Below are 280,594 nucleotides of genomic sequence, written 5' to 3'. Positions count from 1 at the left end.
TGTTTTGGGGTGTCTGTGAACTTAGTATGATTTTAGGCAGCCTCTCTTCTGATGGCTAGGGTTGTGTTCCTGTCTTGCTCATTTTTTGGCACGGGGTGTCCAGCACTGGAGCTTGCTGGTCATTGAGTGGAGCTGGGTCTTAGCGTTGAGATGGAGATCTCTGGGAGAGTTCCTGCCGGTTGCTATTACGTGGGGCCTGGAGGTCTCTGGTGGACCAACGTCCTGAATTCAGCTCTCGCATATCAGAGGCTCAGGCCTGAGAGCCGGCCAGAGCACCAAGACCCTGTCAGCCACATGGCTGGAGAATATGGGCTATGAGTTGGGTGTCTGCCATTGCCCTGTTGTAGCTCTGTCTCAGCTGTCTCCAAAGGTCACCCAGGTATATTGGGTTACTCCACCATTCCTTAGAACTTGCACATGCCAGTCTGGGATTCGTAGATGTCCTCCTGATACCCTTCATTGAAATACCTATATTCATGGTGGTGAGAGATATGCTAATAGTGTTTGCTGTCTTCAGTTCAGAGACTGGGACAGTCTGAGCCTTCATGTGGCCACGTCAGGAGCAGCTGGCCAATGATCCCAAAGTGATAACCTGTCAGATTCCAACAAGTCTTTCTGCAGCTCCCAAGCAGTAGTCCCAAGCAGCCACTCCACTCAGCTGCAGCACTCTGACTGGGGAACTCGCTGGGACCCTCAGATGAGGATTTCTGCCAGCCCTAGAGCCTGACTTGCCCACCCAGGCAAGGAGCTGAGGAGAGCATCTCCCAGCCCCATCTCACCAGAGGAGCAGACACCTGGAAGCTGCCCCAATAGAAGAAGTTTTGCACCTCACTTTGGACTTTGTGTGTATGTATGATAAGCATCTTGGACTGAGCTCTTTTAAGTAATATACTGTTCCTCAAGCCCTTCTAGATGTTGCAAGGTTACAAGATCCTTATTACAAACTATAAAGTCCAGAAGAAGAAACTGAAACCCAGAGAAGTAAAGTAACTTGCACAAGGACACACAGCTAGCAAGTAGCAGAGCCAGGATTCCAGCCCAGGGCTGCCTGACTCCAAAGGCTGTGTCTCAGTCACCACACAACACACTTCTCACTAATGGAAACCCTCCTGCTATGCTTCCTCTGCCCCACTGATGTACATGGACTGTATAGAAATTCAAATTTCATCATTCTTTTTAAAACAGTTATTTGTGTTGATGGTGTGTTTATTCACATATTTCTAGGTGCACCATAATATTTGAAATAACTTTTTCCACTCTTCATTTCACATTTATTCAACACGTAGCTCCTGAGTCCCTAAGCCAAGCTAGGTATTGCGGCGGGTGCTTTAGGAAGTCACAGTCCAGTGGAACAGATCACATTGAAATGAAAATATGTGCTTGGTTTCCCATTGTACAGTAAGGCGTAACCAAGAGATTAGAGCTTGCTTATTGAGCTGCAATCCAAAACCACATTATTGGGCTATAATTTCCTATTTGATTGACAAGAAAGGACTGAGCAACTGGCCCAAGGTCAAGCAGCTAGTCAGCGGTAGTTCAGTTCGCTTACTTTATTGTCTCTGACATACCAGGTTTTCATGATTCACCCTCCCTTAATAGCCTTATGTAATGTTCAAAACATATCTTATGTTTTACAGACATTTTTTAAATTTAAGGCCAAAGAAGCAAAAGCGTCAAAAGCTAACATCGAGCTGGATCACGTTTTTACTGCCAGCTTTAAGGACGGCAGAGAGCCTACAAGGTTTGGCTTTCCCCCAAGCATGTTTCCAGGCTATGGGAGCACTTAATTCTGTCCTAAATGCATGCTGTGTCCTCATCTCCTCAGTAGCCCTCTATCTGGGCTAAAACTTAATTGGTTTGGGTTGGGTAATTCATAGTGCCTCATTAGGGCATCAAAACACATACTAGGCTCTCTAGTAATTTTCTCCCCTGAAAGAACATCGATTGCCTCCTTCATTGGGAAAGGAATTAGCTAAAGGACTCTTGGGTTTGTGCAAAGAGATTAAGCCCACAATGGATAATTTCAAAGTATATTGTACCATCAGATTTCTTTGAGCCCATCTGCCGATCAGTTTTCTCTTCTCTTGCTAAAACTTCCTGCACACCTACCCAACAGCAAGTTGAGTGTTAGTTACCTTGCAGAAATTATATAAACTATAAGTATTTTAGTTTTCCCTTGCCAGTCTCCCAGTTTTCTTTTGTCTGAGATGAGCTTTGTTAATGCACTGATAGGAAAACCACCAAAAAGTGGCTTTTCTGCTGAACTTGATTATTAACTACTCTGCTTCCCACTCGCAATAACAGGCTGGGTCAGTGCCTACCCATATCCACTCACCTCTACACATCAAAGGATGCTAACTGCAAATATCTGCAATTCTCTGCTTAGGTTTTCTGGTTTCAAGAGATGGGTCTCCTATAGGACAAGCCTAAAGTGCTTGAGGGTTGATGCCCCTGGAATCAACAAATGACAGAGAGTATTTGGTGGATACACATCCCAGCTTCCTCAACTCTCAGTTGGGATAGTTCTGAGGTATATTCTACACTGTCTTCCAGGGTTCCTAGGCAGAACAAGCTCCAGTTACCCAAAGTGATGACTAGCCTGATAATGCACCCTTTATTGGCCTCGTTCCTTCCTGTCCCACTTACTCACTCCACTACCAGTGTTTCCTAGGCTCATCTCTCAAAAATATCATCTCTGCTCGACTCCTTGTCTCAGGGTCTGCTTCTGAGGATCATACGGGAAAATACTTGGGATTGTCCTGACAATATTTGACTTCCACCATCTGACATTTAAATCTTGAAGCCATTGAGATGCTATCCTGCTGTGGTGCAGTGGAGCTTTCTCAGTTGACTCAGTGTTCATCCTACAATCCAGACATACCTGGATCTGGGGTTGGATCTGGGGACTAATGGAGTAAATTCACCAGGAGCCTCTTTTCATTAAGGTTCAAGGAACTTCCTGGGAAATAACTTACCCTAAAAGAAGAAAGAGTTGAGCCTTACCAAGTTGGTCCAAAGACTTTAGATCGGTACTGGTGGGAGGAAGGGATGTGGGTTGAGACAGTATTGAGTAGTATGTTAATATACCTTTTACATTGTCATAGGCAGGATATCCTTACTCCATACCCATGATCTTCTGAAGGCCCTCTAGTGGAGAATGGTGAGGGCGAGGAGAGGGAAGGCAATGAAAAAGAGGGAGAAAAATAAACCAGAATATATGAAATGGCTGCTTTCCTTACAGCTGCTAAAGGAGGTCAAAACAGAAACTTGCTCTTCTTTTTGTTATTGTATCCTAGTTTTATCCTCAGATCAGTGTGTCATGGGGAAATATTAGTAAAACTTCGATCAGCTTCTCATAAATATAACTTTCTTGATAGAAGCCTGGCTTGGTACAGCAAAGACATCTAATTCCTAAAAACCTACCAACTCTTCTCTCAACATCATATTCTGGGACTTTCCTACTGGAAAACAAAATAAAGCCATTCCCTTCTCTCCAGTCATACAAAATATGCATTGGGCATATTGCCACTGATAGTCTCAAGAGGGCTGACCTGCTGGCTTGCTCTCTTATCCCTTGCTTTCCTATAAAACTGATATGACCCCTAGTATCAGCATGAACAAAATTGTGAATGGGACCTACTCATGGCTTATGGATTCTGAATCCTCCAGGAGCATCCCACAATGCCCCTGTCTGTTGGTTTTGCCCTTGAGTATCTAATTTAACTGACAAATCTGAAGAATCACATGGAAGCAGCCACCTCCCCAGCAACTTCACAGATGGGAACCCCACAGTGTGTAAGTTATTCCAGCAAGTTTGACATTAGCTTATGTTGAACATTTTCCTGACAGGTCTGCTCATTTCTTAACAGCATAAAACAACTCACTGTTATTAGGCATGAGTCTCCCTTGACTTGATAAATACCATGGCCCTATTTCTGGCTGTTTTTATGGACGTCCTAAAGGCATCTGAATATGGCATTTTACATTTGGCAGACGCTGATCAACAACAATTTTTTCTAATGAGTCTTGGAAGCCTCAGCCTTAAATGCACAGGGTCAAATATTCCAACAAGTGAAGGATATCCAGCTCTACGGACAAGTGCACTTTTGAGGGTGAATGGAGGTAGGGAGGACATTCATATGGCCTGAGCACATGTGGGCATGTTTTGCAAAATCAACTTAGCTGCAAATTTAACCTGAAATCAAATCATGTCTTGACATTATGCCCGGCAGGCATTATATAGTTGTTACTTTCAATCACAAGAACAATTACTTCAAGTTATGATACAGACCACTTTTTAAATTCCTCAGGCCAGCAAAGTCTTCCTAGGATACAGCTAGCTGCAAAAAAATCAGTAGATGAAAGAAGTGCAATACTTTAAACTTTCAGCTTTTATTAACATTTTGTCAGTCAACTGGCAACAGGCACAGGGACCTGGCACTACACCAACACCATGCGCATGGTGCCGAGAGAGTGCAAGTGAATGCGGAAGACACGACCCGTGGGCTCAGAAAACGTGGTCTACATAGAGAGTCAGACCTTACTGAATAAGCATACCCCATACTGAAGAGAGAACACAGAAGTCTATGTAAAGACGAGATAATGAATGCAAAGCTCTTAGTTCCGTGCCAGGGAGACCCACACTAAACACTAAAGGTGGAGTAGCTATTATGGTTATTTTATTAGAAAGCTTAAATTCATAATTACATAAATACTGAGAGGAAACAATCTCAGGTTGGAGGGGGGGAGTTCTGAGCCAGATTATAAAGGTTTGGAGATTCAGGCTGGAGCAGAGAAAACACAGGGCCCCTTCCCATCAGAAAGAGCTGATTAAGCCACAACACAGTTGCAGAAGTGAGCCGATTTTATGCAAGGGCAGCAGGTCTGGCTAATCTCAAACAAAGATTCCATCAAGGAGAAGTTAAAATAAGAGGGTATTGAGACGGGAAGGTGGGCAATCACCTTAATGGCTAGTTTGGATTTAATAGAGTGAGAAAATAAGGATCTTTAGGCAGGCCAGCCACATAATTTTCAGAGCCCAAAGCAAAACAAAAACGTGGGTCTCCTTGTTCAAAAGTTATTAAAAATTTCAAGACTGACAGGAGAGCCTTAAAGCAAGTGTGGAGCTCTTCTGAGCCTGAGCCCTGTGTAAATACACAGGCCAAATGCCCATGAAACCAGCCTTCTCTTTCAGAGTGCGATGGTGAGTATATTTCCCAAAGACTATGATTCTAGCATCTACTCATGCGATGCATTGAAAAGGAAAATATTTGGGGTAGAGAGATTCATAAGGTGACTCTTTACTGTTATGTGTCAGGAAACATTGCAGAAAAAAATCTGAGAGAAGTTGACAATAGAAAAGACGTAAGGCATAAAGGAGAATGAGGGTTTGAAATCACTTCAAGTTAAGCAGGAGTATTTAAAAAAGGGAAAATACAGCAATACTGAAAGAGTGCTTTTAAATGACCAACTTATTTCATTAACTGATGGCATTAATCCCTCTGTAAAATGTGCTGACTGATGTCCCAGGACACTGTATGCTAGCACTAGATGGAAACCCAAGAGGGGCAAAGGTTTTTGTCAGCTTTGTTCATTTCTGTATCCTCAGGTGCCCAGCATATAGTAGTGTCTGGCAAACAGTGCCTGGCATGTAGTAGTCACTAAATAAAGATTCAATGAATGAATGAATGAGCCTGTGTTGGTATACTCCTCTCTAAGAGACTCTGTGATTCTACTCTAAATTGAATTCCTTTATCCTTATCTAAAGTCAGTTACTTTCCCAAACCTGTTAATGCCACTTGTATTTGTTATTATAATCATGTAATCTATTCAACTATGGAAACCAGTGAAGTGTGTCTGTGAAGAGAGTTTTTATAAAAACTTGACTGAATCATTGGAAAGACTCAATAAAGGAAGGTTATTGGGGGAAATGTTATCAATCAGATGTGGAAAACATCACAAAAGAATAGGGGGAAATAAATAAGATTCTAGAATTCTTGACTCAGATTGCTTTGCTCTAAGTTCTCACTCCACTTTAAACAGCCTAAAATTGGAAACTGTAGCCTATTATGGATGTGTTCAATGCAGGAAAGACTTTGCAGCCTTCACACAGCAGACTCAGGCTCAAAGAAGAGACCTTAGCCCTACATCAAAAGACAGATGAAAGACTGTAAGGTTACTTATTGCTACCATTTATTGAGTACCTACTATGTGTCAGGCATAATAATATCTTCTCTACTCACATTATCGCTGATTTAGGTGGCAACACTGCCAGGTAGTATCCTTAGCCCCATTTCATAGACAAAGAATCTGATGCTCATTTGCTCAGTTAGGTTGTTACTTGCCTCAAGGCTACACAGAAAGTTCCAGAGCTGGATATAAACACAGAATCTTCTGGCTCCAAATCCCAGGATCTTTCTACCATGTAACACTTAAATAATTTGCTCAAAGTAACTGAGATCTTCCTACTGTAAACCTAATTTACTTTCCATTACATCAAGTTAACTGAATATTTTAATGAACTGACCAACCACTGAATTCTGATTGCATCAGATAAGAATAAATCAAAATAAAATTGAATAAATAGATGAATACATAAGCAAACTAACTTAAAGGAAATAAACTAAAATGTCAGCATATTAGGCCAATGGCCTAATTATAGATTAAATTTTTATGTAATATAGTTATAGATAATAGTTTATATTTTATATTTATACTTTATTTTATTTATTATTTTACACTTACATTTAACATATATTTTAATTTCTACTGACCCCATTATTTGTGTTTTCTATCCTGGGAAATCCCTTCCTGATACCAGGTTACCTGGGAGGCAAACGTAATCAGAATGCTGATTGGTGAGCACAGACTGAAAATTACTTTGGAATGATGTTCTATGCAAACTCTAGAAAAACCCAATGAAGTATCCCTACTCCATAGCCAAATACACTGCTTTGATGACCAGACAATGGTATTCCTAAATTCAGTACCCTACCACCATCAAAAGTTCCTTTGCGGTGAGGAAAGTGATGAGGAAGAAAATTGATAAGCTATATATAACAGGCAGAATGGCCCCCCCAAAGATGGCCAAGCCCTGATCCCTGGAACCTGTGAATCTGTTTCCCTATGACAAAAGGGACTTTGCAGATGTAATTAAGGTTATGGATATAGATTATCTAGGTGGGCCCAGTCTAATCATATGAACCCTTAGAGGCAGTGAATTGCATTTTCTGTCATATACCTATTTATATGCTCTACATCTCAACATTAAACATTTATTTCTTGTATAATTAGGAAAAAAGTGTTGTCAATTTAGATGAAAAGAAAAGAAGGGAAATAGAAAAATAACTCCCAAAACTATAGGATCTGAGAATGGAGCAGGCTGATCGGAGGTAGGCAGAGGAGGAGATGGCAGACAATTTATTTGTCAGGACTATTTAGGTGCAAGTATTAAAAACTAGCTTGGGTCATGTGCCCATCCTTGGGTCAATTATAGTTTCCAGAAGGGTAGTGCACCAACTCTGGGTGGAAGAGCCACCGAATCCATGTGGAGTGTGGGACAAGCAGATACCCAAAGAAGGGGAGAGCCATTAACAAAAGCAGGAGTAAAGAAATGCTTACTAGTAGAAACAGGCTCCCTTCCCATGTCTCTAACCCTAACAGAAAAAGAGGCATGGCCAAGGGGACATAAAGAATGGTCAGAGAGGAGTAAAGATCATGATGAGCTCGGTTTTAAACACATTCAAATCTTGGTGCCAATGTTGCCTCCAGTGTAGATACTCTAAAGGCAACTTGAAATGGGATAATAGGTAATAAGATTTGCAAACCATCTGCAGTGACATGGTAACTGAAACAGTTTTACCAGAACTCTTTATATGTCAAGGGACAAAAATCCACCTCAAATTACTTAAGACCCAAGCAACTGAAAAAGTCCAGAGTAAAATCCAGAGGCTCAGCTGAATCTACATGCTCAAAAAATCAGCTATCTGTCTTGCCCCATCTTCTCAGCTCTGCTTTGTCTGTGTTGACTTCATTCCCAGGTATGCTCTTCCCACAAGACGTCGAGAGAACCTCCAACAATCTGAGCATTCATCTTACCAGTTTAGTGACACCAGTGGAAAGAGAGCCTTTGCAACTCTTCCCAGAAAAGTCCTGGTGCCCTTTGGACTGCTTTTTGGCCACATCTTGAACCAATCCCTATGGCAAGAGAGAAAAAAAATATATGGATGGGTCAGCCCTGGATCATATGCCCAACACTGGAACCAGGAGGAAAGGCCGGCAAAAGTGTGTCAAACGGAAAATGAGAGATAAGCATAAAAAGTGGGCCCAGAGAAAAGTCTTTCTCCCTTTCCTCTTTCTTTTGACTTCACCATGGTCCCCACCCAGGATGTCGATTGAGGTGGTCTGTATCTTCTGCTGGGCACTCTATGACTGCTTACTTACGTACCCAGATTAGATTTGTACATCTACCTCCTTGTCATTATAACATAGGGAGTGGTTCAGTGTCCTGGACCCCGGTTTAACACCTGTACAATCCTCTCTTGATGAAAATCCTGATGCAGTTGGTTTTCCTCCAAATGTATGCAAAACACATTATGCTCCTTTGATCACAGTTATGCAAAGAACCAGATGTTTACTTTTCATTATCTTACAGGTAACAGTTGGTGTTTGAATGACCTACCTCGTACTTCACTGTCCTTTTCCTTTGAATTCTGTTTTGGGGTGTGTGTTCATATGCACAACTATGATTTTTCTCAGATGATTTTTCTTAGATTGAACTTAAACATACTAACATAGTGTTTTGGTTTTCTAACGCTAAAGCAACAAATTACCGCAAATTTAAAGGCTTAAAACAACCCTCAAAACAAAACATTTATTATCTCCCAACTTCATGGATCAGAAGTCTGGGCAGAGCATGACTCAACTGGCTCTTCTGCTCTAGGTTTCACAGATCAGACCAAGGTGTGGGCCGAGCTGCTTTCCTGTCTGGAGGCTCTAGGGAAGAATCTGCCCACAAGCTTATTCAAGTTGTTGTTAGAATTTTGTTCCCTGGGGTTGCAGGGTTGAGGCCCTGTTTGCTTAACGGCTCTCAGCCAAGGGCTGCCCTGCACTCCTAAAGGCCTCTCTTCAGGCGTCATAGGTGGTTCCTACACTCAGTACAAGCAGCAGCACTTCAAACCCTCCTCACGCTCGGAATCTCTCTGATTCCCTCTCCTGTCTCCGATTCTACCACGTGTCTTCGACTCCAACCAGAGAATCTTCTCTGCTTTGAAGGGCTTCTGGAATTACACTGGGCCCACTTGGATAATCCATGTCTATAATCTTAGCTGCAGATGCAAAATCCTTTTTGTTATACAAGAAAGTATATTCACAGGCTCCAGGGATCAGGGCTTGGACATCTTTGGGGAACCATTCTGCCTTTTACATATAGCTTATCAATTTTTTTCCTCACCACTTTCTCCACTCCAAAGGAACTCATACTTCTGATGGTAAAAGAGTACCAAATATTGAGATTCCATGATCTGGTCATCAAATCATATATTCAGTTGTGGAGTATGGATATTTCATCGGGCTTTTCTAGAGTTTACATAAAACTTCCTCCCAAAGCAATTTGCACTCTATGCTCACCAGTCAGCATTCTGATTAAATTCACCTCCAGGTAAGTTGATATCAGGAAGGGACATTTCAGGATAGAGAATGCAAATAATTCAGTAGAAATTAAAATATAACTATAAATTAATATATAAATGTAAAATTATATATATTGATAAAGTAAAATGATGACATTCGGCTGTCAACTGGAATTGATCACGTGAGTCAATAACCAAAAGAATGATCGTGTCTAGGAGTACTTCAAACACTCAGCGGCCTCACTCTAATGTGGTGGCTCAAATGAGTTGATCCCCTGAGAGATTGTGTCACTAGGGCCATACATCAGCCTTATCGTGGTCTCCCTCCCCACAAATCACCACTGAACAGAGATATTGGAAAATAATTTTTATACAGATGTTAACAGACATAACATAATCATAGGACCTTCTCCAAGAGTGTCTATCAAGACAGAAGAGTCAGTAGACCAGGATCTTGTGAGAAGACACTGGTTATTAGTAGGTAGGGATGAAGAAAGGGGTAATGGATATCCCAACCTGGGAGGAATGAGCCATTCTGTAAGAGGTACTTAGCCTGCCTCCCTTAGCGTCTTGGCTGTAATTGTTAATGAGATCCATTTGGCATCCCGAGCAATTCCTGGGGATGTTATTTATCAATGGATATTATAAATATAACTAATGAATCCCACCCTGTGGAATGGGAACAAAAACCCATGTGCATATCTGTACGCATATATATGCATACACGTATTATACTTGTGTGTATATATTTAAATGGGATTCTGTGTGGGCTTGGTGTTCATTTCCAATCCCTTAGGGCTCTGCTGCATCCCATGCTCATGCCATCTGTGTGGCCAGTGGATCTCCATCAGAGTCCTAAATCCTGCCCCTTTTGTATTCGTGCCATCTTGGTTGTCAAGCTGCCATACTTTTATATTATCATTTGACACCAAACACTACTTTTCCTAATTTGTCATGGCTAAACTTCTGGGGAATGGCTAAACTTTTTGTCATGGGGAATGCGTGCTCCCCATCCACTGCTTCATCATGTCACATCAGAATTCTTGGAAAAAAGTACTACTTTTATTACTATATTACTTTCTTCTGTAATTTTTTTTTACTATTTTTGTACTTTTTTGTTTACAGTTATTTATTGCTGTATTACTTTTTTCACTCTGCTAGAATTTCTGCACTAACTGTAGACTCTTAAATCACCTGTTTAGGAAGAGAACCTGGAGGTCAAAGAGGAAAGAAGAGCCACTGGCCAAACTCCACTTGCAGCTGGACACCATGAATATATCATAGAACAGGTTGACTGCCTACGACTTTCATAAAAGCTTGATTTTCATTAGATTTCCCCTCCAACTTTTTCATAATCTAGGCTTCCTACCCTGTGTTAATTATAGTTCTGACCCCAAACCAACAAACTAAGAGGCTGCATGTTGTGATGGAAAGTGTGCTCGACCAGACGCCAAAATCTGTGAGGTTTGGGGCCAACTCTGGAGCAAACCAGCTGTGTGACCTTGAACAAGTCACTGCATCTCTCAGAACCGTTGTTCCTCACTTCTTTAATGAACAGTTAATAAAATTATGCCTATGATTTCCTCCCAGTCTACGTTATGTTATTCTTTGACCCTGATTCCCTTTCTTCTTACAAGTAATATACTCTATATAACAAGATAATCTACGATTCTTATAAACCAGGCTAAGTTTTTATTACTACTTTCCTACTAAACATAAATTACTACTCGTGAACTATATAACACTAAAAATGAACACTACATGCAATTTCAAACACAATTCTGTTAAATTTATTTCAGGTATGATTCAGCAAATGAGGTATTTAACATACCACTGTGAGGGTAAACCTTGGTTTTAAACCCCAGCAAATAAAAACTGGATCTGAAAAACTGGAGCTAAGATTGGCTGGGGTCCATCATCTTTATGAGAGTAGAGGGACTTAGAATATACCATTTGCCTAAGGACCAGGCAGATAATCTGGAACAAGAGGGCAGGGGGTGGTAAATTGGTGGGAAAATTAAAGATACATTTTCCCCAGCTGTTTGATTTTTCACGCTGTTGAGTTTTGAGGTTATAGTATGTAACTCGAATATGAAACATCCCTGGGAGGAAAGGAACTCATTTAAAATTATGTTAGTTGTAGAATTATAACTAGGTGTAAAGCAAAGAAAGTAGCTATCTATTATTCATTCCTTCTGAATAGACATTTCCTGTCTGTGAATACAAAGCATGACTAGAATTCACTTGCTGAAACTTGGAGATGCTATGAGAGAACATTTCATTTTCATTTGATCTGCCCTTGTGTATGATAATGGAGCTTCTTTAAACTACTGAGACGCTGGTCTGTTCTCCATATATTGCACCCCGGAAAAATTACTCCTTCCCCTGGCCCCATGGGGGTGGGGAGGGGGTGAAATTAACCTCAGAGAGTTTTAGTGTCTTGCCCAAGGTCATCCCAAGGCTCTGTCTCCTTAGGCAATTCTAGCCACAAAAATCAGTTAAGCTAGTTAGCTATGTATCTATATGTGACTGCCTATATTACATGAAGGATTTCTCTTACTGATACCTGATGCCACCCAACCAGCACGCCAGATTGACCAAAAATTAACCTACCTCCTTGTTCATTCCAAGTGTCTCTAGGTATTGAGTGAGCCTGTGAAGGTGACTTCTCTTTAGCATGGTGATAGAAAAGAAACGTCTTGCTAGAGACAGTGTGTGGACACAGATGAGCCTCATGCTCAATTGCTAAATCAAGTGCACTGTCTCCTGACCAAGGCCTTGATCTGAACCAAAGCATAGAACCACAAGCTGCAAGAACCTCCATAAACAGAGATAAGACTTCCTTTGGTTATCTTCTTTTGTTTTTTTTTTTTTTCCTCCAATTAAATTATGCACAAAATCAACTTTAATATTCAGTCAGTTTTGACCTAGAATCTAATCTACTTATTTTCTAAAAACTTTTAAATCAGAACATAATCTCATTGAATTGATGTGTCATCCAGTTCAAGCCCTCCAAAGATTGATGGCTAGGTGGATGGATAGGTGGATGGACAGATTGGAAGCTAAAAGGATGGATGGATGGATGAATGGATGGATGATGGATGGATAATAGATGGATAGATGAAATGGATTAATTCCTTTTCCTGGACTATAGTTACTGGTTCCAACCTCTAAGAGTACAGAATGTACCTCTTCATGTAGATACCCCCTTGCTAAAATCCTGCACTGATTAAAAAGTGAATGTAAATTTTCTCTGATGAGCTTTTTATCATGTTCATGAGAAGGAGAAGTCTGATATACAGTAGTAAAACAAAAATAAACAAACCTATAATTTGGAGTAGAAGCTCTGGGGAAAATAACAAGGTTTTCCAATCTGCCAGATCATAATTAACAGTGTAAAGAACTAAAGGGAAGTTCAGGAAGGAGTGCTTAAACCGCTTTGTAAATTTAAAAACAAGTAATGATCTCCATTGCTGTTCTCCAGGTTTATTCAAATTTGGACAATTAGGACAATTAAACATAAAACAGAGACAGTTCTAAAGAGGGAGCTGCAACAAAGCAGAATAATTGCTGGTACAGGCTATCAAATTTACATTAAAAAAGATTAAAAAGCTGATTTCCATTTAAAAAACAAGATCAGGCAACATCTAAAATAGATAACACAACCCGCTGAGAAAAGCTCTTTTCATCAATAAAGGAGAAGCAAAGGTGATTATACATAAGAAAACTAATCTTCTATATTGCTTTAATCACCTGAAACCACTTTAACTGTTTGTTTGGGAACTGTTATGTGAAGAAAAAAAAAATATTTCACGTAAAAGTGTCTAATTTCCAGGTTTCAATAAAACATCGACACCATCAAGATCATGCCCACACATTCTCTGTTCATCACCTGCCCTCTTCTCTAGATCCTGTCTTCTCTTGGTTACCAAATTTTTCACCAATTGCAAATCCACCCATTCTAGAACTTGAAAACTTGCCACGTAATTGGCTTAACAGATGCTTCCAGAATAGCAGTTCTGTTTATTGTTACAGCATCTCATGAACAAAGTAGATTGTAAAGCCTTTTCCTTCCTGGACTCAGTGCCTACATAGCATTTTGAGCTCTTTTCAAAGCAGAGAAAGAGCATAATTACCTGAATTTTAATATGTGCCATCACCAGATCTGTTGTTAATCACTACAGTGTGTGCGTTTGCAAGAATAGTTATTTATTCATTAGTTCAGTACTTTCATGATTTGAGCTTGAGGAATCAGAAACACTTAAACGGAGCTCAAACTCAGGGGATCAATTGCCATATTATATTGTTACTCTTAAAGCTTCTCATTAAATCCCCCTAAAAGTTAAGAATTACAACTATCCCAGTCATGAATTTGGGTTGGTTAAGAAAAATGGAAAGAAGTTAGAAATTGGGAGACATTCCCATTTCAGTCCATTTATATAGAAGCAATGAAATGCTGAAGATATCAAGAGCTTTTAGTATACCAAATGATGGGGTTCAGGACGTGCTATCCCAAAATATGGCACCTTGGCATATGGGATAGTTTAAGCTGAAGGAATTTGAGAACAGCAGGTGCAGGAAGGACTTTCTGACCTTCCCCCAAAGCAGGTAATAAGATGGTCATGTGAGAGATGCCCTCCCAAATATGTCCTCCCTGAGGAAAGGAGCATCCTTACCTCCAAAGATGGAGGGATGCTGAGAGTAACCTGAACCTCACTAAATTCCCCCCATTTACCACCCTTAACTCATACCCCTCTGTCCTATCACATTTTACAACTCTCCACTCTTCATCAAACCTAGGGTAAAAACACTCAGGATTAATGGTTTCTTCAGGTCTTCATTCCCTTATGAATGTTCCCATGTCACAAAAAACATGAAATAAGAAAATAAGAAAGATATGCTTTTCTCTTGTTCATCTGTCTTTTGTTATAGGGGTCCCAGACAAAATCCAGAAAGGTAGAAGGGAAAGATATTTTTCCTCCCCTGCACAACAAAGCACAGACCAAACAACATGAATAAAAACAAAATCCAACCTTAGGGCGAGAAAGGAAGAGACGGATTTGACTTTAAACTGTTTCACAAGTCCTTTCAAAACTTGTACATACACTTCTCTAGCCCCTGTGTCTTCAAACTCTTCCTGTGAAAACTGACTGTTGTATGTTATTTATGTGGAAAAGTTCCAAATGCATGTATTGGTGAATGTTAATTTATGATATCCTATATCTGATTTATGTAGAAGCAACACTTATAAAAAGCAACACAAAAGGTAGAGGACAAAATACGTTTAAAGACAGGCCATCAACCCTTACATACATAGAATGAGACAACACCATAATATGAACTCAAATAATAACAGAATTCCAAAACTTTAAACCTCTCCTGATATTTGTGGTTATACTAATATATCTCTTTCCATGTGAATAATCCTAAAACACTTGCCAGGGATGAGAGCTGCCTGGGATTGAATCCAAGAGAGAGAGTAAGCTGAAACTAGATTATACCATCAGTTTTGCCACTAATGTTCTCTAGGACTTGAGGTCAGTGGCTTAACCTCAGAGCATCTTAGTTTACCCATCGGCAAAAGAACCTCAATGGCTTTCCTGCCAAACTCTAAAAGAAAATGAAAAGATAAACTAGAAACTGCAAATCACTCTGGATCCCTCAGATAAAGGTCCTATAAATATTTATTACTGCTATTATTCTTACAGTAAAACATGCTTCAGCCCCAGATACAACTATTTCAACTACACATGCCATGCAACCAGGGAGAGGAGACAAAAGCTTGCTTTCACTAAGTAGCCATATGAACCGGAATCTAGTCAGCATTCACCTGTGTAATATTTTTAAATGTCCACAATATGTTAATATATTAAATATATAAAAGACACAGCCTGTACTTTAAGAGGTATGCAAGGTAAAAGGGAATACAGGGCAAAACATAAAGAATAGTAAGACACAAAAACAAACAACAAGAAGTGCTGTTAAAAAAAAAAAGAACAAACAATGTAGATGAATCTCACATGTATTTAACAAGTGAAAGCGAACAGATCTATACTGGATGATTCCATTTATATGAAGTTCAAGACTGGGCACAACTAATCTATTATTAGAAGTCAAAGAGTGTTTGCCTCTTACTGCTGGTGGATGATAACAGATTGAGAAGGCACATAGGGTGCAGGAAATGTTCTAGATCTCGATCCAGGTGGTGGTTTCCTGGGAAAGAACATATGTAAAAATTCATCATACTACACACTTAAGATGTGTGCCCTTTATGTACACTATATCACAATTTTTTTTAATTTTTAAATAAAGCAAAGCTATAGGTGCCTTAAGTTTGGGCATAGTTCTGTGGAATTATAATGATGGATGTCAGGGGGATGCAGGAGTGGCTGGAGTAGCAGAGAAGGGTAGGGTCCCTCAGACAAGGTTTTAGGAGTGTGGTTTCCATGTGATGAGGGACTTGATTTGGCAAAGAGGAAGGGAGAGAGCACTTCCCACAAAGGAATAGCAAGAGGTGCCCAGATGGTCTAAGACCATGTTTCCAAGTCATCAAAAACACCATGGACCTATGACTACAATGGAAGGCTCAAGAATGAAAGATCTGGCAAAATGCTCTCAGCTGAACAAATAGCAAACAGTTCTATGACTCAAGAATTTTGGTGACATAAGCTATCCCAAGACAATAAATCCAAGATTTAGGGTGAGAATATTTAAAATCTTCTCAGAACTGGAGAAAGTCGGAACTCAAACAACTGTTCGTGGCTACAGACATGTCAGATGCGGTCATCAAGATGGCGTCTATTTATTCCGAGAGCGTTCTGAGAAGCAGCCATGGGCAAATCAACCGCATACACATAAGAGGACGAGCACCTTTCTCTATCCACCTCTCACATTTACCATGTCTTCAAATAATAAGATTGGGAGAAGGGCTGAGCTCCCTGAAGCAGAGCCTGAGACCGGAATTCAGGGATATGTGATTTACCAAGGATGGTAAAGAAAAGAGCTGTCAGGAGGTGAGGGAAGCAGGCTGGGGAAGAGGAGACATGAAGAGTGGAGGAGGGGAGGCCCCTGCAGAGGTGTACCCCTTTAAGCAAGGAGTTTTGTCTTTTGTACCCATCCTGTCGATCCTTTACTACAGGCTGGGTGGAGAAGACATTAACCTCCCACAAAGAGGCTCCTGATAGCCAAGGGCAATTCTTTGGAGAAAGGGATGCTGTGCCAACCTGGTAGAGGGATCTAGGCTGGACATTGTCCACTACAGTAGCTACTTCAGCACTATGTCCATCATCTTTTTTTTTTAATTTACTTATTTTATTTATTTATTTTTGGCTGCATTGGGTCTTTGTTGCTGCATGCAGGCTTTCTCTAGTTGCGGCGAGCAGGGGCTACTCTTCATTGGGGTGCGCGGGCTTCTCATTGTGGGGGCTTCTCTTGTTGCGGAGCACAGGCTGTAGAGTGCAGGCTCAGTAGTTGTGGCACACGGGCTTAGTTGCTCCGTGGCATGTGGGATCTTCCTGGACCAGGGCTCGAACCCGTGTCCCCTGCATTGGCAGGCGGATTCTCAACCACTGCTCCACCAGGGAGGCCCGGTCCATCATCTTTAAATCAGCAGTTCATGTCGGCAATCAGACCAGCCCATCACTTTCACACCGTCCTCATGATTTGCACAGCCATTGTCTAAAAAAAATCACTGGGTTTTCCTACAGAAGAAATCGCATCTCAATACCAAAGACGTAGATTAGTTTCAGTGATACTTCAGATCTCTTGTGTTAGGAGCAGTAGTAAAACAAAGTGATTATAATTAATGCTAGGCAGTGGCAACAGGCTCCAGTTTGCCTTCAGAAAAGAATTTCCTTCAGATCTCAGGAAATTTGGGAGTAAGAGAGAAACAATAAAATTCGGGAGGGGGACAGAAAGTGTCTTCTCTCAAGCCATAAATCATAGAAATTGAGTTAGATCATCTCAAATTGAGGGACAAAAAGCCAGTTATAGATCCATTTCACGACACTGGCTGACATGGATTCCATTTGTGACTCGCTGAGTAGCATTACTTATTCTGAGTGCTCCTCTGACAATGCTAGCACTTAACATGAAGACGTGTAATATTACAGGAGGACAGGGGAAAAAGCAAAGTCTGACGGTTTGCCTAGAGAGCAAACTCTGAGTGTCAAGCATTTCTAAAGCCCTCTCTCAGGGTCTCTGTTAAATTCTGCTTTTTGCATAGCTCAAAATTTATTAAAAACCTATTCTCTTTCCAGATACAATTAACACAATCAAACCATTTTAATCTCAACCTTAGGGCAATAGATCACTAGAAGGCTAACCACGTGGTAACCAGATGAGTCACGGATCCAGCCCTAGGTGGGAGTCAGGGGGAGCGGAACTGCAGAGAGGAGCTAGGACCTGAGAGCTATGGCCTCCAGGTGAGGACCGCACCCCCTTGGAAAGCAAGCAGGATGAATAAATACCCCCAACTACTCAGTTCTCCTACCTTCTGATCACCTGTCAGTGCCACCCTTGTCTGAATCCATCCAGAAGCCAGGGAATCAGGGTCTCCCCCATGCAGTCCACACCGGCACAGAGCAGGCTGGGGAAGGGTGGCAAGTGGATCTGGGCAGCAGACAGACAATATCCAGCACGGTATCCCACTATCCTAAACATGCAACCGATACCTTTTATAAACAGTTTAGCAGTCACAGTTCAAAAAAAGGAGTTAGCTCCTTCAACTTATTCCTTGTGGGAAGCGCTTCCTGTATCATTGATAATAACAACTGCTAGTTATTTTAGTTTATTTCATCCTCATAATAACTCCGTGTGGTGGGTAAAATTGCTTTGTTTTGTAAATGATCAACTTGAGGCTTAGAGGGACTAAGGAACTGGCTTCACATTACACAACAATGCAGGGAAGGAGCAGTGATGAGACCCAAGAACGCTCTGATGTCATAGCCCACAAACTCTCCTCTGTCCTTCTTCCCTATGACAAAGATGCTGCCATTGTTCAGAACACTTTAGAAGCCCTCCTCTGCATTGCTTTTAAAGTGCTCGTAGAAGCCTTCCCCCCTCCCCCAAATCAGTCACATTACTTTATAGTCACACACTTTTAAGAACAGCCAAAGAAGATGGCGATGATTCATCCTCATCACGTTCACCAGATGTAAGGCCAGATGATACCTGAGTATTTCTAAAAGTCAAATTAGATTCACCCTCTAAGGACTGAGGATATTAAAAGTAAGCTCTGGGGCCTCCCTGGTGGCGCAGTGGTTGAGAGTCCGCCTGCCAATGCAGGGGACACGGGTTCGTGCCCCGGTCCGGGAGGATCCCACATGCCGCGGAGCGGCTGGGCCCGTGAGCCATGGCCGCTGAGCCTGCGCGTCCGGAGCCTGCGCTCCGCAACGGGAGAGGCCACAACAGTGAGAGGCCCGCGTACCGAAAAAAAAAAAAAAATAAAGTAAGCTATGAATGACAACTCCCAAAGAGAAGTCTCAAAAGCAACATCCGTAATGCCGGACAGCTCAATTGAGAAAGTGGTGCCTTTCAAACTGACAGCAGTTGTCCCACGAAATAATCCCAGGCCTCCTAGAGAGGCCCACTGCTTATCTACAGGAGCTGGAAAATTGGAAACAACCTAAATCTTTAAAAGCAAACGTGTTTGTGTACTACCTGCCTCGAACCCACCCTACCCTTCATCAGATGGAAACCAACAGAGACAGGAGCCGGCTGCCTTGCCCACCTGCTCTACACAGCTCTGTGCACGGAGCCTGGCACATGATAGACCCTCAGATATCTGTTGAATGAATGAATGAATGGAATTCCTCTTCCTTCCTAGAGCATAACCTTTGTGCAAATATCCCATACCCTTTTGTGTCATTCTGCATGAGGAAGAACTGACAATAACGATGAATACAAAGTGTTTTGCTCCCTCACTTCTGAAGGCGGCCAAATCACCTGCAGAATTACCTATGGGAAGGTGAGAAAATAAATGCAGTAACCCCCTACTCCTGCATCCTCTACACCACACTCCCACACCAGCTTCCCTCTCTCCCTCACACACTCAAGTGTCAAAACAATTACCAGTTCTGTTTGGCAGACATCAAGCATCCTTTTCTTACAGGCCATCCAAAAAATAATGAGTATTATTACATCTCCTCCACGGCCATGTAATCGCCTAATACTAAAAGTGCTAAGAGAGATGGTGTTTTGGTGGTTCACATCTAAAATTTAGACAATCAACCATGAATGCCTCAGGCTGATCACATGCTGGGAGAAGCAATAATAATACGTCTGGCCAGATTTCCCTGCCAACTGGAAGGCCCAGGTTGGGGAGCAGATGTGCTGTGGAGGTGATACATTTGGTTTTCAGTGGGGAGGGTCTGTGGGTCTCATCTGTCTTCGGCACCCCTACTGGTCAGCTCAGAGCTCAGCACTAACGCCAGCTGCTTAAGGCCCTGCTCCTGTGTGAATCCTCCAGTCACATGGAAAGAAGCGTGCCCTGAGAAGGAGACAGCCCTGCAGCACTCTGTGCCCTAGTGGCATCGACAGGCTTTGTTCACAGGCTCCTCTGTTCGGTGTAGCGTCAACCCCACCTTTCCCCACAGCCAGAGTTTGGTGGCATTCTTTTAGGTGATTGCAGTGTTCCCTTGTTACGCTAGGGAAGTCTAGCTCCCGCTTATACAATCAGCCTGTGTCGGCTGGAAGCCACAAATGACCAGCTGCAGAATCAGTAGGCCTCTGTCGCTGCCACACGAGGGAGACCCCGAGCTTATCAGCAGCATCGTGATAAGTACCTATTTGCCTGACATCTCCTCAATCAATAACTTTGTTATTGTTTGCATTATCTGACTATAAGTTTGGTCAATACACCCAGCTAATGGGTAATATGAGCCAGGATTGCATTTCAATTTTTTTTTTTCAAGTTTAACTCTCTCTGCGCCAGCTGGAAGGAGTCACCAAGTGAACCTCGCCAGCTCTACGTCTGCCTTTGCTGAGTTTCATTCAACCCTCCAAGACATGGGCTGTCTTGAGACAAGGAAATTAACGTTGCCCAGGTCTAAACCAAATTGAATAAACCCTGCCTCTCTTTGCTATTATTTTTATTAGGTTTTCACAAGGATGGGCAGATGGTTTTGCGTGTGTGTGTCTGTGTCTGTGTCTGTGTGTGTGTGTGTGTGTGTGCGCGCGCGCGTTTCCTTCACTTACTGCACTGGAGAGAAGAAAATCAGCTAGCTAGTGTATGGATCAAGAGGTACAATGCAAATGGTATTAGCTGGTTGAAAAACGGGTATGGGTCTAAACAGGTTTTGAACCCATCTACATGATTAGCCGAAGATAGATGTGGTAACACCATAAAATAAATAAAGGAAATAGAATAAAAATAAATATTCTGGAATCGTGTCACAAATCAGCTCTCTGCACCACATCAGAAAGGCCCCAGCCATTGTGTGGTGAGAATGACTAACAGATGGCCCGGCACACGGAGGTGGCTCCAGCTGGCCCCTCACCCATCTCAGGATTTCACAGGGCTCTCAGAGGAGATCAGGCCCAAGAGGTTAAACTAATCATAAAAAAAGAAATAAAACTTGTAGTAACAACAGTGTGCAATGCACAGAATGCTTTGATTTTCTTGTCACATTAAAAATATTTACTGGTTTCTCCAGTCCAGATTTAGTGGCAACCCCAAGTACAGAGGGAATAAACAAATTACTCACTTACCAGAGAGAGCCTGGTAGTATTCATCGCCTACTTCATCATTCTGCCTTTGGGTGCTTTTCCTTTTTTTTTCTTTTTTTCGATTGGTTATAATAAGTTATTCATATATACCTGCATTGGTAATGGGGTATAAATATATAGATCACAGGAAGGTTTCTTTTTTAATAAATGAACTCTAAGAGTGTACTACAGGATTTTGAAATGGCAAACTGTCGCATCCTGGTTCATGCACTCATGGAAGCCCAGGGCCAGCCTTCAAGCGCGTGCAGCCGGGCCCCTGAGTTTATAGCTGAGGGACGGCCCGAGTCAAACAGCTCATCACCTCAGCCTCAGACCCAGCTCCCTGCCCTCAGCAGGTCTCCCACACACCTTTCCACTCAGCTGTCCTCATTGCCCTGCTTCCGATCCCTCAGCTGTGCATGTCTTCGCCATTCACTGGAGAGGGCACGGGGGCAAGGGGGAGCCGCTTGGAGTGAGGCAGACACTTGACCTCTATCACAAACCTTGAGGGTCGTTCAGGCTCTCTTTGTAATTTTCAAGGGAGAGGAAAACAGGAAGAAAACAAGAAGGTGCCAGAGAGGAAGGGGTCAGATAACAAAAGTACGGAAGGGGAGTGGTCTTCATCTATGTACTCAGACACAGGAGATGCGAATAAACGCCTCCCCCCAAAGCTCTCCTTCCCTCCTCCTCTGACTATGAACTTAACCTAAAGTCCTAACAAGAACTGATCAGCTAACAAATAGATCCAAAGGGGCTAACAGGGTTGATGTGGATGTATCACGGGCAATAATGAGTCATGGAAAATTATGTATGAAAAACAAGTGTAATCAATAGGTGACAATAGGTGTGAGGGAGGATGGTAACGATTCCAAGGCACTGACTCCTTTGTTTCACATCAGGACTGATGGAGTTTCAGACACCCTACCCCCAAACCGGCACCTTGGTGCACTGAGTATCTTAAGCTGACGGAGTCTGAGGAAACAGTAGGTGCAGGAAGGACTCTCTGGCCTCCTTCCCTTGCCTGTCTCTGCTGAGGCAGGTCACAGCCTCATGTGAGAGATGTCCTCCCTGTACCTGGAGGGAGGAAAGGAGCATTCTTTTTTTTTTTTTCTACATCTTTATTGGAGTATAATTGCTTTACAATGGAAAGGGCCTTTCCATTGCGTCTTGCGTCTCCCTCCCTCCCACCCTCCCTACCCCACCCCTCCAGGCGGTCACAAAGCACTGAGCTGATCTCCCTGTGCTATGCGGATGCTTCCCACTAGCTATCTACCTTACGTTTGGTAGTGTATATATGTCCATGCCACTCTCTCGCTTTGTCACAGCTCACCCTTCCCCCTCCCCATATCCTCAAGTCCATTCTCTAGTAGGTCTGTGTCTTTATTCCTGTCTTACCTCTAGGTTCTTCATGACATTTTTTTTCTTAAATACCATATATATGTGTTAGCATATGGAATTTGTCTTTCTCTTTCTGACTTACTTCACTCTGTATGACAGACTCTAGGTCTATCCACCTCACTACAAATAACTCAATTTCGTTTCTTTTTATGGCTGAGTAATATTCCATTGTGTATATGTGCCACATCTTCTTTATGCATTCATCCGATGATGGACACTTAGGTTGTTACCATGTCCTGGCTACTGTAAATAGAGCTGCAATGAACACTGGGGTGCATGTATCTTTTTGAATTATGGTTTTCTCAGGGTATATGCCCATTAGTGGGATTGCTGGGTCATATGGTAGTTCTATTTGTAGTTTTTTAAGGAACCTCCATACTGTTCGAAAGGAGCATTCTTATCTCCCAAGATGGAAAGAATCCCACCCAACAGGCCTGGCTAAGTGCCCCAATTACTACCTTCAGCTCACACCCTTTGCCCCACCATATCCCTCCACAGCTCTCCACTCCTCAACCAACCTGCCATAAAAACACTCCGTTTTAACCATTTCTTCAGGTCCTCATTTCCTTATGGAGGCTCCCATGCCACATAAAACTCATATTAAATAAATGTGTGTGGTTTTCTCCTGTCCATCTGTCTTTGCATCAGTTTAATTTTCGGACCCAGCCAGGGACGCTACAAGGGTCGACGAAAACTTTCTTCCTCCCCACGTGACATGTATCACCAGAGCCCATGCGCTCTAGACTGGGATGTACCACAGTGACCTACACGGATCTGCTGGACTGAATTAGTTATGTCTTCAGCCTTCTTGTCTTCTGGCTAAAACCAAATGCTGTGATTTCACGTTTATGTCCTGTTCTTTTTCTTTTAGTCATGTGATCCTGTCTTTAAATTTGGGGAGATGTGGAGAGAGGAGGCCATTGAGAGATGCTGCATGAACAGTGATCATGTAGTCCGTGAACCTCAGAGAGACTTCAGTGAGAAAACAGGGACCCACTGGGTGTGCGGGCCTTCCTGCGTGGGCCCTGCTGAGTTGGTGACATACTCGGTGCCCCAGCCCTACTAACGATATGCTCATTGCCCCTTCTGAGTGGACGGGCTTTCCTTTGTGGCAGACTCCATGGTCTAGGATCCCAAACTCTGACCAGGTTTCCTCATTCATGAACTGGTAGGTTTCAGTTAATGATTTACGCTTTCAAACACTGAGTCTCCATACAGGATTGACTCGAGGCTTCCCAAGTGCCTGCTGGTGAATAACAGGATTCTGTAGAAATAAGTTCTTTTTAAAAAGTCTGTCCTTGGCACTGTAATCTGAAACACAGCAATTCAGCCTCTCTGGCCACCTTCATGTGTCTCTTGCCCACAGAATTAAGTTGGAAGATCAGAGCCGTCATCTGCCTCCACATGTGATTTCTTGCTTGTCAGCTGGACAGGGAAGTGCCTCATTCGAGTATATTGACGTTAGTCCTACTAACACATTTCCAAGTTCTCTAGCTGCCACGTTACTTGAACCGGGTCAACTCTGGGAGGGAGAGGTTTGCTTTTCCTTCCTGTAACCTCAGGACTGATTTAATTAAGCATCTCCTCTAGCCCCGATTTATAGTCTGAAAAGTGTTCTCACAGCAGCCTTTCGATGTGCTATGTTTTTCAATGAGCTGAAATGCAATGTTAGGTGGAAACACCATTCTGAGTATCTGCTGCCACCCTGAGAGCAGTTCCAACAAGCACATTAGTCTCCGAATGTTTAAGGGCAAAGGGTTGAATAAATGAGTGGTGGTTTCCTTTAGTAACTTAGCACAGTTCTCGAAGTCAGAGGAGAGGATGACTAAATTCCCCATGGGCTCCTGGGGAGGGCAAAGCTTCACCCCAGCCTTCTGCTGCGAGGAAATAACCATTTATTTATAAATAAACGGTTTATAAATCACAAATTCTTTTTTTTTTCCAAGATTAAAACTAAAAATAAGAAAACCCTAACACATAGGGGTGGAGGGATAAAGGAGAAAGGATGTCACAGCGTAACTGTCCTCAGTCTGTCCCTAGGGACTTTTTGTTCTACCATCAGGCCCCAGATGTCCTCCCCGTTTGACAGTCCTGACCCCCCAACCTGCCACCTAGGAATGAACGAAGCCAAATTTCCCATAGGAAATGCCCTTTCCTAGTCTCTCAAAGGCTTCCACCTCAAAATGAAATCTGACAAAAGAAACAAATTAGATTAAATTGCAGCGCTAAGGGCTTCAGATTGCTCAGATAAAAGACTCAGCAGAGCTGTTAGGACTAAGCAAAATCGTCTTCTGCAACCTGGGGGGAAAATACATTTTCCTTTCCTTCAGCTGTTCTTGCTGGCCGTGGTACAGTTTTCAATGTCATCAGAAGATAATGAATCGGCAGTGGGAGAATGGAAGGACCAAGGGAAGGACATCAACCCGAGTTCCCACAGAAGCCAGGCCAGTAATATGTGTGAACAAAACTGGATCGGTGAGAAATTTCGCATGATCTCTCCAGATTTTTAAATGTTAGCAATCCATTCAATTAAAAACAAAAAATTCAGCGTGGTTCCTTCAGTGTTTATTGAGCACTCTCTATCTTATGCATCCATGCTGTTATTACCTTCTGTTCACCAATGGGGAAAAGCAAGTCTCTAAGTGGCAGAACCAATACCTGCCCACAGCTTGCGCAACATTTTACCCACTAAACTGCCTGGGAGTTTTATAGATAGAGAGACAGAGGCCCGCCCCCCCCCGGGGTTAACTAATGTGACCAGGATCATAAAAGAGTCGGGTGAATTTTTTAAAAATAAATCATCAAACTACAGAAACTGAGAGGAGAATGTGAATGAGACATGCTGGAAAAGAAAAGAGAAAAAATAAAACATAAGATAGGTGCCATCGCTGGATGACAACAGGCTCATCCTAATGGCTGAGATAAAGATGTTTTATTGAAAAAACTGCAAATTTTTAAACGTAAATAACGCTGCTTCTATTATTAGTCCTTGTGTTTGAAATCGAAAGGTGGAAGCTCATGATGTATCTGCGAGCTTCAGATTTAGTCTTCATTCTGGGATTTATGTAGGCAATGCTGCCCTCTCCTGGCCAACGTCTTAATAACATGACTCTGTGTTTAAATCGGAACATTTTTTGTTTCTATTATTTTCCCAAAGTACTTTGAAGAATTTTGCATCCATTTAGCATCACATATAGGCATATGATATATTATTTACACAGCACAATATCCTCTTAATTTTTTTTTGAATTTTATAATTTTATTTATTTTTTATACAGCAGGTTCTTATTAGTTATCCATTTTATACATATTAGTGTGTCTAGGTCAATCCCAATCTCCCAATTCATCCCACCACCACCCCACCACCACCACTTTCCCCCCTTGGTGTCCATACTTTTGTTCTCTACATCTGTGTCTCTATTTCTGCCCTGCAAACCGGGTTCATCTGTACCATTTTTCTAGGTTCCACATACTCTCAAAGTTTTATATATAACTTGGGATTGGGTTTGTATCATTTTTACATGTGTTTTATAGAGAACTGGAGGAAATAAATGGAAAATAAATCACGTTGCTACTGGGCTCCTGAACTTTCAGAACTCAGTTCCTCAGGGAAAAAATGTTTTTCTCATGACAGAAAACTTAGACGAGCTCCAGAGCAGAAAATATTTGAGTGTCTCTAATCTGAACACTCTCTGACAGAAATGACTATGCCATTCCTTTCTAAGGAAAAGGGGTTATTATATTTGAAGGAAACAACAGATCAGTTCATAAATATATTTTTAGGTAAAAACAACGGTTGGTGGTGGTGAATAGAAAATCACCCTCTGGTTTCCTGCAGGGACAGATCATTTATACTTGGAGAAATCACAGACCACGAAGAGATTGCCAGATAAGAGTTACCATACCAAGAGTAGACACTGCAAGGCAATTTTCTTAGACCTGAGTGACAGTTCTCAGAATCACTAACAGAAGCCTGCTGCCTCCCAGCCTGTGCCATGAGCACCTGCCCTATGAGAGCCACACCTACATGGAAGTCACGATGTGGATGGCAGGTAGACCATCTAGTGACCCTAAAGAGAGAAAATGCCTTTTACAGAAATAAGGTTGGGGAGCATTGTGCAAAGAGGAAGAAATAGAGCCACCATCAAGGTCCCTCTTGAAGAATATATGCAAGTGAGAGGAGAATGTTCACTCACCAAATCCAATTGTTATTCTTGGTGGAACTCTAAATCTGAAAACATATGGAAGTCAAAGCTCAAAAATGCCAAGAGTAGACTGAGACCTGCAAGGCACACTTCATTTGCAAACATACTAGCGTGGCTTGTTTGTTTGAAGAGAATATTTTACATAATAATCCAGTAACTTTCTGTTTGCTTTCTCAGTAACATCAGAAGACCTGGCACCACTGGTGCTCTCTTTCCACTAGAGCTGAGGAGTGGAAGCCCCCTTGGATGGAGCATGCCCACTGTTGTTTGCCAAAGTCCCCACCACTCCCTGACACACACCCAGCCCTTTCCCTTGATTTACAGTTCTTGTCTGTGCCTTGTAGGCCTTTAAGTTATTTACCTTTCTGCTCTAGCTCAGAGAATTATGATGCACACATTTATTCGTTAGCAGCCACAGAGCTCAGCAAATTTAAATAGCACTCCAACTTGAGGGAGGGGAGGGCAAAGTTTGCAAGCACTAATTCTGATTTATCTCTTTTCATTTCACCTACACTTTCCCTCCATTTTTGCCCTTCATGATTACAACTTCCCTAAGGGTTTTAGGCATTACTTGAGTTAAAAGTTATCTCTAAAGCACCTCAAGTTTCGGTAAAGAAAGTTTTAGTATAAATCTATATTTAAAATAACTAAATCAGACTAATGGAAAGCACATTGAATTAGGAAGCAGAAAACCTGGGATCTTAAACATTTTCCCCTGATAAACTCTGGAGCATGAAATAATCCACTTAAACCCTCTTTACCTTTTAATACTCCATAAATAAGAGATAATAATACTTGTTCCTTCTACCTCAACGGGATTTTGTAACAATAACCATAAATCAGAAGACAGCTGAGTCTACAGAAGAAAATCCTATAAAGACCAAGACAGCATTACAATGATGCAGCAATAGATGTAAACTAAATACTAGAGTGGTATTCAAAGACAAAAAAAGGGCTTCCCTGGTGGCGCAGTGGTTGAGAGTCCGCCTGCCGATGCAGGGGACACGGGTTCATGCCCCGGTCCGGGAAGATCCCACATGCCGCGGAGCGGCTGGGCCAGTGAGCCATGGCCGCTGAGCCTGCGCGTCCGGAGCCTGTGCTCCGCAACGGGAGAGGCCACAACAGTGAGGCCCGCGTACCGAAAAAAAACAAAACAAAGAAAAAAAAGAAGCTGTTTTGAAAAAAGAAGCTGTTGCTCTATAAACTTATCTTTGGAGAATATACATCAAAATGTTAATAGCAGTTATATCTAGGTAATGGGATTTGGGATATTTCCCCCTTTGGCTTAACTCTAATTTTTTACTTTCCCTATAAGGAACATATGTAAGCTGTGCAATAAAAAAATATAACAAACAATAATGAAAAAGGCAGAGATTGGGAGAAAGAACATAAAACCCTACATTTTTAATTTTAATGGACTTGAATAATCACTGATTTCAACGGCAACCATATATAAAATTTCCTTTTATAGTAAGTATATGTCTTACGTTAGAAATCTGAAAATTAGAAATCTCCTGAGAAATATTTTTTACTATATTGCTAGCTAGCAAGCAAAATGGACTAGTTAAGGTGAAGCTGTTGATTAGCTATTCTGTGCCTTCCCCTTCCTAATATTTATCTCATCAGAATCAATTAGGCAGACTGATCCAAGCACTACAGGAACTTTAACTTTCTGATTCCCTCTTTCATTACACACAAGGCATGTGTAAATTTCTGTGCCTGTGTTTCCATGTCAGAACATGGAGTTTCTAATTCTTAACATCCTCTAGTAATTTTGCACTTTGTAGAGAAACTGTCACTGTATTCCCAGTTCAAATACTGCTGTAAACCCATGGTTCTTAACTGAGGGAACTACTGCTCCCCAGGGGACATCTGTCCATGTCTGGACACATTTTTAGTTGCCACACTGGAGAAGTGATGTTACCAGTGTCTAGTGGATAGAGACCAGGGATGCTACTCCATGTCCCGTAATGCACAGAACAGTCTCCACAATGAAGAATTAGTAATAATGGGCTGAGAAGTCTTGCTTAAATGAAAAATGCCCTAAGTTCAGATATAGTAAGTATCATAAAGGTATTTCTGGAATCACAGGGATGAAGGTTAACAACTTTGTACCTAATAATCAAAATGGGGGGAGGAGGGGCACCATCTAGCAGATTTAAATTACCTGATAATTTGGTATTTTACAAAATATTTACTAGTCCTTTTCATAATAGCTATTGCTTACTGTCGAATGAGATTATTTCTTCTGAATATCCCATGTATTTGAACTCTGTAGAAGGTGACATCACAAAGAAAAATCGGGGAGAGTTGTGAAGAGTTCACTTTGTCGCTGTTCACATTTCTCTCTACCCAGGAAGATGAGAGAAAGTGTGAACTCAGTGCTTTGCTGGAGTAAAATGGAACCCACACCCTCAATATCAAATACGGTGACAAGACATCACTCCCTTCAAATTCAGAGAGAAAATTACTCTCAACAAGAAATGTGGAAGCTCAGGGTTGTATAAATTTAAAATTTTTTTTAACTTATTCTGAAAAACAGTATCCTTAACAAAGGAGAATCAACTCTACACAAGAATTTTAAAAACACTCAGGTTGAAGTATAACAAAAGCAAGAAGATATATTTAGACACAAATGCTAGAACTGTTTTCCTTTGAAAATCCCTCTCCAGAAATTTCTCCAATTAGGCAAATAAAAGAGTTTTATACACCTTCTCAGATTTGTTTATTAGTGTGGATTATTGTTCCTTTTGTGTTTGCAAACAGTTTAAATGGGGCTTCATCAGTCAAGGAATTATTCAGGATAAAAATTAGCAAGTTATTTTTTGGGGTGAAAATTTTTACTCACTTTTAAAAATCCTATTATCACTCTACCCAGAGATAAGTTCTAAAGTAAATGGGAAAAGGGAGAGAGAAAAGACTCATGGAGACTTTGCCTTTATTGTCTTTGAGCTGAATCCTTGATATTCATTATTAATATGTTATATTCATAATAGTTATTATAATTGAAATTCATTTGCCTGATTATTCCCTTTTTGACCCCAAGGTCACAGAGCATCCTATTTATAATTCTGGTTCATGAGGAAATTGAAGAAAGGGAAGAACACGAAATAGCCTCATTGCTTTGTTGATTAACCAGCTGAGTTGGGCCTCCGAACCCCTGACCTCACTCTCTAGACTTGGTACAGCAGAGAGAGGGCTGAACATGCAGGAGAAGTCTGGGCAGAACACTGGCCAAGTATGTGGTACTGGCTCTCATGTAGCTTAGATACCAGATACCAAGAGAAAAAAATAGATATGAGGACTAATGAAAGCCTAATAAAATCCATTTCAAACTACTGCAGAGTAGGGTCAAGAGTCCTGGGGAGAGTCCAAAAAGGGACATGTGTGACGGCTGAAATCAACATCTCTCCCGACAGGTCCCATTGCTTTACTTTGATGGGCACCCAGCTCGAGAGCCCATCACACTGGTTTATGGCAATCAGTCCACAGGGCTGCTTCTCCCAGCCTCTGAAGACATCTTAGCTGCTCCCTTTGTCCCCTCTGGCCCCAAAGATGTCAAAGCAGACACAGGCAAAATATATGAGGAGAGGGAGTTGAGGGGCGGGGGGAGAAGGGAAGAGGGAGGAAAGGGGAGGGAGTGATTATGGAAGGACTCATGAAAACATGCATGGGAGAAAAACAAGCTCATACTTCTAGACCGATCCTATTTTACTTCTAAATAAACAGTTAGAAACACTGTATAATTGTAGCTAATTTTTTTGAGTGTTCACTATGTGCCAAGTTCTTTCTAAACACTTTGCATATATTGACCCACTTAATCTCCACATCAGCCCTCTGCCGTTTGTACCTCCATCATCCCACTTTACAGATAGGGAAACTGGCTACACAGCTAGTAAATGACAGATTTGGAAAAGGAATCCAGGTGATCTGACTTCCGAGCCCATGCATGCTCTTCTCTGTCTTATGTAGCCACTCACCTTCCCAATACCTATACTGGACAGCCATTGCTACAGCCTGTATTTTATAGAGAGGAACTGAGAAACAGAAAGACTGTGCAATAATCCCACAAACCATGATGCAATGAGAATCCAAGTGTCTAATGCCCCCATTATGTTTTTCTGCCCTTCTGGTCACATTTAACAAAGTAATTTGATGAAAACATGTTTGGAACCAAGTCCAGTTCAACAAGTACATTAACATTATAAACAAGTAGAAAACAAAACACAAATGGAGATAATATACCCTTTATGTCAGTTAGGTTGTTCTCTATTTCATGTGTATGAATGTCTGAAATTGCAACTATAAGTCCCTAGTATACTGACATGAAGTATGCTTGAAAACTTCTGATGAGTAAATCAATCTATCAATCAACTAACGTTTGTTGAATGTCTACTATTAGGTGCAGCAGGAGATGAAAGATAATAAGAGAAAGAGATTAACCCTAACTTCCATTTAATGGCAAATGGGAGAAACTAAATACTTTAAAGATCAAGAATGAACGCATTCTCCCCTTCTTCCTTATCAAGAGAACTCGATTCTATTTGGGATGGCAAAGTAGCCAGTTAAAAATCCTCCCCTTGGGCTTCCCTGGTGGCGCAGTGGTTGAGAGTCCGCCTGCTGATGCAGGGAACATGGGTTCGTGGCCCGGTCCGGGAGGATCCCGCATGCAGCGGAGCGGCTGGGCCCGTGAGCCATGGCCGCTGAGCCTGCGCGTCCGGAGCCTGTGCTCCGCAACGGGAGTGGCCACAACCGTGAGAGGCCCGCGTACCGGAAAAAAAAAAAAAAAATCCTCCCCTCTTCCAGATTTCCTTATGGTTAGAGGTGGCCATGGAAATCAGTGCTGGTTGATTGCAAATGAGAGCAAAACTCGCAGGGTGGACCGTCCACGGTACAATCTCCGCAGGTCTCATCCTGCCCCTTTATCTTGCCTGGAGCATGAACACAATGCTCATGGTGGAGGCAAGGTGACCATGGAACATAGAAAGGAACCCAGGTCCTCAGTGACTTCCTCAGGCACCAGCACCTGCTCTGGGCTGCCCCACCCAGATTCCTCATCACATGCATCCTTGTCTAAGCCAAAGAAGCCAGGGCTTTCTTCCATGCAGCTGAACATAAGCCTGAATGATGGTAACCGCTTATTGGGTCTGTACATCCTCTCCCTTCACTGGTTTTGAGGAGCACGTGTCTTCTAATTTCTGCCTATGTGGCCACAGGCAGAGATATGAGAGGGAAAAAACTAAAAGAAATACAATAAAACATTACTAATTGCATGTGATGTAACTTTTACAGGTTTGATTATTTGGGGAAATTATTTGGAAGGAAAACGGTAGATTTGTTATAACATTTTTTGCCTGCAATGTCCCCCATCTGTTTAATTTTTACACCTCTTCTTGATGAAATCACTGTTTGTGCTGTTTTCCTCTTCAAGTTTCTTTACTTTGAGGCCTTTGAACGATCTCCCACTAGACTTTTCCAGTCAATTTTTTTTTTTTTTTTTTTTTTTTGCGGTACGCAGGCCTCTCACTGTTGTGGCCTCTCCCGTTGCGGAGCACAGGCTCTGGACGCGCAGGCTCAGTGGCCATGGCTCACGGGCCCAGCCGCTCCGCAGCATGTGGGATCTTCCCGGACCGGGGCACGAACCCGTGTCCCCTGCCTCGGCAGGTGGGCTCTCAACCAACCACTGCGCCACCAGGGAAGCCCTTCCAGTCAATTTTAATAACTATTTCTTGCTCCAGCACTAAACTACCATGATATCTAGGATATTCAAGATGATGATAGATTTGAAACATTATACAATTTATTCTTAGAGTTGAAAACTTTAACACTCCTAAATCATAGCTGTTCCACTAAAAGATTTTCACATAACTTCTAAATTCACTGAAATGACTGCTCAAAAATTATTGTTAAAGGAAAGGAATCAACACGTTCTTTCAGATGATTAAATAGTATCCTAGGCATCACTTTGTTAGCCTTAGACTCATAGAGCAGAAACAAAAATATTTAAACCAAGCCCAATATTTTTTAACATTTTATGTTTTTTTAACTTCACAGAGGCTTAAAAAGTTAGGTTAAAAAAGTTTTTTTTAAAAAACCTTACAAAAAGTTGATATGTCAATACGTATTCTGCTAAATCTACAGTCATTTATTCATACAGCTCCAGTAAAAACACCACCTCAATTTGTTTAATTGCCTCATTATTGAGAGAAAAGTTGGTTTGCGATTAGTAGCTATCAGGATGACTGCTTTATTTACCTCAAATATCAATACTCTTCACCTTTCAGTGTGTGAACCTAACTTTTAACTTGGTCATAGGAAAAAAATATTCCAAAATAAACTTACTAAATGAAGAATCCAACTCAGAAAAATTTGTCTGGCATTTATTCAAGTTCCACAAACTTATAAATAACTAAGAGATGAAGTTTGGGGCTGATGGAATCACTGCATAACATGGTTAAGTTTATTTTCTAGGACAGTCTCTGGGTTTCAGATGCCTCAATCAGGTACATCTATTAAATGCAAATGACTGCACCAGCCAGGTGGCTCTGATACTTCCTTTCCTCTCCACTGCCGTTATTTGGGACTTCTCTCTCCTTCTGTCTCTCCTCTCCCCTCCACCTTCTCAACTATAACCCTTGTAATATTGCAGGATAAACCTGTAGGGCAATAGAGGAGGAAGGAAAGGAAAATGTCAGGGAGGAAGAAAGGTCAAACTTCATCACCCATTTCTTCTGTCCCTTCTGTACCTTATAACTTCTTACCTTGTCTGCTGGGGGCAGGGGTATTTGGGGAACCCTCCTAACACAGCACAAAAGATCCTTCATGATCTGGCTCTTGCCTTCTCTAATGTAATGTAATGGCCTCAATAGACTAATTCCCAGGAGGAACCCTACTCAGCTCAGTTTGAGCATCAGTCTGGTGTGCACGAGGCTCCTCCCTAAGCACTCAGGATGTTCATTCTTCCTGTGTACTCTTTCCCCATTTAACATCTTCCTCTCTACACGGTGAGCAACTTGTGAGCAGAAAATGTCCTTCACCTGTATTTTCAGGGCCTAGCAGCCTTGCTCAGTGACTGGTTCAAAACACCAGCAGTGCTCAAAAAAATATTTGTTGTATCATGTATGAGTGGCCCCAGAACTTTTCCAGTTGCCTCATCCCAGAGCCCCTGCTTTGGCCTTCCCCCAACTTTCTCCCACCAGAAGTTACTCCTCCTTGGTAAGCAAGGATGTTAAAATTAACTGAACTTATCAACTATGCTCCAATATAAAATAAAAATTTTTAAATATTAACTGAGCTGCTCTCCTGAAATGGAAATGAAGCTACTTAGGTCTTTTTGCTAGCCTGAAATCCAGAGTTATCAACTATATGTACCTTTGTCTCCACAAGGAAAAAAAATAAGTGGCAGCACGTCACTGGAGAGCCCCAGACTTTCATTAAATGGGTGGGACTTTTTAAAAGAAAAAAGGTGAAGATATAATTATAGATAATGACAGCCAACATTTAGTCAGCCTTTATCCTGTTTAGATACTATTGTAAATACACTACATCTGCTGTAACCTTTCACCCTTGAATCAGCTCCATGAGGTCTTGATGTTCTCCCTGAGTTAGAATACAGAACACTTTCTCTAATCCATTAATATCCGTTCAACAGAGCATTACCAAGCCTTTAAAGAAGTAAGTATATGTATGTGGAATCTAAAAAAACCAAACTCATAGAAACAGAGAACAGGCAGGGATTGGGGAGTTGGCAAAATGGGTGAAGCGAGTCAAAGGGTACCAACTTCCAGTTATAAGATAAATAAGTCCTGGAGATGTAGTGTACAACTTGGTGACTATATGTGTGTGTGTGTGTGTGTGTGCGTATGTGTGTGTGTATATATGTATATATATATGCACATGCATACTGTATTGTGTATTTGAAAGTTGTCAAGAGAGTAGGTCTTAAAAGTTCTCATCACAAAAAAATTGTAACTTGTGGTGATAGATGTTAACTAGGCTTATTATGGTAATCATTTCTCAATATACACATATATCAAATCATTATGTTGTACACCTTAAACTTATACAAAGTTGTGTATCAATTATATCTCAATAAAACTGGAAAAATAGAGCTGCTTCCAAAAGAAAAAAAAAAAGTCTGAGGACTAGGTAGGATCATAAAGAAATGTGTATATAATAAGTGAGAACAGTAAGATAAAAAGCATATACAGTAAGTCCCCTACATACGAACCTTCAAGTTACGAACTTTCAAAGATGCAAATGTGCTTTGCACATCCAATCACGTAAGTTAGTTCACGTGTCTGGCGTACATTGTCATGTGTGTGCATCCTCTACAAGTGGTTGTGCTTCTGTGTCCTTTACTGTACAGTACTGTATAGAGTACAGAAGTACAGTATCTTTATTTCAAGTCAAGGGTGTCCGGAAGCAAGCGTAAAAGCAGTGGTGATGTAGCTGGTACTACTGTACTTTTCAAGGTACTGTACTGTAAGATTTAAAATGTTTTCTTGATTTTTTGTGTGTCTTTTTATGTATTATTTGTGTGAAAAGTATTATAAACCTATAACAGTACAGTACTATATAGCCTATTGTGTTAGTTGGGTACCTAGGCTAACTTTGTTGGACTTACAAACAAATTGGACTCACGAACTTGCTCTCGGAACGGAACTCGTTTGTATGTAGGGCACTTACTGTACCCCTATAATCTATAGCCATACAAACATATCAAGGTAATAAGGACTGAAAGGGATGTCCAAAAATGAGAGCACTTGAGTTGGAATGATGAGTAGTGTCTTTTTATATGTTATTATTGTTGTTTAAGACAAATTTAAATTGTAAATTTAAAACGTACTTTAATGAACTGGACCTATGTTTCAATGAATATCAGGACCAACTCATATTGGAGACTCAGAGAATTCTTAAAATTCTTAACTCTCCTTTTGCTCTTTACTTTTATCAGTGCCTTTTTCCCCAAGCCCCAAGTTGAATGCTAGTTCAGACACTGAGAAGAGTGGAGGAGGGGAAGAAGGAGAATTAACTCCTGTTGAGTTGGGTAAGAATGCTGGGGGAGGGGCGGGCGGCGCAGGAGTAGGGAGCGGTAGGTATCTGAGCCTCAGCTTCCACCACTCCACCAGTTCCCACCCTATTTAATAAGACACTGACATCGCCTCCACCTTTTTTTAAATGGTACGTAAACATATCTTCAAATCCTTCTTCTCCACCAAGTCAGCACCCTAAACCCTGCCTATAAGGAAATTCTGGAGTCACTAGTAGCAGAGTGTCCACTGTCAAGGACCCAGGAGACTCTGTGGGACTGTGGCCTTTTTCTACAGTGGAACAGAGAGGAGAGAAACAGGTCAGAAACAACCAGATTGTCAGTAAAAGAGAAAGTAAAAGAGGTCTTAGTAGAAAATCAGCGAGATAACTCTAAAGCTGACCAAAGATCAAGAGTTATTCCAACTCAGAGATTTGGGCTGACAGGTTTCCCCCGCCCCCACATCTCTTGGCCCCAAATTCCCAGACAATCTACCCACGAACCACATATCCCGTACTGTGCTGCCAGGTGTCTATCCCGCCCCTGCCAAGCCTGACCAGCTCAGAAATGTGAGGATCCCCTCTCTCAAAACCTGGCTGGAAAGGGAAGTAGAAGGTGAGTCAGGCCAAGGACGTCCAGGAGAGGATCTGTTCCTGGCTAAGTCAGAACAAACTTTCCCAGGAAACACTTTCTCAACCCTGCTGATCCCTTTCTATTGGCCAGGAAGGCTGTGAAGTTAATAGGTTTCTGTGGGCTGGGCAGATGACCTAGTCTAGGCAACTTAATTAACTGTATCCATGGGAAAACCCATGGAAAACACCAAAGAATCAATTACAAATGAGCCTTTGGAACCAAGCTGCTCCTACGTGGACCCTGACCTCACGGTCAGTGTGACAGAAGGAGTTGAGGGTGTCATTTGCCCATAGGCTTTTTGCAGTGAGTTTTCATTTTTTATTGTCATGGCCTTGTTTCCTTGCCATATTTGCTTTCCCACCTAAATAAACGCTTAAACAAAACATTTTAAATTCAGATTTTTAAAACAGATAAATAAAACATTACAGGTATATCTGAAGCCTCCCCAACCAAAATCCTCCCTGATTTCATTGCCTGTCCTCATTATTCAGGGGCGACCACTGTCCTGAATTTGCGTGATGGTATATTTTCACTATGTAAGTATGTGTCCATCAGCAATATGTACTTTTGTTTGGCACATTTTCAGGCTTTACATAAATGTTACTCTGGACTCGCATGTCTTTTACTCAGTGTTTGCGCAACATCATTTTTGAGATTTACTCATATTAACATGACTCTAGTGAATTCACTTCTAATTGCAGCATTCTATTATGTGAATATATCACATTACTACTATTTTACTCTTCTATTACCATCACTGTTCATTTTAGTATTTAATTGTAGTATTCTGTTATATAGAGATATCATCATTTGTTTCTTAATTCTCCTGAGGAGTGGAATAGCTGGGTGGTAGAGTATGAGCACCTTTAACTTTAAAGAGAAGTTTGGTAATGCCTAACACAACAGTCAAGCCGATTTATAGCTGTGCTACACAGGGTGAGAGCTTCTGATGTTTCACATCCTCAGAAACACTTGATATTGGCAGACTCTTTAATTTTTGCCCATTTGATGGAGGTGATATATAATCTCATTTTATGGCATTATCTTTATTCACAGATTGAAAGCAAAATCTTTTTCAGAATGATCTTTTAGGTTAGTGGTTCTCATAGTGTGGTCTGGGGACCCCTGGAAAATCCCTGAAACTCCAGGCAGACTTTGAGGTCACAACTATTTCATAACAGCACCAAATGTTATTTGCCTTTTTAACGCTCATTCTCTCACAGGAGTATAGTGGAGTTATCCAGAGGCTACCGGAATGTGGTGCTGCACCGGACTATAGAATCATCCAGCTGTCTTCTATTAAGCCCAACATTAAGGAGATTTACACAAATGTAAAGCAATGCCACTCTTCTAATTATTTTTGTCTTGGAAAAACTTATTATTTCCCATTTAAAAAAATATGTTAACAGACAATGGGTTTATTATTGGTCTTACATAATTAATAAATATTTTTAAACATTGCAGTTTTAATTTCTAATGTGGTAAGTATCACTAGATATAACAAACATATAAACAAAAGCTCTTTGAAGTCCTCAATAACATTTACGAGCCTAAGGGGCCCTCCAGATACCAAAAAGTTTGAAACTCCCTGTTTTAGGCCACACCCTTTTATTGTCACTTCCCACTTAAAGCAATGACAGCTGACTTTTGGAGGGTGCTTCCTGTGATGGGCCATCATGCTGAGTGCCTGCGGGTCACTTTCCCTTTAACCTTCAAGAGACTATTGTACAGCAGATGTTGTGATTGGCCCCACTTGAGGAGAGTAAGCTGAGACTTGGGACAGTTGAGGGTCATGCCTGAGGTCAGGAAATGGGACTGAAGTCCAGCCTTGAAGCCTCCAGAGGCCTCCCTGCACTTTACCATCACAGCTACTGTCCTCCCTCCTTACCCCTCCAGCTTTCTTCTGAGTCATCCTCTGAGTCAGCCATCTTGAAACTGTCTACTCATCTTTGAATCATCCTCTCCTTTTTCCTCGAAATGATCTGAATCCCCTTCCCAAGGCAGCAGAGGGGCGAGAGGCTCTGGGGCTGGCTTCCTGGAGCTGGAGCTCCAGTAAGCGTGGCCAAGCCCCAGGCTTCCAGGCAGCAGAGCCAGCGGTCAAGGCAGTTACGCAGGATGGAGACCAGGAAACAGACCCCCCAAAAGGGCTGCTATAAGAGGGAAAACATTTGCTAGATAGGTTCTGGAAGGAAAAGTTGCAGAGGCCCCAGAATAAAAAGGCAGATCTTTTTTCCTCTGGGTTTCTTTGCCTCAGGCCTGCGGGTGGGGAGAAAATGTTAAAATCAGACATCTGCCTATTAACCATATCCATCTCTTTTTTTTTTTTTAATATGGAAGGCTTCATGAATTTACATGTCATCCTTGAGCAGGGTCCATGCTAATCTACTCTGTACGGTTCCAATTTTTAGTATATGTGCTGCCGAAGCGAGCACACATATCCATCTCTTAATCTCTTATTCCCACTCACTGATTTTCTTCATTCAGCAAATACAGTGGTCTGATAAGTGGGTTGTGACGGGATAATAATACCAGCTGATGTTTATTGGTGTGAAATTATGCAGGTGCCTAGAAATGGGGCTGAAAAGAAATGAGAGCCAGCTCATGAAGAGTTTGGATTTTACCTGGAAGGTTTAATCAAGGGAGCAACATGCTCCAATTTGCTTTTACAAAGATCCTTCTGCTGCAGAGTGGAGAATGGATTGCTGGGGAGCAGGGCAGGAGGCAGAAAACAATGAGGCCTGGAATTAGCATAGGACTAGTAGGGATGGATGAAATCAGTGACGGAGAGGCAGGAAGCAAACATGTGAATGGTTTCTCACATGCCTAGAATTACTCCCGTAGCCTCCTAACTGGATTTCTCATCACCAAGATTTTTTTTCCCCCTTCCAATCAACTCTGAGATTAACCTTCCTTAGATACCATTTATCCAGTTGAGGAGTACTAGATAGCCTACTGCTTAAGTGCATTGGCAGTAGGGCCAAACAGCTTGGATTCAAATCCTGTCTCAGCCACTTTACAATGACCAGTTTCCTCATTTGAAAAATGAGGTCCTGAAAATGGTGTTTACACTCCAGGGGTGCTGTGAGTCAATGTATATAGAAGAACTTGTATCATTACTTGTGTATGGTAATCCTTCAATAAAAAAAGTAATTACTATTATGGCATTTCTCTACTCAGAAACCTTCCATAGTGGAGAGGGGCAAGGTAGGGATATGGGATTAAGAGATACAAACTACTATGGATAAAATAGACAGCAACAAAAATATATTGTACAGCACAGGGAATGACAGACATTATTTTATAACTTCTAATGAAGTATAATCTATAAAAATATTGAATCACTATGCTATGCACCTGAAACTAAAATAATATTGTAAATCAACTATAATTTTAAAAAAAGAAACCTTCCATAGAAAACCTTTTATTTCCATTTGCTAGAATGGCAAGGCCTGCCTCTCCAGATCCTTCATAATCCAGGCCCACTATACCGCTCAGCCTCATCTAATGCTATTCCTCCAAATATGTTCCCCAAATATACCAGATACAGCACATCTGTGCCTTGGTCATGCAGTTTCCCTCATTTCAAATGCCTTTCTTTTTCCCATCTATCCTCCCAATCTATCTGTCCCTTAAATGCTCATCACCACTTCCAGAAAAATGATTCCAAATGCAGTGACCAGTGACCATACCCTGTGAAATCATTTTCCCCCAAGCAGGACAGCATGTCATTCCAACCAGGAGGCTATCATTCCAAATAACTCACAAAGCCACTCACACTCCTACCTGTCACTGCTATCTAAATGCTAAGCACTCACAGAAGGCCCAGAGCATAAACTTGTCTTTCCCATGCTTCGTGGAGCACTATGGATGTCCCCAGAAGCCCATAAATAAAAGATAACTTTGGTACAAGTTGAGTTTTCATCAGGACTAACAGCTATGAAATATTTAAAGGCTCTTTTGGGCTATTAACCCAAACCAATGTTGTGTGTTCAAAAGAGATAGGACCAAAAATATACGAACTAACTGACCAAAATATATCCTAGGGGAAGCAAAGTCTTACCCAAAGCAGGACTTCATAAAGCGCATGCGTCCTTCCGTGCTTCATGTCTTTTGTTTTCATGCCTTATTGAGGTGTGATTAGAAAGAAGAGACTGCACAACATTGGTAAATCTCATGCCCTTTTAACCACAAAGCTTTATAAAGATCAGCATTTGTGTTAGGCTACTTAAAATTCTCTTATATTTTCAAACATGACAGTGTAATGATAAAATCAAGCTTGCCTACAGGGAGGTTTTCCACACCTATAAGTTACTAGAAATTCTCCTTAGTTGGGAAAAATGTGTTCTAGAAACTAGAAGAATTTATTTTTCAATGAAAAGTGATAACTGCATTTTTTAAACCAGGAAATTGTGGGCACTTATTTGCTTTTGGCTAAAAATAAAAGATTTTTTCTAAATTGGGCCCCTCATTAACTACAATCTCTCTATAGATAGCACTCAGTTCAGTAGAGTGTGTGGAGAGACAGAGGAGAACTTCTCTCCATGTTCTCAGAGACATTCAGAGAGATTAAGAGCGGGAGAGTGGGCTTCCCTGGTGGTGCAGTGGTTGAGAGTCCGCCTGCCGATTCAGAGGACACGGGTTCGTGCCCCAGTCCGGGAAGATCCCACATGCCGCGGAGCGGCTGCGCCCGTGAGCCATGGCCACTAAGCCTGCGCGTCTGGAGCCTGTGCTCCGCAACGGGAGAGGCCACAACAGTGAGAGGCCCGCGTACCGCAAAAAAAAAAAAAAGAGTGGGAGAGTGCATCAAAGTGGTACCAAGTACCAGACCTCAGGAAACATTTACTTTTTATTGATTCCCTTATTCAATCAACATTTACTGAGCCCCTGATTTTTACTGGGCTGCATAGCTTTGCCCCAGCAGCAGTTTACAAAATATTTTGAGACATAAGATGCAAATGTTCAGCCCCTGCACTGACCCAGTAGGCAGCTACATCTATGGAGTGTAGGAAGCCAGCTACTGGGGAGTGAGAAGGAGGTGGTAGTGGTTGGGGGACCCTGTGTACTACATCCATGCTTCCCCTGCTTCACCATGATGGCCCAGTCTATATGGTTTGGTTTCTGACTAAGTTTCCTAGATTCTTAACTTCTCAATATTTTCTCCTTGAGAATATTCCTTCTGGAGCTGAAATATTTCCATGAATTCTAGCCTGCTTAGATGAGCCCTAACTGTCAATGCCAAGAACTGGCTCTTATTTCCTGAGTTGCTGGCCAGTGCCCAGTTGTGAGTGGACTTGTCATCTAAACTTGCCTGACCACGAAGAATCACCTTTGGCCCTTGTCAAAATGACAGATTCCTAGTCCCTGACCCCAGCCTATTTGAATCAGAAACTCTGGGGGAAGGGAAGGCTTTCTAGACGAGGAAACTGAGGTTCAGAGAGGTGAAATTATAGACTCAAATCCACACATGTGAGTGCAGAGCCAGGAACAAACCCAGTTATGTTCAGTCCAACCTTTTTTGGTGTTATGATTAGACATATGAGAGGGTATAGGGTCATAGTTGCTTCAGCCCCACCCCCTTTCTTCAATCACAGCCTCCTTATTCCATTTCCTGGAGTCATACACTTTCTCAGTTTCTTCAAGAATGTAATCCTGTGTCACAAACGCCAATACCCACGAGAGACGGAAGGGTACGGTGAATGACTGAAGCAGGGCATGGCAGTGCAGATATAGCATCCGTGGAAAGCAGGGATCCTACAGGAAACTAAGGTCCTTTCATGGCCAAGCTACTACCTACCGGTACTACTCAGCTCCTACCAGCTGTTTGCCAGTGAGAATGTAGGCCCAGCTTCACTGAAAGATCTAGATTTTTTAGGTAAAATCTCAAAATGTCACCCTCATGATCATATTTACACTATATAACACTACATCTTAGAGACTTGAGAGAGAAAATCTGTGGCTGGCCTTGAAGAAGCAAGGTGCTATGATATGAACTGCCTGTGGAGAGGGCCACGTGGCAGGAAGCTGCAGGCAGCTTCTGGGAGCAGAGGGCTTCAGTCCTCCAACCATAAGGAACTGAATCCTGCCAACAACCATGGGAGCTTGGAAGAAGATCCCAAGTTCCAGAAAGGAATGCAGCCCAGCCAGCATTTTGATTGCAGCTTTGTAACCTTGACCAGAGGACAAAGCTAAGCCATCCTTGGGCTCCTGACCTACAGAAACTGTGAGATAATAAATGTGTGCTGTTTTAAGCTACTACAGTTGTGGTAATTTCTTATACAGCAATAGAAAACCAATACACCTTCCTAGGCCTCCCCTTCTCAGACAGCCCTTCAAACTCCAGAGGTTCCCTCTCTCCATCTATCATCTACATTTCCATCCCTAACTGCCCTGATCTCAGCTAGCTGTCAAGAGAGAAAGTAATCTGGCAAACTGATTTACCATGTATTATTTACCTACCCCTTTGCATTTTGTAAGAGAGGGCTTGGAGAGGTATGGCTAAATCAAATGTATGATTGATTCAAAATGATAGAATTTCAGAAGATGATGCAGAAAAGTAGAAGTAGTTTGGTGCCTGGAGATTGTCCCAGTGGGCCTCAAGCCATACCATAGTGCTTACCTAGAAGAAAACAATCAGCCCATCCAAAAACACTCTAAACAATGGGACCAGGAGCCAGAAACTGCATTGCCGCTTACTAGAAAGATTAATTGGAGAAAGCTTTAGTTTTCTTCTCTGTCACATAGGGCTGAGGCCTACCCTGCCTGCCTCAAAAGACTATTGTGAGGATCATGCCAGTTGGCATATGTGTGTGAGATAATAGAAAATACATTAGTCTCTGCCCCCAGCCCTCTGTTCAAGCACAGAGCTCCTGAACCCCTTGTAATTTCTTGGGTGATAGGAGTTTGTTCTAATGAGATGACATTAGATTTGTTCTAATGAGGTAACTCACTGGGTGGGCTCCTGGATGAGGGCTAGTCACTGGAAAGACCAAGCCATGATTAGAAGCTTGGAATTTTCATCCCACCCCCCATTCTCTTGAGAAGAAAGGAGGGCTGGAAATGGAGTTAATAATTGATCATGCCTACGTGATGAAGCCGCCACAAAAATCCCAGTAAGTATGGAGTTCAGAGAGCTTCCAGGTTGGTGACATACCCCAACTCCACGGGGTCAGAAGTTCCTGTGCTTGGGAAACTCTCAGACCTCGATCTATGTATCTTTTCATCTGGTTGTCCATCTGTATCCTTTGTCATACCTCTTAATTATAAGTGATTCTCTGAGTTCTGTGAGCAGCTCTAGCAAATCAATGGAAACCAAAGAAGGGGTTGTGGGAACCTCTGACTTACAGCCAAAGCTGACAGAAGCTGTGGGTGAGCTGGGGACCTACGACTTGTGATTGGCATCTGAAGTGGGGGCGTGGGGTACAGTCTCGTGGGACTGAGCTCTTAACCTGCGGGATCTGATACTGTCTCCAGTTAGCTAGTATCAGAATTGAGTTACATTGTAGAACACCCACCTGGTATCAGAGAAATCCTTGGTGGGGAGAAAAAACACACACATCTGGTGACCAGAGTGTCAGAAGTGTTGTGAATGTGATAGCCTTATGAGAGTAAAGGAAAAACATAGGGAAGGAAAGACTGGGTTTTTCTACTTAATGTGAAAGCACTCTGTAAGTAAAAAATATATTCACAAAAATAGGTTGAAGTGATGAAGCAATCACAGATAATTTAAGCCAAAAATATTCCGGCGCACACACTGTGATTTCAGGCCTGCAGCTTCAGTACTGATCTTGCCCATGTGTGTTGTCAGGCTTCCATTTCCTTGCCACCTCTTGGTTTCAGCCAGAGGCTGACGCTCACTTCTCCCAGCTCGCATGCTGCTGACAAGGGCCGGGGAGGGACTGAGATGATGGTCCTCTCACATCCCAGCATATGATTAACATGGGAGGAAGGGGCTTCCCTGGTGGCGCAGTGGTTGAGAGTCCACCTGCTGATGCAGGGGACACAGGTTCGTGCCCCGGTCCGGGAAGATCCCACATGCTGCGGAGCGTCTGGGACCGTGAGCCATGGCCGCTGAGCCTGAGCGTCCGGATCCTGTGCTCCGCAATGGGGGAGGCCACAACAGTGAGAGGTCCGCAAACCGCAAAAAAAAAAAAAAAAAAAAAATGGGAGGAAGAGGCCTCCAGGAAAGTCACACAGGTGTCTGGGGAGTCCCCCGCCACCAGAGCAAAAATATCCCCATCAAACAACCCAGGCTCCAAAAACAAAATCACCCCTAGTGAGACTGAGACTGCCGAGTCCTTCAAACCCATGCAGTCAAGCCCCTGAGAGTTCTAGAATTCTGTCTCATCCAGCAGGGCTCCACTGTGTTCAAATCCATGTTCCAAGTGGCAGGAGCAAGCAACCACTTTCTTCTGATGTCTATATGGCTTAGAGTGAAACCTACACCAGGCAGAGTTTTATTAGATTGAAATGCACTAGAAAAAGAGTGAGGAGAAAAGGAAGATGATTTATCCTCCTTATAGTCAAACAAACATAGAAAAACACATGAGAAGAAATAACAGCTTCCCATTTTAAAGCCAGGGGTTGAACTCAAGGATCACATGACTGATTGGAGGAGTGAAAAAACTCTCGTTCTGGAACTAAACTAAATTATTAAATTATAGAAATTAATAAAAATAATAATAATAAAATAGCCATAACAATACCAAACATTTACTACATTTACCCTGTGCCTGGCACTGTGCTAAATGTTTTCCAGGTATTCTCACTCAGTCATCAAATGACCCTTAAGGAAAGGTACTATTCCTGTTCCAACTTAACAGATGAAGAAGCCAAGGCTTGGTGAAGTTAAGTAATTTATACAAGGCCATGCAACTAGCAAATGATAGAGCTAGTTCTTGAAGCCAGCCTTATCGGCCTCCAAAGCCTGTGCTCTTAATCATTATGCCATCTTGCCCCCCGAGAATGGATATGCACGACTGTGTCCCCACTCCCCAGAAGGGCCAAGGATGCTGACCACAAATCTGCACCCCCTACAAGCTCATGGTACTCCCTCCTCCCACACTTGCTCTTCCAAGAACCTCACCAAACATGCCTGAAGACGGGATTCTCTCCCCAAACCTCAAAATGACCCTCCCCTCTTCAGAAAAAGAGATAATACGCCCCACACAAGAGCTGTTAATCTTAACATTAACATCAACATCACTGGTACTCTTTCTTCTCTAGAAATAAAATATTAATTTTATTAATATTTTAAATTTGTAAACAATAGAGAATGTGAAGCTAATATGTTTACAGTAGCATTGAAGAAAAAAGCATGGGTTAAAAATTATCGAATGTTTGCAACCTGAAATTAATATTCAGTGCATTGGGAGAATGTAAAGCTTAGACAGAAATGAGAGTGAAAGCAATAATTAGAGCAATGGTAGCCTCTGTGTGGCAGAGGAGATAATCATTTAGATGGGCACATGGAAGCCAAGAAAGGTCAGTGCTAGCTTCAATGCTGCATTCTCAGAGCCGCTCTTCCACCATACGGATCTAGTCTTTCGTGCTATAGAGAGTGGCATGGAAGACAGTTTGGAGGTATATGTAATTATAAAGAAGGAGCGGAGGAAGGAAAATCAGAAGGGTGGAATAAGGGGAGGAGGAAGAAAGAAGAAAAAAAAAGAAAACAAAAACGTGGACTCTGAGTTAAATCCAACATGGGCAAATAAAATTAGTATAACAACAACAGAAAGATTTTCAAGTTTCCAGATATAAAACCTCATGAAATCTAGATATTAAAAAATACAAAATCGGGAGTTCCCTGGTTGCCTAGTGGTTAGGATTCCAGGCTTTCACTGCCATGGCCAGGCTTCAATCCCTGGTTGGGGATCTGAGATCCTGCAAACCGTGCAGTGCTGACAAAACAAAACAACACAAAACAAAACAAAACAAAAAATATTGGTTATTTTTATATATTGGAATTCTTGGTATCAGAACTTGGCCTGAGTTCAGGAAATAGCATTGTTTAAGGCCACAGGAAGGAGTGGAAGAGCATGGTAACAGAGAATATTATTTTGTATGATATTTGTCCTATATAGGTAAACTAAATCAATTTTTGGTTTTCATAATAATTGCTGTTATTCACTGAGTGCCTTGTGTACACAGCTCTGTGCTAAACACTGTTTGTAATACTCTATTTGATTTAATCTTCCCAGCAAGCCTACCAGATAACTATAATTACCCTCATTTGTACATGAGAAAACTGAAAATGAGAGAGGGTAAGTTGCTCAAAGATACACTGGAAGCAAGAGGCAGAGCTGCTCATCAGTACCAGCTCCATGTGACTAGACTACTCTCAAACCTGTTCCATCATAAGCATCATCAACATCACCAAAAGCAACACTTATTGAGCAATTTACATAGAGTACCATTTTTAATCCCCACCTCAACTACTGTTATTCCCATTTTACAGGAGGAGAAACTGAGGCTCAAAGAGGTTCAATAGTACCCGAGGCCACCTAGCTAGTAAGGTGGTGAAATTGGGATAGGAACTCAGACAAGCTGACTCTGTATATTAAACCAGTGTGTGCTTCAATGTTCTGTGCATTTCAGAAATATGACTAACAATTTAAAACATTCCTGTACAAATAATACAGAACTAGTGTTACAATAAATGTTAATAAGTGGCTTGCTCTACTGCACTCTGAATGTGAGAATTAGCATCAAAATCAAGTCAAATTCAGTTACAGGTAATTTAATGCAGAGACCTGTTGGCTGTGTATTATTTTCATTTTTCTTATTTTGATGGAAATATGCCATAATAAATTAATTGTAATAAAACACATTAATAGTTTATTGGAGTTAGAAATAAAAGAGTTGATGCTTAATCTACTATCTTTCTAAAGCAACAGTGAATTAGCAAATTAAGAAAAATATTCTAAACAGAAAACACTAAAGGAGGTGCCTGGAAGCCATTTTTTTCTACAGGATTTGAGGCATACTAGACCTGGTCTATTAGGTCTTGGAAACTAATTGGGACTTTAGGTATATTTGCCTGGCAATAAACAGGAAAAATGAACTTTGAAGAGTTCAGCTAATCTGTCCTTTTCCACTCTCCTCCTACACTTTAACTTTCACAGTAAATTGGTTAAGTTATAGGTATCTAACAACGGAGAGGTACTCTACAAAAACACATTTTATGAAATATGAATTAGACAGGATAAGATAGACTATGTTACATTAAAACATGAGCCAGTGACTTAACTCAAGAAAGTTTAATTTCTTGCTCACACAGGGTACTACGTCAATTAGGCAACTCCCCAGAGCATCTGTCCTTCAACTGGGGACTCAGTAATCTAGGCTGCTTCCAATGAATGGTTTTGCTATGTCAGGACACGGCCTTCAAGATCACAGCAGCAGAGAAGGAGGGAGAGAGGGAAGCTGAAGGATCATACACAAGCCCTTAAATGCTTTGGTTGAGAAATGGTACATGTTGCTCCACTTACAGTTCAGTAGCCATTCTGCTTACAGGCTCATGACCAAGAGGGCCTGAAAAGTAACAAGTACATGCATAGTTGGTAGGTAATAAATGTCTCTGATATACAGCATTATATACACGTTTTCTTAATACTTCTACTACCACTACTATTAATACTAATACTACAACTAATAATAATACCATATGTTTGTCACAGCTAAAGTTTGTGTTATTCATTTTTTTCAAGGAACAAACTTTTAGTTTTATTAATCAATTCCACTAAGGTTATTTTGCTTCATTAATTTTGTTTTTATCTTTAACCTGATGTGAATATTTCTACTCTTTTTCTTTTTTTATCTTCTTGAGCTAGGTATTTTATTTTCAATCCTTTTTATTTTCTAAGAAAAGCTTAAGGCTATAAATTGCCCTCTGGCTACTTTTTATAATTTTGGTACATACTACTTTCTTTTTTCTTTTTTTTTGGCTGCATTGGGTCTTCATTGCTGTGCATGGGCTTTCTCTACTTGTGGCAAGCAGGGGCTACTCTTTGTCTCTTCGTTGCAGTGCACGGGCTTCTCATTGTGGTGGCTCCTCTTGTAGCACAGCACAGGCTCTAGGCACGTGGGCTTCAGTAGTTACAACACACGGGCTCGGTAGTTGCAGCACACGGGCCCTAGAGAGTGCAGGCTTCAGTAGTTGTGGCACGTGGGCTCAGTAGTTGCAGTGCATGGGCTCTCAGGCACACAGGCTTCAGTAGTTGCGGCACAGTAGTTGCAGCACTCAGGCTCCAGCAGTTGTGGCAAACGGGCTCAGGAGCTGTGGAGCATGGGCTTAGTTGCTCCGCGGCACGTGGGATCTTCCTGGAACAGGGATCAAACGCATGTCCCCTGCATTAGCAGGCAGATTCCTAACCACCGTGTCACCAGGGAAGTCCCAATACGTACTACTTTCATTGTGGTTTCATTCTGAATATTTTGCAATTTTACTCTGAATCTCTTTTCATCCAGAAAATTAACTATTTAGGAATGTGCTTTGTTAATTTCCAAATGTATAGATTTTGAGTAACTCTCTTTTATTGTTGTTATTGTTAATTTCTACTTGTATTACATTGTAATCAACTAATGGTACCACCTGTATGATATCAAATGTTTAACTTGTTGAAATTTCTTTGGCCTGTTTTTTTACTATATTTATCTCATTCTCTAAAACAAGGTAAAGAATTACCTAGGGAGTTTTTACAAAATAACCTATAGCCAAATGTTTCTCCAGACTACTGAGTCAGGATCTCCAGGGGCAGGTCCAGGCATTGTATTTTTACCTGCCCATTCATACCCACCACAGCAATATCTCTCACTCACACCACTGGTTGAAAACCTCTACTCCAACTATCCTATAGATTTGGAGTTTGAGGAATTGGTAGATTGGGGAAAGACTGCAGGCGGTGCAGATTAGGTGGCAGTAGGGATGAAGAATTCTGCTTGGTCATATTAAGTAACTGTATCTTTTTCATCTTTGTATCTCACTTATCTTTATATGCGCAATGCCTGGCACAGAGAAGACACTAATAAATGTAGCTGATTAGATGAATAGGAGTTACCTATGCAACTATGAGCATCATATAATAATAGGTAAAGATCTGTATAACAGAAATAAAACCCTATTTCATGTCCTGAAATATCAATGGCTTGTGAGAAGGTGTGACTTTTATACTACTTTTGCATCTTCTCCCTATGTACAGTGTTGAGCATATAATAAACAATTCATAAATACATCTTAAATGTAATTTATGAGCATGTGTATTAGTTTCATATTGCCACTGGAGCAAATTACCACAGACTTACTGACCTAAAACAACACAAATTTATTATCTTAAGAGTTCTAGAAGTCAGAAGTTCAAAATGGGTCTCACTGGGCTAACCAAGGTTTTGGAAGGGCTGCATTCCTTTCTGGAGGCTCTAGGAGAGAATCTATTTTCTTGCCTTTTCCAGCTTCTAGAGGCTGCCACCTTCCTTAGCTTGTGACTCCCTTCCATTTTCAAAGCCATCAACAGCAGGTCTCTCTCACAATGCCATTTCTCTTTTTCTAAATTTTTGGCCTCTGCCTTGCCCATTTAAGGATTCTTGTGATTACTTTTGGCCTACCAGATAATCCAGGATCATCTCCTTAGTTTAAGGTCAGCTGATTAGCAACTTTAATTCCACCTACAACCTTAATTCCCCTTGCCATGTAACATAACATATTCATAGGCTCTGTGAATTCAGACATGCACTTCTTTTGGTGCGGGGGCAGGGGGGGCATTATTCTCTCTAACAAAGCATGTAAGACCCAAAAAACAGAAAAAGGAAGAATAGAGGAAGAAATGACAAGGAATAAACAAAATGGAGTGGTAACATTAAGAACAGTAATAAGATTACAAATATATAAGAATTAGTGCATTAAACTATAAGAATCTGGAACAAAGCAAAAAAACAATCTCTATTCAATACTATTAGTTAATTCCAAGCATGCACGCGCGCGCACACACACACACACACACACACACAAAGAGTAATGGCTTGGTTGGCTGATGCCACAGCTAGGATATTACTGTTTACTAATTACACAAACTAAACAAGAAATAAATGACATGTTTGCTAGTTATTTAACTTTTGTAGAAAAAGTTCCCAAATGCCTTTTTTCCTGGTAAAGGATTCTTTTCTTGCCCCCTCCATTCCAGCTCACCTCTAACATTTCTGGAAAAGTTCTAGGAGAATGGATAAAACTCTTTTAATATTTGCCTACCCAGCTTAATCCGTCACAGTGCCAGGATGGATGGTGACCGTGCAAGTGCACTCGAGACAAGAGCACCGCGGGCCTGAATTAGAGGCAAAGGCTGGTGCACATCGCCCCCTTGTGCAGAGAGGTGGAGAAATCATTTCCTCTGGCTGCCCAATTGGTTTGCTGGAAGAAATTTCTTGGCTAAAACTCCATGGAAAATGGTTGTTTGGAGAGTAAAATTCCCCCAGAGGTTTTATTTTAGTTTTTTTAACATCTTTATTGGAGTATAATTGCTTTACAATGGTGTGCTAGTTTCTGCTGTATAACAAAGTGAATCAGTTATACATATACATATATCCCCATATCTCTTCCCTCTTGCGTCTCCCTCCCTCCCACCCTCCCTATCCCACCCCTCTAGGTAGTCACAAAGCACCGAGCTGATCTCCCTGTGCTATGTGGCTGCTTCCCACTAGCTAGCTATTTTACGTTTGGTAGTGTATATATGTCCATGCCACTCTCTCACTTCGTCCCAGTTTACCCTTCCCCCCTCCGTGTCCTCAAGTCCATTCTCTACGTCTGCATCTTTATTCCTGTCCTGCCTCTAGGTACTTCATGACCATTTTGTTTGTTTTTTAGATTCCATATATATGCGTTAGCATACGGTATTAATTTTTCTCTTTCTGACTTACTTCACTCTGTATGGCAGACTCTATGTCCATCCACCTCACTACAAATAACTCAATTTAGTTTCTTTTTATGGCTGAGTAATATTCCATTGTATGTATGTGCCACATCTTCTTTATCCATTCATCTGTCGATGGACACTTAGGTTGCTTCCATGTCCTGGCTATTGTAAACAGTGCTGCAATGAACATTGTGGTACATGACTCTTTTTGAATTATGGCTTTCTCAGGGTTTATGCCCAGTACTGGGATAGCTGGGTCATATGGTAGTTCTATTTTTAGTTTTTTGAGGAAACTCCATACTGTTCTCCATAGTGGCTGTATCAATTTACATTCCCACCAACAGTGCAAGAGGGTTCCCTTTTCTCCATACCCTCTCCCCAGAGGTTTTAGAATCAACTTTTTTTCATCACTTTAAACCTTATTGGGAAATCTCTCTAAAATATATTACACATAAAGAATAATCATACTGAGTCAATACTGCGTGAAAGAATATAACAGCATAAAATAAATTATTCATTCCCTTGCCTTGTAAAGAGCACTCTGAATGCAATTTTAACAATTCTTTTTGGCTGTGAACCTCAGTCCATTTACTGTCCCATAGAGTAGATAGAACACAATATTCTTTTGCATGTTTATGACATTTTTTAAAGGTTTTTTTTCCTTATTGTTATTTGTTTTTTTTGCCTCCTCTGTTGCTTGTCAGTGGTCACTTTTTGATTTTGTCAGTGTGGCTTCCTTAGCAGTTTCCTTCCCTTTCTCGTTTGCTGTGGAAATAGTAACTAGGATACCACACTGGTTAGAATTGTAAGTAAAACGTTAAATAGGCTCCCAGTAAAGCCCTCTCTTACAAGTGAAATGTGTGAGATTTAAAACAAAACCAGAGGGACACTACACACAGCACTGCTCACTCCACTGGATTTTGTGACTGTTTGACATCTATTTGGCTACTTAGGAGCTATTTTTACCTCTTTTCTATTTTTATTCTGAATAGGTTAGTCTGAAATAGTTGTGTTTTGGCAAGATGAAATATTGCTATATTTTTCAAGGTGCCAAAACCTTGAAATGGGATAAAATTTCCTCAGTCCTGGGATTGGAAAAAAGAAAAAAAAAAAAAAAAGAGGAAAAGCCATGCCCCTTTCAGTGCTTATGGCAACTTGATAAAAAAAGCAGGGCTGCAGCTTAAATGTGCATTAATAGGAGAAAATGCAAAGGGTGGCTCATCTGTATAGCAAAATACTATGAGCTATGAACTGTGTATACCACATATACATACACTGATTGGAAAATATGCTCGTTGACGTACTGTTTCGTTTCCACACCAATAGGAAAATGCTTCTCTTTGGTCCCCCAGTCCTGAGATATATTTTGTAAGGCCAGCAGGATCTAGCACTAGCTCACTCGCAGCACTGCCCCACTCAGTAGGGCGCCCTTACATTAGCTGTCCCTCCGTCCCTGCTTCACCCCCCGTCCTTTCTCCTGCTCCCCGCAAGCATCGCCCAAGTCCCTGCACACAGCCTTCGTCTCTCAGGCTTTGCTTCTGAGAGAAGTCAGGTTAAAAAAAAAGACATTGTCAAGGGAAACAATGATGCATTGAGCTGCTGCACCCATTTTGCAACCATGAGGGGAAGACCAAGAGAATGCGAGAAACTGACCCAGAACCATGGCATCATTGGGCTACAGAACCATCTACCTCCAGACATCTTGTTCCATGAAAAGAATAAGCCCCTATTAAGTTGCTGATAGTTCGGTTTTCTGTTATTTACAGCCAAAGTACTTCTTGGGAGTATTTTACTTAGAGGCAAAGGCAGAGGGATGAGCTCTCTGTGTGGAGAAGCCAGGGGAGGTTGGTAATGAGAGCTCCAGCTAGTAGAGAATTCTGGTCTGAGAGAAGCAGAGACAAAGACAGAGGGAGTGTGCCCTGTGGTTTAGAGTCTTCTGCCAGTGAATTCCTCTTTTTGCCTAAAATATTTGATGTAGAGTTTCTATCACTTGCAAACAAAAGTCCTGCCTAATTTAAGTGTGAGCTTACTCTTGTTTTACAAAAAATGTGCGTATGTGTGTATGAGTGTACATTCATCTAAGCATGGAAAAATATGAATGCATGTACTGAATGGCTACCAGCAATTATTTCTGGGGAGAAGTGGAATAGAGGGGAGTCAGAAGGACATATGTATCATTTTTACTTTATAAACTTCTTAATGTTTAAACTTGCTATAACCAGCTTGTATCATTTTTGTACTTTTAAAAGACTAAAAACTGCAGAAACTCTGAGATAATGTGTTGTCTGATGCTGTTGAGTTTGAGGTGTGTGGCAGTTGAAAACTAATACACGAGTCATCGCAAACCTGAGAACCACTGCTTACAAACCACCCAACAAACCTCAGTCAGGCAACCACAAATCCCAAGGCCCGAATAAAAGCAGTAATAAGTGCTGAGTGAAGAACTAATGCTGGGAAGTTGTATCCAGTCGGCCTGTGACCATGGCCCCTACCCTCCTAAACATATAGTTTCCATTATTTTTCCTAAAATCCAACCCAATAAGCCCACAATCTAAGTTACAAACAAACAAACATAAAGGTGTGCTTGCTATGCAAACGTAGCTTCAAAGCAAGCTCATCCATTTACCCTGCCCAATGCATTTCTAGACAGAAAAATCTAGAGCAGCCACAGCTTCAAGAGTCAATGTAAATAGCCTGGAGCACTAAGGAAGATGGGAAGTGTGCTGGGCCAACCTAAGCACACAGGCTGATGGGATGGAGCCAGGACCAGAGGGGATGCGGTCGTGGGAAATGGATACAGCTGGCTCAGCCATACGAGCCACTTGGTAGACGGACCAAAGCAGAAAAGCACAGGGGCACGACATTCTCAGAGTGGAGATGGTGTCAGCAAGTGGAGCACTGACAGCAAAGAGAAACGCAGGTGAATGATGCCAGCAGGACCCCAAGTGGTGGCTGAAGGATGCCAGCAGCAGGACACAGGGAGAGGACCAGCAAGGCCCCGTGTAGGCTAGGGGGGTGGGAGGCAGCAGCTGACGACAGATGAGACCTGGAATTCCAGGGAGGGATACTGAGGCAGAAATTCAGGGGTATGAACAGTAAGAGCTACATACGCATACTTACTGCATGCTAAGTGCTTTAAACTCTTATTTCACTTAATTCTTCCAAATACCTTGTGAAGGAGAACTTTCACCATCTCCATTTTTGAGATGAAGAAATTAAGGTTGACAGAAGATTTGTGATTTGCTCAAAGTTGCACAGCTAGTGTATTAGTCAGCTCGGGCTGTTGTAACAGAATGCCACAGATTGGGTGATGTTAAGAACAGAAATTTATTTTCTCAGCCTTCTGGAGTCTCAAAGTCCAAGATCAAGGTGCTGGCGAGGTTGATTTCTGGTGAAGCCTCTTTTCCTGGCTTGCAGATTGCTGCCTTCCTGCTGTGTCCTCACATGGCCTTTAATTCGGTACACACGCAGAGAGAGAGATCTCTGGTTTATCTTCCTCATCTTATGAAGACACAGTCCTATCAGGTGAGGGCCCCACCCTATGACTTCATTTAACCTTAATTACCTTCTTAGAGGCCCCATCTCCAAATGCAGTCACACTGAGAGTTAGGGCCTCAACAAGGAATTTGGGGGTGGGGGGAGAGTGGGGGGAGGACACAATTCAGTCCATAAGAGCTAGTTAGTAGCAAATACAGACAGCATGGCTCCAGAGCCTAATACTCTTTCTGTATTTTTATATTTTATTGAGGTATAACTTAAAGATTATAGTTCAATGAGTTTTGAAAAAATGCATACATTCATATGCCCCACATTCCTGGCAAGAACTCTACTGTACATCTTAACCATTACACTCTACCAGACTATTTTACGACAGGAGGTGCTGCTACTGGTAGATTTCATGGCAGCCAGGAGTCATCCCTGGCACTGAAGACACAAGGTCCACACGCAGCAAGACTTGATTCTGAACTCCCTTCCACACACATCCACATGGGACTCCCTGCCTGGGCTAGCCCTCACCCTCTGCTGCTCTGCTCTGGATTCCAGGAGATTGGCCCTTGGCAAGCCATGTTTCCCAGGGTATTTCTCCCCCTCCCTCTCTGCATAGAGCAGTGTCTCTGGCATCTCCTCTGTGGCTCCAACTCCCACCAGACAGTCCCACAGTGGTTTTCTACCAGATGACCCTCGTGCCTCCTGCACTTTGGTAAAAGAGCACTTCTTCCCTGTTGAGTTCCAGTTCGGAAGTATCAGTGGCTTCCTGCTGTTGCTATTCTTTGAGTTATCTCGCCATCCATTGTTCGGCTTCTCAGCTCTTCCATCTCCTGTGTAAACAGTTACCTGCATTACATTCCCCCAATTCAAATACTCAGCATGGTTTCTATTTTCCTGGTAACACTTTTATAGTACACTGCTATAGTTCCTACTTGTCAGGACTGGCTCAGAAACTGGGGCAGTTCTAGGCATTGGATGGAGCCCATGCACAGAGGCTGGAAGGTGGAGGACGCATCAGCAGGGATTTCTCCAAGAGGATACCAGAGATTGTATTTTTGTTCTCTACTTGTTGACATCTTGTTGGTCTATCTTGTTAGCAAATTAGCACTTCCCTCCAATACATTTCTTGCCCATGGCTCACCTGTTTTTCAGGTGGACCTTTGCAAGCTGTCAAGACTGGAGATGCTTTCATCACATGGTTCTTCAGCTACTGTCATGACACTAAGCTACTAATTGGATGTGTCAAACTGTCACATATTTTCCAAAAAAAAAAGTGCTTGTCTCTATGAAGTGGTTGGGGAAACAGTGACTTCGGAGTGCAAAATGGGATACTCCAACATCGGGAAGCCTTCAACAGCCTGTGGGTATCCCCTGGGATCCTGCCAACCAGCTGGGGTGTGGGGAAGGAAGCCTTTACAGAGGCTTAAGAGAGGAAAAATGCCTGGTCAGCTCTAGCTCCAGTTTACAACAGGCTCTGGCTAACTGTAAAATCCATACTGAGTAGATCCCCAGGACTACCACAGAAGGACACCCATCTCTAGTTTGGCTGACAAACTAAGTCTTGGCTTTCAAGAGCCTTTGGCTTTAGGAGGGAAAACCAGGAGGCAGACTGCACCCACTGGCTCACTGCCCTGCATCAAGGGACTTCTCCAGAGCTGCAATAGCTCTGAGTCACGTCTCCTTTCCTCAGCTCACACCACCTCCCTGGCAGGCTGATGGCCTGCCCTGATGGCAGGAGTAGAAGCCCCGCTGTCAGGGGGTGAAAGGCAACCAGGCAGTTCCCACTTCTCCTTCACTCTCTCTACGTGATAAATCACTTCAGCCAGCACTGTCGCAAAAGGACCTGGCAGCTAATGGGAGAAATGTAACCCAAAAAAAGAAGAAAAGGAAGAAAGAATCCTGTTAGTCACAGAGCTTTTCATCTGAACCACAGAACAGGCTCTTGCTTTCTGTGGGAATAATAAAATCACAGTCCCGCACTATATTAGCTCCTCAAACAAAAGCAGCTCCCTAGAATGTAACTCATCAGGGCTTCTGAGCTGGATTTAGTTTTCACTGGGTAAAGGCAAAGGTTAAAATGAAAGACCCTTAAGAAAATCAGAGGTAAATAAGCTTGCTATCCAAACAAGGAAAACACAGGCTGCAGGGCACCTCCGCCCTGCGGTCAATTCAACACCTGGCAAACAAACAGCATGGTCTCCGCCCAAGCTGGACTTTTCCCACAGTGGACTGGCAGCTTCAGAGGTCCAACAGAATGCCAGGCTGTCTCTCCGACCTGGGAAAATAGGGTGAGAAGGAAGGGCTGGAACAGATACCTCGTTCCGAAGAAAAAGCACAACAGCTAAAAGTTATTATTAGAGAAGGACCTCAGAGCAGGCGGCTGGAGTTATTTTCAGGGTAAAGAAATATTCTTTGTGGAGAAGTGTTTAGGGAAAAAACACAAATAGTGCGTGAATATCACATTATAGGAACAAAATATTCTCTCTAAAATAAAGAGCTGGTATGGAATCAGTCGTTTTAACATCACATAAGCCCAGTGCATGCCACCGCAGCAGCAGGCGTGTGGCTCAGTACCCCATCTTACCATTCTTCATCCTTCCCTTCCCCATGCCACCTAGCTCCTGCTTCAGCAACCCCTTCCTCCAAAGGCATCCAGGACTCTCAGAATTCTCTGAGAAGAGTGTTCCTCTCCATTACTCATAGTACAGTGCTACTGACTTCCTATCCTCCCCTTCCCAGAAGTATCTGCTATGTAAGAATCCAGTGAAAATGAGCAATGCTTGGAACAAATAATGAATCACTCCTTGGAAAATTTCAGGAACTTGTAGAGATTTCACAGGGGGATGAATGTCTCTTACCCATGTCCTAAATGATACTACGTATATACTATAAACTTGACCTCTTTTAGAGTATGAATTCCTGTTATACGGGTATGAGAACATTATTTTTAAGATACTGACTTTCAAAAGTTGAGATCACTACTTTCAGTCAAAATAGCCATGGACCCAGCAATCCCACTACTGGGCATATACCCAGAGAAAACCATAATTCAAAAAGACACAGGCACCCCAATGTTCATTGCAGCACTATTTACAATAGCCAGGTCACGGAAGCAACCTAAACGCCCATCGACAGACGAATGGATAAAGAAGATGTGGTACATGTATACAATGGAATAGTACTCAGCCATTAAAAGGAACGAAATTGGGTCATTTGTAGAGACGTGGATGGACATAGAGACTGTCATACAGAGTGAAGTAAGTCAGAAAGAGAAAAACAAATATCGTATTAACGCATATATGTGGAACCTAGAAAAATGGTACAGATGAACCGGTTTGCAGGGCAGAAATAGAGACACAGATGTAGAGAACAAAGGTATGGATACCGAGGGGGGAAAGTGTGGGGGGGCTGATGATTGGGATTGACATATATACACTAATATGTATAAAATAGATAACTAATAAGAACCTGCTGTATAAATTCAAAACTTAAGAAAAAAATTTTTAAAAAAAGAGCCATGGGTCTAAAGGCCAGCAGAAAAATATTTGTGAATTTATTTACAACTTGTGTTCTCTTCCTTGTGTGTGAACTTTTAGACCGATAAAGGTATGGTAAAGTGTTTTCAATAACCAAAAAATCCTTTCTAAACTCCTGTTTAATCTTGTCATACTTCTTTTCTACCAGTGCACAAAAATATTTTGGAAATGTTTTATCCACATTATGCTCTGGTCCTGGTAGGGGTAAAACACAATGGTTGACAGGTCTATGTCCATATTTACAATTGTGAGGGATTCATGCTGTAATATCGACATTCTCAGCCCTGACTACAGTAGACTATTGCTAGAGACAGACACAATAATTCCCCTCAACTGCATGCTCTTTTTCAATGTGACTCCGTTACTCCTTCCATCAATAAGTGGAGTCTATTTCCTCTCCCTTTGAATCTGGGCTGGCTTTGTGACTTGCTCGACTCACAGTATTTGGCAGAAGGGACTCAGTGTGATTTCTAGGCATCCTCGTGGAGCCCCAAGCCTCCATGTAAGGAAGTCCAAGCTGTACTGCTAGACAGAGTCTCTTAGAGGAGCCCCATGGTGCCCAGCTGACAGCCATCCCCAGACATGTGAGTGAGGCCATGTTGCATCCTCCAGCCCGAGTCATGACCAGCCAACACGTGTAGAGCAGAGGCAAGCCTTTTCCACTGAGTCCTGCTCAAATTGCAGGTCTACAGAATCATAAGCAAATTTCTGCTTTAATCTACTGTGTTTTGGGGTAATTTGTTACCTACCAGTAGATTACCAAAATACTGACCTTATACAAAAATGACTGAATTGTGTACAGCTACCCAGATTTGGTACACCAGAGATGAAATACTTGGCCTCAGAAAGCATAATCTGTCTCAATACAAAAATGTAAATAATCAAAGTCCAAATTATGCTCCGAATCAGAGACCACTCTCCCAATACCCGTGCTCCGCTTCTTCTACAGCAGTGGCCCTCAAAGTGTGGTCCTGGACCAGCAGTATCAACAACACATGAGAACTTGTTAGAAATGCAGATTCTTGGCCTCCTTCTGAAAGAGAAACTCTGGGGGTGGGGCCCAGCAAGCTGTATTTCAACAAGTCTTACAGGTTGAGTCTGATGCACGCTGAAGTTTGAGAACCACTGTTCTATGGCAATAACACTTCTGATGCTTAACTGGTATACCTGGCCACCTGGATAAAGACTAGGTAAGGAGGCTAGGTAAGGCCACGACTAAGTTCTGACCAGCAAAAAGTAAACAGAAATGGGAAAGTGGGTGTTCCCTTCTCTGCCTCTTTCACCTTCATGCTAGTTGGAATTCAGATATGATGGCTGCAGCCCTGGAAAATGTCTTAGATCATGAGGTGATCCTGGGAAATGAATCCAGGCACAGCAGAGAAACAATATGGAAGGAGCCCAGGACCCTGATACTATGCAGCTGCCACATTAGTTCCAGACTGATTCCCTGACTTCCTGAACATGAGAGAGAAATCCCTATCTTAAGCTTCTGTTTTTAAAGTTTTCTGCCCCTCCCAGTTAAATCTGCTCCTAATATATAATTCGAATAAAGTAGTCCCCCTTCCCCTCACCAGCTGAGATGTTCTTTAATATAAGAATATTTTTTCTTCACTTGTCACAAGTTATTCTTTAGATTGTTCAATTTTTTTAGTTGCCTATTAGCTGTCTCCTTATTTGACTAGAAGCTCCGTGAGGGCAGTTTTGCTTTGTTCATCATTGAATCCCCAGCATCCAACACACTTCAACCCTCACAACAGGGACTTGGTGAATATTTACTGAATCAAATGGACAGATGAAAGGATGGATGTAGGAAAACCACATTTTTTCCAGAGAGTCTTTAAGCACTGATAAAATGACCAAGCCTCAAATAATCTTTCTTTTACGTCCAGCAAAACTATCTCCCCATCACATCCTACCTCTGTTCCACAACATACTCTAAATATGAAGCAACGATAACGATAACTAACACTTTTACATACCTTAAAATGCACCAAAGACAAATTCCAATAGAGGAGCATCCTACAATATAATACCTGAAGTACCTGAATATACTAAAGTACCTTTAGTACTCCTAAAACCTGTCAAAATCATCAAAAACAGGAAAGTCTGAGAAACTGTCACAGGGAACGTAAGAAGACCCAACCAGTAAATGTGACCTAGTATCCTGGATGGGATCCTGGAACAGAAAAGGACATTAGGTAAATGAGACTAAGGAAATCTGAATAAACTACAGACTTTAATTAATAATAAGATGTCAGTATTGGCTCGATAATTGTAACAAATATACCACACTGATGTAAGATGTTAATAATAGGGAAACCAGGCTTGGGATGGGGTGAGGGGAGGAGATGTAGGTATATATTCTCTGTACTATCTGCTCACTTCTGTAAATCTAAACTGTTCTAAAAAATAAAGTCTATTAATAAAAGAAATATGCCAAAGACTTACATATATTAACTCTTATTACGTATATTAGTTCTCATGAAGACTCAGATGGGAAGTATGATGAGCCCTATTTTACAGATACAAAAGAGTACATTAAGTTCAGTTTCCCCAAGTCCCTAAGGCTTAGAGTATATGCTTCTTCTGGATCAAAATATATTTCATTCAGTCATTCAAATAATGCATATTGATTACTGTGTGCCACCCAGAGACTGAGCTTAGGTGATTCTATGAAAAGAGTCAAAATTAGGAAGGGAGAAAGAACTTTGTATCTGTCTACTGAAATTTAAAGGGCACAAGCAAACATTTTAAAGCGTGCACAAGTCTAAAATGCGTTATATTTACATGTTGACAGCACATATACTCCTCCAACAGCTAGAAACAACTGAGCTTGACATCTAATTATCAAGAATAATTATTTAAATATGAAGCCACTAGCTGGCATAAATTTTTAAGAACACATAAGTCATACATCAGAAATTACAAAGCTGACTGAGAGTGAATTTGTATCTTACCCCATGTACCAAAATAGATAAGGCTCTATCTCTGAGGACAATCCCTGGTCTATGCTGAAAGAACACCTCAAATGAGAAAAATCGCTATGTCACTGCATTCCTTTCTAAAGACTGTAAACTTCCTTAAATACTATTTTGGTTAGCAGAACACTAACATTTTCATTACTGATTACTCTGTTGATCAAAACAAAGATTTGGCACCTCGATTGATCTAATTCCTGACCCATGCAGTCTGACCATGAAATGTTACCCATGCTCACTATGATAACGTGGTACACCGAGATGAAAATAAGCTTTGTTGAAATTTTTTTGCAAAATGTATTACCTATGGGGATTGACTTTCATGCCCGGAACTGTAATCAACAGGTAGAGTCCAATCTAAATATCCACCTGAAACAATACCTAAAGGAGTATTTTGCATCTGTAACTTCATTGTTTCTCATGATTCCTTTAGCTGCCTCACTGTATTTATCCTTAAAAGTTCAGCTGAGGCATTAGGTCCTTCACAAAGTTTTAGCCTACTCGTTGTGGGCCATGGCACCTTGCATGGACCTCAGTAATAGGATTTATCACCATTCAGTAAAATTCAACAAGCACTGAATGAATGCAGATGAGGTACCATTCTGAGCACCTGGGAAACATCAGTGAACAAATGAAAGTTGCCTACCCTTGTGAGGAAAAATAGATGATACATAAACTATAATACGTAAGTAAATTTTATAGTATGTTATAATGATAAGTGCTATGGAAAAAGAAAACATGGAGTGGGTTAAGGGGTCTGGGGTGGACTAGGGTACAGAGGAAGGTTCAGGTTATAGTATTAATTAGGGTGGCAAGGTAGGCTTCTGTGAGAACAGGAGATTTGAGCGAAGACTCAAAGGAAGTGAGGGAATTATCTCTGTAGATCCCAAAAGAGGAGGCTTCCAGGTAGGGGAAAGAATTAGAGCAAAAACCCTCAGGCAGCTATATGCTTGGTGAGTTTGAGAAAAAGCCTGGAGGCCAGTGAGTCTGGAGCAAAATGCCCCAGAAAGGAGTAGGAGGGGAAGAGAGAAGTGAAGCAGGGAGCATCAATCATGGGGGTTTTGGGGGCCATTACAAACACTGGCTTTTACTCTATGTGAAATGGTGAGCTATTGCTGGGTTTTGAGTAGTGGAGGGACATGATCTGACTTATTTTGCAAGATTCATTCAGGCCATTATGTGGAGAATAAAATTGTAATGGAGCCAAGACAGAAGCAGAAAAACCTATTAGGAGGTAATTATAAGTTAGAGAGGATGATGCCCCAGGCCAGAGAAGTAATGTAGAGAGGGGTAGATGAGACCCAGAGATTGGATTTAGCGTCATGGTAAAACAGATGTGGAGCATAACAAACAGAGGAGAGCCAAAGATGACTCCAGGGATTTTGTCCTGAGCAACTACTACAATGGAGGTGTCATGAACTAACGTGGGAAGACCACGCTTCCATGGAATTCACGAAAGAATAGGAATTTGGTTGTTATCTGAAAATGTGCTGTTGATACTTTCTGGTAAGACGGAATAAGCACAAGAAGAGTGGGTGTCAGTGGTTTGAAAGAAAATCTGGGATTCAGCAGAGGGGCACATTTTAGAAGCGCTCCATTTCAAATTCCCAGTACTTGATATCACAGACAACACTGTGAGGAAAACACAGAAATTAATGTCTCTGAGTCTTAGAGTGATTCTGAAGAATTAGACTCTGAACATGAAAAAGTTCTAGAAATACCTCAAATAATTTATTTACATTTACCTTTTCATGCATGACCTGAGAATAAAATATTATTTTAAAAATCCATCTAGATAGACCTAAATTTTCAAGAAATAGAAAATAATTTTGGTGATAAGAAATCACCATGTAACAGTTTAACGGGGAGTGTTTTTCTTAGTGACACAAAAAATATATTTTAATTGGATACAATGAAATATTATGATAAAAATAACTAATATTTACTAGCCACAATGAGCCAGCGACAGTGCTAAGTGCTATATATGGAAATTTTTATTTCACTTCTCACAACAACCCTATGAAGTAGCTACCAATTTCACCCCGTTTAAGAGAAAGCTCAAAACAGTGAAGAAAACTTACGTGTCTTCTGTGTGTCCCATATGATCTTTGTGCTTTGCTGTTTTTTTCCCCTTGGAAAAAATATTATCAGCCTCTTATTTAATAATTTCTCACCTTTAAGAATTTTAAGAATGAAATCTTTAGCATGGGTCTTCCACACATGCTCCACATGTTACCCCAAGCATGGCTGCTCTCTCTGCTACACATAGACCTCTAATTCCAGTCTTTTCTGTCCTGGGTTTTGTGTTTTGGGTTGTTTGGTTCCCTCTGATCAGGTCAAAAAACAGGCATAGAAGGAGGCGCAGGGCTAAAGGGATGAGTAAAATTTTGTCCCTGGGCTTGAGGCACTTACAGTCTAAAGGGTGACAATACATGAATGGGTGATTTACTTCCTTTCACGTGCCAGGTGCTCTGCCTCTGTGTGTGCAGCAAGCTCTGACAGTGAAGCTACAACTTAGGGCAAGCCCTAACAGAAAGAAAGAGGGGGTGTTTTCTCAACTCCTTCAGCTTCACACTGTATTACGGGTAATTCCAATAAACATTCCTGGGCTGCAGTGAGCCACTCAGGGAGTGTTTTGATTATAGCTCTCTCATACCTTGTATCACGTAGGCCACAAGAGCATACGCTGTTTGTTTAACCTTGGACTAAAGATGACACACTAGGTTATACAAAAGTCCTGAAAATGATTCAGTTCCGGCTTCCCAGAAAAAATACGAGAAACTCTGACACACAACTACAAAAGCATTCTACTGGTTGGGCTCAAAATCCACAGTTACAAAAACCATTTAGCAATGTACCATAGAACAGATGTTAGTGACATTTACAGAGTATTAGACAATAATATATTAAATAGTAACATTTGCAGATTCATTATATGAATCTACACAGGGTAACTGTACTGGAGGGTAGAGAGTGGGGGGAAAAGGGATGTAGTCCATCCTGGAAAAGGATCAGTCTAGTTAGGGAGACTCTGTGAACCTAGAATAAGAACCAGGGCTGTAAGCACACCAAATTCTAGTAAATTCAATTCCATCTCACTGATGTTTATAACCCTCATTCATAGTTTGAGAATACATGTACTAAGGGATCTCTTAAGAGGATCTCAGAACTGTGACAGTATCTGCTCAAACCAATGGATTACGATGAAACAAAGTTTTTCTTCCTGATCTACAAATGCAAGACCCTAATGATATAAAATCTGCTTGTGCAAGGAGGCATGAGCAAGTGCATCCTCTAAATTCAGTTGGCAAGAAGATATTTCCTGGGAAGAAGTAACACTGTCGTTAATGCAGTTTACAGAAACATAGACCAAATCACTGTCATTTTTGACAGGTCCCTTAAAAAAAAGTGTGTCAAATACTAAAATATAAGAATTTAGCTGACAGGACTAGATTCTTTGCTAAGAACTGTCTACACAAAGAAGGGACACTGGCAATCATGACACTGAGATTTTTAAGGGTTCTTATTCTCATCTGCAGCCTTGGGATGTATACAGATGAAAAGATTTAGTCTCTCCTTCCCAACCATCCTTACATATTCAAACAAGTAACTTCTTTCTAAATTCCTTGTAGAAGGAGGGGGGTAAAAGTCTAGCTGGGAGGAACTTTTGAAAATAGACAGTGTCCCTTCCCCCACTCCATCTTTGGATGCTGATGGAAATGTACTGCGTGCGAAAAAGATAGAAAACTTGAGAACCACTCATTAAGTATCTGAACAGACAAATCAGATACCTTGATGCAGTCTTAGGAGATACAGTAACTCCTACCTCACAAGCTAACCTCCAATAGCCTTTCACTATGCAGAGATGGGATGCTTCTTAGAGTGCGGTTTGAACCCCTGTATCCTGTACCTGAGTTAGGAGTAGCAATTCCTGTTAGGGTATGAATCAGCTGTGTTGTTTTCCAGTGTCACCAAGGCAACATACATGACTGAACCACAACTAATACAGAGATCAGAAAAGTTTTATCAAGGTGAACATCAGCATTAAGATTGATAGAATTAATGACCACTTCATTCTTTTTATCCATGTATTGAAAGAAATGTTACTCTTCTGGAGAAGAAATGTGCTCTGGTACTTCTGAAGTACATCCTATGATAAATTATATTTTACTTCAGCACAGTAAGCATCAGTTTTTAAGCCACAAAAGACATTTAGTGTGGATGTTTTCCTTGCTTTCTTTGAATAAGCATCAGGTAGCAAAGGCATAAAGCCTGAAGGGAAAGGACCTAAGAACCTAGTAAGACAGTTAAAAAGGCAAGAGAAACCCTATCTTGTTATGTTATTATTACTAATGCCTTAGATATTTGACTATTAACACTAGTATGAGAGTACTGCAGTCAAAACTGCGGAATTTGGATAGGACTGCAAAAAAGAAAGCAGTTATCCTTAGAAAGTCAAATGTCTCCACCTTCTCGGGGTTACTAATGCTGTTTCCCATGGCTTCTTGGAAAATACCACTGTTTTATCTGGTCTCTTTCCAGGTGCTTTATTGAGAGAGTAAGATGAAGGAAGAGGAAAATATCATAAACAACTTTATTGTGGAAGGACAGCAAATGCTGACCTCAATATGCTTCTGTTCTTTCTACATAACATTCTCATATTTATAATTGTGGAGGAAGAAGGACGGTCAGAAAATGTGGCATTGGTCATTTGCGGATTGTTCTAGCACAATAATTCTCAAATATATTCATCCTCAATCCTTCCCTTTATACTCTAAATCAGTGCTTCTAAAACTATCTGTGGTGAAGGACCAAATTTTAAAAATTCCAATCTACTGCAAACTTTTGTAAATTACAATAGAAATGAGTTACTAGAAAAGTAAATTAAAAAAACCCAAAATATACAAAACATAAACCCCCAAATTTTGTATGATTGATTTCAACAGACACAAAATACTCTGCCGAACTGCTATTAAAGTTTATAAATGCTTATTCTCAACTTCTATACTCACCTTGTGGCAGATGGGTAACAAACTATTCCCAACTACAGTCTGAAAAGGACCATCCTAATCACGCACATATCCACAAACACAGGACACATATACACCCCAGAAGCACACACAAACACATCAAAGTAAAGCTAAATTTCTATCCATTTAAAAAATAATTCAAATTTATATTAAATTATATTACATATTTCTTTAGATCTCACTTCATACAAAAAAAGCCGATGAGAAAACAGCAGTCTCCTACCCCAACTCTGTCTTCCAGTGCCTTCTCAGAGTGGCAGCTATCTAACAATCAAACCTGTCGGAAAAGCTGTTAAGGCCAATCTCCCCTCCCCCCAGTCTGACCTTCCTCCTGGGGCTCTCTTCTTCTCACAGCTGCTGACCTGGGTATTCCCTCTGCCTCCTTCTATGCAGGGGTTCCCTTTGAGAAAGACTGTACTACTGTTTGAAATATTTGCAGCTCCTGCCTTGGGGTCGATTATATCAATATGTGCCCCATGGATGTCAGGCTTGATTATGACTTGTGAGGTTCCATCCTATGGAAGGATTTTACATTTTTGCCTTGTTAAACTCAGATGTGACCATGTGACTTGTTTGGCCAATGACATGTGGCATTCCAAGGTGGAAGCTTAAGAGATTATCATCTCTTTTCCCTCCACCACAAGACTAGCAATTTCCCAGATAAAGGATGCTCCATCAGGCTGGGTCCCATTATGAAGGTGACAAGGAGCAGAACTACACGATGGACACATTGGGTAAAAAGAAATAAACCTGTACTGTAAGCCATGGAGAGTTCGGTATTGTTTGTTACTGCATCATAGCCTAAGCTGACAGATAACACTCTTGATTCCTAGATCTTCTTTTTTTGGTTTTACCACCTCATTTTGGTAATGCATATCTTCTAGTAGTTTCCTGAGAAAGTGTTCATGACAAGAAAGATCTAATATGTCTGAAAATAATAGAATACTGAATTTGAAATAATTTTCCCACAGAATCACAAAGCATTAAGACATTGTCTTCTAGTTTCCAATGATGCTGTTGAGAAGACCACTGTCGTTTTTATTTCCAGTCCTTTGTATGTACCTTCATCCCCTGCCAGAGGCTTTTAATAGGTTGTGGTCGTGTGCTCTGATATGGGCCTTTTTCAAGAGATTTGAATATCTTTTTCAATCTTAATTCTCATGTTTTTCAAATCTAGGAAAGAATCTTCAATATTTATTCCCCTTAAGATCATCTTTTAAATAAGAATTTAGTTGTATCAAAGTTATACATGCTCAAAGTTTGCAAAGTCAAAGCTCTCTCAATGAATATTTACCCTTCCCCAGAGATAACCACTGTGAATTTTTTTAGCTAATTCTTTGGAATTGACCTCCACGTCTCTACACACATGTTTTAATTGTGGTAACTTGGTATTTCTGTTGTAGGCATTACTTACTGATTTTCACTATGGAAATGAGGATTTACTCTCCTCCTTCTTTGCATGCCCACCACATACGTGCTCCTTTCCCTATATATCATAAATTTAATTAGATTAATAATGACTATTTACATTATTGGGACCTTGTATTCTAGTTAGATTTGAGCCATATGATAACTGTGAATACTTTTTCTCTCCTGCCAAACCTTTTGTTTTCCCTGGAGTTAATAATTGTATTGTTCTCTTCGTTTACTTAGTTTCCTAAGTGCATATCACCAATTCAAAATTCTCTACTACTTGTTTAAATCTCTCAATACATCCATACATATCAGACTTTCTGTTTGGTGGTTAGTTGGTTTCTCTCTTTCATGCAGAACAATTTCCTTAAATTCACAGGAGTATCCCCAAACGGAGGTCCTTTCTCCGCATTTCTCAAGATAGAAGGATTGAATATATTTTAGTTAGAGGTTTGTTCGCTGGATTTATAACTTTTCAATATTTGGACAAATGTTCTGTAGGCCTCTCTTGGTACTCTTTTCCCAGGCTCTGCAAATGGGATAAAGCAGGCATGGCCTCTAATTCCTGAACCCTTCTGGATTTCTGTCAGGCAAATTGGCTTCCTTCTCACCGGTCTCTCCTCTGCAGACACTTAGGTACCAGCTTCTCCCACTCTGCCAAGTCAGCTACCCTTCCTCCATCTATCCTGTCTTCTAAGCATGTGCTGAATTCTCTCAACTGCTACTGTCTGCTTTTCTGTTCTTTTTTGTCCTTGAGGGCTTGTATAAGTACCTTATTGCTACTGTAACAAATTGCCACAAACCTACTGTCTTAAAAAGACACAAATTTATTATCTTATAGCTCTGGAGATCTGAAGCCCAAAATCAGTCTCAGTGGGCTAAAATCAAGGTGTTGGCCAGGCTGCATTCCTCGAGGAAACTCTAAGGGAGAATCTGTTTGTCTTTTCTAGTTCCTACAAGATGTCTGCATTTCTTGGCTAGTGATCCCATCCTCTATCATCAAAGCCAGCAGCTGAGCATCTTCCAATTTCTCTCTCTCTGACTCTAACTCTCCTGTCTCCCTCTTTCCTTTATAAGCAGCTTTGTGATTACATTGGGCCCACTCACATAATCCAGGATAATCTTCGCAGCTCAAAATCCTTAACTTAATTACGCCTGCAAAGTCCTCTTTTTCAAGTAAGATAACACATTCATAGGTTCCAGGAACTAATACATGAGTATTTATGAGAGGACCATTATTCTATCTATCATAAGGGTTTATACTTTCCTTCCTCCTTTACTGTGGGGTGCCAGGAATTAGCAAAGCAAAAAGTATGTGTTCAATCACCTTGTTTGATCAGGAGCCCAAGTAGTATGTGTCCTGTTTCCAATTCCTGGGATTCTTCTCATATTTTTTTCTCAAATAGATAATAATAATAGTATAGGAATAATAATAGAAATAACCAAATATCACTAAAGCCCTTAATCCATACATGAGATTAGGACAGGCCCCAGAAATGTTTTCATAAACCCTGAGTGCCACTGTTTGGGAGAGAATTTGGCAGAGTGGAAATGGGGAGAAAATAAATAAAATTGGAAAACAGAACAAAGGAGTGGGGAAAAATTTTTTGAAGGAGGTGCTTATAAGATTATCAAATATGCTTGTCGCTCAGTAATATGGGTGCTAACCAAAGACTAGTAGACAAGAATCAGAGATAGGAACAGAAAGGCAACATCACATGTGAAAAAAAGAAAGTTAAATTTAGAATTGGAAGTTCTAAATTCAAACCCCAATTCTCAAACTTACAGTCTGATTTTGCACAAGTCAATCAGGTATCTTGGCTGTGTAGCTGAAGAAGCTGAAACCCAAAGAAATTGTCTTAATTTAAATTAGCAGACATATATGAAAGACCTCAGAGAGACATCTGCTACATTACAGTTGAACGTTAGTTGAATCTGAAGCAGAAACAGTCACTAACTGAAAACTAGCATTATGGCATAAGAAATGCTAACATAAAAACCCAACAGCTGGAAGGCAGACTGAAAGAAAATTATCTTTCGCATTTCTAAAAAGATGGACTAGTCTGGCCATGAGAAAATTCACCTTAATGCATGGGTATGATTGCAGATATTCTATAGAAATATCACTTTTATTCATTAAAAAAAACATTTTATTGAACTCCTCCAACGTGCCAAACGCCATGCTAGGTATTAAGGATATAGCAGTGAATAAGGCAGATGCAATCTCTGCCCTCACCGAAGTTACAGTCTAGCACAGAACTAGACATTTAAACAAATAATGACAAGTAGTGTGATAGGTACTTTTTAAAAAAATTTTTTCCTCCACATTTGTTACTTCTTTTTTTTTTTTTTTTTGGCCATGCCATGTGGCATGCAGGATCTTAGTTCCCTGACCAGGTATTGAACCCTTGCCCCCTACATTGGGAGCATGGAGTCCTAACCACTGGACTGCCAGGGAAGTGCCAACATTTTTATTTTTTTAATTTATTTTTTTGGCTGCGCTGCACAGCATGTGGGATCTTAGCTCCCCAACCAGCGATCGAACCCTTGCCCCGTGCAGTGGAAGCATGGAGTCTTAACCACTGGACACCCAGGGAAGTCCCAAGTGTGATGGGTGCTTTGACAGAAACAAAAATATGGAATTCAGGCACCTAAATCAGACTAGAGTGTTGGTTTGGGGTAGGGAGTTAGGTAGGGTACTCAGAGTTCATGACACACCCTTCAGAGCTCAGCTAAAGACTAGGAATTAGGAATTGCTTCACTAGGAATTAGTGAAGCAAAAATGAAAGGGGGTGGCTAGGCAGAGTGTTTCAAGGAGCCTACTCATTCGCCTAGGAAGAGTGACAAGGTATCGTGGAAGCTTTTTAGCCTAATTCTTGTGTCATGCATGAAAATGGCGATAGAACTGACATGAGAAGAAAGTGCTTGCGTTACAATGATGCTTTCAGAATGACAGACTCACATCGATGGAATTATAATTTGCTTTCTTCTCAAAGCAAATTCCCTCTCCCACTTTTCATTCTACAACCAGACAGTAGAGCACAGTGGCTAAGAGCGCAGGCTCTGGAGCCAGGCTGCCTGTCTGGGTTCACATTCTGACTCTGCTGCCACTTGCTAGCTCTAAGACCTTGGAGACGTTTATCTCATCACCCCTCCACGTTTCAGCTTACTCATCTATAAAATGTTCCTAATGTTAATATTTTCCTCATTGAGTTATTACGGGGATTAAGTTAGTTAATAAATCAAAAGTGTTTAAAACAGTGCCTGGCACAAAGTAAGAGCTCAAAAAATCTTCACTTGTTGCTGCTACCAGTTTTATTTGCCAACCACTGGCCTTTTGTAAATTTCCAGGAGGATAAGAGGCCATCTGACTTTGTTTACATGGCACTGCTTTCAGTCACAAGGAAGACAAGAATGCAGCAGTACTAGTAGCTAACCACCTGGTCCTCAGAATAGAAATAAGAAGCAACCAGAATCTTCCCGATCAGTTCTGACTCTGAGACATGGGAAGATCAGAAAGCTTCAAAGGGGTCTTCATCTCTTTCAAGTTCTATGGAACTGAGACAGAGATGGCAGAGAGCATGGCCATGATGAAATCAGGCCCCACAAGAAGGCAAAACTTTGGTGGACCCACCATGATTCAGGCTGCAATAAAGAAACAATATTTATAGATGCATACAGAGATGATCAAACTGAGAGAGACCTGTTTACACAAACCAAAGCCGGGAGATTAAGTCCAGAATTTCAACTTCGTTCACGCAACAAACATTTGAGTGCCAGCTATGTACAAGACACTGTTCTAGATGTTAAGAATATAGCAGTGAAAAACGAGACAAAAGTACCTGCAAACACAATAAATGAGCTAAGTAGATAACATACCAGAAAGTGACAGGTGCTATGGAGAAAAACTAAGTAGCAAAAGGAGATACGCAGAGCAAAAGATCAAAGAGAGAGGTGGGGTGTAGGGTGAACAGTTTTCATCAGGGTAGTAAGGGAAGGCCTCACAGAAATGAGGACGTTTGAGCAAAGACCTGAGGAGATGAAGAAGACATGGAAACGTCTGGAAAGAGCATCCCGAGCAGAGAGAAGAGCAAATGCAAAGTCCCTGAGGGGAGTGGGTCCAAAGTGTTTGAGGAACAGCAAGATGGTCAACAGGCCTCTGAGCAGAGAAAGGTAGGGTAGGAAGAGCAGAAAGTAAAATCAGAGAGGAAATGGGGTCTTGTAGGCCTAACTGTAAGAATCACAGCTTTTTCTGAGTGAGATAGGGAGCTACTGGATAGCTTTGAACAGAATCATGGTGTGGTCAGCTTTAAAGTTTAAAAGGAACACTCTGGCTGCTGGGCTGAGAAAGGAATGAAGGTTAAGGGTGGCTGATGTAGAATCCTAATCAAAGGTAACAGCGGCTTGGACCAAGGTGGTATCAGTGGAGATTGGAAGAGCGGTCACATATTTTGAAGAGATAACAACAGGATTTGATGACAGATTGGATGTGGGTGTAAAAGAGCTGCTGAGTCGCCCTCAGCAATGGGAATGATGGAGGTGCCATTAACTGAGATAGAGAAGGTTGTAGGCAGAGAAGGTTTCTGAGGGGAGGCGAGATCTGGAGTTTGGTTTTGGGTTTAATAAAATGGAGAGGTCTATTAACTACCCAAGTAGAGATGCGGAGTTTCTTGGATATACAAGGCTGAATCTGAGACTAGGGAGTTGTGAGCATATATATCATATCCAATGCCGTAAGAATGAATGAGACACTGAGGGAGAGAGTATAGTAACAGAAGAGGTCCAAGGACAGAGACCTGGGACACTCCAATATAGAGAGGTCAGTGAGCAAAGGAGATTGAGAACAATGACCAGGAGTGCACGATGAAAATCAGGAGAGTGAAGTGCCCTGTAACACTGAAGAAACAAGTGTAACAAGTGAAGAAAGTGTTACAGGGAGGAAGTTGTGATCAGCTGTGTCAAGTGCTGCTAAGTGAGACCACTGAGAACAGGCCATTGGATTAAGAAATGTGGAGAGCAGTTTTGGTGGAATGCTGAGGGCAAGAGCTAGCTGGAGTGGACTTAACAGAAAATGAGAGAAAAGGAATTGGGACAGTAAATATATAACTCTTTCAGAGATACTTACTGTAAAGAGAGCAAAAAAATGGAACAGTAGCTAGAGGAGAAAGTAGAAATGGAGAGTTTTGTTGTTGCTGTTGTTGAAGATTAATTTTAAGAAGCAACATATTAATTTACATAGGGAACTATAACTGGTAAACAGAACAGAAATAGATGTAACAGATCAGTGCTTTCTCCTCTCTGTTGGAAAACTATTGGGAAAGTACAATTAAAGTCACAGGATTACTTCATGCGTGCTGACAACAGCTCCACCTTGCGCTCTTTCCAATTATGAAGACTCTCAAGCATCCATCTACACTGCAGGGGAAGAGCTGCTAAGTAGATCAGATGTTTTAATCACTTGGGCAGGGTACCGCTCCCTTGACCAGTGCTGGAAAAACTCTAACCATTCATTCTTTCTTTCATTCAAGAAACATTACTGAGCACCTATTATATGCCAGTTACTAGGGATGCAAGTTCAACAAAACACAACTTTGCCTTTAGGGGAGCTCATGGTTCAGTAAAGGATGCAGACAAACAAATGAATAGTTCCCATGTAATGTTAAAAGAGGTATGCGTACATATAAGGGACAAAAGTTGAATTAAATAGTTAACTGTTTAGTATGGGGACATTTGGGTCATTCCTTTTTTTTTTTTTTTTTGCTGTTAAAGATAGGGGGGTGTTTGGGATTTCAATTGTTTCCAGGAATTCTTATTGATAACTGTTACATCAAGATTATAGGAAATCTTACCAAATAAGAAGGAAAACTATTATATTCCTGCTCATTACAAAAGCAACCAAGAAAATAAATCTGAACAGTATGAACCACCTGAACACAGGCAAGTTGGGAATTCATTCAACAAACATATATTGAGCACCTATTATATGTCAGGGCATGGTTCCAAGTGTTTGAGATACGTCAGTGAACAAAAGAAAGATAATGCTTTTTAGAACGTGTATTTTAGCAAGGGAGCCAGTCAACAATAAACATAAATAGTAGTAAAACAGGGCTTCCCTGGTGGCTCAGTGGTTAAGAATCCGCCTGCCAATGCAGGGGACACAGGTTCGAGGCCTGGTCCAGGAAGATCCCACATGCCACGGAGCAACTAAGCCTGTGCGCCACAACTACTGAGCCTGCGCTCTAGAGCCCGTGAGCCACAACTACTGAGCCCGTGAGCCACAACTACTGAGCCCACGTGCCACAACTACTGAGCCCACGTGCCACAACTACTGAGCCCACGTGCCACAACTACTGAAGCCTGCACACTTAGAGCCCGTGCTCCACAACAAGAGAAGCCACTGCAATGAGAAGCCTGCGCACCACAACGAAGAGTAGCCCCTGCTCACCACAACTAGAGAAAGCCTGCGTGCAGCAACGAAGACCCATCGTAGCCAAAAAATAAATAAATTTATTAAAAAAAAAGTAGTAAAACAGACAGTATATTTGAAGGTAATAAGTGCCATAAGAAAAAATAGGGGTGATTGAGGTGGGTGTCAAATTGTAATTTTAAGTACTATTGTCAAGGCCTCAGTGAGAAAGTGACATTTCAGCAAAGACCTGAAGGAGGTGAGGGAGTTAGCTCTCTTGATATTTGGAAAAAGAGCATTTTAAGCACTGAAACAGCCCCCAAGTGCTAAGGCAGAAGAGTGGCTGGTGTACGGCAACGGAAGTAGGGGGAAGTTCTTAAGAAGCAATTGCAGTAATCTAGGTAAGAGATGAAAGTATTATACATCCAGCTCACTTGCAGTGGAGGTGGTAAGTAGTCAGTTTTTGGATATATTTTGAAGGTACAGCCAATAAAATTTCCTACGGGAATAGATGTGGGATGTGAGAGAAAGGAAGGTATTAAGAGTCATTCCAAGATTTCTAACCTCAGCAATTAAGATGGGAAAGACTGCAGGTGCAGATGTGAGGGGGAAAATCAGTTCAGTTTTGGACATATTGAGTTTGAGATGTCTATTAGACACCTCTGTATCACCTAGGATCCTCTTGGCCTCCTTGCCTGTAGGGTCTTCTACCACTTCTTTTGTCTTCATTGCCATGGCCAACCAACCTCAGGCAGTAACCACCCAATAGTGCTTTGCCTCATGCTCAGGCCACACATCTCACACAGGGGTCTGTTTGTGCCCACATGAAACGGAAGTATGTGTATGTTGCAGAGGAGGGTAGTGTTAGCATCCTCTGACTGAATCTTAACCTCCTGTCCTGACTCACTACTTTTCCCTACCCTCACTTCCCCAAGATTGTACTCCCTAATAAAATAAGAGCACAGAAGACTGCCTCAGATTCTGCTTTCTGGGAGAACCAAGGCTAAGACAACATCCAAGTGGAGGTGTGAGTAGGCAGTTGTTTAAATGAGTCTAAAGTTTGGGAGTGTGATTTAGGAAGATATAATTTTGAGGGTTGTCAGCATGGGCATTGTATTTACAACCATGACGCTAGATGAGGGCACAAAGGAGTGAACAAAAAACAGAAATGTCAGAAAGAGGAGAAGCTGAAGATTTTATGCTACTACCTTTGAGAGCAGAAACAATGTTTTATTTACTGCGATAGCCCCAGTTTTGTAGTACATAGCACAAAATAGGTGCTCAACAGGTATTTTTAGAATAAACAAAATAGGTCACCATGGCCTTGGGGTTAGGTAAAAAAACAAATTAAGTCCTGAGAGGTGATGAACTAGGATAGGCAGTGTTCATGGAACTTGAGTTCACAGTGAGGGTGAAAATTAGGTTCAACAGCGGAAGCCAGAGAGAAAAATAACAGGAAAAGGAAGCCGTGGTTAGAAAAAAGTTCTCAGATACCACTTTCTCCTTGAAGCCTTTTCTAATCATCTCTTGAGACCTTCCCCCTTTGCCATCTTATCTATCTTATACTATGTCAACTTACATCCATGTGTTCTTCCCTACTTTCATCTCCCCAATATTGACCCTGTTTTCCAATTGAAAAATTGAGTCAAAAGTGGGAGTAGCTTTCAAGTCCCAGAGATAAAAACGGATGCTAAAGTTTGACATTTCTAGTTCATTTCTATGGTTTATGGAGATGCCAGAGCACATATATGAAACTGGGAGACTACATTTCAAATCTGAAGTATATCGAAAGCATTTAGTAAAATAACTTGCACTTGAATGACTGGATGATTGAATGAGTGAATGAACAAAATTAGGTGAAAACAGAGGCCAGGAGAGCGTAAGTCAAGGAGAAAGTATGACTTAATAACTGAGGCCCACTGGTCTGAGAGTAGGGCACAATAGGAGAAGTGGGCCTGCAGTCCCACTAGCACCTAGGAAGCACCCAGGAAGTCAGCAAAGTAACTAAGGCATGAAGAGGTAGGCCCTAAATGAAGATCGGTGTGAACAGAAAGGAAGAATATACGGAAATTTTTAAATAAAAAATTACCGTATTTGGTGAGTGAGAAGCATTGGTTATGAGCAAATAATTCTAATATTCTGATATCACGTATAGGGCCAGGGTAAGAAGAGCAGGAAGATGATAAGCTCAATTTTGCAAATGTATTTGACACAAGGGTGAGATATACAAATAAAGCTAGTAATAGGCAACATTTAAATCGACACTTATTACATGTCACTGTGCCAAGTACACTTTCCATGAATGATCTCATTTAATTACCACAGTAACACTATGATATAGGTGCTATTATCATCTTCTCATTTCACAGATGGGAAAACTGAGGCGCAAGAATGAAAAATATGCCCAAGTCACACAGCTAGTAAGTGGCTGAACCAGGATTTGAACCCCAAAATATTAAGGATTTTTTCCCAGGACCATAGAGATATTCATTATTTGTTCAATATTTACTGAGCACTACTACATTCTAGACATTGTGCTGGGGATGGGAGGAGAGAAATTCTGGTGGTGAACAAGACAGACATGGTCCCTACCTGCACAGACCACACATGGACATTAAACAAATAATTACAAGTATGATGAATCAGAAAAGAATCTCAGGGGAAGGGAATAGCATGTATAAATTCCTTGAGGTGAGAGTTCACAGTAGGGAACAAGAGAAAAAAGCCTGGAAAAAATAAGAAGACTAACATGGCTGGAGTGCAGAGAGCTAGAGGGACTGCTGGGGAGGCTGGGAAGAAGACGAGCCCAGATAATGGAGGGCCTGGCCTTAATGACAAGGACTTAAGATTGTGTTCAGTAAGCAAAGGGAAGGACTGAAGGAATTCAAGCAGGGTAGTGACTTGATCAGATTCGTATTTGTTAAAATTTGCTCTGGCTGCAGTATGGCAAATGGATTGGAATGAGCCAAGAGCAGTTTTGTAGGACCTCGATGGTAGTTAGTGCAGAACTTCAAGCAAGAGATGAAGGTAGCTTAGACTAGAGTGGGATGAGAAGCCACAAATCCTATTTTTTTAAGGCAGGTCTAGGTGATTCTGATGTGTGTCGGAGGTGTCTTAGGTTTCTGAACTGAGTAGATGGACAGGCTGTACTTTACTGATCCGAGGTCTACGGGAAGAGGCTTTTGGAGGGAAGAGGTTGAGTTTGACGTCAAGTCATCCATATGAAAGTGTAGCACAGGCAGTTAGAAATATGAATCTAGAGTTCAAGAGCAAGATCTAGGCTTGAGTTTTGAGCTGGACAGTCTTTGGCAAAGGGTATCTGAAGCTACCGGAAAGAGGGTGAGACCACCTAGGAAAATGCACATGGTGGGACTCGAGAAGAGGATGAAGCTCAACAGGATTCCAATATTTAGCAGTTGGCTAAAAGAGAAGGTGGTTGTTAAAGAACAACCAGAAAGGTAAAAGAAAACAAGAGCAGAGGGCAGAGAATATTTGGATGAGGCTGTGGGCAATGGTGTAAAATGCCAGAATGAGGTCTTGTAAATGAGGCCTGAAGCTTGTCTGTGACAATTCAGAGCTGATTCAGGTGTGTGGTAAGAACAGAAGCTAGACTGGAGAGGGCTGAGGAGACTGGGACATGAACGTCCACGGGGTAAGAGACAATCGCGGTTGGAGAGGGATTTAAAGAGAAAAATGTTTTCCAAAAAATGAGAGACTTAAGGATGTTCAAATACCGGACAGAAACGCCGGTTGAGAAGGAAAGGTTGAAAATAACAGAAGGAAAGGGGGATATTCTTCAGCCCAAAGAGAAAGGACGAGGGGATCTACAAGGCCAGGCTAGGGAACTCTTTCTTTTTCAACAGTAAGTCAATAAGGGACGGAGCTCTGTTTTGGACCCTCTCGGCTTCCTAAAACATGTTTGCTTTAAGGGACTGAAAGTGAATTACAATAGACATGAAAGCCCGGGAGAGGACTGTAGAGTTCAATAAAAAAGATAATGGTAAAGTCGGTATCGTGTCTCGGGTGACCTCTGAAAGGGCAGTTTCAGCAGCTTCGAGGCAACGGAAGTCACACTGCGGGTTCACAGGGGGAGTGGGTGGTGAAGAAAAGGGTGCAGCCGCTGCAACCCTGTGCTGCAGAAAGCGGGCTGTGAAAAGAAACCGACACAGGATGGTGCAAAAAAAAAAAAAAAAAAAAAAAAAGGCGGGCAGGTGGAAGAGGAAGGTAAGACATTTCGAAAGTGTAGAAGAGCAACCTCGGATAGGGCAGGTCACGGCTCGGAGGCCCAAGATGTGCCCCCCAGGCGTGGCCGTCCTCGCTGTTGTACTGAACCCCGCCAAGGTGACCGGAGTCCCAGAGCCTCCGTCCCCCGAAACAGAACGGCCCCGCCGGCGGACGCCAGGTTTCTCAGCGGATTCTCGAAGCAGAGCCGCCCGGCCCGCCCAGAGGGGCGGAAGACCCTCCCCACAGGGGCCAAGGACGCCCCCGGGCCGCGCCGGCGCAGCGCCGCGGCCTACCGTCCCAGAGTCCAGCCCAGGCCCCAGGCCTCGGGGGCGGCCGCAGAGCCGCTGCAGGCCTTCCTCCCCAGCTCGCAGTACTCTCGCACTCAGGCGCGGCCCCGACCCAGTGGCGCGTCTCCCCCGTCCCGGCGGCGTTTGAAACTTCCCGGGGCTGGCGGCGCTCGGGGACCCAGACCCGGCACGCCGCAGCCGCCCTAGAGCCCGCCGCTTACCGCCGCAAGGGCAGCCCGCGCGGGGGTTTCCATCGAGCAGTCGACACCCCTCGGGAATTCCCCACCCCGCCACACACAAACCCTAACTCTTCCTGCAAATTTCCGCCGCCGATTTTATCCGTCGATAAGCGGCAGGTCGGGGGAGGGAGGAGGGGAGGAGGAGGGGGGGGCTTAGATCATTCCTCCCCACCCCTGGCCCCAGACCACCTCCGCCTTCCCTCTCCCCGCGGAAGCCCTCCGCCGTGCCCGAAGGAACTCGAAGGTCTTCGGCAAGTTCCGCCTCCAGCGCTGAGGGCGGGGCCGCTCGAGCTCCTCCGGGCCGAGCTCGGCTGTTTCCGTGCGCGGCCGCTGCGCACTCGGCACTGGGCGGCGCTGGCTGGCTCCCTGGCTGCGAGTCCTCAGTCGGCGGCGGCTGCTGCTGCCTGTGGCCCGGGCGGCTGGGAGAAGCGGAGTGTTGGTGAGTGACGCGGCGGAGGTGTAGTTTGACGCGGTGTGTTACGTGGGGGAGAGAATAAAACTCCAGCGAGATCCGGGCCGCGAACGAAAGCAGTGACGGAGGAGCTTGTACCACCGGTAAGAGGAGCAGGAGGAGGAGGCAGGAGCCGGAGAGAGCCGGGGGGACGGAGGGGGGACGGGGAGGCGCCGGACACCAGCGCTCGGGGCCTTCCTCTCGCAGGAGGGGCCGTGGTAAAGATGGAGCCTCCGCCCGAGCCCCACACCATCGCCGCCGCTCGCAGCGAACAAAGAATAATGGCGGCGGACTGGAGCCAGCGGCGGCCGGGGCGGCAGCGACTCTGCCTGCAGCCAGCGGCGGCGCTCATGGCGGGGGGCGGCGGGCGGGGTGGGAGCCGGCGGCCGGGGGTGTGTGCGGGCGGCCGGCCGCGGCGAGCTGGCGCCCGCGTTCCCGCCGCCGCCGGGCCGAGCGGGGCCCGGCGCGGAGCCGGGAGCCCAGAGCCCGAAGCCACCCCGGGAGAGGCCGCCCGCCGGCCTGGCCCTGCCGGGCGCTGCCCCCCGCTCCGCCCGCCCGGCCCCCGCCGCCCGCCTCGCCCCCGACCCGGCCCGCCGTCCGCCCGGGCAGCGCCGCCGGGGTGCCCGCGGGGGGTGGAGGAGGAAGAAGGCGACAGCTGAGGGCAGAGGAGGTGAAGGTGCCTGCCTTCCCGGTAGCCTCCTTGTCTGCATGCCCGCTTCGCGAGGGGAAGCGCTGCTCCGGCTGACCTACTCTCCTCTCCACTCTCTCTTTGTGCAATAAAGTTCGAAACCCAAGGTTTCCTTTCGTACTGTATTTTATTCACGCCCTTTTCCCCTGCTCCCACCCCATTGGAAAGATGTTTTCTGTGTTTTTCTGCTTACATGAAGGAATGAGAACTCAAGCTTTTTAAAATAATTTTTGACTCTTATCCTCACCCTCTTTTTTTTAAATCAGTAGTCATGGAAATGCATTCTTTCGGGGAGGAAGGGGGTGCTAAGAAAAACATATTGGTAGTAACTTTTTAAAAACTGTTGGGATCTTGTAAAAGGGAAGCTGATGTTTGAAAACAGTTTCGGTTTTAACCCTTTTCAATAAGGGAATAATCACTTGAGAGATTCTGAAACACTTCGTTGAAACAAATATTAGCCGATGTACTTTTGTTTTACATCACCTTTTTTGCGGGGGGGGGCGGGCAGCCGTGGTGTTGGGTCTTCTGGATCTCCCCATGTACCCCCTGCCATGTTTGGCACATCTTTCTGTCTAAATGTAAACAAGAGATTGGTTAATACTAATTCTAAAAATAGGCATTTAAAAGTATCCATTATTAGTCTAGCATGCGGTAGGTAACCTCAGCCCCAGAGCGACAATAATTTAAGCCGCAAGGTTTATTTTTTCTTTCCCTGTTGGGGAAGAGGGACAGCAGAAAAATCATTGACACATCAAAGATTAAAAGACAATTTTTAAAGAACCTGGGATATGACCTATTTAAGTTTGTCTTGCCTTCTTCAGAAGTTAGAATTTCATGCTAGCCTTAGCTTGCAACAGTTTTGCCTTCTAAAGGTTTAGTTAGTATAAAAGATACTTTTGGTTGCCAGCTATTGAAATCTTTTACACTCATTTCCTGATTTAAAAAATAAAGCCAAAATGGTTATTTTAAGTGATGCAAAAGATGAACAGGTTATTTGCTTTTAAAATACTTACCTGTCTCAGGGTGTGATAGAATTGTGATTGATACAAGGTGTCTTGTTAGAAATAAATATTGTTAGTAGAAGCACTGTCTTCTGATTTTCTGTTTGCAAGTCACTTTTCCAAAACCTACTTTGCTGTATTGCAAGTCTTTAAAAAACCACCTTAGCAATTTGTCATTACCAAGAAACAATTAAGAAGATGTAATAAAGAGTTTTTCCATAAGAATTGGGAAGATGATTTTATTTCCAAACACTGAGGAAATTATGGTCTTGATGATACTATAGATTACTGGTTTTCCTTAAGGATTTTCTGCAAACCAGCGTAAGTTGAGTAGAATTTTTTTGCCTTACAGACTATATGACAATGACTCTTCCTTTGTTGAATTAGAAAAAAAAAGTTTTCTGATAGGTTTTTTCTTCAGTCTTATCCAAAAGATTTTTTAAAATTTTTATTTATAAATTCATAATCTAATTCTTTTAGTAATCTCAGGTGAAACTTTTTAAACTTTTATATTCATTAATATTTGAATATTCATTTAGAGCTTGTCACTAAATTATACTTCTGCTCCCTCCCAGGGATCAGCAGAAATTACAGTTAAATCTGCTTGAACCTTTTTTTTAATGGACATGTATTCAGAAAGCCAATGAGTCTTTGACACAAATTGAAGAATATTAAAAGGACACTTTTTATGGAATTTAAGACTTCAGTGTTACACTTTTCGAATGATTTTTTTTTCCACATAAGAGCCTAAGGAAACTTAGAAACCTGATTCATAAAATGGCACCTTCCTTTTTCTGCTTTCTGAAATTCATTTTCATGATTAGATCTGATTAATAGACTTTTTGTTTCTTCATAGAGAAGTAGCTTTATTTTGTTTTTCATTCTAAGACATTGGGTTTTGTTTTGGGGGGTATAATATTGTTGCAGTAAAACCAAGTATATATTTCCCACTTCACCTCATTTTTAAAATCTTTTTCCTTTTTTTACACAGTAGAAAAAAATTATGCTTACAATGTATCACTGAAATTTATAATTTCAGTATCTTATCAGGAATGGTTATGTAGACTTGTTTATAGCCAGCCTGTGACATAATCTTGTAAGCATATCTTTCTTCATGTTACAGTGTCACCTCCAGTGATGGCTTCTTTATTGAATAGTTAGAGCTCAAATCTGAATTTAAGGATATAGGGAATGGAAAAAATGAAAAGATTGGTTTTTTTCTTACTCATGTATGAACTCATCTCTACATTATCACTTGAGACACAATTTGTGGTACTTATTTAGCATTTACTGTGACAGAGAATGTAGTTAATGGAAAGAGCATGGGGTTTGGGAATCACGTGCCAGTTTGAATCCTCCTTTTGCCACTACTATCATGTGCCTACCCTCAAGGAATTTTGTGACCTACAAGAAGTTTCTTGATCTTCCTCAGCCTTAGTTTCCTTATCTGATAAAGCTACTTTATAGCATTGTGAGATAATTATAAAGTACTTCCTTAAGGATTCAATTAATGACAGCTATTTATTTTTAAGGTTTATTTTAACTTCCTAGCTTGGAACCTTGGGCAAGTTTCTTCTCCATACCTCAATTTCCTTGGTCATAAGTGTACAATATCTAGCTCATACAAATGTGGGAATTAAATAAGTTAATGCATATTAAACATGAGGCATGTCACAAGTGTTCGACAAGTGTTTCCTATTATGTTTTAAATTATTCATCATAATTGTTACTGTGTTTTAATACACTGGGCCAGAAGCTGCAGCGAATCCAAAGATGAATTACATTGTCATATCTCTATCCTCAAGGAACTTTTGGGGACATGATGACTAATAATGCAGAGTATATGTCATCAGAAAGCAGTCAAAGGAAAGAGAGATCACACCTGAAGATGGAAGAAAGGATTATATTTTGTATTTCCAGTTTTATTTTTTTAATAAATAATTCATTCAGATAGTCCGTAATTCAAAACACATAGGATGTAATACAGCAGGGAGTCATGTGTTTTGCCCTCCAGTCACCCAAGTGTCACCAATTTCTTGTTTGTCCTTTCAGAGGTGTTCTGTCCATACACAATCAAATATGTATGTACTCTCCTCCCCGCACATCCCTTTTGTACAAATGATAGTATACTATGTACACTCATATATCTTGCTATTTTCACTTAACATGGTTTAGCAGTTGGTTTGTGTCAGGACATAAAGAGCTTCATTCTTTTAATTATGAGGCACCTCATCATCTGGATATACCTGTGTTTGTTAACCGGTTGGTGAGCTGATTTTGTTTTTAGCTCTTTTGCGACCTTTTAAAGTAAGGAATGCTGTCAGTATGCCTTTATTTCTTTAAATGAATTCGTTTGAATGAGAGATGCCAATTTGGAAATTATTTGAACTGCCTTAATTACCTTTTTAGTTTCAGGGTTTTTTTTTAAGTTTTATTAAAATGATCGCGATGTACATGAAGAGGAAAGCAAGCTGTAGAAGATTTAAGTCTCAAAGTGAATTTAATCTGAATTTAACTCTTTTGTTGTGGTTCTTATAGCCCTGAACAAACTACTTCCTTCTGTTATTTCAACCAAAAATAGTCTATAGTTTTCTCTCTGAATGAGAAAGAACATCTCATGTAGTCCAAACCTTTGATTAAACAGACTATTCTCATGGACTGTTACTACCCAGTAATCCTGATTAGTGTACTAGCTTTCTCCCTGAGTTAATTTTTTATATACTCATTAACTTATTTTTTGATGATTTTCTAATGTTTCTTAGTGTCATTATCAGTGAGTTTTATATTTGATATCTAAATAAATGGTGAGTTTCTTCTATATGATTGTCTACTGAGACTTTACTGCTGAGATAATTTTTTTTTTCTTTTTTTTTTTACTGTGAAAGTCCTCGGTCAACCAGTTGACCCAAGTACTACTCATTTCAACTAGAAAACAAAACAAGTTTCAGTACCTCTCTGTTTTGGACCTTCTAAGCAGCATTTAACTATAGTTCATTTTAAATATACATGCTGTTAGTGTATTTATCTTTAAAATACACATGCTGTAAGTTTTTTAAGTTGATTAAGCTTAGAAAATGATAACTAATACTCTAGCAGCAGGGACACAAAAAAGTCCCTTATCTTTCAAAAAAAATCATTAAATGAAGCTGTTATGGTGTATCTCATTCTTTGTATGCTTATGTTGACAGTTACATATGTTAAAGCTTTTAATGAAAGAATATTGTCTTACTATTATTTTGAGGATTTACTAGTATTTTTATATAAAATACTAATACATGCTATTTTTGCCCACTCAGTGACTAAAATGTTTACAAAGCACTTATCTTTCTAGATTTGGTTGGGGGCGGGGGGGGGGGGTGGATAATTGAAATCTGTAAAGGCAGAAAAGTTTTCTTCTGGAACATATCTGGAGGCTACCAGATTTCTCACAGTGTCATTGTATCAGTGAATTGCCTTTTGGGGTAGAGGTAAAGATCATGAACTAGAACAATGGCTACTTGTTTTCCTCTGCCAATTTAATACATATGTTAACTCAGTCATTATATGTGGTTAGTCTGGTTAAACTTTTTGGAGTTGTAAGAAGAAAGTATGGTTTTAAATTTATTTTGTACTATCTGTAAATGTAGGTTTTTGAGACATATTTGAAACACAGATAAGAATAGCCATTTGTTTCTCTTGTCACCCAGCATGCCCCTCTTTCCTTAGTATATACAAAGTCTTGTCTTGCATCCTGTTATTTTACTTTGTTTTGCATTCTTCTCTTAGCTCTGCCAGTCCTGGCCCTGGAAAGATATGTTTTGTTATTTTACCTAGTTTTGTTCACCTGTCTCCTAGGTTACCAGTAAGAAGGGGGGGAGGGGAAGATTTATCATTCATACTTTGGTGTTAATTCCAGCAGATAAGTAGAAGACAGTATTTTACATATCCAGTGATGAAAAATTTACCTTTATGTATTTAATCAATTCTTGAGGCTAGTTACATGAATCTCAACAATAGTACCCCTTGTTAAACTTTTAAATGCCTGAGTTGCTTTTTCTCAGGGTTGAGGTAAAGTAATAAAAGTTTACCATAAATGAGATGGACTGTCTGAACAAATTCTTCCTGGCTGGATTAATCTAGACTCTGAATAGTCTATCAACAGTCAAGGTTTGGAGAGTAAGAGGTCTGAGGTATCGATGGTAAGTTTTTTCCTAAAGGAGAGAAGTAATGACTGACATTTGGTTGGAGAAGAGAGAATTAAGTGAGAAGTTAAAATAACTAATGACCTTGGTGTCAGAGTAGAGGGTATGTCTGAGAATTTATTTATACCAATGGTAATAGAAAATGTCTTTCCCAAAGATTAGTGAATCTTCTTGGAAACTAAGATTTCTTTCTTCATCTTTTTTTTTTTTTTTTTTTTTGTGGTACGCGGGCCTCTCACTGTTGTGGCCTCTCCCGTTGCGGAGCCCAGGCTCAGCGGCCATGGCTCACGGGCCCAGCCGCTCTGCGGCATGTGGGATCTTCCCGGACCGGGGCACGAACCCGTGTCCCCTGCATCGGAAGGCGGACTCTCAACCACTGCGCCACCGGTGAAGCCCTCTTTCTTCACTTTTAACTCTTTTCCTAATGAGCTGGTTATCTGCATGTGAGTTTCTGGTTATAATTATGTGACAGCATAGATGTAACAAAGTGTTTGTTATCTAAACAAAGCTGAATGACAATTTTTAGAGTTGTTATCCCTATTTGTGTAAGTGATTAGCAGGAGGAGACTCAGAAATATCTTGTTTTTCATCACTGAAGTGAAAATTATTGCTTGTTCTGAATTCTGTACTCTTAAAGGGGTATCATTTCCTTAAAAGTGTCAGCACCTTTATTGTTTGCTGTTACGGTTTTACTTCCTGCCATTTATCAGTCTAGTCATTTATTCAGTGAATGTTTATTGACCATTAGCTTTTTTGTAGTTGGTGGAATAATCGCAAGAAAATTTATTCATTTAGGTATTTTTATAGATATTAAATGAAGTTCTAGTTGCTACAAACAGTAAAGCCTGAGTATGTGGCTTTACTGCCCTCATGGAACTCACAGTATAGTGGAGGTGACAAAAGTATAAGAAAGAATGATTTATATGTGGCAGAGTATCAGTTTTCGCTATCTTGAAGGACTGTTGAGTTTAGAAGAGAAGGCGTTCAGTGAGGAAATGTTTGTGAGAAAGATAGTATTCAAATTGCATATGGAAGAACTTGGAAGGTAGAAGTAAAGGGGAGTATATTGTAAGCAGTGGCATGGACAACAAAAATGAAGACATGGAAGTAGAGTGAACTTGATATGTTCACAAGCTGGTGAGGTGAAGAAAGTGTCACATTAACTATAAATCCACACTACGAGAAACCCTGAGTGTGAGGCAGGAAACTTTAAGTTATTCATGTAAGAGGAGGAATGACATAAACAGGAATGGTGTGATATTTTGGGCTAAAATATAGATATCCTGATTCTTAATCCTTTCTCCTTCATGATAGATTATATTGCAGTTTAAAAATTGGACATCATTGATTCATTTTTAGCAGCACTGTTGAACTACAGTTGACGTACCATACAGTCTACCCATTTCCAGTGTACAGTTCTATAGTTATTTAGCATGTTCACAAGGTTGTGCACCTATCACCACAGTCAGTTTTAGGACATTTTTGTTCATCAAAAAAGAAACTCCACATCCCTGAACCATCACGCCTCAATCTCTCCGTACCCCGAGCCCTAGGCAACTACTAATGCACTTTCTGTCTCTAGATTTGCCTATTCTGAACATTGCATATCAAAGGACTCTATTGTGATGAGCTTCTTTTACTTAGCATAATAATACTTTTCAGGGTTCATCCATGTTGAATCTGTCAGGACTTCATTCCTTTTTATTGCTAAATAATACTCCATTTTATGGATATGCAGTATTTTATTCATGAATTCATGTATATTTGGGCTTTGGGGCTGTTGTGAATAATGCTGCCATGAACATTCATTTACTGCACATGTTTTCATTTCTCTTAGGTTTATACCTAGGAGTGGAATTGCTGGATTATATAGTGACTACTTTTAACTATTTGAGGAACTGCCAGACTGTTTGCCAGACCCATGGTGGTATCTTTTTACATTCTCACCAGCAATATATAAGGGTTCTGATTTCTCTGTATCCTCACCAACACTTGTTTTTATTTTTCATTGTAGCCATTTAGTGGGTGTGAAGTAGTATCTCATTGTGATTTAGATTTGCATTTGCCTGATGACTAATGCTGTCTGGCATCTTATTGTGTACTTACTGGCCATTTATATATCTTGGAAGAAGTGTCTGTTCAGATCCTTTGCTCATTTTTAAATTGGGTTTTTTGTCTTATTGAGTTGTAATAGTTCTTTATTATTCTAGATACAAACTTCTTAGCAGATATATATGATTTATAAAAATTTCTTTCATTCTGTGGATTGTCTTCACTTTCTTGGCACGAAAGTTTTTAATTTTGACAATTTCCAGTTCTGTTTTTTTCTTTCGTTGCTTGTGCTTTTTGGTGTCATATCTTGGACATCATAAATTCTTATTTAATTATAACAGACATTTTCTAAATATCTCTGAAAGCCCAGGCAAACAGGACACCACTATTTAACTAAAAACTAAAATCTAGTTTTAGTTTTTAGTTAGAAAAATAACTAAATCTACTAATGCATATTTGGAGTTACCCCCCACCTGCTCTGGTCTTCTCTTTTATCCTGTGTCCAGATCCCTTAGTTGAGTGACTGACCAAAAGAAGCAAAGATAAAAATCAAGAAATAACAACTTTGAGTGAAACATTTTAATTCAATATACTATATTTTACAAATTATTTGTTATGAGAGAATTTATTATGTTTGTGTGGGTGTAGTATATTACTCATAAATTCTGCTATTTGGGGGGGATTTCACACTTAGCAAACTTTTACCCTGAAGGCAGTAGTAACTCCTTCATTTTTTGCAGATGACTAAACTGAGCTCTGGAGAATTTAAATTTACATACTGGTAGAGCCTTTTCCCTGGGCAAGAAATAACAGTGAAGCATAGTCTTCATCACTCTGAATATTAACAGCATTATCTCTTTGTGGAGAAAGTTTCCAAGGTTCTAGCTTTATTGATGATTACTAGAAATTTTTGTTCCTCAACAATAGTTAAGTTTTGGTTTATAAAAGTTCACTTGAAGGAAGTAGCCACGGTCTTGAAAAAATATATTGATTTCATTATCTTATTAATGAGGTCAGCATCAACAGAAAGATTACCATAAATAGCCAGCTCTTGCTTTCCTTTTTTCCATAATTCATTGTTTTCCTATCATTTCAAAGTAGTTTATGGTTTGAAGTCATTGTTAACTAAATACTTGTTTGGAGGGACTTTATAGGTAAACTGATGGTAGTTTATACTTGCCTAGCTCTTTTATATGTATATAATACATTTTTCATCTCTTACTATTAGTTTGTGAGCTCTTTGAGAGAAAGGTTCTTGCCTGCTTTAAACTATAGTCCTCATAGTTTTTGGCAGAACACTTATTATGTAATGTGCACAGAAAACTTACTTACAATGAATGAGTCCCTCTTGGAGGGTCACAGATTTAAAAGGCAAGATTAAAACCATTCCCCCTTTAGATTTGCACAGGTTAAAGGAAGCAGACATAAATGCTTATTAGACAATTAAAACACTGAAATTACAGATTTGTTTTTTAAAAGCCAAGGAAATTAGGTTCGTTTTTCATAGCTTAGAAAGTTTTCTCCTTTGAGTTTTAGTTAATTCTGATGCTTTACTTCCCACCTCTGAAACATGAAAAATAGCATGAGATTGTATTAATCAAAGTGATTACCAGAAATCACTGCCTGATTGGTAAAGAAGTACATTTACCTGGAATGTTGGACTTGATTCAGCATTGATTCTTTCAGGATTAGAGATAAAGATACCTAAACCTGAAGTGAGTCTTTATCAAAACTGTACATAAAGTCTTTGCTCATCTGCATGTCATTTTTCAACTTTGTAGATTAACCATGGCTAATTTTTAAGATATAGTTCAATATACCCTTGGTGCTTTGAGTGCTTGGGATTTTTCTGGTAAGCAAGACATAATTAAAATGATTAGCATGTTGCTTAACAGTTCATGCAGTTCTGCTGTCAAATATTTCTCCACTTTTTATAATATTTGAGGCTAGGTGGTATAGCCCTGAACAGTCTTGTGAAGTTCTTACAAATCTCTTAACATCTTTAGTTCTCCATCTGTGAAGTCACAGCTAAAACCAGAATTCCTGTCTTATGACTCCCACCATATAACATGTGCTGTCTCACTTCAGGAAAACTGATTTTCACTCTTTGATGTCTAATTTGTAAATAATTCACAAAGAATAGCATTTTAAAATTTAGCTCAAAACAGAACTGTTAAAATGATAAACGTTAACTTTATAAACTTATTTTTGAAAACACTTGGACATTCATTTTCCATTTCAATGTAAGTTATTTTCACATAGTCCCTGGGGTTTTATTGAGTAAATGGAATAGTAGGCTATAAATTTTAACTTCAAGGCATAACTTTTGTAGGTCCTTACAGTATTAACCTTGAGCTAGTTTATGAAGCAGAACTTAAAATTTGAAGACAGTTTCACTCTTTAGACAACACGGAAATTGCTTTTCTAAAAGTAACTGTATGTAGGAGGTGCATAATGCCTTTTTCCTTTAAAAAAAAAAATCAGCTTCAAAAATCTATTTAGTAGAACTTCATATATAGAAATTTATATAGGGTCACTTCTTTGAAAGGCTCAAGGTGTGAAAATGGTATCAGATGTGTGTTTGCAAAGAAAGGAGAATAGAAAGGGTTGGGATAAAATGTTATTATCTAAAATAATGCATAGTCATAGTTGCTGCTTTGCTAAGCAACACTGTTTGTCTCTTGGTGACCAGATACGTGAAGGCTCGTTTCAGAGCCATGAGTAGTCTTACCTGAAGGAAAACAAGGTAAATACATTTTGCCAGTACTTGAAAAAATAATAGTAACTTTGATTTGAGAAATCACTAAAGCTTTCTTACTGAAAGATACTATAGAATTAGTCGCACTAGGATATGAGGATGGCTGTATCATAAATCATGCAATACATTTCTATAAATCCTAATTCACTTCTGTTAAGTACTTCCTTTGAGGACAGTATCTTTCTTATAGAGCATGCTACACATTTTTAAATAACTTTACTTATTAAAAATAGCATTTAAATGCTCTGGTAATCACAAAACTGCAATAAATCATAACATACAAATCTTGAACTTAATTAAAGCAGTTTCTCTGAGTTCAGTCCAATAAACAAATCAGGGAAATAGTCTTATTAAATAACATTGAAAAGATTCCCCATTGTTGTATGCCTTCTTTTTAGGTAGTGGTAGTTGAGTACTGGCATTTACTATTAATACAAAGAATTTATTAAAACATACAAATTTTCAGGCTTTTATTTTTGTCTCATAAATGATTAAATCTCACCAAATTCAGATAACACAGAATTAATTTCATATACAACTTACCTTGCCTTCCTCTAATATCTAGACTGTAGGCTAAAGTATGGATTTGTATTCTAGTTAAGGGAGAAAGACCTTAGTAGGAGCATAGAGGAAACTTTCTGAAAATTATGTCAGAATTAGCTTAGCTTGATAAAGATACCAGTTTATTTTAGTTTATCACATTGGCTGTTCTCTTTCCCTAAAAATGTATGTATATAACCTTATTTTGCTAGGGTGTGATCAGTCTAATCTAATAAGGTTCTTACAGTTGAAGTTGATATGTGTGTTGAGAGGGGAGTGTGAATGTGTACATATATATGTACCTACACACATGTATATGTACACATGCAGCATTTGAATGTGCTATTTTCCTAGCTGGTTTCAGTGAAAGTATGGTGTATTTAATAGCAAAAGACTATTATTAGCATCAGAAACCTGGACCATTAAATTTCCAGTATTGATTGCATACATCTCAGTTCTGCTAGATAGGACATACGAGATAAAGATAAATGAAGTATTTCAAGGTTCACAACCAAAAAACATACAGGGGGAAAAAAAGTAGAGGAAAAGAGGCAGTGCAACATAGTCATTGAGTCCTGGAAAGCTAGAATCCTTTATGTAGCAGCTGAACATTTTGCCACTCTCTTTAGTAAATTAATCATAACACTTATAGAATATTAATCAAGACATGTTGAAGGTGGGAGAATGTGCTAGCAAGGCTTTCAAGCAGTTGTAAAATACTAAAAACAGGTAGAAAATAACTGTAGAAAGTATTGTACATCACCCCTAGATGTTTTTAGGTATACTTCTGCAAAATGTTTTTAGTAGTATATCTGCGTATGACAACATACTAGTCATTTAGTTTTAAAATCATGTGCCCAAATGTGACTTTTGCTGTGATCACCCTGGAGACGTTAGACTTCTGCTTATGTGATTTCCTTAAATCCCTGGACTTCCAGATTGATGAGAGAGTTCAGGAGGAGTCGCCCACTTGCTAGGTGCAGGGGAAGCTTTTCTTCTCACTTATAATTAAGGTCATTTGCATTTTAAAAACCACAGCATATGTTCATATGTTCTATTAATTATGAATATATTGTTTCTTCTTCACAGTGCATTTCTCTGAATACTTACCTCTCATCCTAGACTGGATTAAATTTGTCATAGATTTAAGGGATTAAAAAGTAAACTAAGTTGTAAGGGAGATGGATTTATTTTTCATAAACTTGAACTAGAATGTTTAGGACCATAAGGACTTGGGCACTTCTTAAAGGTCAAAATATTTTAGGAAAAAGAACAAAGTGAAGATTTACAGCATTCTCTCCTTTTGCTTAATGGTTGTTAGCAAAAGTGATGATATGGGCTTGCTTTCTTTTTTGATGACCTTTAGTTGACTTGACTTGGTAGAGGCAGAAAATACAGAATTAGTGCTGCCAGCAATTTATCCCTGATTTGGTATAGTTCTATACAGGTGCTGGGTAAGTGAATTTAAATGCTACCATATCAATGAGGGCTTTACTGGTCTCCTTTTATAATACTGAAAATCCCTCCAATATCCTTCCCAGCTTTATTTTTTACCCAACACATCTTACCTTCTGATTTGTTACACATTTTACTTGTTTACTTTCTCTCTGCTATTTCCACACATTAGAATATAAATTACACAATGACAAAGTTCTTTAAAAATTTATTTCTTCATCCCCAGTAACTTGAACAGTTCCTGACATATAAATGCTCAGATATGATACTGTAATACAAGTATAATGTATATAATATAAATTGTTAAAATTGAAGATGGTGTTGGTTTTGGAAAAGCGAGTTATTCACTTGTGGTGAATTACCTCAGGATATATTGCTATACAAAGTAGAAGTAAAATACATTGCAACATAAAAATTCTAAACCCAATGACTTACTTTAAGAGACATCATTCTCATATTCTCATTTTGCCCTAGTAGTTGCTGATTGGCTTGGAATGACCATTTTTTCTTTATCTTTTATCCTTGCTTCTATGCAAGATCAGGCACCAGGCACTGACTCACACATTTCTCTAAAGGCCTACTATAATTTAAGCCTTTGCTTATACCATTTTTCTTATCAGAAAATAAATCCCCAAATTTGTCAATACTGTATTTGTCTCTAGTGTTTCTTTGGCGTTCCAGCACTCTTGACTATTGCAGCACTCTCCTTTTAAATATCATGGAAGCAGTCATTTGACACTTTATTGGGATGTTTATCTAAACTATATTTTAAACTTTTAAACATCTACTGTCTTTATGAAGGTACAAAAGTGGTACAGTCTTAGATAAATTTCTTGAAGCTTTCTAGGATGGAAAGAAAAAGCTGCTTTATCCTCTTTGAAAATTAAGAAAAGGGACTATTAAACTGTTTGATAAATTTTATATATTGTAATATATGTGAATGGTAATATTTTTATATTTGCCCAAGATTGAGAGGCTAGGTGACCTATTCTTAGTCTGTTTTCTTTACTATGAACTATGTACTAAAAGGAAATAATATATAATTTTATTAAGTGGTCTGCATAATTATGTGTGTGTGTGCATACATCTTGTGTTGTCAGTTCCTAAGATCAGAGCACTTAAAAATTGAGAGAGATCTTTTAATTCATCTCTCTTGTTTTCAGATGAGGAAACTGGAACACAAAAAGCTTAATTTCTCTAACGACCACTTGGTGACAGATCCAGCTTTCCACCAAATGTTAGGGTCTTTCCCAACTACTTAGAACAGCATTCTTTGTTTTGCTCAAGATTGGGTGCATAATACTGCAGGATCACTCCCTTTTTATTTTTCATGTTAGGAGTTAGAACACTGAAGACCATTGTAGCAAAATGGCATGTATCTTTTGTTTTCGCTGCGTTGGGTCTTCGTTGCTGCGCGGGCTTTCTCTAGTTTCAGCGAGCAGGGGCTCCTCTTCGTTGCATTGCAGAGCATGGGCTCTAGGTGCACAGGCTTCAGTAGTTGTGACACATGGGCTCAGTAGTTATGGCTTGTGCGCTCTAGAGCGCAGGCTCAGTAGTTGTGACGCATGGGCTTAGCTGCTCCACAGCATGTGGGATCTTCCTGGACCAGGGCTCAAACCCATGTCACCTGCATTGGCAGGCGGATTCTTAACCACTGTACCATCAGGGAGTCCCAAAATTGCATGTATCTTTGTGAATTTATTTTTTAAAATTTGTTCTTTTTAGGAGTGACACTTTCGAAATTTGCTTCAAGTTCATAGTTTTCAAAGAATTATGTAAATTTTTAGGGATAAATTCATAAAAATACCTAAATCTTAAATATCAATCACAAATAAATTTTGGAATTCAGAATTATTGGAAGAACTCTTAAGAATTCTTCACAAAACTGTCAAGACTAGATCTTTCATGATTTCTAAGATTCATTGTTTCTAATATTCCAGGTCCAATATTTGTACAACATTCCCTCTGAGTTCATATGTACCTGATCTTCTTTTAATTTTACAGTAGTATTCAGTCTTTGTTTTTGCACTCTCAGAAAGCATTCATTTGTGTAATGAATTAGGAATCTCCTTTCTTGAGTAATTTTGGAAACCTACATATTGGGTCTAGTAACTGATCCTGTGTCTGAAGTACTGCTCTGCTGGCTAAGACTGCTCCTGGGTTAATAGAAAAATTGAAGACTGTACACATTATACCATAGCATCTCTTCTCTCACCACCTGAAGATACAAACAAAAAAAGAGTAAAAGCTTTCAAAGTCATAATTAAGGTGCTTGTGTTAAATGCTAGTTTAGTTGGAGACTGCTATTTCAGTACCCTCAAGGTGAAAACCAAAAGAATAGTTTCTGTTTTAGTTGAGTCCTTTGAATTTCTTATCTAAAACATATTGTTTTTCTGTAAGTAATTCTCACCTGTACTTTGAGGAAGGCCTGAATTATCTGATGAGAGACAGTAATTGTACTGTTGCCCAAGTGGTTGATATCTACTCAAACTAATTAAGAAGGCCGTCCCCCACCTTGAAAAAGGATTGGTAGTCTGCCTGAATGAAATGATAATAAAACACCGGCAGTTTATTCACATGGGGGACGCTAACCATTGGAAATACCACACTTTGTTTTTAGAAGAAAGTAAAAAATAAGTAAAAAGAATATTGTCTAGTTGGGGAGGGAAGAAGGATGCAAATCACATTCCTATTTTGAATGTGTCCTTGTAGCTGTAATTACTTATGTTAGCTAATGGTTTTATTCTTTTATTATTATAGAGTCATAAATATTTTATTTTTTGAAACAAAAAGTTGTAATGATACCCTATACCTTAAATGTCAAAAAAAAAATTAAGTAGCCCTGACATACTGAAAAGTAAACAAAAACAAAAGAAATATGATCTGTGCTTTGGATTACTTTAATCAAATGGTGGAGTGAAACTATATGGATGACAGCGTAGGTTAAAAAAAAATGTGGCTTCGACTAAAGTCTTTCAAAAATGGTTGCATATTCTCTCTACAAATGAAGTATTATGATGATAAATTTGTATTTATCTTCTCATTCTCATTAAATTGATGACTTAGGGGAGAAGATAGAGAAGAGTTTGCGGGTTTCTGCTCTTGTTTAGCTTGACTCAGTACTGTCCTCAAATGGAATCATTTACTTATTTTATTGTTACTAGGATTAAATTTTTTGCTTTCATGTGCCATTTTCTTCCAGAGCAAAAGTATGGACAGTATTTAGTATACATAAACTATTTTGCTATTGATGTTGCTTTCTGTTATTTTTGATGTCTTTCTTAAATATTTTAGTTTAAAAGAGCACAGGTTTTAAGTGTACAATTCAGTGAATTATCACAGAGGGTAATAAAGTTATTTGATAATTTTTTTAAATAGTTATTTTTACTCTTTGGAAATGTAGGGTAAACAGTTGAGGTGAATCTTAAACAAAAATACTAATTTCGTATAAAAAGTATCAGATTTAAAAAATTTTAGCAGATATCTCAAAATCATGACTGAAGTAAAGCTTTTGGTTCAGAGTTTCAAAATGTTATCCGTCATTTCTGGTATTAAAATTTCTTTAATCGTGCAAGTAATCCTGAATCCATGCTTATGGAAAGAAAGATAAATAAAAGTAAAGTACTAAAATATGTAAAAAGTAAAAGGTGAAAATCATCCTATACAGTTCTATCAAATCTTTCTCTCTTCAGAGCCACCACTTACTACGATTCAGTTATAACTTCCCATACCTCTTTTCATGCATACACCTTTACAACAATTTGTTTTACTTGTTTTTAACATAAATGGGCTTCTACTTTGTAGTATATTCATAACTTGCCATTTCACTCAGTCTGTCTTGGAAATCTTTATGTGTCTTTACATTATAGATAGACTTCATTATTTTTTATTGCTTTAATTTTTTAATGGTCCTCCTTAATGATGGATACTTGTTTCCAGTTTTCTGCTATTATAAAAAAAAATTCCATCCTTGAAACATATATCTTTGTGAACTAGCCAATAAGAGTTTCTTACTGAATTAGTAGTTTCTCTGTATTCTAGATGTTATTGTGTTGATTTTATGTAGCAGATATTTTCTCCTTGTGTACTTGTCTTGGTGGCTTTTGTCATATTAATGTTTTAAATAATTATGTAGTCAAGTCTGTTGATCTTTTCCTTTGTCATCTGTTTGGTGGCTTCTGTATTTCTACATTATTTATATTCATTTCTACAGAGATATTTTCATTTTTAACTGTCACTTGTAAAAACACTTTCTTTTTATAGAATCCTGTGAATGATGGCAAAATGTTAGCATGTGATACATTCTGATGGCATGTAATAATCACATAAGGATCAGTGACTATTTTGATGTCGGAGTTATGAAATAAATGTAATAAATTCTGGAAAAGCATTGGAGTTCTTGTGTTGTTTATGGAATCACCATAGGTAGTCCTCACTACTAAATTTATTTTTGACAGGTAATATGCTAGGTACTGAATGGTAACAGTAGTACACAAATAAGAAGTAATCCCTTTTATTGTGACTCCTTTAGACACAGTTGCTTTCCCAGTTATATCTGCTATATATAATCAATTTCCCTAACCTCAAGGTAGCAGCTACTGCTGCTAGGAATTTCTCTTCACTTTTGCTGTCATCCAGTGCCAGATCTAAGAAATATAGTAAACTCTTAGCAAAGCAGGTTCCAAAAAGTAAGAAAGATCAGCCTTGATTAACTTATCCAGAATTTTGCAGTTAAAATTTTAAAAGGTGTTTTATTGTGTGTGTGTGTGTGTGTGCGCACATATGTGTAATGTTGCACACTATATATAGGGTAAGGAGTCAGAACACAAAGTAACCTTTTCAGTTGTTTGAGGTCTGACTCTGTGTCTATTAATCCCACCTTTCTACCTTGATACCCAATAACTTGGGCTGTTGAAACCTGGGCTATTTTGTCCTACCACCAATAATTTCCCAAGGAAGTAGCTTATAATTCTTCTGTTTCTTCCCTATAATAGGAGGGGATACCCATATAGGCGGTACCTTGAAGCCAGTATCTCATAGACCCTGTCATCAACTCACTTCTACTCTCTACCCTCCCTCCTTACCTGATTGATACATTTTTGAAAAAATTATAATTATGCTGCTGCCCTTCCTCCCCTTGTTAGTTGGGAAGATTTCATGGAAGAGAGGAATCCCATCTTCTATAATAGATGGAGTAATATCCCATTGGGAAGAAATGGCAAAGGAAAAAGTTCTTTCTTTTTGAAAAGACTAGAACTTTTTAGCTCAGCATATTTGGACAAGTCTGACAATAATTCAACTACATTATAGTTTAACTAGATTTCTGAGTGCATCTGCTAACCTAACCACCACATATACTTATTTACAACTTGAAAATTGCCTTTAAAACCACAAAAGCACAAAGCACTGTAGTGCTTGTAACACTCTTCCATATTATTGTAGGTAACTAAATGACCATGGAATCTGGAGCAGAGAACCAGCAGAGTGGAGATGCAGCTGTAACAGAAGCTGAAAGCCAGCAAATGACAGTTCAAGCCCAGCCACAGATTGCCACATTAGCCCAGGTATAAAATACATGGAGAGATTCCAAGTTGTCTCTTCTAAGAGGAATATGTTTTAAACAAGAGAACTTAGTTTTTATTACAGAGATATACATAAAACGAGCAGAAACATTCTTAGAATATCAAAATTCCTATTAGTATTAGCCTAATTTTAGAAATGATAGTATTGATTCAGTAACATAACAGAAAAATGTATTGTTAAACACTAACACACTATTTGTAGTGACATGATTCAGAAATAATTACATTTAAACTGATGGGTAGATTGTCTCTTAAAGGAAGAAAACCTAATATGATAACTGCTTTTTTTCATGTCATACAGATTTATTTGGGAGCATGGGAATGCAGATAATCTGAAAGGCTAAATTTACATGTGCTTAAACTAAAAAATAGGATAAGCAAATAAATTGACACACAAGTAAATTTCAAGGATGATAGTTTTTGTCCCTGTATATTTTAAATATGATTCATGATTCTTTCATTTTGTCTTTGTCTTAAGCATTCTAAGGTTATATTCTCATTTTTGTTCTTGTGTATTTTTTCTCAGATGTTTTATTTTATTAATAATTGTTGGCATATATATGAGTGAGAAAGGTGGTTAATATAAAAACCAAGTAGCAAACAGTAACCTGCTAGGTAAGAAAATGTGACATTGCCTCTTTCAGATGAAAGCTCCCAAAAGAAAATAATCCTAGCCAAGGCTCTGGTATGTTGAGCTTCAGCTTCACAAAGAGTTTAAAAGCTCTCTTAGAGGAGTCATGAGCAACAGTGGGCCTTGGGATATAGAGGGCTAACCACAGGTGGTTACCACACTGAGCTAAAATATGGGCCAAATACTAGACCTCCAGCAGGAATGTAGTCAGAAGCGGTGGGCTGCTTTGTGTTTTCTCCTAAGATCACCTGGACCCACCTCCAGCCCTCAGGTGTAAGGCAAAGCAGAATACATTTAGGGATGAAGTAAAAGTACTCAAGATGAAGCAGCTGTGGGAACGAAGGTAAGAGCATCAGGACTTCATTAGCACATGGTCAAGGCAAATGTGCACAGATAAGAATATGGGCTCATCCAAACATTCAGCCCTGTGGTAAAAAGAAGATATAATACCAGCAGGGATCTTGGTGGTGACAACCTTCAACATATCTATCTCTTGGGACATCATTTTCTGGTCTGGTTGTCCTCCACGTCCACTAAATAATGTCATCCTGGAAATTCCTTTCTTCCTACTGTCTTTCTCTTGTGGAGTTTTTGTTTCCAGTGGTCCCTTGAGCAAGTTTGACTGGGTAAAGAAATCATTTTTCTTTCAAATTTTGAAGGCATTGATCCACAGTCAACTTCTAGTGTTGCTGTTTGAAAAGACTAAATCCATTTCTTGCTTTGTATCTCTGTTATCTTGTAAAAATCTCTCTGTTAGCAGTGCTTCACTATTTCATCATCAAGGCCTTGGTTTGTATCAGTTTTCATCCATTGTGCAGTTGTATTCAGTGGGCTTTTTTTTTTTTTTAGTGGAATCTCGGGTCTTCAATTCTGGGCAGTTTCTTTATTTGGTTGATGATTTTTTTTTCTTTCTCCTTTCTCTCTAGGATTCTTGTGATCTAGATATTTTACCTATAGGACTGTTTCTCTGATTTTCTCATCTTTTCTCTCCTGTTTTCTGTCTCTGTCTTTCTGGGAGATTTTCTCAACTTCACATTTCAACCCATCTGTCAGATTTTTAAAATTTCTGCTGTCATGTTTCCAAGAGTTCCCTTTGTTTCTGAATAGTCCTTTTGTGTTTTAATAGCATCCTCTTTATGTTTCACAAAGACAGTATTTTCTCTTACCTCTGATAATATTAAGTTTTAAGTTTTCTTTCCACATAGATTTTCTTCTATGTACCTTTTCTCCCTTCTATCTGTTTTGGTCACCATCTTTCCTATCAGAAGATTTCCTTGAGTATTTCGTAACTCGAGGTTTTCTGCCTACATTTAAAAGTAGGGAACCAAAAGCCTGTATTGGAAGTTCTGTGGCTCTTTTTGGGGCCTAACATCTGAGTTGTGAGCTTCACGGTAGGATGATTGTGGCATCCCACTGTCATTATCTCTTTTTTTTTTACATCTTTATTGTGTCATTATGTCTTAAGTCTTTCTTCTCCCTTTAGTGTTGGTCACATTTGCAGAGAAAAGCTTTACTAATCTTCTGCTTATAGGTAAAGACCTTTGAGCCAGACGAGGGAAGAGGACTGGGACTTAGTACCAACCTCAGCAGTGCCTGGTGTTAGGCAGTCAAGAAACCTTCTATCCAGAAAATAAACCTCCATTTTTCTGTCAGCATAGGGTATAGATTAGTTATTCTTCCACAGAGAGTTGAAGAGGGGATCCAATTGCTTTTCAAAGACCTTCGATCACCCTTCCTTATTTTCAGCCTTTCCTTTCACTCTGCCTTCTGGGGTGCCTTAGATCCTGAGCCTCTTAAGGACTTTGTGGCAGAAATCAGTCTGTTCCTGCCTCTGCCTCATGAGTTGGCCTTCTGAGGTTTTCCAAGTTCATTACCATTCATCCATTTCCAGCCTCCAAAACTCTTACTGTTATCTCCTTTCCCATTCTTCTCTGCTGGTGTGATGATGCCTATAAAAACAAAATCAGTGTCATGAAGCTTAATTGGAAATTCAAGAAAGAACAAAATTATATGCACATGTTCAATTTGCATATAATCACTGATAAGTGGAATGACATGATATTTGAGTTTTAGGAAAGCTAGTGTCCCCATTTATATTTTTTGTTGTTGTTCTTTTTAATACCTAATTACAGAGGTTTTTTTACTTGCTCATCCAAGTTCTTAACACATATATTATACATTTTTGACATTATTTCTCTCAATTCTGATACCAGTTATTTTTTGGTTGTCAGTCTTTAATACTAGAAATATATAATAAAATTGTCAGGTCCAAGACCATTGTGATTTGATCAATGAACAGTAAAAACAAATTCAGCCTAACTAGTAAAGGAAGAAAGTCGATCTAAAACAATAATGAAATACCTTATTTTACTTTTAGAATTTACAGAGATTTTTTTTTTAAGTGGAAAAAAAAACAATGTTGGTTTTGAGTATGGGAATGTTAATTTTTATGGATGGTTTTAAGTAAAGAGTTGGGTAAAAGGATGATCGTTGCAATTTTGTTGTAAAATAACTTTCTTGTAATAGGCAAATTTGAAAACCTAAATATTCAATAATAATTTTTTGTATATTCAGTAATTTAATATTTAATAATATTAAGTTAATGATTTTATTGTTTAATTATTACTAATTAATTCCAATAATTTGTTGGGATTTATTAAACAGATTATGTAATTTTTACCATTATACCATTCTTTACCATTAAAGAATACTATTAATGGTATGAAGAGATATTTAGAATGGATTTGAAAGATAAAGTAGATTCTGTGATAGTGTTATGAAAATTGAGTGTATATACGCATCTTTAAAAACATCTATATCTACAGCAGAAATATTAAGTGATTAGCTCCGAGTGGTAGGGATATAAGCAATTTTTCCTTTTTTGGTGTATCTGTATTTTATAAACTTACAATGAGAGTAGCCATTATGTAGAATAATTAGGGTAGAAAAGGGATTATTTGTTGAGTGAGTTTGTTATGTTTACCCTAGAGAATACTCAGAGAAGAGGACGTACTAATTGCTTCAAATATTAGAAGAGCTTTCCATTGAGATGGGATACTCTAAATAAATTATGGTTTTGGTTCTCAAACTTTGGCGTAGGCGAAAGTGTCCTTGGGTTCATCAGAGATTCTGACTTTAGAAACAGGCACCCTATATAACTCTGATGGCGGTCGTCCATGGACCACATTTTGAAAACAAGGTAAAACTAAGATGTATAGTAGCCAGAAAAACGATTGATAAGGAAGGCCTTCCTAACTGTCCAAAGGAGAAGCTCATGGTTTTAGCCTCTACCTTCAGTAGGTATCTCCCCCAAGCTTCATAGTCAAATATTTAACTGCCTGCTAAACATCTCTACAAATTCAGATATCATATCAGTTCCATCATCTTCCACCACTGCCCCAACCACCCATAAGCTGCTTCTTGTGTTCTCTCTCTTTATGGCATAGTCTACTAATTCTCACCCAAACATGAAATATGTGGGTCGTCTTTGATTTCTGTCTCACCTCCTTCAATCAGTCATTCATAAAGCCCTTTCTGGTTTGCCTCCTGAATTTTCATTAAATCACTTCTCTCATTCCCATCCCTACCACAACTCATGCCTAATTTCTGGCCTTTATCATCTCACCCTTACTACTATATATAGACCTTCTCAGTTGGTCTCACCTCCACTTTTTTCTTCCTCTGAGATAAGTGTCTTTCACACTGCCACTAAATTAAAGTGATCTATCTGAAATGCAAGCCTCGCCATGATATTCAGGAGTTCAAAAGCCCTTCAGTGCTTTTCCCAGTCTCACGGTAAAATGCAAGTTCTTTAACATAACATATGTAAGATTTTTCATGACTAGCCCATCTGGCCTCTGCCTACCTCCGTTATTCCATCTTTCCACACTTCCTACATCATATAGTAACACACTTATGTGCTCCAGTAGTACTGGCTGCTGGTCATCCCTCTTTGCCATTTACGGACACTGCTGTTTCTCTTTGCTTTTGCCATTGCTACCCTCTGCCTGGAATTCTGTGCCTCCCCCCTGCAAATCATAATAACGTGCCTTACTTGTATTCTTTATTTCAAATTCACATGCTTCCCTGGTAGCCTCCCCTCCTCTTGGGTGGGGCGGGGTAGCTTTCCTCAGTGTGTCCATTCTTCCCTTTGCAAACCTCATTACTTCACTGAATTATATTTATTTGTGTTCTTTTCCCATTCTTTCATACACATGCCTTAATAATTTCGTTTAGGGCAGGGACCTATGTCTTTCTCATTTCTGTAGTTTCAGTTCTAACATTGTTTCTGACACACATATCCGCAATAACTGTTTACCAAATGAACAAATAAAATTGCTACCCCCAAACGCATTCAAGCACAGGAACAGTAAATACCATCTGATAGACATGTATGACTTAAGAACCCTTCTAACATGGGTATTGAGTCATTAAATTTGCCGCCTCTGTGCCTCAGGAGAAAACTGGTTTCTCATATTCCTTCAGTTCTGCTCCCTTATTTCTTCAAGAGGAAAATAAATCCTTGAAATATCAATTATTATCAGTTCAGTGGGTGGGGTGAGGATAGAAATTTTCAGTTTATAATATCTATTAACACTTTCTCATTAATGAAAGGCATACTTGTAATTAGTTTACAAGAGATAAATATGCTGTATACTGTAAGATACGTATTTGTTCTAGATTTAGTAGCTAAGTTTTGCCCAAGTTTGGGAACAGTTATGTTTTAGAACATGGGTTATTTAACACATGATATTCTGAAGACTTATGTTTCTTCAAAGCTAGCATATCTCTTGACCTTGGGTAAGTGACTTAATCTCTTTGAGCACTTCATATTTCTGCCTCTAAAATGGAGATAACCCTTATTCTAACCAGTCTGATTTCTTCGAAGGGCAAAATGAGAAACTGAATATGAAAGCAGGTGGGAAAATGTAAGGCACTATACAAATAAAGTGGTATTTAGTGTTCAAAGGAAGTCTGTGTTATATATTTTGATGTTACATTAAAATAGTTTTTTGGTTTTTGTCATTTGGGAGGAGTTTAAAAGTAGGGGGCATGGGAAGCACTTGTAGTCTTTCTTCAAAAAGAATATTAAGTGTAATGATTAGTTTCTTTCACACCAATGGAATACTTAACCTAGCAGGAGGGTCATCCTTTTGCTGCCAAAGAGTTGTTTCTTACTAAACATGAGTACTCCCCAGGAGGTATCTTTGATGGTAATTTTTTTCCATGTTCAACACCATAGGTATCTATGCCAGCAGCTCATGCAACATCATCTGCTCCCACCGTAACTTTAGTACAGCTACCCAATGGGCAGACAGTTCAAGTCCATGGAGTTATTCAGGCGGCCCAGCCATCAGTTATTCAGTCTCCACAAGTCCAGACAGTTCAGGTATGTGCATAAAAAGTTCTGCATCTACTTTCATAACTGTTGTTTATAGCCATATCTTTCTCCTTTCATTATGAAAATAGGAACATATCTAGTTCAGAGTTTATTTTACTTTACAGTAATTATGGAATATGCTGCATCTGTATAGTCACCTTAAGTATAGGAACATATATACACAAGAACAGACATATAAGAAAAAACTTTTTCTTAAACTAAAAAAGGAAAAGAATTGAATGGGAAAAATAAAGTATATGGGATAAAGTGGAAATGTTGGGAGAGACTATAAGGCTGATGTACCTCAGGGAAAATTAAGATACAAAAATAATAACTTTGTAATTATTTTCTAAACATGCAATTGGAAAAAATAACCCTTGTCAAAAAGTAATAACCTTACCTAAGATATTATTTGAATGTAGAGAAAACCAGCTATGTTTAGGATTCTAAGTTAGAGTATATAACTTTGAAATGATATATTCAGAAAGTGCACTTTAAGAATCAGGGATTTTTTCCATGCATGTTATCTTATTCTTTGGAAAGATTGTTCCTTTGGTTTGGATCCAAAGGGAATAAAGGTGTGTAAACCTCTACTTAACTGTAGGGAACCTAGGGCAGTATACATCTTTTCGATGAGCTTATTGGGGAAAAAAAAAGACTTGAACGTTCATTCAAGTAGGCCATAACCCCAGCCTCCCATTTCATATTTTTTGCTTCACAGTCTTCCTGTAAGGACTTAAAAAGACTTTTCTCCGGAACTCAGGTGAGTCCTAGGTCCTAGATTTGGAGAGAACTATTTTTAGAAAGGAAGGTGAGAAATTGTTCTTTATATCTTTGTCCCTCTCTATAAACATAGAACTCAAGGTTTGAATAAAAATCTTAAGAGATCTTCTAGGTCTAGGCCAAACTTGTTACCTACCCAGCCCTTAGTCTGTTGCTTAATTTCCCTATATAATATCCTTCTCTCCTCCTCCAAATGGCAGTCCAGCTTTACTTGAACACTTTCAGAGAAAGGATGCTCTATCTCCAGAGGTAACTGATTTATAATTGGGGGTAATTGCTAAAATATTCTTCCCTGTGGTGAACCAGAATATCTTTCTAAAACTTTTATCTAGTGGTCCCAATTCTATTCTCAGAAACTAGTTAAGCAAATTTAACTCCTTTTTCTATTGGGCTGCTTCCTTTTCCCCATCTTCCACATCCTTCCCATTTAAAAAAAATGTCCAGACTAAGTAAATGCCTGTTTTTCTTCAGCCATTTATATATGACATAGCTTTGATTCCTCTTCACCATCCTTGTTGTCTTCTTGTGGGTGAGAACTGTTGTGTTTTCCTTGAGTTTAGTAGCCAGATTGATTGATACTTGGAGAGGGGAGAAGTCCCTCCTTTGTCCTAGAAGCATTCTATCAGTGTCATCAAAGGATATACCCCATTTTGTCAGCCATATCATACTATTGAGTCATTGAGCCACTGTTAACCCACCTCTGCTTCATTCTGTCCCTGTGCCTTTGGTTTGCGTGGACATTTAAGGCAGGGCGGTGTGGGGGGTGGAGAAAAAAGAAAGAATATTTTGATATAAAATCATCAAGTTCTGTGCATTTCCATACTGAAAGATATTGGGAATGGAATTTGTTGTTACTGAGTAGGAGACAGTATAGTCCAGGTAAAGACTGGAGAATTTGATTTTTCTATGGAACCACACTGACTGAACAGTAGTCTCCTATCCTGTGCCTCAGTTTTTATTTCATTGAATGCTTCCTAACTGTTTTTCATACTATGTATGCCATTACTAATTCCCTGCTCTTATCTTCCTCTTGATAATAGTGGAAAGAACCTGACCTGCTAGTCAGGAGACCTAGATTCCAGACCCCACATTAACCTTTACTTTTTCTTTTTCACTTACAGTGGGAGATCTTTCTATAAAGAACACACAAAAATTATCACAAAATTTGCTAAGATTACAAACATTGGTTTTAATATATGATGCCTAATTGTTGCTTATATTCTTAATTTTAATCTTTATTTTGTGGTAAGAGTAATAATAATAATTTGGACCTGGGGTTATATGACCATTAACTTTATAGAAATGTGTATTCATCTTTTCAAAAATAGATTTTTCCATCAAAGTGAGCTGTGCTTATAATTAAAAGCCTGAATTCTACAAACAGAAACATAAACAGTATTTTTTTCTTTAAAGGCCCTAAACCATGGAGAAGCTATTAAACTTTAATGGTAATGTCAGCTGGTTAACAGTGATTAGCATTAATAAGTAGGGAGTGGTTTATATCAGAAGAAGTGATCAAACAAGGAGAGAGGTGATTCCTCAAACTTCTCGATGGGAGAATATTAGTATTCTAGAACAGCATTTCCAAAATATACAAGGTACATTTCTCTTGATGTGAGAATAAGACTTCTGTTTATCTTTTTTCATCTCAGAGTATTAGAAACTAAACTGTACTAATATTTCATGTATGGCTTGACATTGGTGCCCTAACATTATCCTTATGTATATATGTACATCAAATCTCACAGATTATGTAAGAATTCCCACAAAAATAATGGGAGTTACACAAATGTATAGAAGTTAACAGTGGCATCCTCACTTGTTAGTTTTGGATGCATTTTTAATACATTCATTTCCTCAGTAAATTTTTATTTGTCACATGCTATGTGCCAGTCACTGTTCTAGGTGATACGAAAGACAGCAGTGAACAAATAATACTTCTCTATTCTCATGAAGATCACATTTGAGCGAAGAGAGACAATGAAAAAATAAAATGTGTCAGGTGACGATTAAGTGCTGGGAAGATGATTAAAGCAGGAGAAAGGGATAGAGAATGATGTGGAGGGAAGGGTGGTTTTTTTAGGTAGGGTGGTCAGGGAACACGATGAGCAGTGAAACTATAAACTAGTGAAGGAGGCTAAGCCATACAAATAATGAAAGCAAGTCCAAAGGCTCAGAAGTGAGAGTATGCTTTATGTACCAAAGAATAGCAAGAAGTGGCCTGAATAGAGTGAGCAAGAGGGATAGCGGTTGGAGATGAACTTTCTGATACAGTCTTTACAGTACTTCATGATGTGATGGGAACAGCAATAAAAATCTTTTGTGCAAGACAGAGATTCAGTGATTATCATATAGCAAAGTACTTGAGTTGCTTAACGTAAGGATGAGTTTACTTGTTTGCTTTTTACATAAGACAAGTATTCCAAAGTTTCCGATCTTTTTAACAATGGCAAGCAAGGGATGACTTGCAAGGGATATGTTACCTAACAGATATTTTTGAAAGAAACGAATTCCTTTCAACTGTCCTTTCTGAGAGAAAGTGGCATTTTAACAATGCATGAGAGGATAACTGCATTTTGAAAGAAACTTGTGCTGTGGACAGAGTATTTTGAATATAGAAGTTTGGAGATGTTCCCATACTTTTTTTTTTTTTTTTTACATGCAAACTGTAAATTTGTCACCTAAAAACTCAAATCTATATACTTTCAAAACTGGAAATAGAGTTTCTAAACTATTCAGAAGTCTTCTAGAGTTTCAGTAGGTGTTGAACTTATTTGTTAAAATACAAAACCTTTTATTAGCATATAATAACTGACCAAGAGCCAGGGAGATGAAAATATACTAGTAAATCTCATCAGAAGTTTGTGTAATTGACAGATGAAAATGAAAAATGATTGTTTTAAACAATAGCAGATGTTAAATCACATTTCAGAAAGTCCAAGCTTAGAATCAGATTTTTGAGTCACTGTTATAAAATACTAAATGATTTTTAATTAATCATATTAAAGCACATCATTCTCACTGTTATGAAATATTAAATGATTTATCTTTAAGAAATTAACAGATGTATTTTAATATTTATACTTATCCTAACTCTTTAAAAATTAATTTGTTTTATGATATAGGTAAAACTTGTAAATAAATATATATGCTTATATAAAATTTTCTTATAATTAATTTATAATCTTATAATTAATTTATAAGGGAGATCTGCAGATCAGAAGAGTTTGGAGATTATTGCTCTAGACTTTTATTAAACTTCTTGATCCAGTGAGTAAAAAACTGTACCTAAACCTGAGTCTGAACTCTACCCAAGAAAAGTGCTTAACTTTCCAGGGTACCATGTATAGTTTGAGAAAACATCTAATACAACCATTTTTAAAATTTTGTTCTAGTCACTGTATATTTTATTTTGAAATTTCAAATAGCATCAGAATAGGACTTTTCCCCCCCTTATAGACAGAATATATGGGTTTTTAACAAACTAAGAGAAAATAGAGAAATATAGATGTAAAAGTTTACATGTACAGGTGGTGGTTTGGCTTTTTGAAAATTTTTTAACATGTAAGTGGCCATGGTTAAAGACCTATTTAAGGAGCTCAGGAAGGGGTTAATAAGAGGTGACAGGAGGTGAGGACCAGAGGAAGGGTATCTATCGTTGAAATGTGATGGTAGACTGTGATACTTAAAATTGGGATATAATTTTTCATGTGGGTATTTTTAATAACCTATTACATATATATTAAACTATTATTTATTATCAAAGGATTTTTGGCATGATTTTTAATGGTCTTAGAAATGTGGGTTCAGTGGTTTTGGGATTTTCTTGTTTTTTCATTTGTTTTTGAGGGTGTGGGGTTGGGTTTTTTTTGCTTTTTGGTAGATAGACCATAAGAGTTGACTTCCTAATTCTAAGTTCTCTCTGGATAGTATTCCCCCAAAGAGGAAATGTTACATTCATTATGTAGTACTGAATAGTTCTGAATTCCCTTTACATTTAACAAGTTGCAGTACATATCACTTATATGTGGAATCTTAAAAATACAAGAAACTAGTGAATATAACAAAAAAGAAAAAGACTCACAGGTACAGAGAACAAACTAGTGGTTACCTGCGGGGAGGGGCAATGTAGGAGTAGGGGACTAAGAGGTACAAACTATTATGTATAAAATAAGCTACAAGAATACATTGTACAACACAGGGAATATAGCCAATATTTTTTTTGCCAATATTTTATAATAACTGTAAGTGGAATATAGCCTTTAAAAATTGTGACTCACTGTACTGTACACCTGTAACTTATATAATATTGTACAACAATCATACTTCAATTTTTTTTTAAGTTGCAGTCACGACAGAGTGATAAGTTAATTCCTTTTGTATGAATTGACAAATTCTTTCAGATGAGAGGAATGGGGGGCTTTTCGTTTTACTGGGAGCAATAGATCCATTGAGTTTGGGGGAAAAATTAAGGGCCATATATTTAATAAGCAATGATAATGTATTTCATTTCAAAATTGTCCTATGGATGGTTTATGTAGCGTGCTTTAAAATTGTTGTTTTAATGACTTTCAACTTGGGAAAGTGTGCCTAAGTCATTATGTATCCTTAAAAGAAGGTTGTAAGAATGAGGGTTAAACAAAAAAAGGCAGAAAGAACAATAGAGAAACTAAGGTTCTGAGCAGCATTAATGAGGGTAAACACTTGTCAGGATACTATCCACTTTGAGTTCAGTCTTCTTGTTATTCCTTGAAATTCTGACTCTCTGCTAAGGCTGTTTCACAACTCATCACTCTACATCTATGAGAAAGCCTGTGCAGAGACTATGCTGAGTGGGCTAGTTAACAGCAGCTACAGGTTAGTAGGAAATTGTTCTGGGTGCTCCTTTGGCAGTAACTATAGCATTATTACTCTATAGAGAATCACAGACTAAATTCAGCCTTGTCCATCTTTTTATCAGTCATTTCTGGATTCATTCAGTGTTACCTGTTAATTTTTAGGTCTATAAGACTATACCATTTATACTTTAAAGTGTTTGGAGGGGCACATACATTACTTTATTATAGACATATTTTGTAAAGCATTACTAGATTTAGCAAATTTCATTTTAAAGTGAGCGTCTATCACAAAGCTCTGTGAAAATGAGTACCTGCTGTCCAGAACCCTTAGGCTCAGACCACATACTTGATTTCTCAAGTTCCTCTAAATATGTTCATTCTTATTGCCATTGCCATAAATTTTGTTCAGGGAGCTAACCTACACAGACCCTTTTGCCTTGGCTAAATCTAATTCTCACTCTTACAGCATGATGCTCACCTAGTTCAGGAAAGAGCAGGAGGCTCCTGCTGATTAGACTAGAGAAACTTGGCAGTATAAATTTGACAGACAAGCTTGCCTAGATGAGTGAACTTCTAGTCTAAAAATGGTCTAAAGACGTTCCTGGGTTGCTGCTTCTGACAAAACTGGTTTGAGATTGGAACCAACAGGATTTTGATGCTGGTAAGGATGTCTAGAATTGAGATGTCAAGTGTGACAGTGACTCCACTACTTCGTAGCTTTGTGACTTGGGTGAGTTACTTAAACTCTTTGTGCCTCAGTTCTTCCATCTGTAAAGTGGACATAATAATTGTACTTATCTAGCACGTAAAGTTCCTATAAGTATTAGTGAGTACTAAGTAATGTAATATATGTATATGCTTTAGCATAGCACCTGGCACATAGTAAGTTCTCAATAAATGCTAGTTGCTGTTATTATCCCATATAAAATCTGTATTCAACTTACCTTTATTACTTCTCAATCCAAGGATACTTTCCAGAAATGCACAGTCCTTTACCTTGAAGTTTTGCTTAATGAAAATTGTAGAATGCCAACTTTGAAACGTGTCTATATGTAGCAGAGGGCTTCTTCCAAAATTGTTAGGAACAACCATCTGGAACATGGTAGAAGGATCACCGATCTTACTTGTACAATTGTAAATATATTCAAAACTATTTACCCAGTAGTTAAAGGAAAATAGTTGTATAGTCACTAGACTTAATGGCCAAATATTTAGTCGTTTATTCTTTCTTTCATGTCAGAAACTTTATTTTACTTGGTAGTTTTGTTCTAACAACTGTAAGAAAACAACTGACAAGTAATATTGATACATTCAGGGTTGATTACAAGAAGTCCTGAAAGAGATTAGGCTGGTTTTGACGAAAAAATTTTAGGTCCTCTGACTTCTGTAGGATGAGTAAAGGGGAGAGGAAAGGGATGGTATGGTTGTCTCCCATAAAAACTGATTTTTTTTCTACCGAATCACATATAAGGTTTATATATGTCCTTTTGTATTTCACTTTTTCTTAAAATTCATAAAAGTTTTATGAGAACTAAAGTTGATTATCAAGATAAAGTTCTTCTTTATTTTCAGATTTCAACTATTGCAGAAAGTGAAGATTCACAGGAGTCAGTGGATAGTGTAACCGATTCCCAAAAACGAAGAGAAATTCTTTCAAGGAGGCCTTCCTACAGGTATGGAAAATTAATAGTTAAATGAACTTAGAATCAGAAGAATAAAGGTACCCTTATGTAGTTGCAGATGAAGAGATGTCGGAAGGCCAATGAGCTGCTGGATTCAGGACCACACAGAATACTTCTCTTCATCTTGAGTTGCTTCTCTCAAATAAGTAGAACCTTACTGTACAGAATAAGAGCACTTCTTACTCTGAACAGTCCTGGATAAACACTGATTTTTTTTTCCTTCTGTTTTTGTAGACTTTGCTGGCTGCTGCTTTTCTGTTAAAAAGATTGGAATACATTTGATAAGGTTATAGCATTTTCTAGCTATATGTCAATTCTGAGGCTACACTACCTACCTCACAACACATTTCTTATGCCATGGTACTTAGCATGATAGCTGCTTGTTAATTTAATAGTTGTTCAGGGTGATGTTTTGCTGATGTTCCCTAATTTTAGGGGCACCTTACTGTAGTTTTGTGTTCAGCTACAAAAGTTGTGTAAATCCATGCCTTGCCTCCAAGATGGACCAAAACTGTTTCTAATACTACGTAGAAATTGGCTCCATATTAAATATCTCCAGGAAGAGCAATTCCACAAATCTTCATAAGCTTACTTCAGAGTCTAATGAACTTCAAACTTATTCTTCCCTGCTTTAGCCTGAATTATTTCTATTAATATATATTTCTGTTTTTCAAAGGGATGTTGAAATTTTTTTTCCCACTTGGCTGCTAAGCTAGCCTTTTTCTCTATCCTTACAAATAAATTAAGGACCCTAAATAAATACCTATAAATTGACTTCGAGGTCTTAAGAAATTCTTTGTTACTAAGTATGTGTTACCTTTATTTATACTCATAGTTTTTTCAAAATATAGCTAGTTTTGTCTTTTAACTTCGAAATGTATTTCATGTTAGTATATAAGATATTTGATCCTGAAGCAGATTCAACCTTGTACTAAGAAACAAGCTACATGGCTTCTCTATATATAAATTCTAGGCAAATCTTAGCTGTAGACCTTATATGAGTTTTACGTTGAAAAAAAATCTTTTATTTGCCTTTAATTGGCTTATAGTGTATATCCCAGCAAAAATCATTATATAGCACTTCAGTTACGAATCAAATAAAAGATGCCTGAGACCACACATGTGTAGAGAAAGCATTACTTTTATGAAAGATGATAATATCTTCCCTTATAATCAAACCTCCATAGTGGAGTATACCATTATTTTGCTTTTGGTTTATGAACTCTTGAAACCTAGCCTCTATGTCTTGATTATAACAAGATCTTTAACAAAATTCTTAGGATGTTTTTGTGAAGTTGGAGAAATGGGAATTAAATAATACACACTGGTTTTTATTGGAACAGCCCAGCTTTATAGTGATCAGTTTTTACCCAGAGGAAATCCTTGAAGGGTTCTCACTTGCTCTCATCTGGCTTGCTATTTTTACCAGCAATTTAGCTGAAAACATAAGAGGCCATGCTTACCAGATTTGCAAATGACAGAAACTAAAGGGCTAAGTACCCTAATAGGTGGTAGAATAAGAACCTTGAAAGATCATAGCAGCCAAGGGAAATAGATTGAAACAAATAGGATGAAATGTTGGCGATAACTGTAAAATTTCTGAGCTTGAGTTTAAAATAAAATCGATTATTCAAGTATAGGATTCTGGATTAAGAATTCATCTAAAAAATATAATTATGCTCTTTTAATTATCATTGATTAGATGTGGTTGCCAAAAAAGCCAATACACTGTAAGGCTACATTGGTTTAAAAAAAAAAAAAACCTAGTGTCTAGATTAAGGGAGGGAATTAATCCCACTGCTCAGACCACATTTGGAATACACTTTAAGAGAAAGTGAACTTTCTTGAGCGGAGAATGTCCAAGATGGTCTGGAGCAACAATTTGAAAAACTGGAAAAAAAGACTGAGAATGATTGCTGGCTTCGTGCAGAAGAGAAGTAGATTTATTTGTAGGTCTAGAAAAGTAGCTTTTAAACTTTTTTTAAACCACAATAAGGAATATATCTTTACAGTTCTCTCTTTCTTCATTATATATAGGTGTGTATGTACACACACACGTATATACCTATATATAGGGATCTGAAGCAAAAATTAATACAAAGCAATACTCATCCTTATCATGTGTGATGCTTAGCTGTTTTTTATTTATTGTTTATGTTGGTTGCAACATGCTTGTTTTCATGGCCCACATAGGGGTTATGACTTGAGTTTGAAAAACATTGCTCTAAAGACCAATACTACTCAAAATATGGTCCACAGCCCAGACTGGTAAATCAGCATCTGGTTAGAAATGCAAATTCTCAGGCCCTTACCCCATATCTAATGAATTAGAATCTCTAGGGAGGGGACCCAGGAATCTGTGTTTTAACATGCTCTTCAAGAGCTTCTTTTATATACTGAAGTTGAAAAACAAGTGTTCTAGAACAGTGATACCCAAATCATGATGTATTGACCAGCTGTCAGTTTCCAAGCTGTTTAAAATAGTTTTGTGTCTTGTTTGCAAAGAGAGAAAACCATCCTTACAGTAAAAATAGAAGTTTACTAAATAGGAACAGGCAGATGTGGAAAAGAATGAGTAAGAAATCTTACAAATGAGAAATACAATCAGGGCAATTATTTTTTTTAAAAAACAACTGTAAGAATATTTCCTACAGTACCAATAAAGGTAATTACAAACATAAATATATAAAAGCCAGTATTATTGTAGTTTTACTTTGTAACTCCTCTTTTTCTCCCATGATTTGAAAGGCAAATGCATAAAGCAATAATTATAAATCTGTTAATGAACACACAAGACATGAAGATGTAATTTGTTACAATAACTACATAAGGGGGAAATGTTTGGTAGACGGTTAAGGCTAAGTTTCAAGCTGGTTTGTTAGAAATTTAAGATTTCAAAAAGTACTTGGGTTAGTATTTTTTTCCCCTCTTCTGTGATTATGTTATTCATTTGAAATGTGGTAAGATTCATTTGTTTTTGTTTGTTTTCCATTTTAGAATTCTTCCGCCATCCTTGTTGATAATTAATTTCTTTCTTTGAATATGTAAAACATTAACATGGTTCCAAAAGTCAGAATTGTACATATACACACACACACACACTCAGAAGTGTCCCTCCACCCATCCTTTTTTACTTCTTTCCCACCCACCCCCAGTAGATAACTAATCAAATTGAACTCCATCTAGTTTATCCTTTCTGACTTTTTTTCTTGAGCAGATGAACAGATACACAAATATTTTCTTATTTTCTTATTTCACCTTCATTCGTATATAAAAGGTACCATGCTATATCCATTATTTGGATGAGCCATAGTTTATTCAACCATTCTCCTATATGTGAGCATGGAGATTGTTTCTAGTCTTTTGCAGTTGCAGTCGATGCTGCCATGATTAATCCTATGCATATTTATTTTGTACTGTTGGAAGTATATTTTAAGGGTAAATTCCTAGAAGTAAGATTGCTGTGTAAACACATTTGGTTTCCCAAATTCCCTCCATAAGGGTTGTGCCAGTTTTATACTTCGAACAGCAATATACAAGAGCATGTATTTTCTCACAGCTTTGCTAACAGACTGTATTGTTATACTTTTTTTTATTTTTACCAATCTGAGAGTTGCGAAGTTAAAAATCAGGTTTTTGGTCTTTTTTTCCCCTCAGTTTTCAAGAGTTATTTGTATGTTAGGGATATTGGACCTTTATCTGTAATATATGTGAACATTTTCTCCTAGTATGTTTGATCGTCTTTGACTTTATTTTTGGTGTTCTTTGCCATAAAAAAGGATTTTTTTCCTGTAGTCAATTTTATTAATCTCTTCTTTAATTGTACCTGGATTTTGAATCATAGTCTTTCTTTATGTTCATTTTAAAGAGAAATGCATCTGTTTTTCCTATTCCTCATATGGTTTTGACATGTGCATCCCTGATCCATTTTTAGTTTATTGTTGCAAATTTTATTGTTTATTATTGTAAATTTTTTAACTGTAAAATTTAAAAATTCTCTCTTAAGCACTATCAGCTTTCTGCCAGTTTCCTGATCTTTTCCTCTTCTTTGTATTTAGCCAGTAAATGTTACTTTTGTTTTAATTGATATAGTTCTCTGTTTTTCTAGGAAAATTTTGAATGACTTATCTTCTGATGCACCAGGAGTGCCAAGGATTGAAGAAGAGAAGTCTGAAGAGGAGACTTCAGCACCTGCCATCACCACTGTAACGGTGCCAACTCCGATTTACCAAACTAGCAGTGGACAGTATAGTGAGTAATAGATATTTCTGTTTTGGAAAGTGCGATGAAAAACTAATGACTGCATTTTCCTTAAAGTAATCTTATAAGCGCCAGCTCTTTTCTAAATCTTGGTTGTCATTATATTTCCTTTACTTATATGCAAAGTTTTGTAACAGAAGTATTTTCTTTCCTTCAGGGTTTAGTTAGGATTGCTCAGGTATGTAAGACCTTTAAATGGCCCTTTGTTTTGTGCAGATGCATGGAGAGTCTTACAAGTTTTTCAAACCACTGCTTGAAACTGTATTTCAGTCCTCATATAGCATATGATGTTAATAGAAAACATGAGTTTTTCAGATAATCATTCTTTGATTATGTTTAAGGCCAAAAATGGTCTCATTTTTCATCTATTTTAATAATTCATCTTTCTTTCTAAAAGTAGCTTTTTTAAATCATATTGACGTTTCACGGTGGGGTGGAGAGGCTTGTTTGCAGTCTACCAGCACATTTAATTATTATTCCTTTTAAGATAAAAGGTAGTGTAGTGAATTATAATAATGTGAGCATAAGGACTGCTGAAATTAAGAGGGCACTTTGCTTTTTGTCACACAGAAAGCAAAGATTCCTTTTGCAGAATTATCAAAGTTTCCATTTCTCTGATGTCTCTGACACTTAGGTCTCTCTTCTTATCTTTCACCTAAATCTGTTATAAAGAACTTTTGAGTTCTGCTTTTGTTTGATCAAAGGCATTTGTGTGAATGGTACCTTTTTCCTCTCTTTTCCCAATATCTTTCTTCCTCCCAAAGTGCCTCACACATTGATGTCTTCATTTTGATTTGTTCATTAAATCCAGTGCTACCCATTATATAGTTTTCCTCCCTGTCTTCCTTAATTACAAATTAAATGTACACATTGAAACTCTTGCTGCATTGGTTTTCTAATGCCCTGGGGTAGTCTGTGTCAGAAATATGTGTAAAAGTTTGACTCCCAAGTTCATAGTTTTCCATTTACAGCTCAGCCTTGGTTTGTATAACTAATTGCATTCCAACTGAATTAAAAACAAGTAGCAGACTTTTTAGCTCAACCAAAGCGGAAACTTTTAATAGTAAGTAGAAGGCAGGCGTTTCTGACTAAGCTTCTTGTCCATTCTGTAAGCTCATTAGAGTTCACTCATTCTTTTCCTTCTTAAGTTCTTTGTTGGCAGAAATAGATACTATCTATATATGTGTATGTGTGTATTTTTTAGCCTTATATCCAAATAATTTGAGTTATTCAAGGTGTGTGTTCTAAGACCTTGATACGTGAACTTTTTTTTCTTCAACTTCAGCACGCTTGAGGGATACAGCATACTCCTGTTAGTAACAGATTCACTCACCACAGCAATTCTCACTTGAACTAGAAATAGAAAGCATGCTCTTTAGGAAAGAGGCATATCAAAATCTCAAATAGGGAAGTGAAGTTGAGGGAGGTGAAGCTGAGAAAAATAGATGTTTAATTTGGCAACTGACAGTTGCTAGTTTTAAAGGTTAATACTTTGAGATTTTAAAAGCTTTATACATATCTTTATCCCTTATTCTCTCTGTATGTGCACATATGACCTTGATGGAACTGATTTAACATTATGTTCTTGATTGTCGTTAAGAATCAGTATAACGACCACTTACATATACAATATTTATATGTTTCTTAACTTACAAAAGAAATATATGGTTGTAAAAATTCAAATGGTAGAGGTTTTTAGTGTTAATAAAAAGTAAAAACCCTTTCCATCCCTCCCCATTAGAGTTTGGTATATATCCTTCCATTCTTTTTCATTCTGTTTATACATACATGTGTCATGTATTTTTATACAAGTGAGACCTACATTATTTATATACCATAGACAAATATATGCATATATAGTTATGTATGTAGTTTCTTTTAATAGCTACATTGTGTTTCACTGTAAAATATAACATTTATTTAAAAATCACACACTGATGAATATTTAGGACATTTCTACTGTTTCAAACAATGCTACCTGAACATTCTTTTATATATATATAGTATCCTGTCCTGTCAGTGGGGATAGCATCTAAAGAGTGGAATTGTTGAAGCCAAGCCAGCCTGCCCAATTACCCTTTCCAGTGGGTACACCAATTTGTACTCCTTCAATAAATTGTTTTTTTTTTTAACTAATACTATTATTAGTTTTGTCCATTACTTGGTTCACAGTCCCTGATTATAAAGTCTTGTTTGAGAGATTTTATTCTTAGTTAGAAAAACATATTTTATTTCACTAACTGAAACTGTTTTCATTGTGGCTCCTCAGAATCTCAGCTGGGTTTGTTTAATTATACTCTTTTCCTTCTTCTAGATTTTGTGGTAGAATCATTATACACACCTAAAGATATGTCAGTTGCTTGATTTCTATCTTTTTCTTCTTGTTTTAATGAATTTAGTTTTATTGAAAGCTATCTTAAGTCCTTTTGGAATATGAAGTATATAACTAAATATTAAGAGAAAAACAATGTTTGATAGGCTCAGACTTGAGTTATTCAGAGTACTTTCATATATACATGATCTCATTTGATTTTTATAACAATTGTACTTAGTGGCTAGAACCAGATATTTTTATTTTTACAGAAGAGATAACAGATTCAAATAACAGTTTAGTGATGGAACTTGGACTAGAGCCCAGATCTCCTGATTTCTAGTTTCCTTCTTTCCTCCCACCTTGAGTTCATTGGTATGTAGTCAAGAAGAAAGTTGTGTGCATTGAATACAGTGGAATTTGCTTATTAACTCTATTTGAGAAATTGTGGTTTGATTCTGTTAACCTGATTCTTTCAAGTTATCCTGAAGTATTAATCTCAGAATAGTTTTTACATATTCCTTTTTTTCTCCTTGTCTAAGATAAGTAAAATTTATGGGATTAGCTAAAGTGGGTAGATTGTATATGCCAGTATCTTAATTTTCACAAGTATTATTTACTAAACCAAATCACAGCCATTAACTGTTATTATTTCTTGATTGAACAGTAAATAATCCAGTTTTTCATACATAGATGACTCAGGATATTAGTTACCCAGAGCTAGCTGACAGTTGATCCCAAACTAATTCCCTTCTAACAGACAAAAAGTAACATGCTCAAATCAGACATGTTGATTTAGTTAAAATCCATTATGCAATTTTATATGTAATATTGTGATTTTTAGTCCTTCTCTTTTTGGAAAACTTTTAACAGGGAAAGTATCTTATTAACTTTTTACATGTACTGTAGCATAAAGGTTAATTGAGGTTTTTTATAAAGTGAAATGTCTACTAGTATGAGCCAAAGTTGATTCCTTTGTAACAGATAAATGACAAGTATGATTAATTTGTGAATAATCAACGGATCCTACATGAGAATGCTTGAATAGGTAACTTAGAAATAGCAGTAAAATATTTTTTTCTAAATGATGACCTTGGGCTCTAATTTTAAACTCCACGAGAGGTCTGTGATAATTAAGTTCCATAGGACATTTCCGTTGTTCCATTGAGCGGACTTTTGTTACACTTCATGCATTGCTAACCGAGTTAGAGAACAGAATGCACTACTGAACTGCTTTATTAATTATGAATTAAATAATCATTTATTGGGTGCCTACTACATGCCCATATCTGTGCTAATAAGTACATGAACGTAGAGAAGGAAAATATTATGTAGTTAATGCCAGAATAAAGGAAGTGTGGGTCACAGAGTGGTACTTCTTGTGAACCAAGTAACTTCAAGTGGAATTTAACATTTCCTCATTTTTTATTTGTTAACTGACATTACTATAAATTATAATGTTCATAGAGTACGTTTGTATTCTTGAAATTGGATATAGGTTTCCTGAGCAGAAAGTTACTTGAGTATACAAAATCCTTCTTGGTGATGTTATTTGCTGTAATAATTTCTCCTAGATTATGCCTTGCAAATTATTCTGCTTTGAATTTAGTGTGTGTATAAGACTTACGTGGTATTAATTAAACTTGTAATAATAAAATCCATTGGGTTTTAGTTGCCATTACCCAGGGAGGAGCAATACAGCTGGCTAACAATGGTACCGATGGGGTACAGGGCCTGCAGACATTAACCATGACCAATGCAGCTGCCACTCAGCCGGGTACTACCATCCTACAGTATGCACAGACCACTGATGGACAGCAGATCTTAGTGCCCAGCAACCAAGTTGTTGTTCAAGGTAAGAGAATTCAGAATTCACAGGTGTGGTAAATTCTTTGAAAAGTTAAAATTTTATAGACTCAGAAAAAAGTAAGTATGATACTGCAAAGCACTATTAAAATATAGTTTATTTTTCTTCATTATAGATACTGTTTTCCATGAACTCTTCTTCCATTATTCCAATTGGACCAAAATGTCATGGCATAAAAACAACTATTTTCAGTTTTAAAAATATAACATCTATCTTTATTGGATATAGGAGAAATGAGGTAGGTTAGAGGGAAAGACAATAAAATTAGGAGTTAAAAAAAGATAGATTCTAAATCTAAATATGTATAGATTCACTTCGTGACCTTTGTGAGTAAGACCCAGCCTCCCTAGGCCTCATTTTTTTTCATGTGTCAAATGAAAAGTTGTACTAAATCACTGATAAGAATCTTTGGAGGTTCAAAATTCTGTTCCTCTGCTTTTAAGTCAAAAGAAATTTACATCTTCATTTCTAAGATCATCATTTTTTATTTCAAAGGATAGCATTATATTCTGAAAAATCTTATACCAGTGTGTAAGTCTCCTGGTCTATGAGCAAAAGTAGTTAAATCCATGGTGAATTATAGAAATAGCTTTTTTCTGTTTTGTTTTAATTTTTTTGTTCCTATTTGTTTCAGAAATCTTTATGGATGGGAGTTGACCATTTTTCTTTGAATTCACTTGAATATTTTAAGAATATGATTTATGCCACATTTAAAATTTGCATATTAAGGAAATAATAATAAATCTGTTTCTAAAATATTTTTATTAAAAATATGTTTTGCCTCTGTTAGGTAATGACAGATGTGCCCCTTCACCATGGATGATTAATTTTGAATAATTCTAAAACACCAACTAGAGAGTCATAATTTATTTAAAGGGCCCTAATGTATTTACAGAATATTTTCTGTTACTAAACAAATAATATTTGAAGAAGATAATATTTTGCTTATTAATGGGAGTAAAACAACTTTTCACTTTACATGCAGGTACTCAAAAATTGTAAAGCAGGATGTCAGTGAATTTGAATTCTGAACGTCAGTTTGAAGATGGTAACATGTTTAGTATATAAATCTTTTCCACTCAAACTACACATTTTAATTGATATTAATAACAAATATGGATGATTTTATAAAGAGCTTCAAATTCTCTCAGATAATGTTAGGTTTCTTATTCCTAGGAGGGCATATTATTAAGCTGTTTTTAGAAGCAATTTGACAAATAGAGACTTTTTCTTTTCACAAATGATGGATCATTTAGTTAGAAAAGTAAAACTTCAGTTGGTTCAGCCGTTATCATTTACATTAAAACAATGCTTACAAGTAATATAATTGGCATAAAATGGTACACTTTTTCATACTTTGTTTTGTTACAATTAGGAATTTATAATAGTTGACCATTATGCTTTATTTTCTCTTCCATTTTGCTATTTTATGAAAAATCATGGTCGTTTTTATGTCGTGGCAAGAGTCTACTTGAAATTTTTTAATATGAATTTACCAATATCAAAGGAAGACATTGAGGACTATACTCTATCTAGGAAGATCATCCAGGCTGTGCCCCACTTACCTTTTAGACTTAAGGTTGGTAAGCATGTTAACAACAGAATAGAACTACATTCCAATGAAAGATAAATATAAGACCCAGCAGACATAAGTTAAGACCTCTTTCATCCAAGTGACTATACTAATAAATACATTAAATTGGGAATTAATTTCTGAGTAATGTCCCAAAGAGTGCTGATTCTTTCAACATTTTAGTCAGAATCATCTGTTCCTTTTTTTCCTTTTAATCCAAAATATATGTTTAGATTGATGATTGACAGGTAGTTTTACCAAGTCACAGTGCTTCAGTGTTTTACACCATGCTCACTATTTTTCTTTTCAGCTGCCTCTGGAGATGTACAAACATACCAGATTCGCACAGCACCCACTAGCACCATTGCCCCTGGAGTTGTTATGGCGTCCTCCCCAGCACTTCCTACACAACCTGCTGAAGAAGCAGCACGAAAGAGAGAGGTTCGCCTCATGAAGAACAGGTACATACATTGCATTTACTTATATTGTTGTAGGTCAGGCATATTTTCAGATTCTGCCAGATGTGTGTCTTTAACATCTGCTGACAATAGGATCTTTGCATTGAGATATTTTTCTGGTAAAATTGATGGATCTTGCTAAAACTTCTTTATTTAGCTTCTCATAAGCTGCACTTATGAGATGGCTAATGGGATTATGGGTCCATCTTTGATGATAGAGTAGTTTTCTTTCATGCAATTTCCCCATGGGAGATTTAACGCACAACTTTGCTATGTTTTCACTATTGCTTCAACCAACTAACTAGGTTATTTAAAAATTGTTTCTTTTCATGAGTAGTATTGTTAAGATTAAGAGTTTCATGTATATATATATTAAAATTAAGTGTTAAGTTTTATTTATATTAAATGTATTTGTAATAGGTAAATGTATGATGGCTAGTCTAAGTTTTAATGCATATTATCTTTACTCAAAATAATAACAATTTAACACCTAAAGAAAGATTCTTCAAAAATAGATTAATGCCGAGAATATCTTATTATTGACAAAAATCTTAAAATAGAACTAGCCTTCAGCAATGAAAATGCTACATATCAAAAATTTATTAAATGTGGGAAAGTTATTCCCATAAAGTAAATTCATAGCTGTAAATGGCTTTGTCATCAAAAAAACGTAATAAAAAATTTTATTTACTTATATTTACCTTAGTATTTTTATTTATTTAGTTTAGGATTTAAATATTTAGCTTAAGATATAGAAATGACCTAAGACAAACCAAAGAAAATGAAAATAAAGATATTAAAAGTTTGAAACAGTGAAAATATTCCACTGCTTTTCACCTCAAGATTCTTCAACTGCTGTGATAAAGTGAAAGAAACATAGAGGTTGAACTTAGAGGATGTGGATTCAAGTCCTAGATCTACCCCTTTTGCTGTGACTTTAGAAGAACATAACCTTCTAAACCTCAGTTTTCTCCTTTGTAAAACAGGATCCCACTACACACCCAGAGGGTTGCTCTGGGGGTCAAATATGTGGGTCAAGTAAGATAATTCCTTTGAAAGCACTTTGTAACTGCAGTGCTCTGTTGAAGTGTCTGTTTTTGTGCAATTTCATGTTTCAGCTTAGATCAACCTCTTTCATTCCTAAAATATTCCTAGCTGTTATAGAACGTTGGTGAATTACACCTAGGCAGAAATGGCACAGTTTTTTTCCAGATTATTAGGAAAAGAGTTGGAAACAAGCTGAGTAACTTATTTCACTTGTGCTCCATCAATCTGTGATTTTAAGTATTTAAGCTACAATAATAAACAGAAGCATAAAATCTGTGTTCATATTTAAATGTATTTTAAAATATAAATTAAACTGTGTTTTAAACTTTTTTAATGTTTGTAAGGAAATGTGTAAGTAACCCTTTTGAAAATTAGAAGCAAGTCTGATTAGAAGTCTCAAGTAAAGGCTAGGTTATAAAGTTTAAGACGACAACATTTACTAAAGAAACCAGTTCTCAGCAGACACAACAGAGCAGTCAGGTAAAAAATACATCTCTCGATTATGAAAGCAACAAAGGACTTCAGATTATGTCTGTGTAGTTTGGCTCTATGGAACAGAAACCTTTCCCCTTACACAGAAATCACTTAAGAAGCAGCTTAATTGTAGTGGGTGAGGAGGCAGCACTACAGCTTCTTGTCTGCTCTGGTGTATAGAGGGCTGCCCATTTATGAAAGCACATTAATTTGACAGGCATACCAAATTCTCCTTTTCCTCTTTGTGCGATTTATGATTCCCGCCCCCCCCCCACACACACACACACCAGTCACATACACGCCAAGCTGGGGACAGGGAACACATAGCTACAATTCCTAACAACCTCTGCTTGCTTGAGATATTCAGGGAAGCCACCTGACTTACTGTGAACTCTTTAATAAAATACTTTAGCTTGGATTTAATTTCACTATAAGGAAACTTCCCATTGACTCTGGTATAGTTCCTTTTCCCTTTATTCCCAGATATCTGCTGCTTCTACTTTTTCAACTTCCATTCACTAGAATCTGGCTTCTGTGCCCACCATACCACTCCAGTGTCTATAAAAAGGTACAGATACCTTCCCATTTGGCAAATCTAGTATTCTCTTTTCATTTTATTTTACCTTTACTGGGAGTATTTGACACTTTTGACTGCTCATTTCTCTAAACTCTTCTTCGGCTTACTCACCTGGTTTTCTGACTACTTTTCAAATTTTCCCTTGAAACTTTCATCCATACCTATGTATTTCAGGCATCACCTATATGTTGATACCACCTAATTATATATATTCCGACTTTGACTTTTCCCTTGAGATATTATTTATTTAGGTCCTGGTATGTGCTGGACACGATACCTCATTTCTTTACATATTTTATTAGTTCTGCCCACAGTGAGAGAGAAGCTTATGTCCACTTTACAGAGGAGATATGGTTCAGAAAGAAGGTAAATATTTTGCCAAAGGTCACACCTTTTAAAAAATGGGTAGAAGTGAGATATGAGCCTTGCTCTGCCACCAAAGCCTGTGCACCTGCTACCTGTCAGATTCAACCATCATCTCCTGCTCTGCCTCTCAGACAAGAACACATGGCAGTGTGCTGGAGGTACGTAGCACCAAGAGGCAAACATGGAATGCTTTCCTTGAATATTTATTTGGCTCAAAAATTTGAGAGAAAAAACATCTTTAAGGTAAACTTAAAGATACAATTCACACCAGCAGCAGTTGCTTTGGACTGTGCTCCCATATTTAGTTTCCTCTGCCATTATGGTTACTTAGGTGGAAAAGTTAGAGAAGCACTCTCCTCCTGAACATATTCACTAGGATAAATGTCCCTATGTGCCTCAAACACAGCCTGTCTTCTAAACTTGATAAGAAAAAGTTGTGATTCCCCAAATTCTATAACATTCAAATTGCCATTTACTCAAAAATGAAGATAGGGCTTCCTTGGTGGCGCAGTGGTTGAGAGTCCGCCTGCCGATGCAGGGGACACGGGTTCGTGCCCCAGTCCGGGAAGATCCCACATGCCGCGGAGCAGCTGGGCCCGTGAGCCATGGCCGCTGAGCCTGCGCGTCCGGAGCTTGTGCTCCGCAACAGGAGAGGCCACAACAGTGAGAGGCCCGCATACCGCAAAAAACCTCAGTGTCTTAGAACAACAGGGACTTTCCCTGGTGGCGCAGTGGTTAAGAATCCACCTGCCGGGCTTCCCTGGTGGCGTGGTGGTTGAGAGTCTGCCTGCTAATGCAGGGGACACGGGTTCGAGCCCTGGTCTGGGAGGATCCCACATGCCACGGAGCAACTGGGCCTGTGAGCCACAGCTACTGAGCCTGCGCATCTGGAGCCTGTGCTCTGCAACGAGAGGCCGCAATAGTGAGAGGCCCACGCACCGAGATGAAGAGTGGCCCCCGCTTACACAGCTGGAGAAAGCCCTCGCAGAGAAACGAAGACGCAATGCAGCAAAAATTAATTAATTAACTCCTACCCCCAACATCTTCTTTAAAAAAAAAAGAATCCACCTGCCAATGCAAGGGACACGGGTTTGATCCCTGGTCCAGGAAGATCCCACGTGCCGCAGAGCAACTAAGCCCATGCGCCACAGCTACTGAAGCCCGCACGCCTGGAGCCCGTGCTGTGCAACAGGAGAAGCCACCGCAATGAGAAGCCCGCACACCTCAACAAAGAGTAACCCCCGCTCGCCGCAACTAGAGAAAGCCCGCGCGCAGCAACAAAGACCCAACGCAGCCATAAATAAATTTATTTATTTATTTATTTATTTATTTTTAAAAAAACCAACAACAACAAAAATTTCTTCCTCACTTATGTTACATTTTGGCAGCTGCAAGTCATGGTATGGCTCTCCTCCACATGCTCCCAGCCAAAGGAGGAGCACCTCTTTGAGTCCTGTCATTATTGTAGCAAAGGGAAAGGGGAAATGCTTTTTGAAGCACCTGCTTGATGGTGGTGAACATCTTGTCCACTCGGGTACCATAGGCCAAAGCACAGGCTAGGACAAGCCCAACATCAGTGAAATGGGAATGGTGTGCTCTTCCCACAGGGAGGGAGGAGTAAAAAATTATGGAAGCAATACAACCCAGCACCTCTGTCTTACAATTTTAGAGTGCAGGAAGAATTTAATAGGTTTCCTAAGAGCAGAAGTAATGAAGGAAAAGGTTAAGTAGGCTTGACCATCTAAAAATATGAAACCTCTGATTAGCCACGGAAAAGGTAAAGTAGCAAAGCAAACAATAAACTAGAAACATTTTAACAAAGTCAGGAGACTGATAAGGATATAAATAAGTAGATTCAAAGAAAATGAATTAGAAATGGGGTAAAAAAAACTGAAAATTCAAACCAGTTAAAGTGTATGCTATATAAATTAAGGTACATCCTTTCAACTGTATAAAACCAACTGTTAATAATGCAGATGTGTTTTTATTGAGAAGGGAAGATGTTCATAGTGGAAAAGAGCAGGTTACCAAAGAATATGTATTATCCCATTTTTATTTATTTTTATTACAGAAGTAAAACATGCTCCATTATAAGCACATTAGAAAACATAAGCTAAAATATTTACTCAACACTAATTGTGCCACCCAAAATGTTAACATTCTGGAGTATAATTTTTTTCCCCTAATATATATGTGCAAAGATAAATAATATGTTTTTAGTATACAGTTTTTAATTTTTTATTTTGAAATAATTTTAGCTTATGGGAAGTTATAAAAATAGAACAGAGTTCCAGATACTCTCTATCCACCTTTCTATAAGTTTAGCATATTACATAACCAGGCTGTGTTTATCAAAACTTAAGAAATTAACATTCTGTCATATACTATGTATAGTAATTAACATAGTATTTTTTATAGTGGTATAATAATATTAACTGCACTGTCCATTTTATTTGAATTTCCTCAGTTATTCCACTTCTATTCCTTTTCTCTTCCAGAATCCAGTCCAGGGTACCACATTGCATTTAGTCATCGTGGCTCCTCATCTCCTCCAATCTGTGACAGTTCTTTCCTTGTCTTTCATGGGCTTGCCACTTTTGAAGAGTAGTAGTTAAGTTTCTTTCAGAATATCCCTCACTTTGGGCCTGTGTGATGTTTTTATTATGATTAGATGAAGGTAATGGATTTGGGGGAAGAATACCACAGAGATGTAGTCTGCCCTTCTTGTCACTTCATATCAGGGAGCACATACCAGCATGACTCATTACTGGCAATGTTAACTTTGATCACTTGGTTAAAGTGCTGTCCGAGTGTTCCCGCTGCAGTTATCATTTTTCTCTTTTTACACACTATTCCTTAGAAGCAAGTCACAGATTTAGAAAGGGAGGAGAATTAAACTCCACCTCCTGGAAAGGAGAGTATCAAAGAACTTGTCATAGGTGAAAACCAACGTGGTAATTGGTGTTACTTTTGCAGAGTTGCTTGGAGACTATGCAAATATTTTATTTCTCTCTTTCAAGTTTTCCCCACTAATTTTAGTATTCACAGGGGAATCTTTCCTGCAGTAATTATTACTGTGATATTCTAATGAGGATTTTCTATTTCCCCAACCCTTCTACATTTCTTCTATAAGGAAAATTTTTCCCTTCCCCACATATTTATTTATATCAGTACGGTCTTATAGATACTTACCTTATATTCTTTGGGCTATAATTCAATATTATTATGATAAGATATGATAAGATTATTCCAGTTTTGGCCATCGGGAGCTCTTACAAGTTGGTTCCTGTGTCCTTTAGATGGCATCTTATTTTCTTCAAGCACATCTTTACTTTCTGGCCCTACAAGATCATCTGGGTTCAACTTCTCATCTTGTGTTTTCCCTGCTTTAGCCTTGAAATCAGCCATTTATTCAGTGAGTCCTAGTTTCTTTCATTGGAAAATGGTATTTAGAAATCAGTTAGGCAGTAGTTGTGCTCTTTGCTACTGAGGTTTCACAGGCCCTCTCAAAGGACAGAGCTAGGAAATATACACGTGTGTGTGTGTGTGTGCGTGTACACTGGCCCATGTATGCACACAACTATATTTCTGTACGTGTACATTACTATAATAAATATGTTTGTACTGATCCCTCTGACTCTATTCTGTAACCACAGGGCATATTTTAGCCTTCCCTTCCCCCCTTTGCTTATTTGAACTTCATTCTCTGACAGAAACTTGGCTTCCCACTAAAGATGGTTTATTTATGTATTTGTTAAACTCTAGTATATAAAATAGTTTCATAATTGCCAACTTGTGCCCCTATGAGAAACAAATTTATAATATAGCATTTATGTACAGTTCTTTCTGTTTTTAGCCTCAAAGTACCAGTGAAAGCACTGTTTTCAAAGTTACTTAGCTCTGCTTCTTTTTTCTCTACCCTCTTATGTCATATACATAAACACTTATAGTAAAGTTAGATTTCTCAACATCTACATTCAATTCTGGGATTCCCCGATATCCTGTTTTTTATTTTAAATTTTCATTACTTTACTTTTTGTGCTGTATATTTCTGTGGGGTTTAACAGACATAAAATGTTATGTGTCTACCACCACAGTGCCATACAGACATTTACACCACTCTAAAAAGAATCCCTTGTGATACCTCTTGGTAGTCAGCCTCTACCCCCTCTCCCAGCCCCTGGAAACCACTGAACTGTTTTCCATCTTCTTGTTTTGTATTTTCCAGAATCTCATATAAAAACAGTATGTAACCTTTTGGATCTGGCTTCTTTCACTTAGCACAGTGCATTTAAGATTCATTGATAGTGTTGCATGAATCAGGAATTAGTTTTATCCCTGGTATTGTATGGATGTGGTTTATTTATCCATTCACCTTGAAGTTCATCTTAGTTTCCAGTTTTGGAGGATTATGAATAAATTTACTATAAATACTTACATACAGGTTTTTATATGAACTTTCAGTTCACTTGAGTAAATATCTAGGAGTGGCCTGGATGGATGGAATGGTAAGTGTATATTTAACTTTATAAGGAACTGCCAAACTGTTTTCCAGAGTGGCTGCACCATTTTGCATTTCTACCAGCAATGTATGAAAGTTCCAGTTGCTCTGTATCAAATGTTATAGTTTTATGTTTTACATTTAGGTCTGTGATCCCTTTTGAATTAACTTTTTTATAAGGTGTGAAATGTGTAAAAGGTTCACTTTTCTGTATGAACACCTGTTTGTTCCAGCACCATTTGTTAAAAAGACTATCCTTTCTCTGTGGAATTGCCCTGGTACTTTTGTCAAAATCTAATTGACTGTATTTGTATAGGTTTGTTTCTGGGGTGTCTAGCATACTTCATTGTTCTGTGTATCTGTCCTTTCGCCCATACAATCCACTAGGAGAATCTTTTCATTCTATCTAAAAATATTTAGATCGAAATTTTTGAGAAACTTTAAGAGGCACTCTCCAAGCCAAAGAGTTCTTTTTATTTTTTTATTTAAAGCTCATTTCAATTTTGTATTCTACTCCAAAATATAGTAATTCTTAATTTAGTATGAAAATGCTTGCCACCCTTCTGCCCCATCAATTAAAACTGGTGCTTTGAATTTTTTTTTTAATCAACTTTCTATCGTATGTTAAAATTTTACATTAGACAGTTTCCAAGTCATTCTATTTTTCTCAAACGCCTAATCTATAATATATTAAAACATTTGTTGCTTTGAGCTAAATCTTTTATTTTTAATGTAGTCTATCTAACGCAAAATAAATGATACAGAAATGTTGCATAATTTTTCCTGTCCTTTTTTGCTTGTAGGGAAGCAGCACGAGAGTGTCGTAGAAAGAAGAAAGAATATGTGAAATGTCTAGAAAACAGAGTGGCAGTGCTTGAAAACCAAAACAAGACACTGATTGAGGAGCTAAAAGCACTTAAGGACCTTTACTGCCACAAATCAGATTAATTTGGGATTTAAATTTTCACCTATTATGGTGGAAAAAGGACTGGCTTGGCCACAACCAGAAAGACGAAATAAACATTTATTTTCTAAACATTTCTTTTTTTCTATGCGCAAAACTGCCTGAAAGCAACTACAGAATTTTCATTCGTTTGTGCTTTTGCATTAAACTGTGAATGCTCCAACACCTGCCTCCACTTCTCCCCTCAAGAAATTTTCAGCACCACGAATCATGAAGAGACTTCTGCTTTTTATCCCCTGCCCTCTTCAAGAAGTAATAATTTGTTTACTTGTAAATTGATGGGGGAAATGAGGAAAAGAAAATCTTTTTTTAAATGATTTCAAGGTTTGTGCTGAGCTCCTTGATTGCCTTAGGGACAGAATTACCCCAGCCTCTTGAGCTGAAGTAATGTGTGGGCCGCATGCATAAAGTAAGTAGGTGCAATGAAGACGTGTTGATTGCCAAATTGACGTGTTTTCACATTTTCATTGTGAATTATGTAAGATTGTTAAGAGACATACCCTCTAAAAAAAGAATTTTAGGATGGTGTTGAAGAAATTAAGAATGAATTTGGAGTGCTTTCTATGTACATTCTCTTCAATACTGAAAACTTGTCCTTGGTTCTTAAAAATATTCTGTATTAACTACAGCTCTTCCATAGGGCAGTTTGTTGCTTCTTAATTCAATTCTGTATGTGTTCAACATTTTGAATACATTAAAAGAAGTAACCAACTGAATGAAAAAGCATGGTATTTGATTTTAAATTAAATCAAAGTAAGTAAAAGTACAAAGCTTGTTTTAGTTTAGTACTAAATTCTTAGTAAAAAGATGCTCATTAGTAAACCAGTCCCTTGAGTTATATAACAAGGTTTTTAAATAAATGTTTTTGTCATCGCCTTCAAAAATATTTATATTGTCACTCATTTACTTTAAAAGGTTTTTCTAATTAAACTGTTCCCCTTTGCACTTATATTATACCACCAACAGGAAAGCCTTCAAGATGTTAAAGCAAAGTGCTGTATTTGTTTATAAAATGTTATGTGTTGTAGAAAAATACTGATTTTAAATCTTTTCCGTATTAACATACTTTAACAGAGTAGTGAATTTTTTAATGAAAGAAGTTATAAGGATATAGTTCTTTTAAAGTACAGTATTAGATATGCACAAGGAAAATAATTTTCTTCAGACATATTTGAATGACTGCTGTACTACAATATTTGGATTGTCATTCTTGCAAAACATATCTTTGTTGTTTTCTTCTATTGATAAAAAGGATAGCTATGCTTTAGCTTTCCAATATGCTATATACCCTTTGTTATTCTGTAAAGGAGCTACCTGTTTTAATTCCTTACCTATAACAGTCTGTATTTGTATGTATCACACATTGTTTCCAGTACTACTTTTAATTACCAATACTCATTTTATTCACTAAGCTTGATAAATTTAAAAGTTACCCTTTAAAAAAAAATAAGACTGAGGTGGATTTGAAAAATTGGAGATTGACATAATGTTAGATTATAATTTCTCATTTGAGAAGGTATTCCTTTTTTAAAAGAGAGTCTAGAATTTAATGTTTTATATTTAGTCATGGGTTGTTTTTAAAAGTTAAGTTTGTTAATATGTTAACAAAATATGCAGATATGGGTGTTAATTATTGAGTCCATTTTGAAAAGTAAGATTTTTAATTAATGTTTGTAAATGGTATATTTTTATTTGTAACAAACCGTTGTCTTTTTTCAAGGATGAACAGAGTTTATGAAGGAGCACCATTCTAAGAATTGAGTGATGTAGTCTTATATCTGGACAGTTCGCCAGATTCTCAAGAAGGCTTTCAAACGACTGTAAATTTTGTTGTTTATCCTGCTGAGCTAATGGGGAAAGTTATAGTGTAAAAATTATTTGTATACCTGCATAGATGTGTCATTTTCCAAAACTGGTTTAATAGAAACCAAGCAAAATAACAAATCTGTTCACAAACTAGAAGTCTTTCTTTGAGGCAGAATGTCAGACCTGAACATTTTAAAAGTAATAAGCTTTATAAATGAAAATTGCCTAGTATTTAGCAAGTTAAATGTTTTCAAAAGTTGAGGCTTTCTATTTAATTAGAAAGTTGGTGGTCCTCTTAGTCCCTGATAAATCAAGGCAAGTCACATCCATATTAGCTGGCTGAATTTATAAGTTATAAAAGACTGATTGCACTGGTTTGAAGTCAGTTACTTAATGGTGAGGTAAGAAATGTATTCTGTTGCTAAATCTGTTTAGACCCTTGGAGAGATTTGAAGATTTCAGTTTATACAGATAGAAATCAAGCATATTTTGAGCAAACTTTTTTTTAAGAGAATTGGGAAAAAGGTGTTTGTTTTTAAGCATGCAACTTTGAGAATCTTTGTTAAGAAAACAGCATAATTTTTAAAAATCTTAATAGCCAATAACATGTGGCCACATTATGTTTTTTCTCTTCATTGGCCAAAAGGGAATAAAAATGTCATCATAGGAATCTGTACATATGCTACTGATTTGCCTAGAAAATAGCAAGTTTGGTATTGCTCACTTTGCAAATATAGGGCCATGTGGCACTTTTATCTATAGGACAGATTAACTCTAATAAAAATGAAGTGGGAGGGGTTTATTTTTTATATATTGCTCTTATGAGTTTTCAAGCTTTGATAGTGTTTAACTGAAAAGTGGTTTAGAAAGGGCTAGATCCAATGTGTTCACATTAAAAATTGATATCAGATGTAATTTTTAAGTTCATTTTTCAAACTCAAGTACCATATTGGCAACCATAATATTGTCATAGGTGCTCTGTTGATTTAGATATTCCTGGCGGGGGGGGAATGGCATTTGTATAATATATGTGTACATATATATATATATATATATATATATATACATACAGTATATAATCTGAAGCTCTGAGAGCTCTTAAGTCAGGAATGCTGAGTATTATAGTATACTGAGGTCGGATGAAATTTTACATTTTTGTGTATTTTATTGCATCACTTTTGGTAGTTTCTTGGACTGAATTACCCCAGCACTCATGATTGATGTTTTTTAATCTCCTGGTTTTTTTTAATTGTCAGTTTTCTTTGGCTTGATACTTTTAAATATGTTACTAGTCACTTGAACCACCCCCACCCCCACCCCCCCCACAAAAAAGTATTTGGTTTTTGTGCTTTGTCTCTGGCAGCTATAACAGTGGTAAGAACATTTTGAAGATAGCTTCTAAAAGGTACCACTGATTTTTCAAAAATCATCCTGGGGGAGAATTTTTGGTGTTTTCATTTGAGCAGGGATTTTTGTCAGAAAATGTATCTTGATGGCAAGTCAGCAGCAGTGCTAGTATCTGAAAGCACAATGCCAGTCAGGCAGGCTGTCCGATCAGAAGTCATCTGGCTGAAGTTTATCTCTGTCTCTCAGGCCTAATCCCTGATCCTTTTGACCATTTGGGGTGACATGTGGAATCATACAAAGGCTTAGGAAGAAACAAGTTTGTTTAAACCAGGATGCTTTTACTTACTTTAAGTGACTTCAATCTAGATTTCATTTTTAATGTTTTTAGTTCTGTGATCAGCTGTAGTCAGCTATCAGCATATATTGTTCTCTTTATTTTGAAGATGAGAAGCCTGCTTAATTTTGCAGGATTAAAATAAGGCTAATATCTTAAAGTTAAGATTTTGAATTAAAGTGGGTTTTAGAGACAACTGTTAACACACCTTTTCAGTTTTTCCAAGAGGCTTTATTTGTTGCCATTGTAACCCTGAAAGCTGTTGGTATATTGTTTCCCATTGACTTAATACAAAAGTTGTATATTTATTTGGATTATTTTTACATTATATTCTTTGTAAATGTTTGGTGTAACTTGCACTTTTAAAAATGACCCTGTTTGGGTATTAGCAAACTTGAGAAATTCCCTCATCAGTTAATTGTCATCTGACTTCTTATGTCTTTCTCCTCTCTTCAAATCATGTGGCTTTTTTTATGGCAGCTTTTTTCATTGATTAAAATATTGTAACACCTAAAGGCTAGCCTTATAAATGCTGTAAAAGAAAAATATCAGGAAATTAGACTAGCCCAGTTAATTAAAAGATGGGTTCAAACCCTATTTTATTGTCTTTCATCATGGATAAAGATAGAAGGAAAAGCAACTCGTGAATATTTATTTCCAATTTTAAGTAAGACTGTCCTCACCCCAACATTAATACTGTTTATAGAATCCCAAGATATCCTTGAATTTGTCTAGAACAGTAAAAGACTTCTCAAGGCAATTAATCATTATTATCATGGAGAACACATGTATTAATTTGATTAAATTTTTTCACTTTAAATTGTCTTTGTTAACATCACGTTTGATTTCAGATGAGGAGGGGAAAAGTGAGGTATGCTTAAGTAAGCCTGTAGGTGAAGAATTGTGGTATAAATTTGTTCACTCAGTTGTACAAAGCACAACTAGAACTTTTTGTTGGATGGCTTGCATACATTTTGAATACTTTTAATGTTGATATGTTGACTTTTTTAAGTTGACTGCACAGTCACTGTACTAGGAACTGGTTTCCTTGACTTTCTAAAATCAACGGCTAAGAGAGGCACTAATCCCTGAGGGGTCGAACATATCATGAAGCTGAGTCAGTATGGAAGAATTTCAAATAAATCAAACAGGGTGCTGAAGTTCCATCTGTCTCATCTGCTTATGATAAGTTCTTATTGATTAGTGAATGTAGCTTAAGCCTTTGTATGTGTCCTCAGGGGGCAAACTTTAAGAGGGACCAGATAACGTTTGAATGGAGGAATTATATTTCAGGTGTTTTAGCTTGAAATTTATTTTTTAAAAAAATTAAAATAGGAAAAAAATAGAACAAAGCCTGTGAAGCAATTTGATATTATAAACAGGCTGAGTTGTTTAGCACAGAGAGAAAATATTGACCTGTCTGCATTCTGGTACTGTGCATACAGGTCCTAGCTGGGTAAAACACGATACATTTTGAGTTATTCTCACCAGCAAGTAAAAGGAAAATGAACAGTCTTCAGGAAATGTCTTTTTGAAAGGGTCATACAGTAGGAAATTCAAGTTTTACCTACTTTATAGAGGCATTATTTAATACTTGCCTACAGAAGTATGGCATTTCTAAGCTTGTGTCTGAGGAGCATCTCAGAGATGTGAGAGTAAATCTAAAGTAGTTTAAAAATTGGTAGGGAAGGAAGACAATCCCTGCAGATAATGATCTTACGTTAGTTGGCTGAGTGAAATGATCTATCGTTGTGTTTGGGAGGTTTTATTTTCTTATTTTTTTAAAATTGAATTGGTATATGCTTTATAGACATTGTATTTTTATCCAGGTGCCACTCCAATTTGTGTATGTAATAAAATTATTTATATTAAAAAGTGGGAAATAATTCGTCAACATTTTTCTGTGAGTATAGGTTAGGATGGCAAAGAAGAGTGCTAGTTTGCCGTTTTCCATGTAAAATCCCCGACTGATTTGTCACGTCAGTTGTCATCCCCCCCAAGAAGAGGAATTATTTCTAACCTAGCTGTATCACTTGAAACTTTAGAAACAAAATAATCAGGGAAGTTTCTAGAGAGAAAGGTGTTTGTTTGGGTTTTTGGTTTTGGTTTTGTTTTTATTTTATTTTTTTGGTTTTTGCTTGAGGATTGGGGTAAAGAATACCTCCCCCCAAAACTATCAGCACAAAACAGGGTATTGATTTTTAACTCTGATGTTGCTATTGGAGTTGAATACTAAATAAGTAACTATAGTGAGGGAAATACATTTCTAATAAAATTCCCTACAATCTAGAAACATCCCTGTTTTAATTTTTTTTTACCTAAATCTTTTTGTGCTTTATCTGTGTAAAAAAAAATGTACTGAGCTATAATGGATTTTATTAACACTATGTACATATTAGCTGCTTTGTGTTCAGAATGGTAGCAATTGCTTTGTATATTAAAGTGATCCTTGTGAATTTGTGAAATATTGTCATAAAGTGCTTTTTCTTACTGTAATCTTTGTGGTATCAACTGTCATAATACTCTTTTTACACAAACATTTATGTGCAGTCACATAAACATGCTTTTAAAAACTCCGGAAGTCTCTTTTTTGGGATGGGATCTCTACATTGTGGTTTTCGCTAGTTGTGCCAAGCTGTATTTTGTGGACTTGGTTTATTACTTTTGTTAAAGGGCAAAAGTTATGCTAGAATATATCACAAGCTTGTGGTGCACAGCAACAGAAAACTAACTCAAGCAACAAGAACATATCTTTAGTTAATTTCACTGTATTCCTAGTTTTTAGCACAGGATTTCTTTTTTCAGTAAGATTAAACAGTGCCTATTTGAAGACCTGGAGATGTTACTCCCCTGTTGAGACGACCAATGGGAGGAGACATATGGCCAGCTGTCTCTAATGTCATAAAACGCATCTTTGCATTGGAAGAACTGATAAGGACAGATGACTTCCTGGCTCCCCCTGTAATTCTCAAGTTCTGTGACCATAAAATGGAAGGAAAGGAGAGGAGATATGGTTAATCTGCTCTTTGCTTAAAGCACAAGAATAAAAGATTTCTCTCCTGTACTATTGATTCAATTTCTGAAAATAAGCAGTTGCGTTCTAAAGGAATTTTTTTAATTGCGATGTTTATTAAGCCTGTTATCTCTGCCATTGTATTGAAGGAATTACATGAATTGTATTCCTTTTTTTTTTTTCTTCTACAAAGAGTAACACGTAATTTATTGTACAAATAGACATTTTTGAGAGTGAAAGGGTGAGGTGTAAACCAGGATTGTGCTGAGCAAACTGGGACCTGTGTTGACCCTCCTTGCAAACCGTGTTCAGGTGCTTGGACCGCCAGTAAAAGCAAAGAGTGCCTATCTTCTCTCCATCCATATCTTTGCTGTCACTTGCTCGTTTCACAAATACGTACCTGTTGAGAACATACTTCTGGGCACAGAAGTTCCTGTCCTCAAGACGCTCTAAGACACACAGCCAAGGAAACAATTCTAACACGTTTATACAATTTTCGCCTTGAATTCCAGACTCATATTTGTCATCTCTACTCTGATTGCAAAACAATAGGTCCGAACTGAACTTCTAATTACTCCTGTAAATCTGTTCTTCCTTTGGCTGGTTCTTCTCCGTCTTGCAGATGCTGCCATTATCCACTAAACGCAAAAACCCAGAAGAGCCCTGCCTTAATCAGTATTATCCTTCCCCTCACTGCATTTTAATTTCTCGACAACTTTCTTAAGTATATTGACCAAACTGGGGCTTAGGATTCTAATGAGGGCCTAACAAGTGAAGGGGAAAGGTAATTTCCAGGCATTTGAATGTAATTTTTATGATTGAGGTGCAATTCACATAACCAAATTTATCATTTTAAAGTGAACAATTAGTGGCGTTTAGTGCATTCGTAATGTTGTATTACTACCACCTATATCTAGTTCCAAAACATTTTCATCACTCCGAAATGAAACGCTGTACTCGGTAAAGAGTCACTCTCAATTTTCTCCTCCAGCCCTTGGCAACCACCAGTCTTTCTGTAGACTCACCAATTCTGGATATTACACATAATCATGCATTTATCAGTACTTCATTCCTTTTTATGTCTGAGTAGTATTCCAGTGTAGGTATATGCCACAATTTATCTGTTCATCTGTTATACGTTGCAGTTATTTCCATGAACATTCATGTGCAAGCTTTTTGTTCTGGGTCTCTGTTTTCAATTCTTTGGGGGTATACATCTAGGAGTGGAATTGCTGGGTCATATGATAATTCTGTTTAACTTTCTGAGGAACTGCCAAACTGCCTCATTGGCTGTACCATTTTACATTCCCACCAGTGATGTATGAGTGTTCCAATTTCTCTACATGCTGGCCAACACTTGTTATTTTGCTTTTTTAAAGAAAAATAGTAAAGCCATCCTCATGGATGTGAAGTGGTATCTCATTGGGGTTTTGATTTGTAATTCCTTAATGACTAATGATATTGAGCATCTTTTCATGTGTTTGTTGGCAATTTGTATACTTTGGAGAAGTGTCCAAGTTCATTGCTCAGTTTTTAATGGTTTTTTTGTTGTTGAGTCTTATGAGTTCCGCATATACTCTGCTTATTAGACCCTTAACAGATAATACGATTTGCAAATATTTTCTCCCATCCTGTAAGTTTTCTTTTCACTTTCTTGATAATGTCCTCATATTTTTTAACTTAGTTTTTTTAAGTAATATGTATATTTGGAAAAAAAACTAAACAGTACAAATGGGTGAGTTTGTGTATCCTTTTAGTGACAATCTGTGCATATACACACAAATGTAAATGTCTTTTCTCTCCTCCCTCTCCCTTTTTTATATAAATGGTGCTTTTTTTCCACTGAATGTGTCTTGGCAATAGTTGTATTTCACTATATGTATATCTACCTCAGTTTAACAGGTGTGAAGTATTCCATTGTATAGATACAGCATAGTTTATTTAACCAATACCCTCTTTTGTGGACATTCAGGTTGCTTGAAACTGCTGACTGTTAATATATATACAAGTTAGTATAGATATATACAAGTTAGTGTATCTCCAGGATAGATGCTGAAAAGTGGAAACTTATTAAGTATGGTTTTCTTCATATTTGGAGGGGGTTTCCTAAGCAGTATTAATCTGCTAAATTAATAAAAATGTCATGTTGGTTAGTATTTTTTATGTTAAACTTCATAGTCTCTCTCCTCATATATATATATTATATGAAAAAAAATAGAAGTAGCAGAACCAGCCTTACACAAACTTATAAAAAAGAAAGCTGGCCCTTCCTTTTCTCAACTCTGTTATACTGTTTTCCCTTCTAATCTCCCTGAGAAACAGTTGTTCTCAGCTAGGAAACAATTTTTCAGTATGCCATACTTTCTAGTGTTAAATTTTAACCCTTCTCTGGTTGTAGAGAGAAAAGCATAACATGATTTTTAGAGCAGAAACTTCTGAGCTAGCAAATCCTCAATTTTTAAAGTGCAAGAAAAAGACCCTGAGGACTGCCCTGCTTTTTCTGCAGTTCACGTCAGTGCTAAGAGAGCCCAAGTCTCCAGTTTCCCACAACAGGGAAATAATACTCACTGTAGTGTCTCACCTCATTCTTGTGAAAGAACTTGAAAATGCTACTTCTGTCTTGGTAGAGGTTCTGGGGAGCAGAAAAATTATGACTTTCTCTGACACTAAAATAAATCACACGTCTGTTTCACCAACTATATCTAGGACCTCTAACCAATACTGGTACATGAAAAAGTGATTTTTGTTTGGTTTTTTTTTTTTTGCGGTACGCGAGCCTCTCTCCGTTGTGGCCTCTCCCGTTGCAGAGCACAGGCTCCGGACGCGCAGGCTCAGTGGCCACGGCTCACGGGCCCAGCTGCTCCGCGGCATGTGGGATCTTCCCAGACCGGGGCACGAACACGTGTCCCCTGCATCGGCAGGCGGACTCTCAATCACTGCGCCACCAGGGAAGCCCGAAAAAGTGACTTTTAAAAGTATCTTAAATTGTTGGAATTCCCCGGCGGTCCAGTGGTTTAAGACTGCACTTTCATTGCCGAGGGCGGGGGTTCGATTCCTGGTCAGGGAACTAAGATCCCACAAGCCGGTGGTGCAACCAAAACAAAAAAATAGAGTGCTTGAATTTTTTTAAAGGTATCTTAAACTGTTATTTTTGTTTCTTGATTTCAAAAATGACTGAAAATGCTTCTGTCAACCACTATAAAAGCATAGAGATTAAACAAATGATGTTGGAAGTGAATCTTTTATATAAGTTCATAACAATTTTGTTACTGAGAATATGCTTTACATTTTGATATCCCTGAGAATAGGCAATTTAATAAGGTAACTGATCTGTAAAGGAATCTGTATTTTTCATGAGTATATGTTTATTGAACTCCCTTTATGAAGAGGTCACTGTTAACACTTGAAATATAAATATGAGGTACGGTCCTTGTCTTATTGGAGCATAAACTGTTTGGTAAGATGAAACATTTCAGACAATGTTACTCTCCCCTCAGTTTTCAATCTAGTGTTCAGTTCACTTAGATAAAGTATTTTGATTGATTATAATTCTGATCCTTTAGTATAAAAGAATAAATGTACCGCTAGAAACTATCTGAAGATGGTACCATGGATTCAGATGGTTCTATCATGAACTAAAGCAAGATACCCTTAAGAGGTAACTACTTAGAAGACAACGGCGTACTTTGTAGTTTTAGTTCTAAGAATCTGATGTATATTTTAATTTAGCATCTTGGCCATGGTATTTGATTTTAACTGGGAAGAAAGTTACTGATACCCACTGGCTAAGTTAACTGCATAACAGTTTGAAGAAACTGAGCAATGGGAGGATCAAGGCCTAGTACAGTAGGTCCAGAGACTAGATTTCTATCCTTAACTTGAAGGCAAAACAAGCACGCTTAAAATGCACATTTATGGGATAAATTAATCCTTTTCTCCTAAGTAAAAAGTGTCACAACTTCGTTGACATCTATAGTGGACAATGCGCTACAATATCCAGATATAGTCTCACGTCCCCATCCCCACACACACACACCCCTGAAGCACTCATTTCCCAGCTTCTGGGAATGTTCGTGGCTGATGGCTCTCAGCTGAGTCTCTCAGGTGGTGTCTGCACCCCAAGGTTCAGCTCCTTGCATCCAATGACTGACGACACAAGGATGTAAGTCCCACCCCCTGCCTCAATACCCAGCTTCCGGCCACCTCAGCTCTGAATTCCGCTGAGGACTTTCCTGACCGCATCCCAACCCAATTTCTTCCTCTTTCTCAGTCCTGCTACTTTTACTCCGTCAGAGGTGTCGCTCTCGAAAGCATTCTCATTTAAACGTTCTGCACCTTAACCTTCACCTCTGAGTCTATTTCCCTAGGGAACTGGACCTGTGGCCACATTTTGAACTCAAAGCCAGGAAAAAATCATTTGATTTTCACTTAGACAACCAAGCTATTCCTGCTGAATTTTTCTCACCTCTTCTTCTATTTGTAGGCCAAGGGGAAAGAACTACCTTCAGCCTTTTCTGAGTCTTACTGTTTTATGAAAATGTAAAAGAAGCCGATCACTGCTTCCTTCACTTGGTAAAGCATCCAGGCTCCCCGCCCACTCCATGGACACCCCAAGACATTCTAATACCTCTCTCCAAAGTCAGGGATGTTAAAGGAAAGCAGCTGAATTCCAATTAGTATCTTCATTTCTAATATCATACCTAGATGGGATTAGTCTTTCATTATGGTGTTGCTGATGTTGCAGGGCCTTCATTTTACTTTTGTTAAAAGACCTTCCATGCCTATGGTGCAGTACTGGCATTTTATGGATTCAGTAAGCTGTGGCTATTTCAATTTCATGTGAATTTATCAGAATTGGGTTGAACTGGTACATCACAATCTCAGAACTTTAAATTCACCTTTATTAAAGCCAAACCTCTATTTAAAATATGTGTAGAAATCAAAGTATTTGGTGTTTCCACATCCAAAATATTCACTAAAAGGTTAAGAGGGAGGAGGTCTTGTTTCTAAGGGTTTACGAAGGAAATCTATCTCTAGTACCAAATACCAAACTGAGGTTATAATATTCTTTGGATCTCAATCTGTTTAAGCTGTTGTTTAAGCTTTTACATTGTGAAAAAAGGGCAGGGTATGTGTGTGACTTCACAAAGTCTATCAAAGATAATCATAAAACAATGTAGCAATCAATTAACCCAGAGATCAATACCCTCTAAATGTAATGTATCTTTTTCAATCAACAAATATTTGGTTATGATATACTAGATACTGGGGAGGCTATAATGAAAGGGGCAGAAGCATTCTGGCCCTCAAGAAGCTCACAGTCTTCTGGGGAGCACAGACATTGAATAAGCAATTACCAGTACAATACAGATGGAGCTTATACTTGGGGAGCTAACCTCCCATGGCGGGATGAGGTTTAAAACTTTTTTTTATTGTCATCCTATGCAGTATAAGGAGGCAGGGAAAGGCTAGGAAAGAAATACAAAAACAACATTTGACAAAGGGTAAAGCTGAAGGGAGAAACTATAGCTTTTGATTTGAAGATAACCTATTCCCAGCACATAGAGGTCCAAGATTTTAGGTGCTATCAAAAAGTAACTAAAATTTTATTTTGACTTACACCTTTGTTTATATACCTAAATCCGAAAGAAATTACGCCAGAAAGCATGTGAGACTTTAGAAAACTCACACCCTAATCTCAAACAAGCAAAAGTATTTAAGACCTAAGTGCAGTAGACAAAAGATTTCAAGAGTATTAACAGCTCAGGGAATGTCCATTAAACCTCTTGTTTGTTTTTTTGTGTTTTTTTTTCTTGCGGTACGCGGGCCTCTCACTGTTGTGGGCTCTCCTGTTGCGGAGCACAGGCTCCAGACGCGCAGGCCCAGCAGCCATGGCTCACGGGCCCAGCCGCTCCGCAGCATGTGGGATCTTCCCGGACCGGGGCACGAACCCGTGTCCCCTGCATCGGCAGGCGGACTCTCAACCACTGTGCCACCAGGGAAGCCCAAACCTCTTGTTTTATACTCAGAAAATTAGAAAACTGGGCTAAACGTATGTCTTACAATGTGTTTTAAATGATTTGCAGGATCTAGCCTCACCAAAACAAGCTCACTGCTTTGAAGATGCCTTTATACCAACCCTTCATCACAGCATCAGTGAAAATTGTTTATTGAGAGGGAGCAGTATGGGATACAGAAACAACATAAACCAAAATCGCACACTTTCCTTTAATGTTAATTGAATTTCAGAGTGAGTAAAACGTAACTAAAAAGTCACAGCAATGGGACAAAGTGCTTTGTTTTAAAACTGCACATTTGCTTTGCCTTTTGAGAACCTTTGGTTAGACTCTTTGTACAGTAAGCCATTTCATTACATATGGTTATATTCCCAGTCTAAGACCTTAATTGACACACTCAGTGACAACATTCTTATAAATTATAGCCAACTATAAGTCCTCCCTCAGGCTTCTCCTCTGTGCTTTGTAAATATGTACATCTTTTTCAGGATCATAGTGAACCTTCCTCACAGTAAACTGCCTCTCAAGCATCGCTAAGAAGTTGTGATCCCGTTCATAGCGAATTCGGCAAGCTAAAAGAATCACAGAGTGGTTGCTACAGAGATGTTCCAATGTTTGAAGAAGATCTGTGAACGTTTCTTCTAAATATATGATATCAGCTCCAAGTATCAGGTCAAATTCTCCAGGTGAAAAACTCCCCAAATTCTGTCCCCAAGTCAGCTCCTTAACAACAGCTCTGGGCTGGATATGGGGAGGTAAGTTGGCTTGAACGTTTGATTTAAGAAACTCTAATGCTACTTTTCGATCCGTGATAGTCACATGAGCACCTAGAACATGGGACAGAAAGTAATGCACACATCAGTACAACTAATAGGTAGAGGGATCAAGTTAAACAGCGGGGTGAGTGTCTCTAAATATTCCACCTCATAGACACAGTATGATGCCTTCGTGGAGAGCTGTGACACGTCAGAACCATGGCCAGATGCTCCTTCTCTACTGCCTGTAGGTAAAAGTGAAACTTGGTTTGCCTCTATGACACACTTGCTGTTTGCTGAAGTTATGCCTATTAAATACAGGTGATAAGCTAGCTGATGCTTCTGAATTGTGCAGACAGAAGTGGCCCACCCTTCACAGGTATCTACCATTATACTTCATTCATTAGGTCACCATCTTCAAGTCAGAAGGCCTCAGGGTAAAATGGAGTCCAAAGATGAAAAATCTGGGAGCCAACGATTATGAGGATGACAAGATACCATAAACCGGGAAAGGTTCCTTTCTGGGGCTAAAGCTTTAAAAAGAATCAAGGAAAAGATTAACTGGCTACTAAGAAATCTCAGTCTTCCTCTCCTTATGCTGTCATGAAGCAGACCATCTATATGTATTCATGCAATTCATATATAATTATTGAAAAATAGTAGTTAGAAATTACTAGATTGTATTAAAGTACTGTAGGTTAAAATGTGAGGTAATGTTCTCTATGTGCTAAGTTTCTACATGCAATGTGTAAAATGAATGAGGCAATATTTTATTAATCTGTTTCTTGAGGGTTGTTTACCATGAACCAAGAGATCCAACTCTTTGAACCAATATGACCGAGAGAAGTCTGAACTGGTAGGTATCCTTCAGGAGAAGCAACCACATAAGGTCAGCCCTGAAATACCTCATCTACATTGTAGTAACACTATAGTACATGTAATCCTGCTTGGTTTTGACCCCATAAATTCTGAAACTTAAAAATTATGTTTCACTCTTTCCTAAAATTATTTCTCATCTGCTTCCTTCAGTCTGTAATCTTCATGGGTAATCCCCCAAGAGGATCCCAGACCATTTCAGTGGCAGCTTATACTGAATGCTTCTTATCTTGACATGTAACATTAGGACAGTATGTAATTCAGTTTGACATTTGACTCAGTCCTGAGTGTGATACTATGAAAATGTGCAAGTTGTTAGATGCATGCACCTACCACTTTGACCGTTTGTTGCTAGACAGAGTGCTGCCCAATGAGCAAAATCCAGTGATACTTTTCATCTCTCCTGATAACAGAAATCACAGACAGCCTTTTCCTGGTTTAACTTAGAACTTTACCTCTGGATTTCCTGACAAGTCTACAGAGCACTCTGCTGGGAATACTGGAGTGATCTGGTCTTGTGCATGTCACCTCAGTGTTCCTGTTAATAGCTCTTAGATGGAGACCTCCTCTAACTCCTGTCTCAGGGATTTCTGAGGCTACTTCTAACCTGCCAGGTGTTCCAGGAGTTTCAGTAGGATCTTAATATCGGTTGACCATTCCCCATAATGTCCATCAATTCTACAAACATCCAAGTGTCTACCAACAGCATGGGAGAAAAACCCCTACCCTCATAGAACTTACATTCAAGTGAGGAGATAGGCAGCAAGAGGCGTTTTTAAAAGTAGGATATCTAGTATGTTAGTTGGAGATACACACTAAGGAAAAAAATAAAGCAGGAAAGAGAGACATAAAACATCAGGAAGTAAGAGAGTTGGGTAGAAAGGGAAGGCCTCACTGAGAAGGTGACTTAGGTGAGGGAATAACCGAATACATATCAGGGGGAAGAACATTCCTAGCAAGTAGAAGAGCAAGTGCAAAGGCCTATAGGGGCAGGCAAGGAGGAGGCCAGAGGGGCTGGAAGGAGGGATAAAGCAGGAGGAGACAAATGAGAGAAGTAACAGGTTAAAGAAGTAACCGGAGGGAGGCAGAGCAGCTGGGGTTCACAGGTTAAGTTCCAAAAAGGCTCTGGCTTTTTCTGAGTGAGATGGGAAGCCACTGGAGTGTGCTGAGCAGAAGTACTAGTGATCTGACTTAGGTTTTTTTTTTTTTTTTTTTTTTTACATGGGCCTCTCACTGTGGAGGCCTCTCCCGTTGCGGAGCACAGGGTCCGGACGTGCAGGCTCAGCGGCCATGGCTCACGGTCCCAGCCGCTCCGCGGCACGTGGGACCTTCCCAGACCGCGGCACGAACCCATGTCCCCTGCATCGGCAGGCGGACTCTCAACCACTGCGCCACAAGGGAAGCCCTAGTTACTCGATTTTTATCACCCAAATATTCAGCTCACAGAATATTATCATCTTGCCTGTGGTTTTGTTTTGGGAGTTTTTGTTCGTTTATTTGGGTGAAGGGTATGCAGGATGTGTTAAGTTTCTTTTAATCTATCAGTTTCCTGTATTTATTTATTTGTTTGTTTGTTTATTTTTCTCCTGCAATTTAGGGAAGAAACAAATCATCTGTCCTGTAGTTTCCCACAATCTAGATTTGGCTGATTATGCCATTTGTATAGTTTGACATGCTCCTCTGTGCTCTGTATCTCCTGTAAATTTGTTTGACTTGAGTCTGATTTTTTGAACAAGAGTATTTCAGAGGTGGTGGTGGTATTTTTCATCAAGAGGATGTAATATCTGGTAGGCTCTATTTTTGTGATGTGAGCAACCACAAATACCCAATGCCCAGATCCTTAATTTATTAGATTCGTTTTGCATTTATTTGTTGAGTAAGCTTCTTTCAATTACTACTTGGTTATTCATTTTGTAGAGGAATTGTTTGAATAGGAAAGGCGGGATAAATTTTGCTCTCTCCCCTTTTATAACCCAGATTTCAAAGGGTTGGTTTCTAAGTATCCTCCAAAGATGACAGATGGGGTTTACTTTAGTGTTGTTGTATCATGAACTATGCATTAAACAGATCTGATGTATTTCAACCCATGCCATCATCATTATCGATGTTCAAATTGTCTATCTTTTGCCAATGGACTTTTGACACAAACCCAGTCATCCTCGATAGCTTCCTTGCTATCTGGTACGACAAGATATTCCAGGGTCAGCTTATACATTTCCTGCTACAGAACCATAATCAGCCACTTACTAAGTTTTATTTTTTACGTTTTGGACGGGAGGAATAACAGCAAGCTTGTATGCTGATCAGAACGATCAGGTAGAAGGAGGGAAAAGTGATAATGCAGGAAAGAGAACCACCAGAACAACACCCTTGAACAGGCAAGAGAGGGCTGGCCCCGGGGAGGAGACACAGTCCACCTGCATACAGCATCAGGGACAAAGGCAGACCGTGGATGCAGACGCAGGGGGTGGTTAGAGACAGTGCCGGGACGTTACAGAAGTTCTCTTGATTGCTTCAATCTTCTCAGTAAAATAAGGAGAAATGTCATCAGCTCAGAGTGAAAGCGGAGAAAGGAGGACTGGAGGTCAGCAGAGAGGGAGCAGAGCTGGACCCCTCAGCAGCACGAAGAGCCCCCCAGAGGGTCCTGACCAGGAATTTAAAATGAGACCCAGAAGTAGTCCGTTTCCTCCAGCCACATTCAGCTGCCTGGGTGCAGGCCTGGAACAAGTGGAGAGCTGCATGTAACCTTGTTTTGAGCCCAGTGAAGAGGATGAAGCAAGGAAGTGCAGGGTATTGATGGTACGGGAAGATGGTAATAAAATGACTGCCCGTGAGATTTATGCTGGGTAAGGAGGGAGATGAGACAATATTTAGTTCATGAAAAACTAATGGAAACTGACCCAATAAGACAACATAGCCTGCTGTCACTCACTTGGTAATGGAAAAAGAACATGTAAACATTTGTCGCTACTTTTAGTTTTTAGTTTTGTAAGCAACGCCTTAATTTATTCAAATGTTGGAGCACAGAGTGTGCGCTAAAGATACAGAGATGGGTAAGAAAGTCCTTGCCCTCTAGGAACTGAGAGTCTCATGGGAGAGATACACATAAGTGTAATTATGAAGCAGTGTAGGGAGTAAAATATAGGAACATGGGTGTGCTAGGAAATTATGTGGTCACAAAGGAAAAATTCTTCGAGAGGAGCAGAGGTCGAAGAAAGATTTCGGAAGGAAAGGAAATCTGAGCTTACACTTGAAAGATGTGGCATTAACCAGAGGAAAGAGGTGAAGAGGGGAATTCAAGGCAGAAGGGACAGGCCAGAGGCAGGGTGTGTGTCACTGGAACTTCACTCAGTGCAATTGTGCTGAGAAAGTCAGCAAACTGAGATTACAGAGCCTCACTAAGAAGCCTGGGATTTGGCCTGCAGGCAATGGGAAGGCACAGGGTCACCCCATCACTTCTGCGTTTTACATGGGCCACACTGACAGCTATTGGGAAAAGTGGGTTTGATAAGACAGAGGTAGAAAGGTCAGGTGGGAATGTGGATAGAATCTTGCAGGAGACAGCTGATGAGCACTCCAGCCAGACAGTGGGAATGGAAAGGGAGAAATGGAATCAAGAAATAGCTAAAAGACCCAGCAGGGCTCAAGGGCCGGGTGGGCAGCGGGCAGGGCAGGTCAAGGAGCTGGCCTGAGTGACTACTTGGATAGTGATGCCAACTCAGAACAAAAGAGAAAGGACAAGTTTGGAAAGGGAATTAGAGTTCAAGTTTAAACACGTGCTGACAAATAGCCACGTAGAGACATCAACAGCTTTCATTTAAACGTACAAGTTGAAAGTTCAGTGGAGACTTGCACTGGAATTACCAGGGCACGAACCCGTGTCCCCAGGCGGACTCTCAACCACTGCGCCACCAGGGAAGCCCCTAAAAGACAATTTCTTGCTGAGCAGTATATTTAAGACAGCGGTCCTTAGACTTGGTTGGGCATCAAATCGCCTGGGAAGCTTTTAAAATCCAGATTCCTGACCCCAACCCAACTTACAGAACCCTGTCTTAAAGATGTGATTTTTTTTTTCCCTAAGAATAGTTTTCAAGTAGTATAAAGGCTGAAGAGGTTTTTAAACGAAGAACCAGGATTTGAGAGTCAGAATTGGATTCAAATTCTAACTCCACAATCCATTAGCTTGTGACCTTGGGCAAGTTACTTGACATCTATTAAGCCTCCATTTCACCACTTTGAAAAGAGCTCCAAGTAGACCTACTATGCCGGGCTGTGGTGAGGATGAAGGCCATAAAGACACAACACCCAGAACACAGGAACCGCCCAGGAATTAGCAGCTGTTTTTTCTTTTAACAAGAAAATCTCATCACCCTAGATTAACAGTCTGCATATCACTGACCATTTGAGGGGAAGGCTTTTTAATGTAATTTGTCTTTCCCCCCCCTCTCGCTCCAGTTAGAGTTAGAATGGATGCTTCCTGAGAGCAGTGACCTGCTGCCCTAAAACCATGACAGGCACGCCATGGGTGTTCCCCAGAGTCGGGAATCAATGAGTAAGGTTACAAAAAATGAAAATAGCTTAAAAAGGGGAACAATCAACCTCTTTCTGACATTTCCAAAGCACTACCTATTCTAGTTCTGTTTCCATTTTAAAGAGATTAACTTTTTCTTACTCTTAGGTTTCAGCATCAAAATTTCTCCAGCCTAATACTTTGTAGCCACAAATAATGAGCATGAAAAGCATGCCATAGCACAGAGAAATGTGCATGACATGTTAAATGAAACATCATATATGTGTGAAAATATATACGCACACACATAGGCACACATATGGAATCACGATTATAACTATGATTAAAATACGGATGGGGAAAAGGAATAGGAGGAAATATACCAAAATGCTAATGGTAATTATGTTGCAAAGTCATGAATAAGCAGAATCTTTGGTGGGTTTTTCCTTTTTTTTAGACTGCTTCTAGGGCTATTTTTGTAATAGAGTTTTATCATTTTTATAACAGAAACAGTAATTTTCATGATTTTCTAGTTCATCTCTTATTCCAGAACGATTTGGGTATCTCCTGTGTGCCAGCTGCTGTACTAGGGCCAAGGACACACAGAATGAGACATGGCCCCATTCCTCAGGAGCCTCAGCCTGCCAGGTGAGACAGACACATGAAACAACTGCCTAAAGTGAAATGTGACAGAGCTGGGACGGAGAACACCGAGCGCTGTGGGGAAGAGAAATAAGGGAGCAATTAATTCTGCTTTGGGGCAACCACAAGAACACCGTCTGCCATTCTGCTGTTCTCGCCCCTCGCAAAGTCCCCATCTTTTGTGGCAACAATTAACTAGTCCTTCGCTCTGTGACGGTCTTTGAAGAGCCTTATGCTGGCTTTCCCAAGCCCGCAGGTCCAGATTTCAGGATCAGAAATGAAAAGGAGAGAACACTTGTTGAGCATTTACTTGGTGCCAGTCGGCGAGCTAACAGATTTCTATGCATGCTCTCATTTGATCCTTGTTGGTCAGTCACTATGGTTATTATCCCCAGTTTATTGGGAAACTGAAGTTGAGAGATTCGGCAACTTGCCCAAGGTGACATAGCTAGTAAGAATTAAAGGTGGTCAGAGCCTGTGGAGAGTGGACTTGTGGTTGGGGGATTTGAGGGCGTGGTGGTGGGGAAGAAAGTACTGGGAGTTTGGGATTGGCAGATGCCAGACTATTGTATGTGGAATGGATGGACAGCAGAGCCCTGCTGTGTAGCACAGGGAACTAACTGTCTTTAGCATCCTGCGAGGGACCGGAACGGAAAATGCGTGTGTGCACGGCGGGGCCGCCTTGCTATGCAGCAGAAGTGGGCACGGCACTGTGAATCAACTATGCTTTGATAAAGTTAAATTGAAACAAAAAAAGGTCAGAGCCAAGTGGGCCTCTAACCCTTCGCAGGTCACCACGCTCTGCTGTCTCGACAGCAGTGAGGAGGCCCTGTTCTCAGGGGGAGACAGAAGAAACCTCATTTCCCCTTCCAGCTAAGTCCTCTCAAACGTCACAGAGACGGGACTTAGCGCCATGGAAAGAAAAGAACCTGGGCCTCTGTGTCTGACAAGCCCGGTTTGAGTCTCGGGTCACCACTGACCAGGACTTCAGAAAGTGGCTTAATCTCCCGGAATCCCAGCTTCACTGGAAAAATGAAAATTAAAAATATACCTAACATACACGGGGACAATATAAGGTCAACCTGAGGAGATCAAAAGGTGGTGTATCGGCTAGGGCCTCCTCAGTGGCTGAAAGTGCTGTGGTGTCAGACAGATGGACCTGCATCAGTTTCTATGTTCACACGTCCACCCATCGCTCCTGCCCATGCTCCCCATCAAATCCCGGGAGGCACAATCTAAACAGAGAAAGGAATACTGAAAAAGATATGTTACCAGAAAAAGGACAGGACAAAAGCGGGCCTTTAGTGGGTGCTCAAGTACCTGTACACACTTGATGGAACTCTAGATCCTGACCACCCAAGTGTGGTCTGAGGACCAGCAGTTACGTCATCATCATCATCACCTGGGAGCTTGTTAGAAATGCAGGCTCTCAGGCCCCACCCCAGACCCACAGAAGCAGAAACTGCATTTTAGCAAGAGCTCCAGGTGACAACACTGAAGTGGGGAATATTATACACTGTATCTCAGAGGCTGGTCTATCCAATCAAGGCACAGCTTGAAATGTATGAGCAGGAAGTTGTAGAAAAGAGTCATCAATGAATTATAAAATAGAAATGAAGCTTAAAAATACTCTAGGCCTAAACTAATGTCTGTATGCCAAGCAAAACACGACAAACCTTGGTATCATTTCAGAACTGCACACTGTTTAATAGATGTCAGTACAAACTGCAGGGGGGGCCAGCCCTCTCTAAAAGAAAAAACCAGCAAAGCTTCCTCAGCAATGAAGTTAAGAGACAGCCCCTAAGCAGTAAAAAGCTATGTACACAAATAAGATAACTCTCTTTGAACTCAGGTGCCTTAAGATCATAGTATGGGCATCACAGAAGTGAAGTGGGCAAAGCAATCTCCCGTGAGAAGTATAAATAATAGGATGAGAGAGGGAGAAGGAATTAGCCTTCCTGGAGTTGAGAGCACTGCAGTTGGCCTGTGACTCATAATAAGTACAGGGGGAAAAAAAGTAACACGGTAAGAGGGAAACTAACAATGAGCTCTGAGTCAGGAAAAGGTGCCCCTCCATGAGTTCCACTCACACAGGAGTGAGCCATGAGTCACACTCACCCAGCAGGGCAGCCACCATGCCCACCAGCCCCGTGCCAGCACCCAGCTCCACGGCAGAGCAGCCCCTGAGCTCCACAGCTCCCATCTCCAGATATGTGGCCAGAATGATAGCCTGAGTCAAAACACAGCATGATAATTTAGGTCAACAAGCGCTTTAGGGCCTGAAGGGTTTCAAGCAGGCTACATACTCCAAGAAGACATCACATACCCCCCTCCCACCGCAAGGTTCAATTCCCAGTGTAACAGCTCACACAGGAACTCAGCTGCTGCTGGGAGGTCACCTGGAGCAAGCACAGACACCGAGCTCCCCAGCACAGCTGCCCGAGGCCCCACCAGAGGCCCTTACGGGGGACAGCAGTGGTTAGTGACACTGACCACCCAAGATAGGATCCTGCTGAATCTGGGAAGGCTAATTTCTTACTGTGTCACAGCATTTTTACACTCAAGGTTTATAAAATCACTCTGGTAGAGCTGACATGAACAGTCTCTGTGATTCTGCTTAAAGGAATGTCTAGTTCCTAAACCAAGTTCAAGTCAGCAAGGCCACAACCAAAGGGAAAAAGCAGAGCAGCACCAAGGCTCCTGGAGTTTCCTCCCTCTCTCCTACTCTCCTGCGTCCCTAACGCTCGTCACCCCAGAGGAGCTGGGCATCAAAAGGGAAGTTTTAGCCAAAGGTTTGGACTTGATGTGTGAGTTAGCATTTGCATATAACTCTATAAATCACTATATACTGTTAACGTGATTTTAAAATATAATTTGTTCTTCATGGCCACATACTATTAGCATATAACGTAATTTTAAAATATAATTTGTTCTTCATGGCCACGTACTATTAGCATACTTAGCAATTCCTCTTCTTGGTGAGAATGTAGGAGATTCGCCCATTCCTCACTGTTATGTATCTTTATTACTCCTTCTGAGAAAACTTTTCTTGTAGTTACCCTGGACTAGATTCCTAGAAGTGGTATTACTGGGTTACGATATATCAAGACTTTTATTCCTAAGTGTTTCTCTAACACCCCTGATACAATATTAAGATTGTAAAATTGTATCTACACCAATCATTTAGCCAACATTCACTGAGCTCCCACGGATTCCCAGGTGTGGCTAGATGCTTAGGGCAAGTCTCTGGCACAAGCAGCTGAAAAAACAGTGCTGGGAGAGAAAAAAGTAAAGCAGCAATTATAGTATAATTTTTGATCATTACAACTATGGAAAACTTAAAGAAAACACATGATCTTCATTTTTGGCTTTGTCAGTTTACAATATTCTTTGTGCAATGTTAAACTTAAAAACTAACTGAATAATTGTCCAAAGCAGCTAGGGGCCCCAGTCCTCCCTCTTCCGTGCTAGGTAAATTACTGGTAAGTCATTTAATTTCTTTCAGTTTTCTTCATTCACCCTTAAAATGCAATCTATTTGGTGGGGAGGGAGCAGGGAAGTGATTCTAAGGACTTTTTTTTTGGAAGGGGTGGAGCGATGCAATGTTTTAAGATTCAGTAGTGATAGTTGCACCACTCTGAACTTACTTAAAAACACACACACACACTTTAAATAGGTGAAATGAATTACGGTATATGAATTACAACCCAATAAAGCTGTTACTTTTTAAAAATAGAGACGAGTCTTATAATCAATGGCTGATGCTAAGAGGCTCCCGGGGCTTACTTACCGCGTCCCAAACCACCGCTGCGACTCCCAGTTGCTTCCAGTCCTGCCGGATCTGTATCGTGTGGTTTGCCAAGGAGAAGGTGGCAAGAGGCTTGTGAAATCTCTGCAGCCCCTTTTCCGCGGTCTCTTCATAGGGCACCAGGGCCATCTCGCCCGCGCCCAGCTCTCTGCTCGCTCAAAGCTGTGAGGCAAAAGAATCCTGAGTGAGGTTCTAGCCAGAAAATGCATTATCTCTCTAGTAGCTCCAAATGCTTCTTAAGGCCGTTTTACAAGTTCAAAACAAACGGGGTTGCGGGAAGCCTTTGTCTAATTCCTTTTGCCTGGCTCTCCTGGGAAGTGAGATTTCGCTGGGAATTCATGCCAAAGGTGCGGGATGGCTATGCACTCAGCTGTAACCACTCAGGGAATTTGCAGCGTGGTAAGAGTGAGCGAGGCGGAAGTGACAGCCCGGGGCCGCAGAGAAAGTACCGCTTCCCAAACTGCCCGGGCCCGCGTGGACTGCGGCTGCAACCCGCTGCGGTCTGCAGGGCATTTTTTCGTGTTTTGTTTTTCCCTCACTCCCTCTAAATCGGTGCGTTCAATTGCCACCACCACGGACTCGAACCTAAACTTAAACTGGGGGTTAACGGTATGATTATCCTGCTTTACGACGCCGGCTGGAGATACACGATCGACGCAGTTCCATTTCCTGGAGACTGAAAGTGAAAGACACTCGTGGATTCCGAGTCGCTCGCGGGTAACGAGACCCCGGGTCCGCGTGGACTCGGGCATCCGCGGCTCGGAGGCCTCCCCAGAGTCGCCCAGCCTGCCCCCCCGCCTGCCCCACTGAAGGGCCGACAGGTACGCACGTCCTTCCCGCGGGCCCCGCAGCTGCGGGAACAGGCGAGGTAGGGGCGGGAGCTTGGAGAGGAGCCCCCCTCCAGCGGCGCTGGCCCGCCACACCCTACGGTTCGCGGCACCGCGTCGCCTCCACTCACGGCTTGGGAGGCGGCCCCCGCCTGGTGCGCGAGACGCTTTCCCCGCCCCCAGCTCGACGGCGGAAAAATCCGCCTTAAAGGGCCAGAGAGCCGGTAGACCGGCGCCCGCGCTGGGGTCACGCGTTTCCGGTCCCCCGCCTTCCTAGGCCAAGCGCTCCCCGAGCGCCGGCGGCACGGAGTGGCGGGTGTGGGGCAGGGGCCCGGAGCGGGGATGCAGCGGCGGGGCGGAGGCGGTGCTCCCTCCGCGTGTGTCCCCAAGGTATTTGGGCCCCCAAGTCAGTTTTTCTGGCTGCCGAGGGCGGAGATGGCCGGCAGAGCTAGGTGCGGAGGCGCGGGGGGTGGGTGGTGCGCGGAGGCCGTGGGTGCCATGGCGACCGGGAACCCGGAAGCCACCTGCCTGGCGTTGGACAGGCGCTGGGTCCACTTGTATGTGTGCTCGTTCTCGCGCGCGCGCCTTTTTTGTGTGTGTTTTTACTGTGTGTGCTTGCTTGTTTTTAGTTTTAACGGTGTTGTCAGTTAGGAGGTATAGGAGAAAACTCCCGCCGAAGAATACGTGGTCCCACCCATCCGTATTCGTGTCACCAAAGTGAAGTACGAATTGGTGTAATCGCGCGCTCCGCGCCAATAGAGTGGGAAACGTGACCAAGCCCTTCGCGGAGCCCGCACGTGGCTCCCGGGACTGGATTGTTACACGGGGCGGGGCGCGCTGTCGGCCCCAGTCACGGACTGGGTCTCCCTCCTCCCGGGGCAGAAGGTGAGCGCACCTGCCCTGGAGACACCTGTTCTTGAGGTGAGAGCTGCTGAGAGTGTGGCATCTGGCCGCAGGCCCCTGGGAAGCGCGCGGCTGGAGTGAACATCCAAGAATGTGACCGCGCTGGGAGACGGGGCGGGGGGCGCTTCCTTCTCCCAGGAAGGTTTCTTTTCCCTCTCGGACCTTGACCCGCGACCCCACCGGCCGCCGCTCTCTCATGGCGATTCTCAGCTCCGCCTGCACGTTAGGATGAACTGGAGCGCTTTTCAACTCCGCAGAGCTGGACGCTGCCACCGGAAAGGCTCAGCTGGTGCGCAGTGGGGCCCGAGCATTCCTGTTTTTCAGAGCTTCGCGGGTGATTCCCGCCGCCAGCCACCGGTAAGAGGCTCAGGCCAGGCCTAGACCACCCCCTCTCCTCGCCTCTCGCATCCCGCTGGGGGCGTGCTCCGCTCTCTGTCCGGGTCTTAGAAGGCTGGGACCTGGGGCTGCAAAGATGGTTTGAAGTGAACTTTGAAGGTCACCAGTGAAGGTCTTTTACTTTTTTTTTCTTTCTTTGCTTTACTCAATCATTCGTTTTTAACTTTTTTTTAATGTATTTTTGAGAGCAGTTTTAAGTTCACAGCAAAATTGGCAGAGATTTGTACAGAGATTTCCCAAACACTCCCTGCCCCATACACAGCCTCCCCCCTTCTCAACATCTCCCACCAGAATGGTACATTTATTACAATTGATGAACCTACACTGACACATTATTAGAACCCAAAGGCCACAGTTTACACATGGGGGTTCACTGTTGGTGGTGTACACCTTATGAGCTTGGACAAATGCAGAAGATATGTATCCACCATTATAGTATCATGCAGAGTAGTTGCACTTCCTAAAAATCCTCGCTCCTCTACACATCCTTCCTTCCTCCATAACCTTTGGCAACCACTGACTTTTTTTTTTAACTCTCCATAGTTTTGCCTTTTACAGAATGTGATGTAGTTAGAGTGATACAGTATGTAGCCTTTTCAGATTGGCTTCCTTTGCTTAGTGTGCATTTAAGGTTCTTCCACGTCTTTTCATTGTTTGGTAGTCATTTCTTTTTAGTGCTGAATGACAAACATTCCATTGTATAGATGTAGTACAGTTTATCCATTTACCCAGTAAAGGACATCTTGGTTGCTTCCAGGTTTTGGCAATTATGAATAAAGCTACTATAAACATTCCTGTACGGGCTTCTTTGTGGACATAAGTTTTCAGCTCCTTTGGGTAGATACCAAGGAGCATCATTGCTGAGTCATATGGTAAGAGTGTGTTTAGTTTTATAAGAAACTGCCAAACTGTCTTCCAAAGTGACTGTACGGTTTTGCAGTCCCACCAGAAATGAGAGTTCCTGTTGCTTCACACCCTTACCAGCATTTGGTGTCGTCAGTGTTTTGGATTTTGGCTATTCTAATGGGCTTGTAGTGGTACCTTGCTGCTGTTTTAATCTGCAGTTCCCTAATGACATATGATGTAGAGCATCTTTTTTTTCCAGTTTTGTTGAGATGTAATTGATATATCACATTGTATTAGTTTATGGTATACAACATAATGACTTGATATATGTAAATACTGCAAAATGATTACCACAATAAGCTTAGTTAATATCCCTCATCTCACATAGTTACAGTTTATTTCCTTGTGATGAGAACTTTTAAGATCTACTCTCTAAGCAAATTTCAAATGTACAAAACAGTATTGTTAACTACAGTTACCATTCTGTACATTACATCCCCAGAACTTATAACTGGAAGTTTGTGCCTTTTGATCACCTACACCCATTTCCCCCACCTCCCATCCTCTGCTTCTGGCCACCACCAATCTGTTCTCTATCTCTATGAGTCCTTTTTTTTTTTTTTTTTTAGATTCCACATTTAAGTGAGTATTTGTATCATATAGTATTTGTCTGTCTGACTTATTTCACTTACCATAATACCCCCAAGGTCATCCATGTTGTTGAAAATGGCAGGATTTCCTTCTTTTTTATGGCCGAATAATATTCCCTGTGGGGAGGTGTGTGTATACACACACACCACATTTTCTTCATTCATTCATCTGATGATGAAACTTAGGTTGCTCCCACGTCTTGGCTATTGTGAATAATGCTGCATTGAAAACGAGAATGCTGATATCTCTTGAAGACAGTGATTTCATTTCCTTCAGAGATATATGTACCTAGAAGTGAGATTGCTGGATTATATGGTAATTCTGTTCTACTTTTTAAATTTTAGAGGAATCTCCATACTGTTTTTCCTAGTGGTTGTACCAATTTACATTCCTGCCAACAGTGCACAAGGGTTTCCTTTTCTCCACGTTCTCACCAACACTTATTGTCTCTTACCTTTTTGATAATAGCCATTCAGCAGGTATGAGGTGATATCTCATTGTGGCATTGATTTGCATTCCTGTGATGATTAGTGATGTTGAGCACATTTTCATGTACCTGTTATTTGGACATTTTAAAATATGATTGTTTTCTTATTGTTAAGTTTTAAGAGTTCTTTGTATATTTTAGATAATAGTCCTTTATTAGATGTGTCTTTTGCAAATATTTTCTCCCAGTCTGTGGCTTGTCTTCTTATTCTCTTGACAGTTTCTTTCACAGGGCAGAGGTGTTTAATTTTGTTTCACTTCTTCTCATTTTTGTGTCTCATTAGGCTTCCAGCCCTGATTTATTTTATTTATTTTTTTGGCCACACCACATGGCTTGTGGGATCTTAGTTCCCCCACCAGGGATCAAAACCCCGCCCCCTGCAGTGGAAGCGCAGAGTCTTAACCACTGGACTGCCAGGGAAGTCCCCAGAAATGTTTAATTTTAATGGAAGTTCAGCTTATCAATTATTTCTTTCATGGATCACGCCTTTGGTATTATACCTAAAACAGCATCACTTTACTCAAGGTCATCTAGGTTTTCTCCTATGTTATCTTCTAACAGTTTGATAGTTTTACATTTTAATTTAAGTCTGTGATCCATATCCAGTTAACTTTTGTGAAGGGTATAGGTCTGTGTCTAGGTTTATTTTTTGCATGTGAATGTCCAGTTGTTCCAGTACCGTTTGTTGAAAAGACTATCTTTTTCTCCCTTGCATTGGCTTTGCCACTTTGTCAGAAACCTCTTGACTGTATTTATATGAGTCAATTCCTGGGCTCTCTATTCTCCTCTGTTCTTTCACCCCAATACCACACTGTCTTCATTACTACATTTTTACAGTAAGTCTGAAATCAGATGGTATAAGTCCTCCAACTTTATTCTTCTTCTTCAATATTATTATTCATTTTTTCCTTTTTTATTTTTTTGGCCTTCTCTCCCTCTCCTTTCTTCTCTCCTAGTATCTCCTTTCTTTCTTACCTCCTCTACCTCTCTGTGTTGCTTCTCCCTCTCAACTTTCCTTTTTTTAAACCTCCCGTCTCCTTATTTTCTCTTTTCCTCTTTGTTCCTTTCCTTTGGGGAGCCATCACTGGGCACAAGAAAAAGGATGTGCTTTGGAGCCAGAGAACTATGAAAATTTAAATTCTGCCTCTGACAGTTTAATTGGTATGACCTTGAGTAAACAATTGACCCTTGAACAGCACGGGTTTGTACCATGCCGGTCCACTTATAGTCAGATTTTTTTCAATAGTAAATACTTCAGTACTATGTGACCTGCAGTTTGTTGAACCTGAGAATACAGGGGAACTGTGGATAGGAAGGGCTGACTATAAGTTATATGCAGATTTTTGATTGCACAGAGGGTCAGCACCCCTAACCCTCTTGTTGCTTAAGGGTTACCTGTACTGTAAACATCCCAAGATCCCAGGTTCCTCATCCATAAAGCCTGTCCCAGATTGTGCCCCTCCCCCATTCCTTCTCCCCGCTCTCCATGGTTTCTGCTGAAATCATACATAGGACTTTACGAAACAAAACCAAACCTCCTAACCTCTCCAGCACTCCACTAAACTGACATAGGACATCTGCCTCATTATATTTACTTACAGTTTATGTAGAAAGTTGTCATTTGCTTTTCCTTGTTAGTATTAGACAAGAGTGTCCTTTAGCCCAGCCAGTGTTCTGATTGGTAGCATTTGGCTCAGGGAGCACCAGAAAGAATGTTTAGGAACATATGCAACTCATGTAGACACTTAGTGTCTACTTGTTCCGTAAACAATAAGTGCAACTCTATTTTTTTTTTAATTTATTTGTTTTATTTATTTATTTTTGGCTGCATTGGGTCTTTGTTGCTGGGTGCGGGCTTTCTCTAGTTGTGGCGAGCGGGGGCTACTCTTCGTTGCGGTGTGCGGGCTTCTCATTGCGGTGGCTTCTCTTGTTGCAGAGCACGGGCTCTAGGCACGTGGTTCAGTAGTTGTGGCTCACGGGCTCAGTAGTTGTGGCTCACAGGCTCAATAGTTGTGGCGCATGGGCCCCGTTGCTCCGCGGCATGTGGTATCTTCCTGGACCAGGGCTCGAACCCATGTCCCCTGCATTGGCAGGCGGGTTCTTAACCACTGCGCCACCAGGGAAGCCCTCTATTTTTTTTTAATGCAGCTCTGTTTTTATCAGAATAAACCAAAACAGCCAGTGGTTCCCCGTGAATACTTGCAAATAAATTTTTAATCCTTGAAAACAAATTGGGCATGTGGTAGACTGCATTATTTTTAATACCCAGTCTGCCTTCTACAGACCTGTCCTGGTTGACCCTTCCCAAAGGAGGGATGTCTCCCCACCCTGTTGAAGTCAGGCTTGGCCACATGACTTGCTTTGGCCAATAGAAAGTGGGTGGAAATGACATTTGCCACCTATGAGCCACAGCAGGATTGCACCTTTTCCCTTTGCTAAAGACCTGCAGGCCCCAGATGGGGGCGCTCCCTAACCCCATCCCCAGGTGGAAAAGACCCACAAACGACCCATAAAATATGTGAGCCACGAATGAGAAATAAACCTTTGTTGAGCTAACCATTGAGACTGGGGTTTGTTACATAGTATAACTCAGCAGAAGCTGTCAGAACACAGGTGTGAAAGGGACGGAAATTTCAAAACAGGTAGGAGCATTTAATGCGGGTGGCTTAGTTTCAGTAAAGTCACCCTTTTTTGCAGCTCCCTCTAGCTCATAATGACACCTTAATTGCCCCACACCTGTCCCCCTCCCCCTTGTCAGCATCACCTGAAACTACTGACCGCCTTTATCCAACTGTGATTCTAAGGCTTGAAGAATGTTTTCCTACTTAGGACAGTCTTGTGGGAGATGTGCTAAAGGTAGACTCACTTTGGGTTATCTGTAAATCCACAACGTTGGTAGTGGTAGAAGGGAGCTTATTCTTTTATCCTTCCTGTTTTCTGGAACTAGTCCATGTGCAAGGTCACAGTAAATGCAGCCACCTTGGTACAGTGTGATTCTGCCCTGGGCCAAGGTGGATACCCAACTCGGGCTGGACAAATAATTCCCTCTGCAGAGCGAGAGTTCAGGGTGGCTATTGGACATCTCTTGTTATTATCTCTGTTAGCTCAATATCCATTTCCCATTTTTGTTGGTAGCAGTCCCCTTTTGCTAATGGTCAAGAGCCCAGCTTCTGGGGCCCAAGAGTCTGGGTCAAATCCCAGCTCTGCGTCTTAACTGCAACTAGCTGTGAGACCTTGGCTAAGACACGTTCACCTGCACCTCAGTTTCCCCAGCTATAAAAAGGGGATAATGTGCTGATTAAATTAGTAAACAAAGACGGTAAGCTGAGGTTAAAATGAGTTATCTAAAGCACTTAAAACCATGCCCAGCAAAACAGTGAACTTCCTGTAGCGTTTGCCCTTACTGTTCTGTGTCTGGGGTGGGACTGACCTCAGCTGTGGCTCTAGGACCAGGCACGTGCCCCAGGTCTGGCCAATGAACATTTCCTTCCATCTGGACATGAGTGGGTCAGCAGTGGGCATGTGACCAACGCTGGGCTTACCCGCAGCCCATCCTGAGACTTGCTGGGACTCTCGGAGAACCAGAGTTCCTATTAGTCATCTGGTCCCAAGAGGGCTGAGCCAGCAGAGACCGGAGCCAGCACAGGTACCAGTGGAGGGAGAGATGCCTCCTGTGGTGCCTTGTGACCACCTGGATGCAGTGGGCCGGGAATTGTTTGTTATTTGAGCCGCTAAATTCCCTAATTACCTGAAGTCAGTTTGAACTGCTTTTTTCTTTTTTGTTCCCTGAAGAAGAAAAACAATACTGATACTTTCAGTCTGGGCTGGTTCCTTGAACAAAAGAGAGTAAAGTCGTGCCCGTGCAGGGTCCTTCCCAGTGTGCTGTGTGTGGAGAAGGTTCTCCTGTCATGCCCAGGACAGGAGAACCATCGTGTCTGGTTCCTGGCTGCACTTGGGCTCCCAGGGCCTATAGATGCCGGGGTAACCTGAAAATAAATTTCCCTTTTTCACTTTAGCTGGTATATTTTCTGTTTTGTGTTTTTAGGAAGTAATGTAAACAGAATATAAACGTTCTATAAGGTCCTCATATATAATAACTTGCTGTTGTATTTGCCAAACAACAACTGTGATCCTAATCTTTAAATGAACTTGTGTTTGAAAGACAAAAATGTCCTCTCTACACTCACAGTCAGCAGGTGACTTGAGTCCACACACACCTTGATAAATGTTCGTGAAAGAGAAGCGTGATCTCTGGCTGCACCTTTCTTGTCCATCCTACGATGAAAAGGTGTCTGCTCCCCACCCGGCCCTAAGAATTCTGTCACCTCTCCAGTTCTAGGGAGGCTTGCTCCCCAACTTGTTCCACCAACGGCCTATCCTTTTTGCCTTCAAACAAGTCCAAGAGTCCCCTGTTATCTAAAAATTCAAGATTATAAGAGCGATGCAGGCTTGCCCTTGCCCTTGGCTGCTCTCTGCGCCCATCCGACATGTTCTGTTCTCTCTGAGCGACTCTGGCCAGCGCCAGATTCTTGCCTTTCTCCTGGACACCAGACTTCTCTGGGCATTGGGCTTAAATAGGCCTTTCTGTCTGGGCCACCAGGGCACCAGTCTCTGGTCTCGCCCCTTTCCCACCACCTCCACTCAGCCACCAGGCTCCCCCAGGCTGCTGCAGCTTCTCAGAAAGCTGGCCTTTCCTTCTTCCTATGCTCTTGCCTACTTAGCTTTACTGCAACTTTGGGTTCAGTTTATTCGAAAGCACCACCTCTGCACAAGCCCAGTGTTCCGCTCTGCAGCACGGCGGGGCAGGGGAAGAGTGGGGTGCTGGGGTTGCAGGATGTGGACTCGAGTCCCAGTTGCACTAGTCCCCAGTCACGGGGCCTTGGGCAAGTCACTGCCACGCCTTGAGCTTCGGTTTCCTCATCTGTAAATGGGGTTGATGACAATACCCACCACACAGGGTTGCCGTGGGCACCAAAGGAGGAGATGTATGGAAGAGCTCACTGAACACGGAAATGGATATTACTGAGTATCCTTAGAGCGAAGAATTAAGAAAACAGGCTTGGAGTCAAAGGTCTGGATTTAACTCCTGACTGTGTCCTTTCTAGCTGCATGACCTTGACCAATGAACTAGCATTTTTGTGCCTTATTTTCCTCATCTGCAAAATGGGCATCTTACCATGACCCTACCCACTTGATATGAGGAGGAAGGTGGTTACCCCAGTACTTTGCACACAGGAAGCATTTACTAACTTTGCTATTACCTATTTCCTCACTGTTGTCCCCTCCCAGAGAGGGGAAGGAACAGTGCTCACTGGCCTGGCCCTCGGGGGCACTGAGGCTGAGGAAGGCTGGAGGAAGGAGGTTTCCAGAACATGCCAGGCCAGGAACACCTGTCTCCTCCAGTGGTTGTGGTGATTTCTTCAAGGGGCTTTTAGCTCTAGGTAAATAAATATGGTAACATTCAGCAAAGATGGAAACAAAGTATCTAGAAAGGAAGAAGCAGAACCCACTGCCTACTGGTGTCAATTGGAATGAATCAACTGGGTCAAACTGGAATCAAAGCAACTGGCATGAGGGACTTCCCTGGTGGTCCAGTGGTAAAGAATCCACCTTCCAGTGCAGGCGATGCAGGTTCAATCCGATCCCTGATCCCTGGTCGGGGAACTAAGATCCCACATGCCACGGGGCAACTAAGCCTGCGCGCAGCAACTACTGAGATCACGTGCTACGAAACCCGCGCGCCACAACTAGACAGAAGCCTGCGTGCTGCAACGAAAGATCCCATGTGCCACAACTAAGACCAGACGTAGCCAAATAAATAAAATAAATTAATCACAGGGACTTCCCTGGTGGCGCAGTGGTTAAGACTCTATGCTCCCAATGCGGGGGGCCCGGGTTCGCTCCCTGGTCAGGGAACTAGATCCCACATGCATGCCGCAACTAAGAGTTCGAATGCGACAACTAAGGACCCTGCCTGCCGCAACCAAGACCTGGTGCAACCAAATAAATAAGTAAATAAATATTTTAAAAATTAATCATAAATTTTAAAAAGCAACTGGAATGAAAAGAACTGAAAATGAAGGCAAAAGAATAAAGACAAAGGACTGAAAGGGAATCCAAGATGTGCTGATGAGATAGGTGTCGAGCAAGTTTATAGGCACCATTTTTCCAACAGCATTTGCTCACTGTGTCTCTGTGTCACGCTTTGGTAATTCTTGCAATATTTCATACTTTATTATTATACTTGTTATAGTGATCTGTGATATTTGATGTTATTATTATAATAGTTTTGGGGCACCACGAACCTCAACCATATAAGACAGCAAACTTAATCCATAAGTATTGTGTGTGTGTTCTGACTGCTCCACTGACCAGCCATTCCCCCATCTCTCTCCCTCTCCTGGGGCCTCCCTATTCCCTGAGAAATAACTATATTGAAATTAGGCCAATTAATAACCCTACAGTGGCCTCTAAGTTTTCAAGTTAAAGGAAGAGTCGCCGTCTCTCACTTTAAATCAAAAGCTAGAAACAAGCTTAGTGAGGAAGGCATGTCAAAAGCTGAGAGAGGCCAAGAAGCTAGGCCTCTTGCACCAGTTAGCCCGGTTATGCAGGCAAAGGAAAAGTTCTTGAAGGAAGTGAAAAGTGCTACTCCAGTGAGCACCTGGGTGGTAAGAAAACGAAACAGCCTTGTTGCTGGTGTAGAGAAAGTTTGAATGGTCTGGATAGAGGATCAAAGCAGCCACAACATTCCTTAAACCAAAGCCTAATCCAGAGCATGGCCCTAACTCTCTTCAATTCTGTGAAGGCTGAGAGAGGTGAGGGAGCTGCAGAGGTTGTTCGTGAGGTTTAAGGAAAGAAGCTCTCTCCATAACGTAAAAGTGCAAGGTGAAGCAGCAAGTTATCCAGGAGATCTAGCTAAGATAATTAACGAAGGTGGCTACACTAAACCACAGATTTTCTGTGTGTATGGAGCAGCCTTATATTGGAAGAAGATGCCGTCTAGAAGTTTCATATCTAGAGAGAAGTCAATATCTAGCTTCAAAAGACAGACGGACACTCTTGTTAGGGGCTACTGCAGCTGAGGACTTGAAGTTGAAGCCAGTGCTCATTTACCATTTCGAAAATCCTAGGGTCCGTAAGAATGATGCTAAATCTACTCTGCCTGTCTCTGTAAATGGAACAGAAAAGCCTGGATGACAGCACATCTGTTTACAACATGGGTTACTAAATATTTTAAGCCCACTGTCGAGGCCTACTGCTCAGAAAAAAAAGATTCCTTTCAAATTATTATTGCTCATTGACAAAGTACCTGGTCACCCAAGAGCTCTGATGGGGATGTACAGTGAGATTAATGATGTTTTCATGCCTGCTAACATAGCAGCCATTCTGCAGCCCATGGATCAAGGAGCAATTTCAACTTTCAGGTCTTATTTAAGAAATTTCATAAGGCTATAGCTGCCAGAGATAGTGACTCCTCTGATGGATCTTGGCAAAGTCAATTGAAAACCTTTTGGAAAGGCTTCACCATTCTAGAGGCCATGAAGGACATTAGTGATTCATAGGAAGAGGCCAAGATACCAACATTAGCAGGAGTTTGGAAGAAGTTGATTCCAGCCCTCCTGGATGACTTTGAGGGGTTCAAGACTTTAGTGGAGGGAGTAACCGCAGATGTGGTGGAAATAGCGAGAGAACTAGAATTAGAAGTGCAACCTGAGGATGATACTGAATTGCTGCAATCTCCTGATAAAACTTTAACGGCTGAGGAGTTGCTTCTGATGGATGAGCAAAGAAAGTGATTTCTTGAAGTGGAGTCAACTCCTGGTGAAGATGCTGTGAAGACTGTTGAAATGACAACAAAAGATTTAGAATATTACATGAACTCAGTTGATAAAGCAGTGGTAGGGTTTGAGAGGATTGACTCAAATGTTGAAGTTCTACTGTGGGTAAAATGCCATCAAACAGCACCGCGTGCTACAGAGAAATCGTTCATGAGAGGAAGAGTCAATCAGTGTGTCAAACATCCCTGTTGTCTTATTCTAAGAAACGTCCACAGCCAGCCCAGCCTTCAGCAACCATCACCCTGATCAGTCAGCAGCCATCAGCATGAGGCAAGACCCTCCACAGGCAAAAAGATTACAACTTGCTGAAGGCTCAGATGATGGGTATCCTTTTTTTAGCAATAAAGGTTTGTGGGGTTTTTTTGGCCTCACTATGCACAGCATGCGGGATTTTAGTTCCTGGACCAGGGAGATCAACCGTACCCCCTGCAGTGGAAGCACGAAGCCCTAACCACTGAAGCACCGGGGAAGTCCAGCAATAAAGTTTTTTTAAATTAAGGTATGTACGTTGTTTTTTCAGACATAATGCTGTTGCACATCAATAGACTCCAGTGTCATGTAAACATAACTTTTATATGCACTGGGAAACCGAAAAATTCACGCGAGTTGCTTTACTGCAGTACACGCGTACCTTGGAGATATTACGGGTTCAGTGCCAGACCACCGCAGTAAAGCACATATGAGTCATGCACTGTATGCACTTTAGAGATGAGGAAACCAAGGCCCAGAGTGATTCCAAAGGCCCAGTGGAAGGACTCCAAGGCTAGTCTCACTGGCTTCAAAACCCTTCCCCTCGCTCCTCCTGTCCTTTAGGCCAAGCGTAAATGGTTGCCCTGAGAACAGGCAGCCAGGGTCATCTCCCTTAGAGGACCTCAGTCTGGAGTCAGGGCCCAGACTGGGAAGCCCCTGCCCACCCTGAACCTGGGCAGGTAGGCATGCTGGCCTCTCCCTGCCAGTAGGTTGGCTACCTCTTGTCTGTGGTGCTGGGACTCCATCTTTCCCATCCTCTGGCTGTCCACTCACCCTCCCCTCAGAGTGGAGAACATGGGCAAAGGGAAGTGACACTGACCCCACACACACCGTGTTTGACCCTTTCTGGTCATCAGCAGTAAGTTTTCCGGAAAAACGGGAGAGCTGTGGGCCAGAACTTTCCCTGAGGGGCTTCCTTGACTCATGGTTTGGTCGGGATGCCACCTGCGGACAAACCTCACTCACACCTACCCCGGGTCATGTTCATTCAGTAGTTCTCCAAGAGATCAGCCATTGAAAAGTCCTTAATAGGAAATGTTTTTAGAAGGAACATATGGAGTATCAAAAGGGGGCTAAATATAAACCTGTATTTGCAGAACTGAAGAAGGAACACAGAAAAGCTGAACAGAAAGAGCTGGGTGGAGAAGCTCTCTCCTAAAACAGGGGTTTTTCAGTGGGTGTGGGTGTGCGTTTTGCTGGATATGTGAATTTCTAGAACACTAGAGTTACCTATAATTAAAAAAAGAAAAAAAATCAGCATATGAGGCTAAAAGTAATTCTGATGCCAATTGCATTATGGAAGTAGCTGAGTGCAGATGCACTAACTTTCATCAGAATAAACCCATGTGTTTGCATTTTACAGCCTTAGAAATGGTCAAATAGAACAGAGACATTTAAAATAGAAGTTTCAAATTTAAGACATTTTTAAAGTAGTTAAAGCAGCTCTAGGAAAAATGTTCTACATCATTAATGCTGAAATAAAAAAGAGGCAAACTTTGAAGTTAGGGCATAAACAGGCATGAAAGAAATTCCCATGGTCTAAAAACGGTGAGGAGGGGCTTCCCTGGTAGAGCAGTGGTTGAGAGTCCGCCTGCCAATGCAGGGGACACGGGTTCGTGCCCCGGTCCGGGAGGATCCCACATGCCGCGGAGCGGCTGGGCCCGTGAGCCATGGCCGCTGAGCCTGCATGTCCGGAGCCTGTGCTCCGCAACGGGAGAGGCCACAACAGTGAGAGGCCCGCATACCGCAAAAAAAAAAAAAAAAAAAAACAACAGTAAAAAAGGTGAGGAAAGAATAAACAAGCAGGGACTTGCCTGGTGGTCCAGCGGTTAAGACTCCGTGCTTTCTGTGCTTCCACTGCGGGGGGTGTGGGTTTGATCCCTGGTCAGGGAACTATCCCACATTCTGCATGGTCTGGCAAAAAAAAAAAAACCACCAAAATTTATCGAGCAATACCATAAGCAAAATGGTTGGTGGACATTCTCTCATTTAATTTTCATAATATTGTGAGCTAAGGGGATTATTATCTCCTCTTATTAAAAGAAAAATCTCAATGTCAAAGGTCACACTGTAACCCATGGCAAGCTTGGGGTCTAGACCTAGTTCAAATCCAGTTGTCTGTCTCCAGAGCTCCTTGGTCTTTCAAATACATCAGCCTTCTCGCTGCACTGCTCCACGCCCCACACCAAAGTTTTCAACTAAAGTCTATTAGAGGATTTTTCTTCTTTCTTTGGGGAAAGCTATTTCCATGAAACATTTGGTGGTAAATTTTACTACAAAGAAATTGTCTCATAATATTTATTTGCATATTGTTTCCTTTATTAGTTCAGTTGAATTTTTACATTATTTTACATGTGTATTTCTCTGTACAGAGACCTTACATGTTTACACCGTATGATGTGATACAAATATTTTGCTCAGTTCCATCATTGTAATGCAAAATCTAACAGCAAAGTGTAGGTCCTGACTAGGCTCCCGCTGCTGCCTTCCTTTACTCAAATGTCATGGCCTTCTTTGAATAAGCAGATTAGCTGCTGATTGCAAGGCAGCCAGATAATGAGGAGAGTGGGAAAGACAGCCAGTACTGTCACTTGGCCCTTATAAAATGTTTTCATCAGAGGGCACTGGGCAGTTGACGGAACAGTAATTAAAGTGCCCTTCTTCAGCACCCCATAAAAAGTGCTGGTCTATATAGCCAACTGGACAGTGGCGAAGGAAGTCAAGCTCCCTAAGAATTGTGTAAACAACTCACCTACTCAGACAGGAGACGACCCACTTTCCCACAAATACCCTAGAGCACTGGACTCCAAAGTGGGGGAGCCCAAAGGGAAATATCACTGAGCAAGAAGGAACATTGGAACTGCTGGTTCTATAGATCTTTTTAATCTCACCCTTTAAAATGCTAAGTTTCATGTGATAGCTTTATATGTATTTAATACATTAACATTACTGGACATATATAGACTTTATTAGTTGACAGACATATATTGGAAAGGCATGCTTAAAAATTGTTTGCCAACATGGGTGCCAAACCCAAAAAGCTTGGAGACTGTCTGCCTAGAGGAAGGTGAACGTCAGTGGAGGTGGTGGCAGTGAGAGCCCTCCCCCTAAGTTCCTAAGATCCAGAAGGTAAACCAGAATTGCCCAGGTCGTGGTGCCAGAAGCAAGGTACAATTAGACCTCTCCCTGCTTTTCTTCCTATCAATGAGGATGACACCCTGTGAGATTGCCTGAGAAGCAAGTGGGTTGGGACGGTCACAGAACAGCCTTCTCATTCCCTGAGCAGCCCCAGGTTGTGGCCTCCATGACTCAAAGAGACCAGCCTTCCTCCCAGAGTGATGAGCTCTGCTGGTTAAAGGAGCAAATGGCGAAAGACATTAAAAAGTTCAACATCACTTGTTCTAAAAGAAATGCACATTAAAACTGTTAAGAATAGCTTATTCTTCAACCATTAGTTGCATAGATTTAAACAAACGAGCAGTTGGCCAGAGTAGAGAAAAAGGTGTTCTCTTATATACCAATGGGTGTGTAAATTGGCAAAATCTTTCTGTAGGCAATTTGAAAACATTGGCCAAGGGCTTAAAAACTATAGATCTACCCACCCATCAATTTCTCCTCTGGGTTATTTTTTTGAAGGAAATAATCACATTTGTATTGTTACATATAATACGTACATAAAAGCTTGTTATTCAACCACTTACTCATTCTACACACACTTATTGGTGTCTTTTATAAGGCAGACTCTGTGCTAGATGCTGCAATACAGCAAAGAATAAAATAGACAGGACTTCAGCTCGCCTGGAGGTTACTGATAATCATTGCAGTGTTATTTATTACAGGGAAGAATCAGAAACTAACAAAACGAGCAATATTAGTGTTTCTTTTTGCAGTTATGAATGACTGTAGCCATTATAAATTGTAGAATTCACTGGAAAATATTCACATGAGGTGGTTGAGTGGAAAAAAAGCAGTTAACAAAACTGTGTTTATAATATAAGCCTCCTCGTGGCCTTGAGGGCTCAGAGAAAGGCCACAGCTCTGCCTAGCATTTGAGACAGATGTAATTTAGAACAAATAGACTTCTCTTTAGTGAGAAATAAAGCTAGACAGAACAAAAAAGCATTGGGAAATATGCCCATCATTTCTTCTTCATGAATGTTTTCTGAGGATGATTCTAGAAGGAACTAGAAATAATAGCACCATTGATAAAAAGATTCTGAGAGGCAGTAAGATACAGCTAAGGAACTACAGCCCAACTGAAAATAAGCACCTCATCCAATAATTTTAAAAAACCTCCAATCAATAAAATGTCCCTAAGAGAAATGGGCTTGCTCATACGTTGCTGATATACAGTGCCTTGTTATAAACTTTTGAGAAGGCAAATAGTGATAGCTATCAAAGTTCTTAATGTCACTACCATAACGTAGCAGTTTCACCTACGGGAGTATACCTATAGGAGTACTTATGCCTGCATTTAAAAATCTGAATAAGGAAATGAAAATTAACCAGAACATGCATAATGGGAGTCCCATAAGGAGAAAAGAGAGAAAAGAGGCAGAAAGAATATTTGGAGAAATAATGGCCAAAAATTTCCCAAACTTGATGGAAAAGATCAATCTGCACATCCTAGAAACTCAGCAAATTCCATTGGGATCAACTCAAAGAGATCCATGCTGAAATACACATAGTCAAGCTGTCTAAAGCCAAAGATGAAGAGAGAATCTTGAAAGTAGCAAGAGAACAATGACACATCATGTGCAAGAGATCCTTGGTGAAATTAATGGCTGACTTCTCATCTGAAATTATGGAGTCCAGCAGTCAGTGGGATGACATATTTCAAGTGCTGAAACAAAAAAACAGAATTGCACATCCAGCAAAATATCCTTTCAAAATGGAGAAGACATTCAAATAAATATAAGCAAAACCTGAGAGAATCTGTCACTAGTAGATCTGCCCCACAAGAAATAATAAAGCGAGTCCTTCAGACTACATGAAAAGACACTAGACAGTAATTGAATCCACATAAAAAGATAAAGATCTCACCCTTGACCATACTGAGTACCAAGAATATGGAGGAAAAGGCCAGACATACCACACATTTAGGGAAGCTCTACCAAGGACTTTCTACTTCTGCCTTCTAGATCAATAGCATGGTATAGGGAGGAACATTTGGGTTTTCTTATTGGTTCTCACTTCTGGGCTTCCCCTATTTTCTCAGGAATGCATCTACTCACAAAAAAAAAAAAAAAAAAAAAGGGATGAAGAACACAAGTAAATACAGCATAGGTGAATATAAATAACAGTATAAATGGGAGTTGTGTGTGTGTGTAACTTTTCCTATATTATTTAAATGACAGCTGCATAAAGCAACAATTATAAAACTATGTTCATGAGCTTATAAAATATAAAGATGTCATTTATATGACTATAATAATACAAAAGAAGATGGAGTGAACAAAGCTATATTGGAACAAAGTTTCTGTATACTATTGAAATTAAGCTAGTATTAATCCAAACTAGATTGTTTCCAGTTAAGATGTTAATTATAATCCCAAGGACAATCACTGAGAAAATAACTGAAAAATATATAGTAAAAGAAATGACAGGGGAATAAAACTGGTACACTAGAAAATATCTAACACAAAAGCAGGCAATAATTGAAGAATAGAGAAATAAAGATATGAACTATATGAAAAACAAATAGTAAACATAGAATAAATGAAACAGAGAATAGAAAAACACAGAAAATCAATGAAGCCAAAAATTGCTCTTCAGAAAGATCAAATTGATCCAAAGATCAAATTGATCAAAAGATCAATTGACAAACTTTTAGTTAGACTGACCAAGAAAAAAAAAGAGAAGATGCAAATGAAGAAGGGGGTATCACCACCAACCTTATAGAAATAAAAAGGATTATAAGGGAATACTATGAACAGCCAACAAACTAGATAACTTAGATGAATTCCTGAGAAGACACAAACTACCTAAACTGACTTAAGAAGAAATAGAAAACCTGAATAAACCTATAACAAGTAAAGACTTTGAATTAGTAATTTAAAAATTTCCCACAAAGAAAATCCCAGGCCCAGATTACTTCACTGGCAATTTAAAGGAGAATTAATACCAACCATTCACAAACTCTTTAAAAATGTAGAATAGGAGGGAATACTTCCTCTTCATTCTTTGAGGCCAGAATTACCTTGATACCAAAACCAGACATCTTAAGAAGAGAAAACCACAGATTAATACCCCTCATAAATATAGATGCAAAAATTCTCAGTGAAATAAAAGATAAACAATTCCAGAAATGCATAAGAAGAATTACACACTATGACCAAGTGGGATTTATACCAAGAATGCAAAGTTGGTTTAACATCCAAAAATAAATCAACTTAATACACCATATTAATAGAATAAAGGGAAAAAAATATGATCCTCTCAATACACACAGAAAAAGCATTTGACAAAATTCAACACATTTCTGTGATATCAAAAAAAAAAAAAAAAGAACCAACAAACTAGAATAGAAGGTCAACTCTTCACCTAATACAGGGCATTTAAGAAAAACCCACAGGTTAACACCATACTTAAATGGTCAGAGACAATGCTTTCTCCCTTAGAGCAAAACAAGGATGTCTGCTCTCACCACTTCTGTTCTATATTGTACTGGAGGTCCAGTCAAGAAAAAGAAAAGGCATTCAGATTGAAAAGGAAAACAAAACTATCTCTATTTGCAGATGACATGATCTTGTATATAGAAAATTCTAAAGAATCACACACTATTAGAACTAATAAATTCAGCAAGATCGCAGGATACAAAGACATTATACAAAAGACAAATGTATTTCTATACACTATCAATGAACAATCCAAAATGAAATTAAGAAAACTATTGTATTTACAATAGCATCAAAAAGAATAAAATACTTCTAGATAAATTTAACAAAAGAAGTGTAAAATTTGTACACCGAAAACTACAAAATAGTATTTTGTACAAAACTACAAAATAGTATTTTGCACAAAGCTACAAAATAGTATTAGAAAGAAATTTAAAACTTAGGGAATTCTCTGGTGGTTCAGTGGTTAGGACTCCACTCGGTGCTCTCACTGCCAAGGGCCTGGGGAACTAAAATTCCATGAGCCTCAAAGAGCAGCCCAAAAAAGAGAAATTTAAAACTTAAATAAATGGAAAGACATCCAATGTTTGTGGCTCACAAGACAGTATTATTAAAATGGCAATACTTCTCAAACTGATCTACAGATTCAATGCAATACCTATCAAAAATCCAAGCAGGGCTTTTTGGAGAAATTGCCAAGTTGATTCTAAAATTCAAAAGGAAATGGAAGACACCTGTAATAGCTGAAACAATCTTGAAAAAGAACAAAGTTGGAGGACTCACAATCCTCGATATCAAAACTTACTACAAAGCTAGAGTAATCAAGACTTGGTGGTAGTGACACAAAGAGAGAGAGATATACCAATGGAATAGAATTGAAATTCCAGAAATGAACACTTACATTTATGGTAAACAGACTGTTGGCAAGGGTGCCAAGATAATTGGATGGGCAAATTAATAGTCTTTTCAACAAATGGTGCCAGAACAACTGGATATCCACAGGCAAAAGAATGAAGTTGGATCTTTATCTTACAGCATAGGCAAAGATTAGCTCAAAATAGATCATAGACCAAAATGTAAGAGCTAAAACTATAAAAATTTTAGAAGAAAACATAGGAATAAATCTTTGTAAACTTGGGTTAGGCAATGCCTTTTTAGATACAGCATCAAAAGCACAAGTAACAAAAGAAAAAATAGAAAATTGGAATTTTTCAAAATTAAAAAGGTTTGTGCTTCAAATGACACCACCAAGAAGTAAAAAGACAACCCATAGGAGAAAATATTTGCAAATCATTTGTGATAAGAAAATTGTATTCAAAATATATCACGAGCACTCACAATATAACAATGAAAAAGATAACCCAATTAAAAAATGTGCCAAGGATTTAAATAGATATTTGTCCAAAGATATACAAACGGCCAATAAGCACAAGAAACTATGCTCAGTATAATTGATCATTAGGGAATTGCAAATCAAAACCATAATATGATGCCATTTCATATCCACCAGGATAGCTATAATAAAAATACAGACAATGACAAGAGTTGGAGAGGATGTGGAGAAACTGGGATCCTCATAAGCTGCTGAGGAATGTAAAATGGTGCAGCCACTTTGGAAGACAGTTTGGTCGTTCCTCAAAATATTAAATATAGAGTTTCTATATGACTCATTCCACTCCTAGGTATATACCCAAGAGAAATGAAAACGTATATCTACACAAAACTTGTCCACAAATATTTATAATAGCATTATCGACAACAGCCAAAAGGTGGAAACAACTCAGATGTCCATCAACTGATGAATAGATAAAGAAAATGTGGTATATCTGTACAATGGAATATTATTCAACCATAAAAAAGAATGAAATACTGATACATGTTACAACATGGATGAGCCTTGAAAACATGCTTGGTGAAAGAAGCCAGCCCCCAAAGACAGTAAGAATATCTTACTGTGTCTTACTGTGACTGCATGTATTGTATGATACTATTTACACTTGACCCTTGAACAATAGGGGTTTAAACTGTGTGGGTCCACTTATACGTGGATTTTTTTCAATAACTTCATACTACAGTAATACACAATTTGCAATTGATTGAATCCAAGGTTGCGGAAACTTGGATATAGGGAGGGTTGGCTGGAAAGTTATAGACGGATTTTCTACTGCAAGGAACGTGGGTGTCCCCAACCCCTACGTTGTTCAAGAGTCAACTGTATATGAAATGACCAAAACAGGCAAATGTATAGAGACAGAAAATAGAATAGTGGCTTCTTAGAGCTGGGGAGGGTGGGGAATTGGGAGTTATTGCTAATGGGTTTGGGCTTTCTTTGGGTGATGATGAAAATATTCTAAAGTTAGGTTGTAGTAATGACTGCACAATTCTTTGAACATACTAAAAACTACTGAGTTGTACACTTTAATGGGTAAATTTTATAGTATGTGAATTATATCTCAAGAAAGCTGTTTTTAAAAAGTGAGTTCACCTTTAAAGTTAATAATTAAGCAAATTAATGTAATTTTAGGACAGTGTGATCATATCCTTATGAATTTTATGGATGTTGTAGGAACTAGGCTTCAAAGTTTTTCATTGTAAAAAGAATTACTGAAGTTTTTATTCTATTTCTTCATTGAGGAATTATCTCTACTTCTTCATTTTACCTTAAGGAACAATACTAATTATTAAAATCTTGATCTTTCCGGTTTTCCCTCCTCCCTAAGAAACCACAATAATAGGTAGCTAAATTATTAAGACAATAATAACCAGAAAAATATCTGCTAAAGCAATAGGTTTCAGACATTTTTTACTATAGCTCACATTGAGAAATATTTTATCTTGCCTCCTAGTACATGCTAGTATATAAGTAACTTAAATAGAATTTTCATGAATCAGTATTTACCCACTACCATGTATAACACCCTCTAATAGTTTTTCCTATTCTATTTTATTTCATTTTTGGAAATGCTGGTTGTGACTCAGTAAATTGATTTTTATGAACCACTAATGGGCCCCCAAAAGTGGGTCTGAATCATAATTAGTCCACTTGCTGTCAGAAAGTGTGGATACAGCTTTTTGTTTTAGGAAAAAAAAAATTATCAAAAATGAGTGTATATATGTTCATTAATATTTTTATGGAAAACAATCTGATGGTACAGTAGGCTGGCCAGGCAAATTAAATGGTCTAGGAATACAGATAGATCATAAGAAAATGTATCTGAACAGAGGCAGGAATAGGGCTCCATGTGGATGCTTGTTTATTGAGATAGATGAGAAATAAAATGGGTGAAGAAGGTTAAAAAAAAAAAAAAAAGAAGAAGCACACTGTGGGGACTTACCTGGCAGTTCAGTGGTTAAGACTCCACGCTTCCACTGCAGGGGTCGCAGGTTCCATGCCTGGTCGGGGAACTAAGATCCTGCAAGCCACAGCCAAAAACGAAAAAGAAGCACACTGAGAAGAGATTAGAGTAACTCCAAGAAAAGCTATATAGCTGTATGCCAAATTTCTGATTACCTTATCACCTTCCTCTTGCTCAGTCAAGCTTTACACGCTGATTTTCTAATGCAATAGTTCAGTCACACTGGATTAGCCTGAAGTTTGATTTGGAGGGCTGACAACCCAATCTTGGTTTTTTTGTTTTATTTTTGTTTTGTTTTTGTTTCAACTGTCACTTTATTTGCAAGATGGTTGAATTAATTCACATTTAAACTATAACTTGATAATTTTTAGTCAGGTACCAAATTTTATTCAAAGCAAACTGCTTATTCAAAAGTGATCATGGAACAACTCAAAATGCAGAGCAAGAAGGATGAGAGAAACATCTTAGTGGCCCATAGATTGTTTTAATTGTCTCATTATATGAAACTCAAACTTTTCATTTTTAGGAAAGGGAAACTAACTTCAGTAGAGAGCAATACAGAAAGACTTTGTCACATAGACTAATTTCCATTTAGTCAGTCAACTGTTTCTAGCTATCTCAATTGGGACAGATGCATTTACAGAACTGGCTGTGCTTGAGCCTTCTTTGCAAGCAGCTTTAGGTCTGCAATGCACTTGGCAATTGTCTCCTTCTCCTGCTACACAGAGATGCTCTGTACCACATTCTTCTCCACCCAGTTTATCATGTGCCCTTGTTCCTTTAGACGCATCATATCCTGCACAGAGATGTGGTAGTCCAGGCGATTCTTTACCTCCTTGTATGCACTATGCAGCCGTTCCCAGTAAGTAACCTCCAAGGCCATGGCAATGTTATTCCTCTGGACATCAAAAAGGTAATGGCACTTTTGAACCAGTGCCTGCTGTGACTTCTCCAGATCAACTGCATCCTGGATTTGTTTGATGGAAGCCTGTTTCACTTCTTCGAGTTGGGCAGTTTTTTGCTCATTGAGTTTATCAGCAAATTCCCCAGTAGAGGCAGCATATATTTTAATTACATAGACAAGAACCCCTATTGTTGATATGGCAGAGAAGGTCTCTGCAGTTATCACATATATTTCTTTGGAGAGTAAATATAAGATAAGCCCAGTTCCGAGCACGTAGGGTCCTTTTACACCAGTTTTAGGATAAAGGAACTGGAAAAATTCCTCAGGGATCAGCCCCAAACAAACTTTTCCTCCATATTCAGGAAGAGGTGGTACAGGGGCAGGACTTGGCTGCCCTTTGTGAAAGACCCTTGTTGCCTGCAATACCCCTGGACCAAGGAGGGCTGCATTCTTCAGAGAGGGGGCAGCTGCGGTGGCGGCAGAAAGCACCACCCGGGACAGCATTGTCAGGTAGCGTCCACACAACAGTCCACACTTGGTCTTCACGCCCCAGTGACCGCGACAGGAGATTCTGTCAGGGGCAGAAACAAGGTGGTCCCAATCTCGTTTTGATGATATTTTGGACTTGAAGCTAGTAGAGATCTCTCTTTTGTATAACTTAGCTCAGCCTTGAAAAATTATACCAGCAATAATAGCATCATCATTTTACAATGAAAGTCGAATTGGAATGTGAATAAAAGTGCCACTGGCCAAGGGCCCCTATGCACTAATTATGTCTTATTTGAAAATCTGACCCAAGTATCTGACAATCAAAGAGGATATCTTTCATCTTGCCATTATTTTTCACAGTTATGCCATCTGGCTCATATAACCAGAAGAAAACTTGGCACCTATATCCAATGAGAATGACTGTCAGTTCTCAAAACATCTTATTTTCTCTTCCTGAGAATAAGTGACAACTGATCTCAATGTATAAGTACTTATGTAAAACAAGGGACTTGGGGTGAGGGGATTTTTTTTTAAGAAAATAGGGTTGTTGGGGCTTCCCTGGTGGCGCAGTGGTTGAGAGTCCGCCTGCCGATGCAGGGGACGTGGGTTCGTGCCCCGGTCCGGGAGGATCCCACATGCCGTGGAGCGGCTGGGCCCTTGAGCCATGGCCGCTGAGCCTGCGCGTCTGGAGCCTGTGCTCCGCAACAGGAGAGGCCACAACAGTGAGAGGTCCGCGTACCGCAAAAAAAAAAAAAAAATAGAAAATAGGGTTGGAAGAGCATTTTGGTGTCAACAGATATCTCTAACTATGTTCTAGCAGTATAACCTAATTTATATTTCTTTGTGTTTGTCTCTGAATTTTCAGTTCGGTTTAACAAACACTTTTTGAGCACCTGCTATATGAAATGGAATGAGCCAAGCACTAAATGAATATACCAAGTTGTATTAGTCAGCGAAATGGCTCTAGCTCTGTAAGAAAGAAAACATTGGATTTCAGTGGCTTAATCCCATGGAAGTTAATTTTACCCTCGCTTAATAACTCATTGATGCTGCTTTAGGTCAGCAGGCAACTTTCTTCCACCTGATGATCCAGGGATTTGGGTTTCACCTATCTTGAGTTCCTGCCATGCTCTAGGGTACCAAAATCTTTGGCTTCAAGCTGCCTAAGAGGAGGAAGAGTGAAGAAGGCAGGCACACTTCTTTTTTTTTTAATTCTTTTCTAAAAATTCTTTTCCATTATGGTTTATCATAAGATACTGAATGCAGTTCTCTGTGCTATACAGTAGGACCTTGTTGTTATCCATTGTATATATGTAAAAGCTTACACCTCTTAACCCCAACCTCCCACTCCATCCCTCCCCCAACCCCTCCCCCTTGGCAACCAGCAGTCTGTTCTCTGTGTCCGTGATTCTGTTTCTGTTTCATAGATAGGTTCATTTGTGTCATATTTTAGATTCCACATATAAGTGATATCATATAGTATTTGTCTTTCTCTTTCTGACTTACTTCACTTAGTATGATAATCTCTAGTTGCATGCATGTTGCTGCAAATGGCATTATTTTGTTCTTTTTTACTATTCCATTGTGTGTATATATATATGTACCACATCTTCTTTATCCATTCATCTGTCGATGGATGTTTAGGTTGTTTCTTTGTCTTGACTATTGTGAATAGTGCTGCTGTGAGCATAAGGGTGCATGCATCTTTTTGAATTATACCTCTATTTTTAGTTTTCTGAGGAACCTCCATACTGTTTTCCATAGTGGCTGCACCAACTTACATTCCCACCAACAGAGTAGGGAGATTCACTTTTCCCCACGCCCTCTCCAGCATTTGTCATCTGTAGACTTTTTTGATGATGGCCATTCTGACCAGTGTGAGGTGGTACCTCACTGTAGCTTTGATTTGCATTTATCTGATAGTTAGCGACGTTAAGCATCTTTTCACGCAGGCACACTTAAAACTCCCAGCCCAGAGGTGACACCTGTCACTTCCACTTACATTCAACCAGTAAGAACAAGTCATTCAGGCACCCCTGGCTGTACAATACTGACCACTGTAGTCCCTGGTTGGGTAGCCACTTTCCTGCAACAAGTTTACACTCAAGAAGGAAGGGAACAAGTTAAAGGTCTCCGTCATTCAGATTGTGTAAGATGTAGCTTCTTCTACCTTCAAAGAACCTTCCTCGGAGTGGAGAAAAAGGTCGACAAGGGAAATATCGTGGAGGTGACGTTTGAGAAGATGATTCTTGATTGACAGACAGAACTGCCAGATAGCGTTGGTAAGAGGGGCATTCTAGATGGAGTGACTGACACTAACAAAGCATGGAGGTGGGGAGAGAATGTTGAGTAACTAGTTTTCCTGGAACAAAGCTTAGCAAAGGAGAGAGATAAGCTTAAAATGTTGGTTAGGTCAACATTATGTCAGGCCTTGAATGTTGGGAGAAAGAGTTTGAATTCTGTGCTTCCATTATCATGATTATCATGCATTTTTAACACAAGGGCCCCAGAACAATGGTAGCATTAATCCCTGATGAATAACAGTCACAGTCCAGACAATACATTCAGTATGAAGGGATTTCGTTTTTTCAGATGGTAACACTAATGACAGCATTGTATTGCATTCACAGGCTGTAATAGATTCCAACATTTTGCATTTGTTTCCACGTGTCTTGGTGTTTACGAAATACAATCCAAACATTTCCACTTCACTCTTACTCCTTCTCCCAGGCTTATCTTACATAGTTATCTAGAGATGCCAGGGGTAGCCTTACACACTGATAGCACACACTGGCCGTGCCTCCCCTCAGGTATGGCAGAGGACCTTCCCAGGGCTGTGAACTCCGAACACCAAACACTGCACGTTCCAAAGATGTGACTGCCCCTCCCCTCCCACCAATGGCTCAGTTACAATATTAAGGTCAACAGTGGTGTGTAATTTATACTGAACATTTAATGGGCATAAATGTTTGTTTTTAAAAATTCAGGTGCAAAGAGACGGGAGGGGCACATACAACAGCATAGGGGAGCCTTAGGAAAGTAGTAACTGGACTAGAAATTAAACGTTTTCTGAAAGTGTTTAGGTTTTTGACTCTAGCGTTCCGTGAATTGTGACTCTGATGTACAGCCCTCCAAATCAACAGTGGCTTCAAAATATACCCAAGTTGAACATTTAAAAAATTCTGATTGCAGGTAGGATCTGACTGTCTGCATTATGCTGCATATATCAGTGTATTTGTTGTCTTCCCTCTTTGAAATAGGGTAGGAAGGAAAGAGACAAATTAACAAATAGGTTACAGAGAGATGCTGCCTTCGTCTCTCCCACGGAAGTCTTATTTGAGGCTGTTTGACCTGCCTTACCAGGTACTTTCTAGTTCTTTCAATTCCGTTTAATATAATGCAGTTTTGCAAACAGGTTTTAAGCCACCGTTATCTTGGTTTAAAATAGTCTAAATAAGTAAAATATAAACTAGAGTTTAGTTGTATAGAGCTCTTAATATTATGTACTTAATCTTTTTTGCTTCATAAAATGAGACAGTTATAAGCAATTGTTTTCACAACCATCAATATTTTTAAAATTCACATTCATAACCATTTTCCCCCACTATAAAATTAGCCACAAAATTTAATAGATAATATTAGAAGTTGGTGAGGATACTGTGAGATGAACATTTTCATTCACTGATGCTGTTAATTTAAATAAGAACAAACTTTCTGGAAAGTAATTTGGCACAAATGTATCAAGGGCTGAAAATGTCTGTTCCATTTGTCTCTATTATATACACATTCATAAACAGCAAAAAGACACTCTCCCCTCAAATAAAACAAAACCCAGAAAACCCAAAGTGTTAATGGTGGTTATCTCTTGGTGATAGGATAATAGGTAGTTTTACTTTGGAATTATATATATATTTTAAATGTCTCCCCAGTGAAAAAAATTTTTTTTTTTATGTTTTTTTTATTTTTTTTTTTTGCAGTACGCGGGCCTCTCACTGTTGTGGCCTCTCCCGTTGCAGAGAACAGGCTCCGGACGCGCAGGCCCAGCGGCCGGCCATGGCCCATGGGCCCAGCCGCTCCGCAGCATGTTGGATCCTCCCGGACAGGGGCCCGAACCCGTGTCCCCTGCATCGGCAGGCAGACTCTCAACCACTGCGCCACCAGGGAAGCCCCAAAAATATTATTTTTATGATTATGGTAAAAATCCTTTCCATCATTTAAGAATATTTATAAAGAATTTTAATAAAATCAGAAGCTATTCATAATATTCAGTGAGAATACCATATTTTATAAAGAATATAATATCAACTAATCCTATATGTACGTGTGCATATATGTACAAATATATAACCATTCGCCAAATAAATACATCTGTTTTCTAAGGCCTAAAATGAGGTACAAGTGAACTAAGTCTAAAACCATGTTTATTAATCTGTTAGGATTGTTGGAATATGAATCATGGATTATTTTTAATTAATTTTATTAGTTTTCTAAGCTTGTATTGCTTTCATATTCAGAAAAAAATACTTAAAAATCAAATAGAAAAAAACCTTTACAGAGAATGATTATATCACCCTATTCACTGTATGGTTTATGAATCACGTCAAGTTGTCAGCTTCCTCATTTGTAAATTAAGGAGATTAGACTCGGTGTTTTCTAAGATACCTGCAGGGCCTAAAAGACTCAGTCTATGAAGTATACAGCCCCAATACCTAACAGGAAAGCAATGGACCGCGTCTATTGTAAATCTGAAAGGACTCCGACCTTGGGTGTCATGATATAATAATCAGAGCACAGCCTTAGCATTAAAGAAACTTGATTACAATCCTGGTTGGGTCTCATTTTCCTCACTTGAAAAGTGGGGATAATAACAAGGTCCCCAAAGGATTGAAAAGGGGTTGAAATGTGTGAAATGTGGTAACAAATCTGAAGGCCTTCGCATGTTGGCTAGCATGGAGTAGGTGCTTCCTAAATGATAGTTTTCTCAATAATCCGAGACCTGATCAGTATATTTGCCAGATGGCACGGGACTGCCGTCTGCAGTCCCTGGATCTAAACTCCCATTTTGAACCCTGCAGCTGGAAGTGGAGGGTGACCTTTGTGAGGACTAAGCCATTTCAGCTTGGGGAAGTTGAGACGGGGGTGCGGGTGGGACCTGAGTGCACAGCCCGGGTGACCAGGTCTTCGGGGTTCTCTAGTCCTGGGCGAGGAAAACTGGGCAGCACAGGGCACAGAGGCAAAGCCTGGCCCTGTGTTTCCCTTTGCTCCTGCTTGCTCACCTGCCCACCAGTCTTTCTTCCTCCTCCCCTCCCTTCCTTCAGAAAAAATGTAACATTATAGATTCCGTGGCAGTCTCCATGCTTGGCACCAGAGCTTGAATATTAAGTAAGATTGGTGCTGACCTTAAGGAGCTTATCATCTGATCTGGGAGCAGAAAATAATAAAAAAATCGCCAGCCCACATGATCAGCCCTGAACACAGGGTAGACTGATGGTGACAACAGAAGCGGGCTGGTTTCTAGCAGGCTTTGCCTGAGGCCTCTGAGCTCCACTTCAGCCTGAGCAGCACCTAGGGTTTCAACATGGCACCAAAATTCAAGCAGCCTTCTAATTGGTGTTATACATTCCATGATAGACCATGATAACAAAATCTATCTTTGTGGCAGGAAAGAATTTCAAAAATTCTTTGACAGAATTTACATTGCAGAGACATTTTTTGGAAATGCTATGTGGACTATTATTCTGTCACAGTGGTCCGTATCAATGACATTTTAAAAAGTATGCTCATGGGCTTCCCTGGTGGCACAGTGGTTGAGAGTCCGCCTGCCGATGCAGGGGACGCGGGTTCGTGTCCCGGTCCGGGAAGATCCCACATGCCGCGGAGCGGCTGGGCCCGTGAGCCATGGCCGCTGAGCCTGCGCGTCCGGAGCCTGTGCTCCGCAACGGGAGAGGCCACAGCAGTCAGAAGCCCGCGTACCGCAAAAAAAAAAAAAAAAAGTATGCTCACCTGTTAACTAGATTGGTTTCCATTTCTGGATATATCCCAGAATGCCTCAGATAAAATTCCTGTGTATAATTACTGCTGACCTTATCAAGTATGACAGGTTTAGTCACTCCATGGGAAGTGCAAAGAGAAAATACAACAGACATCAACAAAAAGCCTTTGCTATGAAGAGTATTCACTGCTTTTAGTATCTGTTTAGTAGTGGAAATGTTTTATTAGATCCACCAATAAAAATTCGGAAGGGATAGTGGGTGGGCTACAGGACATGGTGAGAGAAGACTTCTCAAAGGTGATTCCCCCTAGGTAATTTTTCTTTCTGACAGAAGTAGATTTTGCTCCAGCGGTCAAAATGTGTTTTGGGTAGAGAGGGGGGCACCCCATCAGGAACTACACATGGAGATATCAATAGCCCGGCTCCTCCAGTAAAGAACTTCTGGGAACCAAGCTTGCCAATGCGAAGTGTGTGAGGTAAGGAGAGGACGGAAATGAGGCTTATGACCAGATCAGGAAGGGTGTAGACCATGCTTAAGAATTAGGAACAGCAACTTGACAACAGAAAAACAAAACAAACAAAAAAAAACCAGATTAAAAACAAAGGACTTGACATTTCTCCAAAAAAGATGTACAAATGGCCAACAAACATGAAAAGATGCTCAATTTCACTAATCACCAGGGGATGGCCACTGTAAAATAATAATAATAATACAATAGTCTCTGCCAGCATCACTACTCTTGCACTTTGGGGCCATTATTAAGTAAAATAAAGGTTACTTGAGCACAGACACTGAGATATCATGACAGATGAGCTGATAACCAAGACGGCTGCTAAGTGACGAAGGGGTGGATTCGCTGGACAAAGGGAGGATACACATCCTGTGTGGGTTGGAGTGTGATGGCTCGAGATTTCATCACGCTACTCAGAATGGCCCGCAATCTAAAACTTATGAATTATTTATTTCTAGAATTTTTCCATGTAATATTTTTGGACCACAGCTAACTGAAACCACAGAAAGTGAAACCACAGATAAGGGGTGGGGGGACTAATGCAATAAGTATCAGCGAAGATGTGGAAAAATTAGAACCCTTGTGCACTGTTGGGAATGTGAAATAGTATAGCCACTATGGAAGACAGTATGGAAGTTTCTCAAGAATAGAATCATCATGTGATCCAGTAATCCCACTTCTTGGTATTTATCCAAAAGAATAGAAAGCAGGATCTCGATCTCGAAGAGGTATTTGTACACTTTTGCTCAAAGCAGCATTATTCACAATAGCCAAGAGATGGCAGCAACCCAAATGCCCATCAGTGGATGAATGGATGAACAAAATGTGGTGATATATACATGCAGTGGAATATTATTCAGTCTTAAAAAGGAAGTCCTGTCACCTGCTACAGCATGGATGAACCTTGAGGACATTATGCTAAGTGAAACAAGCCCGTCACAAGAGGACAGATGCTGCATGATTCCACTTGCATGAGGTATCTAAAGTTGCTAACTCATAGACACAAAGTAGAATAGTGATTATCAAGGACTGGGGGCAGGGGAAATGGGGAGCTGTTCAATGGGTATAGGGTTTCAGTTCTGCAAGATGAAAAACTTCAAGAGATCCATTGCACAACAATGTGCTTATAGTTAATTAACACTCCAGTGGTAAATTTTATGTTATTTTTATTTAATTAATAAAACTTCATTATAAAGGAATATCACACGAAGTGTGGTGTAATAAAAAAAAAAACCTGGAAATTTTCCCAAAAGACTGGTAATTGTGAGTTCAGACACGTGATTAAAAGCTGCATTTGAAAATTCATAAAACTCTTCCTGACTAATTTCAAATAACTTATTGACACATCCAAGGCAAACAATAACTATGATTTGCCACTTTTAAGCCACAATAAAAAAAAAAAAAAAAAAAAAAGGAAAGAAAGAATTGGGAAGTCTCTTGAAGGCAATGGGCCATTCCCTGAAGCATTTTAAAGCTGGGAGGGACAAGCCACACTTGCATTTGTCATAGCAACCTCTTGGGAATGTGTTTGATGGATTGGTCACGGACCGGGCTGGAGCCTGGAGAGACCCGCTGAGGGCCTGCCATGTTCCAGATACGGGTTAATGATAGTGTGGCCAGCTCAGAGAGAAACAGGAAGGAGATGTGACAGCACGCAGGAACGCAGGTGTGGCTGGGAACCGCTGTTGTCGTTCCTGAGGTGTGTAACCTCCAACACTGTTCACCTGGGCAATTCTGGGTGTTGTCCAGCTGGGTGTGTTGTTAATATTGCCTGGAGAGATCATTTGATTCAGGAGGGCTCCCTGTCAGAAATCACATTAACTCCTTGTGATTGTCGTTCTGTATGACTGGGACAAGGGTCCTTAGTGCGTGTGTCTTTTTTTTTTCTTCTTTTTCCTTTCTTTTTTTTAAACAGTAACATTAATTGATTCACTTGAATACTGTCATTCATATTCAAAGTTGCAATTTTCCTAAAGCCAATTAGAGAGAGTCCTGATTCAGGCAGTAATCTCTAGAAATTCAGCAACTTTCCATTGATCTTTCTGTTATCTCCATTCTATGGAATTTCCCAGCAATGATATCATTCTCCAGAAATGTATCCTAGGTGAAACCTTTTTGAATCTCCACATTTGAGGAAAACTGTTTCAGTGAATGCAATGGTTCCTTTGTGCAAATACATGTGACTTCTGGAGAGAAGTGTGCCACACACAACAAGCAGGTGAGAAGGACAAGGTCACCTTGCAATTCAGGTGCTGGGGGTCAGATAGGGTACTTTCAAGTAAGGGACTGTGTCAGGCATACCACGCTCTTGGCATAGTGCAAATTTTGACTCAAAATAACATAGTTTTCCATATCACTGGCTTTTGGGATTACTTATGGACATCACTGAATGCCAAAGGCCAAAAATAATTTCTTCTAAATTAATCATGAATGACCTTTGGTAAAATAATGCTGCTTGTTAAAATCATCTTTAATATTACAAGTTACGAATCATCAAATCTCTTGTGTTTGTCCTTTGATATTTCATTTACCATTTCCAAGCTTGGATAAGTTATAATTCCTCTAAAGATATCATAACTGTTCGTTTCTGTTTTCTGCTACTTTGGTATGACTGGATTTATATGTTTAATTGTGAAATCTATCTAAAAACTTTTCTGTATAATGTAAATTAAATTATTTTTCAATATTGCTAGCATCAAGAAATAAACCCAGAAGGGGTTTCGCTTTTCCATAAAGCAGACCATTTGCATGTTTTGTAAAGTGCTTAGCACGGTGTAAATGTGAGGTAATCTAAGCCAGAGGAAACAATTTTTTTCACTCCACCTCTCCCCTGGAAAATATTTGAAGTGCAGTAGTCACGTATCTAATTTTCTTTGAAGGTACTTTTGGAGAGAATCCAGGAAAAACACCCTTTGTGTAACAGCTGAATGGTTTCATCTGCAAACTTGGTCCACTTAAAAGCAAATTAACTACCAAGCATGTTTAAGTGTCTATGTTAGTTACTGTGGTTCAAATTATATTCAATAGAAGTTTCCTGCTGAGAAAAACCATGAAGTACATAAGATGAATGACTTCACTGGGATTATTCTCTTCAGGAGCTAGAAAATAACTACTTAGAAAGATTATACATGAGGGTAATTGCTGTTGAATGGAGAAAAACTGAGGAAAATAATTATAAGAGTGAGAAGATATTTCCTAACCATCTGCCATTTAAAAATAAGAAACAAAAAAGAAGACATAGTATGTTTTTCAGAAAGACTTGGAATTGATGCCAAAAGGCGACACACTAGTGGGATACACACAAAAGAACTTTCCACGAAGAAATCTGAGATTACTATGTGTAAAAGGTCTTTGCAGAGCCATCACTATAACATTCAATCACCTTTATTTGACATCTTCCCATAGCTGAGGTGGAAGAACACACCCAACTGAGATGTCAGTCATTGGAAGCAGGAGGTCCCAGTAGAAAGATATTTCCTCCCACCAGGGGGAAAAAAAACAGGTGGCCATAGAGAAAAGCAATCTTTTAATCTCCTGTTCAGTGCATTGAAGAAATATTAGTAAGCTAATAAAGGCCTAAGTTTCTGAGCATGTATGTAGACTTTATTCAGATAGCATCTCATTGATGTTCTCTTCTGTTGGAGTCACCATATTAGCCCCTGCAACATGCCTGTCAGAGTTCTCCAGCCCTGCCTCGGAGGAGCTCATGATCTGGATGCAGAGGAAGGAGCAGCCCCGTGAATTATTCAGTGTGACTGGTTTGCTGTTGTTCAACAATGTAGGAGTTAATAACCAGACAAGACAACAGTACAAGAGATGTGAGGCAGTATGTGATTAAGGGCGCAGCTGGAAGTTATCTCCCTCTCCTCTAAACTTGCAGAGCACTTTATCTGTGCCTCTTATGGCACCTCCTCTTTTATCTCTGATGTTACTGTTGTTCCTCAATTATCCCCCTACTCCAGAGAGAACAACTGGTGGGCAAGCTCCGGGGCTGATTCTTCTTTGATCCCCAGCACAGAGCCTAGCCTAGGCCTGCCTAGCATTGCTGCAGGCAAACATTTGTTATCTGAATGAAAGGAGAGACACAGACAATAAGTTTGGGTGTGAAAGGGAGGGAGGGGCATGGGTTTGTGTGAAGATTCTCACGCTGGACAAAAATAGGTTTAAAACAAACAATAAATGTCTGAAGCGGACATTGTTTTCACCTGTGTAGCGCCCAGTCATCTTTTCTTGTAGTAAGGACTACATGATTTTCTTTTGGGGAACTACGACTCCCCTCTTGCATGTCCCCTTGGCCTAGACAGTCACACTCTCATGGAGACAGAACTCAGGCAGAACAAGAACAAAAATTGCCAGTGATTCATCCCAGTGGATTCATCCCAGTGGTAGCCCGACTGGGATAATGGAGCTTATCCATTTGGTTGGACATCCTTTGGCAGATTAAAGATGGCTACCCATTCTTGGTCACGCCTCCCTTCAAATTAGGAATTTGGGAGTAACACATACACACTACTATAGACAAAACAGATAAACAACAAGAACCTACTGTACAGCACAGGGAACTATACTCAATATTTTGTAATAACCTAAATGGGGAAAGAACCTGAAAAAGAATATATGTGTGAACTTGAAAAAGAATGTACCGAATCACTTTGCTGTACATCTGAAACTAACACAATGTTGTAAATCAACTATACTTCAATTTTAAATTAATTAATTTAAAAAAGAAGTGGAGTCTATGACCCTTCCTTTCAGTCTGGGTAGGTTCTGCAACTGCCTTGATCAATAGAATAAAGGAGGGTGACTGTGCCAGTTTCAGTGCACAGCTCTTCATAGACTGGCCTCTTCCACTTCTTGTCTCTTGGAGCCCTGAGACACAATTTAAGTCAACTACCCTGAGGCCACCATGCTGTAAGGAAGCCAAAGCCAGCCACGTGGAAAGGTCCTGTGGAGAAACACATACCCAGCCAACACCCAGCACTTCCAGCCATCCTGACCCTATGAATGTGTTTGTAAAATGAGGATAGGCCAAAATGTTTTTAAATATTATCTTTAAAAAAAAGTCTTTCTACAGCAAGTTCTGATTTAAATTATTTAACTCTCCTTTGCAATCTTACTTTTCTGTGTGGTCTCCATCAGTTTTTTTGTTGTTGGGTTTTTTACCCCTGCAGAACTAGGATTGCTGTCTTTTTAGACAGGGAGCCTGTTTGAAGGGATTCTGTACTCTTCCCATAACTAAAATCCTTTTAGGGTCCTTGACTTGCTGCTTTGTCCTAAATTATTGGAGCTATTCAACTTTCACATTTCATCCCAAGGGGGGCTGTAGTTACCCTCATCTACAATGGCACAATATGAGTTCAAAGATGCTCTGTCTTCCATGTGAGTGTGTTCTGTCTCCCCTCTCCTCTCTCCCCTCCCAGTTCAGAAGTGAGCCTGGCTGTCACCTTGGAGCTGACTTTCCCTCCAAGCCAAGACCTCAACCTAGTCTACTGACATGAGAACACTGTGGGACAAAAGAAGGAACCTGTGTTTTCTTTGGGGTTCTACTGGGTGCCTCCCTGGTCCAAAAGGGAGAGAGACCAGTTTATAACAAACATATTTAACAATCTGCCAATCCGTCATCACCTAGGGAAGATGCAGGAACATTAAAGCAGTTTGTGTAAAGGTTATTATTAAAGTAATAGAAACACAAAGAAAAATTAGAGAATAAGAATAATAGAAAGAAAAATCACCTATGGTCTCACCATCGAAAAAATAATCAGGTTTAACATTTTGATGTAGTTCCCGCAAAGCTTTTTTCTTACAAATTCTAGCAACCATAGTGAATAATTTTGAATTTTGGTCTTTTCACTTGACATGCTCTGGCAAGCATTTTCCCCTGTTACCTATCCTTTGTAATGGCTACAAGATTTTTCAAGAGAATATATCATAATTTGGGGAATTATTTTCTTAATAACTGTACATTTAATTTGTTTTCAATCTTTTTTTATAAATAACATGCTATGAACATCATTGTACATAAAGTTTTTCACATATTTAGGATCATATCCATATGCTAGATCCTTAGAAATGGAATTACTGAGTCAAAAAACATGGAAAATTTTATGATTTTTGATGGATATTATTAAATTGATTTCCAAAATGTTTTAAACAATTTAGACTGCCACCCCAAATGTAGGGGAAGGAATGTGTTGTTATCTCCTTACCAACCATGGGTACAATCAGGTTTTTAAATCTTAAATTGGTAAGCATGGTATTTCACAATTTTGACTCTACTCAGAATGAATGTTCTTCCATTGGTAAAGTACTTGTTTTTTCTTTATGTTGGATGTCATTCAATGTCTTTTGTGTACTTACATATTAACATTTTAGTGTTTTTCTTATCTTTCATTCTGGGCTTTTTATATAAAGTGACATTAATTGGCTGTTATCTTTGTTGGAAATATATTTTTTCAGGTGGTTCAAATTCTAAAAAATAGTATATTGCAAACATAAAGAAACATTTAGAGAATAATATAGCAAACACTCACGAACCTACATCCAGCTTTATCAAATAATGTTTTGCCATAATTTCAAAATTTTTTCAAGAAGAAAATGTTACAAATTACAAAAAATATATATAATCTGAATGATACTGATTGCTTGAAATTTGGTGAGACCTACTTTGTGACCTCGTATGGTATCAGTTTTTATCATTGTTTTATGTGTTTGTGAAAAGAAAAAACATTGTTACAGCTTGCAGGATTCTCTATATCTCTATTAGATCAAACTAGTTAGTTTTTGGGGTTTTGTTTGTTTGTTTTTTAATATTTATTTATATATTTATTTGGCTGTATCCGGTCTTAGTTGCAGCATGCGGGATCTTTCCTTGTGGTGCGCAGGCTTCTCTCTACTTGCGGCACACAGCTCTGTAGTTGTGGTGAGCAGGCTCTGGAGCGCTCAGACTTAGTTGCTCCGCGGCTTGTGGGATCTTAGTTCCCCGACCAGGGATCAAACCTGCGTCTCCTGCATTGGAAGGCGGATTCTTAACCACTGGACCACCAGGGAAGCCCCCAAACTACTTAGTTTTACTTTCTAAATATTCTATATCTTTCTTAAAGTTTTTCTGTCTTCTTGATCTAATAGTTTCTAATAAAGGTGTTAAAAATTTCTCACCATGATTTTGAATTTGTAAGTATCTCCTTGTCATTCTGTCAGTTTTTGCCTCATATACTTTGTAACTGTGTTGTTGGGTACATACAAATTCATGATTGTATATGATTCTTCCCTTGATTATTATGTAGCATCTCTTGTTATCTAAGTTTTTTGCTTTACATTATATTTTGTCTAATACAATAACAACTACACTGGCCTTTTGGGAGAGTATTACCTCTGTTTCTGTATTTGCCTCATACCTCTCTTTCCAAACACTCTTTCCCATCCTCTTTTCTTTTTTTTTTCTTTCAAATTTCATATGGTTTTCTTTTAGGCATAAGTCAGTGGTTTTCACCTTGGCTGCACATTAGAAATTATCTGGGAAAAAAATTAAAATAAAATAAAAATAAAAACCAACTGGGAAGTTTAAGAAAATACCTTCTGCCTATGCTCCATGCATTTTGCCTGCCCCTACAGAGAAATTAATGTGGCATTGCCTGGAGCCTGAGCATATTTTTTTTCCGTTGTGGTAAGAAACATATAACATAAAATTTACCATTCTAATCGTTTTAAAGTACACAGTGAAGTAGTGTTAAGTATGTTCACATTGTTGTGTAATGGATCTCCACTTTGCTTACACCAGTGTCATAGTGGGTAAGTATCAGCCACAGTCTGTAGGTGGCTAAACTCTTGGTCTTATGCTTTGCCATTTGAAAATGGATTCATTTTGCGTCTACATTGCAAAAGTTTAGCAGTGTAGATATCTATTTTTCCCTCAGCATTTTGAAGACATTACTTCACTGGCTTCTTTGTAGCATCTAATATTTCTGATGGGAAGACTGTTGCTTAGCTGCACATAATCTGTCTTTTATATATGATAGCTCTTAAGATTTTCTTTTGATTCTTGATGTTTTGCACTCACCCTGTAATGATTTAACTTTGTATCCTTTTGGTATGTGGAACACATTTGATATGAGGATTCAACTCTTTCTCTTCATTTTCTTCTTTTGGGATCCTCACCATCTAACCTCAGTAGCCTTTAGTTATTTACCCATATTTTTCTTTCCTTTGACCATGAACTGGGTGAATTTCTCCCTCCAGTTCAGTACGCCTCTCTTCAAATATTTCCAGCCTAAAGTTCATTCTGTCTATTGATTTTTAAATTTTAATGTCTATTTTTTTATTTATATTTGTTTCTTTTTCAGATCCACCTGTTTTTTGTTTCACTGTTGATTTTTTTGGCTTCATTTTTTTTGTTCTTTTTTAATGGAAGGGTGATCTTCATTGATTTCTTTGAGCATCATCAGAACATTTACTTTCCAGTTCCTTATCAAACAGTTCCAGAAAATTGATTTTATCTGAAGTGAATTCATGTTCCAACTGGAGAGGTGGGGTTCAAACTCTTTTTTGTTGTTGTTGTTAGATATTTTAATGTCGTTTTGGAATTCTATTTTGCAGAAGGCTCATTTTTAGTAGAAAGTTTTTTAGTCTTTTAATTATTTCTTCTCTTTGCCTTTCCCTCCATGTTCACCCCTTCCCAACAACGTATTTTTTTGGCACATAGCACCCACTGGAGTCCCCAGTTTAGAACTGGGTACGTAGTAGTATTTTGGTATTCCTGACTTACTTTGATATTGTGGGTATCAGTCTATGGCCATACCACCCTGAACACGCCTGATCTCGTCTGATCTCGGACGCTAAGCAGGGTCGGGTCTGGTTAGCACTTGGATGGGAGGCGTTGTAGACATCACAGATTTCTTCACTGCCTCAGGTTGTGTCTTTGAATTCCTGCTTCCCAACATCTGCACTTTTCTGTGAACCCATACCTCTCAGCAATGGGTGAGCCAACTTTTTCTATCAGTTTCATATGACTAGAGAGAGCCCTGCCAGCCCTAATCCTTGTCCTCAGCGTTCCCTGTATGAAGCTGTACCTAAGGGAGCTGAAGCCTTGGACATAGGAATGGAAGACCGGTAGGTATACAGCTGCAATTCTGCTCTCTTCACTGTGGCATTTTTTGTTTGTTTCAGTTCCATGGTGGTATTTATATTTATGTTTTCTTAATTTGTTTATTGAGGTATAGTTACATTATATTAGTTTCAGGTGTACAACATAGTGATTCAAAACTTTTATAGATTATACTCCATTTAAAGTTTTTATATAATACTGGCTATATTCCTTGTGCTGTACACTATATCTTTGTACCTTATTTATTTTATACATAATAATTATACTCCTTAATCCCCTACGTCTATCTTGCTACAAACCCTTCCCCTCTCCCCACTAGTAACCACTAGTTTGTTCTTTATAACTGGGAGTCTTTTTCTGTTTTGCTCTATATGTTTGTTTTATTTTTAGATTCCACATATCAGTGATAGCATAAAATATTTGTCTTTCTTTGTGTGACTTATTTCACTAAGCATAATACCCTCCAGGCCCATCCATGTTATTGCAAAAGGCAAAATTTCATTCTTCTTTATGGCTGAGTAGCATTCCATTGTTTATATATACCACATCTTCATTATTCATTCATCTGTTGGTGGACCTTAGGTTGCTTCCATGTCTTAGCTATTATAAATAATGCTGCTATGAACACTGGGGTGCATGTATCTTTTCAAAGTAGTGTTTTTGTTTTTTTTCAGATGTATACCCAGGAGTGGAATTGCTGGGTCAAATGGTAGTTCTATTTTTCGTTTTTTGAGGAACCTCCATACTCTTTTCCACAGTGGCTGTACTAATTTACATTCCCACCAACAGTGTACAGGAGTTCCCTTTTCTTCAGATCCTCGCCAAAATTTATTTGTGGTCTTTTTGATGATAGGCTTTCTGACAGGTGTGAGGTGATATCTCATTGTGGTTTTGACTCACATTTCTCTGATGATTAGCAATGTTGAGCATCTTTTCATGTGCCTGTTGACCATCTGTATGTCTCCTTTGGAAAAATGTCTAGTCAGGTCTTCTGCCCTTTTTAAAATTGGGTTGTTTGGTTTTTTTATATTGAGTTGTATGAGCTGTTTATATATTTTGGCTGTTAACTCCTTATCAGTCATATCATTTGCAAATATTTTCTCCCATTCAGTAGACTGCCTTTTTTAATTTTTTCGAAAGTTTTCTTTGCTGTGCAAAAAAGATTTTGAGTTTAATTAAGTCCCATTTGTTTATTTTTTGCTTTTGTTTCCTTTTTTGAACTCAATTATATCATTTTGATTTTCCCTTTTCATATCCTATTTATTATTACTGTGTTTGGGACAGGTGTGGGCGCTAAAGGTGGGAGGGTTTTATCAGAGCCTGAAGCTGCTTCACCACTTGACCAGACATCAGTCGTTTACTTCTTTGGGACTTATGTGATCAAATATTACTTCATTCCTCTTTTGATTCCTCTTCATACTTCAAACCTCAAAGAACTCTCTCCTCCAGACATTGAATAAATATTCTACTTTGTCTGAAGATTTTACTATTTTATTTTAATCATTTGTTTTAAAATTCTACTTAGAACACATTTTATTATAAAGTATGGAACGAGGAACTTCTTAAAGAGCTAAAATCTTCTCAAAACCATTTATTGGAAAGTCGCTTCTTTTCTCATGATCATTTCCTAAAGTATTATATATAAGATTTATTTCTAAACTATCTTTTCTGTTCCATTAATTTACCTCTCTAATCAGCTTCCAATAGCATTCTGATTTAATTATTGCAGCTTTTATATGTTTTAGTATATCAGACAGACCTAATCCCACTGCATTCTTCTTTCTTTTTACAAAATATGTTTTAATTCATGTCTCAATAAACTTTACTTCCTTTTTTTTTTTTTTTTTTTTTTGCAGTACGTGAGCCTCTCACCGCTGCGGCCCCCCAGTCGTGGAGCACAGGCTCCGGACGCGCAGGCCCAGCAGCCACGGCCCATGGGCCCAGCTGCTCCGCGGCACCAGGGAAGCCCTACTTCCTTTTTTTAATTAAAAAATCACATTGGAGGGGCTTCCCTGGTGGCGCAGTGGTTGAGAGTCCGCCTGCCGATGCAGGGCACACGGGTTCGTGCCCCGGTCCGGGAGGATAGCGGCTGGGCCCGTGAGCCATGGCCGCTGAGCCTGCGCGTCCGGAGCCTGTGCTCCGCAACGGGAGAGGCCACAACAGTGAGAGGCCTGCGTACCGCAAAAAAAAAAAAAAAAAAAAATCACATTGGAATTTTTATTAGTATTTGCATTAAACCCACATATTAATTTGAAGAAATTTTGCAGAAGTATGCATGCATTAATTTATCATTTTTAAAATCTCCCAGTAAAATGTTTTTTTCTTTTCATGTCATATTCATTTTTTAAGGTAATTCTAGTGTTTTAATTGCTTTCTCTCCCTTTTCCATTATTTTTAAAAATAGTAATTTGTGGTCCATAGGACAACTCTATCTTGTTGCTGCTTCCTATGTTGGCTGGCATTTCTATCTCTTTTTTCTTACCAGTGAACGCATTTACAGGCATGAATGTAACTGATTCTGAAAGAGTTCCTTGCCCTTTTCAAAAAACTATGTTCAAGTTTTATTTGATAAGCTGTTAATAGTTTTTAATTAAGTCGTTTTTAAGTTTTTATTCCTCATTACAAAAGCTGTAACCCTTAATTACAGGAAATTATGAAAACCCAAGAGAGGGGGAAATTTCAACTTGGAGATTATGTACAGCTTGCTTTATAGATGCCTTTTCTTTGAAGATGTACCTTGAAAAATAGATAATTTGACAGTGGGACTGGGGGAAAAGGAAAGATAGAAGGGCAGTCTAGAGGGCAAAAAAGGTTTGGAGATAAAAATCTTCAGCATGGCTCACAGGACATTGCTAGGTTCATGGAGTAAGGATGGACATAGATAAGACTGGAGGTGAGCTGGGATGAGATTTTGGAGATCTTGAATGTTAGGCTAAGGAATTTGGCATTTATATTCTGCAGGAAGTAAAAAAAATCCAAGTCCCACCTTTGTCCTTAAAAAATCTCAACTTCCGGAACACAAAATTCCTGTAAAGCTCTTTTTGTACTACAGCACATAGAAGTACAATGTTATATTTGAGAATCACTATTTGTTCATTTCCTGCAAGACATGTTTGAATGTAAAATGGGAGGAAAAGCCTTGTATTTAAGTTCCTTCCTGATTTTTTTCCCCAAAGGGAAGGGGGAAAGTTACAAATTCATCCTCTACGATTGAACACAAGCAAAACTCCACCTCTGTGCCCAACTGTAAAACACAGTCACAGAAATGGCACAATAGCTATGAAGTCAGAAAAAGTAGTATATTGCTGGGAGAGCAAATTTCTAATCAGTAAAGATTCTTTGTACTGTTATCTGAAACCTGAGAGGTCTTCAGTTTTGGCTGTTTGCCCAGTAAATTGAAAGGACTTTTTTTGTTTTTAATCTGGGGTTTAATTTTTCTTGGTCTAAGGCCCTCTCTATCACTAGTGGTGAGTCAGAAGGAATGCCTGAAATAGTTCATGTGCAGCTTTTTACGTTCATGTCTGATCTCCCTTGGATGGCCAGAACTGTTTATTGTTCATCTATTTATTTCACAAAAACCAGCAAAGTGTTCATATATTAATAGTTTGCTGAATTATATAAAAAGATTTCAACTCATCTGTCAAAAATGTGAGACAACAAATAGCATTGTGTGGATGTGTATTTTGATGTGAACTTTAGGCTGGTAGTTAGAATCATAAGTACAAAAGTAACCAAGAAGTTTTCTTATCCCTTTTCCTTGACTGGGAAGAACTGCCCAGTGAATGCTATTAGCCAACGAAGAAAGTTCTGATAAAGATATTTTTGTCAAAATAGTAATAGAAAGTAAAAACACTTACTTACAGAAAGTGGTCATCATAAACTAAAAAGACAGAATTACACATGAAATAGTGATATCCATCTTTGGGCATAAGATAGAATAACAGAAGCCCCCTCTCCAAAACTCTTAAAAGAATGAAAAATGTCAGGCAGTAAATAATGCGCTAGTGGTGTGCAAACTAAGGCAGACCACAGATTCTGAAGAATATCCTGAGGTAGAATGAGAGGGTTTTCCCACTTCTCACTTCTACCCTACCCTCTGTAGACCATTGTGGCCTCTGGAGCACTCCTCAGAGGTGCCGTTTGTGTCTGGAAGAGCTTCTATTGTCCATACACACAGGTACCAAATCAAAAGAGCATGAGAAGCTGGGCAGAAAGAGTCCAGGATAAAGTGTTGCTAAAGTTATCATTGACGCCAGCCCAAAGAGAATACGTAAAGACCCCTTGCCCTAGATGTGTTTGTAGGAAGTAAGTTGGTATTGCTCTAAACTAAAGAAACAGATGGGACTCTGGAACATTTCCTCCCTGGAGCTCCTGGACATGCTTTATCTTTTCATCATTGCCATATATCTCGCCTCAACCACTGTTCAGTGCTGGATTAGAAAGTAGCTTAAGACACAGTTCTTAAAGTAGATTGGTGATTGCCAGGGGCTGGGGGGTGGGGGAAATGGGGAGATGTTGGTCAAAGGATACAAACTTCCAGTTATAGGTGAATAAGTTCTGGGGAGCTAATGTCCCAGTTAGCAATACTGTATTGTGTACTTGAAAATTGCTAAGAGAGTAGATCTTAAATGTTTGCACACCAAATAAATGGTAATCATGTTAGGCGATGGATGTGTTAATTAACCTTATTATGGTAATCATTTTGCAATGTATATATATGTATATCATATCATCATATTGTACACAAACTAACACAATGTTATATGTTAATTATATCTCAATAAAGCTAAAAAAAATGACATGGCTGTCAATTTCTTATGGTCTTGTGGAGATTCATTTATTCATTCAATGTATATGCAGCACCTGTGTGCCATGAATGTATGACCAGAAGGCAGAGTGTTTGCCAAATGAGAGGTGCAGCTACTATATGCAGTGGGATTTAGGAAGCTATCTTTATAAGCCGATGGCCTGGGAAGGCTTTACCAAAGGACTCATGATTTGACTGGGACTTGTGGAATGGGTAGGGTTTGAACTGGAAGAGAAGGAGAAAGTTATAGCTGGAAGTGTGGAGGCATGAGTAGGAGACCTGAGAGAACTCAAGCAAGGAAGTGAGGTTTAGGCCAGGTTGGGAATACCTGGGAGTTAAGAAATATGGGAGGAAAGGGAAAGTGTGGTAGGCAGAATAATGCATGCTGACCCCAGAGATATCCATGACCAAATATGTCAACTTACATGGCAAAAGGGACTTTGCAGATGTGAGTTACGGAACTTGAGATGGGGAGTTTATCCTGGATTATGTGGGTGGGCACAATGGAATCACAAGGGTCCTTAGATATAAGAGGAAGGCAAGAGGGTCAAAGAAGGAGATGTGACCACGGAAGCAGAGCTTGGAGGGATGAAAAGAAGGGGGCCACGAGCCGTGGACGGCAGGTAGCCTCCAGAAGCTGAAAAGGCAAGGAAATTGATTCTCCCCTGGAGCCTCCAGAGGGAATACAGTCCTGCCAACACCTTGATCTTAGCCCAGTGAGACCCATGTTAGACTCCTAACCTTCACAACTGTTAAGCTATCACAGTGTGTTGTTTCAGACCACTGTGTGTGGTAATTTGTTACAGCAATGACAGGAAACTAATACAAAAGAAAAGTAACGTTAAAGAATTAATGTAAAGCACTTCATATTAATCCTTTAAAAAATATTCACAGGGGCTTCCCTGGTGGCGCCGTGGTTGGGAGTCCGCCTGCCGATGCAGGGGACAAGGGTTCGAGCCCCGGTCCGGGCCGGGGGGGCGGTCCGGGGACGGGTCCTGGGGTCCCACATGCCACGGAGCGGCCGGGCCCGTGAGACATGGCTGCTGAGCCTGAGCGTCCGGAACCTGTGCTCCGCAACGAGAGAGGCCGCAACAGTGAGAGGCCCGCGTACTGCAAAAAAAAAAAAAAAAAAGAAAAAAATTCACAGTATCGTAACAAAGCTGGAACTACTCTTACAGCCATTTTACCAGGAAGAAAGTGAGGCTTGGAGAGGTTGTGAAATTGCCCATGGCCTCACACATAGTAAACTGTAACTTCCCCCTGTAGTGGATCCTGAGTGGGGAAAGGGAGTTTGTCCAGAGGTAGGGCAAAAAGAAGTGAGGGGGGGAAAAGTGCCAAAGAGAGAGAGAAGGACAAAGAAAAGTGTGTGTATGTGTGTGTGTGTGTGTGTGTGTGTTGCGAGGGTGTCAATAAAGATAAACTTTGTTTACTTCTATCAATACTTCGGCTACGATGTCCAGGCTCAGTTGAGTCCCCACCTTGGTTGTTTTTAATGAAGGGGCCAGTCAAACGTTTTTCCCATTGATTTGATCTAATCACTTTTCTTTCCAAATGTTAAAATTTGAATTTCCATTTCTTTTAAACAAATCTGTAGAATAATTTAAAACGAAAATTCTTTTTTCACTGTGGATATCCTGCACCATGTTAAAAATGGATCATTAAAACAAAAATTTTATGCTATGTGAATTATATCTCAATTTTAAAAAGATTTAGACTATGTAGTTAAGATCCCTAGAAGGAATTAAAGTAAATGTTAAAATTTAACCTAAGGTCAAAGCTAGAGTCACTTTTTAACCAAAGGTTACCTCCTACACAGCATGTCAAGTGAAAATTATCCTGGAAAAGGTGTTGAATTGCCCAGAGTGCAGCAATAATCAGGATTAGTCTAGTCTTTACCATTTCTTAGTGAATTCAGCGCAGCCAGTTCTTCCTACAGCATTGGAGTCCATCACCGTTTCTATTGTTAGGCAACAGATGAGGTTGTTGGGCTTGCATTTCAGCTCTAGGTTGTAGGAAAAATACAATTTGAGTGTGCACAGTTGACTTGGCAGAAATTAAAGACATATATGTGCAATTTCTCTGTATGATTCAATTCTACTATCTACTTCATACGATTTCATCTAATCCCTTTCCTCACTTCTATTTACTTTATAATTAAATTCTGCTATCTAGTCCTAGTGAACCATAACATTCCTTCTGTACATAATACATGCCCCTGCAAAAACACAAAATCATAGTTTTTCCACATAGATATACATAACCTTAACATTTTAATATATTTCTTTATAATCATTTTTCCATATTTTAAAACACACTTGAGATCATCATGTACAAATTGTTACACATTTTCAATGTTTTTAGTTTCCTGATATTATAGCTAATGCTGCAGTGGACATATATGAACACACTTCTTGGCCTTTCTGACTGTACTTGTTCATTTTTTAAAATTTTGAAATAACAGGTTTAAATTTTGAAACAATTACAGAAAACTTGAAAGTACAATTCAAAGAATTTTATTTTCTTTAGTCATTTGAGAGTAAGTTATCAATGCCACATCACCCCTGAATATTTCTCTGTGTGCTTTCCTACAAATAACACTCTCCCACTTAACCATAGAATAACAACCCGCATCCAGAACTTAACATTGATACACTACTACCATCTAATAACTTATAGTCTCCATTCAAGTCTGGCCAATTGTTCCAATAATTCCTAATTCCTTTATAGCAAAAGCATCCAATTCAGAGTCAGGTATTATATGCAGTTGTCATGTCTCTGTATAGTTTTCCTATATATTGGAACATTGGTTCAGTCTATTCTTGATCTCATGGTCTTGACACTCTGGAAGAGTACAGGCCTGTTATTTTTTTATTTTATCAATTTGGGTTTAATTTATATTTCCTCATGATTAAGCTGAAATTTATTATGAATATTTGGCAAGAAAAACAGAACTAATGCTGAGTTTTCCTCTTTGCAGTCTACCAGGTCATATGTGATTTACATTTGTCCCATTACTGATGATGTTCACTTTGACCATTTGATCAAGGTGGTGTCTGCCAGGCTTCTTCACTGTAAAATTATTCTTTTCCCCTTTGTAATTAATAAATACTTTGTGGGGAGGTACTTTGGAACTATGAAAATATTCTGTTTCTCATCAAACTTTGAATTTACTCACTCATTCATTTAGGTCAGTATGGACTCATAGATTCATGTTTTATTCATGGATTATAATCCATTGTTATCATTATTTATGTCCACGTTCAGTTTGTCCCCGATTTGGCACCTGGGAGCCTGTTCAAGTTGGCTTCTGTGTCCTTTTGACATGTCTTCTTTATTTTTTGAAAACCTCTTTGTTTTCTGGTACAACAAAATATTCTAGGATTGCCTTGTACTTTTCTTGCACCAGCCCTGGAATCAGCCACTTCTCCAAGGAAACTTGATTCCCTTTAGTGGAAAATGGTATTTAGAAGCCAAGACCTGGGTGCTAGATGTATTCATTGCTATTGGGATGTTGCTGGCCAGTAGACAGCATACAGGTATACACACAGGCAGACGTTTCCATCTAGAATTATTTCTCTAGTTATATATTAAAAAGTATAAGTTCACACTGACACACCTAATTCCAATCCAATATCTTTTTATATTGTTCTCCATTAGGAAAAACCAGGCTTCTATTATCTTTAAAACATTTGCTTATTTGATCAATTTTCTATATATAACTATAAGTGGATTGAATGGTGGTCCCCAAAATTATATGTCCACATCCTAGCCCCTGGAACCTATGAATGTGACCTTACTTGAAAAAGGGGTCTTTGCAGATGTAATTAAGATCTTAAGGTGGGATCATCTTGGATTATCTGGATGGAACTTAAATCCAATGGCAGGTGTCTTTATGAAAAACACACACAGAGAAGAGAGACACAAAGGGAGAAGAGGGGAAGGCCATACAAGGACAGAGGCAGAGATTGGACTTCTGCAGCCACAAGCCATCTGACACCGGAAGGATTCTCCCCTAGGGCCTTTGGAGCTAGCACCGCCCTGCAGACACCTTGATTTTCTAAGAACCTCACGCCTCCTCTGCTGCCCCATCTCCCGTGCTAGTGCCCTCTTTCTCTGCTCCAGCTCTGACTCCCCAGCTCAAGCCACTTCCCACCTTCATGGATGCCCTTCTCACCCACTGGAACTCCACACCCAACAGCAGGCCACCCTCTGTGTGGAAGCCCTCCTCGTAATGTTGCCAGATAAAATAGAGGATGTCCAGTTAAATTTGAATTTCAGATAAACTACAAACAATTCATGCAAGATTTGAGACATATTTATACTAAAAAATTATTCATTGTTTATCTGAAATTCAAATTTAATAGGGTGTCAAGTTTTGTTTTATTGGCTTTTTTTTCCCTTGGCTAAATCTGGCAACCCTACCTCCTTACCCTAAGACCTCCACCTCCATGGAATGGCCTCTGTATTCCACTGGGGCTGTGCATTTGCACAGGGCTGCCTCTCTGATGGGCACCCTTTCCTCTCTGCTCCGACTCTGGTGCCCCATGCCAGGCCATCATGGCTCCCCACACTCAACCCCTACTACCACAGACACATGCCTTGCTTTGTCCCACCTAATAGCTTTAGGACTGAATTGTTTAGGAAAAGAAGAGAAAGGAAGGGAAGGGAATGGAATAGAAGAGGAAGAGAAGTCTGATTATACTTTTCAGTCTGCTTCATATTCTCCCTATAACAGAATACTTTTTATGTGAAGAAATGGGCTGTATTAGGGTTCTCCAAAGAGAGAGAACCAATAGGATGGATGGATGGATTGATAGATGGATGTTTAGATAGATAGATAGATGATAGATATACTGAAGATATTTATTATATGAATTGGCTCACACAGTTTTGGTGGCTGAGAAGTCCCGCAATCTGTCCTCTGCAAGCTGGAGAACCAGGAAAGCTGGTGGAATAATTCAGCTTGAGTCCAAAGGCCTGCAAAGTGGAAGGGGGTGTGGGTGGGATGGAAGGGTAGGAGTGGGCACTGCTGTAAGTCCTGGAATGTGAAGGCCCAAGAAGCAGGAGCTTTAATGTCTGGGGTCAGGAGAAGACGGGCATTCAAGCTCAAAAAGAGAAAGCTGAGATTTTGCCCTTCCTTTGCCTTTTTTATCCTGTTCGGACCCTCAGTGGATTGGATGATGCCCACCCACAATGGTGAGGGCAGATCTTTACTCAATCTACTCAACCAAATGCTAATCTCTTTCGGATACATTCTCACAGACGCACCCAGAAATAGTGTTTTACCAGCTACCTGGGCATCCATTAGCCCAGTCTAACATTTTATGATCTAACATAAAATTAATCATCACATTGCCTATGTGAAGAATCGATAGCCCTTTGTCAGTCACTAAATGGAAAATAAATTGTGTTTTTTTAAGGATTACTTGAGGATAGTGAGATTTAAAAAGACTCAAATGCTAGGAGAAATAGCATTTGAAGGGTGTCCAGTGTCTTATCTTTTGATCTCCTCATCATTTTTCAGATGCTGTCTTTGTTGATGCCTCTCATCTCTTTATATTGTGTCTACTCTGGATTTTTATGAGATTTCTGAATAAGAACCCATAAGCACCAAACTCTAAAGTTCCCACTTTTTCTCACAACTGTCATTGTCTCAGCCTCAACCAATCCTTTGATTTTAAACAAAAAGTGGGGAAGATTTAAAAGAGTTCTAGCAAGCAAAATAAAAATAAATAAGGAAACACAAGGTTTAAATGATACATTAAACAAGATGGACTTAATTGATATTTGTAGGACATTCCATCCAAAAACAACAGAATACACTTTTTCCTCAAGTGCTAATGGAACATTCTCCAGGATAGATCATATCTTGGGTCACAAATCAAGCCTTGCTAAATTTAAGAAAATTGCAATCGTACCAAGTATCTTTTCCGACCACAACACTATGAGACTAGATGTCAATTACAGGAAAAAATCTGTAAAAAATACAAACATGGGCTTCCCTGGTGGCGCAGTGGTTGAGAGTCAGCCTGCCGATGCAGGGGACACGGGTTCGTGCCCCAGTCTGGGAAGAACCCACATGCCATGGAGCTGCTGGGCCCGTGAGCCATGGCCACTGAGGCTGCGTGTCCGGAGCCTGTGCTCCGCAACAGGAGAGGCCACAACAGTGAGAGGCCTGTGTACCGCAAAAATAAATAAATAAAATTTAAAAATACAAACACGTGGAGGCTAAACAATACACTACTAAATAACCAAGAGATCACTGAAGAAATCAAAAAGGAAATCAAAAAATACCTAGAAACAAATTACAATGAAAACAAGACAAGCCAAAACCTATGGGATGCGGCAAAAGCAGTTCTAAGAGGGAAGTATATAGCAATACAATCCTACCTCAAGAAACAAGAAACATCTCAAATAAACAACCTAACCTTACACCTAAAGCAATTAGATAAAGAAGAACAAAAAACCCCCAAAGTTAGCAGAAGGAAAGAAATCATAAAGATCAGATCAGAAATAAATGAAAAAGAAATGAAGGAAAAGAAATAGCAAAGATCAATAAAACTAAAGGTGGTTCTTTGAGAAGATAAACAAAATTGATAAACCATTAATTAGCCAGAGTCATCAAGAAAAAAGGGGAGAAGACTCACATCAATAGAATTAGAAATGAAAAAGGAGAAGTAACAACTGACACTGCAGAAATACAAAGGATCGTGAGAGATTACTACAAGCAACTATATGCCAATAAAATGGACAAGCTGGAAGAAATGGACAAATTCTTAGAAAAGCACAGCCTTCTGAGACTGAACCAGGAAGAAATAGAAAATATAAATAGACCAATATGAAATTGAAACTGTGATTAAAAATCTTCCAACAGACAAAAGCCCAGGACCAGATGGCTTCACAGGCAAATTCTATCAAACATTTAGAGAAGAGCTAACACCTATCCTCCTCAAACTCTTCCAAAATATAGCAGAGGGAGGAAAACTCCCAAACTCATTCTACGAGGCCACCATCACCCTGATACCAAAAGCAGACAAAGATGTCACAAAGAAAGAAAACTACAGGTCAATATCACTGATGACCATAGATGCAAAAATCCTCAACAAAACACTAGCAAACAAAATCCAACAACACATTAAAAGGATCATACACCATGATCAAGTGGGGTTTATCCCAGGAATGCAAGGACTCTTCAATATACGCAAATCAATCAATGTGATACACCATATTAACAAATTGAAGAATCAAAACCATATGATCATCTCAATAGATGCAGAAAAAGCTTTCGACAAAATTCAACACCCATTTATGAAAAAACTCTCCAGAAAGTAGGCATAGAGGGAACTTACCTCAACATAATAAAGGCCATATATGACAAACCCACAGCCAACATTGTTCTCAATGGTGAAAAACTGAAACCATTTCGTCTAAGATCAGGAACAAGACAAGGTTGTCCACTCTCACCACTATTAATCAACATTGTTTTGGAAGTTTTAGCCACAGCAGTCAGAGAAGAGAAAGAAAAAATAGGAATACAAATCGGAAAAGAAGTAAAGCTGTCACTGTTTGCAGATGACATGATACTATATAAAGAGAATCCTAAAGATGCTACCAGAAAACTACTAGAGCTAATCAATGAATTTGGTAAAGTAGCAGGATACAAAATTAATGCACAGAAATCTCTTGCATTCCTATACACTAATGATGAAAAATCTGAAAGAGAAATTAAGGAAACACTCCCATTTACCACTGCAACAAAAAGAATAAAATATCTAGGAATAAACCTACCTAAGGAGACAAAAGACCTGTATGTAGAAAACTATAAGACACTGATGAAAGAAATTAAAGATGATACAAACAGATGGAGAGATATACCATGTTCTTGGATTGGAAGAATCAATACTGTGAAAATGACTACACTACCCAAAGCAATCTACACATTAAATGCAATCCCTATCAAACTACCAATGGCATTTTTCACAGAACTAGAACAAAAAATTTCACAATTTGTATGGAAACACAAAAGACCCTGAATAGCCAAAGCAATCTTGAGAAAGAGAAACAGAGCTGGAGGAATCAGGCTCCCAGACTTCAGACTAAACTACAAAAGCTACAGTAATCGAGACAGTATGGTACGGGCACATAAACAGAAATATAGATCAATGGAACAGGGTAGAAAGCCCAGAGATAAACCCACGCACATATGGTCACCTTATTTTTGATAAAGGAGGCGAGAATATACAATGGAGAAAAGACAGCCTCTTCAATAAGTGGTGCTGGGAAAACTGGACAGCTACATGTAAAAGAATGAAATTAGAACACTCCCTAACACCATACACAAAAATAAACTCAAAATGGATTAAAGACCCAAATGTAAGGCCAGACATTAAAAACTCTTAGAGGAAAACATAGGCAGAACACTCTATGTCATACATCACAGCAAGATCCTTTTGACCCACTTCCTAGAGAAAGGGAAATAAAAACAAAAATAAACAAATGGGACCTAGTGAAACTTAAAAGCTTTTGCACAGCAAAGGAAACTATAAACAAGACGAAAAGACAACCCTCAGAATGGGAGAAAATATTTGCAAATGAAGCAACTGACAAAGGATTAATCTCCAAAATTTACAAGCAGCTCACGCAGGTCAATATCGAAAAAGCAGACAACCCAATCCCAAAGTGGGCAGAAGACCTAAATAGACATTTCTCACAAGAAGAAATACAGATTGCCAACAAACACATGAAAAGATGCTCAACATCACTAATCATTAGAGAAATGCAAATCAAAACTACAATGAGGTATCACCTCACACCAGTCAGAATGGCCATCATCAAAAAATCTACAAACAATAAATGCTGGAGAGGGTGTGGAGAAAAGGGAACCCTCTTGCACTGTTGGTGGGAATGTAAATTGATACAGCCACTATGGAGAACAGTATGGGGGTTCCTTAAAAAACTAAAAATAGAACTACCATATGACCCAGCAATCCCACTACTGGGCATATACCCTGAGAAAACCATAATTCAAAAAGAGTCATGTACCACAATGTTCACTGCAGCTCTATTTGCAATAGCCAGGTCATGGAAGCAACCTAAGTGTCCATCGACAGATGAATGCATAAAGAAGATGTGGAACATATATACAATGGAATATTACTCAGCCATAAAAAGAAATGAAATTGAATTATTTGTAGTGAGGTGGATGAAACTAGAGTCTGTCATACAGAGTGAAGTAAGTCAGAAAGAGAAAACAAATACTGTATGCTAACACATATATATGGAATCTAAAAAAAAAAAAAAATCGTTCTGAAGAACCTAAGGGCAGGACAGGTATAAAGATGCAGACGTAGAGAATGGACTTGAGGACACGGAGGGGGGAAGGGTAAACTGGGACGAAGTGAGAGAGTGGCATGGACATATATACACTACCAAACGTAAAATAGCTAGCTAGTGGGAAGCAGCCGCATAGCACAGGGAGGTCAGCTCGGTGCTTTGTGACCACCTAGAGGGGTGGGATAGGGAGGGTGGGAGGGAGACGCAAGAGGGAGGAGATATGGGGATACATGTATATGTATAGCTGATTCAGTTTGTTATAAAGCAGAAACTAACACACCATTGTAAAGCCATTATACTCCAATAAAGATGTTAAATATTAAAAGATAAAGGAGATTCAGTATATCTGCTAAATACTGAAAATAAATCAATAATCCCACCCACAGTTATTCTTTCTGCCAACTTCAGGTGTTCTCTTCTTTAGTCTACCCCAGACCATCCTTATCAACATTATATGCCAGCCACTCTTCAGAGTCATGACCTTGGAGATCTGCTTTTCTTTTCTTTTTTTAAAATTTATTTTATTGGGGAGCAGCTGATGAGGAGAGAGCCGGCCGGCGATGTGGGACACGGTAAGAGAACCCCTGGGGGCATGGCATCAGGCCCCCAAGTGTGGCGGGAGCCTTGAAGAAGCCTGGTCCCACGCCTCTGAAGCGACTCTTTGGCGACTGCCGCAAGTCCCAAGTGCCAAAGAGATGGATGAAACTGTTTCCGAGTTTTTCAGGAGGACCATCTTGAAAATCCCAATGACTGAAATGATGACAATACTAAAACCTGGAATTTTTTGTCTGAAAATCAACTGCAGACTGAAAACTTCCGGCAGAGAAAGGAATCTCTTGTTCAGGACTTGGTTCTGCCTTGTGAGGAGAACCGTGCAAGTCTCAATGATGCAGCCCTTTTAGACATCATTTATACTCAATTTCATCGGCATCAGAAAGTTTGGGATGTTTTTCAGATGAGTAAAGGACCAAGTGAAGACATTGACCTTTTTGATATGGAACAATTCAAAATTCTTAAGAGAAATTCTTAAGAGAGCATTAAAAAATGTGACAGTCAGCTTCAGAGGTGCCGAGGAGAATGCAGTATGGATTCGAATTGCCTGGGGAACACAGTATGGAAAGCCAAACCAGTACAAACCTGCTTACGTGGTGTATTATTCCCAAACTCCATATGCCTTCACTTCTTCCTCCCAACTGAAAAGCAATCTACCCCTTCTGGGTCAGGCACTGACAATTGCTAGCAAGCACCATCAGACTGTGAAAATGGACCTCAGAAGCCAGTATCTGGACGCTTTTAAGGCTAATGTTTTTAAACAGTATAATCAGACCTTTGAAACTCAACTCTACTACACCTCTACAAGAAAGAAGCCTTGAGCTAGATATAAATATGGATTCAAGGATCATTCATGAAAGCAAAATAGAAAAAGAGAGAATCCAGAGAGTGACTCAAGAAATGTTTGGAGACCATCCACAACCAAGACTAGAATTTGCACAATACAAGCTTGAAACGAAATTCAAAAGTGACCTAAATGGGGGCATCCTGGCTGAGAGAGAAGAACCCCTCTGGTGCCTGGTTAAGTTCTCTAGCCCCCATCTTCTGGAAGCACTGAAATCCTTAGCACCAGCCGGTATCGCAGATGCACAACTTTCTCCAATGCTCACTTGCATACCCAATAAGGCAATGAATTATTTTAAAATTAGAGATAGGGCTTCCCTGGTGGCGCAGTGGTTAAGAGCCCGCCTGCCGATGCAGGGGACAAGGGTTCGAGCCCCGGTCCGGGAAGATCCCACATGCCGCGGAGCAGCTAGGCCCGTGAGCCATGGCCGCTGAGCCTGTGCGTTCGGAGCCTGTGCTCCGCAACGGGAGAGGCCACAACAGTGAGAGGCCCGCGTACCGCAAAAAAATAAAAAAAAATAAAATAAATAAAATTAGAGATAAATAAGATGTATGTGGTTTTGTAAGCACAGCATCCTTGACTGTATTGCATATGCATTTTAGTTAATGACTAGCTGGAGAGCTTCTATCTGCAAACTTGTTTTAGAGATTAATCCTTGATTTTGATGTTTGAGAAATGTTCAGTATAATTCTTGGGACTGATTCTTTCCTCCTCTTGCAAAGCATAGCAGTTGTAGGACTTTAAGATGTGACAGGATGTCTTTTTTTCTCACTCCTGTCTCTCCTCAGTCCTGGAGAGGCCTGGTTCCAGTTGCTGGTTTCCAGGGATTTTCTCTTAAGCCTTGGATCACAGAAAGAAGCACCAAGAAACTATACCCAACTCAAAACTTTCTAGGAGAATCATAAAATTGGTCCATTCAAAAGGTAGAATTGGACCCATTAAGTTATTATTGCAGGAGGTAGCCTATCAGTTGATTCAGCTATATAAAGTAATGATTTCATTGTAAATATGATACTTCTTATAATCTATTTTATCATACATATGGCATTTGAACTGACCGATAATAACAGGTTTGTGAATAAAGATATTTAAAAACGAGTAACAAAAAAAAATAAACAAAAATTTTATTTTATTCAAGTATAGTTGATTTATAATGCTGTGCTAATTTCTGCTGTACAGCAAAGTGATTCAGTTATACATGTATATATTCCTTTCCATATTCTTTTCCATTATGGTTTATCACAGGATATTGACTATAGTTCCGTGTGCTCTACAGTAGGACCTTGTTGTTTATCCATTCTATATATAATAGTTTGCATCTGCTAATCCCAAACTCCCAATCCATTTCTTCCCCACTCCCCCTCCCCTTTGGCAACCACAAGTCTGTTCTACTGTGTCTGTGAGTCTGTTTCTGGGAGATCTGTTTTTCTTACGTCCTCTGCACACTAATGCTGCACCACTGTTTCTGTGCCCAGGCACGGGGCAGAGCCGAGCACCAGGCCTCTCTCCTCTCTGTCCACGTTCTGTCCCTGCCACAGGTGTTTTCATCTTTGCACCACAGACTTGTAGCTCCCAGCACTTCCCTTTCATCTCCCTGCTGTTTCCTGCTCCTCACATACAAAAGTGTGACACTGGACAGACAGATCTCCCTCTTCAGGCTGAAGCAACGTAAGGAGACTCCACGGCCTTGTCATCACGTAGTTAGCCCTTCTGGCTTATCCATATCAGTTTTATAAATTTACGGGGCAAAAATCAGAACTCAAGCAGCATTGGGGCCTAAAATAATGACCAACTTAGAAACTGTAATTTAGGGAAGCAGCTCGATTTCCTAAGTGCTCTCTAATTATGTTTTTTCATCTACTGTCCAACCAACTGCAACCATAAATTGAAGTGCTGTGGTTAGAGAGCACATTTCTGATCAAATAAATCACAAATCTAAGTCAGCCGGTCAAGGCATAACATGCTCTTTTCTCTCTTTACAGTCATAGGAAGCAATAAATGACAAAGGCTTGCATGCAATAAAGCTGTTAGCAGACTGTGAGAAAAAAAAAAATCCCATACATTAGTGGTTACATTATAGCTACACCAAGCTAATAAATTCAGATGCCTTTTACATGCTAGAGTATTTTCCCATCACAAATGACGTACCAAGTCGTGTTTGTCTTTCCAAAGATTTGTCACAGTCATTCCTACCATTCCTGCGTGAATCATCCGGCCTCATCTGTTAGGACTTAGAAGATTGTGGCCAATGGTCAATACAATTGAAGTGATAAATGTGCAGTTGGCTCCTGTGAAAGCCCCAGGGGAAGATTTATGGTGGGAGGGCAGTGATATGCGTGGGAATTTCAGTAAGTGGTGGAGCTGAGATACAGAGGGATCAGAATGAGAGGGTGAGACCCAACTATTGAGCTAAGAGAAGCAAAGTTTAGAAAGAACCACTGAATCAAGATCATGGCTGCAAAGGGAAACTTGACTCAAGGAAGGTTTCAGGTCAATGCTAACCCAGATGCCCCAGGTTTGCCCAGGGGACACCTGAGAGCCTTTAGCACTGACAGCTTCTGCTGTGAGATGAGTAATAATTCCCTCTCCTTTTCTTAGAGGACTCTCGTAAAGCCAATGAGATGACGGGTGACAAAAAAGCTTACAAAAATCTTGGTGATGTCCTACATAACTGAAAACAAATGTCGCTCCGCGACATGTGGGATCCTCCCAGACCGGGGCACGAACCCCTGCATCGGCAGGCGGACTCCCAACCACTGCGCCACCAGGGAAGCCCGATGTTATGTCTTTTTAAAAAAGATAATTCCTACCATTACTCTCTTTTGATGTATCATATAATTAAGGAAAACTCATTTTAGTGGTGTAGCTAAAAATGAGAACCTACCAATCAATTGCCTTTGGGTTGTGCTTATCTGTATCCAGACCTCTCCTTAAATTTTTCATCAACAGTAAGGAGAGAGTGGGTGCAAATGGCAGAGATCTCAGGAGCAAGAGTAGCCACTGGCATGGACAAGAGGCAAAAGGTGAGAGGTGCCCCATTAAGGTAGCTTTCATTTTTCCTCTATTGAGCTCTTTGCCTAAGTTCAGGACTGGACTTGCTGTGAGGGGAAAAGCCCACATCATTTCCCTGTTATGGTAACTGAGCAACTACAGCACATACTTTATCAATTATGTTTCATTTGGGTGAAGCTTCACTTTGGAATTTGTCATAAGAAAAATCTTGGGAAAGATGCAGAAAGTAAATCTAGTTTTCTTCTTGTCGTTATGTTTATTTTTAAAGAATTAATTTGATCATGGTTTGGTGTTGAGGATGTCTTCAGATGATGCCTAAAAGGGTGGTGAACACAGTCCAGAGTAACTTCTTAGCTTTTTTGCCTACCTCAACATACACAAAAGATGACATTCTTAGAGCATTTCTACCTACTAAAGAATTTAAGGAAATGAAGGTCATTGTTATCATACAGGAAGAGTCTTGAATTTGTTTTAAAAGGTGAAAAATTGAAAGAGTTAGATGCTCTAACTGTTGTTAATGACTAATCTCTTGTGACTCCCTCAAAATGGATGGCAACACCCGAGGTGTGCTAATAATATAGTCTGAGATGCTCTTGTCCAGAAACCCTCTTGAGGACTCGAGATCCAGCTGAGACAACTCTTCCCACTCCAGAGTTCCAAGAATTCCACAGAACTCCTCTCACTCCAAACCATAGGATTTCTGGATAAGATGCAAAAACTTTTAAAATATATGTATAGCTTGAAAGGAAATGCCTAGGCACCAGAACAGAAGATGGAACTCAGAACTAGAGCAATATGTGCATGAGATGACATCAAAGTCCTGGGGACACTGGGCCCAGTCACAGGCTGTGTATGGCTGTGTATCCATATAGGGATGAAGGCCATGACTGAGGGCTCACACCAGGTGGGGAACTAGAACCAAGACCTCTGCTTAAGAGCAGAGTCCTGGAGGTCTGGCCTACTGTGAAGAGAGCATCAGACACACCACACTGGTTGCATAAAGGAAGCTTGTGCCCTTGGCACTTTGTGCATAAGAAGGAGTCTCCTCTGAGAAATTAAAACTCCATGCAGGGGTTTCCCTGATGATACAGTGGTTGAGAATCCACCTGCCAAAGCAGGGGACACGGGTTCGATCCCTGGTCCGGGAAGATCCCACATGCCGTGGAGCACCTAAGCCCGTGTGCCACAACTACTGAGCCTGTGCTCTAGAGCCCGTGCTCCACAACAAGGGAAGCCACCGCAATGAGAAGCCCACGCACTGCAACGAAGAGTAGCCCCCACTCGCCACAACTAGAGAAAGCCCACGCGCAGCAATGAAGACCCAACACAGCCAAAAATAAATAAATATCTAAAAAAAAAAACCTATGCAGAGGTATACGATCTGAATTAATACCATCCACATGGTATGAGAATCCCAAGCCCAGAAATTAGTATGAAAATGGGTCCTGAACGGGGTGGAATCCCCGAGAGCTGGGCTGGAAGCAAACACAAAATCTTTTTTTGAGGACACTTTTATAATGCAAAGCACCTGAAATATCTAAAGAAACAATGTACCTGCTAAAGATATGCTCACAATTAAAACTTACAGACTACATGAGGAAATGATCCACCATGAGGGAGAGTCGGGAGACAATAAATGAAAGAATTAGCACCCCAGGAACTTGAGATAATACAGAATAAAATAAAACAATTAAGAGACAATAAAATAAGAAAATGCAAGGAAGAGAAGATGAAACGAATAGATTATTTAGTAAAAGAAAGATGTTAGAATGTGATATAAGCGCACATATTCCCACAGTCACTGAGTCATAATGGATCCAAATAGAAACGAAAGAATTGAAGGTAAAGTTGACATTTTTTGATTGTTATACTTTGGAACAGATTACCTGTGGGGATAATGGAAACTCAATTATGTGACTCTCATAGCATTATAATTAAAACCATCTGATGGGTTTAGTTTATATTATAAATGCATAATTTTTTCATTGATTTTGAGCTGCTACATGAATAAATTCTCTTCCATAGAAACATTTTTCTAGTTTTTAACTCTTTTATCATCATCAAAATAATGCATCTTTATTATTTGAGACAAATTCCGAAATATGGTAAAGAGGCAAAAAAAACTCAATAGTCTCACTACCCTGAAACACTATTAACATTTTAGTATATTCCCTTCCAGTTCTTCTTTCTGTGCACTGTGTCCTTACAGAGCTAAACTTGTACTGAAATGCAATTTAGTAGGCCTTTGATTTTATAAATTTAACATTATGTCATGAGTATTTACCCATGTCCTTTAAAGTTGTTATAAATATAGCTTAAAGGGTTGCATAATATTTCCTCATGGATATAGCATTTATCTCATAATTCTTTTATTATTGCCTATTCAGATTGCTTCCATTTTTTTCATTTCTATAACTCTGAAATAAATATTTGTGCATAAATCTTTGTTCACAGGGTTGATTATGCCCTGAGACTGTATCTATGATTTTTAAAATAAATTTATTTATTTATTTATTTTTTGGCTGTGTTGGGCCTTCATTGCTGCTCATGGGCTTTCTTAGTTGCGGTAAGCGGGGGCTACTCTTCATTGCGGTGTGAAGGCTTCTCATTGTGGTGGCTTCTCTTGTTGCAGAGCATGGGCCCTAGGTGCGTGGGCTTCAGTAGTTGTGGCTCGCAGCCTTCCGTAGTTGTGGCTTACAGGCTTCCTTAGTTGTGGTGCACAGGCCTAGTTGCTCCACGGCATGTGGGATCTTCCTGAACCAGGGCTCAAACCCGTGTCCCCTGCATTGATAGGCAGATTCTCAACCACTGCGCCACCAGGGAAGCCCATACAATTTTTTTTTAATCAAGGGACAAGACTTGATTTTATAATTCATGTTTTCAAATGTATTTTTTTCCCATTCAACAAAATTTATTGAGTATGTACTATGTGCTATATACACTTATTATTGTGCGTTTTTTTCCTCTGATTGTCAAGATCCATGCACTGTAGAAAATTTGGCAACCATACACACATGTGCAAGTGTGTGTGTGTGTGTGTGTGTGTAAAAGGAAAAAGTAGGAAAGAAGAAGCATGAGGGAATTCACCTACCTTATTTGTATAGAATCTAAGTCAGTAAAGAGAAAACTCGAGTTTATTTCATTTGATCTTTAGAATATATATGCACTAAAACAGGCGAATTAGATTACTTCCTTCCCAGACTTTCTTCCATTATAATTCTAGGATTTGATGACAACTTTTGTAGCTACATTCAAAAATGGTGTTAATAGGGAGGGTGGGAGGGAGGGAGACGCAAGAGGGAAGAGATATGGGAACATATGTATATGTATAACTGATTCACTTTGTTATAAAGCAGTAACTAACACACCATTGTAAAGCAATTATACTCTAATAAAGATGTAAAAAAAAAATGGTGTTAGCTTACCAAAATGTCCATTCAACTAGAGCTTGTACCCATTGGAGCCACGTTTATAAACTCTAGCTCTTCATTTTGTTTCAGCTAAGAGAAGTAACAGTAACCCGATGTGATCAACTGTATCAAATTTACCCCACAATAACAACTTCCTAAAAAATCCAAATTAAAAAAAATTAAGTTGAACCTATTTCAAGTAGGCCAACAACTGATTTTCTGTCTTACACACTAGATATATTGTTTTGCTTGTCTATTTAGGTTCTGCATTGCAGAGAAAAGAATTTAAAAGTCATAATGCTAAAATCTGGAAATAATATACAGCAGGGGGGAAAAAAATCAAAGGACAGCAAATTCCTGTTGAATTCTCTGCTCTAAGTGCTGGATTCTTCTAGCACAGAGCTCTTAACTTCAAGGGCACTGTGTGTGGTTACGCGTTTATACACTGACTAGTCCTAGAGGGTGCCATTCACAGTGAGCCCTGGTTGAGGACTCAAGCTTTGTAAGTCAGTTTGTGAATATATATATATTTATTTACTTATTTATTTATTTATATATAAAATAAGATAGACTGAGATGACTTCAGAAAGAAGAAATGACGATTTATTGTATGAAGGGACTCATTTCTGAAGAAACAAAGAAAAGTGACAATCCTGTACACAGTTCAGGAAAATGAAACACCATTTTGCAGAGGAAATGTCTTTTGCACAGGGTACCAGGCTGGGATGGCACCATCACCAAATTTTTGAAAGGTGGCCGTCAAAAGCTGAAGCTATGTATCAAAATATGGATTTTGTATCTTTATGTATGTGATTTTGTGTAATGGGATTGTAGTTACTTGCCCTTTAGGATAGTTTTAGGTGCTATCATTAAGTGCCAAATATACTGCCTATGAAGTTGATTAATTTACCAAATATTTTGCAAACACCCACGTTATGCAATATAAGATGTGAGGTCCTATAAGGATTAAAAAGATGAGTAAGATATAGACCTTGACTTCATGTAGCTTGGACTTAATTTGGAATATAAGCATATAAGAATACATACGGTAGAGAAATACAAGATTTAAAATAAAAAGCTGAGGCTACAAGTGTATGTCAGAAAGAAATTTAAGAAAATAGAAATTTAAGGACATAGAAATTACTGTAATTTAGTACTGAAATAATTCCTTAAACAATGTTCAGTGGTAAGGAAGAGGAAGCTCAAAATGAATAACAGGAAAAACTACAAGCTGGTTTTCACTCTGCAAGAATAGTTTCTCTTGTGCTTATACTCCCCGTCTGTGACTTTTTCAAACCACTGGCCTAAACAAATGACTCAAAAATCTAAGAAACGGGTGGACCCAGGCGGATAGATTCTGACTCTCCCAGCCTGAGCAAGCCCATAAAAAGTCAGGCTTGCCACAAGACTGATGATGGGTGCTGTCTAGAGCTGGCTTTTGAAGATGGCAGCTTCTTTACTTTCTGTCTCTGTGGCCAGCACTTTCCTCGGGAGTCAGGTAAGACTGGGTTTAGAACCCAGAGCAAGTGGCCTGTGCCTTCCTTTTCTCATCTGAAAAATGGGAAAACAAGGAGCTCCTCAAGGAGGGATAATTAACATATGAAGACCGTTTGCTACAATGCCTGGCACACAGAAGTTTCAAAGAGAATATAGCAGGTGTTGAGCAGCTGTTTAGTAAGGAAAGATTGAGCTTGGAGCCAGACAGATGGAGTTTGGGTGTTGGCTATGTCACTTACAGCTTAGTAGCCCTGGGCGGGTCACTTCAACTCTGTACCTCAGTTTCCTCATGCCTAAAATGGGAATAACGAGAGCACCTGCTTTGTGGAGAGCTGTGAGGAATGAATGAATTAATACATGTACAGTGCCTGACACACAGAAAATTCTCAATAAAAACCTTAGCCATTCATTAGAATAGGAAATAGCAAATTATTTTACCTATCTCACAAGGTTGTTGGGAGGTTCATATAAAACAATCCATAAAGGTACTTAGTGAAGCTTCTAGCTCATATTAAGTACTCAATCAGAGTTACGTATTACTTTGGTGATTATTATTACTATGATTATTGGTATTTTACTATATTGAATAGTTCTGTAGTATAAAACAGATTTCTACATTTCTAACGATGATTTATTATTCATAATTAATTAGATGCTATCATAAGTTGGTAAAAAACAGTTTTTCACATATGGCTGAGAAAAGATGTGAATTAAAAAGGGTTCCAATAATATAATTAAAGAAAACACTAAATTGATTAGCCTTTCTGGAAATGTCTTACTTTACTACTTTCCAGCTCTTTGTAATACAGATTTTCTGAGTTTTCAACATTTTGCCATCTGAGTTAGTTAAAGATATATTTATTTCTCCTGCAGTCATTTGAGTCAGTCCCCTGGTATTCAGCTAAATTGAACTCCGGTATTTTGGAACAGTATCTGTTGACACAAATACATTTGGCATCACTAGGGAATTTAAAACTACATACAGACAGCGTCATGATCCCTCACACTCAAGATGACCCAGTATTATTATGAAGTACAAGGAGTTGCTAAAAAGTTTCATGCCATCATTTCTATACTGAGCATATGGGCATGTTAGTGTCTGGTTAGCAATGGCAGTTACAAAGATTAAATTATAGTATTGCAAACATACTTAATGACCTATATTAGGTGCTTTGCTATTTTGCTCAAAAAAAAAAATAGAAATGGGAATCTGGTAAGATATGCAGCAAGATGTGTAACTATTTAACTCACCCTGTATCTGATTTTGCGGTGATTGTGTGGGGTGAGAACAGTTCCCTCACTCACTTCCTCGCAGAGGCATATCTGATTCTAACTCACCTGGAAGAGACAGATGCCCACTTGAGATTTTGTTTTGGTCTTGCCTAGATATTTCCAGTCTACACAATTCCCTGATGGCTAAATTAAACTAAAAATCTAAGAATTCTGGAAACTGATTCACCTGGGAAGAACATTTGTGGCTCTGGGTCTTCTGCAACAACATTTTATTTTTCTAAGTAAAGAAGTAACATAAGGAGGCCCTTAGTGCTGAAGGACCAGACTTTGTCACCTTGCCTCGGTTTCAGGTTTTCATGGGGCCTGTCAGAGGTCAAGGGAGGCCCAGGCCAGTCCTATATTAAACCAAAACAAAATAAAAAAGAAAGAAAAAGAAGGAAAAGAAGTGCAAAATAGAAATGAAAGTTACAAAATTTGTGGTATATTTTCAATGTCAATATCTAAGGAGTAAACTGTTTCAACCTACACATGTACACGTGTATTTATCCAGTTCAATATAATTATGCCATTCCCAAAATGATTAAAGGAGTCATTAGGGGATTTATTAAAAATATTGATACATCATACACAACAGATGTGGCCCAGTAATGAGACCCAGAATTAAGTTGGGTGGTGATATCTTCTTTCTTCAAACCTGCCAATGCTTCTCTGTAATTATAGGTATAACCTGGTGGCCTTGAGGCCCTTTGTGACAGAGGACCAGGGCCAGTGGCCCTCGTGGTGTTCCCCTTTGTAGGCCCAGGGCATCTGCACTTGGGAATATCCAGCTTATATAGGTACCACTGCCTGTTTTTTTTAACGTCAACTCTCTCCTGCGGTCAAAGAGTGGATTAGCCTGTTAGTCTGGGCTGAACTGGCACACTTACTAATGGAATCCATTTGTTTTTTTCCCACTTCTATGTGTTTATTGCTCTTTGAGAAAGAAGATCAGTTTGATCCCTTGTTTTCAGTGAATAACAGTCAAAGTGCAGCCTAGGGGCTTCCCTGGTGGCGCAGTGATTGAGAGTCCGCCTGCCGATGCAGGGGACACGGGTTCGTGCCCCGGTCCGGGAAGATTCCACATGCCGTGGAGCGGCTGGGCCCGTGAGCCATGGCCGCTGAGTCTGCGCTCCGCAACGGGAGAGGCCACAGCAGTGAGAGGCCCGCGTACCGCAAAAACAAACAAAAAACAAAAACAAACAAAAATAAAAGTGCAGCCTAGAATAGAATGACAAGTGCACAGTGATAGAATCAATAGGCCTTAGGTGGGAGGCAATGGAGGACATAGATTTTGAGCAGGAGACAAAAATAAGTGCACACATTCTTAAAGGAAGCTACTGATGAGGGCTCTTTCTACAAGAGAGGACCTCACAGCAGCCTAAGAGGAGCCTGGATACTAATGAAAGTCTCCTAACAGGAGCACGCTGGTCAAAGCTTGGTCCAGCCCTGGGCTGTTATTGCCCACGCAGCCATTATCTCTGACTTGTTAGGAAGGCATGAGGTTTCCAACTGGGCTGAGTAACCGTGAGTTCACACGGGGATTGTCCACTTCTGTGAAATGTCATTTTCAGATATCAGGGGAGGCTTCCATGTCTCCATTTCCTAGGAAAAGCTAGGAATGAGGGAAAGGAGGAGGGACAGAGAGAGAGAGAAGAGTAAGATGGAATCTTGGCAGATAGCAGTTGGTGCCAGTGAGGGAGGGAACCTGAGGATTGGGAACCTTGGTGTGAGACCCAGGGAGAGGGAACAGACATAAGCGAAGGGAGGGATAACAACCAGCTGGCCTCAGCCTGGGGGAGGAGAGGTCCCACTGTATGACCCTGTGGAGAAGGACTCATGAAAAAGTCTGAAGCTGGTTTAAAATGGCAGTTTGTCAGATCGGGGAGTGGGATGGCCAGTTGGGATGGTGGGGATACAAAGAAGGCTTAAGGCTTGGGGCCAGTGTCCCAGAAACCCCTCTCCCTGCTTCTCGTTCCTTTCACTAAGATGCACTGCTAAATAATTTAATTGATGAATAAAAGGGTTACAAACTTTTTGATACATCTTACCTGGCTTCCATGCAGAAGCTGAGGGCCTTTGTTAAAGTATGTCAGGTCCAACTGTTCTCCAGTGGTTTCCTGTCTCCCCAGAGTATAATCTGAAGTTCTTTCCGAGGCCTGCAGGGTGCTTGAGGACCCAGCGGTGCCCTGCTGCCTCTTCTGACTTCTCTGCTTCCTTTCTCCCCTCAGCCACCCTTCCAGGCCCCAGACCCCTTTGCTTTCCTCTAATGCAAACTACCAAGCCTTGGCCCTCCCTGGTCCCCAGACTCCCTAGGGCTGGTACCTTCTCACTTCATTCAGACCTCTTTCTCTGAATTTATTAGTTTCCTGGGGCAGCCATAACAAAGTCCTATAGACTGGGTAGGCTTAAACAATGGAAATTAATTTTCTCACCGCTCTGGAGGCTGAAAGCCTAAGATCAAGGTGCTAGTAGGGTTGGTTTCCTCTGAGAGGTGTGAGGGAAGGATCAGTTCCAGGTCTCTCTCCTTGGGTTACAGGTGGCCGACTTCTCCCTGTGTCTTCACATGGTCTTCCTTCTATGTGTCTGTGTCCAAATTTCCTCTTCTTAAAAGAATCCCAGTCATAATAGGTTAGGGGTTATCCTAATGATCTCACTGTAGCTTATTACCACTGTAAAGACCCTATCTCCAAATATGGTCGCATTTTGAGGTACTGGGGGTTAGGACTTCAACATATAAATTTTAAGGGGGACAGTTTTACGGGACAGTTAAGCCCGTGTTAGCCTCTTATCAAAGAAGACTCCCTGACACATCCAAAGTAGTGTCCCTATTAACTGACACACATTTATTCATTTTTGAAGGTCTCCTACTTCAGTGTCAACCCTAGAGGGCCAAATTCTTTGTTTTGTTAACCGATGTATCTCTAGTGCCTAGCTGATGCCTGGAAAGTAGCAGGCGCTCAATAAATATTCATGAAAGGGTGAATGCATATTATGAAACCATTACAAATTACTCTGCAAAAAGCAATGACAGAGAAAGATGTTCAAGGTATACTGTTAGGTGAAGAAAGCACATTTAAAAAAACTGCATGTGTAGCATAGTTTCATTTTAAAATCATATACATATAATTTACCTTTATTAAAATAAGACTTAGAGAACAAAACAAAAAACAAAAAAATAAAATAAAGCTTGGAGGGATATGCAAAAAAATGGTAATAGTGGGTGGCTCTGGGGGTGGGATTTTGATTTCTCATTTATGTGTATTTTCTAATTTCTCTTTAGTGTGTATATATTACTTCTGTAAGAGTAAAAAGACAATAAATTTATTAAAAGTTAATAGAATATATTTACTCATAACTCGTAACTGGCTGTTATGTTAAGAGAGAAAAAATACATTATTTGTCTTTTTCACTGGGGAACGGTAGGAAACAGTACATGGGCAGTCCCTTGGAGCCCAGCAGCTGAGAGCACAGCCCACGGAATCCACGTAGCCTGGATTCAAGTCTTCATGTTCCACCTTCTAGATTTGTCATCTAGGTATACCTGTCAATTGTACTGAGTCTCAGTTTCTCATCTATAAAATGGGGTAATAGTGGTACACTCAAGACTTGGGGCTGCCTTCCATCTCTGGCCCAGACTGGAATTTGATTCTTTTGAGCTCAATGATTTAGAAATTTTAGGACACAGAAAGTCAGGGACCAGTCCAAGGGTTTGACTCTTCCTTTATTCTCTGTCAAGGGCAGACCAAGCAATATCAAAAGTACCCCTCGGGTTCCCTCGTGGCACAGTGGTTGAGAGTCCGCCTGCCGATGCAGGAGACACGGGTTCGTGCCCCGGTCCGGGAGGATCCCACATCCCGCGGAGCGGCTGGGCCCGTGAGCCATGGCCGCTGAGCCTGCGTGTCCGGAGCCTGTGCTCCGCAACGGGAGAGGCCACAGCAGTGAGAGGCCCGCGTACCGAAAAAAAAAAAAAGTACTCCTCACACGGGGCACCAAAAAAAAAAAAAAAAAAGTACCCCTCACATTGCTTCTGGGTACAGGGCCTGGGATGGGGGGAATAATGGGGCACTTGCTGCCAGTGCCAAGTTTTTAAGGGGATATCAAAACAATGATCAAGATAAACAATATTTTAATGGAATGTTTTTAATGAAAATGTGTTTAAAAATCTATAATGAACAATATATCAACAATTTTAATAGAGCCAGATAAGTATTACTAATTTCTCCTTTGTTTCAGGCTCCATTATGGCTCAGTGTGGCACTGCTCCCAGCCCACAGACTGAAGGTGGGGAACCTTCAATTATTCAAATCATTATTAATAGCTACTTAATTATAATTAATTATCCAAATTATCCTGAGCCTCAGAGGTGGCATTGCTCTCTCTGTGATGATTTGGCCCTCAGTCAAGGCCCTGTAAGGATACCTGTAGGGAATGTATATTTTTCTGATCCGGTTTATGTCTTTCTCCTCAACAGACACCTAATCACAATTGCTACCTAACCACGACCTTCTTATCTCATTGAGGACTCTGAGAGGCAAGTTTCTCCCTATTCTTTTATAGAAACATAAAATGCCAGCAAAGCATGATTTCTACCCAAAAGAGCGCTAAACAGAGCTTGCAGATGTTTCAGGCCTCTCCCCTGATACTTCAGGGGAGAAGGGCACACAGACCTTGGCATACCTTGCTTCAAAAACAGGCAATAGCAAACAGCGTGTTCATTCCACCTACTTCCCAGAAGGGAAGATCCTTATGTAATGGGTCAGATGGGCCTTTGGTCCCATGTGGAGAGTCTCCCTGAGGGACTTTTATATTACTGTATCATGGGGGTTTTGTGGGTATTCGTTTCTGCATGTCAAGCACTTCACAGTACACATTCACATGGAAATTACTAATTAAAAGTAGCAGTGGTAATAACATTTAGAGTGCTGTTTTCATCAATGGTTTCATTTTACACAGGACACCTCCTTTGCTGAAACCATAGATTCTGATTTGCTCTGTCAAAGTTATCACTGGAAAAATAAGATATTCTTAGCATGTAAACTTTAGGAAATTTCCTCTATTACTCTTCTCCATTTGATTTAATGGACTATATGTTACTTTCAACATATAAGTTGGGACATCACGAAATAAACTGAACCTATGGCAAATTTGTTTCTGCAGAAATCTGTGTTCTTTCTAGTTACCAAAAAACTCAAGAGACCAAGGGGGGAAAGGAATTATTTGAATGATTAGATATGGTTGCAGTAATTTAGCATAATCCATTGTAAGGTGATGGTCTGGACGAACTTCATAACAGTGAAGAAGTTAGCTTTGAGGGTTTTTTTCTCTAATTGAAGGAATGCTGCTCACTACACCTCCCCCATATTGTTATTTATTTATTTATTTTAATTTTTAATTTTTTTGCCTCACCGTGCGGCATGTGGGATCTTAGCTCCCCATCCAGGGATCGAACCTGCGCCCCCTGCATTGGAAGCACAGAGTCTTAACCACTGGACCACCAGGGAAGTCCCTCCCCCATATTTTTAGATTAATGTCTTTACCAGAGAAGTAAAACACACTGGGATTACATATCCTTGTCTAGTAAGAAGTCTGACTACTCCGAGACCACCATGTGGTGAGGGATGTCTAGCCAGACCCAGATGTTCCAGCCTTCGCAGACCAGGCACCTGACATAGGAGTGAAGAAGCCACTGTGGACATTCCAGCCTCAGGAGACGTGACACGGAGAGGAACTGAGGAGCCCAGCCAACAGCCAGGACAGATACTCCAGCTGTGTGGCCCTGTGTGAGCCATCTTGGCCATGTCCAGTTGCTAGATCCACTCCCGCTGAGGCCCCAGCTGTCCTGGAAAAGGGATGAGCAGTCCCCACTGTGCCCTGCCTCACCCATGAAATTGTGAGTGTTAGAAAATGACTGTTGTTGTTTAAAAATGCTGCAGGGGAACAGAAGCTAGAAGCAGAGGCATAAAAGAGAATAGAGAAGACTGAAAAATAAAAAATAATTATAACAGTTTTCAAATTGTGATTGTTGGTGCTCTCAATTCAACTTTTTCATTCATTTATCTGTTCATTCAAGAAAAATGTATTGAGACTGCCGCAAGCTAGGTATTATACTTAGTGCCAGGGATACCAAAAAGCTGAATAAAATAGCTCTGTCCTCAGGGGAGTGGCTAGCTTAATGAGGGTGTCAAACAATCGCCACACAATGTGATACAAGGCTGCTTTACAGAAGGAACTCATGCACTGAAGATGTAGAATCTCACAGCCTTGAGGGAGTCAGAGAATCAGTGCCCAGGAGGACATGCTTGAGTTAAGCCTCAAAGAATGAGTAGAGGTTTACCAGATGGCCAAGGTGGGACAGAGCAAACCAGTTGCAAAGAACAGGGTAGACTCATTTTGGACATTGGCTTCAGCTGCTTCTGTGGTCTCAGCTTTTCTTTGCCTCTCCTGGGCAAAGCATTGATTGCATAAACAAAGTATTATTTTCAGAGGAGTATTTGATTTTATCTACGTAGTAAGTACAACTGGAATGAAACAACTCATGGGGTGTTTGGCATTACTCAACCTAGGCTCATCAAATGAGCACCCTACAGAGGCCAGGTCTAGTCGCTAGAAGGGACAAGGCCTTACCCGCCCCCCAAATGTAACCTAAGTCGTTGGGTTTTTCTCCAAGTGTTCTTTCTATTCAAATATAACTCTTAAGGCAAGTTCCCTGGCCCCTACCTCCATCCAGTTTGCTGTCCTAATCCCTTCTGATAGAAAAGTTCTAGAGGTACTTCAGGGTGGATGCCATGCTATGAGTATAAAAATTGATTTGTCTCCAGAACAGGACAATAGGGCCATCATGAGAAAAAGTTCATGTCCTAAAGTCTATGATCTTTGTTTCTAGGAGGCAAACCTGGTTAAAAAGACATCTTCAAACTTTTCCGTGCTGTCAAGTTTAATGAAATTCCTCCTTCTAATATCAACTTCATTTGAGGAAGCTGTTGTCAAAAAGGCTACTAGGAGATACTGAGGGGAACACGTTAAATCATTGCAAGAAAATGGTTCTAACTTCAGTAAGGCAAATTTAAGAGAATAAAACTGAAATATCTTAAATGTACCAAGATGTCACACAAGGGAAACAAATGGAAATATGGAAATGCTGGGAGCAAAGGCACATTGGCATGATTAAGAAAAATACAATTGAAAGCATCTAATGTGTGTTTTTTTAAACACTCTGCCTTGTTCTAAGTGGATTTGGCAGTGAGTTATTTCCTGGGCAAGTGTAGAGGGGAGCTCTCTTATGAAACTAGTTAAGTGCAGACCACATGCTTTTACAGTCTTTGGAGCTGGGAGTAGAGCTGGCATCTGCTTTAGAAAACCAGGAGAGAAAGGCACTTCCACCCCCACTTGGAGGTGATTGAAGGAAGCACTAACAGTGGGCTGAGAAAGATTTTAGATTTCCTGTAACACTTAGACAAATGGAAGTAAATAAACCATTAAATGGCAGAGAAAAATAACCATCCCAAGAAGGCAAAAGGAAACCCCTAGTCGCTCTTAAAACTGCAGCCTTTTTCCTAGAACTTGTCTCAGAAAGTTTGTCTCTGATGTTTGCTTTGGAATTGTAGCCACAGGGGACGTTTGGGGCCAGAACTGACCTGTCCAGTGAGCATTAATTGCCCTGATGGTATGGTAAACCAACACCTTTTCAGGGTTTTTTTAGAGCATTATTTCAACTAAACTCGCATTCTCATCTCAACGGACTTACTTGGCAGAAAGAAGCCTAGATGTTGTGAGAAGAGAGAAGGTGGGAGAAGAGCTCAGAAGGAGTAGAAAAAGACACATAGAAGAGACACTGGGTAGTTTACTACAATGGTACTGACTATACCAGTACCATTGAATGCTCTACTTACTAAAAAATCTGGATTATAATGTTCTGAAGTTGGGAATGAGAGAAGTCAAGCTGTTCCACATCAAATCAGGTATAATAGTTATTCTTAACTTTTTTTGTTTACATACATCGTTGAGAATATGATGATAAGGGAACTCTATGTCCAGAAAAAATGTACATATTACTTACACACAGAATCCTCTTCTATAAGAACTAGTCGTAATACTCAAGATAGAATCCAGTTAGTTACAACACACAAATATATAATCCTGTTCACTTGACCATCATAGACTTACTTGCATCTAACCTAGTTTCATTCTAGAGTTTAAGCCTCTCTCCACTTTTTCTGTCCTCTTAGCTTAAGACAAGATCATTACAGAACTCCTTGTATAAAATTTTCATACGTGCTTGCAAAGGGCTATGAAATTTTATCATGATCACTCTTGAAGTTGAAACTTCTCTAATCTTTTCTTACAGATTGTTCGTTACAGAGAGTGCTTTCAATATCCAGTTTCAATATCTAGTTCTTCCTTCTGCATTAGTCACTCAGCTATACGATTACATTTTCTGAGCCTCCCTTGCAGCTCTGTGTGGCCATGTGACTAAGCTTTAAACCAATGATATGTAAGCACTCTACTATGTGGATCTTCTGAAAAATCTCCCTTCTCCTCCTTCAGCCTACTGTCTGGAATGAAGTCACAATAGCTGGAGACCAATAGCCATCCTGGGCCATGAGTTTGAGATGTGATGGAGAAGACTGTCTGTTGACTCCCCTATTAGAAGATAAATTTCATGAGAACAGGGACCTTGTTTTTCTTGGTCAAAGCAACATTCTCTGAACCTGAAAAGTGTGGCCTGTGGTAAGGGCTCGGGTATTGAACAGCTACTGAATGAATACGATGAATGAATGAAGGAGCTTACTCCAGATCCATGTAAAACACTAATCATAAAGTTCTCCCAGGGAATGTTCAGCCATCAGTAGGCATATGCAAGGTGTCAGATTCTATCACAGAATCAAACTCTTGCTTAATTCAAACCACATTACTTCTCTTTGCTTCCTTTTGCTCTCCCAGACTTGCCACTGTCATAAAAGGATACAGTTTTTTCTTACTGCTCTCCAATGTTCTCTTAAAACAAAATATTTTCAAATCTATTTTCATAACGATGCTTCCTAGTATTTTTTTCTGCTTAGCAAGTTAAAAATTCTTTAATTTTCAAGGTCACACCTACCTATTTTTGTATGCGTCTGCTGTTAAATGCAGGCACTATTTTGAAACGATCTTAGGCGTTGTCTCAAGTCTACAAGAATCATCCAAAATGGTATCTAATGACATTCCTAGGACTTCAGACAATATTATTATTGTCATGGAATGTAGTCACTAGGTCCTAAGGATTTAACAAGATGTTGTTTACTGAAACTGAACTTCATTGAATCCTTTCCCATTCCACCGTGGTTTCCCGCATTTCAATCTGTTGCCTGTTTTTGTCCCCAAACCTTACTTACATCTTTTAAACAACTAAATTAAATATTAATCATCCTTGCTTCCCTGATATTCGAGGTGACCTTTTCCTCCTGGTATCCTTTTAATAAAGAAGAGTATTCCCTGTGGTCTTTTTTTGGTCTCTTATGTGATTAAAGCGTTTGTAAAGTTCCCACTTTTTGCAATTACATGTCATTTTCTTCTTAATTTTTTAAACTCTTCCCCCCAAAGTTGTTGCTATGTCTTTTAACTATTTGGAGGAACAAATAGTTCACATCTTCCACTTTTGTGACATACCTATTTATACCTGAGCTCCTTGGTTTTTGCTCAAATTTCTTTTCAATTTATCCAACTTTGAGGGAAGATACTGTTTCTTTTTTTGTTAGGTATATTGAGCTTTTCTGATGTGTAAACTTCTCTACACATTATCCTCTCTTTCCCAGTGTAGCTTTCCAAACAGAAGCCTATTATAATAGAGAAAAGTAGGGGTCGTCAGATGAGCTCTTCCTAAACCTGTCCTCTATCAGAAATGTCTCAGTTCTGACAGACCCAGAATGGAGGTCTGTCACCCAGGTCCTCTCTCCTTGCTTTTCTCTCAGTCCAAAGCTAATCTATGCCTGCCCTGGAATGCATCCAGTTCTGCCTTCTTGGGGACCTCGCTCTGTCAATTCTGCCGTCTCCTCTAACCTCAAACTCCTTTTTTCTCTATCAGCTCTCACCCTTTAACATATAAATATACTCACATTTTTTTTCCATCTTAAAAAAAAAAAGCATTCTTAACTGTATATCTCCTTCTAATGACTACCACAGCTCTCTTCTCAACCAAATGTTTGGGAAGAGAATCCTTGTCTCCATTTTCTCACCTCCTATTCATTTCTCCTTTTTTTTTAGAGGGGATCACATAAAGTTCTTTATTACAGACCTACAAAAAATGAGGGAATTATGTATATTACTCTCACTTGTTTGCGTTTCGTTTTTCCTTCTTCTTTTTTTTTATTTTTTTACAAAAAAGCAGCAGGAAAGAAAAATGCAGGAGGCAGATGAGCCAGGCACTGGGGTTCAGATCACAAGGGAGCAGGGAGACCAAGCTGTTACTGCAGGCTGGCCCCAGGACTCTGTCCCAGCATCCTGGGAGCACGGCGACAAGCCCTAGAGGGAGCAGAGAGTGGGTGGGGAGACGGCTGTCCCAGCTTGGAGGTGGCACCGCTCCTTGGGCGGCCACCCTGGCGGTCAGCCAGGTTGGGAGCACTTGAGGCTCCTGTGTTTGTTTGGAGGCCTGGTCTCCAAAGCACGGACCCACAGGGGCCAGGCAGAGGGAGGAGGTGGAAAGGGCCAGGACAGAAGGGCTGTGGGTTCTATCTGGGTCCCCGGGGACCACGGGGCCCAGGTGGGCGGGGGCAGTCAGGACGTTTCCCTGCTTGTCAGACAATCAGCTTCTTCAGGAAGGCCTCCAGCTGGTCCTCATCCTTGATGCCCACAAACTTGTCCACCACATTCCCATTCTTTTTTTTTTGCGGTACGCCGCCCTCTCACTGCTGTGGCCTCTCCCGTTGCGGAGCACAGGCTCCGGACGCGCAGGCTCAGCAGCCATGGCTCACGGGCCCAGCTGCTCCGCGGAATGTGGGATCTTCCCGGACCGGGGCACGAACCCGTGTCCCCTGCATCGGCAGGCGGACTCTCAACCACTGCGCCACCAGGGAAGCCCCACATCCCCATTCTTGATGGCCGGCACGGTGGGCACAGCTGACACCTCATACTCCATGGCGAGTTCTGTGTGGTCATCAGTATCCGGCTTGGCCATCACCACCTTTCCATGCTGCTTGGCCACCACCTTCTCTAACCTTGGCCCCAGGATCTTGCAGGTACTACACCACTGTGCATGGAAATCCACAACCACTGGTGTCTCATTGTTGACAACTCAGTCTTGAAAGTCTGGTCCATCCTGGATGTTAAAGGTCGTTGTACAGACTCTGGTGGTGTATATTGACTGGGCTTGGCTGGGTGTTACTGTCAGGTTATTAGGACTGTGGGGTCTGCAGGGCCCTGGAGGCAAGGGGCACCCACTGACTCTGAGAGGGCTTCCTGCAGATTATGGAGGCCAGGAACCTCCTCAGGAGAAGTTGCTGAGCCATCTCCCTGCAGCGAGAGCAGAGGGATGCACAGCACGGCCCTCCCCACTGGTCAAGGGCACTTCTGTTCCCTATTCATTTCTTTACTCACTGCCTGCCATCCAGCTTGCACACATCCCCAGCCACCCATTTGCGACAGCCAATGGTATTTGTAGCTTTCCTGCCCCACGGACAACACTGGACAATTACGAATGGAGCATCTACTGGCCAGGTACTGTGCCAGGTGCTCTGCTCCAGAAATGAGAAGCAGATGTGATCCCTACCCTCATGGGACTCACGTGATCAGTCATTCCTGATTAATACTCAGGTCCCTTGATTGCCACTGCTCACTTTGGCAGGTTTACTTAAATGCCACTTAAATCTCCCTATTTTCGAAGACCCCTTCTTTCCTTCCCTTCCTTCTCTTCCTTCCTTCTTGCTTTCCTTCCTTTCTTCCTTTCCTTATTATACATGTCTTCTCAAGGCAATCACTTCTATACCTACAGCTTCAATTACTTTGTGTATACTCTAATGACAACACAATTTTAAATGTTGTTTTCATTTACCAGTTTTATTTTACATAGGATGCCTCATTTACTAAAACCATAGATTCCAAGTTGCTCCATGAAAAATGTGATATTCTTAGCTGTCAACATTAGGGAATTTCCCCAATCACATTTTTTAATTGATTTAATGTGTTATTTTTGAAAACATAAGTTGGGATATCACAAAATGGACTTAGCCTGCAGAGGTTTACTTTCAACCAGAGAGCTCCATTTCCATGCTCCACTTAACAGAACCTAAAATGATCTTCCTTCCCAAACCTCTTCCTTTTCCTGCACTATCTAAGAAAAAGTAACCACACTCTACGTAGTTCCCTAAGCCAGAATCGTAGCAGCCATTTTTGCTTCTCTTTTCCCCTTCTCGCTCCGTATCGAGCCACTAAGCCCTTCTATTCTACCTCCCAAATGACCTCAGATCCTTTCCCTCCACTCCAATCTCTGCCACTGCCTTTAGTTTGAACCCTCACTCCTCTCTTAGATGAATATAAAGTCTCTTATTGGGTCTTGTTGCTTCCATCAGTCCTACTTACTGTCGAGTGACCTCACTACAAACCACCTGATAGTGACTCCTTAACTTCACAACATTCAATGGCTCTCATGTTTCTGGGAAAAAAACCAAGCTCTTCACCCCAGCATCTACTTGGGGTTAATAGACCTAGGTTTGAATTTCAGGTTTAAGTACTTTGCAGCAGTGTGACCTCAGACAATTGGGCTTTCTAAGCCTTTGTCTTCTCACCGTGCCTGAGGGCAGGACTATTTCCCACAGACGGTAGGCATGTAGGCCTGGCATGTAGGAGGGACTAATCAACGTTGAATGGAGGGAAAGTATTTTAAAATCCACATCAAAAAATTGTTCCTCCTTAAAAAAAGAAAATCCTGATACACTATGCCACTTCCAACCAAATTTGACTTCTACCTTTATTTTCTGATAATCACAATAAGGTGCCTTTGGGGATCCACACAATCAGGGATCAAATCCTGGCCACACCCCTGATCAATCGTGTGCCCTTGGGAACGTTACTCAGTTTCTGTAAAATCTGTAAAATGAAGGTTTCTGAGGATTTTGTTCCCGAGGATTAAATGAGTACCTCACTTGGAACGGGGTCGGGCGCATAGTGTTTGCCAAACGTTAACTATCGTTATAATCTTCATCAAATCAAGACCGTGGTACTCCACTTTGTGACTCTCAAGTTTGTATGAGAAAATCGTGCTTTAATGCGTTGTTGTTGGCTAAAGTAGGGAAACCTGGAAACTCCTGCCGTGGAAGAGAGAAACGGGCGAGAAAAGCGAATTGCTGAATCCCAGCGTCTCAGAGGTGGGAGGGAGGAGTTCGGTACCTAATTTACCGATGAGGAAGTGGAGGGGTGACGTGTCCTCGAGTCTCATTCAAGACACAGCCACAGCTCTTTATTGAGAGTAGGACCAGGGCCCCGGTGGTTGCTATGGTTAAACTGCAGGCGGAAACTAACACTCTTTGGAAGGCAAGACAGGAGGAGCATTCAGTTACAAAAAACGGTCAAAAATTGGGGTGTAACTAAGTTCGTTGAGCAATACATCAAATGAGTCAATTGTCGACCCGGTGAAACCGAGTTGCTAACTGAACTGGCATTTTACGAGCAGGGGCTTTCTACAGAGCCCACTCACTGACTCAGGACGTCTTCGATTAACAAACTCCCGCGGCACTTCCCGCAGGATCGGAAAGCTCGGAGCGCGAGAGATGAATGGAAACCGGAGTCCGGGGCGCGCCGCTCGGGGGGCGGAGCAGCCGCGGGAGGGGGCGGGGCATTGTGAGTCACATGCCTGCGCGCTGAGGAGGGCGCGTGGAGGGAACTCTGGTCGTGATTGGTCCGTCGTAACCAGGTGACCGAAGGACACGTTCCGGTAGGCAAGGGCCGGCCAGGCTAGCTACTTTCAGTCGGGAGGCGGCGGCGGAAGGAGGAGGAGCTCCGGCTGCGCTCTCTCCCGGCAGTGGCTGTGCGTCTCAGCGCTTGTCTGGTCCCCACCCCTTTTAAATAAGCCGGTCTGGTCGCCGCCCTCACAGACTAGTTGGCTGCGGGGAGGCGGGGGCGGCGGGGGTGCGGCCGGGGCCGGAGCCCTGCCCGGGGCCCGGCGGCTGGGCGGACGGGCGAGCGGCGGGCGAGGTCGCGCCTGCATGCGTGGCGCAGCCCCGGCATAGCCCGGGGCTGCCAGTGCCCGCCGCGCCATTGTTGGGGGAGGGGGCGGCTGCTGAGCGCGGCGGAGTCGGGGGGCGAGCGGAGGCGGAGGCGGCGAGGAGTGGAGGCGCCCCATGGGGAACTCGCTGTCTTGTTGCGTGTCCCCCAATGCCAGCCCCAAGTTGGGCCGGCGCACGGGGTCAGCGGAGCCGGACTACGAGTCTGAGGTCTACGAGGCGGCGGCCGGGGACGCGGTGGCAGTAGCTCCGGCGCCGGCTGCCGTGGAACCCGCCGAGTTGGATTTCGGAGGTGGCGAAGGCCACCACCTGCAGCACATCAGCGACCGGGAGATGCCCGAAGGTAAGAAGCGGCGGGCGCGCCTCGCTCCTCGCGGGGTCGGCGCCGTCTGCTCTCGGGCTTACCTCTGGCCTCCGCCGCCCCCAGGGTCCCCCGGGAGGGAGCCGCCGCCTAGGGCTCCTTCTTGCCCGGAGTTGGCTCTCCCAGGGCTGGGCACCGGGGACGAAGGCTGGCTCTGCCTGGCGTCCCCACCCCTTATTCTTTACCCGTCGCGTCCGGCCAGTCTCCTTTCCTCTTCCCTACCCGAATGCCCAATTCTTTCCCCCGTTCCCATTTCCCAGCCCGGCCTGAGACCCTCCAGTCCGCGGCCCTTCCTGTTCGTGATTCTATTTAACATCTCGTGGGACTTAGCAAAGACTTTCTGGTGTATTCTCTCTTTTCTTAATGAAAACTTAAATACTCTAACTTCGGCGTATCCATCCCGTCTCCCTATCCAGATGGCACCTAACCGAAGGAACTAGGTAAGGGCCTGATGATAGACTTCATTCGTTAAGGTAGTTGATACTCGAGACAATTAAGACAAACATTATAGGATTTGTCATTTAAATTCAGAATAGATCTGGACAGAGTCAATGTGGTGTTCTTAAGTAAAATTCTTTGGATTTTAATGTTTTCAGTCGCCCTGATAGAAGCTACTTTATCCCTTCTAACTATAATTTGAACACGATAGGAAAGAAAATGGTGGGAGGGGGCTTAAAATAACTGTGAACTGTGTGAAACGTTAATGCCACGGCTGCAGAGAATAGTTTTGTTTTTTTTTTCTTTACCAAAGGAGACCCCATGGAGTTCTGATTACTTTAAAATTCCCACTTTGACACAAGTATGTCTTCAGCTACACAACCTTAACCGACTTCATTTACCCGTTGCCCGTTGCCTGTTCTAAGGGGCGGGGGGCGACGTGGTTCCTGAGACTGCTGGACAAAAGTTTCAAAGGAGAAAAAACATTCAGATTGTAATTTGTAATGTACAGGTTTGGGAGTTAACATGCCACATCCATTAAGCAGAAAAGTGTCTCCATGGCTCCCTCCCCCGCGCCCCCCACCCACCCACCAGTAGAATCCTATTCAACTTTAAGAATATTCAGGTAAAATTCTGAAGACTAAATGGCTGGGGGGGTGGGTGTTGTCGGGGAGGAGAGGAGAGAAAGAAGAGAGGAAATGTTTGATTTTTGCCTCTAGAATTTCGGAAAGGGATGGCTCTAGGTTAAAAAAAAAATTTCTGGGTAGCATAGTGGCACTTTAATAAAGACTGTGTTCTTTGAAGTATAAAACATTGTACCATAAAGATGTTAAAGCCCCACTGGCCCATTTGTTTCATTTAAATGCCAGAGATTATTTCATTATTTCATAGACGAAATGTCTTACAGCTCTTCTGTTTAAATTTTAGTTAGGTTTACTTAATTTCCTTAAAAGTTAGAATAATTAAGCCTGTGGATTCACCCTTATGATGGACGTGGCTTTGTAAGTGGAAACTACTCCCTTTTCAGAATAGTTAGATATTGTGAAAAAATGAACAAATTATGTGAATTAATTGTAGCTTTAAACAAGCATGTAAGCACTTGTGAAAACTGCTCTGCTTGTTGCTGTAAGGTAAGCCTCTAAAAGATTTTAAAAAGCAGTGAGTAGTTGGCTAGTGTAGGCTGAGAGATGAAAATTGGACCTTTATAGAATTCTTTTAAGATTTACAACGCATTTTCATGTGTATTTCACTTGGCCCTTCCATCCACAAATAAGGCCCGTGTATATTCTCCCTCTATTCCCGATGAAGAAGCCAAGACTTAGAGATCTGAAATGACTGTGTAACACAGCTACTGAACAAAAGAGACAGACTTGGGAGGTGGTAGATATGCCAAATTCAGTTCTTGGGATGCTTAAGAAACTGTTTAGAGCGCACCTTATATTTTATAATTTCTCCATAAGTTAGGCCTATCTCAGCATACTCCAGTTTTGATTATTGCCATTCCAGTTTATTGTACACAACTCAGAAGCAACATTTACCTCTCCATTCTATGTCTGTACATTCATTGCAATGGATATGAATAAAAGTAGAAGTCATGAAATAGCCTAAATTTACCAGTCAGGTAAACACGTTGATATATTTTAAAGAGTTTGTTCTGGTGAAATCCAGTTGAAGCCGAGAATGCCCTGGACAGAGGGACATAAGGGGAAGCTGGTAAGCGGGCAGGTAAGGTACTAAGCATTTAGCATACGACTATGCATGATAAGGAAGGAGTGCTAAATCAGGAACTGGAAAAATAGAGTTCATGAGTACAGAATTTACCTTTTTATGTTTAACATGATTGTTAAAATTTCATTTCAATTTGTCTTTTTTGGGGGGGGCATTCAATAAAGTGATAAGAGAAACCTCAATTTCAGCATTTGCCTATTAATTAAGTTTCCATAGAAACAAGGTCAGAACGCCAAATATAAAGTACAGGCACATTGGAAGTTTGCTCTTAATGTCTTTATTTCAGACAATTTTATATCAGTTTCCCTGGAAACACCTACTCAGATATGAAACATTTTGGCTTTTCTATAGTGAAGAATTATTTGGTTACTTAGAGAAAATCGTACATAAATGATGCTCTGTCTTGTTCTTCAGAAACATTGGAGAAGAACATCATTTCTTCAAGCCATTTCAAAAAAGTAACTCCTAAGAACGTAGTATAGATTTCAGATAGACTCAAAAGAATTTTTTTTACTTCTTTGTCTTTAACAGTATATCTAATATAACTGATGGTAGTGTCATAATAGAAAATAAGATGCTAAGGTTGTATTATCTGATTTTATTTTTATTCATCAACTTTTCATACAGCCTTTATGTTGTGACCTTAGGAGCTTTGCTAATTTTCTGGTGAAAGGTGCTCTCTCAAGTGACCCCTCCCTCCCATTCCCCTGAAGAGTGGGTAGGGAAGGAATTGGCAATATGATGTGGAAAAACCTCTGAGCAACAGATCTTTCCTCTCTCCAGTAGCTATTTTAAACACTTTTTTTTTTTTAACTTTTCTTGGTGACGGTATTAATAAACATTTGATGTAAAAGATTTAGAAAACACAGAAAAGTCCTTCACTCACACTCAGAATGTCCAGAATTTTTATGAATATTTTGGTGTTGATTCTTCCTGAACCTTTTGTATGCATATAAACATAACACTGTGTTTATTTTACAAAGATGAGATTGTTCTTTATGTGCCACTGTGTAATGAAAAGTAATGACATGAAGCTCCTGGAACTGTGCTGACACCTAGAGAGTGCTCCGGGATGATGTATTTCCATGCAACTGCACATAGCTCTACAGCCTGCCTTTTACCACCTGTTTACTGTGCCATCGAATGGTTGGAGCATAATTCATTTACCCAGCCTTTATGGTTGAGCATCTTTTATAATCCCATTATAATGCTTTATTCAGGGGACACAGATAAAAACTGACGCATTGTATTGGTATTTCCCTATAGCATTCTGATTGTACACTTTGTCTTACGACTTAATTAAATTCATAGGGTGAGTCATTTTGTAGTTTAAGTATTTTAACATTAAATGTTCTTTTCCCAAATTAAAGTTACCATTGGTTTTTCACTGAACATTAGATTTCCTCTTTTAGGTTTTCGTGGTTCTTGGTAACCTGTCTTGTGTCTTTGATTCTGAGTAACTAAACTACTACTCTAAGAGATCTGAAATTAACTCTGGTCTTAGGTGACAGACACATCAAAAGACAGCATTAGAAGAAATCTTAGATGATGTGGGAAAATTGGGAGAAACTTAACTGGTTTTGGGTACACTGAAACATGATTATTAGGCACCATTCCAGAGGCAGGACAGACAGTGGTTAGACAAGACAAAGCCTGTACCCTAACTCAGGTCCTTACTTTCTAGAGGTGCCTGGGGGCTGACAACACAAGAATAATGTCAGGTAGTGAGACACTGAGAAGAAAGAAAATGAAGGTAATGGGCTGGGGAGGAGGACAGTTTTACAAGGGATGGTTAAAGACAGCTTCTCTCCTTAAGCGACCCATGAGCAGTCCTGAGAGAGCCGTGTGAGGATGTGGGGGAAGAGGCTTCTCTGCAGTTCCTAAGAAGGGAATATGCTTGATGCGTGCAAAGGACAGAAAGACGGGTGGCTGCAGCTGAGTGAATGAATGCCAGGAGGAATATAGGGGATTAAGACCTTGTATGCCTAGTGGGCCTTGACAAAAAAATATGAATTTTAGTCTAATTGTAATGGGAAACCATTGAAGGATTATATGCAGGGGAATGGGGTAGAGAGGGTGGAGGGAGATGAGACTAGCTACTGTGTGAGAATAGACTGTAAGGGCGGAAGGAAGCAGGGAGGGAGACCAGTTAGGAGGCTGGTGCAGTAGCTCAGGTGAGAGCCAACAGTGGCTTGAACAAAAAAGAGATATTAATAAGGGCCTAAAATAGGCTGTAGTATATAGATTGCTCTTGCATTTCATTTGATTCTCACCATGTTCTGAGTTAGGTAGTGTAGTAATTTTTCTCTTAGGTATAAATTGGGTTGTCCAAGGTTTTAAAAATGAATATTGTTAGTAGGACTGTAAATTCCAAATGCATGGCATATAGGAACAGAATTTATTGATGACATTATGTGAGCTTCTTTAGAATACTACTTTTTTTTTTTTTTTTTGCTGTACGCGGGCCTCTCACTGTTGTGGCCTCTCCCGTTGCGGAGCACAGGCTCCGGTCGCGCAGGCTCAGCGGCCATGGCTCACGGGCCCAGCCGCTCCGCGGCATGTGGGATCTTCCCGGACCGGGGCACGAACTCGTGTCCCCTGCATCGGCAGGCGGACTCTCAACCACTGCGCGACCGGGGAGGCCCAATACTGCCTTTTTTCTCACCCTTTTGTTGTTGTTTTAGCGTATTAAAGTAATAAAACTTTAGAGTTAAAACAGTAACACTGCATAATGTGAAATGAAATGAAGGTAACTTGCAACCCAGAAAGGTTCTTAAAAGTCCAAGAAACTGAGTAAAGTACTCTTTAGCAATATATAAAGCCAGGTGTACCTACCTATATGTCACCTCTCAGTCATGATCACTGTAAAACTGATTGAGGATTAAAATAAGGCAGAACTGAGAACCAAGGTAGAGGCAGGTACAGAAGCAGTTGGAAACCAGAGTTGGGAAGTTTGGAAGCCAGGATTGTCAGAAGCTAGGAAAGCAGGATCAAGGCTTGGGTGAGCAGTAGACTGGCAGGCGCAGAGCCTGCTGTGTACCCTCTGGTGAGGCAGCCCAGCTCAGGGCTGGCTGGCAGGGACTCCCTGACTGGGGTGGAAAGTGTGGACTCAAGGAGATGAAATCATCAGTTTACATGGTAATTGTAAGAATTGTAATATTTGTATTATGAGCCATAAAACTAATACACTGTACAGTATAGGGATGCTAGGGCAGTTCAGTAAATGCACTGGTTACCTTTAAGTAAACTGGTGCTCAGCAGTTAGCCCAGAAACTGCTGACATCTCCTGTTTATTTGGAATATATCGAAATCAATATGTTGATATTAATCTTTCTGAAATATGCTGCTTCTGTCAGATGCTTTCTTGGTCACTTCCCTCTCCCTCTCATATTTTAACAAGGAAAAATCATTTATTGACAGTTTGATAGCATAGTTTTAACACTTTTAGCCTTCAGTAATGCATTTCATTTGTTCTAAGTTGCCTATATTTTCACATTTTTAACAACTGCAATTGAGATGGATCTTAACAACTGGTAGAATCTTAGATTGGAGGAAAAACAGTATTCAGTGTTGGTGGTGTTTTACAGGTTTCCTCTGAGGAATGTTTACATTAAGACCCGAGTTTAATTTCTTTTTAATCATACTTTTTCTACATCGACCTATCATGCTGTCAAATAAGTTGCAATTTAAATTGATAATACTAAAGTGATGGGTCTTAAAATACAATTTTAATCATAACCCCTAATCATGAGCTCAAGAATATTTCTCCTGGGTAAAACATTCTCAGAGGTTTCTAAAGAAATAACTTTAGGAAGAATCCATGTAATTTCCTGAATGCACAGTAATTTCCTGAAGTCTCTAAATTACTGTGTGTGCACGTGGTGGGGAGAGGGATGAGAGGGATGGTGGGCGGTAAAGCTTTGCTTAATAGTTGGCAGTCTTACCTTTGTGATGGTGAAGAGTGTGGTAGGTTTTAACATAGTCTCCTTAGGCTCTTGGGAAGATAGATAGTTAACGGAAAGTGCAGAAATACTGTGTGTATGTATGAGTTTACTGTCTAATGGCTCACAAGTCCATTCTATAAAATAGTGATGTGGTATTTTTCATTAGCAAAAAGTGCAAGTTATATAGAAAATTGTTAGTTATATAGGCTATAAACAGAAGATTAATATTTTCTGAAAACCTCATGCAAACTGACAGCAGTAGGGCCCTGGTGTTTACAGTACATTCAAATGATAGGCCAACTCACCAAAGTGGAAATAACACTGATAACTGTGGGAAAATGGTCAAACTGTGTAATCAAAAGAAATACAAATTAGATCTATGGTGAGGTTCCTCATTCATATCAGTAGGAATTTTTTTTTTTTCAAGTATCCAAAGCAAGGGTAGGAACTCAGAATGTCATGATTGGTAGCATTATACCCTAATGTGCCCCCCACCTTCTTAGGAAGCAATTTAGCATTGTACATGGAGCCGTGAAAGTGATCTAACCTTTTGGCTTGGTCATCCCACTTCCAAAGATCTTTGCTAAGGAGATAAAACCATTATTTTAAAAAACTATATACATGAAGATTTTCCTCATAATATTTTAAGAATAGAACTTTGTAAGCACCAATCCCCAGCAATAGGGGATTGGCTAAGTCCAGTATAGGAATAACACTTGATGGGCCAGTGTGTATTCATTAAACAATAAATATGCAACAGTGGGATGCAGAGCGCTTGTTAGTAACAAGAAGACATAAATTGTACACTAATTAGAGCTTTTTTTAACGTATAAGAAAAGCAACTAAAAGTAATGGTTGTGAATCACTGTGTTAATGATTGTGAATGGTTGTGTTTAATTTTTAAACAGCATTGTTTTGGCTCATGCAGATTTTTGTTCATGATATTTGTTAAAGGAATGAGCAAGTGACTTTTACTTTTCCCCACCTTTAGTGTGATCATCAGTACTGCTGATTAACCAGGTCTCCTTCAGTTGCAAGTTAAAAGAAATTCACAGAGTTAAGCACTACTTGACCCAGGAGTTAAATGATCTCCTCAGTTCTGCTCTCCTCTGTTGATGTCTCCTGAAAAGCCTTTCCCCTCATGATAGCAAGGGGAGTGTCCAGCAGCTCAAGACAAGCTAAGGATCCTAGAGTACAGTTCTGCCTTTCTCTTTTCTTGGGAAGTCCCAGGACAGCTGTGATTGATTGGCCAGTCCTGGGTCCTGTGCCCACCTTTGAACCCCCTAGGACAGAGTAGGGAGAGTGCCAGCTTTTTTCTGGTCACTTGGGCTAAGTTTACTTTTTTTTTGCATGTTGTCATTTCTTTTCTCCCAGCCTTCTTGATTTTTGTATTTAGATCTGTAGTGGCACATCTTGGTTTGGCGTGTGTGTGTGTGTGTGTGTGTATGTTAAAGCTTCTCTTTGATTCTGGCACTTACTTTTCCTGGACTTCCATTGAAAATTGTTAAGTTTTACCATGCCATAGACAGTGGTAAATAATATAGCTACTTTGCAAACATTTCTGCTTATTTTTTAGATTCAAATGTAGTCTATTTACTTTCTTTTTTGGTATAGGTAAGTAGTCATGAATCCTTTCAAAAGCCATAGGTTAGAGGCAGCTGTGAAAGTCTCTGCCTGTCATTTTGTGTACAGCTGAAATAATTTATTTTCCCATTATCTAATTTTTCAAATATGTAGGAGAAAAAAACTTTAAAATAATTGTATGGGTCTTTTACATAAAAATGTTGAATAGAATATTTTCTTCAAAAGCAGCTTGATAAACTTCAAATTCAGTGAAGGAATTTTCATGAAGAACAAAGCAGTTGGTTTAGCTATGTAAATTACTAGTGCTGGCAGTAACATTAAAATGGATGGCTCAGATTCCTGTTAAAATGGGAAGTCCAAAATTACTGTTCGTGCAAAATTCTGGGTGGGAAAAGGGGATTCTAGGTAGATACATTTGTGAAATGCTGGGTTAGACAGAATTCACTACTAGACGAATTAGTTTTTAATATATCAATGTGTGTATTCTTTTGATTCTCTAAGAGGCAGGGATATATTTGTATTTCACTTTGACCATCAAACCCCTCTTTCAAAAACAGATCAATTATTATGTGGTTTGGGAAATAATTGCCTTAACCATTACTCTTAATCTGAATCGTGGTCCAGTTTCTTAAAAGATGGGTTAATTGGTTTGAGATGGACTTTGCTGAGGAAGTGTCATAGGGCTTCTATGTTTGTTTGTTTTAAACAACAACCTTATTATCCTATGTGGTAGCTTGTGCTTGTTTTGTATTTCTGCCTAAACAGAAGACACTGTACCACCTTGGTGCAAGGTGGACTACAGGCAGACCCACCTTTTTATGTAGGTGTTGCCAAAAGTTTTTTTCAAGTAGCCCTATGATCTGCTCCAGGAAGTACTCTTATTGAAGCCCCAAATTAATCATGCAGCATGGAATGAAGAAGTGAGAGTTCAGCTTTGGAAATAGAGGGCAAAGTTAAAAATCACTGTCACGGAAGTGTTCCTATAGATTAGAACATTGAACTTTTTTGTAGTCCTCTTAAATCTGCCATGATGAAAAGCCCCCAGATAAACCACAGCCAGTTAAATGAGTTCATTTGTTGAATGGAGTTAGAATTAGCCATTTGATTGTCTGAAGAACATTTGCCAAAAGCAACTCACTTGGTTTTGGCATATTTGATACATTGAGCTGGTATCTGACAGTAGTTGGCCACAGCATAACTTGCTTCTTGAGACTGTTCCTGGAATGTGCTAGTAATATCAGCTTTAAAGGAGGGTGACTGAATCTTTAATTGATAAGTAGGAGGGGAGTCACATATATGATTCATCTAAAAATGGCATCGATTATTTAGGTGCAAGTGAAAGAAGTCTAAGACATAGCCATGGTTTTATTCCACATGTATGGAGAGTTTCTACAATTTTGCTGTTTCCCAATAGAATTTTTATATTGTGCCTTTACTAAAATTGCCTTTTTGTCATTACTAAAAGCTCTTCTCAAGGCTATTAAAACTGGTTTATATCAATGTGTTGCTATCTTTAAAATCACGTATTTTTCTGCTCAACTAAATCACCACACCTTTTTCTCTTCTTCCTGTACAGACTTAGCTTTGGAATCAAACCCTTCTGACCACCCAAGGGCAAGCACAATTTTCCTGAGCAAATCTCAAACGGATGGTAAGACAATGTTTTTTTTTTCCCCTGAGAAAAAGAGTGAAAACTGTTTTTGTTTTGTGTATTATAGGAAGTATTTAGAAAAACTCTTACAGTGGTTTAAATGTTTCACTTTTTCATGTATTCACTTGTCTTATTTTAATATGTTGATGATACACTTTCCTTTAGTTGTCAGTGTTTTAGTGAGGAGAACACTTAGACTGTCTGTTTATACATTTTGCCACCTCTTTATCAACATAGTCAACTGGCCACATGATTTAGATGTGGTCTGTTTCTCCGTGCTACTTTGTCCTTTTCCGCTTGCTCCAAAGAGCACATATGTTAAAGATGAATGATAGGATTTAGGTCACAGTTAGGTTTTCATTTGATCAAATCAGAAAAATCAGTTGTTATATATGGGAATTGAGCCTTGTGATTTTGGCCCTGTTTTACCCAGTGTTCAACCAGACGAGCCTATCTCACATCCAGATTTATGCTACTCAGAACTTTTAAGCTATTCAAAACTTTCTCATCCTAATGTAGTGCTGTGCCAGGGTAATGAGAGCAACATGCCTTATGGGGTTTCCCAGAAGATTATCCTCAGCATGTGAAACTCATATAAATTTCCTCTGTCCTCCTTGTTTTAAGATGGGAATCAGAACTGTAGAATTTTTTGCACTCCTGCTTGCCTGCTTGTCTTCCTTAAAGTTATGTTAAATCCTAGTTTATTTGCTAAAAAGCCATACATGACCAAGTTTTTCAGTTGATAACGAGAGCAGGAATACAAGAAGTGAACATTCCACAATATTTAAAGTGATGCAGCACAATAAAAAATGGAGGTTTGGTTTTTTTTTGTTGTTGTTTTTTGTTTTTTTCCATTAGATCACTGGTTTTTATAAAAGGATATAACTCAGGAACAGCCAGATGGAAGAGATGCAAAGGGCCAGGCATGGGGACAGGGCACAGAGCTTTGATGCCTTCTGCAAGGGTACTACATGTTCACCAACCTGGAAGCTCCCGGGGTTTCTAACTTGCATTTTTCTAGTGTTTGTACTTGAGCCACTCATTTCTGGTTAGGATTGCTCTGTTTCTCAGTTTCTTCCAGAGCCATGAGCTGCTCACATGTAGAGGGGCTCTGGAGACAGTAAAAGAAAAGCTGCCCCATGCCTGTCTCTCTCTTCAGCCTTAAGGAATCCGTGCCTTTGATGCCCGTCTGGAGTTAAAGGAGGCAATGTGAGCAAGAGTGTGGCCTGAGACCCTCTTCAAGCTTTTATTTTTCTGGCCTTTGTTGGAGCAAAACAGTTTTGTGTGCTGTAGATGTGTTCATTTAGGTTGGCACACTCATTTTAAAATTTACCTTTAACGTAGGTTACTTTCCAGTTGTGTATTTTTTCAGTAAGGTATTTGAGTAGGTTACCATTAAGTGGTTCAGGATACTTCCAGAGATACTGGTGCGTTTAGAGACGAGTGCCTGGCCAGAAACTAGTTCTTAGGGTCGTCATCTGTAGATTGTGGTAATTAAAGTAAGCTGTGTGTAAATGAAGAATTAGAAAATACTACTGGCTAGTAGTTCAGCTAGGCAGCAGGTAAATTTTTTTATTAGCTAAGTTTCTCACCTGGCCTAATTTGCTTTGTCCTTTTCTTTTGTAAATGGGGAGTCCTTCATTTGTACCTGATACAGAATATCTATTAGGTCAAAAAGGTAAAACTAAGTTTTTAGATTTTATTTATAGGACTCATCTTGCTGGGTGATTTAAATTATATATTTTGTTGGAAATTATTTTAAAAAATAGAATGGAATTTTATCTCATTGTGTTATTGGTAACCCATCAAATAATTAGCGACTACTTTTATTTTTCTATGGCATTTGTATCAGAATTCATCAGTTAATTTTTTTTATTCTTAGTGCGAGAAAAGAGGAAGAGCAACCATTTAAACCATGTAAGTAAACAGTTGAAAAGTTAAGAAATTAATAGTTTGAATTAAAAATATGTCTCCATGATTCCTAAAAAATATGATGGATCCAATACTGTAGAATCTTTTTTGTAGATTTTCTAAATCTCTATTTTCCTAATTATCAAATGTATTCAGGAAAGTCTTTGACTTAGTAGTGCCCATTTTTTAAGGGTTCTGACATTTAAGTTAAATTTCAATAATATGGTTGTAGTATAAAGATCTGCCTTAAATTCTGCCTTATTTTTTTGATCTTATTTTCTAACCAAAGTAATAAAAGTATAATAGGTAGGTTAATTTTTAGCACTGTCCATTGACTTCTTGTCATAGCAGGTGAAAGCTTAGCTTCTTCACTCCACCATGATGTTATTTCCCAGCCTGTGTTCCCTCAACATGTATCAGTTTTTATTAAATCAGAATCAATGTTTACATTACTACGACTCTGCAAATTTGTGTGTGCATTGCTGAGCCATATAGTTCTCTGACTGTGCCTCCTCCTTGTACACCCTTCATTCTTTTTCTTAAATATTAATGACATTGGAGCACTTTTGCACTTCTCTAGGATAATCCAATCCCCCTTTTCCTAGCCAACGTGATCTCACACAGCCAGATGCAGTAAGTAGCTCCCTGCCCGGTCTCCCTGCTTTCACATTCTTCATTTTTTCTGTGGAATTAATTTCCTGACTATATTCACTTGCCTGTTTTCTAACAGCTATTTTTTTCCCCAGATGTTTTACCATTTGTCACATGCCTATCAAAAATATTTTCCATCTACTAAGCCACATCTGTTCCATTTTTTTCTTGGAGACACTTTTCCCCAATCTTTTGTCTTCCTACTCCCATATAGACTGGTGTTCCCCTAGGCCTGCTCTGTGCCTCTTTTCCTGGGATATCTGTGTGAAGTCATCTGGGATCTCACATAACTCTGCTCTCTTGTGTTGGATCCCCTATGTCCTAGATTCTGTTTCCCTCGTTATACTTCCTTGTTTTACTGGAGCACATTTTCCTGAGAAAAGGGCACATGGGCAGAAAGTTTATAGAGATCTAGCCTCTCTGAAACTCCTTCTATTTGATAAAGTATAGAATCCTAGGTTGAAACTAATTTTTGCAGTTCTAAAGACATTTCCCTCTCATCTTCTCATTTACAATGTTGCTCTTAAACCTGTTGACATTGTATGATACATTGTACATTACCGATTTTAGTCATTTCCCCCCATCCCTTTCTTCTCTGGAACCTTTTAGTACCTTCTGTCTCCCTGGGATTTTGAAATTTCATAATTTGGTTTGGTATAGACCTTTTTTGTGTGTTTCTTTGATATTCTGTTTTTTTCTTCCAGGTTCCTATTATTCAGATGTTGGAAGTCTTAGACTTACCAGATCGCTAACTTTTTTCCCCTCCTGCTTTGCATTTTCTTTTTGTCCTGCTTCCTGGAGATTTCCTTGACTATGCTCTAATCCTGTTGAATATATTGTTTTGTCTACCTTATTTTCAATTTATAGAGTTCTCTTATATCCTGTCATTCCTTTTTTCACTGATTCAATTTCAAGTTTTCATTTGCTCCTGAGTTTTATCACTCCCATCAATTCCTTCTTCCTGTTTTTTTTTTTTTTTTTTAAAGCATCCTTTTATTTTATTTTATTTATTTATTTTTTGGCTGCATTGGGTCTTGGTTTCTGCGTGCGGGCTTTCTCTAGTTGCAGTGAGCTGGGGCTACTCTTCGTTGCCGTGCGTGGGCTTCTCATTGCGGTGGCTTCTCTTGTTGTGGAGCACGGGCTCTAGGGTGTGTGGGCTTCAGTAGCTGTGGCTCATGGGCTCTAGAGTGCAGGCTCAGTAGTTGTGGCACACGGGCTTAGTTGCTCTGTGGTATGTGGGATCTTCCTGGGCCAGGGCTCGAACCCGTGTCCCCTGCATTGGCAGGTGGATTCTTAACCACTGCACCACCAGGGAAGTCCCATTCCTTCTTCCTGTTTTGATCTCTTACTTGTTGGGGGCTTCCCTCAAACGTGTGATGGTCCCTGGCTGGCTGTTAAGATCTAATTGGAAGCATCACTTGGACAACTCGTTAACTGATGGGCCTCACTGCAAGGATTTGGGGACCACGCCTCTGACCTCTGAGCCTGCCTTGGGTTCTGTAAGACAAACTGGTTTTCTTGTTCCTGTCTTAGTCACTCTCTGTAGGTACCACGGTTATGCTTCCTCTGTTCTGCCATGTCAGCTACCACTCCTTTATCTAGTCTTTTCACCTTTCAAACACTGAAAATCATCTGCTGTTTACCCTATCTTATGTATAGCCTTTTAAAGTGCCTTTAATTCTAATGAGATGATACCTCTGAAAGAAGGGGGAGAGGAAATAGATTTGTGGTCAGTCTACTCAAACTTAGATGTATTCTTTGAATACACGTTCTAAGTTTGAAGTTTTAATTCAATATAATTAACGATATTAATTCAGACAATATTTTTGGTTATACCTATAATTAGAATATTATACTTTTCTGCTAAGGCCTTGAGTATGAATTCTGTTCAAACCACTCACCCTACCATATTGTCCATTAATGTGCAACATAGATGGAGTATTACAAATTTTTCAGTTAAAGTCATCGATTCTTAATAAACATATCCAAAACTTGTGAAAAGGGGGAGGAAAAAAGTGAACTTCAGCTTTATTCTTTCAATGGGTTAAAATCAGAGGCAGTAGGCACAATGGGAAGATTCATTGGGTGGGGGCAGGATTTCAACAATGATAAGTTTTGGGGGTTGTTAGTCACTAGCCTCCTACGTATGGTTATTTTCTAGTCTTCACCACTAAACCTGAAGTCTGCTAAGCAGCCTTTCCCCTTGTAAAGATTGTAAAAGTCCATCTGTTCTGTCCTTAGTGCTGAATGAAGATAAATGCTCTTCTTCAGTGACCAATTGAAATAATACCTATGAACATTAAACTGTCAGTAGTGTTTTTTGCTACTTGATTTTTTTTGTATTTGCATTTTATACCCTTATGTGTGTCAGTGTAGTTTATTGAGGTTGTGAGCCAGCAATGGTAAGGCTTTAATCATAAAGGACAGTTATCTTAAATTTTCAAGCAAGATGAGAGGAAAGTAATCTGCTGGCAGCTAACATATCTAGGCTTTGCTCAGAGGCTTCAATTCTGCCATCCTTTAGTGAATACTAGATGCTGGAAAGTTTGAATAGTTTCAGGAGTAGGCCTGTGGAAGTGTTTCTTCTGTAGGATCGAGCCAGTAGACTGTAAGTTGCTGATACATTAAATGAGCCCCCATAGGACTATAGACCACATCTAATTAAAAATTTTAAATGTTTTAGCACTAATATTTCCAAAGACAAATAAATATACTCTCATAATAGAAAAAACTTTTTTTAATAGAGGAAAACAGGATAAATAGCACCCGGAGCTCTACCAACTAGTCTATATTTTGGTACATTTCCTTACTATTTTTATTCCCCTCATATATATAGATTTTTGGTCAGAATTGACTTTTATTACGTGTAGTGTATGTCATATTATACCCTAATAGTAGTGACCTTAAAAGATAACCTGCTTCGTTTAGAATCAAAGTATTTGAATGAGTGAATTTTCATTTTTCATGCTGTATCTGTTTTTTGAGATTCTAAAATTACACATTAACCAAATAGCTTAAGGGCCATATCAGAGTTTTAGTTTAAAACATTTCTAGCTTGAAGGAGAAATTAGTCTTCCAAATAGTGGTACTTTTCAAATATGTTACATCTAGAACTTTTTGTTAATAAGGAATAAGTGGCTTTGCATAAAGCATCTGAAACAAGCAAAATGGTGTTTTATGTACCATTTGGATATTTCTGATTATTGGATACTGGCAATTTTTATTTAAATGCTCTGTATTTTAAAAAGCATCAACTAGATTTTCTCCCTGCCTCACCTTTCATGTATTTGTGGAGGACGCCGATGGGAGAGTGTGACAGCATGGTGAAGACTGTTTTATATTAGTAGGAGGAAGGAAGGCTCATCTGAATTAGTAAACAAACGAAAACCAAAAACAAAACCCAGCTTTAAAATTGTTTGTATTCTGTGGTATTAAAGAATGCTACTGTTCCTTCCAGTTGCTTTCAGTGATTGGGATTTGGTTATTGGCCTTACTTTAAGGAAGAGAATTGTCCTAACATAGTTTAGGCCATTTTAGTATTTGATTATTGCCGTGTTCATGGGCTCTTCACAAATAAATGGATACTTCTAAAGTGTTTTAAAGAGAGTTCATTCTCTAGAGGGTCTCAAAAAATTCTTTGTCACCTATCCAATACCACTGTAGATAAACTCTCACGAATTTGTATCTTTAGTAAGATTTACCTTCTAGTTGTAACTGATCTTAAATAATTTCTCAAACCCTTGTTGAATCCTAATTTGTTCCAGATTCTGTGCTCAGTAGCTGGAGGTAGGAGAAGAATCTTCCTAACCTGGAGAAGCTTGTTTACTTAAGAGAGTAGTACTATGCAAGCAGCTGAGACCATGGAACAGTTGGTAAACTAGATGTGTGAGTGTGCAGAAAGTGAGAAGTTTTGTGGTATGCCTGCTGGCAAAGGGATCCTAGAGGAAGATGGGGTCAAGCTTGCTGGGACAGGAGGAAGAAAAAGGCATTGCAGGCAGAGAGCAGCATGGGTGAGGCAGGAGTGTCAGATATCACACAGAACAGAATTAGCACAATTTTGAAATGAATGGAAAGTATTCTCTGAGGTTCTCACTTGAGTAATGTAATGGCAGTCTTACTTAAACATGAAGTGAGAAGTTAAATTCTCCGAGTTGTTTTATCCGTTTTTTTGGATGCGAGAGGACCTTTAAGCAATACCTTTTTGTCCTCCCGATAAGGGAATTGAGGCCCAGAGAGACTTACGGCCCCCAGCTTTTTAGTGATAGAGCAGCTCTGGCATGCCCAGCCTCTGATTCGAAAACGTTTGTTTCGTCACACTGTCTCCTGAAGTAATACATTTATTACTGGTGTTCATTTACTGCAGTGAAATACTCCTATGTCGGTATCATATAAAGCATTACGTTTTATTGTAGTAAATGAATAGAAATGGGAAATCTCAGCTGCATTTCATTGCTTAAGGAGAAAACCCTGAAATCTTATTCTAAACTTTTTACATTATTATAAAGGTAATTTGTAATAGGTGCTTGCCAGGTTTGATTATAGGTACTATATCAAAGCAGCATTTTATAATTCATTTCTCAAAGCTCGTCTGTGGAAGTCAGAGTATAGAGGTTTCCCATAGAGCTGCACATGATATCACACTCAGGGAGTTCATGGAGTGTAAGAAAAATCTTAATGCTTTATCGTTTGACATTTTAACCAAGGAAAAAAACACACTTTTATAGGTTTAACTTACTGTGACATTTTCTTCTATTTCCCTTCCCCTTCAGGTATCTCCAGGGCAGCTTACTAAAAAGTATAGCTCATGCTCAACAATATTTCTAGATGACAGCACAGTCAGCCAGCCTAATCTTAGAACCACAATAAAATGGTGAGTACAACTAGGTTGCCAAGGGCTGAGTGACAGACCCCCTTATCGCTAAAAGCATCCTAGCCATACATAATTTCATTCATTTGAATTGTCCTTTTCAGTGATCAGGTTAAAAAACTGGTGTCAACTATATATTGATTTCAAGGACCTAAATATGAATTTTCAGTTTCCATTGTAATCTTAGAGTGCATGATAGAAGGGAAAGCCAGTTAGCAAATAAGAAATCCCAGAAAAAGTATAAATCTTTATTTGACGCATTTCTGTTGTTAAGACATTGTTGAACATAATGAGAAAGAGAGGTACTTTTTATTGGCTGTTTCTAGAAAAAATTATTTCTTTATGAGCTGTAGTCCTAAAACAACATATACTACTTTGGAAGCTACTCTTAGAAGAAGGAACAGATTGTCCCCTACTGGCACCAAAGTGAATCTGCATTTAAATTTAATTGGATTTTGTCAGATTTATCCCACTGTGCATTTTTTTTCCTGCACTATTTCTGTATGAAATTTTACTTCTCCTTCCTGTCCCCCAAAGAGGGGGAAAATATATCAAACCAGTCTTAAGAAATATACACTCAAGTTTAATTTCTTTGTAGAAGAAATTTGTTCAACTGAGGTTTTAACTTAATAGATAGATTTAATTTTTGTTTATATATATAAATATATCTCCAACACACAACCGTATCAATCACAGCAGAGAACAATAAAAGAGATGAGGTTTCAGAAACATGGCTGTGGTCAGGCTTATACTTAAGAAGACACGAACAGTGTCATGATGACGAAAACTATTCCTTAATTTCTGGGAGCACCTCATAGTCCACAATTGGAGACGCACTTTCAAAACACCCTAATGATGAACCTTTCAAGTTTATTTAAGAGAAAAAAACCAAACGGGATGCAGAGCTTCTTGCCTCCTCCCTCGCGGTTGTCCACGAAACATTAACATCTCCTTAGGATATGAACGTTGATTTTCCAGGACACAGTTTGGGAAATGCTATTTGAAAATATTAATATCCTTATCCTTAATTTTATTTTTCACCTTAAGTTTATATGCTAATTATATTTTTAATTGGTTTTTAATGTGCCAGCTTTTTTTTTTAGCTATTTAAATTATCAGTAACTTCTACTTTAATTAAAGACAGCAAGTTCACAGTCATAATAATGTAACTTTCCTCTCTTGCTTACAATAATAGTTGCAGTCAAATCATGTTTCAGCAAAAACTGAGCCCCATCTCCCTCTAAAGTCCTGAGTTTGGGCACTTATCACATAATCTCGGAATGTTTTCATTCAGCGAAGACACTGAATCTGTGGGTACAAAAACCACTCTACTTTGGCTAGAGTCACAGCTTCTTTTGAATTCAAAAGAGTCTGATGTCCAGTATATAATTCAAAAGTACTTTGAAGATTAACCTTGCTCAGGGACTTCCCGGGTGGTGTAGTGGCTAAGAATCCACCTGCCAACGCGGGGGACACGGGTTCGAGCCCTGGTCTGGGAAGATCCCACATGCCGCAGAGCAATTAAACCCGTGCGCCACAACTACTGAGCCTGCGCCGTAGAGCCCGCGAGCCACAACTACTGAGCCCGCGAACCACAACTACTGAAGCCCATGCGCCTAGAGCCCATGCTCCGCAACAAGAGAAGCCACCACAATGAGAAGCCCATGCAGCACAATGAAGAGCAGCCCCCGCTTGCAGCAACTAGAGAAAGCCTGTGCGCAGCAACAAAGACCCCACGCAGCCAAAAATAAATAAAATTAAATAAAATTAAAAAAAAAAAAAGATTAACCTTGCTCAGACAAGTAGGTTTCATCCTTTTTTTTTCCAACCTAGTCTAATTTTTGGAAGTATAGTAAATTTTAATTTGCTCTCATTAAGTTTTTAAAATGATCATTCATCACATACGTTATTGGTGAAATAAAGGTTTACTGAGAAAATAAATAGGGCCAGTTGGCTTTTAGGAATGATTTTGAAAATGTTTATCATGGGGTTAGTTTTCAGTGGGGTAGTTGTTCTCAGTGGGGTAGGTGAGCCTTATTAGAATCACTTATGCAACTTTTCAAGATATATGTTTCAGGATGCACAAAGTCCATCCGCCTGCCCCTGCCTCCAAGACACAGTGTCTGCCTGTCTGTCTGTCTGTCTCTCTCTCACCCATGCACACACACCTTTTGACAGGATGGGGAATGATGTGAAGCATGATCATATGGACAAAAGCATCCCGAGTGATTCTCTGATCTTAACCCTAACTCATTCATTCCTAAACTTTGCTGCACACTGCAGTCATCTGGGGATCTTTAAAAACAATCCTGATGCCCAAGTCATACCCAGTGCCGGTTAAATCAGAACATCTTGAAGCAGAAGCCAGGCAGTTTTTAAAGCTTCTCAGATGATCCTGGTGTGCAGCCGAGCTTGGGAGCCACTATTTGGTTAGAGGGCAGGAGAAAGAGAACTGCTTCTGATAATTGGTGGGACCTTGGGTAAGTCAGTATTAAGCCTTGGCTCCCTTATCTGTAAAATGGGTTGTTTAATTAAATGTCATCTACGGTTCAGTGGTCCTTTCCATCATAAAACTTCTAATTCTGTGATTTTAAAATCAATTTGAAGATGAAACTTTGAAGCACTATAGAAGTATCCATCTTTGATGCTAACAGTGTTACAGGCCTTAATACAAGTGCTAAGATTCTATAGACCTATTATAAAATTCAGATTTGCCTTCCCTCAATTATGTTGAGTTTCATTTTAGACACTGAGAGCAAAGGGGAGCATAAAACTTAACCAGAGAACCCCTTTGTTGCCTAATATACAACATCTGTGAATAACTTAGGAATATAGTAACTTAAAAAAGAGTACTTAAGGGGCTTCCCTGGTTGTGCAGTGGTTGAGAGTCCGCCTGCCGATGCAGGGGACGCGGGTTCGTGCCCCGGTCCGGGAAGATCCCACATGCCGCAGAGTGGCTGGGCCCGTGAGCCATGGCCGCTGAGCCTGCGCGTCCGGAGCCTGTGGTCCGCAATGGGAGAGGCCACAACAGTGAGAGGCCCGCGTACTGCAAAAAAAAAAAAAAAAAAAAAGAGTACCTAAGGACTTGTATCTATCTGTTCGTTAATACTTTATTTAAAATAATTTGGAAATACCTGTCATTAATAGTATACTGTGTAGTATTATGCTGTATTATTAGCACTGCTTATTTCAGGATAGCTAGACCTATCATCAGTTTTGTGGCTATAAAATTTTGCTATGAAATTTTCTAATAATTATGTAAAAGTGATTTTAAGTCATTTTGGTATAGAGTGCTTTTATTATTTACTTTTAGGGAAATAATGGAAAACGGATGGGTAGGTGGATAGCGAACTAAATCAACTGAAATGCAGGGGCTAACAAAAAAAACCCCCCCATACACACACATACAAACTACTATATGGCTTAAATTTAAGCATGTGTCTAGATAGATATAACTTGTACATGACAGAAGGTTTTGTGGGTAGAAGGACAAATGACAGAGGAAATATGTAATAATTTATATATTATAATAATCAACCAAAACATGCCTTCTAACAGCATATCTAGCATTTTGGGTCTCCTAATTTTGCTAAAAGCCGAAGAACCTAAAACAAGGGGGAAAGCACCCATGTGGTACTGTTCTGAATTAGAGGATTTCAGGGCCACTGGGCCTCTGGAAGGTCTTCCCTCCTTGCTAACCCCTTTTTAAAAATGTCTTCAGGCCTGATATGATAAAAATCAGTTATTACAATGTATTTTTTTCCCTCCACAGTGTGACCTTAGCAATATATTACCACATAAAGAACAGGTGAGCTCTTTTAAAACCTATCTCGTTATTCCAGCTAATTAATTTACAAGGTATCAAGTTTAGTGTTAGGTAATAACTATAGACGTTACTGGCATAAGCTTTTATTATTAGAGTGCTTTTATTACAATATTGAAATGAATCATTTTTATCTTGGGACTCTTAATTCTTAAGTTACCGAGCATCCCAAAGAGTGTTTGTTTATATGGGTTATATTGATAATTTACTGTATTAGAAATTGAAATTGAGAATTTAAAAAATTAAATCCATTGTATGTTAAAACAGGGTTTTCCTTAGCACTATGGAAATTTTGAACTAGATAATGCTTTGTTTGGGGTGTTGTCCTGTGTGTTATAGGATACATAGCAGCACCCTTGGCCTCTGCTCACTAGTTGCCAGTAGCACCTTCTTCCCTCCACATTACGAAAACCAAAACTGTCTCCAGCCATGGCCAGAAGGACGAAATCACCCCTGATTGGGAACCCCAGTGTTTAACATAAGTCATTTTTTTTTAATGAAAAATAACTATTTTCCACAACAAAAAATGTTGAGAGAAAAGTATCTCCTTAATAGAAGACAGCTGATTCTCATATCTATTCTGTCTTCAGTCATTTGTTTTGAAGAAACCATATGAAGAAGATCCAGTCACGTGCAGATATATAGTTGGAAAAAGGTGTATTTTTAAAGCCTTCAGATAATTTGGTATATTCTTTGATACTATACCAAAAGTCTGCATGTGCTAGTTTCTTAAATTAGTTAAAATGGAATTCTAAATCATATCAATGAACTTGTAGTAAATACTGTGTTAAATTAATACCCATTGATCTGTCATGCATACTGAGTAGATCTTTTTACCTGTACGTGACTTTATAATATTATACGTTGGTCATTTGGAAAGTATTGGTTCACATTTCTTTAGACAGTGTCAAAAACTCACTTTTGTTAGTATCACCACCAATCTTACCAGAAAAGTCTTTTAAGTATTGAGAAGTTGTCAAGTTCACAATAGAAGGTACAAGTTTTCCAAAAATCCTGATATTCTTAGCTTGATGGCTTGAATTTTATCATTGGCAACAAGTAACTTTAGAGTTATTTTCCTTGAAGTGACAGGCTCACTTTGTTCATATTTGAAAGAATGACTGTCAGTTGTACATTCAAATAACGATGGTGTTCGATGAAAAAAGTGTTTCAAATAAAGATGATGTTCTATGAAAAAAATGACTTGCCACTAAGTCACAAGTGCTTTTCCTTAACAGCCATATTTCAGTATGTAAAAGTGCTTAATGCATACTTTCCACTTATTCAGAATATTAAAAAGAAGGACCAAGGTTTAAGAACACTATTAATTTTTACTCTATTATCAAGGATGTTCTTAAAGCAGAATTTTAACTGCAAGTGGCAGTGAATAATTGAATGACTTCTAATTCAGTTTGGTACCACTGCCTTGCTTCATGCTCAGAAACCAGCAGTTTTACCCACTTTTGCTTTTATACATCCATAGCAAATGTCACACAATGTGAAGGGCAGGTAGTGTCTTAGTATTCTTATAAAAGCAGTTTTGACCTCTTGGGCCTCCCGAAGAGGGGATAGGGGAGAATCCCAGAGGCCTGCAGACCACATTTAGAGAACCGCTGTTTAAATGAGCACAATGTATTAGTGTGGTGAAATTTTAAATAAAAAGCCTGGTTTCTTTTAAAATAAAAAGACAATTACATTTTTAACAAACTATTTAAAAGAGACAGGAAGAAATACACAATAAAGAGCTAAAGAGAAAAAAAACGGGAAAAAACCGTGAATGTCATATTCACATTCATTGAAGTTAGAAGAATTTATTGCCCACCACCACTGCTTTATAAGATGTTCTTGCATATTCCAGTGTGAGGTTAGAGGAGTGAAAATATATTGGCTTACAAGCATTGCCTGTTAGGGAGGGTCAGTGCTTATAAAGGCAACTCTGGCTGGTTGTTGTAGAAAAGATTTCACAGAACTTGATGTGCTGAGTAAAAATAGGTCAGGAAACCTTTCTAAGGGCGGAATCCAGGAGAAGAGTTTATACAACTGTTTGCTTTGTTGAAGGTTAAGCTTCCTCTACCCCTCTCTCTACTCCTAGCAGATATTTTACTAAGATAGTAACTCCTGAATTAATTTTTTAAATGCACATTCTTATTTTATAGAGATGCAGATAGATCCTTGGATATTTTTGATGAGAGATCACATCCACTCACAGTAAGTGTCAGTTTTGTTGAAGTTGTACTTTTCTCTTATACAGTTGTGTTTATTTCATGCTGATTTGCTTTGAAATTAATTACTAGAAGAAAATTACTTCCTCCAGCTTGAAGTCAAATTCATCTTCCTTTAAGTCTTCTTCCCCCCGCCATGTTGTGTCTAGTCATTTTACCGAAGGCATGTTGTATAAGGGGTTGATGGATAAGAACCGGGTTGCACTTTGTATGAATAGTGAGCAGGTAAGTAAACATACCCAAGTAACAGAAAATGTATCTTTTGAAAGGATGATTTTCCATAGCATCAAACAATATAAATATTTGTAAATAAACCTAATATGGTAAGACCTTTAAGAAGAAAACTAGAAAACTGTTTAAATTTTAAACCAATTAAAATGACAAAGTTTTAAAATTCACTTCTTCGGGTGCTCTGTGGCCACATGTGTCTGGTGACTGCTGTATAGGACAGCACATTCTTAGAGCCTTATGGTTACAGGACACTGGAAATGTGTGACAGAAAATGTGACATATGGTGATCAGCAAGACTTTTGAGCCTAAAAATATTGGGTTGGCCAAAAATTTTGTTCGTTTAGTGAATATATTGTCTAATAAAATTCTTGGTGAAAATGAAAACTGTGTCTTTTATTTTTACTTAAAACCAGTTGAAATTTTTGGCCAACCCAGTAGTTTACATTTGGTTAGAATTCTGTGGGGAGGAAGGTGGAAATACATAAATTTTCTGAGGTTGTGCCTGTATTTTTCTTTAATGAATGGTGGTGGGTATTGGATCTCTGTGGTATTTTAGGATCCCATTGTTTATGTTTAAAAGACTACAAGACATATCACCCAATCAAAATTCTTTTGAGGGGCACGTGGGCCCAAGTGTGAAGACTGCTATCTTAAGGGTACTTTTAAGTATTTTTCTTCAAGGGATACTTATATTGCATGTTTTCTCCTTTCAGCGAGAAAAGGTTCCAGAGGAATACTTTAAGCATGATCCTGAACACAAATTCATTTACAGATTTGTTCGCACTCTTTTTAGTGCCGCACAACTAACGGCTGAATGTGCAATAGTAACTCTGGTAAGATCTTTTCGTTCCTAAAGCATCTGTAGAAACTTCTGTCTTGTACATATGGTATGGTCCTGTTTTTCCCGAATGAAAGTAGGTTCCTGAAATGATCATTAGAACTTTATTAAGAGAAACCTATCAAAAGAAAGTAAAGTATACACATTTGAGCTTTAATAATCATTATGATTTTAAATGTTGCCATTGCTTTTCTCATCACAAAACAATTGCTATTAAAGGCAGCAGGAGAGATTTTTGGCTTCTCCTTCCACACCTGAGGACATACATGGACGTGCAGTGCACACACGCACACACAGATGACGCATGCTGTGGTGGTAGGGTGGGGCGATAACTGAACTATCTGGTCCACAGGCAGAAACAGGTTCCGTGTAGTCTGAAGCTGAGTCCCAGACTGTACTGCCTAGGCAGTTCTGATGTGTGTCCTGATCCTCGGATAATGGTGTTAACCATCCCTGCTGTCCTCCTATTGCCTGCATGTGAAGTTGCCCAGGATTAGGGTGCCAGTAGTGCTTCAAAAGGCTTTACTCTAGTTAGCCTGCTAAGCGACAGCTGTAAGGACCTTTCTGTCATCCATTCTGAATTCCTATGGTAAGATTTTATCATTTGAATAATAAATCATTTTCAAGTGAGAGGTAGTTGGGATTGTTTTACTCCTCCCTATAGCAAACCTGTAGGGGGGAAAGTCAGCTGCATGGCCTGCAGGGAAGGAATACTTAGGCCATTCACTGCCTGCTCCTATCAAGGCAGAATTTAGGAGAGGAGGCTTGTCCTTTTGAAAAGAGACCCCTCAGTGGGTACTGGATCAGACACAGGCCTTTTCTTGGAGCTACAGGCCACTTGGAGTGCTTAGCACATGCTTGAGAGAGGCAGGAATGGTGCTTGCATGTGGAGAGCTAGGAAATGCAGGAAGGAGAGCATTTGGGTTGGAAGAGGGGCATTTCTTTGTAGCCAAGTTAAGCTTGATGTACCTGCGAGACAGCAGAATGGCAGTGTCTAGTAATCATTTGAATATATAGGATTGGAGCATGAATCTGAGCTAGAGGGAGGGAATTAAGTGTAGCTGTTCAAATGCAGAGAAAGTATGTAAAATGAAAAGTGGGTGGGCTTCCCTGGTGGCGCAGTGGTTGAGAGTCCACCTGCCGATGCAGGGGACACGGGTTTGTGCCCTGGTCCAGGAAGATCCCACATGCCGCGTAGTGGCTGGGCCCGTGAGCCATGGCCGCTGAGCCTGCGCGTCCGGAGCCTGTGCTCTGCAACGGGAGAGGCCACGGCAGCGAGAGGCCCACGTACCGCAAAAAAAAAAAAAAAAAAAAAGTGGGTAGAAGATAGATCTGTAGGGACTATCAGCACTTAAGGGACAAATCCCCAGAGGAGCCGCTACAGTGGTAGGAAACCCAGCAGAAAATCATAAGAGACACCAGGAGAGGTTCAAGAAGAATGTGGTCTAAACGCTAAATGCTACCAAGAAGTTGCTCATGTCATAAATACCCACCGAATACGTACTCTGTGTCACTTTTCTACATGTGGGGGGTGGAGGAGAGAATAGGTTGGATAAATAAAGTTCTTGCCTTTATGGAGCAACTGTGGAAGACGTAAATGTATTTTTTTTTAATTGGAGTACAATTGATTTACAGTGTTGTGTTAGTTTCAGGTGTATAGCAAACTATGTTTTTTTTTAATGAGTATTTTTAATTTTTATTTATTTTTTTTTTGTGGTACGCGGGCCTCTCACTGTTGTGGCCTCTCCCGTTGCGGAGCACAGGCTCCGGACGCGCAGGCTCAGCGGCCATGGCTCACGGGCCCAGCCGCTCCGCGGCATGTGGGATCCTCCCGGACTGGGGCACGAACCCGTGTCCCCTGCATCGGCAGGTGGACTCTCAACCACTGCGCCACCAGGGAAGCCCCAATGAGTATTTTTTAAAAGATGACTATTTCAAGAGAAAGCAAGGTAGAAGAGAAAGCAAGGTAAAGGGATAAAGTGATTAGAGGGGCTTCCTAGAAAGATCAGGAAGAGCCTCTCTGAAGAGGTGATGTTTGAACCCAGCACCTGGCTGAACTGAGGAAGAGCAGGAACGCTGGCATTACGGGCAGAGGGGACGAGGGCAAGGCTCTGAGACAGGAACATGCTGTGTGTTCAAGGAAAAGCAAGGTGGCCATTGTGATCAGAGTGAGGAACGAGGGAAAGAACATAGGTGATGAGGTCACAGAAGGACAATGCCGTACCGCACAGGGCCTCGTAACTTGCAGGCCACGGGAAGAAGGTATTTGTTTGATGGGAAACCTCTGGCAGATCTGGAGCAGCCGCATAAAGTACTCTTAATTTAAGAGGCTCTCCTGGCTGCTTTGCGGAGAACAGACTGTACTCTGTTGGGAGGCAGAGTGGAGGCAGAGAAGTTAGGCAGTGGCAGCAATACAAGTCGGAAGTGACAGACAGAAAAGTGGTCAGGGTACCAGTGAAGGTAGAGATAACAAGAAGTTCTAACAGATTGGAGCAGGATAACTCAAGTGCAGGCTTTTGGTCCCAGCAACTGGGCGTGTGGCAGTGCTCTTTCAGTGTGAGGGAAGGCCTGGGGAGTGGAGCTCTGGGATGAAGAGCTCTGGGTTGTTTGTGTGAAGGCACCGGTGACCATGGCAAGAGTAGCCTCTGTAGAGTGGTAGCGGCAGGAGGCTGACTGAAGTGGGTTAAGGAGAGGATGGGAGATGAGGACGCCGTCTGGGGGACAGACAGGGGACAGGCTGGGGACATGTAAGCATTCACACTGGAGGAAGCCTCTGACAGAGAGGGAGAAGTTGTTCAAAAAGAGACTGTGCGAACAGTGTTCTGCGGAAGTGAGATGGGATCAACTTCATTCAGAGAAGAGTTAGCTTCAGTGAAAAGAAAGAAATCTCGCTTCCTCCGAGACAGGAGGGCAAGTGGGATAAATGAATATCGGCACGTGTACCAAGTTTGCCAGTATAAAGGTGAGAGGAAGTTGAGAGATTGCCAGTGTCGTTTCAGTGCCTCTGATTAGTCCCATAAAGTAGAGAGTTGAACCTTGCAGGGAGAGTTGTTCTTAGGGTACTAGAGAGTGCTGAGTTCTCTGGGGAATGGGAGCAGAATTTCACTAAGAACATATAATCTCAATACCTGTGTTTGAAAACACAGTAGAGTTTGGGGAGCGTTGGCGAATCTGAGCTGTCAATCTGATAACCCTTCAGAGAGTAAACATACTTTTTAAAACTGGACATTTTTCTTTTTGTCAAATGGCATATATACTCTTCTGCAGAGGTAACAACAAATCACAGCTTACCTCTATAATCTTTACTCAGCTGTTAACTCCATCCAGTTCTTTGTGGGATAGACATTTGATACATGTAAAAGAAACCATGAAATCATCTCACAAACCAGCAGGTTTAGAGGAGCCCCAGGGATACAGACACAGGCAGCTCTTCCCACCTTAAAACCAAAAGAATTGACTAAGCTGCAGATTATGGAAGACAGAAATGAATAATGAAATGATAATGGAGATGTGAAAAATAGGGGATATGAAAAGGACTACCCTTTGTATGCATGTGTGTTCCTTAAAAAGGCACTAAAATATGGGAATACTCGACAGTTGTAAAGCCCCTTTGTACTGCCTGTCCTGCTGTGCCACACAGCAGCCACTGGGAGGCTCTCCTGACCACCAGTTTTTATCTTCAAGTTCATGCCACAAAAGGACTGGTTACTCTGAAGAGAAGATAAAGATGTGCTCAGTCTTACCAGAATTTTACACACTCAAGCATTATGTAAAATCGCCATGCAACCACCACCAGTCTGGTAGGTACATTGCACGTGGTAGGCACTCAAGCATTTACTGAACAGTTGAAATCGACCCTGGGCTGTATGTGCTGCCCTTTACAAGTGGGTAGGTAATAATACAATGCGTGTCTTTAGAATGCCCTTTGCCGAGATGTCCTTTCATTCCTGTGACCAAAATTGGGTTGGAAATTCACACGGGCAGAGTAGAAATATCAGACTAACAGAAATGTCTGACTACAGCCGTGACCTGGCCTCTGGCCTTGGCTTGGCTGAGCAAAGTCTTTGTAGAACCTAGGAATAAAAGGCATGTCAAAAAGAGATGAAATCTGTCATTCCTAACAATTCTTATCACAGCACTTAAACTGAACTAAAATCAAAGATCAGTGCTCTACTTTTGCAGGTGTACTTAGAAAGGCTTTTAACTTATGCTGAGATCGACATTTGCCCCACTAACTGGAAAAGAATTGTTTTGGGAGCCATTCTTCTTGCCTCCAAGGTTTGGGACGATCAGGCTGTATGGAATGTGGACTACTGCCAGATCCTCAAGGACATTACAGTTGAGGACATGTGAGTTTGTAAGGTTACGGTGAACTTTGTAACCATTTTCCAATGCCTCATTTGCTCCCATAAAGTTTACATTTTAAGAAATGTTACATTGTGCAGAGAGCTGAAATAGACATAAAATTGCAGACTTCTTTCTATCTAGCTGTAGTATAACAATTTGTATTTCCCCTCATTAATTGGTAGGTCTTGATGTGTTATTGTTGTAATATTCTGCCTGATAACTTGAAATTGTTTTTCTGGTGGTTTTTGCCAAACATTTTACAAGCTCACTACCAGAACAACATGGTACAGCAAGTAACTTCACAGCTTTCTTAAAGCTGTCTACCAGGTCCAGTCCATTTTTAAGGGGCACATGCCTGGACTTTGAAGCAAGTGGCCACTGTTAAGGTCTTAGGGCCTCTAGACTACTGACAGGCTATAATTTCAACCTGAGTCACACATTGTGTATTTGCTTTTGCTGGTCTTTTTCTCCTTTTTATCTGAGGTTCTGTTGTTACAGAAACTGTGATGTACAGGTAGCCACATATAAAGGTTTCAGATCCCTGTGTTCCTGTCTCCTCCCCTAAAGTCTGCTGAGTTAGGAAACGCCTGCCTCTCAGGTAGGCCGGGAAGCATCACTGGGGCCTCACCCAGGGCACTCAGCAAACACAGCAGCAGCACTTTGTGGGGCCTTGAGTTAACTTAGGCAGGTTCTCCTCACAGATGGCACGCTCACATTGGCATGAAACACCAGGCTTCCAATCTGGCTCTGGTGAAGGGCCCCAAGGGTGGGAAGCAGGATGAGCCAGAGAGGTAATTCCAGCAGACTCTCGAAGTGCCTGCTTGACAGTGAAAATGTCTTTGTGGGTGACATGCAGGAAAATGTGAAAGGACACCTGTTGATTATATTGGACAGCAGAGGCCGATCAAGGTGGCAGGCAGGAGCAAGAGTTTGTTTTTGTTACCTTTGCCCCTTACTCTAGATAATTCACAATTACCAAAGTGCATATTTACAGCTGAAGCGAGGAAAGTTGTGACTAAGAGATGGGACCAGTGACTGTCAGTAGCTGTCAAAGTGGCTTTTGGTGAAAATGTCCACTTCAGTGATAATGTAAACCGGGTAGTCATGGTGATATTGCTGGTAGCAATCTTAGCAAACAGTGTAACAGCAGATAATGAATTTGAAATGAATAGAAGTACTTTTGGAAGTTGCAGAAACTAAAGTGATGTTGACCAACACTATCATCAGTCTTTAAACTGGTCCCTTGAAGGAAGGAAAATTTGTAATCGTGAACACCATCCCTGCCATGGTGGCAGCTGAAATTTTCTCAGAATCTGCAACTGAGCTGACTGGGGCTCTGGTTCCAGGTACAACATCAGAGAACATGCAGGGAAATGTGTGGGTGTTCATAGATGCGAACCCAGGAGCATTGGCGGCAGTGTCCAGCTATGAAGAAACTAATTCTAAACAACGCTTTTCCGTGTAGAACAGAGAATCACCAGGAGTTATGTTTATAATAGGCTGCTTTTGTTTATGATCTTTGGAAGTCAGAAAGCATTACAGCAAAGTGTTTAATACACATTTGTTTCATCCCTCTGCTGTTGACCACTATTTGTAATGGTCTCATTTTGAGTCTGAATTGAAAAATTGCTGCCTATCTGCTTTTCCTTAAAACTTTCTAACATCTATGTGTCTTGTTAAATATATATTTCCCTTCAAAAGAGTAAGTTAAACTGAGCAGCTGCTGTTCAGAAAATTTGCTGCGCCTGTAAATGGTATGCTCTTCAGCCATCTAGCCATTTAAAACACAACAAAAAACACAGAAGATGCATATTCTATAGGCATAATGCTTTTCTTCAGTGATTAAAGCTCTATTAATAGACATGTTAATCCTATGAAGTACTGTATTTCCACACAATTAAAATGTATTAGTGGAGAAAATATAAAAGGGATAGTGAAGTGCATTTATTCCTGTAGTAAATTAAGTCCTGATTAGCTGATTATCAAAACATTATCTGATTTACATTTCTATAGACTTCTGGCCGTACGAACAGGAAATTAATTTTGGAAGTAGGTTCAGTTAGGTTTAAAGTTCAACAAATGAGAAACCTCATTTCTGCTCATACTCTGCTCTCCATACAGGAGAACATGGAGCATTTGTTGATTTATCCAATGGATAAAATATTAACACTTTAAAACCAAGAAACCAAATGTATTGTAAAATAAGCCACTCGCATGTTTGGGTATTTATCATTTTTATTTATATAATCATTTTTATTTATATAATCAACTCTCTAAAGTGATTGCTGTGAAAAGTGGTAAGATTCACTCTAATTTTATAGTTATTAAACATTTGGCAAGCAAATGGCTGGATATGGTCATATAGCAGAAGCCTGCTCCCAACACTCTGCTTTCCCACTTCATTGAATTTGCCCCCTGTGGGCGTGTGCAGTCTGTCCTGGCACCTGGCAGGGGGCGGTAGGTCTGAACATCCTGGGCTGCTCTCCTAACACCGGGGGAAAACAACTGCTCTATCAGAGGTCATATCGTAAAGTGGGTTTAGTCTAGCTGAGACATAATCTTACTGCCTTCCTAAGCTTAAAAAGTGCATTCTGTCCTGTCATGGTGACAACAACTCACCCTAGTAAGGTTAAGGTGAACAGAAACTTGCATTATGTCCTTTGACACAGCCCCATGCATTGTGGCGGGGGTGGGGGGGATTCCCTTTCCCATCGAATGTAGCTTATTTATTTATTTATTTGAGATGAATCCTTGTTGCCTCAAGAGTTTTCCCCCCTCAGAGATAATAGCAGTGGCTCCCGATGGATCCATTTGTTGCCGTGGTGATGTGCCCACTCCTTTTGTTGGCTCGCATCTACTTCAATAAGCCCCTTCCTGTCATCAGCCCGGTGAAAATGTCTGCAAGTTCTTCAGAGCTAATAAACAGCATACATCATTCCTTTCATCTGATCACTATAGCGGGGCCTTGTGAGTGAGTGTGGAGCATGAATCGTACAGCTGCACTAATGGAACTCTGAAGAATGAGCCCCTGAGTCAGCAGCATGAGTGCATAAGAGGGCCATAACCTCTTCCCCCTTGTCCCAAACTCAAAGTGCTGGGACACAGAAAGGACCACAAATAGCTGTACCTTGTTTGAACATTAGGGTATTAATCCAGCAGGGTAGCCATTATTTGTTTCAAAACAGTATTTAGAGCCATCCTAGTAGCTCAGAATGGTATTTTTGAAGATAGCCCAGTTGACTAAAATTGTCCTGTGTTGGTTTTGTCTTCTCCTCCCCCAGGAATGAGATGGAAAGGCACTTCCTGGAGCTACTTCAGTTTAATATTAATGTTCCCGCCAGTGTGTATGCCAAATACTACTTTGACCTTCGCTCCTTAGCAGATGACAACAACCTGAATTTTCTATTCACTCCTCTTAGCAAAGAAAGAGCACAGAACTTAGAGGTAAGGCTGTGAAATCACTAACTGGGGTTTTCTGTCAGCCACCGAAGCCACATCTGTAGCTAAATTATATTAAGCAGTGATTAGGAAAATGGAAAGCTGTTAACAGTTTGAAGAGCTTATTAACCCGTTGGCATCATATTTCCTGTGTCTTTTATGGTTTATACAGGGATCTCACATTATAAAAAAAAATTGTCTCTTCTGTAACCATAATTCAGAATACTTTAAGTCATATTTAATCTGTTCTTAATGGTTTTCCATTTGAACCTCTACACTTAACATATAACCATACATGAATAATTTCTTAAAATTGTATCCCTAATCATATGTACCTACATAATCTACTTACCACTCTTAACTGTCTTTTTTTTTATATATATAATTGATGTTTTGGACTATTTCTACTGTCTTGATTTTTTAAATAAATAAATTTATTTATTTATGGCTGCATTGGGTCTTCGCTGCTGCACGCGGGCTTTCTCTAGCTGCGGCGAGCGGGGTCTACTCTTCATTGCGGTGCACGGGCTTCTCATTGCAATGGCTGCCCTTGTTGCAGAGCACGGGCTCTAGAGCCCAGGCTCAGTAGTTGTGGCGCACGGGCTTAGTTGCTCCTCGGCATGTGGGATCTTCCCGGACCAGGGCACAAACCCGTGTCCCCCGCATTGGCAGGCGGATTCTTAACCACTGCGCCACCAGAGAAGTCCCTCTTAACTGTTTTTTACTCAGCTTGCAGTTCGTGTGTGTGTGTGTGTGTGTGTGTGTGTGTGTGTGTGTGTGTATGTATATCACAGTTCAGTCCCATGAGTTTATTAGACAAAGCATCGGTGGCTAACCTGAGAGACCTATACTTGGAAGGTATAATGTGGGTTCAGATACTGGATGTAGAAAGTACATGAGTTTTTAATGCAAATGGTAACGTACATGGAACAAAGTAATATTTATGGCTTATGATTTTTGGTGGGTATACAGCAAAATTCACAACTGAAATGAACACATTTAAAATTGATACTTTCTGTGGTACCTTGGTGGTACTTTAGAATACGATGTTTTTCTACCATAATTTATGTGCAAGTGAAATAGCACCTTTCAGCGCTTCAGTCATTAGACCTCTCCTACCTTGAGCACATACCTACCTCATTAAAATTTTCTTAGAGTACGTAATAACTAATGAAAATTGAATAGAAGTTGAATAGCTGAGTAAACACTGATTTTGCCCAAGTGTATGTCCATTACGTTTAAGGATCAAGTGTATAGGTAACAGATGATATTGCTATTAGGAGCCTATCATTAGGAACCCAATTTTTAAGTAACTCCAAGTTATTAGGGCAAGTTATCCCTTGCCCCAGCAATCTAATCATAGCCCTTAAAGGTTATTACCTTAGGGAATTGTCAGTTAGTGTAGATATCAGCTATCCAAAGTAGCAGTAACTATGAACTATCTAAACGAATGTAGATGTGTGCCTTATCAATGATGCTTTTTTGGTTTTTTAAGGTCCGAACATTTTTTTTTCCCCTAATTGTACCTATGTTCTACCTGATTGACTTTCCTAGGCCATTTCCAGATTGTGTGAAGACAAATACAAAGACTTGTGTAGAGCTGCTATGAGAAGGTCTTTCAGCGCTGATAATTTCATTGGTATTCAGCGCTCCAATGCCATCCTCTCTTAAGGGAGAAGTGAGGGGTTGTAACATCATAAACCCCTCGTAACAAGGACTGGAGAAATATCACCTCTCCTGCTCAGAAACCAGCAAAGTTAGTATTTTCACCTTAAAGAAAGACATTGAATTCAAGAGACTCATGGACAAGCGAAGATTATGCTGTAGGAAAGAACGGGACCTCGTCAATGTAACACACTCTTCTGTCCTTTTTAATGTAAACAGAGTTACAAAAACCACTCCAAAGCTAAAAGCTCCCAATCCACGCACAAATATCTGCTTACTGTGTAGGCCGATAGCTGTGAACTATGTGAGGTTTTTTAATTAATAGTTTAAATTTTTAGACTTTAAAGACACTAACTATATAATTTTTCCTGTTTTTCTTGCCTCACTGTCCCATACTGCTGCATATTCCTTTAGAATCAGTGCAGTATTACCATTAAAAAATGCGACTCCTAACAACTCATAAAGCCAAACTTAGGAACAGACTGTTGTAGCATCGTTAGGTTTTGAAGGGTTCTTCCTCCCTACTGTATCACTGAAGCTGCTAGTCATTATTGGCAATCAGTTTAAACCAAAAAGCTGCTGAATAACACTTGTCATCCACATTCTTTGCAGGCAGTACTTATTAGCATATTAGCATGTGTGGGATCATAAACAGAAAAAGTAGGTTATTTACTTCTATTGGGTCCGTGCTGCATTTCTTGTTAACTATGATGGTGCTTCTGATTTTGTGATGATTTTCCTCTTTGTTACATACTTGTATTAAAGGATATTTTCATAATTCCAGCCAACATGGTGGTCCAGTAATTAACAAGCTGGCAGTGAACTAGAAGGTGTCCCAGAAGTCTCAGTGCAATTGCAAGCCTGAATATAGTGTGCTTGGATACTCCAGAACACTGTTGCAGAAGTATAAATGCTACAGACTGGCAAAACGTCACTTGCAAGTTTAATCGAATTTCTTCTAAACTCATTTAGGTTTGTAAATTTTAAACATTAAGCTTTTAATATTAATATTTTGTTTCAGCCCCTCTTGAGGATAGCAAACAATGGGCTGAAATAAAAAATTAAGAGCTTAAGGTCAGAATGGCCATCATCAAAAAATCTACAAATGTGCTTGCTTCGGCAGCACATATACTAAAATTGGAACGATACAGAGAAGATTAGCACGGCCCATGTGCAAGGATGACACGCAAATTCGTGAAGCGTTCCATATTAAAAAAGTAAAAATCTAAAAACTATAAATGGAGAGGGTGTGGAGAAAAGGGAACCCTCTTGCACTGTTGGTGGGAATGTAAATTGATACAGCCACTATGGAGAACAGTATGGAGCTTCCTTAAAAAACTAAAAATAGAACTACCCTACGACCCAGCAGTCCCACTACTGGGCACATACCCTGAGAAAACCATAATTCGAAAAGAGTCATGTACCACAATGTTCATTGCAGCTTTATTTACAATAGCCAGGACACGGAAGCAACCTAAGTGTCCATTGACAGATGAATGGATAAAGAAGATATGGCACATATACACAATGGAATATTACTCAGCCATAAAAAAGAAACGAAATTGAGTTAGTTGTAGTGAGGTCATACAGAGTGAAGTAAGTCAGAGAAAAACAAATACCATATGCTAACACATACATATGGAATCTAAAAAAGAAAAAAAGGTTGTGAAAAACCTAGGGGCAGGACAGGAATAAAGACGCAGACATAGAGAATGGACTTGAGAACACGGGGAGGGGGAAGGGTAAGCTGGGACGGAGTGAGAGAGTGGCATGGACACATATACACTACCAAATGTAAAACAGATAGCTAGTGGGAAGCAGCCGCATAGCACAGGGAGATCAGCTCGGTGCTTTGTGACCACCTAGAGGGGTGGGATAGGGAGGGTGGGAGGGAGATGCAAGAGGGAGGAAATAATGGGGATATATGTATACGTACAGCTGATTCACTTTGTTACAAAGCAGAAACTAACCACTGTAAAGCAAATGAGTTTAGAAGAAATTCAATTAAACTTTCAAATGATGTTTTGTAAGTTGTGGCATTTATACTTCTACAAGTTTCAAAGCTTAAAATTGCACTAAGACTTAAGGGGATACCTTGTATCTTCATAGACCTGCCCTCCTCTTTCTAAAGTAGTCCTTTGCAAGGCTGGGCTGCTTACCTGCTTGATCACCTACGTTTCTTTTTTCTAGATTTGGTAAAGGAATTATGAACAACAGTGTTAATTCACATGTAATAAATTGAAAGGAACTGGACCCTAATAGTAGTGATAGAGTAAGTGATACGAAACAGCTTTTCTATCCTATGTGTTAACCTGTCTGTAGGTGTCTCACTTCAAGTTCTGCTACTTAAGAGGAAACGTGTAAACCTTAGGAACCCTTACCTCAGGCTTTAAAAGGCAGGGAGGTCCAGTAATCAGTCTTTTAGGAGATTGGTAACGATGTCACCTAAACTTGAAATATTAAAAAAAAAAAAAGTTAGTGTTCTCAACTATGTGAAATCTTTCTCCTCCTACCTTCTCAAAATGTAATCCTAGGAATTTTGCCTGTAAACAAAGCATTTCTGGGCCAGAAATACTTTCTCTCTTTATAGCAAGGCTTCACATTATATTGAGTGCTGCAGGTTCCATCATTTTTAAAGGACAGAGACATAAATGATAAATTACGGTATATAAAATATTACAATCTACCACCTCAAAAATATTGTTTATGGAATTTGGAGCTTCAAGTACTGATTGCAGTTTTATTTTGAAAAGAATGCTACAACTTATGTGGTTTTTCTTCCTCATGTTTATATTAAAAGAAAAGCTAATAAACTCTATTTTAATTAAAATATATGGCTACTGTGTTTGTAACACTTCTCACTATTCACATAACAACTCTGTCTAACTCAGATGTTTTCAATCAGCTCTGATAGTCGGGCCTTAAAGCATTTTCAAACTAACCATAAGTTGTTTTGACCCCTGCCTTTAGTTAAGATGTAGTCACTTATTCAGCTTACGCTCTTTTCAACCTGAAGAAAATCTAGTACACTTAAAATCACTGGCTACAGTGCTCGGTGGCATAATGCATTAGATGGCATTTTTTAATTGTTATGGTGCCAAGATGGAAATGCACATTGAAAGATAAAAGTAGGTAAATACACAGAGAAAGGAATTACAGGGATACTGTAGAATCAGAACTTGAGTTGTTTGAGGGCTTCAAGCAATTGAACAGGAAAGAAAATGGAAGAACAGGAAGCAGTAGAATTGTGGTTGCTGTTAAGAGGGTGACTTTTTTTTTTTTTTTTTTTTTTTTGCGGTACGCGGGCCTCTCACTGTTGTGGCCTCTCCCGTTGCGGAGCACAGGCTGCGGATGCGCAGGCTGCGGATGCGCAGGCCCAGCGGCCATGGCTCACGGGCCCAGCCGCTCCGCGGCATGTAGGGATCCTCCTGGACTGGGGCAGGAACCCGTGTCCCCTGCATCAGCAGGTGGACTCTCAACCACTGCGCCACCAGGGAAGCCCCTAAGAGGGTGACTTTCAAACAAGCCACTAATTTGACTTTAACATGCTATTTCACTTACATTCAGTTGGAAACATACCAGATCTCTAAAGTTTCTTTTAGACCCTAGCCACTGCACTTGAGCAATATTCCATCAGTCCTGATAGTATTGCCATGTTTTCATCCACCTTAATTTCCTTCCTAAGGTCAGATCTTTAACTTTGTTCTTGTTAAGTTGCTGACTAGGAGAAATGATCTTATTTAGTACAGAAGGGAAAAAAAATCTATCACAAGTCACTGTTGATATCAATAGTTTGCACCGCGTAATAATATGCCAGTTACTAAGCAGAAATGCTGACATATCTTGAGTGGTCGAAGGTTTAAAACAAAAAAAATTGGGGGTAGGGACATTGGACATGACTGTAGCTTCAAGAACAAGTTGGTAGAATAAGGAGAATTACTAAAAATTGCTTTTTCCCTTCAGCTTTAATTCTAGAGGCAATAGTCATTTTAATAAATGGGAAATTGAGGCAAATTAAGGTAAAAATTTAAACATCACTGAAAGTAGGTTCTCCGACAAATATGGGGCATGGAAACTAGTTACTAATAGGGTGGCAACTATGGCATTTTTTTCCAGGGTTTTATACCTAGGAAGGGTTTGTTCCCTAAAGTAGTAAGACTATAAAAGAATATCTGACTACCTGAACTCAAATTTTATTTTTTCGCTTTTTAAAAAAAATTTTTTTTCTCTAGTGGAATACTGACACCTGTGCAATTTTAACTCTGGCATATCGTGAACTGAACTTTATTCTTTACAAGGAAAAGACAGAGGTTTGAAATGTATGTTTGAACCAAATTAAATTGCCGTTTTTGTATGTTAAATTCATATGGTTGACCCCAAGACAACTTCTTAGGGCCCAGTGTTTCTGGTTAAGAGAAATTTTTTCCACCCTGTGTCAGATCCCATCATGACCCTATTCTTTGACATTTACTCCTAATGTACCCTGTATGCCCATTATTGAAATTCAACAGCACTAAATCCTAGTTTTACAACAGGTCAAGTTTCATTTCTTAGTTTTCCCATTCTATAAAATATACCATTCCTTGATGTTTGAAAAATGCTGAAGCCAGTATTTACTGGAAAACAATTCACTCTGTATTCAGGTTATGCAATGTTTTCGAAAATGTTTACCTATAGCGTGTAGGTTAGCTAAAATCTTTCATCACCCAAGCCTTCTCTCTAACCACATGTAAAATGACTACGACTGTTCCCTCACCCAGAAGCCACATTCTTGAGTATAGAGCTATTTGGTAAAGCACTGGACAGCTGGTAGGGGCTCTCCCAGAGGTAAGTGCTAATTTCTATGCAGAATCTGTAGATTACACCCAGCATCTATCAATCAAGTTAAGGATTAGATCACCTAAAATCTTAACTGTTAGCCACTTACCAACCTGGCCAGCCTGACACCTTGCCAGCAAGAATACAAAAGATCTAGGAGCCCTTCAGAGACACCTTGTCCCTTGTACACAGGTGCAACCTGTTTGGCTTCTGAGGCAATTTCCACTAGTCCATTTTAAATGGGTTTGGCAGATGAGATAACATGCACTTCATGTGAAACAAATGTTATGAATACCAGTTTATGGTTTAGGGTCTCTAACATGCAGAAAGAACCAGGAAAGTGAAGTAGCACAGAAATTAGAAATCCAGAGTCAAATGGAAAGAGGTTAATGTTCTTTAAAAAAAAAAAAAAAAGGAACAGGTTAGGTGATGACTAACTGCTGTGAGGGCAGCTAAGTAATTTGAATGTGATTAGAGACAGCCTCAGAATCTAAGGTCCTCAAGAATAGGTCGACCTCTACTTCAAGACCTCAAATTACTCTGCTAGCTTTTTCTTACAACGTCTATTCCTTCATCTTACCATTCTCAATTCTACCGACCTTTACTTCTAGCTCCCCAGATGGTGGCCCTTTATCTCCTCACTGGGGGAACCAACTCTTCCAAACACAGGGCGTCAGTGTTTCGTCCACCTCCCGCTGCACTCTCTCAACAAGGTCATCTCAGCTTCACCCTTTGACTTTCTACTCGTGTCCAATGTGGCAGTGCTTGATGTTGGTTACTACTATGACCCATTTCTAAAACATTATCACCAGGTTCCAGGAAATACAGGATTTATATGTCTCACAGGCTAACTGGCCCCTGGTAATCCCCTTTAATCAACTACTTGAGCCCTCCTGTGTTCCCACAAAGTAGTTGTTCCCAATTTGCTGCACTCACTCCCCTGATCTGCCCACAACCCTAGATGTATCTCCTCAGGCTAGGCAGCAACCCCACCTTCCGAACTCCAAAACTCATCTGGCATTAGGAATAGATGCCTCACTTCTTAAGGTAACCCCTCTCATCTAAGGGAGAGGATTCCATCCCGACTCTTCAAGTCAAATTTCTATATCCAACCCCACCACCACCAGGATGGTGGTGAGGATGGGGCAATTTGACCTTCCTCAGCCCTTGACATGTCCTAGTGTTTCTCAAGATGTGGTCTCCAGACCACACCTGCCTCTCATGGGCTGAAAGTCCCTGTAAGAAATGAAGCTTCTCTAAATGCAATGTGGAATCCTAGAACAGATAAAGAACATCAGTGGAAAATCTGGTGAAATCCAAATAAAGTCTGGAGTTAACAGTAGAGCGTTAATGTTGACTTCTTAGTTTAACAAATGTGCTATGATAATATGTTAATATTAGGGCAAAATGGATATATCTTTGCAACTTTTCTGTAAGCCTAAAATAATTCTAAAAGTTTACTAAAACAGAACAAAAAGACCTAATTCTTGGATCCCAAATTAATTTCAATTCCTGGAGCTGAAGCCTGGGAATCTACATTTCTAATAGGAACCCCAAATGATTCTTATGCAGACACAAATTTGAAACCTAGTCTTTCAATTCCCTTTCCATTCCACGCCTGAATGGCTGCTTTTTCCTCGTTTTACTTACCTTAACCTGATTTAATCTTTTAGATCCTCTCAACCCTAAAATATAAGTACTATCATTATCCCCCTTTCACAGATGAGAAAGTACTAAGATGAAGTACACAAATGAAGTACTAAGAGCTTAAGTAATTTGTTCAGGATCAACAGCCCATGAATGATGGAGCTGGGAGTTGAATCCCTAATCAATCTAGCTCCCAAGTCTATGCACAGAACCATTCTACTTCCGCTCATTCTGCTGCACGTAAGAGCTCTGTAACTAAGTCACTAAAAGAAGCATTATTACCTATTTCTCCAACTTCCTAAGTCCAACAGTGCCCCCCTTTCCCACTGGGGGGAATGAACAATGAGAAAGCATTGGGAAGATGTGCCAACTAGAGACCTGTATGGGTAAGGCACAGTGGCTCTTGCACCAGGATCCAGCTCAACTGCTGTATTTTCTGTTCTCCCAAATGCCCTAACATGTACCAATCTAATAATGCTCATAGTACTCACTTTGATGCTAAATTAATTATCTCAGGTTTACTAAGCATCTGTCCACATTGTCAGGGAAGTGCCGACTCTAAATCAATTTACAGTTGGCCCTCCGTATCCACAGGTTCTGCGTCAGTGGATTCAGCCAACCATGGATTGAAAATATTTAGGGAAAAAAATTTCAGAAAGTTACAGAGAGCAAAACTTGAATTGGCTGCACACCACCAACCATTTGCATTATATTTACAACTACTTAGGATTTGTATTTGGTATTATAAGTAATCTAGACATGACTTAAAGTACAAAGGAGGGTGCAGGGGAAGATGGGAGGGTTGTGCATAGGTTATATGCAAATACTGCACCGTTTTATATAAGGGACTTGAGCATCCATGGATTTTGGTGTGGGGCGGCACGGGGGGAGGGAGACTACTGGAACCAATTACCCACAAATACAGAGGGAGAACCATACATCTTCTTATCTTATCTGGGTTCCCTGACTTGTATTTAGACCTTAATACAAAGTTGTGGATCTAACTGCTGAATGATAAAGTTTTGGGGGTTTCTGACTGCAAACCAGACACACACAAGAGCAGCACTTCTATCCAAATTGCTTCAGTACAGAGTATAGATGGAGGGTTGATAAAATAGAACACAGTCTCAGGCAATGTCTCTGTTCTTACGTGTATTTTCCTTCATTTCTTCAAGTGAATCATGAAACAATCACAGGATCAGCAGGAGAAACCTATGAAGTATATTCAGGTAAAACATGTTTTCATTAGTTCTCCTTCTGGTGATTGGAATTTCCTTGATTTTATTATCAATAAAAACATTGCCACTTATATTCAAAGTACATCTGAGAAATCTGATCATGAAATTAGAATGCACATACCTCCTTCAGATACTCTTAGAAAACAGTGTCTCTCCATAAAAGCATGAGAAAAATACTTGTACAGCATCTTATTTGCTTTACCATTGCTTTAATGCACTTTAAAATTTATCTACATGAATTGGGAACAAAGAAACAAAAATAGACATTTCTTTGTTTTTCATAAATAACTACTCTCCATATTTGATAAAAATCTCAAAGCATTATTTTAACTTCCCACAAATATAATACATACATTTTTTTTTCTGAAATAATAAGGTCAGCAAATTAAGTATCTTGACACTAATATAACCACATACAACTGCTTTTCTACTGACCTCCAGGAACAAAACAAAAACAGAAAACTTCTTATCAAGATGCTCTGGGTTTCCTTTTGCTAGTGTTAGGGACCCTGGAATTAAAATCATCTGCCAGTAATCATTTTATAGACGCTAGTTGATTGTCTACAAATAAAATATCGCTGGCTCTGCTTTGAGTTCTGGATTTGACATGACACTGACAATACCGCATGGGACAGGCACTACACATACACGGAAATCAGAAAAAGTATTGAATGCCCTGGACTCGAACTACTGACTCAGTATGTGCCTCATTTGGCTCAGTAATAAATTCACCTGCACCAAACCCGTATCAAAAGTCACTAAATCTCTCATATATATAATATATATTATTTATATACACACCCACAACACATACATACTATACATACAGTTTGTAACAACATGAAGTAATATCGTCTTCAAACGATGTACCACAGACTGAAATAAATCCTGTAATTGTCATCAAGCTGCTAGAAGCTTTTGAGAGTTCTGAGCCAGGTTACTTACTTTCATCCTGCCTACCCTTCATTCACCCTGCTTTAATGTCTTGGTAGCTTTTGCTTTCAAAACCACCCTCCTCAACCTAGGTGTATTTCTTTCCCAGGATCACTTGATTGGACTTTGGAGGCAAGAAAGGGCATGCAGGGGGAGCAGGAAATCCTCAGCCACTGTACCTCACACCTGCCTAGATTTGTGATGTTCTCTATCCTGTTGGCCACATTCGGTGTTAGAAAGCAGTTATTCAAAGCTTTGTCCCTCCTACCCCCCTTGGTCTTTCTGTAGAGCACAAAAGTGAAAGAAGCCTCTTTAGCAGGGATAGCAGTTCATTAAAATATACAACTACATTTCCTAGCTCTGGGGTTCCCATTCTGTACTTGAGACTGCAGGTCACGGATGCTGTTATTAAGGTGCGGTGTGGGATCCATGAGGTTTTCTCCTGGCAGCCGGTGTCAGGATTAGTGCAGCCCTAGCCCAGGAGGAAACGGCCTAATGAATACCAACTTGGAAACAGTGCTGTCAGCACATTATTTAAGCTTGTACATTGCTCACAATTACACACAACACACACACAGGCTTATCACTGGAAATGACTACGAGAAAACACGACAAAGGTTTGCAAGGATAAACCAATAAGGCACCAAGAATACTTATTTTCAGCCAATTTAGACAACTTCAAAGTGTGAGGTTAAGAATATAAATTAAAACGACTTCCTAAGTCTTGGCAACTGATTTACTGAGAGGTCACATATTAGTTCCTTCTAAATCTTTACCCCTAAAATCTATGACGGGGGACGTTGCTTACAATTGAACCATGAAAGGGACAGCCCAAAAGCTGTACCTGTGAAACTAAACTGGGCCTTAAATCCTTCCTAAAATCACAGAGCTGGCTGTGAAGAAGTTGCTAAACCAACCCACAACCTTTCATTTTGTAATTGTTTTCATGAGTACGGATTGTTTGCCTAATAAAAATAAAAATCAGAAGAAAACAGCATATGAGATGGAAATAGGGGGCGACCATAAATAGATGGGCTTCTCTGCCCTGGGTAGCAGGAGGGGTGGCTGAGGTAAAACTTGAGGGAAGCAGGTGGGCTTCATCTTTGAGGTAAGGGAGGGGGAGAGCAGCGGTGAAAACAGAGGCTGAAAACAGAGGCAGCTCTGAGAGTTGGCCTGGACCTAGATCTCCAAATGCATTACCTGTATTGCTTCTCCTTGGCTTAGTATCCTGTGTCTTAACTGTCTTTTTTTTTTAAGTAAATTGGTTGTTCTTTTTAGGTTTGGTATGTTGCCAAAATGGAAAATAGTTGTTTTAAAAGGAAGAATTAAATCACTTCAACCACATCATCCCACAACTTTTAGATACATTCTGCGTCATCTTTACACTCCTCCACAAAAAAAAAAAAAGGAAGAGGAAAAACCCAAATTAGTCACAATGACCTAAGGCAGCAGAATAATCTATGTGCTTTCTGGGAAGACATGTTAACTGAGGGAAGAGGTCAAGGTGATCAGAAAAGTTCCTCATTTGAAAAACAAGAGAGGAACTGGCCCTCAGGCAGGGGATCTATTTCAAGGTTCTAAGAAGCTTCTTCTGAACAAGTAGAGGAATTAGATGTGCAAAAAGTTCTGTAGCTCTGTGTACAAGGTTTTGTCGAATATACTGACATTTTGATTCAGAGGATGAGTGTGTAAGAGCAGTGCATTTTTATAAACGTGAATAGCTTTTGAAAGTCCATGAAAACTATAACAACAGGCTTCTTTCCACCAGCAAAGTGCTTAAATCCACTATGGAAAGTATACACTTGTTTACTTAATATCCACAATGTAAAAACTGGCCTGGGCTTAAATCTGACTTTTCCAACTTTGGTATAAATGAAGCGCAAATCCCTACACTTGTTTCTCTAGGGAGACGTCCCCAAATTTTAATTGTTTTTGCCATTTTAGCTTCTTAAATTTAGTTCCCACTCAGTCCTGGTCACTGGTATTCTGCTGGCCAATGCACTGTCACCCCCTTCCCCAGTAATGGCCTCACACTCTTCTTGAATGAATGGTCAGATAGATTAGGAAAGCAAACAGAATTCTCTAACAGTAAAGTGTGTGCTCATCGCTATATAGGCTTTCTCAGAAGAGGAGGAAGAGAAAAATATATTGAGGCGAGGGGGGCGGGGGGAACAGCTTTCCTTTTGCTACACTGATCCATGTTTTAAAAGCTTATGCAAGGGTGTTATGGGTTTCATTTGTTTCCAGAGGCCGCAGAGAGCAGTGTCTCGATGCTTCTGGAATATCTGGCTGTAATCTAGTCCAAAGTCCAGGGACACTTATTTTCCCTCATCGCTGCCAGTGTTTGTTCACAGGTAGCCAGCCTCCCTCCCCCCGTTCAAGCACCTCATTCAAGGGTGGGTGTGGTTTCTAATCACAGCCCTCCAGGAGAGGAGGAATAAGAAAAGCAAAAAGACTGTTTAACATGATAAAGGAGGTGGGATGGGGGTGGGGGGGGGGTGTGTGGAGCAGATAAGACAGGTGTTGGAAATTTACTTAATTACAGGAGTTATATCCATTTTAGTCCTTAAATGTAAAAAGGAACCCCCTTCAGCACTATCACTAAGTCCTGCCAGAAGAGAAGGAAGTGGGTTTATTTTTACCAAAGTTTTAACACAAGTTTAAAAAAGTGGCATCACCAAAGCCTATTAAGAACCACTCACTATAGATGTTAAAAAAAAAAAAAAAAGAACCACCCACTCCTCGGGCACAAAGCTGCCATCTTAACAGTCTAGAATTCAAGTTCAACCAATCACCATCCCTTAGGTTCACATTCTTCCAAATATTTATTCCGGACACTGCAATGCTACCTCTAACTTATTCAAGCAAAGCTGGCACTGTTAAGAACGAGAATGATTACAAGTACTATAAAAAAGAAACCGAAGCTTGCTAAACGAAGCTAGGACGGTCACATTAGAATCTCTAAACATTGCCTAACCTTGTCACTTTCCGGAGGCCCTAACCACATTATGCTACCCCTCCTTGGTATGACTTAGGGTGTCCCCTAACTTAGGAACTATAAACAGGGACAAGCAGCTCACCTTAAAGCATCTTGGACACTTTAAGCAGTGGAAGGAGAAACAACCTGGAAAAGCACACGGAACAACTTCCCAGTCACAGCAACTTTCACTGTTCACATTATTTTTAAAGACAGAAGTATAGGAAATATATTTTCCCAATTTAGACCACCCAGTTCAAAGAAACCTGAACCAAGTGGAACTTCATTATAATGCCAACTTTAGGATTGTAAAGCCCCCAAAGCAAAGGTAAATTTTGTTGCCAAAATGCAACAAAGTTAAAAATTAAGAAAACTACATATAAATTAAAAACAGGGTTCCTCTTGAAAAGGCAGTAAGATAGAACAGACGTGAGCTGGGCCCCTTTGAGAAGTCCTGGGACAGGTACTCCCCTTGAAACCGTCCCTCTCCCCTCTCTCCAAGCTGCCCCGGGAGGGGGCATCAGCACCAAGAAGGTAAACGGAAGTGACCTTGGCAAAGCTACCAAACAAAACAACCTCCCTCCCTCAACTCCCGGCCCCGGTCCCGGTCCCTCGGCCTCGGCCTCCTCCTACACGTGCGACAGGGACACCTGCTTGTGATAGGCGGCGGCGGCGGCGGCGGGGCCCGGCGGCGCGGTCCTGCCCGTGAGCGCTGCGCTCGCCTCGGCGTAGTCCCCGGCGGCCGTGGCGCCGCCGCTCTTGTGGCCCCGCCGCGGGCGGCAGCAGCAGCGACTGGTGAAGCGCCGCCACGACTCCACAGTCTTGCCGGACCAAATCCAAACGCCCGACGTGATGCCCACCACAAGGCACATGAAGTACTTGAGCATGAGCACCCAGTACTCGGGCTTGGCGCGCGGCTGGCCAGAGTCCGGGCCGGGGCACGCGCAGGTGAGCGCAGCCTCCCAGCTCTCGCGATAGTGCTGTTCGTACAGGTAGCATGCGACCACGATGCTGGCTGGCACAGTGTAGAGCAGCGTGAAGATGCCGATGCGGATCATGAGCTTCTCCAGCTTGTCCGTCTTGGTGCCGCCCTGCTTGATGACGCTGCGGATGCGGAAGAGCGACACGAAGCCCGCCAGGAGGAAGAGCGTGCCCACCAGCAGGTAGAGCACCAGCGGGCCCAGCACGAAGCCGCGCAGCGAGTTCAGGTTCTGGTTCCCCACGTAGCAGATGCCGGCCACCGGGTCCCCGTCCACGGAGCTCAGTGCCAGCGCAGTGATGGACTTGACACTGGGGATGAGCCACGCGGCCAGGTGGAAGTACTGCGCATAGCCCGCAATGGCCTCGTTGCCCCACTTCATGCCAGCCGCCAAGAACCAGGTGAGCGACAGGATGACCCACCAGATGGAACTGGCCATGCCAAAGAAGTAGACCAGCAGGAAGACGACAGTGCACAGCGCAGGGCCCGTTGTCTCGTAGTGGATGTGGCTGTGCTCGCGGCTGCAGGCGACGCTGGCATGGCCCACGACCAGACGCACCAGGAAGCCCAGAGACACGCACAGGTAGCAGGCTGACAGGAAGATGATGGGGCGCTCAGGGTAGCGGAAGCGTTCCATGTCTATTAAGAAGGTGGCCACCGTGGTGGAGGTGGAGATGAAGCACAGTACAGACCACAGGCCGATCCAGAAGGTGGCGAACGTGCGCTCGTCGGGGCTGAAGGACGGCTGGTAGCAGGGCACCGCGCAGTTGGGTACCTGGCCCGTCCTCACCTTGTTGTAAAGCGGGTGCGACTCCTTGAGAATGGGCACGAAGGGCTCGCGGCACTTGCACACCGACGGGCCCCCGGCGGCGCAGTCGTTCCCCGAGGCCGGCGACCCCGGCAGGCCTGAGTGGGTGGGCTTGGCCGGGAAGGGCCTGGGGGGCGCCGTGGTGGCCTCGCTGCGGTTGTAATCCATGCACAGGACCTCGGCGTCGCGGCCCAGCACCGGGAGGCGGTCGCAGCTCATGCGTTCCGGCCAGGCAAAGCCATACTGGCGCATGAGCGGCGAGCAGCCGGCCTTGGCGCGCTCGCACACCGAGCGGCAGGGCGGCAGCGGCTTGTGGTAGTCGGGCAGGCAGATGGGCGTGTACATGGAGCACAGGAAGAAACGCAGGTCCGGCGAGCAGTGGATTTCCACCAGCGGCCAGAACTGGTGCACCTCCAGACCCGCCTCGTCCTGCGTGTCGTGGTTGAACTGGTTGGGCATGTGCGTCAGGTTGTAGCCGATGCCGCGGCACATAGGCACTGTGATTTCCTGGCACACTGGGGCCTTGGAGGCGGCCGCCGCCCGGCCCGCCAGCTGCGCTAGGAGCAGCAGCAGCAGCGAAGGCGGCGCGGACGGGTCTGGCCGAGCCATAGCCCCCTCCCTCCCCTCGTCTCCCGCAGCCAGCGCGGGGCCAGCTCAGGCAGGGGAAACCGGGATCCGGGCTTCCCTCTCCGCCGACTTGTGTGGCGCCGGGACTGGCAACCTGTTGGTTTCTTTTTCTTTTAAAGAAATCCGTCCAAAGATAAACTGTTTCGTGAGGGCGCTGCCTCCTCAGGGAGCGCTCAGCTCTTCGCTGGAGAGGGCTGGGGAGGGACGGTTAGGGCTCCGATTCCAAGGAAAGTACTCTTTAAAAAAGAAGGTGGAGGAGAATAAAAATTGCAACCACTCCCAAATAGAGAGGTGTCAAAGGCGCTATCCCCGCAAGCGGTCTCCAAAACTCTAAGTTAACCTATCTCCCTCCCCTCCCCTCCCACCTCCTGGAACCAAACTACAGACTCCCCGCCCCTCACCCCGCCTCCCTTCTCGCAGGGCCTGCCAGCCTGCACCCCAAGGTCAGAGCGCTCAGCCTCCGGGAAAAGGGCAGAGGGCCGGGAAAAGAACGGGGAGAAGGGGAAGGCGCGGGCTCTCACCTCTGAGGATCCCGAGAGAAGCAGATAGTCCGTAGCCAGCCTGGGCCCTCCGTCTCTGGGACACTTCGCTCAGAAACGCGACTCAGAGACAGGCTGGCATCGGGAAAGTTTGGCGATAGGCTGGGTACCCGAGGAGGCAGCACATGGCAGCAGGTGGGGGCGTCTCAAAGAGGGGGTCGTCCCCTGAACGAGGTCGCCGCAGACCGGTCATTCGCCCCCACCTCCTGCGAGCCCCCCCGCATGATCCGGGCGGGGCAGGACGCGGGGCAGGCCGTGCGTTCCACCAGGGTCCGGGAGCCGGACGAAGGGCGAGCGCGCCTGGCAGCACCTGGGCAAGAGGAAGGCGGTGTGCGGCGACCGGGGGATCCCGCCGCCTCACAGCACGGCGAGCAGCCAGCGCTGGCCCCGCCGGGACTGCATGGTGCGCGCCCGCCGCCGCGTCCCGCCCGCCGCTCTCCTCCTCCCCTGCAGGGGGATCCGCGCTCCAGCGGACTCCTGGGGGCGGTGGCGGTTCTCCCGGGACGCGCCGGGCTCCGCTCCTCCCCCGCGCTCTAGCACCCTTTGGCCCACCTCCGGCGGGTATTGAACTGCGCGCGGCGGCGGTGGCGGCGGCGGCGCTGGCCGCAGCGGAGTCACTGCCTTGAGCTGACTGGCCTCTCCCGCCCAGCCTGGGTCACCTGCTTCTAATGCCCGCCGGGAGGCTCCGCCCCGGCCCCGCCCCTTCGCGCTGGGGCTCGGTTGGTGGGCCGCCCCGCCACGCTCTCCGCGCGTCCCCGCCCACTGCCCCGCGGGCTCGGCCTCTCCCCAGGCGCCCTCCGGCCCCGCCTGGAGCTGGCAGCCGAGGAGCGTGGGCCAATCGCCGGCCGGGAAGCTATGGGGGGCGGGGCGAATGCTAATCACGCCTTCTTGAGACCCGGAGCGGGAAACCCTAGCTAGAAGTCCCTCCTGAGTTCTCTGCTGGCTCACACTGGTGCGGGGCTCACTTTCCCGTAATGTTCTCGCTTATGAACCCTAGCTTCCAGGGCACCTACCAGGTCTCCTATCTGCAGGTAAGCATCCTTAGAGTCCGGCGCTTGTTTAAAAGAACTGCTCAAAGAATCATTCTTAACCGTGGCACCTGTCTCCTCTCTGCGCTGCCCTCACCAGGTGAGCTCAAATTGAGAGAAGTACAAATGCTTACTGAGCCCCTACGGTGTGTCAGACAGCGCGTTAATCGTTCTCATCTTAATACAGGATGTCTCAGAAACTTACGACAATTCTAGGAGGCAGGCATTCCTTATAGGGGAAGAAACAAGAGTTTAGAAGCGTAACAAGGCAACCGAGCTAATGATAGTTCCCCCAAGAAAGCCACAACCTAGATAATCTCGTTCAGCGCGGTATTCCGAGCGCCTAACACAGAGTAGGCTCTCAAATGGCAAACCTGGGATTCGAACCGAGATAGTTGGGACGCGACATCCACAATTTTTACCACCTCCTCCCCCGTCCCCCCATATGCGACCGGTTATCTCCCAGGCTTTAACCTTTACTTTTGCATTTCGTAACAAAATCTTACTGTTGCGACAAGAAAGTGATTTTCTTTCCGTCTTTGGAAGACTCCAGACGTGTTAGTCCTTTATCAGTTTATCGGGTTAA

General features: G+C 40.3%; 4 protein-coding genes, 2 non-coding genes and 3 pseudogenes across 26 annotated transcripts; 4 read left to right on the top strand and 5 right to left on the bottom strand.

Moving 5' to 3' along the window:
• Positions 1-38,926: 38,926 nt before the first annotated feature.
• LOC115802188 (U6 spliceosomal RNA) lies at positions 38,927-39,034 on the bottom strand. The gene has a single exon (XR_004022588.1). It is a non-coding gene; the product is annotated as a U6 spliceosomal RNA (small nuclear RNA).
• Positions 39,035-79,433: 40,399 nt separating this feature from the next.
• Positions 79,434-135,587, top strand: CREB1 (cAMP responsive element binding protein 1). 17 transcript variants are annotated; one of them, XM_089916447.1, is made up of 9 exons: positions 79,434-79,543; positions 97,673-97,794; positions 103,686-103,832; positions 104,545-104,586; positions 111,017-111,117; positions 115,235-115,377; positions 119,370-119,552; positions 121,448-121,598; positions 129,364-130,805. In XM_089916447.1, the coding sequence occupies exons 2-9, from the start codon at positions 97,681-97,683 to the stop codon at positions 129,506-129,508; spliced, it is 1,026 nt and encodes a 341-aa protein (XP_089772573.1). In that variant the 5' UTR covers positions 79,434-79,543; positions 97,673-97,680; the 3' UTR covers positions 129,509-130,805. The 17 variants fall into 17 exon arrangements, 14 of the variants coding, with proteins under 14 accessions (XP_089772573.1, XP_022423227.1, XP_089772578.1 ...); XM_022567519.3 differs by lacking the exon at positions 79,434-79,543 and adding an exon at positions 79,550-79,659; XR_016394023.1 differs by lacking the exon at positions 79,434-79,543 and adding an exon at positions 131,245-135,587 and having other exon boundaries at positions 85,413-97,794; positions 129,364-129,776.
• A 598-nt stretch (positions 135,588-136,185) lies between these two features.
• Positions 136,186-153,610, bottom strand: METTL21A (methyltransferase 21A, HSPA lysine). 2 transcript variants are annotated; one of them, XM_022567525.3, is made up of 4 exons: positions 153,462-153,610; positions 152,615-152,794; positions 150,943-151,054; positions 136,186-142,868 (listed from the first exon to the last, which is right to left on the bottom strand). In XM_022567525.3, the coding sequence occupies exons 2-4, from the start codon at positions 152,759-152,761 to the stop codon at positions 142,471-142,473; spliced, it is 657 nt and encodes a 218-aa protein (XP_022423233.1). In that variant the 5' UTR covers positions 152,762-152,794; positions 153,462-153,610; the 3' UTR covers positions 136,186-142,470. The 2 variants fall into 2 exon arrangements, with proteins under 2 accessions (XP_022423233.1, XP_022423234.1); XM_022567526.2 differs by lacking the exon at positions 153,462-153,610 and adding an exon at positions 153,218-153,451.
• LOC149748525 (centromere protein N pseudogene) lies at positions 152,325-207,369 on the top strand (annotated as a pseudogene).
• LOC115802104 (ATP synthase peripheral stalk subunit b, mitochondrial pseudogene) lies at positions 175,147-176,306 on the bottom strand (annotated as a pseudogene).
• Positions 207,370-227,130: 19,761 nt separating the features above from the next.
• LOC111172042 (thioredoxin, mitochondrial-like) lies at positions 227,131-228,460 on the bottom strand (annotated as a pseudogene).
• Positions 228,461-230,678: 2,218 nt separating this feature from the next.
• CCNYL1 (cyclin Y like 1) lies at positions 230,679-274,089 on the top strand. 4 transcript variants are annotated; one of them, XR_016394022.1, is made up of 11 exons: positions 230,692-231,058; positions 240,347-240,421; positions 242,304-242,338; positions 247,753-247,853; positions 251,623-251,658; positions 253,830-253,881; positions 254,840-254,959; positions 259,147-259,313; positions 262,593-262,755; positions 272,055-272,108; positions 273,160-274,089. XR_016394022.1 is itself a non-coding variant. In XM_089916444.1 (10 exons), the coding sequence occupies exons 1-10, from the start codon at positions 230,833-230,835 to the stop codon at positions 264,418-264,420; spliced, it is 996 nt and encodes a 331-aa protein (XP_089772570.1). In that variant the 5' UTR covers positions 230,679-230,832; the 3' UTR covers positions 264,421-267,244. The 4 variants fall into 4 exon arrangements, 3 of the variants coding, with proteins under 3 accessions (XP_089772570.1, XP_030616249.1, XP_022423237.1); XM_089916444.1 differs by lacking the exons at positions 272,055-272,108; positions 273,160-274,089 and adding an exon at positions 264,304-267,244 and having other exon boundaries at positions 230,679-231,058; positions 259,243-259,313; XM_022567529.2 differs by lacking the exons at positions 272,055-272,108; positions 273,160-274,089 and adding an exon at positions 264,304-267,244 and having other exon boundaries at positions 230,694-231,058.
• Positions 265,522-265,628, top strand: LOC115802174 (U6 spliceosomal RNA). Its single transcript, XR_004022574.1, has one exon. It is a non-coding gene; the product is annotated as a U6 spliceosomal RNA (small nuclear RNA).
• FZD5 (frizzled class receptor 5) lies at positions 272,307-279,629 on the bottom strand. Its single transcript, XM_022567527.3, has 2 exons — positions 278,963-279,629; positions 272,307-278,677 (listed from the first exon to the last, which is right to left on the bottom strand). Exon 2 carries the CDS (start codon positions 278,421-278,423, stop codon positions 276,657-276,659), a length of 1,767 nt encoding a protein of 588 aa, XP_022423235.1. The 5' UTR covers positions 278,424-278,677; positions 278,963-279,629; the 3' UTR covers positions 272,307-276,656.
• Between the last annotated feature and the right edge of the window lie 965 nt (positions 279,630-280,594).

This window comes from Delphinapterus leucas, chromosome 8 (genome assembly GCF_059928025.1).
Source record: "Delphinapterus leucas isolate spDelLeu-1000000601 "Yukka" chromosome 8, BTC_Dleu_Yukka2, whole genome shotgun sequence".
Lineage (NCBI taxonomy): Eukaryota > Metazoa > Chordata > Mammalia > Artiodactyla > Monodontidae > Delphinapterus > Delphinapterus leucas.
Note: the sequence above shows the minus strand (reverse complement) of the source record. Positions and strands in the feature narration are given on the sequence as shown.

What these genes read in the sequence shown, in the direction of transcription:
- CREB1 (XM_089916447.1), top strand. Translation starts at nt 97,681, where the DNA reads ATGACCATGGAATCTGGAGCAGAGAACCAGCAGAGTGGAGATGCAGCT. An exon ending in CACAAGTCCAGACAGTTCAG is followed by an intron (nt 103,833 to 104,544) that starts GTATGTGCATAA and finishes TTTGCTTCACAG; the next exon opens with TCTTCCTGTAAGGACTTAAA. An exon ending in AACTAGCAGTGGACAGTATA is followed by an intron (nt 115,378 to 119,369) that starts GTGAGTAATAGA and finishes ATTGGGTTTTAG; the next exon opens with TTGCCATTACCCAGGGAGGA.
- METTL21A (XM_022567525.3), bottom strand. Translation starts at nt 152,761, where the DNA reads ATGGCCCTGGTGCCCTATGAAGAGACCGCGGAAAAGGGGCTGCAGAGA. An exon ending in CAGCGGTGGTTTGGGACGCG is followed by an intron (nt 151,055 to 152,614) that starts GTAAGTAAGCCC and finishes GTTTTGACTCAG; the next exon opens with GCTATCATTCTGGCCACATA. An exon ending in CATGGTGGCTGCCCTGCTGG is followed by an intron (nt 142,869 to 150,942) that starts GTGAGTGTGACT and finishes CCCATGTTCTAG; the next exon opens with GTGCTCATGTGACTATCACG.
- CCNYL1 (XM_022567529.2), top strand. Translation starts at nt 230,833, where the DNA reads ATGGGGAACTCGCTGTCTTGTTGCGTGTCCCCCAATGCCAGCCCCAAG. An exon ending in CGACCGGGAGATGCCCGAAG is followed by an intron (nt 231,059 to 240,346) that starts GTAAGAAGCGGC and finishes CTTCCTGTACAG; the next exon opens with ACTTAGCTTTGGAATCAAAC. An exon ending in AATGTGCAATAGTAACTCTG is followed by an intron (nt 254,960 to 259,146) that starts GTAAGATCTTTT and finishes CTACTTTTGCAG; the next exon opens with GTGTACTTAGAAAGGCTTTT.
- FZD5 (XM_022567527.3), bottom strand. Translation starts at nt 278,423, where the DNA reads ATGGCTCGGCCAGACCCGTCCGCGCCGCCTTCGCTGCTGCTGCTGCTC.